The sequence below is a fragment of the Polyodon spathula genome, chromosome 7 (genome assembly GCF_017654505.1).
Source record: "Polyodon spathula isolate WHYD16114869_AA chromosome 7, ASM1765450v1, whole genome shotgun sequence".
Classification (NCBI taxonomy): Eukaryota; Metazoa; Chordata; class Actinopteri; order Acipenseriformes; family Polyodontidae; genus Polyodon; species Polyodon spathula.
In genome coordinates, this window is record NC_054540.1 from 57,439,490 (window position 1) to 57,727,847 (window position 288,358).

General features: G+C 39.1%; 10 protein-coding genes, 1 long non-coding RNA gene and 1 pseudogene across 19 annotated transcripts; 7 read left to right on the forward strand and 5 right to left on the reverse strand.

The window, feature by feature from the left end:
* Positions 1-35,190: 35,190 nt before the first annotated feature.
* Positions 35,191-41,765, forward strand: LOC121318920 (annotated as a pseudogene).
* Positions 41,766-42,181: 416 nt separating this feature from the next.
* On the reverse strand, positions 42,182-48,218 carry LOC121318922 (zinc finger C4H2 domain-containing protein-like). The gene is made up of 5 exons (XM_041256123.1): positions 48,068-48,218; positions 45,674-45,845; positions 44,608-44,780; positions 44,246-44,408; positions 42,182-43,050 (listed from the first exon to the last, which is right to left on the reverse strand). Exons 1-5 carry the CDS (start codon positions 48,118-48,120, stop codon positions 42,937-42,939), a joined length of 675 nt encoding a protein of 224 aa, XP_041112057.1. The 5' UTR covers positions 48,121-48,218; the 3' UTR covers positions 42,182-42,936.
* A 3,115-nt stretch (positions 48,219-51,333) lies between these two features.
* Positions 51,334-68,226, forward strand: LOC121318923 (probable ribonuclease ZC3H12B). The gene is made up of 6 exons (XM_041256124.1): positions 51,334-51,694; positions 64,517-65,292; positions 65,482-65,621; positions 66,068-66,302; positions 66,395-66,501; positions 66,739-68,226. The coding sequence occupies exons 1-6, from the start codon at positions 51,503-51,505 to the stop codon at positions 68,163-68,165; spliced, it is 2,877 nt and encodes a 958-aa protein (XP_041112058.1). The 5' UTR covers positions 51,334-51,502; the 3' UTR covers positions 68,166-68,226.
* On the reverse strand, positions 66,143-89,979 carry LOC121318924 (ribosomal biogenesis protein LAS1L-like). 3 transcript variants are annotated; one of them, XM_041256126.1, is made up of 14 exons: positions 89,713-89,979; positions 89,167-89,292; positions 88,792-88,861; positions 88,504-88,585; positions 87,757-87,915; positions 87,178-87,224; positions 85,852-86,079; positions 83,266-83,378; positions 81,637-81,722; positions 81,074-81,283; positions 80,310-80,457; positions 79,819-80,171; positions 79,367-79,517; positions 66,143-66,228 (listed from the first exon to the last, which is right to left on the reverse strand). In XM_041256126.1, the coding sequence occupies exons 1-14, from the start codon at positions 89,859-89,861 to the stop codon at positions 66,219-66,221; spliced, it is 1,932 nt and encodes a 643-aa protein (XP_041112060.1). In that variant the 5' UTR covers positions 89,862-89,979; the 3' UTR covers positions 66,143-66,218. The 3 variants fall into 3 exon arrangements, with proteins under 3 accessions (XP_041112060.1, XP_041112059.1, XP_041112062.1); XM_041256125.1 differs by lacking the exon at positions 66,143-66,228 and adding an exon at positions 73,280-74,296; XM_041256128.1 differs by lacking the exons at positions 66,143-66,228; positions 85,852-86,079 and adding an exon at positions 73,280-74,296.
* A 6,155-nt stretch (positions 89,980-96,134) lies between these two features.
* Positions 96,135-123,769, forward strand: LOC121318925 (moesin-like). Of its 2 annotated transcripts, XM_041256129.1 has the most exons (13): positions 96,135-96,477; positions 107,926-108,009; positions 114,418-114,513; positions 114,897-115,171; positions 115,643-115,726; positions 116,584-116,730; positions 117,072-117,168; positions 117,889-118,052; positions 118,412-118,542; positions 119,000-119,160; positions 120,465-120,557; positions 121,692-121,922; positions 122,259-123,769. In XM_041256129.1, exons 1-13 carry the CDS (start codon positions 96,466-96,468, stop codon positions 122,421-122,423), a joined length of 1,740 nt encoding a protein of 579 aa, XP_041112063.1. In that variant the 5' UTR covers positions 96,135-96,465; the 3' UTR covers positions 122,424-123,769. The 2 variants fall into 2 exon arrangements, with proteins under 2 accessions (XP_041112063.1, XP_041112064.1); XM_041256130.1 differs by lacking the exons at positions 96,135-96,477; positions 114,418-114,513; positions 114,897-115,171 and having other exon boundaries at positions 107,951-108,009.
* Positions 123,770-126,942: 3,173 nt separating this feature from the next.
* Positions 126,943-131,355, forward strand: LOC121318926 (adrenodoxin-like). Its single transcript, XM_041256131.1, has 4 exons — positions 126,943-127,187; positions 129,475-129,590; positions 129,983-130,112; positions 130,714-131,355. Exons 1-4 carry the CDS (start codon positions 127,012-127,014, stop codon positions 130,826-130,828), a joined length of 537 nt encoding a protein of 178 aa, XP_041112065.1. The 5' UTR covers positions 126,943-127,011; the 3' UTR covers positions 130,829-131,355.
* Positions 131,356-132,812: 1,457 nt separating this feature from the next.
* On the reverse strand, positions 132,813-154,780 carry LOC121318927 (rho GTPase-activating protein 20-like). The gene is made up of 15 exons (XM_041256132.1): positions 154,502-154,780; positions 147,434-147,516; positions 145,844-146,014; positions 144,622-144,771; positions 144,030-144,071; positions 143,661-143,748; positions 143,441-143,518; positions 142,686-142,752; positions 140,275-140,457; positions 138,734-138,906; positions 138,309-138,470; positions 137,732-137,841; positions 137,357-137,546; positions 136,418-136,535; positions 132,813-135,921 (listed from the first exon to the last, which is right to left on the reverse strand). Exons 1-15 carry the CDS (start codon positions 154,580-154,582, stop codon positions 134,192-134,194), a joined length of 3,426 nt encoding a protein of 1,141 aa, XP_041112066.1. The 5' UTR covers positions 154,583-154,780; the 3' UTR covers positions 132,813-134,191.
* A 23,892-nt stretch (positions 154,781-178,672) lies between these two features.
* LOC121318931 lies at positions 178,673-180,787 on the forward strand. The gene is made up of 2 exons (XR_005950638.1): positions 178,673-178,817; positions 180,476-180,787. It is a non-coding gene; the product is annotated as an uncharacterized LOC121318931 (long non-coding RNA).
* Positions 180,788-184,033: 3,246 nt separating this feature from the next.
* LOC121318930 (V-set and immunoglobulin domain-containing protein 4-like) lies at positions 184,034-197,663 on the reverse strand. Its single transcript, XM_041256139.1, has 10 exons — positions 197,630-197,663; positions 192,400-192,762; positions 191,869-192,135; positions 190,081-190,134; positions 189,920-189,988; positions 189,358-189,408; positions 188,673-188,708; positions 187,291-187,401; positions 186,390-186,411; positions 184,034-185,668 (listed from the first exon to the last, which is right to left on the reverse strand). The coding sequence occupies exons 2-10, from the start codon at positions 192,641-192,643 to the stop codon at positions 185,617-185,619; spliced, it is 906 nt and encodes a 301-aa protein (XP_041112073.1). The 5' UTR covers positions 192,644-192,762; positions 197,630-197,663; the 3' UTR covers positions 184,034-185,616.
* A 403-nt stretch (positions 197,664-198,066) lies between these two features.
* On the reverse strand, positions 198,067-208,082 carry LOC121318928 (heat shock factor protein 3-like). 6 transcript variants are annotated; one of them, XM_041256137.1, is made up of 14 exons: positions 208,002-208,082; positions 206,453-206,561; positions 205,614-205,741; positions 205,103-205,227; positions 204,787-204,862; positions 203,069-203,130; positions 202,904-202,985; positions 202,486-202,613; positions 201,923-202,168; positions 201,291-201,396; positions 200,752-200,820; positions 200,454-200,514; positions 199,009-199,233; positions 198,067-198,813 (listed from the first exon to the last, which is right to left on the reverse strand). In XM_041256137.1, the coding sequence occupies exons 2-14, from the start codon at positions 206,481-206,483 to the stop codon at positions 198,743-198,745; spliced, it is 1,410 nt and encodes a 469-aa protein (XP_041112071.1). In that variant the 5' UTR covers positions 206,484-206,561; positions 208,002-208,082; the 3' UTR covers positions 198,067-198,742. The 6 variants fall into 6 exon arrangements, with proteins under 6 accessions (XP_041112071.1, XP_041112069.1, XP_041112067.1 ...); XM_041256135.1 differs by having other exon boundaries at positions 199,009-199,092; positions 207,869-208,077; XM_041256133.1 differs by having other exon boundaries at positions 207,869-208,077.
* Positions 208,083-210,285: 2,203 nt separating this feature from the next.
* Positions 210,286-238,112, forward strand: LOC121318932 (hephaestin-like). Its single transcript, XM_041256141.1, has 21 exons — positions 210,286-210,420; positions 213,048-213,233; positions 214,041-214,285; positions 215,066-215,278; positions 215,452-215,631; positions 216,087-216,335; positions 217,652-217,820; positions 218,517-218,644; positions 219,201-219,332; positions 220,093-220,304; positions 221,615-221,765; positions 222,192-222,404; positions 225,198-225,396; positions 225,764-225,903; positions 226,937-227,068; positions 228,411-228,517; positions 231,499-231,724; positions 233,043-233,182; positions 233,703-233,865; positions 234,804-234,833; positions 235,442-238,112. The coding sequence occupies exons 2-21, from the start codon at positions 213,073-213,075 to the stop codon at positions 235,645-235,647; spliced, it is 3,396 nt and encodes a 1,131-aa protein (XP_041112075.1). The 5' UTR covers positions 210,286-210,420; positions 213,048-213,072; the 3' UTR covers positions 235,648-238,112.
* A 42,456-nt stretch (positions 238,113-280,568) lies between these two features.
* On the forward strand, positions 280,569-284,248 carry LOC121317924 (probable G-protein coupled receptor 83). The gene is made up of 4 exons (XM_041254021.1): positions 280,569-281,336; positions 282,572-282,697; positions 282,983-283,116; positions 283,448-284,248. The coding sequence occupies exons 1-4, from the start codon at positions 280,959-280,961 to the stop codon at positions 284,070-284,072; spliced, it is 1,263 nt and encodes a 420-aa protein (XP_041109955.1). The 5' UTR covers positions 280,569-280,958; the 3' UTR covers positions 284,073-284,248.
* The last annotated feature ends 4,110 nt before the right edge of the window (positions 284,249-288,358 follow it).

The window sequence follows — 288,358 nt, forward strand, 5'->3', positions numbered from 1 at the left end:
CCACTAAGATATTGACATTTTAAATACACTACTGTGATTCGCCGGACTGAGCTGACATATAAAATACCATTTTGAAGTCTCATTATGTCTGGTGACATTCTTTGCGAATGGCAGGTCTAATGTAGAAAAACTTCTGATATTTGAAAATTGCATTTATTGATTGGGACCTTGCAGTTGGCAGCTCAGTTGTCTTAACCATCAACAAGTTTATTACATTTTTTTTTTTCAGTTTGCACTTTAATATAATGGCTGCAGATTCCTCTAAACTGCGATGCATTAGTCGCTATTCCTGTGGTGTTCCACTGGAACTCATTATGAATTGGCACACATTTTGAGTTTCTATGTCTATCACTGTCTGGCCGTTTTCATAGCTGGATTCTTTCCTGTCAATCTCTATTGCACTAATGCAGAACTGCAGCTAAACAGAAAGGGTAGAAGCTTGCATTAATTCATTGGAAAGCATGTAGCACAGAGCATGGTTACGGCTGGAGGGAATTTCATTACAGGACCCACAAAGGAAAGTTACTTGAATTGACTTTGCAGTAAGTGTGCTTAAAAGACAGTACAAGAAAGTGCATATTTATAATTAAAGAAAACCAGCTGCATGAAGCAAGAGGATTTCAAAGTGTGAAAGATGCACGAAAAGCTGGCATGCTAATGAATCTTTAAACACTAATGAATCTCTTGTGCTTTATGAAGTTGGCACCCACATATAGGGCACATTATTTCAGTTCTGTTTGCACAAGGCTCGAGTAAGCTGGTTAGCAAGGAGAAAAAGTTATATTATGTAAATCTAATGAAATGATAAATAATATCAATAATATAATGTGTACACAGAGATTCAGTGATATGGTTTGTTTGATAAATGATTCATCCATTGGCCATTAAGTAAATACCTAACCCTAAACTCTCTGCAAAGATCAAATCTAATCAGAAACAACAGAGCTCACAGGATTCAAGTGCCAGCAACGTGCCAATGAAGTGATTTCTCAAGACAGCAATGGATGAGATGTACAAAGAGTGCTATTGAATTAACAGGCGGCCAGTCGGGGCGCGGTGCAGCTTCATAAATCAGCACTGCTCGGGCTGAAACGCTGGGGTGACGCGGGAGCACAGAGGATGACAAACTGAAATCAATATTACTTCACAAGCGAAAAAGTCACCCTGTGTCTTTTGTTTCTGCTGAACCTCTTCTAATGAGCTTTTGAACTCAAGCTACCGTGTCAATGGGGAACAGTGACATGGGCTTTCAGAGCTTTTTAAAAATGAAAAAGGGCTATTCTGAAAGAAGGCTATTCTAAAATTCTGCTCAAGCATTGATTCTTAACCTTGATGATGAATGAGTGGTATCAAACACTTTTTTTCCCCCTTGATGTGATGTTTGGGGCTCAGCTACATGCATTTCATCACCGTTCCAAATGTCCTTTCCTTACTGTTTCTACCAATGGCAAGGCCAGCATACCAATGACTTGGGCAGGAATACAAAGCATGAGCTAATAGCCTGTCAAGAGAAGACAGCAGGTAATTGAGTCGCAGTTTCCTTCAAACTGTCCACACTCTAAGGTTGTTCTGGAAATAATTTCCCAGAGAATAGTAATAATGAGTACTTATCACTTCCCCAGAAACAGACTGTTGCTCTTCACATTTCACACCATAGTGGCATGCAATGTCTCTATTAGAAGCAGTCTTATATATCCCCCTTTGAAGCTGTAGAAATCTTTGCAGGGAAACTTACCAAGCACTCACTGCAAGCAGCCACACACTATAGTCTTGTCGTTGCTCCAAATACTTCCCAAGTGTTCAAGTTTCCATAATAATATTTAAGGAACATTCTTTGCTACTCTCAAAACTGGAATTTTGGCTATACCTTGAGGGGGAAAAATATGAATGATATATGGAATTATATACTAGATAGCCAACAGGCTGGGGTTATCTTCCCTCTGGCTTAACATATTGTTCAATTATCTCTAAAACATATTGTACAAAATAATACTGTAAAGCAATATGATATGGCCATTTATATTATCTATGATATAAAAAAAAAAATATTTTTATGCAAAATAGTGTACTATTTAGGAAAATGGGTAAAATAATTGCTTAAATTTAGTTTTGGTATAAGGGATGAGGAGAGGAAAATAAATGATTTATTTAGACTGGTGGAGGACTCTTTCCCATGAGACACCATAAACACCTTTTTAATTGCGTTGCTGGTGTTCGAGGCAGGCGATATCAGAAAGGTGTCGAGCCTAAGGTCAGCTTGTGTGCCTGTCTGCGTGCGGGTGGAAGGGGTTACTCCAGCAACATCCAAAACTGTCACAGTTGCTCTGCAGGAGTTTGCATCAGCTCTGTAATAATATAACCAACACAGCACCTGTGTATCTGCAAACTGCCAACGACAGTCAGGAAAGCAAGCTCACATATTACACGATCCAGCATGGGCACAGGAACGAGACCGGCTTTCAGGGAGACGCTTGTAATAGGCTTTTTTTTTTTTTTTTTTAATTGTGATGTGTTGTTAAAATGAGTAATGCTGTGCTGAAGACATTCTCAGTCTATTAAAAACAAACAAACAAACAAACAAAAAAAACCCCTCTTAATTCTCCAGGGTAACACAAACTTATACTTTTTTTTTTTTTTTGGAGCAGTAATCTGTGTTACAGAAGAGTCGATTACGGTAAACCACAAAAAACGTGAATCTTGGTGAAACCAAGTCTAAACATGGGGAAAGCACCATGAATATTTACCAAGGTAGACTTCTGTAAGGGTTGGGTGTGGAATAAACTAGGGTTGCCAGCCTGTCCCTGTTTTCCCTGGATCATCCCAGTTTGAGGAAGGTGTCCTGGTATTTCATTAGGCCTTCCTGGGACATTGAAAGATCCCGGTTTTTAATCTTATGGATATTATCGTTTGGATGAATATATGATTTCTAAAGAGGGTTAACAAGCCCTCTTCTGTTAGGATGTTCTGTTTTTTTGTACCTCAGTGGTGGCAGTCCTGAGATGGAATGCATTTCAATTTGCTACAGAAGTCTCCATTGCGCTGCTTTGACAGAAACACACATTGTAAAGATGCATTATAACTTGAAATCATGATATCTGGTCCTGGGTTAAAGAAAGGTCTCACTTTCCATGCCTTACAGAAAGTCTGTTACTGCTGGATTCCCCTCAGCAGTGTCTTCGGAAGCAAAGCAGGGTGAACAGAGAAAGCAGCTGGATCGACAGGAAAGGAGGAGAAGAAGGGCTGGGGACAATAGACTTAGTCGATATCTGGGCATAGGGCCGGCAGTCATGACTTGAACCTAGTTTTGTACTACATATCTGCACAATCAATACAGGGAATGAAAGTGCACAGCAGGTACTGTAAGACTGATGAAATTATTTTGTTAGCTCCAAACACTGAGCACTCTGAAAGCTGAATCTAATTGAACCATGCCTGCTGGTAAGGGAAGAATAGCGTTCATACACTTGTTATATAACTCTTACTTTTAAGGCTTAATGTTGTTTGACTTTGGAATGTGATCAAAGGATACCTTGTGAAATTTCCAAATAGTCTCCTAGGAGATTGTGACTTAATACCATTGAAGTGGTTCAGAAACACAGGACTAAAGACAGCAACTTTTTAATGATTACTCTAGACGGGGGGGGGGGGGGGGGGGGGGGTGGGGGGGGGGGGGGGGGGAGGGGGGGGGTGGGGCATAACATTATACAAGTCGACTGGCACTAATGCTTTGCCTGGTAAATACTTTAGAACTGTACATAATAGATATGGTACCAGAGGTCTGACATATACTGTATGGGTAGTGTGAGCACCTGAATTTAAGAGCTGTCTGCTTTCAATGCAATGAATTAATATTGAGAGAAATATAATGACTTTGTATATAGAGGAAGATTGTATCTATAAAGCAGTTGCTTTTTGATTGGCAGAGAGGAATATGTTGAAAGTAAAGATGCTATTTGTTTTAGAGCAGGGAAGTACTGCTATACAACACTGGAGAGAGTTTGGGGTAGTTATTTTAAGAGGTCTGCAGAGAAGCTTCTGCTGGTCTAGTAAATCCACAAAAACTAAAATACTGCCTGAGAATTTATTAGACCCTCGCTTGCTGCCAAACGCATACATTGATCCGTGCTTCTTATATATCTCTCTGACCTTTGTGGTTTTATTAAATTCTATATAAAACCTAAGACAGGCCAATTAGGAATAAAACTATCATTATGTCTCATTTTCTATAAATGCTCCCTTCTATCTTTCATAGCAGCACTATAATTAGTTGGGGTGAAAAGACAGACCTTTCCTGCCCTCCAGTATCAAGAGTCATCTCGTTCATTTATTCTCAAAGGTTTTTGGCTTTTGCTATTTTCTTTTTTGGCATTTCCTTTCTTTCTCTTTCTTTCTGTTTTTCTGATAATTTCACAGCACACTGTTTAGCCTGCATTACCCATAACCTCTGTTCCAATGAAGTGGTAGATTCCGTTCATTGTGAAACTCGTTCAGTAGCTCAGCAGTTCCCTTCGCTTTTCCCTGTGTCTTTACTGTGCTGTACCCTGCTTTTCCATGATTCTTTTTGTGTACAATTCAATGTATTTAGGTAACCAAGATAAGAATCTACACCAAATTGCAGTGGGGAAATCTCACTCTAACTGTGACCCTTATTAGAGCTGGGCTGTAATTTAACAGTTTTCCCTTGGTCATACTGAGCCTTTACTATCATTTACAATGGCGTGCTTTGCTACACTTTTACCATGTTATCCTCGCCGCTGTCTCTATGTATTCAGGACAGCAGTGTATGGGAGATGTTTCGTGTTTTATTAAAGCCTCTGATTTTGTATTATTTTTTAGCACTTCAAACTATGACTCACATTTCCACTTATTAATAAGTTTGGTAAATCTAATATTCTTTCACACATTTATTTTTTCTTTTTAATATAGAGACGCTTAACAACAAGGCTTTTATATGACGGAGAATAAAAGGAACAATTAATGAGCTTTCCACAATATTAATATCCTAGAAGTCCCAAAGGGAATGACTAATGTTCACAGTGCACGTTATTGTCAGAAGCCTGATATTAATTAGCAGGGGCTATTATTTTAGGGAAATAACCTGCATCAGAAACATAACAGAAGCTTAATATTTAAGCTTGGTTTAATAACGAGTCAGAGGCTGATAAAATCAATTCCAAATCTCATTGTATTTTTATCACGCATTGTGGAGGAGTTCCCTGATGCCTGAACGTCTTTCACATCCCTCAAGGTTTGAGGTCCTGATTCACAGCCCTGCATATGGTGCTACGCTGGTAATGGTTGTTGCTCAAACAGACCTGTTATTTTAATTGACATTGATGTGTTTTCCTGTTTAGTGATGCATCAGTGCCGCTTGCCCTGTTTACCTGTACTGTCCAAGGCTCAGTAGCTTAAACATTAAAATCCTTGTGAATCCGGAAAAAAAAAGTCCAATTGCTCAAGCATGAAGGATTTCTCAAACCAAAAGCATTCCCTTCCCTTCCACCAATGTGAGCTGGCCATACAGCACATAACACTGTGCTGTGAATATGAAAGCAAGCCCACAGCAGTTTGTAAACTACATACACTGTATATCTGTATCTTGCTATGCTTCGTAAGGCAAGTTTAGATCATTTTAACTGCATTTTCTTTATCATCACTTTTACAAAAAAGCACAGTAGTAAAAATGGTTTTCTTTCTTTCAATTGCAAAGCAGCAAAAAGCTTTGGCACAGCATGATGAAGTCATGAGACAAAACATGCGTCAGCTGGACTTTCATTTGTATTCTTTCATAGACATTCAGTATTACCAACATACTTGCAATACTGAAGCAACTGGTGAGCCAAGACACAGAACTTGCTATCACAGGGCCCACATTAGGCAACAAAAATTTCTAACTGACTTCAAAATAATAATGTGCATTCTGGGTTTGAAAAGAGAATCCCATATAGACCAAAGCTGTGACTCCCAAGCCCTGAACTTTAGTTCCACTGCCAGGTCTTTCTTTATCACGTATATTGTACCCACACCTTGGTACTTTAAGCTTCCTTTATATAATTAGATGCTCCTTATGTTGTTTATTTAAAAAAATCCCATGGCAACGCTAATGAGGATCATCAGCAAAATACAAACCGGCTGAGTCACAGACTCATAGCTAGCTCCGCATAGCTAGCTCCGCATTGCTAGCGCGCGCATGACAGTTCATCAGAACTCATGTTCATCTATGACTTATCCCTGTGTGGGTCTTCCATTATCCTGACAGAGACACACTGCCGGGACACACTCCTGCACCAGCCTACGCTCTTTCTATAGTCTCTCCACTCATCCACATGGCCTCATTCCAATGGTTTCTCCAGTCAGCAGCAGGCTGGCCCAGATGTTGAGCAGCTCCACAGATGGTCCCTCCGTACCTGTGCTACTCATGGGCCAGCAGGGAAAAGGGTCGGCAGCGCAATGGGTAGCATTGTGAACATTCTGGAAGAGCTGCTTTTAGACTTGAAATCTGCTCTCATTAATAATGACTTCCTGAGACATGTGTCCCCCAAAACGATACAAGTTCAGGGAGGATTTCCTCGCTTTAAAGCGCTAGAACAAACTTGTTATTTTCTTAGCTCCCGGCAAAATGTTTTTTTGGACCTAACTAGCTATGTTAATGTTTTTCTCCATTGGCACTATTACAGTAAATCCAGTTTGCTTTGAAATGACCTGTGCACTCTGCTTGAATCCGTTCCCTCCTTAAAGATTCTTTATTCCCCCCCTGCTGCCTCTCTGTGATTTTCTATCACAATTACAGGCCTAGAACTTGAACCCTGAGATTACCTGCCAGACCTGGCTGAATATAATGGGACTGGTGCTTTTCTACGATTTTTATAGAAAGCACTTCTATGATCTCCAGCCAAGACTAGTAATCTCTGAAGCTCATTAATATGTCAGATCCCATCAGCCAGCGAGGGAGCTAGCGAGCGAGCAATTGCAATAGAAACCTGTGTCTGACCACTGCCTGTTCCTCTCTAAAACGCATCACTGCCTATTGTCTTTAGGACCCTTCATACAATGACAGGACTCTAATTCCACATGTCTGACCTCCCCATGATAAGAGGATTTGTGTTGACATTCCCAATACAGACAAAAGTCTCTGATAGCTAAAAGCCTGAGGCTGTGTTAAAGGCACATGTTCAATAACACTTAGCAATGATTCCAAAATCTATACAGATGCTAACAGATTGAAGTCAACTGCCTGAAAATAAATCACACCCAAGGTACCGTTCTCTTCAACTGCGCCCCATCAGTGACATCATAATGGTCAACTACATAAGCAAACCCACACTTGAGCCTACACTCTGTTATACACAAATCTCATACATAATTCTTTTATGTGTCCTTTACCTTGTTGAGCCCATCGCTCTATCACAGTGCCCTATTATTTAAACCTCTGATACCACCTGGTATTGATAACACCACCTTCATGAGGCCCAAGCCCTGGCATTCTGTTACTCTGTAAGAGTCAGTATTGTTCAGGTTCCCCTGGTTCTCGGAGAACAGCATTTGCATTTCTGCATATTAAAATCTGCCTCAGTGTGCTTTAAATGATGGTGTCCTACAACAGATATATTGTGGAAAGCTTGTAAATATGTCTGATAGAGGGCATTGAAAGTGCATTTTCTGTAAATAGTGTAGCTAAAGCTCTGTTTTAATTCCCAGTGGTCCCCTTCCAATCGATTTCTGTTGGTTACCGGCTAATTGCAAATGGGATTTTGGATGTTTTCATCACTGGTGTTATCAGTTAGGCGACACTAAGAACAAAAAAAGACTCCTAGTAACACTGTCTGTCCATATTTGATAACTGCAGAATAATAAAGGGCCTTTTCACACATGTTTAGTTTCTAAACCAACCGAACTGAGTTCATTTGGAAACAAACTCTGGAGGAATATAACTCAGCTCCTTTTGTTTTCACAAAAGAATTGGGTTCATTTCAAAGGGCCTCAGTTCTTTTTCTGGTTCACTTCAACGTTTTTCTGAACTGAGTGTGCTTCACATTGTACTGCAACAAAACAAACTCAGTCTTGCCCAAACGGACTGAGATCACCTCTTGAGAATGACTCAGTTCGGTTTGATTAAAACAAACTCTGAAAGGGACTGAGTTCTTTTGGAGCATTCACATATGTTTCCAAAATGAAGCAAACCACACTCAGTTAGAAAAAAAAAAAACAGCCAAAACAAACCAAGTGTGAAAGTACCCAAAGATGTGAGTAGCAGCAGCAATTCCTGCAGCAGTAATTCCTGAATAACGGCAGCTGCCCGTTCAGGGGTGTTAAAACAGAGGCATTTTGAATATGGTATTGGAAATCTGAGAGCTAGAAACTATCCAACATGCTGGAAAAAACAAGGAGGAATGCATTTAGTAGTATGTGGTGACGTTGGTGTACATTGTCTAAATTACAAAAACAAACGTTTTGAATTGCCTTTTCTGTTAGTACTTGCAAGCAATTTTAGAAATGTTTATGGCTTTTTTAATGCTTTCCCTGATGCTTTTACCAGCAGGTATCTAAATGTACTGTTTGTAATAGCCATCCATCAGGGAAAAGCTTTTTACAGTGTAACTGTTTAAACATTGTTGTGCCTGTTATATTCTGTAAAGATGTCAGCAGTAACATTGTCCTGCACTCCAATGTAATCAAAGCTAACTAGGCTGAAGTGAAATACAGGGAGATGACATGCAGTACACTTTATTTGTCTGTGTTCACAATGCACAGCACGGTAATGAAGTTCATTATCTTCAACAAAATGATGGTAATTAATTAACTTCCAGGTCATTTCTGCTCTTCAGTCAGCCAGAAGGAGCAGGCAATGCAGCTGAGTGTTTATCGATTGTGAAAATAATGAAATTTCACACAAACATGAATCATCTCATCTCAGTTGGCGGATGGCACATTCAAACAAATAACAGTCTGTCAGTAACCAGATTTAATTAGCACAAAACCCACCAAGGCTTTGTAGGACAACGCAATGACCAGGCGGCATTGCTGATTTGAAAATAGTTAGGAAGTTTCATTATTGCATGTTTTAATGAATGTAAGGGTGTCATAATTGCAACCTCTCTTTACATGTGTGACCATCTGTAGTCTCAAATAGAAGATGTTCCCTGTGCAAAACAAATCAATGCTCTTTCTAACACCATGCAAGTTTTCAAATGAGGTCTAGGTGTTTTGAACTACATTTTCTGCAATTTCATAATGAAGAAAAAATACACACAGATAAAGAAGCAAGAAACAATAGACCCCTCAAGCAGATTTCTTTGTAGTTTGTGCAACTCCTTGAAAAAAAAAAAAAAAAAACTAGGGCAATCGTCACAGTTTCTTATCAACCTCAGAGGTTTACAAAAGAACAGAAACCATTGATGTCATTGGTGTTTGTCAGGTGAGAAAGCTGTGAAGAAAGTGAATTGGTAACTCTCACACACACACATACACACACACACACACACACACACACACACACTTACAGGTTTGCCCTGTGGCAACAGAAGAAACCCTGTTTCACTTTTGTTTGAACAGCCTGCCCTGGTGGGTCTACTCACATGTCTTTCTTAAGCAATGAAATCAAAGACAGTGCCCTACTGAAGCACAGGATTAAGACGAGGGCTAGTTAGAGCAGAGGTCAGTATCAAAGAGTTCAATCCTTTACCTCATGGACCAGTTACAATATTATTCATTTGGTGTGTATTATTGCATTGTTAGCTGGGCAGGCTCACAGGTGCTGATGGAAAGAAAGCAATTAAGTAAGGGCACTGTGAAGTTGTCAGGATAGACAGGAGGGTTGTGGGTAAGAAGAGGTCCTCAGGTGTTGTAGTTAAGCACTTGTCTTGCGTATGTTTATTGGAAAGGTGTTGAGGAAACACAGGAGCAAAACTAAAATATTTTAATTCTATAAAAAGGTGTCTCGGGATTCTAAATGGCTGGTTACAGCTCTGTACACCCAGTCTCGACAATCATGCAATTAACAGAGTCCCACCCGGGCCACTTGAGTAATTAACAACTCTTTCATCTTTTTTACAATGAGGAGATTAACCCTTTACATGGTCCCATGAAGGTCCCATGATCCAACCTTTGCCAATAAAATGCATCGTATTAAGGGCTCTTTGTTTTGGGTTTTTTTTTTTTTTTTGGTCCCGTGATGTCCCTTTATTGCAGTGAGTCCGCCTAAACTCTAGTATAATTATTATTATTATTATTATTATTATTATTATTTATTATTATTATTATTTATTATTATTATTATTATAATAATAATAATAATAGTTTAGTTTAACATGATTCCTGTTGTTTAAAATAGAAACTTGCATTGTCAAATAAAAGAAATGGTTGGATTAACCACACAGCAAGTGTAACAGGAAGAACGGCACATATATTATTATGTGTAAACCAAGAGAGTGTAATTAGCCTGGAGTAGGATTTAGTGTCTCTCACTGTGCCATGGCAACAATGAAAATGAAGAAAAATTGAGCCAGTTTATGACTCACTGCTTATTAGCAGTTAGATATCACAGACTATTCATCATGTGTAAGTTTAATGCTTTGTAAGTGCTTGCAAAGCTCTGTAACAATGGCCTGCGTGCTCCTATAATTCAAATTCAATTCAAATTCAAATTCTTAAGAGAGCAGAATAGTAATAATAGAACACATTAGAACCCAGGTGTCCTTGAGATTCCAGAATCTGTGGTCAATGTTCCATGGTTCCAAGAGTTATTGAACAGTGTTGAGAAGAAGCCATGGACTGCAAAAACAGCACCAGTAACACAGTATGAATAGGGGGGATACAAGTAACAGTGACAAGGACAGTGTTCACCATGAAAACCATGAAAGAATGTAGGACCGTTTCAGATATGATTTTTTTGGTTAACATTGCATTTTGAATCACTGTTGGATTAACAAATTAAGTCGATATTTTCTAGTGTTTTATAAGAATTTCTTACATTTTAAAAGATTTGCCAGCATATTTTAAAAGCTTTTTGCTCCAAATTGTCACTAACACACTTTATTTTTTAACAGAGTACTGCTCATGAACCTCTATATGAAATGTCCGGTTTGGTATATTTGCTGGATGCGTTTTTCCATTGTGATGAAAAATGACAGCTTAGAGTAAAGAGCTCTGACAGCCTAGAGCAGGTTATCATTGTATTAAACTGCTGCACGGAATCAATATGAAGACTTTTAGTGCAGGTCATGAACCTCACTGCAAACCCCACGTGGGAGTTTCTGATCATTTAAGCTTTTAACCTTAAGGACTGGCAATGTTCTTCAACCTAGGGGTTCTCATTCAATTTAAATGCCATTAGACCCTTTACACATCGCTTTCTCTACACATCCCTTTCTCCGTGGGAATATAACGATTTTATGGGGGAAACAGGCTCATGTGGAGAACTAATTAACTGGTCCGCAGGCCGTCCTCTTTAACCCATGTGAAGAAGGGGGTGGAATAACACATGGGTACATTAGAAATGTGGCATTTGAGAACTGGAAAGTGACATGATCTGTAGATGCTGAAGGTAATTTAAGTACCGACGTCAGTTTGTGTTTAGAGGCTCCTGAAGCCATGATTGTTTGCGGGACATTTCTCACTGGAAGAATTGGTGACCTGCTGAACCAGGACACAACCATTTGCACACACAAACGCACAAACACTGTCACACACGCACACAAACAAACTCACACATGCACACAAACACGCTCACACACGCACACAAACACGCTCACACACAAACACACAGAAAACGCTCACACACACGCACACAAACACACTCAGACACGCACACAAACACGCGCACACACTCACACAAACACCCTCACACTCACACAAACACGCTCACACAAAAATGCACACAAACACACTCACACATAAACACGCTCACACACATAGAAACACCCTCACACAGGCACACAAACAAGCTCACATACAAACACACACACACTCGCACACAAACACACAAACACGCTCACACATGCACACAAACACCCTCACACATACACACAAACACATTCACACATGCACACAAACACATTCACATACGCACACAAACACGCTCACACACATACAAACAAGCTCACACACGCACACAAACACGCTCACACATGCCAGCAAATACAAAACACACCAAATAATAAACCAGCTGCTGAGGAAATGAAATAGGGTAAGAAGTAAACTCTTTCAGAAGAAAATAATAATTGCCCTACGCTCTGCTTCCCCCAAAACACAGCCTTAAAGATTAAACCGCTGACAGTTACATTGTTACCCTCAAACAAAACACCATGCTTTTACACTCTGACACTGTGGAAACACAGCTATTTTCAGCCCAAACCAGTGAGCACTGCTATTAAACTGTCAATATTTTAACACCGGGGTGCGAAATGTTTCACATCACATACTGCCTCAATTCAAGCTCAGTGCAGGGTTTTTTTTTTTTTTTTTTGCAACACTTAGAAGACATTGCTACAGCGGAACTCACTTCTATTAATAGGAAGCTGTGAAATTAAACACATATCATAGCCATTGAGTAGATTTCTGCTGGTAAAGCTCAGGTACTAAAATAAAAAGCTAATCACACTTAGCTCATACTTACTGAAACACCATCAGTTAACTGAGAGAAGAACGTAGGCCTACATTTAATTTGGAAGACAAAATCAAAGCAGAATCCTACATTTTAGAATTAGCATTACCCTTCACCGTTACTCCAGTTACCCTAGCCATTTGATTCAATAATAACCCTGCCTGGTTAAAGAGCTGCAGCACTTCATTGATTCAGCCCTTTATCTGGTTGACATGCCACTTACAAGGCAAAGCCACTGAAGCACTCGATATCTTCAAATATTCAGAAGAGAAATAACTACTCTCCTACACTGCAGTGCATATGAAAGTATGTTTTATTGGACGGTGCTCTTCTTATTTATTAACTCTCTCTAGGGCTGTTTTTGAATGAAGAAAAGGGAAATCTAGGGATAATCAGAGGATGCAGGAAGGGCGAGAGGAGATCAACCAAAGAGGGACCGCGAACATAATGGCCTTTTCATGTAATCTTAAAGCACTGGCAAGCTATCAGCCGTGCACTGCAATCACTGACATGCAAGCAGCCCTGTAAGGTAAAGTGCATTTTCCCCTCTGCTGTAAACGAGGTGCAGTAAAAGAATATTCTTTAATCAACCAGCGCAGGGCTTTTTTAAATAGGACTCCATTCTGACAGAGAAGGCTTCTTAATAAACAGCAGGCTGGCCTTGCTTGTCCAGCAGTCACTTTCAATTTGCTTGGGAAAGGTGCAGGCTGGTGCGTCAATAAATTATAGCCTTGTCAGAGTTGCATTTCGACCAAGGCATGCATGAGTTGCCCAATCCATCCCTTTGTGTTTGCATGTGTTTTTTAGATGGGTCACCTTTTAAAACCTTACTAACCAAGACCAAGGGGTGTAATCAATTCAAATGATACTGCTGTTCCTTTAATACAGCTCTTGCATTGGGTCCTAGCAGCCATTTAAGTTTTCCATTTTGTACATAGTGAAATGAGCTCAAATGAACGGCATGCCAGTACAATGTGGGTTCAGTGTGTCATTAGTATTTCAGATGGCATCACCACACATTTTATGGCATCACATTCCTACATAGGCCACATACACTGGTATATAGTGGAATGCAGCAACCACACCAAGCAGTCCTCGATTGTCCTCGATTCTCTTGGTTTGCGAGCTGTCCGAATGAAATACAACGCTATCAAGCTGATCACAGCGGATGTGTTATGCGTTAAACAGCTGCCAGAGCTATGACAAGGGCAATTAGACTGGGTTGAGTCAGGGAATTGAATCCAGTTGCTTGTCATTCGCATAATGTTCTCATACAAAGACATTTTAGTGTTGATTTGAAAAGAGCTTCCACTTTCAGCCATGAGTTTCCTTCATACAATTCCTTAAAACAGTCCTTAAAGTGAAAAGGTCCATAGTTTTGATCAGTTTTGGGGTGATGACAGCTCTTCAATGTTTGAAATTATCTTTAAAAAGAAAAAAAACCCACAAGAGTTCTCAAAAATACATGCTTTTTATCAGATAACAGTTCCTCTTACTTATTTACACATAAACAGGCAGCTTAGAAGAATTATACTACTGTACCTCCCCCTCAAACATCGACGGCTTTGCAAACTTTCCTCTGCCCTCGCTTGTTTGCTTTTAACCCAGTCTGGAGAGACCAGCTGACACTGACTTATACTTGAGCTCCTACTTTCTGCCTACATTCCTGACCCATTTGAAAGTCTTCCAGTTGCTGGCTGCTCCTGGAATTCTAACGAAGGTGAAGCTGAAATCTGGGAGAGAGGTTTAAGAATACACAGCCTCCCTCCCCCCTCCAGGGAACGGGCTCCAGTGAACTGTTGCAGACGGATGGCAGGGCTCCGGCACAGAAGAATAATGAGCTTCAGGATCAGCCCTGACACATTGGACGTGGGTGCCGCCAGCTTCATTGTGCTGTGAACAGCCTTTCTATCAATATTCTGAGATGTTGACGCTGCAGCTCACTGTTAGGAAACAGCATTATATTCAGGGCCTCAGTGATAATGGGTTTTATTGTTTTATATTTCTTGTTGAATAATGAGCGGAGCTGAATAACGCTGGGACTGGAGGTAATGTGATAATGTGAGGAGCAGTGCTGTTGCTCCTGCTGCTATGTGTATCAAATCCATCTTTGTTTTCGTTAGTCAACTGGGGTTTTGAATAACGGCACCCGTGTTAGTGCGATCATTACCAGAAGACAAATGTTACCCCGCGACATGCTGGGCATTCACTTGTGAGATTACAGAGATCAGCAGCTGATGTGAGGATGTAGGATATCGAGAAGCTGCAGAATCACTCAACTCATCCCCAACCCTGCATCTGGAGTGCCTCAGTGGTAACAATGCTCGGCTCGAATGCAGAGGATGGTCCTGTCAACAGAAAAAAAAAAAAACTTGAGTTGAAGGTCGTAGTTGTTGTCATTGACAGAACGTCATAAAGTGTGGGTCCTTCTGGGCCAACACTGGCAGCTGAGCACAGGCAACAAATTAAACAGCCAACAGACATTGCAGGATGAAATAAGTGGGATTACAGTATTATAATCCTCATAGCCAAACAGATTCCAGATGCAGCGACTGGTAGATGCCCTGCAAAGGTTAAAACCCTTTCATACACAAAACACAAAATCTATTTTAAGGGTACAAACACTGCAAATGGCATTGTCTTCCAAATTCCCAATCTTATCTTAAAGGATAACAGCAATACACTCTAAAGTGAAGGCTATTGTAGCACTTTTTGTGAAAAAAAACAGATGGATGTTTTAGAAAGCCTCCAGCAGACATGGAAGACCCTGGTATAGAGGTTCACTGCTCCAGGCCATAGCTGCCCCGCAACACTGTGTTTTAACAACAACAGAGTACTTGTACATTGATTAGCTGCTCCATAATCCTTACCCAGATATATTTATTATCATGTTTAAACTGATAATTATATTATACTATATATTTTACTATATACTATACCATACACATGGAAGAAAAGTGTAATGAGCGTTCTGTTCAACCGTACCATAACACTGCACGGTGTTATTGAACTGTAAAACAAACAACAATTACGTTCAACATTAACTGCAGTCTAGCCAAACTCTGCCTGCACCTCCCCTGCAGTATCACTTCTGTTGTTTCGTATTTGGGTGTAGTTTTATTGAGCAGAAAGCCGTCGATTCATGGTTTGTTCGTGCAGCTCTTGCTTTCTCTCATTGATCCCCTAAAATATGTTCTAGTTCTGACTGATGTGAATTAAAAAAAAAAAAAAAAAAAAAAAACATCCTTTAGAAGTTTGCTGATTTATCAAAGTTTCTCCAGAAAATGAACCATCACTGCAGTGGCGCATTGAAGAAAAATGTGCCAATAGTTCTCAGATGCAGCGTCATACAGTACAGTCATTGCCTGAGCTGTTAGGGGAATGTTACAATGAAATTGCATTGTGCAGCTGTGCGAATGTTGATTAAAGAATGTTGATTAAGTTCTGTGATTGGTGAGGCCCTGAAGGCACAGATATCCTTTTTTTCTACTAAAACATATTAAAAACTAATAAATAATTGACAGAAACCTCTGCTTTGCCTCCCATAGAAACTCAATAGTATATCAAAAAAGAATGAGAAAGCATAATCGTCTAAAAAAAAAAAAAAGCTAAAGAATGCAGATATTTCTGCCAGACAGAATTATTAAAATAATAATAATAATAATAATAATAATAATAATAATAATAATAATAATAATAATAATGCTTCCCTATCCAACGTCCTGTTCAGTTGATGCAGCATATAATATGATGTGTGGAAACTGTTAGTGTGAATTACAATGAACTGTCTGAAATATGTTTTTCATTTTTAAATGCCAGAGGATATATCACCTACACAGCACCAGTAAAACTTACAGCAACTGTTTGGCCCTTGATGCACAGCTAGGGAAGATTTGAAATTGGTTCTGAAAGTTTACTGCTACCTTTTTAAGCGACCACTGGAGAGACGTCTCCTGGAAGATTCCAACCCCCCCTCAAAAAAAACAAAAAAATACCACGTTTATATATCAAAATCGGAAATTCACAAACCCTTACCCTGCACAAGTGTAAAGAAAAAGTGAAACTACACAATAGAAAAAAACAAAGGTAACACTTTCTATTAAGTGTCCCGAATTACTGTTTTTTACAAAGTAGTTACTCAGTTAATTACACTGTCATTACAATGTACTTAATGTGTAAATCTTTTTGCACGCTATAACCCTAATCCTTTTCTGATACCATTGTGTACGTATGTAATATATCGTGCACAAAGATTTACACATTAATTACAATGTAACAATGCACTAATTTGCTAACTACTATGTAAATACACAGTAATTACAAACACTTAATGTAAAGTGTTACAAGTTTTAACATCCCAACCAGTTTGCACCTTGCACCAACTGGAATATCACGATCACTGCACTCATGCTTCTGCACTCAGTTAGCTGCTTTTAGATGCTGTATTTGCTGTAACACAGCGTGATTGACACATTGTCGTTGAGGGAACCAGGAAGCAAGTCTGGCTGGAGTCCGTGTGCAATGTATTTGAATGCACGTTGAAGATATACCATGCTGACAACGAACATTTTAAATAACTGAGGTGCAGGCAGACAAATCAAAATGTGTCAGTCTTTAAAGCCAAACGGATGACTCGAGTGGGTACTGAATGGAAATGAGATTCCTGTAATGTTTCACTACATTGCATTTTCTCACTGCTCTGCAATCATCAGATTAAATTACATACCAGGCAAATGCGCACAGGAAAGCACATCGACTGTGTTTCTGGGATATTATTGTATAGATCTCAGACATAACAGCTGTCAGTAAAATTGTAAAGTGGTCTTCCCATTGCCTGGGGTATTCAGAAGATGCACTCTGGTGGGTCCATGATTGCTTGTGATGAAAAGTCTTAAGGCATCTTCCTCAATTTTATTGGCATGGGCCAGCTGTAACTCTGTACAACAGGTCTGCTTCTTTATGTATCTGTTTATCCATGGGTAAATCCTGCTGCAAGGCAACACAGACAGCTGCAGTCATAACCAAACACATTCACAGGCGTGGAGACACAAACGATGGGGAGCGTGACGGGCAGTGTGGTGTGATGCACTGCTGGGATGGATTCTGTCTGGCAACATTTGTTTCAATGATTGCATATGAAAATGTTAGCTTTTGAGGCAGAATAAAAATAAAATGCTACAATACGCTACTGTATGTAGCACACCAGTGGGCAGTTAGGGTTAAGATGCTGGAGTGGGGTCTGCGTCCAGTCTCTACCCCGTTAGAGCTGCACTTAAAATCAGTGAAGACTGTATTGAAAAGCACGTTCGGTCAACACAAGCATTTGCCCAGGTATGCGAGAGACTGAAGCCTCCTTGTATTCACTGGGCTTTAGTGTAAAGCCAGAGCTGTTGTAGCTGTCTCAGCCGCTCTGGGTCAGAATGATGGTATATTGATGGAGCTCTAGTAGCACTCCAGCACTAGCTCTCCAGCCGCAAGGGAAATAAACAGACTCTGTTCCCACTGCAGTGCTATCCTTCAACCTAATGCCTCTCGGACAGAAGCATAAAGAATGCATCTTCACCAATTATTTTTTTTTGTCACCAGCCAGGACCAGGTTGAAAGGATGATTTATTGTAGTGTTTATATTTTTAGAAACGTTTTGCAGGTAAAAGAATCGCTATAATCTCTTTCCAGAACACATCAGTCCCCAACTCATTTTCTAAAACAGGTGCAAAATTAAAAAAAAAAAAAAAAAAAAAAAAACATATCCAGGGCACAACTGTTCCCTGGTGTACTGGGTCACACTAGAAACATCAGTTTTTATCCCTGGCTCATATTTCAACGTAATTAAGCTGTCATTTCCCCCTCTGTCTTAATTAAAAACAATTGGAGGATGGGTGGATCTGAGATTCAGCATTACGATGCTGAATTATGCTGTCAGCAGTTATCGGATCAGCTGATTGAGCCTCTTTGCAGAGAAATATGCTGGTTTAATCGTACATAATCCTTTTCATTTTCTACCCAAACCAGTACCATTACAAAGAGAAACTTTAAACCAATGATGGTGGCTAAGCGTGAAACAATATGCTTTCCATACTGCTGATTCTGTCGAGTTTTGCATGGCTTCAGACAGAGATCTCTTCTGGTACATTTAGACAAGCTTCAGTGAGCTGTTCAGGGTTACTTCAGGTAAATACCGTACCAGTTCATAGCTTTTTCATACGTCTTTTAGATATTCCTTTACTTGAACTCAATTATACAAATATACTGTACTTATGTGCATTTATACATGAGTTACCCAAAGGTATTGTATCCTTTTACTGCAATCACTTTGCCCTTGTTCCGTCATATTTAATACATCCCAGAAGCATATTATATGTATCTGTTGACTGTGACATTTATGAAACATTGTGATATATTTTAATATGTACTGACTACATGCAGGCAGATGAACTGAAACATGTATTGTTATTAGATTGTGTATAACAAAAAAAGTAATACAGTGTTAATTATGAAAAAACAATAGCTAGACATAAATAAATAAATAAATAAATAAATAACCAAGCTGAAAAAGACTGTTTACTGTAATTAGAACAGCAAAATGTTTGGGTCTTACTGGGTTGTCTAAATGGTGTTATGCAATCCATTTTGAAACCTCCATCTACAGCAATAAAAAGCAAAAGCAGTTTATTTCTTTCAGTATGTTTTTTAAATATATAGTCTCATATTGAAAATGTCAGCTCTACAGGACCCCTCTACTGCAACATGTTTAGTAAATGTTATATATAATTTCTTGGGTCCTCGTTCAAAAATGGGGTCCCTTATACTCTGTCTGTCCGTCTGTCCGTCTATCTATCCGTCTGTCTGTCTGCCTGCCTGCCTGCCTGTCTGTCTGTCCATCTGTCTGTCACTAGGTCAACACAATAGTTGCCTTTATTTTGTATCAATCCTCATCAAGCTTTTGTCGTGCTCTCCCAGCCTCCTATAGATATTTCAGATTGCATTTGGCTCAAATCCCATACACTTTCAATACATGCATTCATTCACGGGATTATTATGATCCTTTGTATGTGACTGTGCTGGTGAATATTGTACTATACAGAACTACAAAATACATTATTACTTTATTATTATTATTATTATTATTATTATTATTATTGAGGTTATAATAACCACAGTTAATCAAGCAGCAGTTTATAGATGGAGTTTTGGTATTTCTTTGAATTCACTTGGCTGTTTTTTGTTTGTTTTTTTTACTTTGGCTCTCCTGTACGTTTTGATTATTGCTCTGCGTTTCAATAAACTTATCTTTGCGTTAACACGCTTCATTGTGCAGGAGGTTGCTTGTAGACATCTGTTTAAATAAAGACTGTTTATGATGCATTCTGTCAGAGCTGCTACTAATGAGCTTCAGCTCGGAGTTTGTTCAAATTAGGTCACCTCTCTTTGATGAAATGGGAAAGCAAGGAAAATGATGTTAATATTCCGCCAGACAGCCGTTACCATGCAGTGACAAGCGATAGCTACCTGTGAAGAGAGCCGTTCCCTTGTGAATTACAGAGGGACACTTGGTAGGCACTTCAGCACACCTTCAAGGAGACTTATCTTCTCAGGCAAATAGGATTTTATTGATTGGTTGTTAACCTTTTCTATTGACTTGTAAAGCGTTCTTCTGCAATTCCTCTGAGTGACACCATGCATCCATGGGACATCACGTCAGCCTTAAAAATAAGAACAAATTGTGCAGATTGCATCACGAGGAACTGGCCTTCACATGGAACGAGGACTGGAAATAGTGATGAACACTCTTAACTGTTTGTTGCAATCAATTGTGAAAGCTGCCGCTTTGTCAAGGTTTCTTGGAAAGCACTTTGTGAGTGTTTTGTAATGTATTGTTTTGATTTCATTTGAAGTGTGTGAATAAGATTTCTTTTTTTGCTAAGAACAAAGAAGAGAAAACACAGGGTGACTGACGTGGGAATGCGTTCTAAATAAGAAGCAGACAATTTCAACGGAATGGAAAAATGCGCGGTCTTCTGCCACTCGCTGGTGGCTATTATTGATCAGCCCGCGTAGGCGTTAATTAAAAGTGGTAAATAAAGGCTTGTGCAACATGTATTATTATACCCTAGCACTGCCCAGTATTGATCACAGCTTGGTTTATAATTACCTTCTGCAAAATCTCTAAGAATGTTTAATCCCTTAGGGAATATATAGCCATCCTGAACTGTGTTATCATGGAAGAAGTTTAATGCAAAAAACGAATTGAAACTGATGGTGTTGGATTGTATTAATATGATAGTTGTATTCTGTATAATCACTCAATAGTAACAGATTAAACAAGGAAATAAGGGTCATGCTACTTTATTCCAACAATTAATATTAATCATACTGTAGGCCGATATATAAAATTGCAACAACTTTGAAACATATTAATTTAGAGTTGCTAGACTAATACAGAACGATTTGGACACATCCCTCTGCCAAATTAGAATATCGCTTTTGGTTGTCAGGAAACTCAGTTAACTATTCTTCATGTTATGTTATATAGAAAATGAAGCTTATTCCAATACTTCAGACACACACACATGGATTATACAAAGTACATGTTAGAAAATGTCAACTTTTTGTAACAGTGGTAGACAGTGGTCATAATGTAGAGATATGCAGTAATTAATATTATAACTATTGCCGTTATGTCAACACTTCCAATAATCTGGTTCCGTCCACCTAATAACTCAGTAATAAAATTAATATTCACCCAGAGACGTTTAAACCTGTTTAATCCATCTCTCAGGTGTGGATGCTGTTTATTTGTATAGGTTATACCGCTATGTCATTCTTCACCCAGAATGGCTTAACAGGCTTTTGACAGAGTGTGCAATACTGACAAAATGGGTTCAGGCGCTGAAAACAGAATAGCCTGTTGTTTTTGTCACAGCGGATTTATGATTTGGAGGAAATGCATTTTATCGACAGCTTGGTTAATGCTTTTACAGGTTTTATTTTGTTCATGGAATGGTTTCAGCTTTTTTGACAGATTGAACGTTCTGTTCTGCCACTCATTTACTAACCCTATTAAACTACCTATTGTTATTTTATTGGGATATGGAAATGGTATCATGTAATACATTTTAAAAAGCCTACCAAAAAACAGGATTAAAAAAATAATGTTCATTCGTGGCACCTACTGTACTTGTACTGTGCCCAAGATTTCCCAGATACAATATTTCATTTTGTCTTCTATTTACAGAAACCTTTCTTTGTCTTTTGTTTCTGCTGACTTACTCAATATGATCAAAACAAAGGATACAGTGTTGTTAATATATATCTCACCTTCCATAGGTGGACCACCATCACAAAGCACTTTAGAGAAGTAGGCTGCAAACTGTGCATTTATATCAAGAGTCACTTACAATAGGACATTGATTTAACATCTCATCTGCAGGATGGAGCACAAGGAAGTGAAGTGACTTACTCAGTGTCACACAGTGAGTCAGTCAGAGGCAGGATTTGAACTGGTGATCTTCTGGTTATAATGCCTGAACTTTAACCACAGGACCACACTGCCTTCTTAATTTACTTTATAACTTAAAGCCAGATCTGGGTAGGGCATCAACAGAACAATTCAACTCAAATTGGGTTTGCCACTTCCCCCTGTGCATGGAACGTGTTGGTATTGACTGGTTGTGAATGCTAGAATGCTACCCTTGCAGTTCTATGAAAGGTCTAAGCTTCCATTGGATGTATTGTATTAACCTTGCATGGATCCCCATAATTGCTGACTGAGACACTTGATAATCTTGTTGAATCTGTAACACAGAGGGGAAGTTGCAAACAAGGTGCACTAAAATCAAGCTTAATCTTACAGTACGTGATCTAATTGCTCAACGGCTTTTATTACCTATTTGGAATTTGAGGAACAACCATTACCTGTATGTCATCTGCATTTGTTTAAGCAAACATTTTGCCTTCAGGAGTCCTTTGAAGATTTTTGCTAGAAGAGTGAGCAAGAACAGTAAATTGTGATCCAGGCAGAAACATCAACAGAAGGCGATAGAGAGCATATTTAAGCGATAGCTACACGGCAGTTCAAGTGCACAAGGAGATAACAGTCTTCCTGGTTGATAACACTAGCGAGGGAGGCTGCTGTGTCCCAGAAGCAACTGCAACTATCACATGACTAATGTGGGAAGATTGCACTTGTCATATATACCAGCTTATTAAACAGGTATGAAATTAAATATTTGACAAATCATATTATATAAATCGCTCCTTTAAATTATATCATTTGCTGGTAAAAATAGCCTTTACATTCCCTTCAAAATAGTCTACATTTCTTTGCTTCTGTCTGCAGTTTATACCTTATTTGACTATTCATGTCTCTATGAACCACTGGATGCTCTAAGCTTTTTTGTTAGTGCAATTGGGGGGTACTCTTTCCGATCAAAGTAAACTCTGAGACGATCCCCTTGCATGATGCTAGAGGTCGCTGTGCTGCCTTTCAGATGAGGGGTTAAACAAAGGTCTTGCCCAATACAGGAAAGATTCTGTGGCACTGTTTCAAAGACAAACAGGTGGTGGGTGTCCTGGCTAAATTCCAATACAGTAACACATGTTCTGCATCTCAGTGTGAATATAAAAACTTCCCAAGGACCTGATGAATTTCTTGAGTCAACCTTGAAAACTTGTCTTTATGCATTTATGTATTTATTGATTTCTTTATTGTTTACTCCTGGTAGAGGGGATATTAATATTTTGTGGCGCATTTTCCTTTCCATCTTTCACGTCAGGCTTTGTTAATGACTTTAACCTCCTGCGTTCGTACGCGATGATGCTCGGGGAGTGCAGATTCAATCAGGGCTGCTGGTGGGGTTTGACGGATTGTCTCTGAGATGATTAATGCATCCATTCAGACAGGGCTGTTGAGTTCTGACCTTCATCTCCACTCACTGTGGTTGTGAAGGGAATGCTGGGAGGCTGTGTGTTTAGCCAATCCAATTACATTTCAGCAGTACCAATGGGGCAAAGCGACATCCCTACTGTTGATGTTTTTGAATTCTCTAATCACTAACTGGCCACTTAGAGTAAGTACAATGCTTGCAAAACACATGTTTTTCCTCAAATAAAGTACAAAAGCAATGTATTTTTAATATACTGTGCAACTTTGGTGATTCATTTGGATTCTAATGAAAATATGGATATATGAATGTATCTTGAATAGCTTATTTTACACTGTTTGTACACCGGTTGCTAAGCAGAACTCTACATGTCCAGACAATGATCCTGAGTGAGTGTAGTGAGGTCCTCATTCTAAGGAGAAGCTGACTGATGCATGGAGGGGGATCTATCTTCATTAATGGTGGCCATTGACTCTTTGTTTCCTCATAGAGAACTGGAGTAAAGTCTTCATTGAATGCAGCTAATTATAGAGGGGGACAAACGTTCCAAAGGTTTGCTTCCAGTAAAACATCTTTTATTATGTCCATTTAAGTCAGACTTCTCCTTCTCTGTCTGGTGTGTTTTTGGTACGTGGTAACGTGGTTAATGTCAAATCCTTTTCAATGTAGAGGTGAACATGGTAATAAAGGCAGTCAATTTGGGACAAGGAGGTTGAATTCAGTGTCAGTTGTTGTGAAAACATTATTTAAGTTCTTAAAAAAAAAAATTTAAAAAAAACCAGAAAGGCCAATGGAAAATGTGACCTTGTTAGGGTGTTTTGAGAAACATTATACAATACATCAATACTCTAACCCTGAAATTCAGCTACTAGCAGTTTTACAGCCTGCTTCTGACTATTCCACAGCAAGACAGTCACTGCTTTCCTCCCCGGAGGCTCCTCACTATTCTCACCAACCCAGTGATTTACTACCACAGCCGAAGAAGCTCCCCTTGTGCTCCCAGCTCTGCACGCACACACTGATAAAGTGGGAAGAGCATCAGGTTTAGTCACGGCTGCTGCTAATAAGTCTCTCTCTCTCTCTCTCTCTAGCACAAGGACTGTGTTGCTCCAGAAATGTGACATCAGCTCTCATTTCATGAAAACCCAGGCACACACCGCTGGCCCGGTATTAATTTCTAATTTTATACTAGATCAGATCTAAACTAGCCATAGCCCTAACGCTAACCCTAACAATAACCTAACTCTAATTCTAATGTGCAGTCACTTACCCTAATCTAACTGTAGTTCTGCTTGATTGAAAATATGTGTTTTTTATGCTTTACTACACAAATTTCATAAAGGAACAATGAAAAAAATAATGTTTTGGTGTACTTTCTTAATTTAAATAAACCTGAATAATGTAAACCCATGCTTCTATTCAACAGAAAGATGTCTGAAATCATAAGGAAGTTTGTTACCTAGTGATAGTGAGAGATAAACAGCCATTCCGGATTCTGTGCACTGTCAGTGAGATGAGAGGAGGTTAAAAGCTCTAAAACTACGAACGCAGATGAGCCCAGCTCTTTTGCATTGTGGTTAAGATGCTCGCTTGTCGCGTACGGGGTCACTGATTCGCACCCAGCCTCTGCACTATTACAACAGCATAGCTAAGTCTTTAACAAGTGTCACCATGCATATAGACATTATTGACTTGGTTTCCAAAAAAGCATCGTTTGAGCACAGCAGTGAGGGCACAGGTGGCTGTGCATCACTTTGTTGGAGACACCTCGTCAGTCTCTAGTTCAGCCATCCATCCTCGCCCAGCTACCAGCCTGTGAGCGGGCTGCGTGTGATTGATGGGTCGTGGCTGGGAGAGGTGTTTAGAGCGAGGTAGCCTCTTGGAAGCATAATGCTATTTAGCAGATTAAAATACATAAGTCAGAGCAGGCTGACGTTTTTAGGTCTTCCGCATCATGATCCTCCTTCATTAGCACGGAAAGCATCCTAGCCGGCTGCCTCAGCACACAGCAAGCTGTTGTTTTAGTAATTGTGCTGCTTCTATAAATACTCACATTTTTAATAAAGCAAGTCTGAAGCTCACTGCAGCACAGGGGAAAACAAACCCACACACCCACACACACGCACATACACCCACCCACAAACACCCACACAAACACGCGTGCACGCACACACGCACGCACGCGCACACACACACACAGCAAAATTTGAGAAAATGTGGAGACATCCCCACTTTGTAAACTCCCTGTTTTTAAGAACTAAATATGCCTTCAAAAAAATAAATAAAAGTGCCAAAATATTTACTTTGTTGTCGACTTTCACCCCCTGTGGAGTTTTGTCTGACTGGAGTTAGAAATAGTAAATAAAAATATAGTGAGAGTCAATGAGAGGTCCCCACAAGTATAGGAATGCAAAGAAGTGTGTTCACACATTGATATTAATACCTTCCCACACACACACACACACACACGCACACGTACACGCACACGCACATGCACGCACGCAGGCACACACGCAGGCACACAGAGAGCACACACAGAGAGAGCACACACGCACACACAGCACGCACATTCACAATAACCAAAAGGTAAAACTGTGTGGCTACATGGAGCCCCTGCAGAACAGTTTTACGCACTGTGTTGCTAACTATCTGTCATTGTCCCTTGAAGTTTTGAATTATTAATACAAGTATTTTAGTCAGCATTTAGCTGACATGTTAAATCTAGGACTCTAAAAAATAAATCATTGAAAAAAAACTTGGCATCAACATTTAACTAACAGATAAATCCGAAATACCTGACCTTTCATTACTTTAAAGTAAGTTAAATCTTTCTCTTTAGCAATTTAATCTGGAAAAATAAATCTGTTTTTTCAAAATAAATATTTATTTTGCAAGCTAAATCTAAAGCTAACATGCAAATGAGTCCCCGCCCATTGAAGCGTTTGACGCAGGCATTTTACGCATAGGGGAGGCGGGGAAGCAGCGGAGAGTTCAAGGTCGCCCCTAAATCGGGGACCCTAGAGGACCGTTCTCATTAATATGTGTCACATGAAGCAGCAGCAGCCTGTCACATGGCTACGGTCCACACACATGGCTTTGATGGAATAATTTCTTTGGCATCAAATCATAAAGTTGGGTCCGATAACATCTTTCTTTGAAGAGATAAAAGAAAGATGTGCATGATAATGCTGATTTAATGTTTTATTGACGGGCACACTGAAGAAAATAAAGCTCCCTGCCTCCTTTATGTATAGAATGCCTGCGTCAAACGTTTCAATTGGACGGGGACTCATTTGCATGTTAATTTCAGATTTAGCTTTCAGAATAAATATTCATTTTGAAAAAACAAGATTTATTTGCTAACGGCAAAGATTAAACTTACTTTAAAAATGCTGAAAGATCATGTATTTCGGATTTATCTGTTTGCTAAATGTTGATGCCAAGTATAAAAAAAAGATTTAAGTTCCATGGGTTTTTACACTGATTAATTTTTTTAGATTACCAGATATATAAGTATATATTATATATATAGTATATATTCTTCCTTCCTTTCCCTCCCCTTTCCCTTATATATTTTATATTATAATATATATATATATATATATATATATTAATATATATTATATAAGTATTATCATAGTTCAAAACTTTTAATTATGTTTTTGTAAACATTTGTATTAAGGTAAATTTGGGGAAAACCCCTTATTATTATTATTTTAATTTTTATTTTTTTGGTTAAATCTAGGAATAATTTGGGAATAACTACATGATCCGAAAGAAAAAAAAAAGCACCTGGTAAAATATTTGTGCCTTTTTTTGACACTTGGCACCCCATAGTTTTCAGGCTTAGGTTTTACCTGAATTTGGTAGAAAATATTTGGTTAAAAGAAAAGGCATACAGTCAGCCCTGTGAATGGTGTTTAGACAGGCCCTCCTCGAAGGTCTGTAAATTGCTCAGGAGGAATACAGTGATGTTCCTAATTCCGTAAGTGCGATCACCAGAAAGTAATTTGAAACTATTTTTGTAAACCATCACTAATTATATACAGAAAAACCTGTCAACAGAACACCTTCTATCACCTGTTGTGACCAAAACTGACCTGCAAAAGGGACATGCAGATTTTATATAGTACACATAAGGGATGCCATATACACAACAAATGACTGCATTTGGTCAAGTGAAGGCCCAGGTCTTCATGTATTTCTAACAAAACACTGGGCTCATCTTTTCCATTTGTTACTGTCAATGTTGGCGAACAGAGTGCAGTTTAAGCCTCTGACATGATTCAGTTTATTACAATTACTGAAAAAGCTTTCAAACCCCAGCTTTAACCAGTTAGCACAAACAGCTACCTGTCTCCAAGACAGCTGTGAACACTTTCTCTGAGGCCAAGAGAGGAAAGCGCACACATGCATTTTAAACAGGCGGTCCCTACAGCTCTGTTCTTCTTCTTTAGTTACACAAAAAAAAAAGTTTCATACAATTTTGTAATACACTTTTAGCATACTCAGTAGATGCAGGCATGGGTAAAAAAAATTCCAAACTTCCTACTGGTCCTGAAGCATACCCACACGTTCAAGTCATTTATACAGCCTCACTGCATTAACTATTGACTGCATTTCTGAATAACATTACAGTCACGTTGGAAGCCATTAAGAACATTTTGCAAGGCTGTGCTACTAATAATATGACAAAACATATTAGGTTTTGAAGCATGTCTCACTGAAGAGATGTCTAGACTAGACTTGACCACTGCAAGCTCAGTTCACCGCCCTGTTCTGGTCGGCTTGCTTCCTACTTTATTCAAGCCTTTGGGTTGCATTTTGATTGATACTTTTCAGATGCTGTAATCCTCTGCAGCCACTGTCTGTCTGCTTCAGAACACACATGGCCAGTATTTGTCTCCTGGGATGTAAATATTACAGCGGCCCTTCGTCTCCCCGGTTACAGTTTTGGTTTGCACATGGACTGATTTAGAAACTGCTTTATTATGATTTCATTTTAAACAAGTTTACAGCCTCCTTGCGGATCATTAACAGCATATGAAAACCACCCTGTTACAATAACAAATGCAATTCATATGCTGCTGCTCATGGGTGCCTGTGTGCTGAGCACTGGAAGCAACTGGGCCATCTCCTTCAACCAGTAGCCACCAAATGAACACTTACAGATGTCATGGCTTTGCAGCAATCTAATGCCCTTTGCTCCATATCAAGGCTTTTAATAATAATCAGTGTGGAGCATTGCAGAGTAAACGCTTGAGATAAGTTAAAACATAAGTTTTACTGCATGAAGATAAGCTTTGTGCAACTTGAGCCTTGCTGTGCGTGTGAAGTGTACGGGATACATTATTACTTTGAAGGAAGGCAAATCCAAAATCGTGATTAATTACTTTTTTAAAGTAATCTGCCTGTATTTAAAACATCAATTATGCATGTGTTACTTAATTAACTACAATAAATCTTTTGTGACACATAATAGCATATTGCTTTGCTTGAAGCTTTCATCCTGCCACACACATTTAAATTTTTTTACACAAGAAAGGACTGATTAAAAAAATTAATAATAATAAAAAAAACAATAATAGGTAGCAGTACTGGAATATTTTCCCATGTATGCATTTTTAAATTTGGGGGCTATTTATGAAAATGATTTTAAATGCTAGATTAAAACAAACAAGCAATATCCATACAGAATAAAACAAACTATAGTAAATACAAGAAATATAAGTGTGTGCGGAGCGGTTCGGGCTGATGGTACAGTGGACGGACACACATGTTGTAACCCCTTCAGTGTGCACAGTTGTGGCATGTTAAGTTTCCTATCTGTGTATCTGTTTTTTAATGCATGTATGTTTTTTTCAAAGTTATGGCAGGGCAACTCCTCAAACTTTGTAGAGTTCACACACACTGTTTTAAAATTTAAAAATGCATGACCGAAGAGGATATGATGGGCTCCTAAATAAACAGAAACTTAGAAAGTTAACAGAATAGCAAAGGAAGGGTAAATACGGTGCATTTTGTTTCAGTCAGGCTGTGGTCTCTGTTCGCACTAAGCTAACACAGCTACTATATATATATATTTATAGCTGGATTAGTATCATTGCTTAGCAACAGGTTTTAATTTGACTTTACTTTGCAATTAATTACCTCAACATAAGCTAATCTGTGAAATGAGGTTATAAATGTTACAGGAGTAGCTAATCCTTTTCTGAGGACAATCCTATACATCACAGGTGGCAAAAGCTGGCCTTGTACTACTGGCCTTTGTACCAACCCTGTTCAAATGAAATGAGCCAGTTGAACCTCCACCCGGACCCTGAAGCAGACAGTTATATCATTGTACCTGTTAAGACTGGAGTACATTTTATACAACCTTAAATTCCAGTTCCACAACAAATAAAAAAGAAGAAAGTTAGATGAAAACTTCTAGATGAATTAAAACAATTATCTTGATTTCAGTCCGTATTAGCTTGGCTGACAGCATTATCTGACTAAGTGACAGCTGAAGGATGATGAAATATGAAGCAATTTGCAGTTGCTATGCTGAAGTATACAGCTCAGAAAGATAGACCTGTCAGTTATATTAAACGATTACAGTGTTTAGGGGAGATTATGCAATATCGCCACAGGCAACAATATTTTTATTCTTAAAATCCGGACTGGTATTTCAAACTAGTTCAAGATTATTTGAGCTTCTGTTATTTCATCCCCTCATTTATATATATATATATATATATATATATATATATATACAGCTCTGGAAAAAAATAAAGAGACCACTGCAAAATTATCAGTTTCTCTGGTTTTACTATTTATAGGTATGTGTTTGGGTAAAATGAACATTTTTGTTTTATTCTATAAACTACTGACAACATTTCTCCCAAATTCCAAATAAAAATATTGTCATTTAGAGCATTTATTTGCAGAAAATGACAACTGGTCAAAATAACAAAAAAGATGCAATGTTGTCAGACCTCGAATAATGCAAAGAAAATAAGTTCATATTCATTTTTAAACAACACAATACTAATGTTTTAACTTAGGAAGAGTTCAGAAATCAATATTTGGTGGAATAACCCTGATTTTCAAGCACAGCTTTCATGTGTCTTGGCATGCTCTCCACCAGTCTTTCACATTGATGTTGGGTGACTTTATGCCACTCCTGGCGCAAAAATTCAAGCAGCTCGGCTTTGTTTGATGGCTAGTGACCATCCATCTTTCTCTTGATCACATTCCAGAGGTTTTCAATGGGGTTCAGGTCTGGAGATTGGGCTGGCCATGACAGGGTCTTGATCTGGTGGTCCTCCATCCACACCTTGATTGACCTGGCTGTGTGGCATGGAGCATTGTCCTGCTGGAAAAAACAATCCTCAGAGTTGGGGAACATTGTCAGAGCAGAAGGAAGCAAGTTTTCTTCCAGGACAACCTTGTACTTGGCTTGATTCATGCGTCCTTCACAAAGACAAATCTGCCCGATTCCAGCCTTGCTGAAGCACCCCCAGATGAGTCCAATTTTCAGCTTTGCCCAACACCTGGTCATCTAATGGTTAGACGGAGACCTGGAGAGGCCTACAAGCCACAGTGTCTCGCACCCACTGTGAAATGTGGTGGAGGATCGGTGATGATCTGGGGGTGCTTCAGCAAGGCTGGAATCGGGAAGCTTTGGCATGAATCAAGCCAAGTACAAGGTTGTCCTGGAAGAAAACTATATATATATCAAATAATCTTGAACTAGTTTGAAATACCAGTCCGGATTTTAAGAATAGAAATACTTCTCTCAGAATGTAAAAGCATGTTTTATATTGAGACAAAGAACCTGGGTGACATGTAAACACTGTTGTTTTTCCCAGATCACTGCCTATAACGTCGCACAGCCACATTCCAATATTGACTTATTTTGTACCTGTTGGTGTTGGTGGCATGTAAGGAGAGATAGCCAGCTCTGTCTGCATGTGAGGAGAGATAGCCAGCTCTGTCTACATGTGAGGAGAGATAGCCAGCTCTGTCTGCATGTGAGGGCATGTGAGAGATAGCCAGCTCTGTCTGCATGTGAGGGGAGAGATAGCCAGCTCTGTCTGCATGTGAGGGGAGAGATAGCCAGCTCTGTCTGCATGTGAGGGGAGAGATAGCCAGCTCTGTCTGCATGTGAGGGAGAGATAGCCAGCTCTGTCTGCATGTGAGGGGAGAGATAGCCAGCTCTGTCTGCATGTGAGGGGAGAGATAGCCAGCTCTGTCTGCATGTGAGGGGAGAGATAGCCAGCTCTGTCTGCATGTGAGGGAGAGATAGCCAGCTCTGTCTGCATGTGAGGGAGAGATAGCCAGCTCTGTCTGCATGTGAGGAGAGATAGCCAGCTCTGTCTGCATGTGAGGGGAGAGATAGCCAGCTCTGTCTGCATGTGAGGGGAGAGATAGCCAGCTCCGTCTGCATGTGAGGGAGAGCTAGCCAGCTCTGTCTGCATGTGAGGAGAGATAGCCAGCTCTGTCTGCATGTGAGGAGAGATAGCCAGCTCTGTCTGCATGTGAGGGGAGAGATAGCCAGCTCTGTCTGCATGTGAGGGAGAGATAGCCAGCTCTGTCTGCATGTGAGGGGAGAGATAGCCAGCTCTGTCTGCATGTGAGGGGAGAGATAGCCAGCTCTGTCTGCATGTGAGGGCATGTGAGAGATAGCCAGCTCTGTCTGCATGTGAGGAGAGATAGCCAGCTCTGTCTGCATGTGAGGGAGATAGCCAGCTCTGTCTGCAGAGAGAGATAGCCAGCTCTGTCTGCATGTGAGGGGAGAGATAGCCAGCTCTGTCTGCATGTGAGGGAGAGATAGTCAGCTCTGTCTGCATGTGAGGAGAGATAGCCAGCTCTGTCTGCATGTGAGGGCCAGCTCTGTCTGCATGATGTGAGGGGAGAGATAGCCAGCTCTGTCTGCATGTGAGGAGAGATAGCCAGCTCTGTCTGCATGTGAGGGCACATGAGAGATAGCCAGCTCTGTCTGCATGTGAGGGAGAGATAGCCAGCTCTGTCTGCATGTGAGGGAGAGATAGCCAGCTCTGTCTGCATGTGAGGAGAGATAGCCAGCTCTGTCTGCATGTGAGGAGAGATAGTCAGCTCTGTCTGCATGTGAGGAGAGATAGCCAGCTCTGTCTGCAGCCAGCTCTGTCTGCATGTGAGGGGAGAGATAGCCAGCTCTGTCTGCATGTGAGGAGAGATAGCCAGCTCTGTCTGCATGTGAGGAGAGAGATAGCCAGCTCTGTCTGCATGTGAGGGGAGAGATAGCCAGCTCTGTCTGCATGTGAGGGGAGAGATAGCCAGCTCTGTCTGCATGTGAGGGAGAGATAGCCAGCTCTGTCTGCATGTGAGGGGAGAGATAGCCAGCTCTGTCTGCATGTGAGGAGAGACAGCCAGCTCTCTCTGCATGTGAGGGAGAGATAGCCAGCTCTGTCTGCATGTGAGGGGAGATAGCCAGCTCTGTCTGCATGTGAGGAGAGAGATAGCCAGCTCTGTCTGCATTAAAGAGGAGAAATCAAAGCAAGCAAGATGCATTCCAGTAAGTTTAATGATTTGTAAATTTAGTGTAGTTCTCCAACTCTCAGGCAAACCATGATGCTCAAGCGCCCCCCAGTGTTCACAGATGACACATCATTTATTCTCTAATAGTTCACAAAAATTGTTACAGTGGTAGTCTCACAACTAACTTTTGCCGTATATTTTCATAGCAATTTATTATTATTTTACATGTACAGTGTTTATCACAAACATTATTAAAAATGCCCCCCACCAGTAGGAGAGTTAAAGGTGAGGGTGTTGCTGAGAAAGTCAATTTTACATTTTGAGAGGTAGGAATCAGCCGCATTTGAACCAAGTACCTCAATGACATCAGCACAGCATACTAGTGAATTAGCCCACTGCACCACCTGTCTAACCTCTGATATGAGATTGAGTTCTCTTTTCAGAGTGTGCACACTTCTGGAGTTGAGAATGGTGAATCTCGTTGCACAATTACATATCACTGAAGAGAGGAGAGATTATCAAACCCAAACCTATCAGTCAGCTGGTCTAGGAGGTAAATACCAGGGATGCCAGGGTAATGCTTGAGTGTTAATACTTATCATTATAATAGCCATGCTGGCTTCCATAGGAAGATCTGTTTTTATATTATGTCCCTGGTCAAGCTGTGGAATATGAAGCTGCAACACAGAAATAATTCCTCTTCTAAATGGGTTGACTTTTTGCAAAGTTTCTGAGTGCTGAAACAGTTTGAAGTAAACTTCCATACCCCCGACTACTGTACTACTCCCACTTGTAATTAAGGGGGGAAGAGGAGAGGGGAGACAGGGAAGGGGAGAGGGGAGAGGGGAGAGGGGAGAGGGGAGAGAGGGGGAGGGGAGAGGGGAGAGAGGGAGTTTTTTTCTTCAGCTCAACAAATAAAATTCATGGCTGAAGGGGTTAAAAAACAAAAAGAAGTATTTCTGTTCTCAGCCTTAATGAAGATATCAGCTCATCGAGTATTTTCTTTAAAGCATTAGCCACATTACAATGAAAAAGCAATAATGATACAGCTTCTCTGGACCATATCAATCAATCAATCTTTATTTTATATAGCGCCTTTCATAGTGGGACACCATCACAAAGCGCTTTACAAGATGCAATAAATACAAGAAAACCACCTACTGCTGTAGCTCGTAGTTGTGATCAATTCATATTTAACCCTGCATGTATATGTTACTGGGATATGTAGCATTACATAGACGCAAATTGTTGAGACTGTTTTATACCAAGTCTGAAAGCCACATTGACGCTCTAGCACAAGAGCGCCATCTAGAGAAATCTCAACGGAAGTGCGGCAGGCCCAAAACATGTTTTTATTAGTTTTATTTCATGTACAGCACAAAAAAACTACTAGACATTACTGACATCTTACTTAATCAGAATTATGTATTTATAGCAGCGTAACATTAACAAACGTATACTGTTCTTATATACTGTAACTTATACGTATGTGTTCTTATAGAATAAGTGCAATAAGATTTCTATATAGTGTTGTAATGCAGGATTTTGAACACAGCACTCCTTTTAATCCAAAACATACACTAGTACTGCTGCATACTATTATGGTTTAGTGGTCCAGAAAACACCCACAACACAGACATTTAAATGCCTGACTTGATTGAGGATTATACAGAAGCATGGAACGTTTGATCAAAACCCATTTGGTTTAGGAGCCCTCTGTCCGGTAGCACAGACAGTACGGACCATGGGGGTAGCAGTAACGGACAGGGGGAGAAAGGGGCAAAGGTTACAATTATTCATCTATTTATCTTTTTATAGGTATGACTTCTAAAAAGTAGTGTGTGTAGGGAGGCAGTCCTTTTGACCAGGCTGTGCAACTGCAGTTTTGTTAGTTGTTGATATAATGCCGTTGTTTTTATAGCTAAGCTATATTAAAATAAATAAATAAATACATACATTCGTACAGAAATGCAAGTTTGTCCCACCTAAACAAAAGTACATAAATTGTGTTTAATGTGGCACAAATAACCACGCCTTTTTCAACACTTGAAACTGCACCCACGAGTTCGCCATATTGGCTCTAAATTTCCTATAATTTACTACACCGTGCCGATGTTAGTCATGGAGCCACAATGGCGTCCGTGTCATGACTTTCTCGGCTTGCCGCATTGGTCAGACTACCTATCTGTAAGGCTACGTCACTATTTAAGGCAGTGCGGTCCATGCAAGTTCTAGAACAGACTGATCAACGCTGAAGATAATTTAGCTCTGCAACTGCACTGAATATTGTTAAGTACCCCTAAAGGCATCAGGTCAGATAAAAATGTCTCTTTTTGGTCCAGGGCTGCTTAGTGTCATGGGACACAGATCGACTGGCTCTTCAGTGCGCGGTGAAAATGGTAAAGTAATGCTTTTGTTTTTATTAGTAATGCGTACATCACCAGCCTGCAAACAGGTACAGTAGCGATGCTGAGGCGTGTCTCACTTGCAAAAATTACATTGACAATAATAATCTATATATTATACAAATTAAAACATTTCAGCTCTTGTAATAATTACAGACTGTATAACCGAGGGCATTGCAATAGACATTACGCATCAAGAAGTTTGTTGGATGTCAAATGCTTTTGTTTGTTTTAAAAATAAAATTAAAAAATGCATAGATGACGCATCAAAAAAAAAAAAAAAAATACGACAAAGGATGCTTCATTTTTGCGAAAGGCCTGTTGTCGTTTTTCCCATGCGGTTCTATTTTAATAGAACTCTTAACTTCAAAATGTTCAATATTATTCCCTTGCACTACAGTACAGTAAGTTAGACTAATGCTAGCACAAAATGGTACAAGTCCCTTAATCTGAATTACTCTGTTTTCTTGTTTAATTTAGTTTCAACAGAGTCGTTGAAGAATGAGAGAGACGTTTACTTTTAGTTTAAAACTACGTTTAGATTAATGGAAGTTGTTCGTTTGGTTTGATTTTGCTCTATTGCAAGTGCGTAGCAGCGTTGAAGGAGAGTGCGCTAGTCACGTGATCAGCTCTGCAGCGTTCCATACCAGACTGCTCATGCCAAGTAATAAAACAGGCTTTACTTCATCCGTTTCGCTGCATGTCTGATATGTAGAGGAGTAAATTATTAATAGGACAAATATTACAAAATCAAGTATATTAATATGAGCTATTTCATTATCATGTTTTGATCAACTTTAATTTTGCCTGTTTAACTCTGTTAACAGTTTTTAAATGGCACTGTACATTCTGTATTGCGGTGTTAATTTCCCACCCTCATTTATTTAGTTATGGCTGCAGCTTCTATAGCCAACATTGTGAAGAGTTCCTTGGGACCTGTGGGGCTTGACAAGATGTTGGTGGATGACATTGGGGTGAGTGACTTGGAAATGCACATCCCATATCCTAATAATCAGAACTTAGTTTTACTATTGATTTTTCACACACAGATATGCATGTAATTGTGGAAGTCTGGGGGTGCTGTGCAATACAAAGGGTAGGGGTGTGTTCTTCTCAATTGGGGGTCCTAATATCTTTCAGCTGAGTTTGATGGTGATTTTGTTTTTCGTTCAGGATGTTACGATTACAAATGATGGCGCCACAATCCTGAGCTTGCTGGAGGTTGACCATCCGGCAGCCAAGGTGCTTTGTGAACTGGCCCAGCTCCAGGACAAGGAGGTTGGGGATGGGACCACATCAGTGGTACGTGACCATGACTCAGCCTCTTCATCCATAGGCCATCTGGGACACAGACACGCTCGCTCACGACTCCCCTTTAACTAGGACACGGAGACACGCTCGCTCACGACTCCCCTTTAACTAGGACACGGAGACACGCTCGCTCACGACTCCCCTTTAACTAGGACACGGAGACACGCTCGCTCACGACTCCCCTTTAACTAGGACACGGAGACACGCTCGCTCACGACTCCCCTTTAACTAGGACACGGAGACACGCTCGCTCACGACTCCCCTTTAACTAGGACACGGAGACACGCTCGCTCACGACTTCATTTTAACTGGGACCCAGCCTGAGAATACACAAAGAAACAAGCAGGTTGTGATCAGGATCACATCTTCTCAACGGATAACAATTACCCTTGAACCCCACAGTATGGTTGGAATTACTTTACTGGCTCTAGCCAAGCCTGATTTATTGTTTGCTATACTTTATAGTTGTTCAGTATTGTCAGTGTTTTGCCATAACATTCTGGATAACAAATATGTGAATTGGGAGGGACGCTGACATGTATGATTAAAGCTGAAAACTTTGTGTGTAGGTTATACTGGCTGCTGAGCTCCTGAAAAATGCAGACGAATTGGTTTCACAGAAAATCCACCCAACGAGCATCATTGCCGGGTATCGTTTGGCATGCAAGTAAGTTCAATAGTGGTGAATGTCAACTAATATCTCAGGAGCACAGATCACAGGGACAGAAGATCAGTGCAGGTCAGTGGTTGAAATTACCATCAGCATGTACGTCATGTCATTCTGAGGGGCTGGCATGTGAATTTTCCGGTAACGTCTCATGGATTGACCCTAACCTTTATATTTATCAGTATACCGAGTCAGCATTGCTGGTGTCCCCCCCCCAATTAGTAAATCAGCGGAATGCAAAAACGTATGTGTGGTGTAGAATATGGTTTAGTTAAGAATGTAGCATTCTTCTAGAACTCTAGCTGATTTTTTTTGGTTGTTTTTGTTTTAGGGAAGCGGTCAGATTCATTAATGAAAACCTGACAATAAACACAGACGAGCTGGGAAGAGAGGGTCTGGTCAGCACAGCAAAGACATCAATGTCTTCTAAAATCATCGGGACATATCCTTTTGTGAAGCATTGGGACCAGGTCTGTTAAAACGGTTTGCTCCAGTATGCTGTGTGCACAATTTCTATGAAAGGAAATGACAACAGTAAGGTTAAACGAGTAAGAAACTGCTTGGACTAAAGGGGTGCTCAGTAGCAACACATGGTCTTATTTCATATATTTGAGTGTATTGTATTTTGTTTTTGGGGTATGGTCATGTGCAGATGGTCAGCCAGAGGGAGTTACAAGCACAGGAAGTTAAGGTACTTTTGAAAAATCTGCATCTCTCAAAATCCCATAAGAACAAGGGGATCTTTAACATAAGAGATCCAGTAGAGATGTTACTAACCCTAATACAGGATAAGAACAGTTTGTAAAGGTTTGGATGTATGCAGTGGTGGAGGGGTGGACTTGGTGATTTTCATTGTTATTAATCTGGGCGCAGTACGAGAATGCATTCATTCAGACTCTTTGTTCACCTTGACCTTTGGCTACTGATGCAGATTTCTTTGCTAACATGGTGGTGGACGCAGTCATCGCAGTGAAGTTCACTGATTCCAGGGGAGTGGCTCACTACCCCATCAACTCTGTGAACGTGCTGAAGGCACATGGACGCAGTCAGAGGGAGAGCATGTTGATCAATGGCTATGCAATCAACTGCACCGTGGGCTCGCAAGGTAAGGGGGGTTTCGAAACGCTTGCAAAAACCTTTTCTTGGTGTGGCTGGCATGGTTCTGTGCTTTGGAAAGTTAAACAAGGCTAATCTTTCGTGCAAAAAGAGTGACATTCAAACACTAAAGCTGCTGTGTTGTGCTATTTTTTTTTTTAGTTCTGTTTTAAAGGCCAGCTGTGGTACAGATGTGAGTCATTATTTAAAGTTTTGCTCAGTAGGTAGCACACAGTCAGAATCCTGCCCTGCATACATGTTGTGCTTATTCTCAGTGACTGCAGAAAAGGCTGCTGTAGAACAAAGCTGTCCACTAGTGACTCCACCCCCTCCTGCAAAAGACATTTTTTGGAAACTAATGACTGCTTAAAAGGCTAGCCTTGATTCATAGCATACACATCACAGTACCATAAATAGCAGGCTGGTATTGCAGACCCTGAGTATCGCTACTCTTTGACTGCCTAATGTTTGGTAAGCAAGTCCAGGGTTAGTGCTACTCTGTTTTAAAGTGAAAGTTGTTAATGATATTCAGTGTTTTTTGTGTGCGTGTTTAAGAGAACCAAGTATAAGACATCTTTTAACTCTCAATGAATGTTACATTTTACTTCCATAGCGATGCTCAAGAAAATTACCAACGCAAAGATAGCCTGTCTGGATTTCAGCCTGCAGAAAACCAAGATGAAATTGGGAGTACAGGTTCTCATCTCTGATCCGGAGAAACTTGATCAGATTCGCCAGAGGTATGAACCTACTGACCCAACAGTCCAGCATACTGCAGCTGCCTTAAATTCAAACTTTTCTCCTTAAAGTTCATGGCATTAAGAGTGACAAAGCTTCAGAGCATGTCTATCATTGAGTTGCTTATAATCCTACCCGATTCCTAATCTATTGAAACATGTAGGTATGTGTTCTAAGATGCTGAAAGGCTAGAAACGTGATGATCTGTACTGGCATGTGTATTCCCTGCAAGTTGAAACTCTGCTGCGCTTTGATCAGTTTGTTCTTTCTGGACGGTGCAGGGAGTTTGATATCACCAAAGAGCGTGTTCAGAAAATCCTAGCATCCGGGGCCAATGTGATTCTGACCACAGGAGGGATTGATGACATCTGCCTCAAGTATTTCGTGGAAGCAGGTGCCATGGCAGTGAGGAGGGTCCTAAAGCGAGACATCAAGAGGATTGCTAAGGCATCTGGGGGTAAGCCACACACTCTGACCTCAAGGTGATTGGGACGCCTCGGGTTGTTGTATCTTGGAATATTTTCCTCTTATGTTGTGTTCTTACTATCCTGTGTAAATTGTTGTTGGCATAGTTCAGGGGTGGCCAGTCGCAGTCCAGGAGGCCCGTCCCACTCCTGGTCTTTTTCTCCAAACCCTGTTCTAAATTGTTTCGTTGAACCAATGAAACCTCCATCCAGGACCTGAAGTAGTTAATCATCTAACTTGACCTGGAGTAGACCACTAGGACCATTATTGTCTACCCCTGGCGTAGGTTGTCCATGTTGAGTGTGGGTGGTATGTGGGCGTATATACTGGTTTATGTCTAGGTGAAGCACAATGGTGTGTAACTCCGCTCTCTTGTGTGCTACTCAGCCACTCTGTGCTCGACGCTGGTCAACCTGGAGGGAGAGGAGAGCTTCGACGCTACCTTGCTGGGGCAGGCCGAGGAGGTGGTGCAGGAGGTCATCTGTGATGATGAACTCATCCTGATTAAGAAGTTCGTTCACGTCCAGTTCTTGAATATCATCTGAATTAGTTTTTAAGTTACAAATCCATCGTGGTGGGAGGGGGTGCCGTGGAGGCCGCGCTCTCAATCTACCTGGAGAACTTCGCCACGACCATGGCACGTACACTTCCAACTTTTCAAGGAACCTTTTAGATTTGTTGCCTTAATGTGAATGCTAATGTTGTTCTTGGTACATGTGTATATACTCTTGGCAGCGGAGAACTAGCATGTTGAGTGATGCCATTTAAAACTGATCATAATATTTAAATCGAAATATTATGTTTTAGGGTGAACAGAAATTTTACAAACTGCTGTTTTCATAGAACCACTTCTCACATTTTTAAGTTACAAATATACAGTGATGCCAAAATATTATGTTTTGTTTTAGAGGTAGTTTAAATAGTAAGTTGACCTGCCAAAAAAAGTGTTATCCATGTATCTATTTTATAATTATTATATAATTGTATCTATAATTGTGCACAGTGACTGCACGGGGTATACTACAGTGTCGTCAGTTAAGTGGTGAAAACTGAGTAGCCCAAGCCATTAAATGCTAAGAAGGAATAGTAAACGTGTGCTGCGTTACTCTGCAGGGCTCCAGAGAGCAGCTGGCCATAGCGGAATTCGCCCACTCACTCCTAGTCATTCCGAAGACCCTGGCCGTCAACGCTGCTCAGGACGCCACTGACCTGGTGGCCAAACTGAGGGCATTCCACAACCAGGCCCAGATTAATCCAGAGAGTAAACACTTCAAATGGTAAGCCTGCTGCATATGAGGCTTGGGTTTCTAAACTCCTGTTATAAGCGGCCCTTCATAATGTTGCGTGTGCTTGCAAACTCCTTCTCAAATTCCATTCTGGGTCTTCAGTTGAAACGTGTGGTTTCTTTGCAGGATTGGCCTGGACCTTGTGAACGGCAAGCCGAGAGATAACAAGCAGGCGGGGGTCTTCGAGCCCACACTCGTCAAAACCAAAAGCATCAGGTTTGCCACTGAAGCCGCCATCACCATCCTGCGCATCGACGACCTCATCAAGATCATACCCGATGAGAAGGAGGGGGGCAAGTCGTACCAAGACGCCATGCAGCGTGGGGAGCTGGATGACTGAATGAACAAACAGCGGCCTTGATTCAATCGAAGCGTATGGCGGTGCTATAGCTGTACTTGGCTGAAGCACAGCCGTAATTTGGATTTAATTCAGGCCTGTATCTCATTCCAACGGTGGTGTGCTGCTGTTCCTAGTGCTACACACCCTGGTCTGAATTCAAAGTCTATGGCACAGCCATAACTTTTGGAATGGTTACAGTGGCACCGTCATTTTTGAATTAATCCAAGCACCTGTACTAAGTTTGTTTCATTCTGATGTCATTGTAATAATATTGAAAAAAGAAAAGGTGTTTGAAAGAATTCACGTGATGGAAATTGTTGAATTGCGTGGTAAATAAAAAAAGCTGTTGTATTGGTAATGTGTTTGCTGTATTAGAGATCATTGGCTACACTGAAATATTGTGTTTACAGGTTAGTTAACATCTGAAACTGATTAATTGCTTTGAAAAATAAAAATGAGTATTTGACTTCTTATTTGAATTGATGGGGAGCTGTTTTTACAGGTAATCCTGTGCTGAGCAACATTGCATAGCAACTTTATGGCCTTAGTGTGTGTCAATAGAAGTGTTAATTGAACTGTGCTAGAGCTTTGGCTCCCAGCTTGGAATATGTTGAGGCACACTTTGCATGGAAGTACTTTCCTGTAACACTTAAGTTATTTTGCTGTTTACTGTGGCCGAATAACACTTCCATATTATACTGTGTCAATAAGCATGTGATTAGCTTGACCTAAGCAAACGTTAGCTTAAGTTTAAACATACTATTTTCCCCATTCTTACACTTCTTATAAAAACTCCATGCATGTGAACGAGCTTTAGGGTAGGGTAACATATCTGGTATATTAGGAGGCATTTTGCTTCAAGTAAAAAATAGTTCTTAACGCACAAAAGTACTATTTCTGGATACAGTTTAATCCTTGGTCCTTGACATTTAATACTACAACCTCCACACAGCACAATGTCTACTTACAATGCTGCCTTTAACAGTCTCATAATGGAATCGTGGAAATGTTTTGGCATGTACGCAGTTACTACATCAGTAAAAAGACAGCATGATGGGAGGACACTGGTCCTTCATAACCAACACAGCACTATTTTGATTGGTACATGTATGCTTTTACATATACACTGGTATTCCCTTCATACAAATATCAATTTCTTAAATCCACTTGAGTACATAAAATTGTAATATTAAAAAAAAAATAATAATAGCACCATGAAACATTTTCTCCAAAATCAATTACAAAAAAAAAAAAAAAAAAAATGTGCTTACATCATATTTAAATATATATTTAAAAAAACAAAAAAAAACAAAGCTAATTAATATTTCCCCAGTGTTTAACCAACACAAGACAGGGCTTCAGTCTCGCACAATAATATTACCAGCAGCTGCACCCACAGAGCATAAACTACGGTTCTAAGATAACACCAGCTTTTTTTTTTTTTTTTTTTTTTTTTAAAAAAACAACATAGACGGATGTTAAAAAGCTTTAAATAACTAACCCCATAATCAGAGTTCCTGTGTGCACGTTAGCTGTTTGTGCAGCTTCTGTAGATTTACCAATTCAGTATTCGCTTCACAAAGACATGGTGCACATTCAGCAGCGGGGTGAGTTCTTAATGAATGCAGCCCCGTATCTCTGCTCCTATTCGTCCTGCTTCCTCTTGGGTTTCTTGGGGTTGCGTGAGCGGCTCTTGGCTTTGCACAGAGGGCAGATTGGCGCGTTCCTGTGGATCTGCTGGTGGCAGGACAGGCAAGCCTGGTTTAAACAAAAAGAAAAATCAAAAAGGTAGCGTTCTCCACAATGCAGATTTAACAGCAGCAAGGTTTTATCCTGTTGTGGTTCGGGATCCTTTCTCTTCCCCCACTGTGATTGTGCCAAAGTGATTATCGCTCTTTTGTCATTTAGATGGACTGCCTTTTTCAATGTGTTAATTCGCGTGCGCAATACGAACCTGGATACTTCCATTATTACACACTGTATCTGAAGCCAAGGTACTGTTCACATCAAAGCGACGGGACATAAAAGAAACCACAAACTTCTTCACATGATTCCTGCCTAGCTTCTTCTATACACATCTGGGTAACTAAAAGCAAAGTTCTTGGATAAAAATGATTTAAAAAAGGCAACTACAGCATGCAAAACAAACTGCATAATTTTTTTCGTTGGTTGATTTTCAGCGTCTCGTGAATCAACCTTTTACTGTGTGATGCTGAAGGAATCGTCATTCTGTAACACTGCCGTCAATCATTACATTTTCAATCACACACACATCTATGACACGACCACCTTCGTAACACTGAAGGGACAGGTGGAGATCTGTGTTCAAGTACAATTAAGACACTTTGCAAGCTTCACACGATCTCTTACTGAACCCCTGCCAGCCATAATGGGAGAACAGCATCAGTCACAAACACACCACACAGATTTCTCATTATCTTTCATTACCCCTCACCTGCCAAGTTAACCCATTTCAAATGAAAAGCACATTTACTTTTGCCATTTATACATTTTCAACATCCCACCCTACCAAACTAATTAATGTCAGAATTACAAAATTAATTCTGTCACTCTTCACACATTATACCTTCAAAAAGAAAGGCTCCAGTATACAAAGATTGTTTTCATTACAAATACTGATATCACTTTTGACAGCAAAGTTCAGTTCAACAGTTCAGTGTACATTAATGTGTTCCGCTTGGTTTTACGATTTTAACAAAAAAAAACAAAAAAAAATTAAAATTGGTTGTAAACCCAGTTATAAAAATATCAGCCTCAAGCAGTGTGTTAGGTCAATCCGACATATTTCAGATAGCACAAGCATTGTACAAACGCCTTCAAAATAACCAGCAATGGTTGTCATAGCTAACATTTTTAAGAGATTCGTAAAACCATTAAAGAGATCATCGCAATAAGCTGGGCCTCCTTAAAGCAGAGCGTTCCTATGCAGTACCTTCATTGGTGGCGGCTGCTGTCTGAAGGTGGCAGTCTGTCTCGTGTCCTGTTTCCGTGCCACCTGGAGCTGCTGCGCGGCGGCGGCAGCAGCTGCCAAAGACTCGGGGATGGGCGGCTCCTGAGGCTCTGTCTGCCACTCCGCTTTCTGCTTCTCAAAGTAGCTGCACCAATCAGAACACAAGACAATGAGAGGAGGCGGGACACAACCGCAGGTAGTCTAGTTCCCAGAGGCCCAGAAGGGAGCAGGGCTAACCTTTAATTATACAGTACCCAGCTGCATTCTGGTCTTTTTTATTTCTGTTACTGGTTTGAATATATTGTCAGTGCGGGCCAGGCTAGTGAATATTGCAGCAGACTCACTCGAGCGACAGCTTCTCCTCCTCCTCACACAGGTCCGGCAGTCTCTGCAGCCCCAGGGTCAAGCGCAGCGCGTCCACGTGCTCCTTCAGCGGCTTGTACTCCTCGTGAAGGCGCCGCGTCGACTCCAGCAGCTTGCTCAGGTCGCTCTCCGACTGCTTGATAGTGTTCTCCATCTGGGGGACAGAAAGGAGGGAGGAGTTCCAGCAAAGCATTTCATGAAAGATGGTACCCGTGTTCATGTTGCAAAACACCAGAAATGGAAAGTGTCATAATAAATGAAATGACAAACGTTTAATTGATGTGGATTTAATTACTCATGATGAATATGACACCCCCTAACTCGTCCACCAGGGGATTATGAGAAGTCTTAATTCATGCATGCCTTATACATGGGATCAACATCATGTAACAAAGGAACATTAATGAATACAGGCAATTAAATCCTCATGAATTAACAAGGCTGATTTCAAAACTAATGACTTCAGAACTGAGAGGAAGTGCAGCAGATATTCTGGTGTTATTCCTGTAGTAATCAGTTGGATCTCATTATGAATTTGCAGCTATTATTTTAAAGTGTTATTGTTTTATTTACATTGCATGATTCCTGCCCAAGTCACTGTGATATCTGGAGGGAATAGAAACCGACACAGTGTTATCTCTTACAAGAAAAGGTTAAAAACTGCAAATGCCAGCCGCCAATCTCCATTTAAAAATACAAATAAAAAATAGTGTTTAAGGCAAAATGCTGTCATGCTTGTGCATCCTGTGGGTGGAGATGGTAACGAAGGCAGACATGTCATCTGCACAGGCCCTTTGAGTGGCCAGTCACCTGAAATAGCACCACTGGAATGCTGGGAAGCCCTGCTGGAATTACACACAGCCTGTGCTCAAGCTGATACAGGAACAGCACAGAGATTCTCTTTATTATATTAGAATCAAGCCCTGGAGGGAAACGCAGCACTGGTAATGGTCTGTGTGATATTTTAAGAACGTGCACTGCCCCTCCCCCTCCCCTGGTCCTGCCTCTCCTCAGGGCAATCGCTCTCCCTGCTCCCTCGTTCCGCACCACATTGATGTCGGCATGAATGAGGCGCAGCTCCTCCACGTGAGCCATCTTCTCCTGCAGCAGCAACTCCATCTCCTGCTTGTATTCCTTCAGGTGCTTCTCCTCCGACTCCAGCGATTCAAACTCGCACTTCAGCCGGGACTTAATCTTCTCCATATGAATGGTCTTATTTCTGTAAAATACAGCACAACACAATGAAGCAAACCCTGACACAGCGCTCGCCATGCACCTGGTGTTACACAGGCAAGGAGGAACAATCGATAGGAAGAAATCTAATCACTCAGTAAAAGCAGATTTTTATGTCAGGTTATCAAAGCATTCACACAATACAAATGTATCTTTAAATAGATAACTTCACACTAAGGCATCCCAGAACGCTGCACAAAGTTCAAAAGACAAGTACCACAAACAAGCACAGCAGCAAAAAAAGCTCTAGCTCCAGTTTATTTATTTGTTTTAAAACAACTAAAACTTCTGTATTTTTTTCAATGACTTGAGTGGGTGCAGAGTTAGGAGATGTAGTGGTTAGGAAATGACCTCCCCCATTCAGAACCCAGTTGCATTGTAAACAGACTGGCATCCTGTGGTCTGAGCACCAGTATTTCGACATTGAAACAAGATCTGAAAAGCTGCCGTTTCCAGCTCTGCTTTGTTTTCCCAGACGAGAAGCAATGCCTTTATTATTAAAGACAGCACCTGAACAGTAACATGCACTGGCACCTGGAGTAGAAGATTGCCCTAAAATAACACATACGATATATTGCTGCAAACAATTCAGCGGTTTCTATGCAGTACCTGCAAACGGATACAAGCTGGTTGATTTGGTAGGGGACTGTGAAACAGGATCTCAGTCCCCCCCCCATCACACTGCAGACTTCACGGCTATCTCTTATACACACTTGTAAAAATCAGGTAGGTACAGACTTCACTATGGACCCCTGCCACATCTGCAATGTAAACAGTGTCCAGCTCTTAAAGTCTGTCTCATTGGTAATGGATACAGACAACATGCTCTGATAGACAGAGCTTTGTAGGTGACAGTAGACTACTGTCAGCTGCATAGTTCCTGCCCTGTCACGCATACCCATACAGGTGCGTGACCCAATGAACCCCACCGCAGATATGAACGGGAACGTATTTATTACTTCCTTCACCACTCCTGCTACACTGTGCCACACCTTTGTGTAAAAGAACACTGTGGACTGGTGAGAACGCTGGTCATGGTTCACTGTTCAACCGAATTAGATAAGGTTTGTTAACACAACTAACAGGGATTTTAATAAGACTCCCATTGTACAGCAGTCTGATCCATTCCTGGTTTTACTATGCGTTCAATAGAACGCAGCTGAGTGTGTTACCTATACTTGTGGCTAATCGATGAGTCTTATTTCCACCCGTCAACTAGCTATAAACACAAAGCTTAGGGTCCCTTTACTGTATCTGACCATGGAATTAATTACCCTATTACCAGACCCCCTCTTAATTAGCTGTGCTTCCTTGATTAGTTTCAGATTAATCCAGCAACGGGTTCACAAGTTACTCACCAGCTTTCACAATAACAAACACCCCAACAGCTAAATAAAAATAAATAAAAACATAAATACAGATCAAACCATAGGTATTGTGTCAGTGACTTCAGGAGGGTGAGAAAGCTGAACACGGTACTGTTTTTTTTTTTTTTTTTTTTTAAAGTATGCGTATTCTTAAGGTTATACATTTTGCCCCCTCCCCCCCCAGTAAATCTCGGGGAAATTAATTCCTATACAAAGGGGGGAATTGCATCCTAAAGGGGTCATTTTCACTCTAACTGATACCATTGTGTCTTTTCATGAGCAGATAACTGCACCTGGAAATCTCCAGCCGCAACTGAAGAGTTCTTTTGTTTGTTTCACACTCCGTCCTGCGCGGCGCAGTGTGTGGTCCCTGTCAATTCTCCAACCTTTTTGGCCACAAATCAAGTGCCTACATTGTCATTTTCAACATGTTACTCAAAACAGCCTGCACGTATTCTACCGTTTATGAATACGCAATACTCACTAAACACATATGTACTGTACTTTAACGATATTTATTTGCATAGTGAAAATTAAAACGTGTTTATTTGATTTAATTTCTGCTTTAAACGGTTATATTTCCCTTCTAAAAAATATTTACACGTTCTTAGGTTACATTAGCAAAATGCACGCTTAAATATAATAGATTAAAATGATCATTTGTTGATAATTCAATTACACAGATGACATGATTCTCAATGAGATTTCTACTTTAACCGTTACAATAATATTGCATCGCGTTGGGTGAAAAAAAAAAAAAAAACACTACACTTTGTGTTCCCTTCAACTACCCCCACACTTCTCAATGAAATAATTCAATTCAATCAAAACAGCTCCATACCTGATTTCCTTGATGTTTTCCAATTTGCACATTATCTCCTGCTCATCCGCCATGGTTCGTGTTGTAGATTCCAATATACACAGGAGGAAACAGTCCAGAATGCCAGCAAAACAATGGAACAAGGTAGCCCCTGCCTGTGAAAACCGGGCATGTGCAAAGAGGCGCCATGGGACCATGGTAGTTGTAGTCCATTATTCCCATTTTATTTGCATATTAAAGACAAGCGGAAATGACTACAAATCCCAACAACATCCCACAATCGGAGACGTGGTGTGGGCGAGAGCGCCACTTTGCAGGGGATTAACAAGTGCTTGGCATGCTCTTATGAGGTCGTCATTCATTTGCGTCATCTATATGTCTCCCATATAATGACTAGAACAGAGGTTTTTTATTTGTTGTTTTGGTGTCAGCATACGAGGTCGTCGTGCATGAAAGGGATACATTTAAGACACGATGTGATATATATATATATATATATATATATATATAATATCAATATATATATATATATATATATATATCTATATATATTAATTTTCTCTCTAATACGTTGGTCCAACCAGGAAATGACGAAAACTGCTTTTGACGTTTTTGTAAATAAATAAATAAATAAAAAATAAACGACCCCCTCATTTCAGAATTATGAACCGTCAGAATATTGAGCGATCTACACGGCAGTGTGCAAAAAAGCACGTTGGACAATTTTTCTGGCTGTTCATTTGAGAATAACCGCTAGAGTGCAGAAAACCATCTGTAAACCAAGCTAAATTAACATTTTAACACGTACAGTAGCTCACAGTATTTTACTGTGTAAACGGTAATCATTACCATTGTAACAGAGTTAACATTTTTAAATTTCACCGAGGTACTGGATATGGTTAGCTGCACAATAAATACAAAAAAATTGCTCTCATGTTACTTTAAAAGAGACCAGACCTTTATGCATCAGTCAGGGATTCGTATTTGCAGCGGCATAGCTTACTTTTGAAAGCAGCCAAGTCTTTACCGGGAGTCGTCTTTAACGTTTCCCCTGTGCTCCTTGGGTCCCACTTCTCTCAGGGCATGGAGCTGGCCTTCATTATTAATCTTCCTTAACAGTTCCCTATTGAAGTGACGTAAAATAACATCTGCTCGACACTTCTACCCTCCCAATAACCGTTCACAACGTGCAGCACTCGGAGGCAAAACAATGCACTGAATCCTAAATGTTTATGTGCTGTTTAAACTGATAACACTTGTATGCGTGAGCAGCAACTTTGAAATGCATGCATGCTTCAGGCAGATAATTATACTGTAGGCAGGTTTTACCATGCCCATAGTGCCTTTCTTCAATCAATATTGTCTTCAATAAGGAAGCTAAGGTGTTGTCTTCTTCTTCTTGGACAGGTATTTTAATATTGGTCTTATTTTTGGTTTTCATCAGAATTGCATATTTTGCTATGATTTTAGTTCACATAATTGGCATTCATATTGTTGACAAAACTATACTAGAGCACTGCAACTGGAACACACTGAGTACAGGAGGCGATGTTGTCCAGTGCTAAAGGGCTTGTAACCAGGAGGTCTCTGGTTCAAATCGTGGCTCTGACTCTGTGTAACCCTGAGCAAGTCACTTGTGCTCTGTATTTCAGGTGAGATGTTGTAAGTGACTTTGCAGCTGATGCATAGTTCACACACCCTAGTCTCTGTAAATTGTCTTAGATAAAGGCATCTGCTAAATAAACAAATAATAGTGATGACCATTAATATGACTTGATATTATTTTTGAAATACAGAAGAAAATAAGATGAATATGAGGGTGGATTTTCTCATAACATACCAAACACAGCTTGGATCCTGATTCTTGAACATTCTCGAGCCTGCTGGCCATTAGTAGTGCAGCACACACGGCACATGACTGTCATCTCGTTACCGCGGAAACAACCATATAGAACACATTACATAGAATCCTTGGTGGTGGAATTTCCTTTGTGTTCTTTGTGTTCCCTACTATGTTTTTCTGTATATGGCGGCCGTACTGAACAGCATATACCCTGCATCAGAAAGAGCTGCACTGCACTGTGACAAATCTGCACAAGCATTGCAGGTGAGTCTGTGCGCATCTTGGAGACAGATTTAGTCTGCTCTCCAAGGCCTGGGTGGCCTGATTGACCTCCAAGAGAAACCAAGTCTATAAAATACTGAAGTCAAGCAGGCAAAGATCTTAGCTGATGCTGCAGTTAGTAATGCTGGTAGCTCAGTCAGTAGTGATCACTATCTCTATAAAAGAATAGATCAGGTTGGGATGGAATTAGGACAGGATATTTCAGTCACAATAATACAAGCAGCATGTCATCCTGAAACATTAGTGGCTCTGTTGCTGCTTAAATATCTTAGATACACGTGCTGCTGTTGCTTGGAGTGGACATAACAATGTCACACAGATCTGGGGGTTGATATCATTTCCAGTCTTGCTGCTTCCTGCTTTAAGTCTATACAGTCACTGCTTTCAGACACCAGAACCCAATGTGCAATCTTACAACTCAATTTGCAATGGCAGAGTGTTACAAGTGATCACTGGAAACCGAGAAGGGGTGGGGCCTGGGAATACAAGGTTAGGGGTCATCTGCTGTTGTTTTTCTTCTGCTCTATAATCATTTGAGCCTCAGTATTTAACTCGGAATTTGTTTAGGCAGCAAATAACCACTTAGGCTTAGTATTTAGTAAACATAATAAGGAGAGGTGTCAGATATCAATAGTAATGATTACCTGTGCAACCAGGAAGAGAGCTACAGCAAATGGCACTCTACTGCAGATAAACAGGGCTTCACACCTGTCACACAGTACAGCTTTTAGAAGGCAAGACAGGTGGCTCTTTATTTTATTTGTAAATCGATTTTATTGGGGCTCTCTAAGTGAAATACTGTGTACAGTACACGTTGTATGTATATGTGATCAAATATCCCAAAGCTAACCTTATTCTCCAACCTTAAAAAAATATACCCTTGTAGAAACAAGCCTCACCGTTATTGCTTTAATGCAAAAAAAAAAAAAAAACTTGCTCTGCACATGTATATATCAGTAGCACACCACCACCATCTCCAGCACAGTGCGGTAATATTTCATTTGCCAATAAAAACACAAAAATCTTTAGGCCCTGCCTGCCTGCCCTTGTTGCATGAGAGGGGCACGGACGAGGCTATTGCTGGAATGCGAGCTCTCTTCACAACCGGCGGCAGGGGGCGGAAGACCTGTTGCTAAGAGACAGTCTGTGGGAGGCAGGATGATGGAGGAAAGGATGCAGGGGGAGATTTTTCAGCCGGGGGAAAACGCAGCTCGGGGAAAACATTGAATTCGTCGCTGTATTAAGCGTTTGACCCTTTGCAGAATACCGTTTTTTTTGTAACATCGTATGATTAGGCTTTGTTTGCGTCGGTCTTTCATTTTCAATAATAAATGGTTTTGGAGCTGGCAGCGCCCGCGAGAGCAGGCCCCCTGCTGCAGCGCTGTATCCCGCACATCGAGCGTGTTTTCCGGGTAAGGGTCAGCCACAGCTCCGCTGAGTCAAACTGCGGCAGCGCTGTCGCCAGCAGCAGCATTAGGCTGAATATCGGAGAGGGTGAAGAAGGCGACTGCAGAAAGGCAAAAGTAAGTACCACACCGAATGAAATAATTATATTTTATATAAATCAATGTCTTATATTTTGTAACCACGGTGTTTTTTTTTTTTGTTGTTTTTTTTTTTTTCAGTGTGCCATGCACGAACACGTGATCACTGCTAAATTATTCTACAGCACTGGAAACTTTTCTTTTAATTGGTAACAGCGTGTGATTTATATTTTATAATGTATATTTTTGGATGTGCTGTCCATCATTTTAGGAATGTCTTGGATTTCTGTATGTGCATCCATGAAAAAAAAAAAAAGAAAACACCACCACCCGTGCTTTCACAAATGTGACAAGCTGAGTGATTTGACATACCTGACCCCTGTGCTGAAGTGAAGGGTGTGCAGCGGTAATAACAGGCGTTATGGTAATGAAGAGCGGCTATGCGATAAGTCTGAGAAATTGTTAACCCTCAGTTTCAAATCTGTGCCTCGTCCTGTTATTATGTGATGTGTTATTATTGCACACTGGAATAATTCTGAGTTGCACAATTTAGTTGTCGAGTAAACAGAATTGCGGTACAGTACAGTAGCAATTAAGCCGGGTTAGTTAATTAATATTAGTTCACAACACAAGCACACCTACAGAAATACAATCCAGTGTTTGCATGTATTTAGCAGTATTCTGTGCCGCGGAGGCTTGTGATGCGCGGCTGTAAAGGCGGCGCTGTGTCAATGCTTACTGTATTGTAATTGACTGGTTTGTTGCAGCGCCTTAAGTTAAACAGCAGAGCTGAATGAAACGGTTGTCAAATATACAAAGTAATCGATTGCTAAGCCTACTGATTCGCTGCAGTCATTATTTTGTGAATGTACACGTGCTGCCACTCAGACGGGCTTTTACCCAATTAAGCAGCTTGTTTTTTGAGAAGGTTTAAATTTTTTTTACATATTTTTAAAAATAAATCCCTCCCCCCAATAATAACACAGACATGCCGAAATGGCCCAAACAAAATGCATGGTAACTGCAGTACAGACAAGATGCATGGTAACTGCAATACAGACAAGATGCATGGTAACTGCAGTACAGACAAGATGCATGGTAACTGCAATACAGCTGCTAGTACTTAGGGCATTATGGTTTGCTACCCCTTCCGAAATATTTAGCATTTAAGCTTTTATGAGTTTTAGCTTTTTAATAGTTTAAATTTCCTGCCTGTTTACAAAATATTTTTTTATAAGACACCTTCACATTGTGGATGTAGTCAGTGTTTTTGCTAATGTGCTTGGGGCCTGCGCTATGTGAGCTACTTACAGTAAAGGGCCAGGCCCTGAAACCTACGCATTGACAAGCAGCTGTGTGACCTTGACAGGGTCTGATCTGTGAAGAGGAGGAACGTGCCAGGTTAAACCAGGAAATTCCAGCGCTTGACCTGGATAAAGTTGTGTCACACAGACCTAGATCCAGTGTGCTTTTACCTTTAGAAAAGGAAAATATGACAGTGATGTCATTGATCGCATTTACAGTAGCAGTCACTTAAACCAGCCAGAAAGACCTAGAAGAATTTTTCTTTTTTTTTTTTTTTTTGTCAATAGAAGTGAATGAAAGGCACATTGAATAAACAGCTACCCGATATGAGTAGGCACAGACCCTGCACATTTGGGGGATTGGGTTAGTTAATGTCAAGGGAAAGTGTGTTTGAAAACAAACTGTGTGTGTGTGTGTGTGTGTGTGTGTGTGTATATATATATATATATATATATATATATATATATATATATTTAAAATGTACTTTCCAAATATACAGTGCCTTCTGAAGACTTTTCCTTTTGAAATCCAGTTATAAAGTGGACTTCCGGTAAGGTTAAATTCCTCCTCTTCTCTATTTCATTGTTGCAGAATAAATAAAATGGTACTGTAGTAACATTAGTGTCCACCTACTGTAGGCTGCAGTCTCATTAGAAGTTGCATTGAGACTGATCGTTTGCCAATACGTGCAATATCTTAAATGGCATCTAAAATAAATACCTGCATTAAATCAAATATTATTTAAGTGTAGCCCTACAAAACTCAATTAGTTTGGTACAGTGTATATCATATTTTATGTTGGGGGGGCGGGGGGGATGAATATCCTTTCCTCATAAGCCTGTTTTCAAAGTTCATCTACTGCATGTACTTCCTCATGCTGGGTTAGAATCTTACGCCAGGGGACTTGAAAAAAAATACCCAGTCAGCTGCCAGACTGACCTTTTTACTGAAGTAGATGCCAAATGTGTGTACGGCAGGGTTTGATTAATCTATACAGTTATTTTGTTCTATCACTGTCATTGCTCTGTCATTAATTTAAGTTGTATTTCACTGTGGGAGGTATGAGAGCGCTGCTGTCTTACACAGTAACATGGATGCAATATGGTGAACTTCAGAGCCTGCTAGGAACATATTAGCAACCGTGTTTTAATTTTCAGTTTGATCTTAAACAATGGGTAATCTTCTGTATGGGGTGGGTCATTTTCTGCCTGTTTTTGAGAACGCTGCAGTTTGTTCTTTCCAACTGTGTTGAAACCTTATATTGACACATTTCCTGATCCCTTTGCCCTGGAACTTATCACCAGTAGATGAATATATTTTGTCTATAGATACTGTAGTTGATTTTAAAACATGTGCCAGCTTTAGTGGATGCAAGAATGATCAGGTTTTTGGAATACAGATCCACTAGCATGTTTTGTATTTTGTTAATTTAGCAGTTAAAAATAAAATAATATTTAGATAAACCTCATCTTGGCATTTAAAAAATAAAATAAAAAACAATGTTAAACTGTTCAGTAACTGCATGCTTTTATTATCTTTCTATCACTGTCTGTGTATGAGGTTGAAATTACTTCACCATATAGAGGTTAAAATGACTATTATATTAAAACTTCATTATACCATCCAAAGTACTAGGTGCCCAAGAGTAGTGTCACAGTAATTGGTCTTTTGGTGAGCGTGGAAAAAGAATGGCAGCTTGTAGATTTCCTCCTGGGGCAGGTGCTAACATTTGGGGGCTGATCCTTATGAATCATCAATCATTCAATCTTTATTTACTATAGCGCCCGTTGCAACAAGTTGCCACAGAGTGCTTCACATGGGTAAAACAAGAAACTATACATAGCAGAAGCATTAGAAGCAGACCAACACATTAGTAAATACAATATGTAAGTACGATAAAATAATAAAAACAATAAAACATACAGTAAAAAGGCAATGGTGGTACTAATCATTTATATGATAGGCTATAACAGTATGTCTTCAGCCTAGTTTTAAAAGCTGCCATAGTTGGTGCCTCCCTTACTGAGGCTGGCAATTCGTTCCACATTGGTATAGCTGAATGCTGTACCAGCTGTGTTCTTTTTTTTTTAAATGTTTGAAACAGTGAGATAGTTGGATCGGAGCGGGCGACCTGGAACACATGGGAGCAATAAGTCACTCAGGTAGGATGGAGCTAACCCATTTAAGTCTTCATAGGTTAAAAGCAGGACTTTAAAATTAATCCTGTATCGTACTGGGAGCCAGTGTAGGGATGCCAGCACCGGCGTAATATGGTCAAACTTTCTCGTTTTCATTAGGATCCTGGCAGCAGTGTTTTGCACAAGCTGCAATCTGGACAAGACAGTTTGGAATACCAGAAAATAGGGCATTACAGTAGTCTATTTTATAAATTACAAAGGCATGCCTCAGTCTCTCAGCATCCTGTTCTGAGAGAAAGCAACTTAATTTAGCGATGTTTCTTAGATAGAAAAAAAACACTTCAGTTACGTTCCTAATGTGGGATTCAAATGAAAGATCAGGATAAAAAAAAATAAAAAAATGACACCCAGATTTCTAGTTTCTGTCTTTGTCATATCAGTGACAGGTAGTATTTGCAGATGTGGAATCGCCTAGTTCTGATAGATACAATTGGCAACGGCATAGCAGTGAAAGTTTACCCTGTGTCTGCGGACAACATCACCATCCTTATCATGCGGCGGTTCAGTTGTTCATTGAATTTAGATTTATTTGCCTGGTGTTGCTAAGTGGCAGAGGGCACATTGGTGCTTGAGCAGCCTGTAATTTTGCACGCACCTGAATGTTATCCATCCTGCTGTTTACCTAAAACACCTTCTGTGGGGGCGTAAACCTTTTCAATTTATTAAGCCGAGATCGCTTGTGACCTTTTGCCCTAACTCCAATCACGCCTTCGACTTGACATTTAAAACCACCGTCTGGAGAAGTAGGAGCAGTTGACTGTTTCACAGACAGTGGGCCTGCGTTTACATATACATATATAAGGACATGCAGATATTCTGTATGCCTAAATCCTGTGCATGTGGAGCCGGTCTGTAACATATAGAGTAATTCAGTATGGTGCTATATTCTTAAAAATATAGAAAATCAAACAGAATCTCACACCTCTAGTATCTGCTTATAATCCACTTCACCTTGCGAAGGCTTATGACATTTTGTAGTGAGTACTGTATGTGAGCCCTGATCCATGAGCCACAGTAGCCATAGCTGCACCTGATATAATAATCAGATGGTGAAGGTTAGGAAAGTCTTTGTCCTTGTGAAAATAAATGTAAAAAAGACAATTTCACAGTACCTCATTTTAAGTTCTCCAATAAAAGGTTGCATCCAATAGTACTGTTCTGACACTGTCCTACATGCAGGCTCCCCACACCTATCCAGCCAGTATTGGAGGTTGAGCCAAACATTTGCTGTGCTACTCCCCAAATTCCTAGCATCACTTGAACCAAGTGATGGTGCAGTATTTTTGAGAAGATGTTTCCTTTGATGAAGAATACTTTTCCGCCACTGTGCTGATATAACGTGTTGGTATAAAACATGCTGTGAAGTGCTCTGGTGAGGAAGGGTTTTAACTGTCAAGGCAGCAAAACATTATCAGGGTCTCTGACTCATGGGCAAGGGAGTGTTTTCTCTCCCACGCCTTCTTCTGAAAACTACAATTGGCATTTTATATTTTCACATTTTTGTTGATTGTGATATACTTTTATTCAGATCCCCAAAAGTGTATTTCCATTGTATTATGGAACTAGCATCTCTCATGAAATGGCAAGTTAATAAATATCATCTGTTTCCACTACTCTAAAACATTTACACAGAGAAGATGGAAGTTCCACAATTCAGTGAGACAACCTATAACCTGGAGGTCTTTCACATGTGGAAATGACTGACCTTTCAAGGATGGTTTGGGTGTTTTTTGTTTGTACTCCCTTTTTTACGCAAAGGGCTATGGATTCATAATATTCACAATCTAATAAAAAATACCAATCTGTTGGAAAAGTTATCTAGGGATAAAGCATCAAAAGGGTGTAAGATACAGCCCTTATCTGTGTAGGGTAGGAGGTATGTCTTGTCCTAGTGAAGGATAAATAATTCTTTCCTTCAGTTTAAATAAGAAATGTCAGTTTTTTAGAGCATATTAGACATGTGCATTCTTCTATTAAACTTAGTAAGTTTTTTTTTTTTTACAGAGTGTTAAAGTGTTGAAAGAGGCTGTCAGACATTTGCATTCTGTAACTGCAAGAGAGTCTTCTGAAGTAATGCTTGGGGTGCAAGTCACACAGTGATTACTGTTTAACCATGAGTATAATCATTGCAAGTATTCTGTGTTCACTCACTGTGACGGTTTTAAACCAATTTTAGGTAATACTCAAACTCTTTTTTTTATTTTTATTTCAATACCTGAGACGACTTAACATTTATTTTCCTCTTCAATCTTTAAGTTATAGGGCTAGTTCATAGTTCTGGAACTATGACGATATTTAGTTGGTGCATTCTTCAGCCATGTCTGGTCCTGTCCATCTATCTGTCACACTGCATGGCAAACCAACCTTTTTTTACAGACATCTAGCATCTTATAGAGTTGGATTGGATTTTATACAAATTTCCAAGTTATGGTGGTTCTTGGTAACTAAACTGGAATTCCTGTTCTAACAATATAAATGCTTTTTAGGGTCAAATTATATTTATGTACTGGTTTTGCCACGTTCTAATGAAGATTTATTGCAAGAGCCTGACTTTAAAACAATGTACTGTAGTTAGAACTCATCATCATTCTCTTGATTTTAGCTAGGTTTAATACAGGGTGTTGACCGTATGGTACATTCACTTGCTTTCTGTGCCCTGCCTATTGATCACCAGGGTGCCAATGCTTTGATTTCAAATAGCTTGAAGTTTACTAATTTTCTTAAGCTAGATTCTTCTGACAGCAGTAAAAATAGTGCAAAAAAAAATGTATGTATATGGTTCTGTTTTACACCCAAAAGAAAAAAAGAAAGCTTGTCACTAACAGAAAAAAAATCTGTGAAAAAGAATCATTGGTGTTGTGCTTGCAGCCACGTCAACAACAGCAAAAAATAAAAAAAAAAAGATAGCTTGTCACTTTAACAGAAAAAAAAAATCTGTGAAAAAGAATCCTTGGTGTTATGCTTGCAGCCACGTCCACAACAGCAAAAAAAAAAAAAAAAAAAAAAGCTGTCTGTTGAGACCCTGATTTACCTTGCCCCCCTCCCCTTTCTCTGTTGATAATGATTATGTTGCTGCTGCTTTGAGAAATATACGCTCTGTTCTGCCAGTTAGTCGTGACTCTGCTCAAAAGCTGTTTGCGGACGACGAGGCCTGGTTGCTAAGCAACACTCACTGTAGCATCCCTCTCTGTAAGACGGCGGGGGGGTTGTTGAAATACTGCTTTTCAATGACCACAGTATCCGGCTTTTCTAGTTCAAGTACCCCCCTTTTTTGTTTTGTTTCTTTGTTTGTTATTTGGACTACTGCATGATTCCAGGAAGTAGACTAGGTCTTAGTTGGATTTCATTATTATTTTGACCAGTATCATATGGATAATATACGGTAGCTGCTGTATTATGTACAATGTGTAACCCACTGAAATATTACCCTCTGAACTGTTGACTGAGAACACCCTAAATATGAACCTCATATGATGTGATGATTCATAAAGAATGTACAGTAATTGTGTATCTCCTGATCACCCACTGATATTTGATACAGTAGTAGTGGGTGTTATTTTTCCAAACTACTCTTAAAGTAGGCAGCTACAATAGCCATATGCAGTCTGTTGTATTTACTTTACCTATAGGGCCAGTTGAGAGGATTTGAATACTGCGCTTAAGATTTAAGTTCTTAATTAGGGTTAGGGTCTCGAGGGCAAGCAATGGCTTAAAGACAACATTTAATGTGTTCGAAAGGCTGTAGTACAGTTTTATATTGGCCCGTCTTTCTTCACCAGGTAAAGAGCGTGGCCTGTTTCTGCACCTATGCCCCAATTTCTGTATAAATCACAAAAGTAAGACTTGCTGTAAAACATTAGGAAGACTGTTTTAAATACTGTATTGCAAAATGAGCATAACATGAACAGAACAGTAATAAACCAGTGTATCTGATGATTGGATTCGTATATGCGGTTGATTCTTAAAAGCAGATCGATGTGACTACAATAAGCAAAAGCTTTCCTCCGTGCATCAGCAGCTTAAATACTGATTCTTACAAAGGGGGTGTTTGAGCCTGGTTAGGAGGAATGATTTCATCCCAGTGGTTTTGATCACTATATGCGGTTGAGTCTTATATGAGTAATTGTTATAAACGGAATGCACTGTATCACTGTACAGTACAGTGGTTATGTCACATTTCCAGGATATAGTTATTCAGATGTTGGCTGCATGCAGTTCTTGGTAAGTGTTGATTGTCTTCAGAAGTTCCATATTTGAGGTTTTCAGTGAGTAGCCGCCTTGTTTCCATTGTTGCCATTTTACTGTTCTTACAGTTTGCACTGTTTTTTTTGTTTTAATTTTTATCCAGGTGCCATTCAGCAGATAAGAATGTGATGATGCATGTCTTATGTTAAGAATGCAGAAATGTATTAAAGCTGTGGTTAGCCTACATTTAGCTTCAAAGCTAATTTATCATCCAAATGGAACTTTTGCAAGAGGTCATTTTTGATTGAGTGGCTATTTTGTTTATACTGGAATTTGTATAAATTCTTTAAACCCATGTTAAAGGTCAGTTTTTTGTTTTTTTTATAATTATATCATTATTGGAACGAAGTCCTGTTTTTTCTACTTTGTCTTATATTGAAGGTGCCCTGTAATTTTTATAGGGACATGCATGAAGAGCAAAAGGGAGGAAAAAAAATGAAAGGGCTGTGTTTACTCAGTCATTTTTGACCTTACTGAATTAAGCAGTCGTGCCTTGTCATTGCAGCACAGTGATAAATAGTGACAACTAGGTTCAGCGTTTAATTGCCTTTGCCCTGGTGAAACTGTCTGACCTGCAGTTCTGTTGTGTAATCAGTGGTAATCTTTACCTAAGAAATTAATATGGTATTACCAGTATCTGGGGTTTAACCCCTTACATACAGTACACTAGCAGTTCCCTGTGACTACATTTAGAACCACCCAGAGAATTCTTAACCCATTTGTAACCACCCACATTGCTGGTCACTGCACTGTACTCTCATGAATGTTGTCTTTAATACAAATACTTTAGTCATTTGAATTTAATTGCTGGTGATGAAGTTGGATTCTATGTTAATCTCTGTAATAAGTTTTAAAATATAACTAAAATCTTTCTTGAAAATAAACAGAAACACTTTGTAAACCCCTAATAACATTTCCTTAAGATGTTTTGGTGAAGACAGGTTTGGTGAAGGCATTTCGGGCTGTTTTCTTCTTGCCTCGTGGGGCGTTGGCAAAGTGTTGCTGCCCAAGGGCAGCTGTCATTTAAGCTACCAGTGATGTCTGGTGTTCCTGAAGGGTCTGTTTTGGACCCTTTGTTGTTTAAGTTGTATGTTAATGATTTGGCAGCTGTGCATTTCTCAGAATGTTCCAGTGTTGTTATGTTTACAGATGGCACTACATTATATAAAACAGTTATACATCCAGAAACAGACTCATTAGCTTTTCAACATTAGAACAGTCATGTCTAATATTGGTTTGGAATTCATGGGGGTTGGGGAATCTGATAACATGGTCACACCATGCCGATTATGTTTGAAGCAAAGCGAGAAGAATTTGGGGGGTTATTTTTTGTTCCTTTAGAGATGCCCCTCCAAATGGTGTTTTACATCTTTACAAGAGTTTGAAAGAGCTGTTTTAGAGTACAACTGTTTTTGTCTGGGACCCATTTAAAAAATACAATACCAAGAAGCTTGAGTCTGTGCAAAAATGTGCTTGTAGAATTGTACTGAATGATTGGAATCGAGATTCTACTCATGACAACCTTCTTAGTCGCTCTTCTCTCAAACCATTACATGGCAGAAGGTCCTCTTTTATTGTTGTTCATTTCTACAAGGTCCTGCATTCAGTGTATTCTGCCTCTATGTCATGTCTGTTCTCCTAAACGGCCTGGGCTGAAAGTCTCCACAGAGCTGCTCTGATCATCAGCCCTTTTTGCCTTCAGTGGTGTTGTTATTCTTTCTTTGGAACAGCCTTGGGGTTCTGGAATAAAACTGCTGTTCGGTGTAATCTGCCTTTTGAGTTGAACTTGTTTTAGTTGTAATGAAATTTAAATATAAATATCTTTATCTTTTTTAATATGTTTGTGTATGTATACACGTGTGTGTTTGCATTGATATTACTTGGATGTATAGTAATTGTTGTATTGTTAATTATTGAGAGTGGTCTACGTAGGTCTGTCTTTGTATTAGCGCTACACTACTGAGATGTACTTGTGCTGGCCCTGTGGGCACAAAGTGAATAAACTGAACTGAACTAAATTTCCTAAAGACCCCTCCATTTTGTCAAATCAGTATTAACTTCTACAATTATGCAATAATAAACCCTGTTCACAAGGGCTGTTGTTGGATTATTCAACAGTAGTCTAGATCAGTTTCATGCAGGCCTCTATGGAAACTTAATTTAAGCCGATAACAGAACATGCCATTCATCATACAGCACTACTGCTTCATTTGAAAGCCGATATGTTTCAGTCCGGTACAAGAGTCTTCTTGTTCTCTGCACTTACTGTTACTCCTTCAAGCTATGTAAGTTTCATATATAACATTTAGGGGTGGTTTTGATGCCCCTGATTAACACTGATGTCGGATTACCGAGGAAGCATTAGGTACTCAAAGATTAGCAGTAATCGGGGTCTGTGAAACCATAGATTCATGTCTACAGTACTTCCGTAGACAATATTTCCTTTACAAGGTGTTAAAACGTTCTATTTACATTCACTGCATGCAATACTGTTTGACATATTTCAGAACTAGAACAATACCCTGATGCTCCTTCTCATACTTCTCTGTCCTTTTTGTTGCTATAGTCATCCCTACAGTCCAGATGGTGTTAATACAGACGTTACTACTTCATTATTATCATCCTACCCTGCTAATTAGATATGTATTTATTTTTTATTTTTTTGGCAGTTGTCTACAATATCAGCCCCTCAGCCCATTAGTACACCTTGTCTTTATGACTACATTGCTCCAGTTTACAGTATCAGATCAGTGGAAAACTGCAAAATATTTCCACTAATGTCCCCACTGTACATCATATTTGAAATGGTTTATTTCCAAGACTTCCTGCTTTTGCCATCACATAAACTAGTTAATTATTCCAGTCTTTTAACAATGACATTGATTGTAATGAATGTGTATTTAAAAAGCTGTGTTCACTATACCATGATTCTATACTCTTGTGTCTGACAGTCGCACACATTTATGAGCAGTGGGTTGAAACTCCCCGAATTAGAACAGATACTGTAGAACTCTGGTGTATAGCCAGGAGGAAAGTGTGCTGCACGTCACACTAGTGTCACTCACTGCAGGGGGTGTGGCTCTGTGGGGATAAAAGCACCATGGTAGACGCAGGGAAAAGTGCTGTGCTTGTAAAGAAAGACACTTGATGTTCATACCGGATTAAACGGAGAGATTTATTTTCTCATAATAACATTACTCAAGTGATTGCTAACTGTGAGTATTTTATTTTTGTTTAACAAGGACATGAATATATTACTTATTTAGAAAGTTCAGTTACACACACACACACACACACACACACACACACACACACACACACAACATATATATACACACACACACACACACACACACAGATACCTGTACATATTAGTTCTATTTGTGTACAGTAGTTACACATAAGAAGATGCATCAGTATATTTATGTGTTTTTACGTATACATATATGAATGTGTGTGATGTATAACCTGGGTTCATTCTGTAAAATGTTAATTAATTTAGAGTTTCTTTCTATAACAGAAGAATATTACTCACATTGATGGTCTCAGTCAGACTCTTTTTGATGTGGTTTTAGTCTAAAGTTTAAGCTGTCAAGGAAATGTGGGTCTGGCGTCTTTTACTTTTTTTTTTAAATTCTTAGAATTGAGAGCTATTGTCCAACTTGTAAGTCCATCTGTATGGTAAATACTGTAGCTTAGTGAAAATAGTCACTATCTAAAAGAGTAACACAGTTGTACTGCTGATACAGCCGTTGATTTTGAACGAATTTCTGAAAATACATTTACATACTAGACTAAAAATAATGATTAATTTGCATTCAAGTTTTGATATTTCAGCACAGTTTCCCCTGCCAACCAAAAGTCATGGGCTGCTGGCTCATACTGTGGGTCTGGCTGTTAAGACAGTGTTTCCACTTTCAGATCGTGTATTTCCCTTTACTGTACATGTAGATGGGCTTCTTGTGGGAATCCACATGCTTTTATTGAACCGTTTCATTATGAATTGAAAACAAACAAATGCCAAACACATTTCAGAGCATTGTAGTTGTTTTGTTTTTTTGTTGTTTTTATTAGAACCTTGACATGTAAACTAAATACTGAAGTTTAAGATGTATAAGGCAGGAACCAACTAGATATTGAACAATAGCAAGTAAAATTGGACTGGACTGTAAAGCTTTTTGATTTGTTTTTCTGCTTTTTTTTTGTTTTATTTTTTTAATTGTTGTTGTTGTTTTATATCTAACTTGCAGGGTAAAATACAAGCAACAGATCATTGTAATTTTGGAAAGTGTTCTTTCCTAACATTCACTTGGTACAAAGCAAGTGCAAACTTCTGTCATAGGCTACAAATACAGTGCTGATATTAGTGGTAAAAAATGTGCAGCTGTGTTGCCTAAATGACTGAGCTCTGGTGTAATTAGTGAAGAGGGCAGCACTCACGTGATCTTATTAGTTTAGCTGACCGAAAAGGGGAAGCAAGAGCAAGGTAAACTGTAAGTTCCTTGTTGGAAACTTTGTCTAATAGTGTCATGACATCAGAACTGTGTATTGCTCTGCTGTTTATCTAGACACAGCCACATGATTCTTTTGAATAATGGTTTTAATCCCTTTTTTTAAATACATTCTTGTTGTATGCTTCTGGGAGTAGGTGCATGGAAGGCCACAGCTGCTTTCTCTTTTTTTAAATACAAACACACACTTAATCACCAGGCAATACAAAAATGGAACAGGTTTTACTGTGACATTTTGTTTAAGTTTTGAACCCTCAATTGGGGGAGGGTTTTTATGACCTTTTATAAATACAGTATCTATCTACTGTAGAAAATCAAAATAGTAGCTCATAATTGGCATAGAGCATGTAGTACAAACCCACAAGACCATAAGTATGCTAATTCAAATATTTAAAAGGACTATATGCTAATTGTTATTTGATGTTATCAATTGCAGATAAGATGGTTTTGAGGATATTTTACAATGCTCTTTTCAATTCTGCTGTTTTTGTATTTTACTTGTTTTATTTGACATGTTATGGAGACTCATTGCATGAAACTATTATTAATGCTGACTTGTGGTTGTAGATTGAAAATAATTTTTCATTGTTGTTCTTCTTTAGGACTATATAGTTTCACTTGTCTCTCCGGAGCACAGAATAAAGGAACGCTTAACATTAGCGTTGCGTAAACGGCTGCTGACAGTGAAATCCACCATTGAGTATGACTCGCAGGCTGTTGTGGAGATAAAAGAAAATGCTCTTGAGATTTCGGGCGGCGAGCACAACGTAATGACGGCCTGGTCCATGGTGAAGAAGTTGAAAATGGAGAAATGGTCCTCCAGAGAAGAAGTGAACGTTCTCAGAGAGACAGCAGCAGACTGCAGCGCAGAGTCTGAGGACGGCACAAGCTCCGAGAGCGAAACTGAGCCAGCGTGCAACAAGAAGAGGGAGCCACTAATCAACAACAAGCCCCACCGCCAGCTCTGCCGCTCCCCCTGCCTGGACCGGCCTAGCTTCTCCCAGAGCAGCATCCTGCAGGACCTCCGAGCCGACGACGCCAGGGCAGCCAGCTGCAAGCTCAGCCTGGATAAGGAGTACCAGGCCAAAATGGATTTTGCTTTGAAGCTGGGGTATTCTGGTGAACAGATCCAGACTGTACTTAACAAACTGGGTGCTGACGCCCTCATTAATGACATTCTGGCGGAACTTGTGAGGCTGGGCAATAAGGGCGACATAGACACACAGAGTAACGCATGCACGAGCTCAAGCATGTTGGTACCTCGGGGCCCCTGTACAAAGGAAATCGCCAGCCCAGAAATCTCATTGGAAGAGGAAGCAGTGGACAATTTAGACAATTTGAGACCAATAGTGATTGACGGGTCTAATGTGGCTATGAGGTAGGTTTCTTTTAATTGAGTTTTAATAATGTGTGTAAAAGGCACACACCAGAAAATCTTTTCCTTCACCATGAGCTGGACAACGATTTGGTGTTGCCAAGGAGATACATCTGAATCAGTACAGTAGGTCTATAAAATAATATTGAATAAAGACAATTTTTTTTTTTTTGCAAATTGTTTTAATTGTAGTCATGGAAACAAAGAGGTGTTCTCTTGTCGTGGGATCCAGCTGGCTGTCGACTGGTTTCTGGAGAAGGGGCACAAAGACATCACAGTGTTCGTGCCAGCGTGGAGGAAGGAGCAGTCCAGACCCGACGCACCAATCACAGGTACAAAAAACACGGGACATAGTAACCTGCATAACGGCAAAGATGCAAAACCTCTTCAAATGAAACCGTTTCGGCTGGTTTTACAGACACAGATTAGCAGTAGTCATGTGCTACCTTACCTAAGTTAACATTAGGTGGGATAATCAATGTCTGTGAAACCAGACATTTATGCTTTAATATATTAAGTGTATGGTTTAACAGTACATAGAAGTTCATGTACTTCTGCGTTAGCTAAGCGTTATGCAGTGCTAAAATAACATTTCCTTTTAATACCTTAGAGTGTTCCCTGTAAAATGCATGTTGATGGGCATTTTAAAATAATGTATAGTATTTATGCGTTTGTTCCATCTTATCTGTGCTTTACATATCGTCACATTTTCTACATCATATCACAAGGATTCTTTGCATTATATATTTTTTACTAAAATTTTCAAACAACTTCCCAGATCAGGAGATCCTGAGAAAGCTTGAAAAGGAGAAGATTCTTGTATTCACACCTTCACGAAGAGTCCAGGGGAGGAGGGTGGTGTGCTACGATGATCGCTTTATTGTGAAGCTGGCATGTGAATCTGATGGCATCATTGTGTCCAATGATAATTACCGGGATCTGCAGAATGAGAAACCAGAGTGGAAGAAGTTCATAGAAGAGCGGCTCTTAATGTACTCCTTTGTAAACGACAAGTAAGTTGCTCAACAGAATTTGTTCTGTGGAAGAGTATGTTTTATAAAACGAAATAAAAACAAATAATAATAAAAAACCTTTTTAACTGCAGGTTTATGCCACCTGATGATCCTTTGGGGCGTCATGGTCCAAGTTTGGAAAATTTTCTCAGAAAACGACCAGTTATTCCTGAACATAAGAAACAACCCTGTCCATACGGTAAATAATGTTTAATTTAAATAGAAATCTATATACTGTATAAACCACAGGTATTGAATAGTACATGTGTGTGTCTGTCCTATGCATACATTTTCTTGATTATAAATTGGGCATTTGGCCAAGAGAGACTGTCTTATGAGCAAATGAAAATGTTGCTTGAAGAACTTTGTATGCAGGGTTTTTTTTTTTTTTTTTTTTTTTTTTTTTTTTTTAATGGTTTTCCTGATTTTTCTACAGGAAAAAAGTGCACATATGGGCACAAATGCAAATACTACCACCCAGAGCGTGCTAACCAGTCACAGAGATCAGTAGCAGATGAGTTGCGGGCTTTTGCCAAGTTGTCTGCTGTGAAAACCATGAGTGAAGGTGCCCTGGCAAAGTGTGGCACTGGGCCTGCCACAGCTAAAGGAGAGAGCAGCTCTGAAGTGAAACGCATTGCTCCCAAGCGTCAGTCAGACCCCAGCATCCGCTCAGTGGCCTGTGAGCAAGAAGAAAGGCTGTCGGCAGCTCGCAAACCTGAGGCTAGCTCTGTGCCTTCTCTTGTGTCTGCTCTCAGCGTGCCAACAATGCAGCCAGCCAAAAGCCACGCTGCTGGTGCCTTGAACACCCGCTCCGCCAGCAGCCCCGTGCCGGGTTCTTCACAGTTCTCTCAGTGCTCGTCGCTGGAACACATGTCTAGTGTGCAGTATCCACCTATCCTGGTCACCAACAGCCATGGCACCTCCATCAGCTACTCGGAACAATACCCCAAGTACGACACAGGGGGTGCTGATCACGGCTACTACTCCATGTTGAGCGACTTCTCAAATCTGAGCCTCGGCAGCATGCACAACTCAGACAGTTTCTACAGCATGGAACAGGAGCACGGCATGTACACAAGAAACCCCAGCCCTTGCCCTGATCCTTGTATTAGCCATTCGAGTAACGAATCCTCCTACTCCTATGGGGACATGTACATGAGTTCAGGGGATGGAGGTCCAGAGGAAAACGTCAAGTGCCACCTGTCGCCTTCTCAGAACAGGCTGCAGCCATTTTCCCATGGCTTTCACGAGGCTTTAAAAAGAGTGCAGAGTTACGGACCCGACGAGCCCAAACAGGCGCCACGCAAGCAGTCAGTTTCTCATCTAGCGCCGCATGTACAGCACCCCGTGGTCGGGGCCCGTTCGAGCTGCCCTGGGGACTATCCCATACCTGAGAACGTCCACCCGTCCTCGACTTCACAGCCGAGTCGTGCTTTAGGCATGACCAGGATGGACAGTATATCAGACTCCAGACTCTATGAGAGCAACCCCATGAGACAAAGGAGGCCTCCGCTGTGCAGGGAGCAGCATGCCAGCTGGGACCCCCTTCCCTGTGGCACTGAATCCTATGGGTACCACTCTTACCCCTTAAGCAGCAACCTCATGCAGCCTTACTACGAGCGCGTGATGGTGCGAAGCATGCCTGAGAAGATGGAACAGACGTGGAGGTCCCCATGGGAAGGCATGCCTGCAGAGCCTCAGGAACGCCATGTTATCCCAGAGCACCAGTACCAGACCTACCGCAATCTCTGCAACATTTTCCCACAGTATATTGTTCACTCCGTTATGGAGAAGAATCCTCACATGACAGACCCCCAGCAGCTTGCAGCTGTGATAGTCACCAAGTTAAGGTCTGGGCGTTAAAACATTTCATTTTGAAGGCAAAATAAGTATAATATTATATATTTTACGGACAGAAAACAACATAGTTTTAAATAATAATAATAATAATGAAAAAAAGAAATGTAATGCACAAAGTATATATTATTGTGTATATATTTGTATCTGCTCTAGCACTGCTGTAAATATTTTGTGTTTGGCACAAAGACATTTTCATAAAAGGTGTGGAAACCTAAGGAAGTGTATACCTCACTGCATGGATTTTAACTTAAATTGCCTTTTATTCAAGTGACCTCATAGTGATCATTCTTAACCACTTTTAATTTATGCTATTTTAATGTTATTTAAGAAGTGTATTTGCTCCATGGAATATGTTGGGTATTATCAATGTGAAATATTTAAATTTGCTGTCATAACAATTCAATTATTAGAATATTTCTTTCCTTAACAATCTACTTTTTTTTTAAATATAGAAATACTTAGCTAAACACAGAGGCAGGGAAAATGGGCCTTATTTCCCATTTATAGCCACTGACTGTTTCTGAATTGGTTTTGTTATTTGGATAAATATGTTTAGAAAGTAGCCATTGTGAAAACCTATTTCAAAGCTGCTGAGATTATGCCAAAACATTAAGTACTGTTATTGTTGTTGGGTATTAGTTTAAAAGTAGCAGGTTTATTTTATTTTATTTTGTTTACCAACCTTAAAAAGTTACTATAAGACACTTGGGCTTTAAGACACTCCACAATTGTATTTCATGATGCTTTTATGTTTGTTGGTTTAATGTTGCATCAATGTAAAACTAACATCATTTTCCAATTCATACATCGGATTATGGCTCATCCAGGTGGAATATGTATAAAGTATAGTTTTCTGTTAAACCGGTACTTCTCTTTGTGAAATTTGAAAATCCATGTGAGGGTGTGCATTCATTTCCTTGAGTCTCAGGTACCTTGCAAGGTGATAAAAAGAGCCTTCACGGAAATGCACTTTGACTAATTTCCAAACCTTCAGTACCTGCAGTAGGTTTTTTGGGGGGGGTGGGCTGTCGTTCTGCAGCTGAAGCCCTGAAGAGGCTGCCTTTTTCTTTAATGCTGCACTGAAAGGACACCGCCACCCTTTTTAGATTCAAGTTTTATTTAAATATTTTGGAATGTTATTAGCTCGAGCCAGTTCGAGCGGGACTTGTTGACTTCTAGTTTTTTCATGAGAGTCAGGAAGGCCGTGTACGGCCCTCTGTTTCTTCATGAGAAGGTGTGACACTGCCTAAATGTTTCTTACTGTGAAACACTCCGAACGTGAGGCTGCAGTCAGGTTTGTTTCTGGCATTTTGCTACCGGCTTGCGTGCTGCTGTTTTTATTGTTTGTTTTTTTTTCCCAAAAATTCAGCCATAACTTTGAAGCACACACTGATTATTGACACTAGCTTTTGTAAGGCCAATTTGTTTTTTTTGTTTTTTTTAAGGGCAGATATATTTATATTTTTTATTTCTAGGTAACACTAATACTTTTTTTTTTGTTTTAATACAAAATTTGTAGGGGAAAAAAAACAGCTGCTCTCCAAGCATGATAAAATATCAAATTATGTTTGCATGAGGCTGTCATGCTTTTTTATGTTTTTGTTGCTGCCCTTCCATCAAGTTTAAAATCAGCTCTTGTGCCCCTCTTCAGGTACTTGACTTGCTCAATCCTGCCCTGATTGTGCTCCATACTTTTTCTGTTTTAAATGCAGCAAACAGCAATGCCCCAAATGTCCAGAAACGACCTTTGTTTGTTGATACAAATTGTATCTCTTTTTTCTTGATTGTATAAAATATTTATGAAATGTACAGTATCATCTATAGTATAGCTTTAATATCGATTTTTTTGCCACAATGTTTGTGACACTGTGTGTCACTGGGAGTAGCCCATGGGTATGTACTATTTCTTACTGGGCACTGTAGTTTATAGAAAAAAAAAAAAAAAAAAAAACTTTTAAAAACTGCTAGGTGTGCACAAATCTCTTGTGTACTGCTTTTAGCATTATCCTGTCCTCTATCTGTACATGATTTATTATGAATAAAAAGTAAACTGTGTTAATAAAGCTGAAGTATATTGTTACACTGTATTCTTAAAACTGAAAAATGTGTGGTAATTCAAGCGCTGTTGTACCTGATCAGTATAATAAGACATCTGCCTTGCCCGCTATTCTTGCAGTTGCTAAAATTGTTTTGCAAGCTCTTTAAATACTTAGTTTTAAAGCCAATTCGCTCTAAATGTCTACTATAAAATGGCATTGTATTTCTAATGTACTCAAGCTAATATTATAGTTATGTAATCTGTGAAACTTTGCTGGGATCACCACACTTTTTTGTTTTATATATATATATATATATAAAATAAAATAAATAAATAAAGATTATGATTGCAAGTTGCCACAACTTTCTGGCTCGGAATTTTGCCTAAAGTAATAGAAAGCCACTTGGAGGCTTACTGTATTCAGTCACCTATTTTAATGTGAGCCAGTTAAAAAGCAGTGCAAAGTTTATGTGCTGTATTTGAAAGGCAACAAAGGATATATTGGCAGATTTTTTTTTATTTTTAAAAACATTGTATTGACATTCAATAAAGAGGTATCTCTTAATTGGAAGCACATTCTACTTGCATGTTGTTGAGCTAGTCTTAATCTTGAAAATCTGAGATATATTTGAATAGTGCTGTGTCACACATGTCATGTCATAAAATAACACTAGTATATATATAAAACTATTATATGATATATAATCTTATGATATATAATATATAAAAGATATATATATATATTTTGATAACTGAAGTAATGAAACTTTGTTAAGATAACTGTATTCACGATATACAATATAGTGCTATGTGTATACCACAAATATATTAAGAGTTTTCATCTTATATCCTTTATATGATATTTACACAAATGAATTTTGTTAAATATCTTCCAACTTGCCCTCAGTTGCTAAGCTTTATTCATTGTTTAAAATGTTATTGCATACGCTTGTTTCAAGACGTACACTTTTACTATAGCATTTCTTACTGAAGATATGAGATCCGAGACTAAATACAAATTATACTAACTGCATTATTCATTTAATTATCTTAATTCTTATATTGTGTATCTGAAGTTCATTATCAGATTTGACAATCTGAGCGATTTCTGTTAGTGTACTCTGCTGTGCTTATTTAGCTATGTCAAGTCCTTGTGTTGTGCTGAGATGCAGTAGTTTGTTTTATTCTTTGGCTGAATGAAACTTGTTGCTTTAATTTTTTAAACGAAAAATTAACTTTTTATATATTATATTGTATATACTATATTTAATTAATATATATACTATAATATATATATATATAATAGATACATAAAGAAGAAACAACTTTTAAACTTGTTGAAATATTTGAGAAACCCAGACAAACTGGGTTTGTGTTACATTCAGAGTTGCTGTTTCACACCAGGACAAGCAATTTCTTTAAATAAAGCCAATATGTGGTGTTTGTACAGTAATTATAATGTGTTTGGAATAAACATTTGTAAATTGTGCCCAACACATACAGCAATGTCCAGTCGCAGGACCTCGCCTCAAATGATTATCGTCCATTTAAAAGATATAAAGGGTAACATTCTGTTTGAATGTAAAACTATCCATGGAAATCATTCTAATAGAGCTGTCAAAATAAGCAAAGGCACAGAAAACACCCTTTCCCAGCTCCATCCTTTTTATCAATGTTAAGAACAGGAGAATAGTGGAGGTAGGTGAAATATTTTATACATGGGAATTGTTCAATGACACGTGATAGATGCATCATCAGCCTTTAGAATATATCGGGCTGCAGACCCGGTTTCATACTGGAGCAAGCAAATGGAAACATGACAGAACACAGATTCAGAGTTGCAGTGTTATTTATACCTTTGATAGGTGTGGCTTGAAAATCCTTAACTGAGACAGCAAGGATCATTACTCTAATGATCGTACTGAACAAGATTCTAGATGTTGTGAAGGGTTCTCGTCTGTAAGGATGTGTGTGGGCACTTGTATTACCCTGCACTTGTCACCACACACAGCCGCAGCCTTTCTACAACACAACTGCTCCATCTCCTACTGGACATGGAGTACAGAATACTTATTTTAAAAGGTCAAAATCAGCAACAAAATGGTTAGATTTTCACAAAAAATCCTTTCAGTAAGTAACAAGCCAACATACTGATTCCTGATGCAGTGGAGATCAAGATACAAAAGACAAATTTTGTTTATGCTTTACTATATGTTCCTGTGTGTGTATTATAATATATAATAAAAAAAATTTAAAAAGGCGATAACTTGGTTTAAATGTTTCGTTAAGAGCTGTTATTCTAAAATGTTTAACTTGTATTGATCATGGTACCATGAATTAAAAAATGTAGAAAATAATAATTTATTTGGCGCATACGGTTTAATTTCATGGTACTGAAAATGAACAGGCTTGCTTCCCCCCCCCCCACCCCCCACGAAAAAGTTTGTAAGTTGAATGTGGTACGATCATTTTAGTGTTTTAAATACTGATAGTTCTTTAATAAGACTATTACTTTCTAATAAATGCCTGCATTCTCTATTTTAGCATGAAGTGTTATTTTTGTTCAAAGGTAACTTGGTTTTAAAAAAAAAAAAAAAAGTAAATAAAATATACCATGTTAAACTAATTATTTATTAAAACAGTTGTATTGTACTTCCACATGCACCTGGTTTATTGCTATTGAATGTATATGAAGTAAGTATGATGCAACATGATTTTGTTTTAAAATAAATATGTATATATGCACACACGTGGGTACATATTTGACATTTCTGCATTCTTATCAGAAAATTCTGTGTAATGTGTTGCCATCGATATAAAAACTCCAATTTTGGACTTGTCTAAATCGCAACGTGCCAAGATATTTCACTTAACAGGCATACTCTGGACCTTTGTAAGGAAATGTCATACAGATAAAGCAGCCAATACTATCACACCACATACCTGTATTCATATATAAGCCAAGGGCAGTTCCCTTATACACAGACATCTGCTGTCCTACAACCCTATGATACAAAATGCATTCCAGATCTATACAGGATGAGTTACAGTACTGATTGTTAACAGTTAACTGGAATATTTAAGAAGGCTTTATTCTCAGTTCTGTTTTTTTAAAACAATTCAAACATTTTTTTCATCATGTTGTTAAAGAAAACACAAAAATACAAATAATAATAATAATAAAAACAGTAGTTCTACTAGGGTGTTATAAACTCACATGCCAATATCTGACAAGATGTTATTTAAAAGTTTGTTGACAGTCAATTACTTTATTACCATTCACGTTAAACTTGTATTAAAGAAAATGAAAACATTTAAATACCACAGGTACAGTAAATACAATGTTCTTGTAAAAAAAAACAACAAAAAAACAAAACAAACAAAAACGCAGCTGGTGAAATTCAATGGTCTTCCTCAGAAAACATCAGCAAACATAAACATCAAAAACAACTCAATGGGCCGCCTTGCATGTGTGCAATTTAGCAGATGGACAATTTGTATTTTCATAAGTCCATAGTGTAGGTATTTCAGGGCACAGCAAACAAGGCAATAAAGGGGGAAATGTAATTTATTGATTGCACCTAAACTATACCAAGACAACAGCAAATAAATAGCAAAATGTTATTGTGCAGTCTTAAAACATCGCGGTGGGATTTTCTTAGAGATAGTACTGTCTCGTTAGAAGCTAGGCTTGTCGAAGAATCTGTTTCCCAAATTTAAATCAAGCACAACTGCATCAAGTGTCCTATAAAAAAAGCTTCAGAGCATTGTTACGACAGAAAGGTGTTAAGTACACAGATTTACCTGAAATCAGGTAAATCTGCAAGAGTCTGCAGGGCTGCCAGAGAACAAGCAAGCCAGGTTTTACAGCACGAGGAAGAGTGGAATCTGGAGTCACTGTTGCAGCCAGGCTTGTTTCTGTGTAGGAAACCCCCGGCTGTAGAAGGCATTGCTCTGTGCAACTGCTGTATTCAGAGCACACATTTCCCCCTTCTGCCTGTGAATGAAGTATTTCTCCTTCTAGAAAAGCTGCAAGCCACTTTTTAGTTTGTGAAGATCACTTTGTGTCCACAGGAGGCCTTCCGAGATTCCACGGCTGCAATAGGAACAAAAAGTTACCATTTTATGAATACAGGGAGAGGCCACAATCATAACTTATGAGCCACCAGGCTTATTTACCAAGAACTAATAAAGCTTAGGCCTTTTTAATCAGCTTTAAATGGGCAGCACAACTGCAAAGGTCATATACAGGGGTAAACTACGAACATGGTCAATGGCTCAAGGATGTGTCGTTCATGCTCAGCGTCATACGGGTATATCTCAAGACATCATTGTGAAATCAAGTGAGGATCTGAAACTGCTGGGTATTAACCACTTCTTGCTCTTCTTTCATTTACTCTGCATTTCCCAGTAGCAATCAATCATACTCTTAAAATAATAAAAACAACCCTGCAATGGACCTCTCTTCTAGGACGTCGTCCTCGTGATTGTTTAGCAGGTAGATTAGACCGAGCCGATATGGAGCACACATTTGGAGTTAGGACACTCCGAATCCAAAGATTGTTCGCTTCTGTACTGCTGCTCGTCCTCTACATCAAAAGACAGCCCTCACTGACGTCACAGTTTTAAACAACAATACGTTATGATTCAAAGCTTCCACTCCCTTTATGAGCTTTTAACAAAAAGAAGAAGAAAAAATTTATTTTATAATATCTATCATATATATATTATATATATATATATATTATATATATATATATATATATATATATATATAATATAATATAATATAATTTATCTCAGATGAAGAAAATGTGCAAAAGCCCATTGTGGATCAATGACAACCCCATTGAGTCTAGAAAATGGCAAGTCAACTCAACAAAGCGTACCGATAATACTCTGACACTCCCTCACAAGCTACATTGCAGACAGTGAGGATACAGCTTTACAGTAACTTATTTTTAAATGTAAACCTTGATTAAACATGCAGCTTCTTGAATTGCTTTGCATTATACAATGCACCAAAGTTCATAAAAAAAAAATAAAAAAAAGCCCAACCTTATATAAACTCCATTATATCAGCACAATAATGAAATGCCTCTCCCTTTATTCACAAAAAAAACCCACCCTATTATCCACGGCAACTTTCCGGGAGAGCCGCTCTGTAGATCTGTTTCCTTAACAATTACCCTGGGATTTCAGAATCACACTGGCATCATCATGACGAGAGCAGAACAGGACTGAACGAATGAATGCCAGCATTGTGTAATATATTCAGACTCCCACTGCATATTAGAGTGCTAACAAGACTCCGCTTAGCACGACACCAATACGCCATCACTTTTAAACTTCCAATGCACATTTGGAAGAATTCGGGAAGGCTGGTTTCACAGACCCACGGTTATCACTAATCTTGGACCAACTAATGCTATAAGTGCTAAAGCAGGGTCTGTGAAACCAGCCTTGCTGTTTTCTGAACAATGTGACAGAAATGTGTTTCTGTAGATTGTACAAAGACTGTATGACATTTTAGGATTATTTTAGGAACTCCCACATCCAACAATAACCTGAGCTGTCTCCAGACAGAATCTTCACTCGAGGGCATTCTTTGCACAGACCCAGCATGACGCACTTGCACTCCATGCACATGCAACAGCCAGCCTCAAACCCATTTAATAAAGTTACTTTCCACCCACTCACTGCTCTGTGTTCCTACTGGTCTCCTAGCAACTGCTAATAATATCGAAACACTGGTCAACAACTTGGAAAAGCCATTTAAGGGGCATTGTCTTCAAGGCCCAGTTTGCTCGGTTTTTGTGCATTTAAAGGCAATGTGTTCTCTCAGGTCCTTGGGAATTGTTCTTGGCGGGCCACGTGACAAACCGTTTAATAGTTTTCTTCTTACTTCTGTGAAATGTAAAGGTCTCCCTTTCTGGCACCTGCAGCAACAGCAGTTGATGTCACACCTGATCGTATTTCCTCATTTACGGAGGTAATACTGCACAGCTTTTTTGGTTTCGTCAACATTTCCATGTTTGTGGTTTCAGAATCCTTAAACCAGGATGAAAGAAAGGCCTTTCAATGCCAAATAATACAACAGCCGACAGACAAGTGGTACAGGCAATTATGCAGGAATCCAAAACCCCCGTTGATGTTTAAGTTGTTTTATTTTTTTAGTTATCACAGAAATATGGGGGTTACATGCATTACGTTTCCTGTTTATTCCGATAAATAAGGAAAGTGATTGTGAAATATTCTTCTTGTGACAATGACACGCAGGGCTAATCTTCTTTGACAAACGTTTTGACTAGGAGTTCTTCTCAACCTCTTCAGTAGTGAAATTAGTTTTAGGTCACACTTTTTATAGCATAGGTTCTGGTGTCGTTTCCAACCCCACGTGATGAAGAATGACAATCTCTCAATGGGGTACAATACAACGATCATGTGTGTAGGAGTTAACTGGCCAGTTAATGCTAAGCATTCTGAGACAGGTACGCAGGGGGGAGGAAAAGCAGGATTTCGGAACAAGCGGTTTCTCTGAAGGCCGAGGAAGCCCAATCACTCTCAAGAACAGAGTGGGCTCTGCTGCCTGCAGGGCTCTCATACAACGGGGCGGGGGGCAACTGAGTTACCCCCACGATACAAGGTTATACTTTCAGAAAAGTGGAGGTGACAGGTACTAGACCCAATCTCAGCACTTCAGTATATTTGCTTTATTTTTTTTGTAAAGAATGACCGAACATTCACAGGGCTCTTGCTTGAACACCTATGAGACTACCTAGACTGTAGTGGAGTACTAACACCACAATACAATAAAACCCTTGTTTTATAAATGCTCTCAAAAACAATTCCGATTTAAAAGAAAAAATGGGGACCAGAAGACTGAGGCTGAGGTCATCTAAAAGAGTATACTGCAGCAGGTAGAACTTCTTTCACTTTTTCAAAGTGATGTGCAATTATGTAAATTAATGCAACTCTTTTCACGGATTAAAGCATGTTACGTATTTGCTATGGGTTTATAAAGGGTTGGAACAAGAAAGACATTATAATAAAGTCAACCGTAAGAAACAATATTTTAAGAATGGTACAATTTATAAGTACATGTAAGCACAACCAGCTGAAGGACTCAGTATTCAGTCCACACCATGAGAACGTCTGTCGACATCAATATTACATCAATACTGTGCATGCAGTGTGTTTCACGAGTATGGCAATCTCTCCATTGAAACAAATATAACTGACTTAAATAGACGCCATCTGCAACGTAAGTCAAATATCAGGGTTACAAACACCATCCTTCATCTTTATTTATCCTGTAAACAAGCCACTTCAAACTATTTTTTCATGGCTGCATAATTAAAAGGAAATTGGTAAAACTAGCACCCTACAACAAAGTGCACAAAAACCCAAATCCCTCTCCGGTTCTTTTCATGCGATTCCAATTTGATATAAAACAGACGTTATATCATCAAACCCAGCGTGGGCCCACATCATTCCCCAGAGATGCCTTCAAATGCAATCTAATGAGAGAGAGAGAGAGGTCTTCCCCGAGTGTGATCCCACGTCTCACTTGACGCAGATCGAGATCCTGGAGTGTGTTTCCTCCCAGCTCCCCCACACTGTCAGATAGCCAGGCTGTGGGGGGAGTGCAGCTTCACACTGCTCAGTACTGCTGCTGCCTTCCACCTACACAGCAGCAGCCCTGATACGCTCCTGCTCATTAGACACATGAAACCCTGGATAACTGAGGGATCTCCGGTGTGGGATGTGTAGGGACGTCTCAATCTTTACGGAGGGTTACTACTATCATTCCAGAAACAAAGCAAAGCAAGGGCAGGGTATGAGGTTTATGTTGACAGATCTGAAATGCAGTCACATGGGTTCCGACAACAGGGACGGTAGCTGGAGGGAGAGAAATCCCGAGGACAAGGACAATTAATAAAACCAAAAAAAAAAACACAACACTGCCGCCGTCGCAGAGAACCTTCAACGCTTGTTAATGTTTATGTTTGCATCTCTTAAAGCCGTACATGTGATAATGGGCAGGACACATTTACTATGTACCCCAGTTCAAGTGTCTATATCCGATTTCTAAGAACACTTGCAGAACATACAACAAAACAGTTCACCTTGGGCAGGCCAGGCAGTTTACAAGCAGTCCTTAATCTAGAAGTGGGGTATCAAGAGAGGCTCTTCCATCGAAGCGCCACTTCACATACTGTGGTGTCTCCTCCACTCGCCTCATGTCAGTGTTGCTGTGGTCAGTTCATGTGTTGGGCAGGGGTATGATCCCCCCCCCCCCCCCCCTCTCGTGGGTAATCTCTTGACGTTTCTGGGTGATTTCTACAGGAAGCAGCCGCTTCTCGAACGTCAGAACAGTTTCCTTTTGCTGCACTTTTCTTCTTAGTTCAACGTCAGTAAAGGATGAAAATAGAAACCAGAGAAGACCACAGACTGAACAGCTTCTTTCGAAACAGACACATGGTAGTTGAATTACCTTGATGTGAGTAGATCCTGTTAGGGTTAGCTGATAACGAACCACAGCCAATGACGGTGCAGCAGAGAGCATACCTGGGTTGCTGTAGTCTGTCAGTCAGAGTATCAGAGCGACTCATCTTCAATAACTGTTCTACTGTACACAAGCTTCTGATGCGTTCCAACTACTAACTGACTTGCGTGAGATTGCAACTGTGAGAGTTATAAATATCCTGCCCCTGTTGCGACAGTCAGTGGACTATTATGCACACACAGCTCATAAGATTCCCAAAACAAGCAGGATTTACCATTGCACCAGTAGGTGCACCCCAGTATTTCAAGCAGCACCCCCAGCACCCCTAGTTCTTGCTCCCCTGACTGCAGTAACAAAAAAAACATCAACGCTCTAAGGATTCTCGCATGATTCACACGCAAAAAGCCTCAAGCTGAAAAAAATAGTGATGAAATTAAAAATCAGTGAGGATACAGGAGGAGATGAAACAATAGTTTATGTTGCCAAAAGCAGCCCTGGAGAAAAATGTTCTTTTCAGTAATAACAGTTTAAACAAATTTTAAAAAAAGGCAGTTGTATGCAAATAAATGCAAATTGGATCAAATGCTTTGTGACAGAACTTGCAGGCCATGCCTTTTCTATCTGCCATCCCTTTCGGCTCAAAGCGCCGGTACTTACCTGGGGGCTGCACAGCGAAGGGCTGTCCGCTCCACGTCCACAGGCTGCTCCAGCACAGACATCGTGGAGTAACTGTCCAGCAGGAGACAGCTGGGGTCATCAGACTGGCCAGGCACTTTACCAAGAGGGAAATCCTTCCATTTCACATTATCTTAAAAAGAAAAATATATATGGACATAGATTAAAAGTTTTCACTACGAGCTTGATTAGCCACAGTGTACAGGTAACAAGTTAAGGTGTGGGGGGGTCTTAAACTCAGTGAAACCAGGAATGGGAGTCCATCCCTGGGACTGTATACAAAGAAAAATCTGCAGCAACAATCACCTCACTTTTCCAGAGGTGAAATAAAGTGTTTCCTGAAAGAAATTCAACAGCTGGACAAAGAGCCAACCTGACAGAGTTCCGTATTGAAATACGAGGTTCATACATGGGTTGTAAGCAGCTGTGCATACCTGTGCATATCTGCCACGGTGACCCTTTCAGTGCTGCCATTCTCTCAGCTATGATCTCTGGGCTCAGCTGCTCATGGAGGTCCTGTGAGGGCTCCTGAACAGTCACTCGCTCCCCTACGTTGAGTCGAGAGGCTGGGCTGGCTGGCTGGGGCACTGGGACCCTGGCTCTGGGCGGCAGCTCCTGCCTGACCCTCCTCTGCAGACTCTCCACAGTGTGGACTGGCTCCTCCTCCCACTGGTCAGTGTCCATTGAAGGGATGGCGCCCTCTCCTGGCTGTGTGTAGATACAGCACAAGTGGAGCAGTCGCTGCTGTGTGTCGAGGGGGAGTGGCTTATCCATGTCCGTCAGGATCCTATAGGATTAACATTGTTACGCGTCACAAACTTAACTTCATTGGGATTTGCAGAACCAACAGAATATTTATTGGCGGTTCTCGTGCTTAAGCATTGTTTTAAAATTCAAACTCATGTTTAACAGACAGGGTACTTACTGCTGCAACAGGTAGGGGGAGGCCAGGCATGGGGCTGCCAGACACAATGTCAGGAGTTTCTGCCACTGCAGTCGAACCTGGTTCGCAAACAGCTGGCATTTACTCCTGGTCTCCTTCTGGCTGCGAGAGAGACCTTTCTGCGATTTTCCTAAAGAAATGGGAATCGCAGCAAGAGGAGTCAGTGACACCAACACCCCGCAGCCTTTGAAAGGGCTTGCATCAGAAAGACGGTCGTTCTCCTTAATGTGACTGATTAAATTCTTTCATATCGTGGTTGAGACGGAAACCAAGCTGCTAGCTGATTCACTGACAGCGTTTTCAGAAAACGATTCACACGTACACCAATTTCACATCCCATATTCCCTGCTTTATTTAACAGTCCGATGTACAAGAAGTAAATTTTATAATGAATTAAGACTACACTCATATTTGGACTAAAAGTTAAGCTCTACACAGACTTCTCTGACCTGATCTGGTATAGATAATGATAAACAGATATTCATAATAAACTGCTGAACTGAACTTATCAACATTTAGCAGGAACCCTACTTGCTTTCCTAAAGGAGATTGCCCTGTTGCAGTCGATTACAGCTAGCAGAGGTTAGCGAGAAATATTACACAATTTTAATCTTCAAAGATAAACAACAGGTAAAACTATAAGACCGTCAAGCAGGCAAACGATTCAGCCAACGCCTTCTTCAGTGCAAGGACCTAGAACCCCCTAGCAGGTTCAGACAGTGGCTCTGGTTAAGTGGTGGAGGTACCTGCTCTGTTATTGTAGGTCAGGATGTCAGTGATCCAGCCTGTGATGTACTGTGTCCTGTGTGCAGAGGTCTCTGCGCACAGCTGCAGCTCAGCAAACAGCTTCTCCAGCAACACCTGGGTGAACACCTGGGAGTGCAACAGCTTCAGCAGGGGGTGCCAGAACTGAACGAACACACCAGGGACGCACGGCATCGACAACTCAGAATTCTCTGCAACGGGGGACAGTACACATGGGCTGCGATTGGTTTTGTACAGTAGTGTGCAAACGTATTGGAACACCTCAAGATTTGTCATTTATGTTCTTTATCTGCATGGAAACCTTTGTGTGAGAATTTCAATTTTCACATAATCAGCAATATACAAACAATAGGACACTTGTGTGTGGATTTCAGAAGCATTTTGTGCTTTAATTAGGCATCTAAAACAACTGCTAGAAAGTCAAAATCACAAGTTTGTCTATTTTTCCAGTGGTTGGAATCAAAGGTGCACTAGTAAATTTACACACTGCTATATATATTCTTTCTTTCTTTGCTGCTTAAACCCCTAACTGCCCGGCTCTTACCTGAAGGGTGGATTTGTAAGGATTCCAGCTGTTCTGCGGTTGGGATGAGAAATCCATCATCCAGGAGCACTTCAGCCAGAGCCTCCCTACAAGACAGCAGGAACGTCAGTGAAGTGCATCAGCCCCTGGAGGCAGCACTCAGGACCTCTTCCTGCTCTCCCAGGCACACCGATACAGCTCTGTCACATGTGAAGCTGCTCCATTTGTTCTGCATCCTGCTTGCTGCGCACATAAATTCTGTGCGATCTACCTGTATATGTCACATATATGTTTAGTCTCTCTACTAGTAAAGTCATCGAGACAGCCTGCTGACTGAATATTTTAGTTGGCCAAGTATTTTGAGGCTGTCCAGGGAAGGTTTAACTTCTTTAAAACAAAGAAAGGAAAGAGAACCACGTGAAGGGGTATCCCTTTCTTTAACATAACCTGTTTCTGCCTCCACCACACAGTGCACAGTGTTCCCTTATTGTTTCTGCTAAAGTCATTATTTGCTATGCTTACTGACCTCACCAGCAAAAACATCTCTTTATCAACCACTGGGTCTGCTTCTCAAAGCACTACCACGATCGGTTCTCTGTTACAACAGTTTTTTTGCTTTAAGCACTACTGAAAATGATGTCATTCACCTCGACACATATAGAAAAACAGAGCTGATTATTTTTAGAGATTTCAACTCCACACAAAAAGCCTGACATAACAATTAATGAAACTTGTGTCAGTTAACCTCATGAACCACACAGAGGGTGAAACTGAAGGCGCAGTGAGCAGTGAGAAAACCCCTGTGTTCTTCCAAATCATCTTTCACTGAGCAGTGAGATAAAATGCATGTTTTCCATACTAGCACACTACGAACAGACAGACACACACTGCTGTTCCACCTAGATTGTAATTCCTGTATTATTTCTACCAATAACTCTTTCTTCTTGCAATGTGCGCAGTGCACAGTGTGTGTGTGGGGGGAAGGGTTGGTTTCCACAGTGGGATTCCCCACAGTAAGTTAATAATCAGTGGTATGCTATGCAGCGTAGGAGGACATGTGCTGTGGAAACAGGCCAGAGTGAACACCATCAGCACAAAGCAAATCAAATGAGGCTGAAGATAACAGCAAGGCTGCGCTACCCGGCTTGTAATTAGCAAGGAGGTGCACCTACGCCACTGTTAACTATTCCTGCAAACTAATCACTTCTCTTCCTCTTCTAGCTTTGACGTACGGGACTAGCAGCCAGGGAACATTGCTTAATCTCCCCCGAGCCCAGGTTAAAGAACCGGATCACATTACCTTTTGACATTCAAGGCACTGAACTTTAAATTAGCAAACTGAAGCAAGGGATTTGCAGCTGCACCATTCTCTCTAGATGACATACACTAGTGGAGTCTACTTTGTAGGACAAAAGTTCCTATCTCACAGCACTGACAGCACTGCAGCACAGTCAAGCAACTGGTTACAATTTAAGAACAAACTTTCTTTATTGTCCATTTTATTATTAAAACAAAGCGCAACAGCCCTGCAAGACAGTACATGTGGTGGAACGCTAGCAAAAATAAATGAATTGACTGTGTTTTGTGACGTTGTTTCCCCAAACAAGCTCTCGAACCGAAGCTCACTCTTTGCCTTCGACCTGTGTATACCTGTTCTCAGGAGCAAAGTCTTTGATCTGCATCATGATCCACTCCAGCTCAGAGGAGGACCAGGGCCACATCATCTTCTCTGCCTTGTTCTCCTTCTGCAGTTCAGCTAGGACCTTGCAGTGGGGGAGGGGTGGAGAAGGGCAGGGAGGAGTACAACTACATTTCATTCCAAGAAATCAAACAGTCATAAAACTGACAAACTGAAAACAAACAAAACAACAGACTTCTGATCATGCCTGTTTTCATATGTTCTGTTTTAATATGCTGTTGACTGTCCACTAATTTAAACAAGCTCTTCTCTGTAGAACTGAAACAGGCATTCATTCCTGCCCGACTCCTCCTCTCTCCTTCACTTTCCCTCATTTTTCATAATCCAGAAAAGTTGATCTCCTTACAACTAAAATAAACAGACCAGACTGTCAACTAGAAGACAATAAGCAGGCTATGGAATAATGTAATAAACTGACACGTAGGATATTTTTTACCCCCTTCCCCCCACCACTACCATCGCCTTGTTTCAGAATACAAACACAGTTCCCAGCTTTCACAGAGAAATCTCCCGTTTTGAAATGCTACCCTGTGTTTCTCATCGCTCCCACTCCCTCTCCCACACATCACTGTGCGTCATGTAGTTGGCTGTGATAACGACGCTCACTCAAGTAATAAATAACCCATTGGACCAAGATGTTTGGGAAGGTTATAAATCAACAGCAGCCACCAAAGAAACTCTAAATGCTCAGGGAGTGAGGGGGTGAGAGAATTTTCATGGGCTGTTCCAGGAAGCCCTCATTTTGACACTATGTTTCTTAATGAAGGCACTGAGGGAAGAGTTGCCACTGTTCTTTCAGCCTGTTGTCATGGCGATATCTACCCCTGATTAAGGAAGTGAGAAGTGCTCGGTGCTTTCTCACTGCCACCTGTCTTCTCAGCACCTCCTTTCTTTTACCACAAAGCTGAAGCCTCCAACAGCTCTCTAGCTGGCAAGCCAGATGTGCGAGAAACATCTCCCTACAAGCAAAGAGCTTGTGTCGATTCTCACCACTCAGCAAAAATAATAAGCAGGCACACATGAGTTAGGTCAAACGGCTCAGATCCTAAAACCCTCACAAACCTGTGCCACAGAAAGGTCCTTGATAATTAGGTAGCTCTAACGTAGGTCATTGGTAGTGTACAACCCAGTAAGCATAAAACATTGGCTTTGTTACAAAACCTTTGCCTTCTTCAGCTGGGTCGGCTCAATGAGGGTTGCTTTATGACCAGGATGTGGTCCTCATGTTTTAAAAGGAGGACATCCTTTTATCGAAGGCATGATTTCAAGAAGCCTAGCACTCACATCATGCTACAGCAAGAACGGGGCCCTTCTGTTAAATCATGTATTTAACCAGGTAAGACAGCAGAGGCAACAGATTCTCATTTTCAATGGCGATCTGTCCAGGAGGCTCTGTTTTCATTCCTAATATTTTCATTATAGCACCTGGGGTCACTTGATCAACGAGTCTCCGTTGTGATAACCAAGGCGTTCCTTTTTAAATTCAAAAGATGTGACACTCCTAGGTATTCTAGAATATGGACTGTGACTGGGTACAAGTGATTTTGCTTCTCAATAACTGTTATACAGTAAAACAGTAATTAATAGAAATACTTCATAAAAAATAAAATGATGGCATGCTGCTGAATCAATAGAGCAGAAGCTAAACTGATGTGTGAAGAATGTCATCAGATTTTTAAATCATCACAATTATAAGCAATATTAATAACAAACCTGTTTTCTTTTTATTTATCCACAGCATTTGAGCCGGACAGGATCATTCTCACCCCAGCAAACCTTCACCCCCGTGATGAGAAATATCCTAGGCAAACCTTCAACCTGTGATGGGAAATATCCTAGGCAAACCTTCACCCCCGTGATGGGAAATATCCTAGGCAAACCTTCACCCCCGTGATGAGAAATATCCTAGGCAAACCCTCACCCCCGTGATGGGAAATATCCTAGGCAAACCCTCACCCCCGTGATGGGAAATATCCTAGGCAAACCCTCACCCCCGTGACTGGGAAATATCCTAGGCAAACCTTCACCCCCGTGATGAGAAATATCCTAGGCAAACCTTCACCCCCGTGATGAGAAATATCCTAGGCAAACCTTCACCCCCGTGATGGGAAATATCCTAGGCAAACCCTCACCCCTGTGATGGGAAATATCCTAGGCAAACCTTCACCCCTGTGATGGGAAATATCCTAGGCAAACCTTCACCCCTGTGATGGGAAATATCCTAGGCAAACCCTCACCCCTGTGATGGGAAATATCCTAGGCAAACCCTCACCCCTGTGTTGGGAAATATCCTAGGCAAACCTTCACCCCTGTGATGGGAAATATCCTAGGCAAACCTTCACCCCTGTGATGGGAAATATCCTAGGCAAACCCTCACCCCTGTGATGGGAAATATCCTAGGCAAACCTTCACCCCTGTGATGGGAAATATCCTAGGCAAACCTTCACCCCTGTGTTGGGAAATATCCTAGGCAAACCTTCACCCCTGTGTTGGGAAATATCCTAGGCTAATCATCACCGCATTATGTCTATTCTCACCTCCAGGTCTGTGAAAGCCTTTTGAGATCTTTGCCTTTCTCGTGGCTTCTCAGCTTGCACCAGAATTTTGACTTTATGCTCAGGAAGGTGAGTTTCATCTTTGTAGGCATAAGTAATCCTCAAGTTACTGCGCCTTACAATCATGTGTCCAACAAATGTACAGCACAGGAGCGCAGGTCCCAATATAAAGATAATAAGCAGATGAAAATGGACTTGCTCTCTGTAGCTCTGGAGAAAAAAACTGAAATTGGACCAAATACTTAATACATGATTAGATAATATATGAAGCTTTAGAAACAATTCTGAACAAAAGGGAAAACGAGCAACTACATACATCACAATACTACCTCAATGCCAATATCTGTCAATGAGAGAAGGGAATATTGCGTTCCTGTGAGCCAGCAATCTTCAATATGCAGGCAAGCATGCTCACAGGACACATGACAACCCTAATTCTTCATTTAAACTATCACGCTGCATAGTTTTAAGATATAAAATCCATTCGGATTCACATTGGAGAATCTTTGCTCAAGATTACCACCATTCTTTCGACAGCACAAAAACTCAAGGCCAAGACTGTATGACTAGCAACTTGGAAAAGTCTTGCTATGGGAGGACTGGGGTCACGTCTTCGGATAGGGCTTTTATGTTCACTGATGTGTCTCCGAAGTTGACAGTTAGTTTTACCTCTATATTGTAATTTGCAAGGACATGAAATAAGACATTCATAGAGCAAGTAATACACGGGTTAATCCTATACTGTTTAGTAACAGAGCTCATGAAGGGCTCTGCAAGCATACCACGATTCGAAATGCCTGCCAGTGACTCTCTCAAGATGACAGCAGCAGTTACAGGTGGCTTCGGTACAGGGAACAACACACACAATACTGGTGAGAATTGTCCTGGGCTAATGTTCACTCTCTCTGGACAGAATACTGGGTGAGAATTAGGCTCGGTCAGGAGAAGCCTGGAACACCGGCTTCTTTCTGAGTTATGAAAAGTTATTTGCAATGAAATGTTTATAGCACCACCTGCTGTTGGATTATTGCAACTGCATGACTTGCTGTATACAGCAGAACGAGAACGTGGAAGACAGGGAAAGACTGGCAGTATTCACTGACAACCGTATCCCATGTAGCATGCAAGTGTAATGCATTCCTTTGCTTCAACCAAAGCTTTCTTAATGGGATCTGTTTTTAAAATAACTCAAGGTTTTACCGTATTGGCAATAGATTATTTTTACAAATACAGGTTACCCACAGCACAAAGCAAAGGCTTGCAGAACTTACTGTTAATTTAGAATATAAATATAAAATGATGAATTACCTGAAACTGTTCCTTTTCATAGGACACCAACAATTCTCTAGCTTTTTCTAAAAAAAAATATATATATTATAATTTCTCACCCCAAAAATAATGGTAAGATTTATTTAAACAAACACAGAAGATCTATTGGCGTATTGACTCAGAAGCCCTTTGCGTGCTTTATACAGGGTGCCAACAACCAACTGCCCCATTCAAGTATCTTATGGTTATCAGCAGATGTACTGTATATTAATGCAAAAAATTCTGCTTTCTGGTGTACTTATTTCCTGGTCTATAGGTAACATGTCTGATTGCAGGAAGACCATGGCAGACAATGTGAACTGTCGCACAGGAAGCAAAAGTGACGACAAAAAAAAAAAAAAAAAGCAAAACATTTTTTGCTTCAGCACAAGACAAAAGGGTCAGGGATATTGTTGCTAGTGCAAGTAAGAGCAATGGGAATTGGTTTAAAGCTTTGGTTATCCCCCCCACTTGTGTCTCACTGTTGACAGAATGCTTGCTATCTTCCTATGGGTTAGGGGTTTGAATTGTATTGCCATGCTACATTTCCCTGAGGTTGTTATTTCACGCATCACTCACCGTAGATCTCTTTGTGTTTGAATCTCTTGTGCGGCTCAGTGACCTCTTCCTCCTCCTCTTCGTCCTCCTCAGTGGAGGAGTCCCACTGCTCCACCAGGCTGCTTCCAAGCTGCCGGGACCAATACTCCTGCCGCAGCCACTTCAGAACACACTCACACCCTGACAGAGAGCACAGCAAGAAAACAACGAGGTTCAACGCTGGGATCAAGAAACCGAACCGCAGACCAACTCCAACTCCAACTGGGACAGATCACTGACTCTGCGCAACGGTCAAGGTTCATCTGAACCAAGAAATCGATTTTATGAATTATTATTTTCACAACACACACATCAAATGTTGTTAAGAGGAAGAGGCAGTTTGACCCACTGAAGCGTGTTCACTGCTAATACACTGTTAAAATTGAATGCCCCCCAGCAGTATCTAATTGTATTTTTATTGTTTCTACAGTTGCACCTGGTACTAAACTATTCCATGCATGAATATCTCTTTGTGTAAATAAGTATAAATAGTTCTGGAGTGATTGAATTATTGTATATCCTCAAACAGCATATAATACTTAGCCTAGTTGCCCTTCTCAAGTGCAGTAATGCATTTTTTGTAGCGAGCTGGTCGAAACAGGTCTGCAGCATGGGTTGACGTATTTAACTACTAGACACATCCACACTATCTGAATGTACATTAGGTATACAGCAGCCACTCTTGGTCTCATCCATGGTAAATGAAAGCTCATGCTAGGCTGTACCCACCTTTCCTACACCACTTCAGGGAGGGGAGTTTCCCATGAGTTATGTCATGGCGCAAGTTCACTATCCACTCTGGAATGTTCATCTGGAAACACAGAAAATTAAACCACTATGAAGTGGGTTGATGCCAAGGATTGGATGAAACACAGTAAGCTTAAAAATACATTTCAGAAGGTAGATCACAAACACAAATGAAGTCAGCTATTAACCATGAAACATACGTTCGAATAAAAGGGAGCCTGAGAGATTTCAACACCATCCAAAAGTGCCTTCTTGTTTTATACTACAAACCTCATTGGCCAGCCGTCTCAGAGGAATGGAGATTGTCTTCTGCTTCCGTTCAGTGATTAAGTTCACAAACCTACAGCAGAAAACAGGTCATTGCTTATCAGTGAATGTATCAAGACACCGCACGTGTTTGACAAATCGACAGCTAAAAACTTCGGTACCTCTGTGGGCAAGTATATAAACCTGCTGCGTTGTTTTCTGAGTACAGTGCACAGAGGACTACGGGATTGTTCAGTATGAAATATATTTATCATTCCATATTATTTATTTATTCCATAGTATTATTCCAATCAAATATTTAACAGTGCATTTCTGTCAGTAAAACCAATATACCAGGGCGCGTCCTAAAACAGCGGTGTTTGTTCTCTCCAATCTTACCTTACAAGAGCCATGCCGTACAAGAGCACTAATTCATCGGTACAGCCCCGTCCAGAAGCGTCCACCACCTGACACCTGACCAGGTCTGCTGTGCTTTCCACGGCGACAGGTGTGCTGCTGCCGTACCTGAGTGTCACACAGACAAGAAGTTCTGAGACACAAGCGAATGCAAACATACCGCTGGACAATCACAGCGTAGACATGAGCTATACATGCATAGAAAACTGAACAGAAAGTGACTGAAGAAGAAATTAAAAAAAAAAAAAAAAAAAAATGCTTCTAAATGAAACTGGTTTGTATCTATAATATCTCTATGGGACTTAACAGTGATCTTGTAGCGATATTATTATTATTATTACTATTATTATTATTATTATTATCATTATTATTATTTTAAAAAACCTATAAAGCGCGACAGTGTACACACATCTTAAATAATGCTAACACTATTTATTAATACACGACAACTCTAAGGTATTTTTTGTTTTGTTTTTGTTTTTTCTAACAATAACCACATTTGAGGTGCATCATTCCTATTCGATTTACCTTCCTCTCCATGCAGATATCCTTTGCAGAGCATACTTCTGTACACTGCAGTCTTTGGAGTATAAATATTCAAGAACCTGGTCCCATTCCGCCTTGTTAATCCAAGCAACTACATGCCCTACCTTCCCTGAAGACGTTTTTCTCTTCATTATTTTAATTATTGCTATCGAATTGAAATTGCTGAGTTCGGTTCAGTTCAACACATTATGAAAACTAAAGCATGAACTACAGCAGCCTCAACCGAACCCGCGACACACGGCTCTACTGTGACGTAACGAGATCGGCAGAAAGCAGATCGAATACAATTCTGAAATTGTCTTTTTTACACGCCCACAAACCTCATGAATTATGTATTAGGCACATATTTGCATTCGACGAGACAAGGTAGGTTGCATATCAGGGAGGAAGTGCCGGGTGGAGGGGGGAAGGGGGGGGGGGGTAGGTTGCATGCATATCAGGGAGGAAGTGTCGGGCAGAGGGGGTGGGGGGGAGCTACATAATGTGGTCCCGTAAATGTAGCAGAGTGTGGACAACCATTCCCAAGGTGTAACTAGATAATACTCCCGTATAAATGCATTGAACTGGAGGACATATTTTTGTTTCAGTGAGATCAACCATGCGGTGTATATTGTTTACTTGTACTGGAATTTTTAATAGTAAAACACAAACATGCTAGTGTTCTGTTACAGACGTGCACGGCGGTATATTGCGGTAAATGCATAGCAAGCGTAGTAAGGCATAGCTGAGGCATTGTGAAAACACAGACCCACTGTGGATTATGGTAAGCACAGTCAACGAGTAGCAGATCATATCTACATTAAACAGGGCTGCTTGGAGTATATGCTTTGGTGTACAGAAAGTGGGGTTAGGCGACGTGGTGAAGGCGCTGGTGTTCAGTTCATACTGCACAGGAAACCTTTTCATCAAATGATATGGCAATACAGACATCAGGAATGTACTTCATTGCACAACAGATGAAACACACTATTGTTTTATAGACTGTGCGCTTATAAAGAGTAAGAGGTCGCAGATGGATGCAAATATTAGCCCCTGCTAAACCACATGGCGTTGACTGTGCTGATGAAACTAAATGAGAAAACAGTACCTTTAAGATTTCAGACTCAAAATAAAAAACAAATAAATAAATAAATAAACAACTACAACCTGACATTTGCCTTGCTTTCACTACACTTTACTGTGCTTTTAGCATGGTACTGCACTATGAAGGTGACTGTCTATTAGGCACATTCTTGGTATTAGTTTTTCTGCGTGTCTGTAGAATTTGGAAAGTGGGTGCAGATGACAGCTCTGTACTCTTAACCGTCCTGGGAAAACATCAAGCTGAGCTGGGCTTTCACAGGCCTCTCTCGTTTTGGCTTCATTCCTAATGCAATATCGAGTTCTTCCAGAACGGGCCGATGTATCAGTAGGAGATCAAACCTAACTTTGTTTAAGTTTCTTTAAACTTGTGGTTAACCAGAAATCCTTTCCCCAAAGGAAACAATGTTTGAATTATGCCTGACTGCCAGGAGTTTCAAAGCAAGGTTAGGGTTTAACAACAACGAGCATAAAGATTGTTAAATACCCCTGCTCAGCAAAGTAAATCCATGCACCCTTCTGCAAGTATTTAGTACCTTCACACTCTGAACCCCCAGCAATTTCAATTCTACTTCATTTCACTGGTACACTTTTACTTCCTCTGTCAGACAGACATGGTCTGTTGGTGTACCCGAGTACCACAGGAAGTGATGTTGGACCAGGACAAAGGAAGTGTAGACTTTCGTTTTCTATAGTGTGGGGTCTATATTTGCATTCGACGAGACAAGGTAGGTTGCATATGTGCTGATGAAACTTGGGGGAGGGGGGGGGGGGGGGGGGGGGGAGTAGGTTGCATATTTCACTGGTACACTTTTACTTCCTCTGTCAGACAGACATGGTCTGTTGGTGTAGCACAGGAAGTGATGTTGAACCAGGACAAAGGAAGTGTAGACTTTTGTTTTCTATAGTGTGGGGTCTGTATGCCCCCCAATTAAGATAAAAAAAAAAAAACATTATATGTAATAAAAAAGGTGTTCAGCTCAACAATATGGAAACCAGCAGTAATGTTTCTAATTCTATCAAAAAGTAAGAACATTGATTTTAACTCTCATGTTATCACTCAAAGCTGAATTAGAGCCACATCTGTGTGTTTGGTATTGTATACTGCCATCAGTGTCCTGTCATAACAGCATGTTTTAGTGTAAGCACACAGAAGGCACAGGTTCTGATCAATATCTCACGCATATTCATCTTAAAAGTTATTTTTAGTTCTCTTCTAGAATGCTGTGTGCACATGTCAGATGCTGGCCTGGGTAATTGTCTCTCAGGGTATTTATTGGAATGAGTTTGTCATGAGCAGCATAACAACCTCAGACTCAGAGCTCCCAGTCATGTGGTTTCAGGATAAAGCCAGAGATCTCTGTGGTCTGCAGGCAAGTGGACATTTAAAAAACCTGATCAAGTTCTCGTTTATATACATAATGTCAGCAGTATGAGAGCTTGCAGTCTTTAGTACGATATACCCCATCAAGCACTGGGAGTTACAGTAGCCAGATCGGACAGACTTTGACAGAGGGCTGATAGCATGCACTCAGGCAGCATGTGCATCCAAATTCAACCCTGCTGCTCTGAATCTTGAAATAAATAAATCTAGAGCATTCTGTGTATCCATGCACCCTAATGTTACTAGGTAAGTAAGTAGCAGTGCACAAGTTTTGTTTTTGTTTTGTTTTTTTTTGTTTTTTTTCCTTGCAAAACAAAGAGCCGGTTCCCCTAATGGATCAGGCTATATTTAGCAGATGATGAAATGTACCACCGCCCAGCATCATTTACTGCTGTCTAATTCCTGGCAGCCCGCACGTCCTCTGAACACTTGAAGCAATTTGCTGTTGCTCCTGTGCTTATTATAGGGGGTATTTTGAGCTATAATGGTTTCATAATTATTATCTGCATTTCATTAGACTAAAAGAGAACATGAGCCGTGCTGCGTTCCTTCTACTTCTAAAATAATTTGTTGAAGTTTCACATGTGCTTCGCTATAATTGACTGTTGCTGTAGTACTTGGCATTATCTGTAGGCTGAAGACAGCGTCATTACAGTTCCTGTTAAGACCACTATTCACTGTGGGACGACAACATAGATGAAATCTTGACCTTTATCCTTTTGTAGATGTGGGTGTGTGAAGAGTTTTTAGACTGTGTAAAGTTACCATATCTTACGGGATCTTTGACTCAAAGCTGAGTAATTTGTCAAATTCTATCAGTTATGTTTATCCAGCACCTAAGAAACAGGCCCATTGCATGTGAAAAACTACTGCCAACTGAAACACAGACAACCCCACACAAAGAAAGCAAGCGTATCAATAGATCACACAGACAACCCCACACACAAAGGCACACACATCCGTATTCGACACACCAGCAATGCAGACTTACAGGGATAGTTTACACCTTCAAGCTATGCTAAACAAAGGAGCTCCTTCTTCAGTTCGACAAAAATAATTCAGGACTGAAAAGGGTTCATGTCTTACCTGTTGCATCTGTAATCTCTATAGGGTTTCTGAGGGGACATAAATTACAGCTGCACACCTCTTTCCAAACCACCTCATGTCAGAAATTGAGCTTTTACAGGTGCTTAGAAAATGCAATTTTGGAATACTTGGGTAAATCAGCAAAACAAAATAACAGGATATAAAACAGGTAAGAAATGAGATATTCTTTAAACATGTCAATGATGTTAGGTATCCATGTAACCCATTAAGTGACATAGTCCTCATTTTCTCTTTAACTATGTTGTTATGATAACTTACTCGAATCCTGTCACTTAACTGGGTACTTCATTGGTTAAGACTCTCTCAGAAGAAGTAAGTTTGTTGATCTCAAACGAGTTCACCTCATAAAACTACCACACAGCTTGGCTCTATTGTTATGTGGCTCATGAGAGTCCCTAGCTGGCAGGCATGTTGGAATGAGGTCAGGGTCGAGGTGCACTTGCAGGGGTGTAAGGGGACACTGTCCAGGCTACTGCAACCTCACCCGTCACAGCCTTTACAAACAAGCAGAGCAAGTGATAAAAACGTTCTTGCTCTGCTTGTGTGTGTGTGCAGGAATGGATGTGACAAGGAACACAAGAACATGCAAACCCAGGTGGAAGTGAATCAAACAGGGAATGGGCCCAGCAGTCAGGGCAGTGGTTCCACATCATGCACATATATGGCATTCAGGCACCCGCCCATATCAGGACAGGGAGTAACAGGAACCGCTCGTTTCTTAAGAGCGGTTTTCAATTCTTCGATTCGGGGACGGAGCGGTGATGTCATGTGACGTTTCCAGCTACAATAACAGGAAATGTTCGAGTGTTTACCCTGGCAGAATCTGCCCCTCTGTGATTTCTTTACTTCCCAGCTTATATTTGCTTCCTCTGATTATTACACTGCATGGCACAGGAAAAAAAAAAAAAAAAAAAAGTGGTCAGATAATTGTTAAGGCATTTTGATCGGATACTCCTGCTCCAAAAACAATACGAGTTGAGAATTTCATATTGTACTCTTCCTGTTGATTTCCAAAATCAATGACTCTGAGCAATAAGTAAGAGACGGCTCTCATTTTAAAAATACCCCACGCTTAGCTATTGCTTCCCATTCCAGGTAGAAGAGGATTCCTGAAGTGATTTTGGGTCTGACACACCATACTTAGACAGAGAGCTGCTCCCTGGAAACCTGATGGATCGGTTTCTTTCTTTCTTGATTCTGAAAAGACAATGTGTAGTTGTTTTTTTTTTTTTTTTTTTTTTTTTTTCCCAGCAGTGTGGCAGGAGGCTGTGTATTTCCTGAACTGAGAAAGCTGCTCGCAAACACAGTTTCCTGGCCTCGGTCAGGACAAGACTGCAGGAAGTTCAGATTGTGCCTGACCTGTATCAGCAGGAAGTGAGATAGGAGTCTTCTGCCCAGGTCACACTCCGTCCACCTACACACAGCACTATTTGAGTGCTTGTAAACTGTGTACCGTAAAATCTCTCTCGGGTTTTATTAAAAAACAAATTCAGACCAGCTCTTTACAGCTGGTGACAATGTGAAGATTTACTCTAGTATGAACAGTATATAACCAATGAACTCCCTGCCATCAGTGGCCCCAATATATTATTTCACTGTACTGTAGGTAGTACTGGATGCCTTTCCATGTCTTATGTTTTTCTTTTCTCAATTGCATGAGGTTTCTCTGGATCACAGTGCTATACTACTTAAGTAAAACATGTTTGTAATTAAGGGTCAATACTGAAACTGCAAAGTCTTGTGCATATAAAACCACATCTTATCATTGCTGGTAAAATGTTTAAATTCTAAAGCGGTTGTAGCTTATATTAATGAACAATAAAAACCAAAAAAGTACTCCAAGCTTTAGTAATAAGGGGAACTTCATTCATTTTGGCATCACTAAACAGCGCTGCAAATGTAAGGGTTTTAGAAAACGATAGTCTATCACCCTTTACACCAACAATTAAAATGTCTGGTCAGAATAACAGTATATAACGGGGTTAAGAGAGTTATAAAGAGCAAACCCACTTTTAAAAAGCACTCCTGGTGTGTGATTAAACCGATTGGTTTCTCATTAAGTGGCAGGAATGAAAATAAAATGCCGGTGAAATACAGTGCCAGCATATCTTAACGACGTGCAGTCTAGTACAAAATGAAGCAATACAAATTCCCATAGGAGCTGCTGACTGAAGCTCAGCGACTGAATCATATGACACGGGCAGGACTCTGAGATTTAACACTGTGATGACGCGCAGGATTCTGAATGAATGGGCTAACTTCTCAAACACACCGCTTCAACATTGCTACAGTGTACAGTTAATAAACCTATGGTATTTATCAGCTTCCCTAATGGTTAATAACGCATCAGTGTTCCACAATTACTTATTTTCCATTAGTACCAAACTTCAGCCAGCCTTATATATGATTTACCAGTTTAGCTAACTTGTCTCACTGCGCGGTCATGCATACTATTTACATTACGATCTTCATTTTAAATTATTTTCTTAAAAATATTATCAAAATAGCTATTTATTAGTTTACTGTATTATACACAAATATATCATACTGTACTTAAGAGATTTGCATATTTTCTTTGTACGCAGAAATATTAAACCTTGAAAAACAAAAGCCTATTTTTTCTTTTTACCATTGACGAGTGAAAACTTGTTGCAGCGTACTTAAAACATGACTGATCCCAACACTGTAAGCATTGAAATATCCCTGATATACACATAAAGTGCAGTTATTAATGGACTTTGACTCAGAGATGGGTCAGCGTGCAGCAACGTCTAGCACACCGTCTTTGGGCGGGGTCTCTCTATTTCTTCTAACTCTAATGCGAATGTCTTCATTTTTCCTGGGTGTGGTTTTAGACAGTTCCGTTAGCAGGAAATTCAGCTAGAACTCAGAGCTGCGAGCACAAGATAACATTGAGCCACACAAACGTGAGACAACTGCCGAAAAGAAAAAAAGAAAAACAAAACAAAACAAAACAAAACAAAAAACAAGTTCCTCCAAAAGAGTTTTGTTTAAACGGTGTACAGTAACTTCTCTGGGCAGTGTTCGTCTTCTGGCTGACCTTGCTGCTAGTAGTAGCTGATGGGCAAAAGTTGTAATTGCTGAAAAGTTTTTAGTGTGTACCGTTCATTTTGTCAAAGCTCTGAGCAGACCAAGACAATAAAATGCCGAAAACCGTGAGTACTTACTTGAATTGCTTACTTGTTGTTAAGACTGGCACGAAGTGAATGAACTTGAACGAATGCTATTAATATATATATATATATATATAATATGTGTGTGTGTGTGTGTGTGTGTGTGTGTGTTGTTTTGTTTTTTTTAGGAATCCTTTTTTTTTTTTTTTTTTTTAATAAGATTGCTATCAAAGTAGTGTGCCAGATTTCCTCAGTGTGTGAGATTAATTGGGGAAACAAGTTATGGTTGCCCTTAATTATATTTTTAATTACGATTGTGGACTCCCGAGTACAGAAAGCGACTGGTAATGTCTAAAAATGAAATGCAGAACACAGTTTCGCTGGTAGGGTATTTCCGTTCATACTGTAGCCAGTGTTTAATGATACTAGCGTTGCGTAATCAAATTCATGCCCTATCCACGGATTAATTGAATTTGTGTACCGGTAGGTAGAAACTAAAACATTATTAAACATGAAACTGCGATTACAGAGTTCGTTTTTACTGAAGGGTTAGTAGTTTCAGGAAGCAGAGGGGGGAGGGGGTCGAAGCTGTTGGAAACCATGCGCATTACTTTGTATCTCGCAGCATCCCTCGGTTTATTGCTATTCGAGTGCACTGTGTCTCGAAAAACAGTTATTCATAGCGGCACAAAGAACCCCTGTGTACTGGAACCTGATTGGCTGAAAAGTGTGCCTCCAGAATTGAATGGTCCTTTCTGTGCCTAGAAATGCCGACTGTCTGCCCGCAGTTCTAGGCCCGTAGCCCTGCTTCATTTTGTTGCACATAGGCGGGTACTGTATGGACAAATCCTTTTTTTTTTTTTTTTTAAATCGGATACTGGGACTTTTTGACAGTCAGGTTTAAAACAACTACGCACAGCAGCTAACACAAACTGAAGTCCCTGGTAAACTGCTAACACTAAGGCGCGGTTGCTTGTCGCCCACATGAGTGCATACTGAAATGCGTAACGTGGTGAATGTGCAGTCCCCCGTGGATATACAGGCAGGGATGTGATCTTAACTGCCCACACATGGAAACTTTTTATTTATTTTTTTATAATCCTATATCACTTTCATTTTCACTTTTTCAAAAGGAATATTAGATACTTATAGTTATGTTTTTTTTTTCTAAATCTACAGTAATGGCAGTTTTCATTTGAGATAAATATTCTTGATTGATTTGTCTGTTTGCCCAACTTGTGTGTTTCCATTCTCTCCACGTCGCCATCAGTTTACAATAAAACCTTTTATTATTATTATTATTTTTTTTACCAATATTTGTTTACCCCAAATAGACCAGCTGGTCTGCCTGCAGTGTGCCTTGTTGTCATAGTGTATTGTGTACTAACAGCCCCCTAGCTCAGCTGTTTAAGTGTTGTAACTGTTTAGATGTGTTTTTGGTGCCATGCAAATAAATCAATAAATAAATCAATTGTCTCTTAGCAGCTCAGTGGTCGATTCTGAAAAGTTCTATTTTGTAAAACAACACATTCAGTAAAACATTATTTCATTGTGGTGGTAAGAGAGAGGCCTTGTGATACCATATATCCACATTAAACATTCACACTGTATTTCTTTTATTCTTTATTTCAATTTGTTTTTAAAAAGAGGACCCCCAAACAAGTATGTTTGAGAACCTCTTTGCTAACTCTGAAGTCCTGCCTCTCTTACGGGTTGGTTTGTTCGGTTAATGATTGTACACCCACATGACATCGTTGATTTATACCATGGACACCTCAGGTATCAGTCTGTGCAGATCAAAGACGTGGATATCTGGGTCTTATAAACTCTGGGTCCTGACCTGTTCAAAAAGATGTGAGTCTGTTTTAATGAAATAATAATTCAAGAAATCAGCTGGCTTACTTACCAGCGTTCTAGAACAGTTTCATGTACACCTAACTATATTGCATTTCATTGAGAAGACAGTAGAACTCCTGAGTTTACACTTTGAATAGATCTTTGTTAGTATTTTTAGTCTTGATTCAGTTGTAATATCATGTTTAAAAAAAGTTACGCTTTTGTTAGTCTTTAAAATAACAAAAGCAAGTAAATAATAATAACAAATTCTTGAATTCAGCAGTTTGCCATCTGGTGGGAATTCAATCTGAGTAGGTTAGCAACTCTGAAGTGAAGTGCATCCTCCCTCAGAAAGATTTCTCCAAGGCCTGTGCAAGCAGCTGTTTGTTTTCTTACCAGACTGGCGTGGCAGCACTCATTTAAACAGTAACGTTTCCACACATGTTAAACACTTGCTTGTTATTGTAAGTACCCTGCAGAAAGATTACCCTCCCTTACCCAGCCAGTATATACAAAGAGCAGCAGATAGACACAAGTTTAGTATTTTTACTGGTCTGCTGTTTTGAGTGGAGGTAGAGATGAAAGAGTTAAATGTGTTATTTTTGGTCTGTTTTCAATGGGTGGAAAATGATTTGATGTTGAAAGTGTTCCAGACTGCTGTTGACTTCTTTAATTAATAACAGCATCTCAGTTACCAGACTTTATTTAATTAATCAACAGACTGTAATGTCATGCGTGAAAGCCAATTTATACCGTAAACATAAAAGGATTCTACTGTAATGTACAATGTATAGTGATTTTTGTTTAAATTTGAAGGACTACACCAACAATATGTTAAGGTCAGCAATTTTTTTTTTTTTTTTCTACATTGTCTCGTTGCCACGGCATTCATTTTATTTACACCCTCAATTTGCTGAATAGATTTATATTTTAAAAAACAGTAATAAAAAGAAAAACAATTGAAGGTTCCAGTTTTTGGTTGCAAATTAAATAAAAAAAAAACAGTCATTTTGGGGTTGGTACTAAAACCAATTGGTATTCAATTCTTCCTTAAATGCTGCTGGCCTTGGTTCAACTTCCCAAGAAACTGTGCTGCAGAGTGACTCAAGGCTCTCTGTCCTACGTCGGCTCCCTGCCGGCTCTTTCCTGGCTCTCAGTCACTTGACGCTGCCTTGTTCAGACGGCCTTATTTGGCAGTTTATAAAGCAAAACTCTCCATTACAGGGAGCATGGTGATTTGGTGTTATCTCAGCTCAGTCATCACCCAAGAGGCTAGGAAGCCAATCTGCTTTATTTCGCCACTACACAGCCTCACGGGAAGCACTGATTGGAGCCCCCCTAGACTTCCACACACACACACTGTCACTCACTCAGTGTCTGTGCAATATGGAAATGGAGATGTGTGATGTAATGAGGGGGGAATTCCAGCATTTCAGCTAGGAGTGTAGTGTCTAATAATAGCAGGCCAAATCAGGATAACGGAACTTGTGATTTTTCCTTTTCTTTTTTGGCAAAAGGATTGTCATGCCGATGTGGAGAATCGGTGCATAGTCTATTTATTACATGCTTTAGCTTATTTTGTAACAATCAGACCAAACCGTCTGTAGCTAAGGTTTTTCCACGTGTGCGAGATGTACCAATCAAATAAAAGAATGGAGTGCTGAGCAAAGTCCAAATTGAGATCCTTCACACAGAGACAGTCCTTGGGGAGCATGAGAGCTGGAGCCTTGAATACATCCTGATCATAGCTCCACTATAACCATCTATTGTCCAAAGAGGCATGCTATTCACCGACGCTACAGCACAGCTATATCTCTAGTAGAGGCAGTATTTCAGATTTCTGTCAAACCAAGCACAGCAACAGGCTTGTCCCTGCCTGTCAAGATATCCTGCTTTGAAAATAGACAGAAGCTAGACTAAAGGACAGAGGGAGTCTAGATAGGAATCTGCTTCTATATAGAGCTGCTATGCAGAATTCAGACTCAGGGCGTGACCTACCTCCAATGCCCTTGAACCCAGCTGATTTCTGAATAGGGTAGAGCTGGTAGAGGTGCGTTTATTGCAAGGGTTTAGGGCAGGCTGACCAGTTTCATGTTCATGTTACCTTGTCACTGCTGTGTTGTTGTGTTGCTAGGGGTAGTTTTACCAGGCTGGTGCTGGAATTGGGTAAGGATGGTGCAGTGCGTTCATATCAATAACACACACATAGTACTGATGCTTAATTAATATACCACGTGATCAGGTACTATTCAACATGGAAAGTGTGTATTTTTGTTGATGGCATAGATTCTTTATATAATTTATTAGTGTTTCTGTCTTTGTATCATTATTATTGAGTGCTTAGTGTGTCGCTCGTGAGCTTCATCGCTTGGTCCTTTGCCCGGCTCGCCCCAGGAAATAGTAGATCTTAAAGCAGACACAACATGAAGGCCGGGGATGATCTTTCTGTCTTTAGTTCACTCAACAAGCATTTTAGTGCAAGAATATAAGAATGCAAAAGTGCACCCGAGTGAAATATTTGATTCTTGGTGTTTGCTAGTGAAATGAAGCTATGTGTTCATTGTTGTACCGTTTTATATCTTGCATTTAAATTCTCAAACCGTTAAAGTGCTTAGCAACAGAGGCAACACATGTAAGTTGTGTGGCTAGACCAGTGGTATGTAAGCAGGGCATTAAGTACCTCTGGAAGCATGACAAGCAGAGCGGAGATTAACAGTTTGTAATAAAGTAAGCTGCAGGAGGTAGCCTGTGTTAAAGGGTAAATAATGTGAACTATCCTAGGGCTTGCAGCTGAATCTTGCAGCCGGGTGCTATAAAGCAGAGCAGTCTGAGAGAACAAAGTCATAACTTAGTCAAGCTGTGTGGTGGTTTGGATTTGCATGGTGCAACACTGGGTTAAAACTGAAACGTTCTGACAAACACATTTCAAGACTGGTGTCTTGCTTGCTGGCATGCCCAATCTAATCCAATAATCATTTCTTGTACTTTGGGAGACTTCTCATAGCTTCTAAAGTGAGTGCTGAAGGACTGCAAGGTATCTGGATGGTGTTTTTATTCACAGTGCACTCAGTTCATCTTGATCCCTGTATTGTCTTCAGTAAACGATCTGCTACAGGTTTTTATTTAATCTAAAGAAGTCATTGATGATTCGTTTGTTTCATTAACTGCTGAACCCACTACACAAGCCTTGGTTGGGTTTTATGGTTTATTTGCCGCGGTATTAGATTGCAAGCTTCCTGTCCAAATCAGGTTGCATTAGAAACCATCCACATGCCATAAACTCTGAATGAAACTTGTTTTGAAGAAATGTGAAATCTAAACACCCAAGTTGCACGTTTTTCATCCCTTCCAGTGTTTAAGTTTCTGTATAGAAAGTTGTCCCCCTTCTTGTTTCCTGTTTATTTAACACATTTTGGTGTTTGACCCTGCTGGCATGTTGCTGACCTCTGCATTGTTATTGCAGAGAAGTCTCACAGGAGGAAGCCGAAAGCTAAATCCCTTCCCCGCTGTGGTCAGACAGAGTGGTTCACTGTTCGACGGGCTGCAGTAAATTACATTGATCATATATTTAAGCAGAGTTTTCTTTTAAGAAGGTCTGTATGTGATATTAATGAATATTGCATCTGGTACCGTTGCTGAATTTTTGATTACTAGTTTAGTTTGGCTCTGAGCCTGAAGATTATATAAAAGACATTTCACTGTAACCGCATTACTGACCGTGTTGCGTATAATTTGGAACACCAAGAACATCATTTTAAAGTCTTAACAAAATGTGTTTCTTGAAACACCAGCATCTGTAGAAGCGCATTAGTCGCTTCAGGGTATTCTTATTTAGAGAGGTCTAAAACCACAGGGAGGACCAGGTTTGATTTGTTTAATGCTGGATGTTTTCCTTAACCCTTTAAAGTACAAGGGGACATAAATAAAAAAAAAAAAAGTTGCTATCTTTTCTTATTCTTACAATGAGGTGCACGAAACACGATTTAAAATGTGCAGGTTGGATCTCGTCATCCAAATTTTCAGTTTCCTCGTGATGCTTGAGTCACATGCAAATGTGTTTTAAGAAGAACCTTTTGAACAGCTGCTCTATTCCTTGTGTACTTCAAGGGGTTAGGATGGGTCATTTTCGGGTTAAGCCAGTGATACATACTGTGCTGCCATGTGATCTCTTGTAATGATCAAAACTTAGTAAATACATGGGGAAACACCCAGGCAGGATTTATATAGAATAGAGGGTATTTAGTTCCACCTCTCTTTGGATAATTAAAACAGACCTTTTTCAGAGACCTTTTTCATAGTTTTTAAATACTGGTTGCAGTACGTAATTAAGTAGTGGCCATTATACTACATACAATTTTACTGTAGTAAATATTACAGAAAATGATGTAGTCAGTTTTTTTAAGGGCTCCAAGTATAGTTTAATACATAAACTGTGAAACAAGGTAGATTCACCCCTTGAGGATAAAATCCTTTACACAGGAATCTGTATTTCTGAGGAAAGCACAGGAGCATTGTATCCTAGTGAATGAAACTACAGTTGGCACCCCCTGTCGTGAATCACTGGGCATTCCAGTAATAGGAGCACTCCCAGTCCAGACAGTGTAACTGGGAATCAGGCTGTGCAGCAGTTATCCTAAATCAACATTTAGGAAGGGTGTAACCTATTAGATTTGTGCTAAAATAGAAGCGGTTCGTACATGTTCTGTCTCCTCATTGCTTTAATCTTTGTTTTTAAAGTCCCAGGCTCCTACTGATTATTTCGAAGACTGTGTTAAACCGTTCAACTCCAAATTATATGCTTGTAAAACCTGCATTCCATGTGACCTTTGACCTTTAACCTGTATTCATGAAGTGTTGACAGAGCTGTTTGAAAATCCGTGTAGTTGTTGTTGGGAGTCCATGCTATGTGTTATGTGTGCTTGCCTCAAGGCACTGTAGTGCTTTGTGGAGTTAATCAGGAAACATAGGGACGTTTTACAACTTGAGGTACGAAAAAGGTTATAAGAGGGCTAAAAACTAATAACCCTGCATTATTACCCAGCGTCGAACCTCAGTCGGTTTCGAGAGAAGTCAGTTACTGTAAAAGGAAAGGCCTGTGACTTCTAGGTCATACCAATAATTGTTCATTCAGTAATTGTTCTTAAAATAGACTCGAGCAAACTTTAAGGGACCCACCCTCACCATGGCAGCACTGTGAGAGAACTTTAAGGGACCCACCCTCACCATGGCAGCACTTTGAGAGAACTTTAAGAGACCCACCCTTACCATGGCGGCACTTTCAGTCTTAGTTCCTCCTTTGCATATTCAAGATGAGCTATTTTTTTTATACCAGAAATAGTTTGTGAAACATTTCGAGGCAAGCCTGTCTGAATGTTGTAATGAAATGCCTGACTGTGCAGAGTTCAGGTCGCACAGTGTCCTCACTTCTGGACACAACAGGCCGGGAGTGCTCTGGAGTAACCAGTAACACCCTGGAGTTTATTCTGAGTTGCTTACCTCTTTATCTGTCTGTCTCAGTTCACTGTAGTGCCTCCAATAAGAGTGGAGCATTCTTGCTACAATGCTTCCCTGTGCTTTACCTTGCTTTCACTGTGCTTTGTTACACCTTTATATGCTTTTATTATGGGAAACTTTTTTGTAAGTTTTATTAATAAATAAATAAATTATAATGGGCTTTGCTTATCAATTGTATAGGTATGTTCGTAAAGTTTTTTGAAGTAGGGTTTGTAAACCTTCCCTTAAGAGTCTTCCATAGTAAGAGCACAGCCAAGTGTAATAAAGCACAGTGAAAGCATGGTAAAGCATAGGGAAGCATTGTAAAGCACAGCGATGTATGGTAAAGCACAGGGAAGCATTGTACTATAATGAATGCTTCATTATTTAGCGGTTGATGCAATACAAATATACATGTAGAAATAATAAACTTCAGCTTGGTAACAGGTTTTGAAGGGGGAAAGTGCTCCGCGCCACACACTGCTGTCACAAAGACCTGCTGCAATCCCCTCCCAGCAGACCTGTTCGTTCTCGTGTTGGTGAAGGCAGGAAGTGGCCTTGTGACAGGCGCTTGTGATATTGAGAGAGGGCCACTCACACATTCAGTATCGTCAGCCACACAACTGTGAAATAGTGCAGCCCTTTGTGAGGGGAGTGGGGCGTGGCCAGCGTGGAGAACTTTGTCATTCTTACCAGACTGTTTGAGACCAGGCTGGTCATAGTGAGACAGGCTTACAATCTCCTCCGACCCACTCAGTTGGCCCTTTCTGAATGTGTACCGTCAGTGTTTGGCCAGCTGGGGCTTCCAGACCATTGTTTCAGGCCTTTTTTATTTTATTTATCTCATTTGTCAATGATTCGTAAGGTTAAGTAGCAGGTCACATAACGTCAGCTCCCCATTTCCAGGAATTGCACCTAAAGATTGCTGACTTTGAGGTCAGTCAGATAATGCCCTTAAAAGGATATACAGTCAAAGCATGTGACTTGAGCTAAAATGAATGCAATTTCACACCTGAACTGTAGCTGTTTTGTATTTCTCATTATATTTTCTCTAATGAGATTCAAAGGAGCACTCCTGCAGTGAAGCTTGTCAGCCTGCTTGGGCTCAAAGGCCTCGCTAAGAGGATGTGGTTTGCTTTCTCTGGTAGTACGGTATGATCGTGTAGCTTTCTTGCAGAGCACTGAGTGTGTCTTGCTTACTGGAAGTGAGTATTACTGTGTGGCAGTGTTAACTAATACAGGAAAGCAGTAACGCCATGGGTATGTTTTGCAACACAAAATACTTTTTACATATTTTTTTTCATTCCATAAGTTCCGCACAAAATATGTTTTTTATCCAGTTTGTCAAAGTCATTGGAAAAACGTCAGTTATTACTGCTGATTTAAGGCTGAAATATTTATGCAGTAACTCCCTGATAACACCTTCAGTATGCTCACTCTCTCAGAACTCCATCCTGCTTTTCACCCAGCACACAGATCAAGCAGATACAGCTGGTTCACAACCTGCCTTTCACAGTGCCCTGCAGCTGCTGTCTGCCCGCTTGCTTCAGCACTTCAGAGCTGTCTCTGGGATGTTGGTCATTCCTGGCAGATGCACAGCACAGTGGTCCTGAATTTCAGCCTGGGGTAGGCTTAGCAACTCTGCTTCCGTGTGATTATAATAAAGGCATTCCATTGACTTGTTCATATTGATTGACACAGAGGAAGGGTTCAATCTGAAACTGAGTAACAGGTCACATTTTAAAGCAGGGGTCTGGGCCCCGTAGTATCCCGAGCTCTGATTGGATTAGTGGTCTGAAAAGCCCATTTAACTCTGCTGAAGAAGGGGGCTGGTTTAATGGAGTGTAATCCCTGTTAAAATGGCAAGCACTTTCATACGACTCTGTGGAAACGCGGGGTTAGGCAGGAGAACCTTTAAGAAACAGGTTGAGACCTGCGGGGAAAACATAATGTCTGTGAGTACTCCTGCTGTATTCCTAAATAAAATAAATGTAACTGCACTGGAATATATGAGAGCAAGATGTTGAGATTGTGAAGCAGTACAATTGTTAAATATGTGAAGCTTGGATCAGGAGTTAGTGAAAGGGATGGTAGAGCTGGGCTAGACTGTAGTAATAAAGACAGTCCAGTCTTAATTTGTGACCTCTTGAGAACAGCAATTGAGGTAATAATTAGAAGCTTGAATGTTTTTAGCACACACCGTGCTAGAATGACCTTGGTCTAGTACGATTACCACGAAACTTAGGCATGTAATGGTGTGGGGCTTGAGGTGGATTACTGTGACTACAGCTATTATTAAAAAAACAAAAGCATAAGTGACTAAGGTCTCTAATTAGAAAGCGTAGGTAAGCTTTTCCCATAAGTGACCCTGGGAACAAGAGCAAATTGCAAAACACTGATGTGTGTTTTATGACACGAAGAATAAAGCTATTGAAATCCAATAGATGGTCGATGAATGGATTACTGATATGAAATAAGGTTTCAAGACATTTTAATGAAAAAGTAGTGCAGGAGGGTTGGAGTCTAATTAATGACAACTCTGGCTTGAGTAACAGTTTTCAAAATATGGAAAACTTTTCAAGCTGGAAGTCAGCAAGCTCTTCAATAAATGGCTTTTTCAGGGATAGATGGATGGCTTGTAAGAAAAGAAGGGTTTCAATACAAGATGGAACTGTGGGGTTTCAATGAGTTCATTTGCAGTATATTTATAGACTCATACTGTAAGAGGGACAGCATTACATTTAGAAATCACAGTTTTAATACAGTACATTACCCTACCCCCTTCGCTGCCTTGTCTCAGGCTGGTACCCTGACAGTGGCACGGTTGCCAAGTGATTTACCATAAGGACCAGCTTCCCGGGAAAGGGTTGCAACAGTCAGTCTTCTCTCCGCTTCTAACTGAGTCTTCATCCCTGGCAGTGTAACACGCTTTGCAGGTCTCTAAACACTGCAAGCCTCCCACTCTGCAGAGATTTGGCAGACAGCCGTACCAGGCACAGAAAACCTCCCTTCTCCCTCGCCCTCAATGGAAAACATGATCATGAAATCGGTTTCATCTCACCTGTGGAAGGCCTGGCACTGCGAGAGCTTGCGTGTGCTTCTTGAAGTTACATCCAAACCACTTATTGTTTTCAGATGCTCTTGATGCAGTGATTGTCTTTGGCTTCTTTCAGCTTTGAGTGTTTTGTAGTGTAGTGTGCTGTTGGAGTCTTCTGAGCACTGTATAAACACCCCTTAGATATGTTTACTCTAGCTTTTAACCGAAGCTAAACTCTTCTTGTAGCTTAAATGGTGAATCCTTTGAGCCAAAGGTTTGACAGGGTGACTGAGGTATTACTATTATAAATAATAATAATAATAATAATAATAATAATAATAATAATAATAATAATAATAATAATAATAATTACATTTAATTAATTAATTGATTAATCAGACTTGACATTATATTTAATCAGACATGAAGGACTAGCAAAACAAAGAAAATATTTTATTTATTTATTTATTTATTTTTTATGAATCCTGATGTGTTTTTCTGCTAGGCTATGCTTTTGCTTCCTCCCAGCCAGGATTGAACCCAGAAAGATGACGATTTTTCATTACAAACTGGGTGGCTCCCAGAACTAGCCTTTCACTTCCCATTTTTACCATTATGAGAAGTTATTGGCAACAATATCCTTATTTTTAGCAGCTACTCATAAACATTTAGAGTTCCAGTATGACCTCTTACATTGGAAGAGACGAGAACCATAAAATCAATTTTCTACTCGATGACCTCATGTGTAAGTTTTCAGATTTCAAACACAGACAGAAACAGTGCACTCCCTTCCCTTACTGTAGTCTATAACCTAATTACATTCATGTTTGAATTACAAACACATTGTGTGTGATTTGTGCTTATGTAATAGTGCACTGTAGTTGAGGGTCCTAGTGCATTGCTGTTTGCGTTGGGTGTTATTGCTATTATAAACACAAAACTGAATACATGTTATGAAGGGGAGTTGGGTTTATACGGGATTGTACAAGGCTGCTGGAAGACTTGAGATCTTTCAGATTACTGGGCATGTCATGGGGTTTCTTGTATTGGTGTCTGGGCTGACCTGGGACAGGTAATCAAGTACTCTCCTGACACTAATATTCTCGTGTTGGTTCTCTTCACAGATCAGCGTGAGGGTCACCACAATGGATGCAGAGCTGGAGTTTGCCATCCAGCCCAACACCACTGGCAAACAGCTCTTTGATCAGGTAGGTCCAAGCCTGGCCAGGCCCCTCTTCATAAAGCCACCAATGCTGATCTACCTGGAAGCCTTTAGTTATAGAACAGCCTGCTTTGGTGATATAGTCAGCTCTTAATCAGCCCCTCCTTTAACTTTATTAATCACACAGGGATGATGCCTCTCCACTCAAAACAGCAGGCCAGTAGCCTATTACAATGTATGTCTATGCATTTGTTAAAGATGCTGGAACTGTTGAATTTATTATCCTAGTGCAGCCTTTCTTTAAAATGACTTGGTGCTGTTGTATGGGTGACTGTAGTGCATTGCCCTGTCCATGCTGAAATGGAAAAGGGCAGGCAGTGCATTTAGTGCTGATGATTTGTACAGTTCCCGCTTTAGTAAGAGTCCTTCTCCTCACAGCCCTGGCTCTGCCCTCAGTTACTGCAGCCTCTCTGCATGGACAGAACACCCTGCCTGTGACCAGCACAGCAGCAGCGTTGCTTCAGACTGACACCTTTCTGTTGAAGCCTTTCTCTCATTCGCTACTTAATGCTTCTCAATGTGCCGTGGCGACGTGGTACAGCAGGGCACCATCTCATGCAGCGCAGTCTGCTATATGTAGACTGTAGGAGTTCTTGTTAGTTTTATTAATCCTAAACGTTTAATTGAAGGGTTATTCAAGGTTTCTAGTCTTAGGAAATTCTGTGTAATAATAACTATAATAATAAAACTGGGACAGTAAACATGTGTGCATTTTACAGTGAAAGAGAATTACTTAAAAAATTCTCTATCTCTATAGTGCTGAACTCCCCCCCCACCACACCTTAAAATGACTGTAAATCATTTTGTTTGCATTAAGGATTTTGCTGCCCACTGTGCCCCCCTGGTGCAGATCACTGCTCCTGGTAGTGTCTACACGCCCTGCTTTATTAGTGCTCGTGCAGATTTGGAGTCTGCTGGGTTGTGCCACCGTGCTGCTGTTTGGCCCTTAGCTGTGGGACGTAATGTCTTGGTAATGTAAGGCAGGGCAGGAAATCTCGTCTAAACACACTTACTCTGGGCAGATATATTGTAGAACCATGAGTTTCTTTTGAAGAGTTTTGGGTTCATTGGAATCACAGTAAGCTCTGTAAAAAAAAAAAAAAATAAAAAAGTTGATATTCTGGAAAAATAAAACCATGCAATTTAGCAAAGATACTCAAGTTACTTAACGACAGAAAGTAACTTGAGTACTTTTCCACTGCAATGTTCTGCAAGCCCCAGTCTCGCTCAGTACAAATAAAAGCAGCCATCCCTATTTGAACACTGGTGTACTGCACATTGTAGTCCAGACTGGGGGAGGGGTTAAAGTAGCAAACCTTTTAACAAGCCCCTCAAATCAGTCTTATCAAAAAAAGGGTTACATTTAATAAGCCTGTCCCTACATGCTGTGGTAATAGCAGGATAAGAGCTGCTTATGTGTTATACTTTCCTTCAACACACAGAAGCTGCAAGGATGGGAAGTCTGGATTGGGAGCAGGGGGCAGAACGACAAGAATTATTAGTTACAGCTGTTTGGGAGTCCGTTAACTATTCCAGCTGTAATCCCCTAAGGCCCAATTTAGCCAACTGACGACCGCTGACTCACAGTATCCATTTTCTCTGTGAATTGATTCAGCTCTCCACGTTCAAGACAGCACAGACTGGCTTTGTAATGTGTGCCCTGTGCCTGCTGCTGCTGCCACACACACACACACACACACACACACACACACACACACACACACACACACACACACACACACACACACACACATGCATTAGGCAGTCTGCAGTGATTTCCAGTGGTTAGTAATATAGTTTATATTATAACCCTGTTTTAGAACTGATAATCTTTCCAGAAAGAATGCCCTTGGATAGATAATTAAACTGTTTCAGTGTCTTAAACTAACATAGTTTTCAGTTCAGTTGGACTCCTGGACTACTAGAGCGGTCAGTGGAGTTATCTGCAGTGTGACACTTCTGGTGTCTGTGTTTATAATAATTTTGTCCTGCATGAAGTTTGTTTGTTTCATGAGGCTGGGGACATGTGTGAAGAGGGTCTGTGGTAAAATAATTGCCTTTAACTTGTGGGATTTGTGCCCAGACGAGGCTCATGCTCCTGCCAGATTTGATGCAATATGGGAAACAGCCACAGCTTTCCATCGTACATGTATTCAAGTCTGTGAATGTGGCATTAATCAGCTTATAGGATAGCAGGGTCATTCATGAGCTAGTATAGGCATAGTACAGGGAAATACGTGGGTGCATTTCTAAACGAGGCTTCCCTAAAGAAATACATTGTTTTTGTGTAACCCAATTGTGGTATTTTATACTTTTTCCCCATCTGCTTCACAATACATTATAATGTAGTGTATACTAGATTAGAAACTGTAGTTGGAGAGTAATATTGTTTTATATGCTACTTGATGTTAATGAAGAATCTAAGTAATTACAGCAGATAATGTTGAACAGAGAAACAGGGTAATAGGAGATTAATTGGGTATCTATTAGATTACCGTCAAGAAACAGCAATGCCCTGGGCCACACCTGGGGTCAATTACAATTACAACTACAGCAGAATTGTTTCCTGAAATTACAATTACACTAAATAAATACAGAAACATACTATAGGACTTTTATTTTTTTCAAAAAAATGGGGTCACCTAAAAGTGTTTGAAAATACAAGAATGATCGAATGACAAATAAATACCACACTGAAGTGTAATTGATCAGTTATGTGTTATAATTACAGTCCCGCCTCTGTGTCCAGGTTCAGTTGCAATGCCATTGTAATTGCAGTGAATTAGGAGTTGCACAGTTACACTTGTAATGGACCCCAGGTGTTCCCCAAGCTACCCACTGGCACAGGGTGTTGGCAGCAGCTGCAGTAAACGCCTCAGTGTAATACGTGATGCTGATGCTTTCACATGAACTCAACACAGCTGAATAATTGAAATCACTGTTCTGCTGTTCTATGCTGAGCAGTAAAGGGCTCGTACAGCAGCTGGCCCTGTGAGTGCTGTTTCAACACAGCACAGTCTATGAACATCTGGCAGCCCCCCGAGACGACTATTGCAGGAGTCTCAATCGCATTCAAAAAGCACTTAATGCCCACATAAATGGATAAAGACCCAGTGGCCGGACTGATGACCTCATACTCGGCGCTGGTAGATTTCTTGGCAGTCGTTTGGTTTTTAGCGCCGCCCAGACGCAACACGACGCAGCCTGATTGAAAGCAGCTTAGTCCGGGATGCTTTTCTGTTGTTTGTGGAGGAACAGATGGGCTTTCTCTGGCGCTGTGCGTTCTCATTTGGACACATGGGCCGGCTTCCTGTAGATCCACAATGAGACTCTTGTATTCCTTTTGAGAATACAATCCTCGCCTGTCGTATTCACCCTCGTTCCTCTCTTTCTGTTTTTCTATTTCCTGTTTCCTTTTGAAAGTGTAGTATGATAAAAGCTACTTGTGAACATGTATTGACTGCACACTGTACTGTATTAACCTCTCATTCAGCCTGCATGTAAACAGCAAGGTGTGCCCGTGTCAGCCACAGTGTGTTGCTTTACCTTACTGTATCTATGTTTCACTCCATGAATAAAATTGTGATTTTACATAGGTGCTTGCCACCTGCTGGGCACTAAACACATGACGTGGGATAAATTAACATTTAGAAAAAGCATTAATGGAAAATATAAATTCATGCTGTGGGAACAAATTTTGCGGTTTATTTTCCCAAAGAGCCTTTTCCCAGCTAAAATGTTAACTTTAAATCAGTTGAAATCAATGAGAACCTGAGGTGAAACTGCCTGGGCAACGCAGTATATAGACAGAAAGTTTCCTGTTGCACTGTTAGTGGAATTTCTTGGCTTCCTGAACTAGACTAGCTTGCTTTCGACATCCCTTTGTCTCTTGTGAGTGAAGGCTGTTATTTTAAGATAATGAAGTGGGGAACATGGAAACGGTGCCCTGTTAGAACTGAAGGGATAAACACACTTGTAGCCAGGAGAGGCCTGGGTGGCTTTGGTAACAGTAATACACAGATTTTCAGTCTGTGTCGTCATTAGTCAGCAGTGCAGTGACTAAGTAAACGTTGCAATATCAGGGATTTCCTGAAGAGGGCGAGGCTATTTTAAAGTTATCCCAGGAGATGACCGCTCAGTTTTGTGGAAGTTCATTTGTTTAGGTACAGTCTGAAAATGACCATATGCAATGTGTTTGTAAATTGAAACGACTGCCTGCTGGTATTTCTATTAAACATTACGCAGTGTTTCACCATGCTTTACAGACCAATACAGAAGCCATGGACTGGGAGGTAATGTTTAACATGTTTAATCTGAGTGAGAAGATCGGCACGTTTGACATCTATTGAAAGACGTTTTCCAAAATGAAAAAAATGGCGTGCTTGGTACACAGAGTTAACTCTTCCTCCCATATTGACAAGTTCTGTAATTGCAAGAATAGAAAACTGTAACTCCAGACAGCTAGCAATGGATCCTGTGTCTCTGCAAAGATGGTAACAGTTCCTAGCGGCTAAAGAAAGAGCTTGAGAGAGTCGTGTAGATTCCACAGTACAACATCCATTGCCCAGTAAATATGGGGTGCTAGCCAGAAGTGAGAATGTACCTTCCATGAGTACAGTACTGCTAGAAAACCAGCAACTCGGAAACTTGACTCTCTATGTCAGTGCATTAAAAGATGTGGAGATTAAGACTGTGTTCAGGGACACAGCCTGAAGTAGTGTTACTGTACTGCTTCAATAGTCCTTAACCTTTTAATGAAGTGTGGGTTTGGTTTAGACTGTAGCGCTCCCCAGGGTTTTTCATTTTCCAAGAGCATCAACAGGAACATTAGTTTATTTCTAATAAAACTGGCTAGCTTTTCCTGTATTGGGTCTGATGCTGACTGGAGCCGGCATTGCTTTCTTAATAGGAGGTCTTGCAGCTAATCTTCTGAGAGTGCAGACAATTGGATTACCCATTCGCTGTCAGACTGCTTTTATAATCTTTGAATCTTCCTTTTTTTCCCAATTTCAAGGATAAATCACTCAGTTGGGACTGCATCAGTTAAACAATGATACAGTTCATGTTTTAGGTGAACGCTCATCCCACTTCCCCGTACCAGACCCCTCTCTTACATTGGGTGCATTGTTAAACTGTAATTAGGATTGACACAGAATAAAGAGTTAGCCCTACTCCTTTTCTTGATTTAAGATAATATGGCATGATTCAGTTTTAGAAAAACAAATAAACAAGCCTGTAACCTAGTATTCAGACAGAAACAGCTCTCTTTTACTAACTAATTCTTTCCATTCAGCAACGAATAAAGTCGTTGGTGAGGTTTCAGTCTGGACAGTGCGAGTCTTATTAGAAAACTTGCCAGCTTTACAATACATAGTATTTATTCATTCTTTAACCAGGAATAAAACCATTGAGATGAATATATATATATATATATATATATATATATATATATATATATATATATATATAATACACACACACACACACTATATTGCTTTGTAATGGTGGTGACTGCAGTATTGTTGTCAGTCCTCTAGAATACTATATTCAGGGAATAAATGTTGTTGAAGAAACGTTGTTCCTTAAAATTACTTCCTAACAAGAACTTTCCATCTCCTTGCATATTTATTTTGTATAACAGAAAACTTCTGTCATTATTAAGGTTCAAGGCCTCATTTGGGCGCAGGTTATTTTGCTATTTTAACTGTGTGCAATGGCCCTCGTTCTTTCTGCTCGCCTCCTCTGACACCTCCTACCCGCTCTCCTGGAAACTCAGCCTTTTCTGAGCTCACGGCTCAGCAGACGCCCACCTCGAGGTTTAGTTATACTGCCCCCTCCCGCCATCTCAGGAATGGGAGGCCAGATGCTTGCTTGTTGATTTTTTACAGCAGGAAAGGGGAGGGAGGATCTTGCGCCGGGCTCCGTTGATAAGTCTTTGATTTTTGCTGATTCACAGCTTGTGGTGGATTTAGATTTAGTTTTTACCAGCTTGTTAAATGTATTTTGTGATGACACTGGAACATTATAGAGGGCTTAAATACCCACCAAAAAATGCCCAAATGCACATGAGTGAAGTTGAAATATTATGAAATGCAAAGTAAAAACACAGAAATCAACCAATATAATTTAGCAGATTGTAACTGCTGCTACAGTGTGTATTGTGGCAGCAAATAAGCTGGGCCATTTCCAGATATAGGTTTTCTGTAGTGCAAGTCCACAGTCCTCATGGTAGAGGTGTGGAGCTTGCTAGTTAGGTTGACCGCGGTGTTCAGAGCTGTTGAAGGAGGAGGGGTTGCAGGTCCACAGTCCTCCATAGTAGAATGGACAGGAAGTTGCAAGGTGCAGCGGAGCTGTGATGTCACTAATAAACGCCGCGGCTTTGATTTCTTCCCAGGTGGTGAAGACTATCGGCCTGAGGGAGGTGTGGTTCTTCGGACTGCAGTACCAGGACACCAAGAGCTTCTCCACATGGCTTAAGCTCAACAAGAAGGTGAGCGGCTTTTACTGTTTTGTTAGGAACGTCATCTCTGGCCTCACACCGGCTCTCAGCTTGGTGTATAGCTTCTATAACATTGAGGACTGTTATCTGTTCCTGCTCCAGGTGTGCCCAGCAGTCATCGCTTCAATAAATATGTAAAAGCAGCTTGGCAATTTGCCATTGTAAGAGCCATATTTTCAGAGTGTTTACTCCTATTTTTAATGAACTAACCCTATTTTTTTTTTTAAAGGAGAAAAAAAAGTCATGTTGATGTTGCAGAATGTTACCAAAACACATTGAGAGGAGAACTTTAAATATAGAACTTAGTTGATTGGTTTTAGTTTGGTTAAATTAATGAAAAACTGGCGTAAACGCTTTGTCACGTGCCCCTGCAGGTAACTGCCCAGGATGTGCGCAAGGAGAGCCCGCTGCTGTTCAAGTTCCGTGCGAAGTTCTACCCTGAGGACGTGTCCGAGGAGCTGATCCAGGACATCACGCAGCGCCTCTTCTTCCTGCAGGTCAAGGAAGGGCTCCTCAACGATGACATTTACTGCCCGCCCGAGACCGCTGTGCTGCTTGGCTCCTATGCCGTGCAAGCCAAGTACGGAGACTTCAACAAAGACCTGCACAAAACAGGTTACCTGAGCAATGACAAGTTGCTGCCACAGAGGTGAGAGCGAAGCTGCAATCTCTAGTTGTTCAACTGCAATTATCCTTTGCAATACATTTCTGTTCGGAACCATCACAACGGTTGTGTTATATCTTTATTAGTCCATGTCTTTGTACATATTTGTACAGGGCAGCTGGCTCGGCTGCACACCTCATTATCAAAGAGATCAGCAGTATTGTAATGACTGTGCGTGATTCAATATGTACTGCACAATAACAGCAATCCATCTAAAATCCCGCCGTCCGGTTTCAACACCACCACCCACCCTTGCATTTCTTTTGAAGCTTTTAATAGTGATTTAAAGTTGGCTCAATTCAAATCCCTATTATTTGGTGCTCTGTATCAAATCCCCTCTGGTAAGAAAGCATTCCTTGGAAATGGGTGCCAAGCTGAAGAGGGGGTTTGCTCTAAGTGGCGTGGGTTCTGGTTGGCGTGGCATCTTTATTTATTCCGGCTGTTTTTTGTCTGCAGGGTGTTGGAGCAGCACAAACTGAACAAGGAGCAGTGGGAGGAGCGGATTCAAGTCTGGCACGAGGAACACAGAGGAATTCTAAGGTATCTTACACAGGGAATACTGCGCATTCTAGAACTGCTGCGCTTAGCACACAGAACTCCGGGTCACACTTATCAACCAGTGGTGTTCTTTACAGAGTCCTGGAACTTCCAAATAATAGCCCTGTGACAGTGTGACTCATAGAATAGAGTGAAATCAGGTTCTATTTTTAACACACTAACAGCTACACAACGTTAGTGACGGGACCTGTCAGGTTAATAACTTTTTTTACACAATTTTTCGTGTAAAATGGGGCTACATAGAGTTTAAATGCATTATTTTCACTATGGTATACAGTATACTGTCAAAAAGCAAAGAAAAGCAGGCGCAGGCTTGGCTAAAACAGAAGGAAACATTCAAAGGGTGGTGAAATAATGCTAGTTTTTACCTGTGGAATATATTCGGAAGACACTGATTTTAATAGGCTTTTATTTTTTTTGTACAGAAGATAAAATAATCACAGAAACCAATCAGGGCTGTAAAAAGGCCAGTTATTTAAAACCTTTTTGAAATATAAATTCAATGAAAAAGAAAAAAAAAACCTTGAGAAACTTTGGTATTTTCCACATTAAACACATTGGTATTTTCCTGAATTTTCAAAAAAAGCAAAGAAAGAAAAACAAACGCATGGTCTGCATTCATGCATTTTATAACAATTGTAAGTCGCTCTGGATAAGGGCGTCTGTTAAGAAATAAATAATAATAACTCAAGTTGCCATTAAGCCATTCCCTATTCTTTCTTTCTTTCTTTCTTTCTTTTTTAAGGTAAAATATATTGTATTGGTTTCATGGGGGAGGGGTGAGTCCCCCAGCACTTGAGCGCACGTTGAGATCCATGCTTTTGTCTGTCTTTGAACAGAGAGGATTCCATGATGGAGTACCTGAAGATCGCCCAGGATCTGGAGATGTATGGAGTGAACTATTTCAGCATCAAGAACAAGAAAGGCTCTGAACTGTGGCTGGGAGTGGACGCCCTGGGACTCAATATATACGAGCATAATGACAAGTACGCTCTGACACCGCACAGGCAAAGCAGGGCTGGGCTGGACTGAGGGCTGTGGGAGCTATTATATAGCAAGTAATGCCCTGCTGGGTTGGGTGTTAGTGCTTCATTGGAGTCTCGAATCTCTCTTCGATGTTTTGCACAGCATTGTAATTTACTTGCAAAGCACTTGTACAACATAAGAGGCTAATTGTGAATGTTGATAACAGATTGCTCTTGTGAATATCTAAATATTTTGAGAAGGGGCAGCAGCATTGCAGACTCGGCACTTCACAGCTCTATCATGTAACAAGCTCCACTGTAGTCTATATTTATAACCTTTTTTTTTACTCACTGTTTTAAAGGATGAACCCTAAGATTGGATTCCCATGGAGTGAAATCAGAAATATTTCCTTTAACGATAAGAAGTTTGTAATCAAGCCGATTGACAAAAAAGCTCCTGTAAGTACTCGTTACAATATTATTTTAATTAATTTTTTTATTACATTTTAGGGCATCTCATATGCATATGTTAACATTGAGATGATTATATGGAACTTGAAATGCCATCCAGCACACAGTAATAAGTTTTCTAATGTGTTGTCATCATTATATTTTAGTTTTTTTCTTTAAATAAAAGAATACCTTTGTCCAGGCTTCTGAAGGACTATACCAAACCAGTTTAACTAACTGTATATAGCGTCCGTCAAGTGAACTAATTCCAGCACACTGTAAAAAAATCAAGTAATACTTTAAAGAGCTCCAAACTGCTCGCTAGTGAAAGGCCAAATCAAAGAGCTCAGATTTAAAAGTACAGACGACTCTGGATTCTGGATACAGTATGGAAGTGAGTTCCAAAGTGAAGGCACTCAAACTAAAAGCCCTTGAACCGTAGGTTTTTAATCAAGTTCTTGGAATAACCAAGAGGCCATCGTTTGCCAAAGTACAGGCCTGCTTGTAGGGAGTAAGTAACTCACGCACAGAGGCAGGGCCAGAACCACGAATAGCCTTGGACTAGGACACATGAACAGAACTATCGGATTGTTTTGTTAGGTTGATCATTTTGTCCTGGGCTCAACAACAAAAAGACTGTTGGCTGTTGTATGCCTGGGTGGGAATGGGGAGAGTTGGCACTGGGTTGCGTCACAGAGGATGGATAAAGATGCCTGCTCTCTGTTTCAGGACTTTGTGTTCTACGCCCCTCGGCTGAGGATCAACAAGCGCATCCTGGCTCTGTGCATGGGCAACCACGAGCTGTACATGCGACGACGCAAGCCCGACACCATCGAGGTGCAGCAGATGAAGGCGCAGGCCCGCGAGGAGAAGCACCAGAAGCAGATGGACAGGTCAGTGCTGCTCTGCATTCAAGCATTCGCAAAAAATAAAATAAAAAACAGTGTTTCCCCATTCTGATTTTTAAATGCAAAAACAAGAACAGGAGGTAATGCAACCATAATGTCCATAACTAAATCGTATTGTGATGATTGCATACTTCCAATACTCCATTCTTTAACTCCTAATGCCTTATTTAATGCCTAAGAGACCTTGACTTTTATTACCGAGTGGTTTGGTTAGACTTTAAAAAAAAAAAAAAACTAGCAGTGCATCAAAGACTGTAGTAAACCTGTTGAAAGCTTGCCCCTTAGTTTGTTCTTGCAAATGCATGAGTGGATGGAGCTGCCCCCTGACTGTGCTGTTCTCACAGGGCACTGCTGGAGAATGAGAAGAAGAAGCGAGAGATGGCTGAGAAGGACAAGGAGAAGATTGAGAAGGAGAAGGCAGAGCTGATGGAAAAGCTCGCCCAGATCGAGGAGCAGACAAAGAAGGCCCAGCAAGGTTGGGATCCACATAGAATAGTATAGGACTGTGTATATAATACACACAGTATAGTGCAGGACTGTATATAATACACACAGTATAGTGTAGGACTGTCTATATAATACACACAGTATAGGGGAACATGACCAATTACCTGCAGGTTATTATGAGGGGGGATTTAATACCTAGCTTTTACAATGAAATAAAATATGTTCAAAATTTCCAGGTGTTTCAGTGAAGCACATATCAGATTCGAGTGCATCCTAACACAATGCTGGGCATTGATTCAGCTCAGGATTAGAAGGTTGGGGGGAGGGGTGGTGTAGTACCACTTGTTACAGTATAGCTGGTGTCTGCTGGATGTGTCTGACCAGGCTCAAGACAGATTAGTTTGCGAATCGAAGGCAGGGCAGAAGCCTGTGCAGTCACTGTGGCACCAGTGACAGAGCCTGACCGAGCGTCCCTCTCCCCTCAGAGCTGGAGGAGCAGACCCGACGGGCCATTGAGCTGGATCAGGAGAGGAAGCGGGCCCAGGAGGAGGCGGAGCGACTGGAAAAGGAGCGCAGGATGGCAGAGGAGGCTAAGGCCGCCCTGCTGCATCAGTCTGAGAGCCAAATGAAGAACCAGGAGCACCTGGTGAGGAAACCAGCAGATAAATTAGCATGGATTAAATCCAGGGGTGCAGACACCACAGACCCAGATCCACTGCCAGACTCCCCGCTCGGTGTGCAGGATTTACTGGCATCACAATGTTATAGCACTACAGCCGATATACCTGCCTCTCTCTTATACCTGGCATTTTTGGTTTGGATAAATCACTTCCAACATGCATGCAGTTAAAATACTTCAGCACTGAAATTTCAGGTAAGGTGGTGATGTTAATTGTTTAGACCAGGGGTTTTCAACTGGCGGTAAGCGTACCCCTGCGGGTACTTCTAAGGGTCGTAGGGGATATGCAGGACAACTTAGAAATGCACAAATAAAAACGAAAGTAAAAAATAATAATTTTTTTAACGGTATTATATATACTGTGTAAAATGATGTAGTCTTTGTTTAGCAGCTCGGAATAGAAAGAGAATACGAGTGTTTCCAAAGAGATTCCCAAATGCTGTCTTAATTCTGTGCACCCAGTTAAGTTTTAAGAATTAAGCCTACTGTTTGGTATTCTGTCTTAAACTAGCAGTTTGTCAGCCCCAGACTGTTGTGAAAAATGATATATTAAATAAACAGGAAAAAATGTGTAACCAGATTATTCTGCCTTTTAACTGGTGGAACCATTCGGTGATCGAACATTATAAAGTGTACTTTACCTGAAACCTCCCGACCAGAAGGGGTTTCGATTCCTATTCATACCTTGATTTTCAAGCGCACATTACCGGAGAGCACACTAAATTGATTTACATAACCAGGAATGCTTACTGACCCGAAAATAGTTTTTTTTTTTTTTTTTTTTACAGAAGATGTTGATGAGTTGACAAATCTATCTGATGGCTAACTTCTTCGCATTTACGCACCCCTCAAACAATCTGGTGTAAAATCAAAACCAGACGCAGCATTTATAAAATTCTTTCTGATCCGACTTCCTGAGGGTTGTGGCTACCACTGATACTTTTACAGTTTTTAGGTAGGAGATCACTAAGTTGTAAAGAAGAAAGCATTTCAGAGTAAATTTTAAAACTTTTTTTTTTTTTAACATTCAAACTAGGTAATCGTAGGGTTTATTTCATCATCTTAACAATCTTCAGACTCTCAGCTGTTTAGAAACGTTTAATAAGGTTTAGTTTCAGTGGATATTTGTCTTGATATGTTATGTCACTCAGACCTCAAACAGGTAGAATGCTCACCGTAGTGGAAGGGTTAAATGCACACCTGTGCCAAAGGCAAGGATAGCTTTCATTTTTATATATCTACATCTGCTGACACGTGTTCTGTTTCTGCAGGCCACTGAACTGGCGGAATTAACTTCGAAAATCTCCCTCCTGGAGGACACCCAGAAGAAGAAGGAAACCGAAGCCATGGAGTGGCAGCAGAAGGTGCGGCGCCCCCTGTGTGTCACACACTGTCAGAGCTGAGCAGCAGTGTGTACGGCAGGACTTAGAAACAAACCAAGAGTCTTTGGCTCCATGGCTGTGTGCGCTTTCTTGATCATTTTATTGCCTCTCCACTCTTAAGGTTCCCGCAATTCCCTTTAATAAAGCAAGGGTATAAGTTTGAATCCTGGGCTATATAGCACAGTGGTCACGAAAGGGTTAACAGTACTACGCATGGGTATCCAGCATAGAGCTATTTGTAGGTAGGGCGGAATTAAAAGCAATTAGTAAGATGCGAGCTTAGATCCGAGCTTCTGACCCTAACCCTAACCCCAGATCAAAATCTTAGTAAGCTGGTCAGCCCCCTGTCATTTTTTCCTTATTCTAAAAATAGTGACCTGACCCACAGTGTGACTAACACATGTACGTATGTAGTTCTGTATAGACCCCAGCTGTGACCCGTGTGTGTGGGCGTAGGCGTCGCTGCTCTCCACTTGTCTATGAAGGGTGGTCTCAGTTTCTGTAAGGCAGGGAAATCCTGTTTGCCTGGGAGGATGTTGGGTGCCCCATTGTGTTATTTTCCATATTTTGGGTTTTTTTGAAAGAATATGATAATAAATGGCAATTCCCACATGTCCTGTTATTGTGCTTCCTAAAATAAACACAGAGGTAGTGTTGTGTTCTCTTGCCTTATGAACTGAAACGCTGTATATGCAATACAGCTGACAGGCTTTCAAAATCAAATGTCAAAGCCATATTGCAATCTGGGATGTTCATTGTAGGGGCACTGATAGTTTCGTTTCAGACATTGGTAAGTCATTGTCAAACGCAGGTGCTAAACTTAGTGTGCAGAGTAAAGCTATTTGTTTTTTCATACCAGTCTTAGGTAATCTGGTACAATTGGGTTCTATATCACCATGCCCACACATCAGAAGCTTTACAGTTTAATATAATGAAACCCTTTTACAAAATAGATCCTAATGATTGCTGAAGATCATCCTTGACTTCTAATAGCTATGCATCATTAACGAAGAGATTTGTGAAACGATCCCATTTGAGGGAGTAGAAATGAGAACTCCTCGGCTGTAACAGTATTTTAAGATGCCTAACTGTCTGTGTGTGTCCGTGCTGCTGCAGGCAACCTCGGTCCAGGAGGACCTGGAGAGGACCAAGGAGGAGCTGAGGAAAAAGGTGATGGTGTGTCACGTTCAGGAGCCTGTTCACGCAGAGAACGAGAACGACGAGAACGATGAGAACGGAGCCCAGGCCAGCGCCGAGCTCACGTCAGAGGGGACCATCCAGGACCGCAGCGAGGAGGAGCGCAGGACCGAGGCCGAGAAGAACGAGCGTGTGCAGAAGCAACTCATGGTGAGCAGGGGGCGGGGCTGCCGGAGGCCAGAGGGAGGGGCTTAGCTGTGGAATAACAGGAGAACATACCTGGCTGTTTTTAAAACTGTATATTCACACAATTCAGTGGTTCCTCTCTGGGACCTGGGTGATTTCAATCATCAATGTGATTTGTTTTTTTAGATGTTTGACTTTGACTGCGAGAGATTTCACGATCATTCAGTTAATTTGTAGTGAAGCTATTTTGACAGAAAACTGTGCTGCTTCAGACCCTTTCACTAATTGACTGTCCAGAGTGTAGCGGGGGAGTGCCACTGTTCACTGTGATTTAGTGACTCTGTTTTCTGTCCTCTTAAGGCTCTGACCTCTGAGCTCGCCAACGCCCGGGACGAGACCAAGAAAACGGTGAACGATGTGATCCACGCGGAGAATGTGCGGGCGGGGCGCGACAAGTACAAGACGCTGCGCCAGATCCGGCAGGGCAACACCAAACAGCGCATTGACGAGTTCGAGTCCATGTGATCTGCACCAGCCAATCGCACTGCAGAGGAGTCCCAGCGGGCCTGCCGCCCTTCACTGCAAACCTGCTTTCACTGGACTCTGAAAAGAACAACACTGATTGCATTGCGTTCACTATTTAACAGTATGGAGGGGATCTTGTACCTTCACTTTACAGCCTGCAGCATAGTTCCTTAGTCCCGCTTGCAATTTAATTCCAGCTGTAGTCTGAATTGATCAGTACAGGAGCTACATCTTTATCTACTGTGTTGGTTTTCTTATGCAAACTTCATCCCTGTGCTGTAATTTAACCTTGATGATACAAGCTGCCAATGGAATAGAATTAAAGTTAAATATTGAGATGGGCATCACATGGTAACATCAGTATTATGTGAGGGGAACTTTGCAATACCTCACTGCTACACACACACACACACACACACACGCACGCACGCACGCACACACACACATATATATGCAGGTCTGTTTTGCCAATTTTCCACATTGCCAAAGGAAACCAACAACTGAAGTTGCAACAAAGTGGCAGTCAGGTATGACATTTGCCCCCAGAATTAACACTGGTAGAAATATAAGAGACTGCTGGACATATTTCAGTATCCAATTGTGCAGCTACCACGAGACTCTGTGTGTTTGAGTCAAAATCATTTTATATTTTGTGCCTTAAAGCAATAAATAGTAAGTTGCAGTGAGTCAAGCGGCAGCCCCGCTAGTGTCAGGAATTTCAGTAAAGGAGGAAAAATGATGAAAACAAACCCTGTATTTTTAATTTAAGTTTCCTTTTTTTAAAACTCCAATATTGTGTTCTTGGAAAGGCACATAATTCCCACCTGTGGACACAATGAAAGGCAAATACATACTTTGCTGTATTAAAATAAATAAATAAATAAATAATCAGTATTAGAAATGTTTATTAAATAAATTCAATACATAGTATTGCAAAGCCACAGTTACTGCTTTCTGTTTGGTTACACATCTCAATGATATTCTGTCTTCCATGTGTATCTAATATAATGGCTCTCTTATAACTATGCACAGTAGTGTATCATAGTTACATAGGTTATATAACAAATCTGTATATTAAAAGCACCAGCTGTTTTAAAAAGGATTTAAAAAAAAGAAAGTGTGCAGCTTGATTGTTGTTATAAGACTTCCAGAACATTTTTATTAAAAAAACAAATAAAAAGAACTAGCTTTTTGATTTTTGTAAAAGCATCTGTTTACTAATGTAATCGTCCCATTGTCATGTTAGTTTTATTTACGTTTTTGTTCATTTAAATTATATGAAAGACAAAAAAAAAAAAAAAGATTCCTATTCTCAAACTGTTAATAAAATTGAACAAATCAAGAAAGCTCCAAGCGTGACGTGTTGATTTCTGCTGTGTACGGTTCCAGTGAAGCAATAACCCGGAGACAAGAGGAGGGGTTTGGATTCGTCGTTCTTTTATGTTTGTTCCTGGTAATAACCAATGTCGAGTGGGTTGTTGCGCTTAAAGTTATTTTAAATAATGCTTTAAAATGTGTTTTATTGGATTCAATAAAGTTTGATACAAATTTGCAATGTTGCAGGCTTCTTTCACAAAACAGACTTTGAAACTCACAATTTGAAGTTTTGTGGATTTGACCATAATAGTTTATTTATCGTTTAATAGCATTTCTTCTTTGCTTTGTTTTTTTGTGCTCTGAATAAATATTACAAGGCAACTTCATAGTTATCAAGAAGCTGCTTGATGAGATTTTGGGATCAATAAGCTACTAACAACCAAACGAGCAAGATGGGCCGAATGGCCTCCTCTCGTTTGTAAACTTTCTTATGTTCTTATGTTCTTATGTTCTTAATAGTATCTGAATGCAACGTGGCATGCACAGACACTCGGGAAACAATACAGCTTCCTACCACTAGAGGACAGAAAACACCAGAAAATGAAGTACAAATTTGCTATAACACGTTTCGTTGAAAACATGTTCACAGACTTTATCTATATGACCTATATATTTTTGTAAGTCAGGATATGCAGGTTTTTTGTGATCCGCTCTAGTTTTGGAAACTTTCGAGTACTACTTTTACAGCTAAGTTTTTACTTCATTGTCATGTCTGCCAGACATGGAAATTGAACTTTACAACAGGAAGCAAAATTGCAAACAGGAAAACGTGTCAACTCTGTTTTGCTACATTTGGGTGGTGCTTGGAAAATGTGTATTCACTCTATTTATAATACATCCTTCTGTAAACCTCTGATAATATTGCAAGAGGTACCTTAAGAAAACGTATTTGAAAGACTTTTTTTTACACGTATTTTAAGGACAAGTAAAAACCACAGTGTCTATAAATTGATTTATAGACACTGGGGGGGGGGGGGGGGGGGGGGCAAATAACAGGCTAAATACAACATCTCCCAAAACTGGTGCAACAGAACTTAATTTTAAAGGAATCTGTTTCCTTGTGAGGAGAGAAAAAGCAAAGTACTTCTATGTTTTCTGCTTTCAGTAAAAGAAGCTTGCAAAGCGATTATAACCGCACATGCATTTTTCATTTTGCATGAATTTCCACTCAAAAACCCAAGCATGACATTTCAAATAGGGCGCCTCTATATCTGTTATACGGTAGTTCAACAAAACAACAAGATACATGTGCAATTATGAAACAATCAGTTGTCTTTTTTAAGAGCTTTGTTATTTGGTACTCTTCAAATTCTGCGGAAAGGATAGTGATGCAATAATTACAATTTAAACTTGAGGGAAGTTTGGAAAGGATGGCTAGTTGAAAGGCGGTCGTCCTTACAGATGAGTGAAAGGAAAAACTCTTCTCTTCCAGCACTGTCACATTTTCACAAAACCTGGAAAGGCTGCTCAGGAAGTGCGATGAGGAAGTATATTTGCGTTGTACAGGCTTCTGTGCAGTGCTTCACTTGTGGCTTTCCGTGCACGGTGTAACGTCAATATGCTTCCCCAACCCACTTCCTCCCAATCAGCCATGTTTAACAATTTCAAGATCTTTGTTGGAGTACATTGTAAGAATGGTAAATAATGGTCTAAGCAGATCAAAGAACACATGAGGGGATATTGAACAGGGCAGAATAAATGTAGATGATATACCGAATTCCTTTTAAATGAGAATGCTGTGAGGGATAAACAGTTATTTATAATTTGCATTTGCCATGCAAGCCCAGAAAGCAAGAAATGTGAGTACGCCCCAGACAGCAGTCCCCCACCCCCACCTTGCTTTCTGGGGCTAAGAGAGCCATTGTGCAAACACTTCTAAAGGGTATCCATGAATACTATAAGCCCTGCATTAATCTGCTTGGCACGCACACACGAAAGAAAATAAATCCTTTTCAAAGTATTTCCCACCCCTAACCCTAATGTATTTTCCCAAGGTTTTTTGAAACTCTGAAACTCAAGATTTTTTGAATGCTACAAAAACACTTGTGTGCCCTTGAAAAACATCTGTCCGGCTCTAAATCTGTGTGAGCTGGCATCGCCGGCCTTGTTCTTTCACAGCCATGACTTTTGTTATAGGCACCACGCTGGAGTTGGACAACTTGAATCTGACAACACGTTCAGCCCCCAGCGAGCAGACTCTGGAAAGAAAAGAAAGGACAGGACTGTATGTCACATCGAATAACATATACGATAACATCATGTTTGTGTGCAGTTATACAGACCTCTTACCTGAAGTGGTCGAGTGAAATAGCTCTACTTTTAGCATGGCATACATACAGTACATAAAATGTGTACAGCCCATGATGAAGAAATTTTCTGTATACAAGTTTAGTGCTGCACTTCATGGTAAAAGCATATTAGCAGTATACTAGAGCATGGTGAAAGAATTGTGAAATGGTGGCAGTGGGGAAACCTGAGTATACGATGAAAATACAACTCAGAGGGGTGCAGATTGTGAACATCTGGACAAAACAGGCAACTAAGTTTAGGGTTTGGTCTAAATAACATTCCACCTTGAAGTCTCCTTGCTAGTCAATGAGCTGAACACTAGCCGTGTTGCCCATTTCAAGCAGCTCTCAGTCATGGTAAAATACTTAGGTACAGTGTGATAGTAAAGTATGTTAAATGCAAAGTCTTTAGCATGGTAAAAGCATAGTAAACTACACATTACTGAGGTAATAATTAGGACCCGCCTGCTATTGTACTCAAACAAACAAACAAACAAAAAACTATTTAACAGAATGAAGGGAAATACAGTACTTAAAATAGGAATAGGAGAATACTTTCAGAAAGGAAAAAAAAAACACTTTTGTAATTACAGGTTATAATCATGTAATAATTATTTAAAAACACACCTTTTCACAAATGCAACATTAATAACAGCATTTCTGAAGAATATACGCTAAAAAATAAACAATACATAAAACGTATAAAGAACTACAAATCAATGGAGCTGATGATTCATATTAAAGTCTGATTAGAAATAATAATAATAAAAAAAATCCTGCACGTATTTGCGTTATTAACCCCAGCCAAGAAACAGGTCGCGTATGCAAGCTGAGAGCCGCCTCCTTGGGCAGTGCTAATTTCAAGGCTCTTGACTGTGTACTTAGACCTCCAGGCAGCCCCGGTTTGCAGACTCGGCAGCGAGATGGCACGGTTTGTGGTACGGCTCCAGTCCCTTCTCAGTGAACCCGTATTACAGCACGTTTACCTGCTGGGATCTGCGGTGACACGGAATCTCAGACGCCCACTGCCATGGGTGGCTTTACAGCGCCGAGACCTCCACACCACGCATGGAGTTTTTAAAGACGCAGCGGAGAGCAGGTGCGTTAATTACCAGTGTCTATTTAAATAGGTTTTAAAAAAGTTTTTCTTCTGAACAACAACTACGTGTACCATTCATAAAGCCGCACCGTAACTCACGAGCTTGTGTTTTTTTTTTTTTTTCTGCAAGTCAGTTTGATTAAGTGAATAGGGGAGACCGGGTCTGGTTGTCACATTTTTTACTCTTTATTATTTTTCACAGTCTGGTGACACGCTGTTATATTGAAGAATAATTCTTCACATACAAATTGATATATTTTTTTTTTATTTCAGTATAACTGTATTCCAAATATGATATTTAGACGGTTGAAAATGCGCCGGTCACCTGTGACAGCCTGCCCCATACTGTGGTTGGTTGTCACAGCGTATGTTCTTGCTTTTACAATAGACAATAATGCAACTTTTGTAGTTTTTTTTTTTTTAAATAACAAAGTTTCTACTGTGCACAATGACAGAAAAAGTTGTAATTTTACTTTTTATGTGAACATAAAAAAAACAGACCTATATATATTTGAAATGTTGACCCATGCTACAAAATAATACCACAGCCCTCACAGAACCAGAGGACAAACAGGAAATAATTTAAATAAGCATTACATGGTGACATAGCCCACATTTCGGTGTAAAAAAGTAGAAATAAATATATAAGACTTCTTCCCATAGGATTTACATGTGATAACCTGCCCCCAAAACTATGTGACAGCCTGACTTTACATGATAATTTAATTCTCTCAGTACTACTGGGAGAACCTACTGGTTTTGTTTTTACACCAAAAGATAGCCAGTATCTGGTTCTATTTAACATGGCCACCAGTTCAAACAAACTCCAGTACTACTAAGAGTTATAACATAAATAACAAGATATGCGTTTTTATTTTGGGTATGAAAAAAAAAATGAAATATGTGCTAACCTTTATGTTAGATGGAATTGACCTCAAATTACAAGATGGTTGACTTCCAGACAATAGAGCACACATTCAGTGTTAGTATCACCTGCCTGCGCCATCTAGTTTCATAGCTATGAGCACCGTGACAACCAACCAGTGTGACAACCAACCCTGGTCTCCCCTACAGTTTCATTAAACTTTTCATTATATATATAATGGCATGCATGATAGGGTTACAGTTCTGTGAACAGAGCCTTGCATTTCAAAGGTATGCACAGAATTTTAGAGATCCTTTTGGTGACAGAAAGCTTCAAGGAAGTGGCTTGATTGGCTCTAGGTAATATTACAAACTTGCGTTAGGTGCTGTGGTTTTACAAAACATGCAGGAAACTTCAGACCATAGCAGGTTCCTACCAAGTGCTGAAATTACAAAGCACTTTCGCAACTGGATTGTCTTGCTGAAAAATTCCAAAAATGCCCGCTGATCTCCTGAGAATGCTAATGCTAATGCTATTTTCTAAGAGGTTTATTCCACTAAACAAGGAACGATAGTCAATCCTTAAAAGGGGTTTTGAGGGTTAAGAAAGTTTTATCCATTCTGAGCACAATGGTACTCAGATATCAGTACAGTAGGTACGGTGTGCACACTCATTAACATCTTCCCATTGCCTTTAGTTTTTACTATGATTTTGACATATCATAATATACCTGTGCCTGTGGCTTACACTTTGCTGTGCTCCTAAATACTGCAGCAAACTTTTATTACAGTGCAAGCTGTTCTGTTGCGTCACTGCAAATGACCTTTCCTTCACTAGCTGGATCATTCTCCAGTGTTATCAGGCTCGACGGCCTCGACCTCCAAGCTGTATCACTGAAGAATAGGGGCTGGCTAATGTAAACATGTGATAAAGAGCAATGGATACAACTGTTCAGGGTAAAGGTTCTTCCTGACTGACAGTACTGACAAGGGATAGCCCACTGAGACTGAAACACTGGACTTTACTCCATAGAATTAACATCTGTGCCAGTTTACAAAATCCACACCTTCACCTTCACCTTGTAAACCTGCAGGGATTCCACAAGCACTGCAAGGCTCTTTTTTAGAATTCTCTTAGAATCTCTAACCATTCTAGAGCTCAATTTAGACCTTGATTAAAAAAAACTGGAATCAAAGCACTGATGTGCAGCAGGTCAATGTCAGGGGGGCAGTGCTCTGTAATATAGTTGTTTTCATACAGTGTGTTGTTTGGATATACTATGTACTTATAGTTTGTCATAGAAGTCTATAGAAGATTCACTGAGCTGCAGTATTTCAAGGCAACAGTTTTTGTTCATCAAAGTGTAAAACAGAGTTTTGGGGTCCCTTTATTAATATCCTTTAATATCTATTTGTTTCCCAGCGAAATAACAATCCACTTCATCAACCAAGATGGAGAGAGGACCACCACTACAGCGACGGAGGGGGAAAGCTTGCTGGACATCGTGGTGAACAAGAATTTAGATTTCAGTGGCTTTGGTAAGACTTCTGAATGAATAAATCAAGTTTTTAAAGCATGTTTTGATTATTTTATTATTACGGTTCTTTTTCTTTTTTAAGCGCAACTGCAGTGTATGTCTCAGGATCCCAGGAATACATATGGGCTCAATTAGCTTGAAGGTTATAACGGGTAGTTAACAAGCTTAAGGGTATTCTTACCCCTCATCCTGCTCTCAACACCAAGTCAATGAAATCTTCATTTATTTTGTTAATTATACAACTCTGAATCAAAGGGGTGATATTATTATTATTATTATTATTATTATTATTATTATTATTATTATTATTATTATTATTATTATTATTATTATTTTGTTACAATAAGGCTCTGTTGTGTTTAAATGTGACCCTGTTCTGCCTGGTTGTTCCAGGTGCTTGTGAGGGAACACTAGCCTGCTCAACATGCCACCTGATTTTCGACAAGAATGTTTTTAACAAGCTGGAGCCCCTGGTGGACGAGGAGCTGGATATGCTGGACTTGGCCTATGGCCTGACTGACACGTGCGTTTTGTTGAGTGTCAACAGATCATTTCGAGTGGCCTTGACTCTGAATAGCAGAGAGAGACTCTGTACTTCAACCTGGCCTGTGTTATCTGTCTTAAGACCTTGAGAGCAGGTTTAATCAAACGCAGTTTATAATAACCTTGAAGCTTTGAAAACCACATCCAGTATAATACAGTATTCTCTCTCTCAAGCCAGCTTTTCTCTGGACCCTACCTCTGTGATGTACCTACTGAACACTCCTCTATAACCCCACCCCTCTGTGTGTGTCACAGCTCTCTGACCCCACCCCTCTGTGTGTGTCACAGCTCTCTGACCCCATCCCTGTGTGTGTCACAGCTCTGACCCTGCCCCTCTAACCCTACCGCTCTGTGTTGCATGTCTCTAACCCCACCCCTCTGTGTGTTGCAAGTTTCTAACCCCACCCCTCTGTGTGTTGCATGTCTCTAACCCCACCCCTCTGTGTGTTACATGTCTCTGTAACCCCGCCCCTCTGTGTGTTGCAAGTTTCTAACCCCACCCCTCTGTGTGTTGCATGTCTCTAACCCCACCCCTCTGTGTGTTACATGTCTCTGTAACCCCGCCCCTCTGTGTGTTGCAGGTCTCGTCTAGGCTGTCAGGTGTTTGTTCAGAAGTGGATGGACGGGATGACGGTTGAGGTGCCGCAAAAGGTGAATGACATCAGGAAGGCAGCAGAATCGTCTTGGAAACAATGAGAGGCAGGAAGGCAGCTGAATCGTCTTTGAGAGCGTGAGAGAGCTTACACTTTATCCTGCTGGTGCTGACGTTGTTTCTGTGTCCTGAGTTCCTCCTAATTCTCCAACACCCACAGCATGCACTTTACACTTTGTATTTAGAGCTGCCCATTAAGAGGCCTCCCCAGAAATCCACAGCATTCTCATCTCTTTAGCAACCACATACCTGCCTCCTCCGCTTGTACCTGGTAACCAGCAGCCCTCATTAACCCAACCCAGCGCCCCTGATATTTCTTCTTAGTGTGCTATGTGCATGTAAAAAAAAAAATGGAATTTTTCCTTATTTATCCAGGTCGGACTATAATAAAAGTTTCCTCGGGACATTTTTGTGGTGACAAACGCCCATGTTCAGACTAACTCGCCATGCATGCGTTATAAAGACCATTAATGTGCATACATTGCTTAGTGGTTTTCAAAGATATTGCAAGCATTATTTGTGCAGATGAAATATAACCATTAAACTCTATTTACAGCTACTGCAGTGTGTGATTTCTTTTATACAACACAATACAATGCAACTTGCTTTTATAGAGCACTCTTCATGCGACACATCCCAGGCCACTTTACAATAAAACCAAAAAAGAAAAAGACAAGCCAAATGGCCAAGCAATCCAGCTCAAAAATACAACTCAAACAGATGTTTAAAAGTGTCAACTGTGCCAGCACTCCTGATGTGATTTGGGATGGAATTCGAAAGGCAGGGAGAAGAGCAACTAAAGCCCGGTCGCCCCTCCTGATTTCAGCTGATTTTCAGGAGCTACCAGGCCAGCATTTGCTGATCTCAGAGTACGACTAGCGGCATAAGGTACCAACAGTTCCTGCAAGTATGAAGCCCTATAATGGTAAATGCTGATTGCAACAAATACAGTCTATGTTGCTTTTGGATTTGAAAGCCCTGGGAGAAGCATTGTTCTATACTCAGTACTAATGACAATCTGTTGTTCCCAAGCAGTTTGTATTTGCAATGAAATGTAGTGTCAAGTGTCTCGAGGCTACAGGAGGCTGGTTTAACCCACTAAGCAATAATAATAATAATTTTATTTGTATATAGCACTGTTCATAGTGGACCACCATCACAAAGTGCTTTACAGAGGTAGGCTGTGAACTGTGCATTATATACAGAGTCACTTACAATAAGACATTGATTTAACATCTCATCTGCAGGATGGAGCACAATGAGATCAGTAGCACAAGTGGGATTTGAACTGGTGACTTTCTGGTTATAAGTCCTGGACTTTAAATACTGGACCACACTGCCTCCTATAGCACTTATTCTGTGCAATAAGGGTTTAATTGATTATGTTCCAACATTCATTGCATTGTTCAAACTGTCAAACAAAAGAGAATGCTGGTATGTCTGATAACACACTTGATGTTTGTATCCCCATAAACAGCCCAAGCAAATTTCAAGATTGGCAGAAATGTGTTTTTTTTGTTTGTTATAACTGAAATGGTGGGAACTTGTTGCGGGGTCAAACAGACATAAAACAAACAAGAAAGGAAGGTATAAAGATTCCTGACCTGAACACAGAACCTTTTATTCAGAAAGGCTTGTAAGAAGTGTCCCAGCTAACTGAATGGAACATTGCTTTACTAAATCCTCTGCCTAGGAACTGAGGGCTTTGCTTTAAGGATAAAGATCGCCCTGAAAAAAGCACCTTTGTTCTGCGTTACTGGATCAGGAAGGCTGTTAAAAAAAGACTAACGTGTCAAATGGCCAGCAGGGGACAGCATGTAGCCATAATTACACAGGAATTTAATTTGGCAAACTATGCAGAACAACTTGTTAAATATATGAAAACGAGAGCTAACCAACACCCAGTTTGAGTTATGAAATACTTGTATTTGTTAAGTAATCACACACACACACACACACACACACACACACACACACACACACACACACACACACACATATATATATTATTTGTGGTCGTAAAAAAAATAAAAATAAAGAACGCATTTATTAAAAAACAAACAAAAAAAAAACAGGCTGGATAAACAAAATGTACAATGCAGCAGACACATCTCAATGTGAACAAGTAGAAGCATCTTTAAAGGATGATAATACGGACTGACAGCTTTAAAAAGAAGGTTACAGAACTCCTTTACAAATTCATTCGTAACCTCTCAGTGATTGGCTACTGACAGCCACAGCTCTGGAATGGGCACAGGTGCTGACAGCACAGGGGTGGAACACAACATGTTCACTGGCCTAGACAATTCCATACACAGGGCACTGTACATAACTGTCAAATGCGAATCAAATATTCAAAATAAAACACCAGTAAAAAAAGACAAAAAAAAACCAGTTGAAGCTTTGTGGATAGGCAACAATCGCTGCACTGTCCAGAAAGTACGATGTAATGAAGGGTAGACGTGTCTCGTATCTCTGTTTAAGATCGATGCTCAACACCCACAGTATCATGCCCTGTAAACTCTCGTCGAATGATGTTTTAAACACTCTGAATCCCAAACTAATTCTTCAAAACCACCACATCTGCCTCACAACTCATTTTATTCCCAACAGAACTTTGAGTCTTTCTAATTAAACATCTCATCCAAACATTTCTTTGAAAACGTACAGCTTTACCCTCCGCAACTGGACAACCCTGCTACACTCCTGTCTCCCATCTCAACCACCCCTCTCTCCTATCTCAACCACCCCTCTCTCCCATCTCCACCACCCCTGTCTCCCAGCACGTGACTTTCTCCTAACCTCACTGCTCTCCTGCTTCTGGTCCCTCAATATTTCAATGCAGATGTTTGATTTGAATAGCATCCTTTTATTGGCACAGACTGATATGCTTACCCCACTGGACTGGGCATTTATCTTCCGTCGGGCAATTTACACAACTAATTAGCAGGGCACCATCCATGTGTTTTGCCAGAAGAACTCTTATGATCATAAAACAGATTAGCCAATTGTCTCTTTAATGTTTCTTAAAACTTAAAGCATGACCCTCATGGACTCCTCTTGTTAAAACAGTTTCCTTTGGAGAAACTGCAAGTACCCTTCTTGAATAGTGCAGTACATATTAAACAGAGGCCACACTGTCCAATGAAAATGCACAAGCAAGTCAGTGTTTTCAACATGCGTTAACTAGTGAATATCATGTTGTGATCAACCGTGTTTACATATCAAAGGAGCTACCCTTATGACATTTGTTCTGAAGTTCATATATCAGTGAAAGTGTTTTTGTCACAGACCTCATTTTGTTAAGTGCATGAATCGGCATGGCATATAAAACTTCAGATACATGCACCGCATCTAATAAAAGAATGTCAAATATGAATTCACAAATGTACTTAAAATCAGCATGCTCAGACAAAAGATTCTTCACCAAACCCTATTTTACCGAGGGTCTCTTTTGGCTTGCCTGTGTGTTTCCTGTTTTGCCATTCCAATTTGCTTCTCACCAGCTCTTTCTCCACGGCTTTGGCGTCCGTGTGACAGTTCTTAGCGTCGCCATGCAGAAAGTATTCCTTGACAGTGTTCCTGACTGAAGCGGGCAGTATGATACGAATGGTGTGCCTTATTGTGCTGGCTGCTTTACTGTGAGTCTTTGAAGTGGGAAGGTGTTCAATGCTACCCGCTGCTGCCACTGCAGGACCATTCATTTCAGTTTGGACCTGCACATTTGGCACCTCTGAATTCTGCTTCGTTGACACTGACTGCAATACCAGAGGAGTGTTCTGTCCATAAAAAACAGTCTGTGGAATGTAGACCTTTACAGTCTGACTTTGGTGTCCTGCACTAACTAGAGAATCGTCACCTGAGCCCGACACACTCATTGAAATTGTGGACTTTTCTTTCTCATTCTGCTCAGAACGGTTCTTCATTCTTGCTTTGCCTGGGGCCATGTAGAATGTTATCTTAGTGCGCTTCACCTTATCTTTACCAGTTTTCGGTCTAACCAGTTCTATGTGCTTCACTGATGTTTCTATTCTCTGTGGTTTGGACTCGCTATCACAAGCCCCAACCTCTGGTTCCAATTCCATGGACTCTTGGTTCTTTCCCATGCCTGCTTGACTTAGTTCTGTCTCTTGTCCCTTGTGTTCTGAATCACCTCCATCGTCCTCAGCACTCCTGTAAGTGTTAACGCTCAAAGTGCTTTCACAGCAGGCCTCTTGCCCCTCTTCTGGAGCTCGACCGCCTGCAGTATCTTCAGTCTCATTGATGCAACTGTTGTTCTCCTCGTCCTTTTCGTCATACTCTTCATACCAATCCAAGTCGCATGGTTCTCTCGCCATAGACGCCGGCAAGGTCATGCTCCAGTCTTTGGAGAACTTGCTGGGAAACTCTGGAGAAAGGGGTTGCAGTCTGGTGGAAGTTCCAAACGTGAGAGGCAGTGAGGAGACCTCGGCTGGGCTGAACACAGAGTCTGAGCAATAAGAGAAGGCGCTGTCCAGAGAGCTCAGGGATGACACAGAAGGAGAGGTGGTTGTGGAGGACAGGCTGGAGAAACTGGACCTGTTAGACACGTTCATCCTGTGAGGCCCCAGGTGCCTGATCCTCGAGGCAATTTGTGGAGACCTCCACAGGCCAGGTTTGGTTCTGTTATTCACTCTGGGGCTAGCTTCTCCTTCCAAAACATTGGGGCTGTCTAGCCGTAGCTTTTGCATGTACTGGGAGCAGTCGGTCTGCCCTCGGATCATTGCAGCATCGCAGCTAGACTGACGTGCTACAGGCGCATGCAGTCTGCTCAGCAGCTGGGAGCTCATGCACACGCTGGGCTCCGAGGAGCAGCGGTCTCTAGCCGACCTGATGCTCTGGAGAATGGCGAGCGAGCAGACTGACCCGCTGGATCGGAAAGACACCTCGTCCAGGTTATCGCAGCTGTAAGCACTGTCTTCATTCAGGGCTTTCTTCTTATAGGTGTCCATTTCATCCAACAGCCCCCAGTCCTCCTTCTCTTCTTCGAGCACTGAATCGTTTAAGGGAAGGAAGAAGGAGTCACTTTCCTTTCTGTTCGGTGTTTTCAGTTTCTCCTGTTCCGAAAAGGTGGAATCAAATTCATCTGATGAGTACTGCTGAAGAAAGGCATGCTCATCTGCAAAACAGACGACAGTTTAGGATTAGAACTGGGCAGGTTGGGTTTTAATAATACATTTAAACAGGATTTGATTACTGTAATTGTATGTAAATTTACAAAAAAAAGGTTAATAGTTTCAGAGCCCGTAGTCCAAAGAGCTTGTTTATGGCTATGTCACTGATTGTGCTGTTCATTCGGACCAGAACCATGTATTTTGGCATAGCAATCCATACAGACTAGAAACCCTTGAATCAGCTGATAATTAAGATCCACAACAGAACAGTTGCAGTCATGAGTTGAGCAGCATTGTTAGACTTGGGAGATCGCCCTTTGAGGATCAAGCCTGACGTGTGTCTTGTCAGATTTATGTCAGGAGATTTGCTTTGAGGAAACAACTGCTAGTTGGCTTACAAGTGCAAACGTTTCTCAATGTTCCCCATTTCTGTAGATGCGTCTGTTTATGTATGAACTGTATATGTGCATGCATATTCTTAGCAAACTGTCTGATGCTCACCCAATGCATCCTCTGAGCTGTTTAGCTGGTCCTCGTGAGGTTTGTTAAAGAGCGATACAATGTCTTCCCCGAAGATTGCGGGGGCTTCTTCAATTAGGAGCTGCACAAGCATGGCAACCTAAGAGGAGAAAACACAATCTGTTAAACAGTCACCTTTTCAAATAGAAATACAAAAACAAGTAAACCTACTGCAGACAGACAACACATGCAACTGGGCTTTAATCTTTTTTAAAAACCGTGGACAGCGCTTCTCTAATATGGAATGCTTATTGTATGCCTTTTCTTATAGGGTTAATAGTAAACCAATGTAGCCATTTGTCTAAACTAAAGTGCGGTGAAGGAAATAACACATCATTCTGCACTGACTAACTGCAGACATTTTGCTATAACAAAACTAAAATATGGTTTGCTTTTCATAGCACGCAAACCTTGCCAAAGAACCTTTTTCCCTGGTTTGGTGGCATGAGAACAGAACATTTAAGAACCCTGAAGCCAAAAAAACAAAACTGAATGGTATTTATAATCTTATGTCTTAAAGGGGCACTCTTACTGTTGAAAAGTATGTGACACAAAGTCAAACGTACTTACTGATGCTTAACTTGATATAAGCCTCTTTTCAAAGCCGGGATTGAAGAGTGCTTATAATTCGAAAGATGGGCGCTTTTTAAAAAGCAGAGAATACAATGAAACCAGTGTCCCTGGTGGTTTACTTCTGTAGCTATCAACCTAAGTATATTAGTTCCAAATGGACCCTTATAAAGTTAACCACAGTATATCTGCATATGCTTTTCACTTGGTTACACTATGCATTTGCCATAGCTTACCCTGGTTTGCCATGTTTAATGATATGATTTACCATACCTTGCTATTCTTTACAATGCTGTCCTATGCTTTCACTGTGCTTCATTACTAAGCGGAGACGCTGTAGTGCAGCCTGACCTTCCTTGTGGATCTGCTCTCTTCCTCGGGCCCCGTGGAGACAGGAAGCCACAGCATGTTGGGAGCGATGCACAGGGCCAGGTTGAAGGCTGTCATCTGGTTCTCCTCAGACCTCCTCTCGATGTGGTGCAGGAGACCGAACAGGTAGCGAAGCAGGGTGACGTTAGCTTCAGGGAGACTCTCCACAAGCCTGTTCAGAATAATAGAACAAAAAAAACACACTCTCAATTCAGCTGCGACAGGGGAAAAGGAAACTTGTGTTTTATGTTGTTTAGTTTTGGAATTCTTTTAAGGCTAGACTGCAAAGCTATGTGGAGTGAAGCAGAGAAATGTGCAGGTCAGTTAGTTATCCAACCAGGCAAGCATCTTACAAACCTTTTTATGACCTCTAGTTTCTCTTCAGAGTTATTTCTCTCCATTGCTTCCATCCACTTGTGATACAGCGCTGCTGAGAGAATACTGCCAGGAATGTTGCGCAGGAAGTCCTGTAAGACAAATGTTTGAAGATGCCACGCTGTATATCTTTATCAAAGATAGGTAGCAATCAATTAATAGCACCCTGTGTGTGGAATCTTCTCAATCAATTGCAATGCTTAACACTGTCTAAAAAATTCCCTTTTCTGTTTTATGTCAGACTAACAGGTATGACACTTCACGTCTGAACATGCTGAAATAATCTTATTTACAGATGCTATTTTCACCCAAGAGTGCTCAAAACACAGAACGTAGAGGACCACCAGTTCTGGAATCTGTGTGGCTGAGGGCAAACGTCAGCATGAATATTAAAAGTATAAAAAGACAGTGACTTTTTTTTATTACTCTAAAATATATATCCTGTTAAATTCCTCCTTTAATTCCGTCCCATGCCTCCACATCTGCTTTGGATTGGGCTGAAGTAACAGCAGGGATTCAGTGACTGAAAGGGGAAAATTAGGTCATGAAGATGTCTTACTGTGATGACGGCAGCAGCCACAAACACTGACTCTCCCTCCACCTGCACAGCATGGCCCGAGTTCAGACGCTCCTTCAGCTCCTTGCAGGTTTTAGCGTTGGCAGAGCGCCTGAAGATGCCCATGGTGGACGGGCCCTCATGGTACAGGAGGCAGAGCATGTCCTAAAAGAGAGGGAGAGGAAAGACTGAGGTTTGACAGGCTTTGATTTAAATAGTTCTGCCTCTGTGTGCTGCTTGACGTACCTCTACGTAGTTCATTAATTTCCGTTTAAACCCCTTAGTGACAAAACAGTCCTAGTCCTGATTGCCTCAATTGTTAGCTGCAAATCTAGATTAGACTAATCTCTTCATCACATAGTCTAGTCGGTCAGTATATTACACAGTGATCACTGGTCAGTGTTTGTGCTCTCCCAGCTCCTGCTCACCATGATGGGCTTGGGCAGTTTTCCAGTGGGGCAGATGGAGGGCAGGGAGTGGCCGAACAGCTTGCGGGGTGAGGAGGGAGATCCCGAATGACTGTCTGATGGGCTGCTGCTCCCTCTGCGCAAGGCCCAGTCTATCAGAGACTTCTTCCTTTTGATGTGTTTCTGGAAGGAATCTGAAAGAGATGCACAGTCAGTTACAGGCTGCCACACCGGTCACATGGTACAGAGTTTAACACGAGCATCGCTCACTTCTTCAGTGGCTTGGTGAACTCTACTGCCGTGACTACCATATCTCCAAACAGACCGTTTTGTGGCGTACAACGCTTTTCAGAACTAGATTTAGAATCACTAAAAGAAACTTAACATATTTGATGACAAAAGTTTTATTTATAAACGCAGCCTACGTTTCATAACTGAATATCAAGACTGCTCTCTCATCATTCTTTAATCTTTCTAACTTACATTACATATGACAATAATTCAATTAAAAGGCTCACAAACATTTTGTTACTATCAAGTAGGACATAGGGGAAGATTCATGGGTACATTTTTCTTTCATTTACATTTTTTAGCTGCCCATTTAGCACTAAAAAAAAAAAGACACATAATTAGAGGAACAGGACTGGTTTGATTTCCTGTCAGCGGTAGCGTGACAGGAAGTTATTTACTCACTTCTTCCTCTAGGAGACAGAGATAACATTTTTCTTGTATTTTTTATCTCTAAAGTATTTCGAGAATGCAGTTTTGCAAATAAATAAACAAATACATGAAGGAATAAATAAACAGTTGTGTGGAAAGTACTCTTGAATGGAGAAGCCTGAGGCACTTACAATAGACCCAGACAGGGGTTTGGCTCCCCAATCAGAAACAGGGATCAAACTCTTGTCTTCCACAAGGCCAGTTTTGTTTAGTTTAATTACTGGCAATTGCTCAAGTACTTAGCCAAAGCCAGGTCCTTATATTCAACAAAACATATTGACTGCCTACAAGGGTAAACTACAAATAACAGTCAAGTAGACAAAAGCTTGAAGATATCAGGATTTGTTACGAGTGTGTTGCTAAGATAAGTCTTTAGAATATCCAAATTAATAGGGGTTATTTTCAAAGCCCTTTATTCTAAAGAGTAAAGCATTTTTTTTTTCTCATAAGGAGATAATTTATACTTGACATAGTATTTAGAAAATCAATCACAATGTCCTTGCTTTTGAAAACAAGAATTACTTTGAAAGAAATCGGCATGATTTGATTTGCACTTCCTGTTGAATCTGGTAAAGCTCCTTCTCGTCGGCTGTATGACTGAGATGTGATTTTCTTGTCCAATGTGCAGTATGTTAGAAAGCACATGCATTGGCCACGTAGTTTACACTCTCAGGATTCAGTTCATTTGGCTGTTCAAAAGGTTCGAACCATGCATGCTTTTAGTGCATCATTTGTACTATTTAAAAAATAGTTTTCCAGGACCCCCTTGTAAATGAGGACTTGGTCTCAATGGATAAATCTCCTGGTTGAAACTGTGGCCCCTCCCTCACAGAAGCACGTACCTGTCCTAACGTGGCTTCGCGCCACGGGCCGGGGCTTCAGGATAAACTGGCACTGGTGCTCCCAGGGGAGCTGCTCCAGGAGAAGGGCCCCATCGGGGGCCAGGATGTTGTTGTTGGCCTTGCAGGGCTGGTCTGCAGAGTCTCTCAGGCAGTTCATGATAATACTAAAGGGGAGCTCATGTCCTGTTGAAGAGGAGTCCAACCGGTTATACAAAAAAAAAACACTGCACAGGAGCCACTACCAGAAACAATGCTCTTTTATAATGTCTTCTATTGCATTTTGTCATAAAAAGTATAATGAAACCATATTATTTTTATAGGCCAGTTCTACAGAAAGATAGAGCCAAAACTCAAAAGACAACACATTTCAATAGAGAAACAGCAGCACGAAAGATGATATAAAATGGAATTATTAAACACTTAAGACTGCACATCGAGTCTTGACAGTCTTGAAGTGCTGTTTGGATGTTCTCATTAACACTGCTGTGTGTGGGTGTTCTCATCAATACTGCCTGTCAGGCCTTACTGCTTAAATGGGTACTCCATGAGCACCAGGGGGCAGTGTAACTTCTTCAGCTCTGTTCTGGGCTGGAAAAGTTGTCAAGTGAAAGGGTGGAGAATTGAAACAAGACAAAGTGACTTTCCATTGCACTGGAACACAGGAGTGAGACGTGAAGGAATGTTCTATTGCTGACACATCAGCAGACCTGCGAGCCTTATAAACCTGATTAAAAACCTATAAAGAAACAGCTTGTACTGGATTGTAGGCACTGCGCTATCGAGCATCACAAAACAGCAGTCATTCCTGACATGTTCATATGTGTTCAAAGCTGCTGTAACTACAAGGGGCAGCATGTGCTGAAACTTTGCTGCTATGGATATCTTTTTTTTCTCTTTTTTCTGTGGAAACATTTACAAAGCAGCGACTGTGCTCAAAATAGAGCTCTTTTTAGCAGCTATGGTGCCAGTTAGGCTAAAACAACAGGAAGCTGACTTTTCCACGTTTTTTTCAAAGTAAAGTCTGGGTCTCTGGGAATTTCTGCTGTGGTGAGCAATCTAAACAAAGCAGTCCACTTCCACATAGGCGTTGGCTATGAACTTTGTAAATAACCCCAACTACCCAAACTGGACTACAGAGTCTTGTGCAAATGCATACAACTAAACTGATGTGTTCCTAAGAGCTGGTAACCCTAAATTCTTTACGGTCTGTGTCTGTGTGCTCATAGGTTTTACAATACCCTGTTTTTAACACAGGTTCCCAGCTGGCTTTCTAAAATTTGAGCTGATGTAATTTGGTGGGCTAGTAAGTATCAACCATAATCAACCTGACTATGAACAGAGTGCTAGTCTATTAAAATAAACATTTGTTTAATTAAAAGTCATTTTATTTGGTTATCGGTAACCACTGGTTACTATTGTAACTTATCCTTGCAGGACAAACTCAATTTGGGCAACACAAGTGGAAATTATATAGACATCATTAAAGGAATTAAACTTAAAAATTCAAACCATCATCCTCGCCAAGAAACATACAAATACACAGCCTTATGTCATTTTAGCTTCTCTTATGTTCATTAATAAATACTGTACCTACAGGTCATGGATACACAGATTACGACGAATATTTCCACTTCATTTTTCATTGCAAATATCTGGCATTTGAGCAAGAGTACACCAATGCTGCCCTAATGTAATATTCACTTAATGCATGCTGGTTAATGTACTGCATAAAAAATACAGAAAAGTAAAAAAAAAAAAAAAAAAAAAAAAAATAATACATAGCGGGCTGTGATAAGGGGTTGAACACTGAGACTCATAAATCCATCCTTGTGTGTGAGGACAGCAGACATTGCAATACTCTTAACATGCCCTAGAGGGCGCTGGGTGTGTTATTGGAAGGAGAAGATTGAGGCATGTAGCAGTATATGAATGGCAAAATCAATGAACACGTTTGTGTTCTCAGCTATGTTAGAACGTGACCCTGTGAAAGGGATTTAATTTTCATTCATCCAGCAGACTATCTTGTATTAAGGTTAATTTCTCAGTAACTCATTTAACCATTCTGTCTTGCAGTCGCCTTAATGCTAATGTCATGGTGTACTGACTCTATGCATTACAGTGTGGGCAGCACTAAATGCATTAAACACAGGCTGCAAAGAGCTACATGACACAGCAGGGCTAGACAAGGTAGCTGCGTATAGATCAATACATGTGTTCATTTATTTCTGTATTTAATTCACATTTTTAGACCAGGATAGCCCCTTTGAGACTCAAGAGCCTGTTTCAAAGAGGGTCCAGCAGCAGCTACATACACATCCGACACACAGCCGAGTCATTTCCAACAGCACAGTGCGGTAGGTTAACAAAGCCAGGCCCTTATACAGGACTGCATGGCTGGGGTTGGCTCTTACCGATAAGGGGGTAGGGGGTTTCCTCCTTGCCTGACATTACCCAGAGGTGGTAGTCACTGGGCTGGCCCTGTGGGTGAGAGAGAGGCGAACAGAATCAGAGAAGAGGATGAATACGTCAGGCAGTGGCGAGAAGGGAAACGCCAGCCCACTGATAACTGGGGTCCGCGTCAGGGGGAAGGAAATTCCTTTAGGATAACAGCTGGCATGGTCATCCTGTAGCGTGCTCTCATACAGACTCGTGCACTCCTAGAGCATGCTAGCAGCTATTTCCACGAGAAATTAGAAAGAAATGCCACTCACTAGCATGTGTATGTGGTGAGTCACAGAAAAAATGCAATGTGGCTTTTTTCTAGTCTAAATAAACCCTAACAACACTTTACATTTCAACAAAAAATGTTCGAAAAATACTAATGGTTTTTATGCATTCTTAATCCTGTGTCTTATGGTACTGTATTAGTCTTATTTTGCTGTTGTTGCTTTTTTTTTCTCTCTTCTCTAATACAATACTTCTGCCTATGAGTCACCAGGTTAATATACATTTACTGTATGTTCTGGGCATATCATGCATATCATACTTTTAAAAAATAAATTTGAAGGTTATATCAACTAAATGTTCCATCTTGACTTTCCATTTCCCTGCTTGATTTTTAAATACTCAACTCAAACAGCACCTGCATATTAATGGCGTGAATCACCTCCATTATGCTCCCCTGTCTGGTGTACAGAATCAGTATAGTGACTTGCTAAATACTCACTGGACTTCCAAGCTGCTGAGTGCAGAGTTTGATTACTTTCTCTGCAGTGTCTGTCTTGCCCACATTCAGAGTCATTGTCTAGAAAAAAAAATTGATTCCACTGAGAAAGTAAAGCTTAAAACTAAATAATGTCTTCAAAAGGTTATTTAAAATGACCCACAATTATCACATTACATTTTCCACTAATATCTGCTACTTGTATCCGAATATAGGCACTTACTGACGAAGTGTGGTTCCCCACATCCAGCAGCATGATTTTAAGGGCGATTTTCTCTTGATATTGGTCCCGTTTCATTTCATTGATTTGCCTGTGTGCAAGAAACATTCCTGAGACCTTTTGAAAAGCTGTTCAAGACTTTTATCCAATGCGCCTTTAACTACTTAAGAGAAAAATGAGAACTTCACAGCCAAGTGAAGGGACTACATTAGTTAAATATAAAAGGCATCTGATATTAACGACTCATACTGAGCTATTGACAATCTGTTACCGTACATTACAGGAATGTGTTTGAAAATTCACAGAGCTGAACAAGGTTGCACAGAGCTGAAAGCGGATGCTGCAAAGCACAGACAGTGGAACAGGCCTTACCATTGCAGAGCTTGGAGCCACTTCTCCTTGGCTTCGGAGGAGCTGAAAGAAAATCGGACACAGTTTTTACACACTAAGGACTTGCTCATTGTCCTAACACTATCCCATTTCAAGCAAGCTAGGACCCGAGTAGCCGATATGGACGAAGTGTCTTGAGCCAATCAAACTGGATCTTGAAAATGTTTGTCTTTTTTTTTAATCTGGAGAGAAAGCATATATCAGTAACCATTTTCTAAAAGAGGCCTCGTATCCTGGTCTAAACGTACACTTGATATTTCAACAATATATTTGCTGTCTTTTACCATCTTCGCACTCCCACATGGCGTGATACAGCCACATGCCGTTTGCTTGACTTAGGGTTAGGCACAGTGCTCACATTCGTTGGTTCGATACGGGACACCAACATTTGTTCAGGGACAGAGCTCTTGCAGTGGAGGAGCAACATTGCATGATTTAGATGGTAACAAAAGGAATATATATATATATATATATTTTAAAAATCAGTTTCTGTCTAAATGTTTGGTGACCTCATTGATAAACATCCCTGCAGTTTAATGTCTGAATTTGTGCTTGTGTGTTTGATCTGCAATACCTCAACGTTACCACATAGTTGGTGGTTGGCCAGCCAATGACGAAAGAGGTTTCTGGATTCATCTTCCTCTCAGACACCACGTCGATGCAGGATGCGATCCACAGCTCACACACACGCACCTGCTGCTTCAGCTTCAGGCTGGATGAGGACCTGTGTGAGAGTGAAAAAGGGTTGGCAGTACAACTTTATTTTGCACAGCACAGTATGTTGTTACACTTTACCCAAAGTGTCTTTTAATTACACTTATTTACAATATAATTAACAGTGTAGGAAGTTGCTGGCATGATTTGTAATTTGACAGGATTTAAACCCTTGGTTGTGTATTTACAATGTGACAGCATATGTAACAATATAATTGCAGTGTAATTGCAATGTGTTTAGAGGTACTTAATGTAAATAGCACTTATGGCAATAGTAGCCCTGTCAGGATTGCAATTCCTCGTTACAAAGGATAACGACATTCCAAAGCTGATTGCAAATTAGCTTTCTCATTAATTGCAACCTTGCTAACTGTAAAACAAAAACACTGTAGGGAAAATATATGCACTGGCAGCTATATCTTAAAACAAAAGGTAGGTACCAGCTCCTTAATAAGGAAGCTCAGACAGATAACATTCTCAAAGGTTCTCAAATCCTCCCTTGCTGTAACATTAGACACATGTGCTCATTATATGACAGGTGTTAGTCACAAAGTTGAATCTAGGTTGCTGATTTCCAGAAGGAAAACTGGGCCAGCACTGCGTCAATGAGCACTGTGTCAGGTGAAATAAAAAAGTGTTTTATGACAAACAAAAAGATGAAAGATTTCTAGGAACCACCCTCCAGATTCTGTATCTTTCCTTAAATGGAACGTGTTTCATCCAAATGCCTGCAAGATGTTCCATTCACCCCTTGCCTCTTGCATGAACCCCGCACAATATCTATTGCTCAGGCAGATTGTTTCAGATGTGGTTCTCGTTAGTGATGAGGTGGGCAGTAATTAAGATGTGAGCTAGCAAGAGAAGATTAGCTTCCCCCTCCCCCCTTCGCAAAAAAAAAAAACCTCCCAAATAATTACAAAGGAGTGCAGAGGCAAATCATTTTCAAAATTTTAAAATGATCCACGAGATCCTGATGGAAATATTTATATAAACACATTTTTCATTTCAAAACCATTGTTTTGGTGCTCCTGCGCCTTCGCTGTGGATCGAGGGGCCCTGGAAGAGTGCTGTCCAGTGCTTACTTTGACTTGGCGATGATAAGTATGTCACGGAAGAGGAAGAGGTGTCTCTCCTGTGTCTGCAGCCCCGTGGTGAGCTGTACCCGCTCCTCCATGATGAACGCTGAGTCCTGGCCACTGAAGGCCCGGATCAGAGAACCGTTGTTGGTGGAGGCTGGAGAGAGAGGCCCATCCCTGGAAGAATGCAAAGACAGCAATGATGTCATCACCTGAAGGCTTAGTGCAAATCGAGTGTCTGTGAAACCAACCAACAATGTAGCAAATATAGGACCCTAGTCATAAAACAGTCTGATGTTAATTCAACTGTTCCAGATTGTTGTTAGTTTCTTTAAAATAGTTTACTATATCACATTAAATCGGTCACCAGTAATTCAAAGGAGTCGTGCTTTAAACAAAATAATTAGTCAATCCATAAATTACACTGGATAGAAAAAGTCTCTACTATTAATTTCCAGTGCCAGCGCAGTGATAAAGGACTGGCAATATATCATGGTCATCATACCTCAACACATGCCAAAGGTGTGCGTTCTAACACAGGCTGTTCATATTTCTCAGAGGTTTGTAAATCACGCTATATTGAGACTGGAATTTGGTCCTGATAATGATACAAACAATGTTGAAACCTCTTAAAAATGACAAGGTGCCGGGCTCTGTACGTGATACTCTGTCAAGAGCTCAGAGAGTTGGAACTGAGCATTATTTATACAGCCTTTTAGATCCATCACAAAATGGGATACAGACAACTAGTAATGTATGTACTAGGCTACAGACCAGGTCGTTTAAAGATAAAAGAGGGGACACTCTTCTCGTTCAGGATAGTGGGCAGTTAGAGCAAAGGGATGTCAAGCTATTGTCAGCAGCTTGAGCCCTTCCAAATATGATTTCAATATGAACTTCAAATGCTCGTAGGCCGGGGGTTTCAGGCCCCACGCCAGCACTTATAAAACTGATTGAGTCTCATTGTAGCTTTGTGCGTCAGCGTGAAGGCAAAGCCATCATACTGAGAACTCCAGTCTGCTCCACTGCCCTGGAAAACTGCCATACTTTTGTAAACAAAAAGAAAAAAAAAATTCCAGTAGTTTACTTACAGACAAACTCAAGATGGCACAACAATTAGAATTCCAGGACTGTATATCAAAAGCCACTGTTTAGATTTTATTTATTTTATTTTTTGTTTGTTATTTGGTAGTAGCTTCCATGATAGAACAACCCAAATAAAGTCAGGAATTCTGTAGAGAAAGCAACCTTCGAGTTCCTGAAGCCAGGCTGTAGGAACGAGCCCGGTGACGCTGGGACTGAGTGGGAGCAGCAATCTGGAGGTTAACGTGTTTCACAGCACCAGGGAGTGTGTATATAACTTGCTACCAAAGAACCTCAGGAGTGAAAACGAGCATTTCGTCTCAATGCAGTACCTGTTAGAATTGGCTGCGTCTGTACTAACCAGTGGTCTGTCTGTTTGTTGTACAAAGTGCTGTGCATTAGCAGACCATTGTGTGTTTTGCCATGTTTCCAGCTGACTCTCTAGACTTCCCACCGCAGTACACTTAGAGCCAGTTAACACTCCAGTGACAGCAGTCTACCGTGTGCTCTCACCTGCTTTGTGTTCTGGATTTGCTGAGGGCTTTACTGATGGCTGAGGGGGCAGACCGTCTCCTCTGCATTGTCGTTTTCATTTTCTGAAAGAGAAAGAATACAGTCAACAGCTTTGTGCAGGTATATTCTACTGTACCGTGGCTGACAGGACATTTCTGTCAAATGCCTTGTCATTTTTTACTATATAGCTACAAAAAAATTCCTACAAGACTTTGTGAAATATGTGGGTTTAGGGGCAGCTGTAACAGGCAAACAGTCAGCGTTGGCTAGTGAGAAATAAAGTACATACAATACATAACACATTTCTATAGCACCAAAACTGGTAAGCTTATCAAAATGATTTACTGAGATAGCAATTATACAAAAAACAAAAAAACCCAAAAACAACACGTCGTCACCTGAGCTGTGGGGTTCTATACAGTATCACAGATTTTAAAAGGGGGAGGAGACTTTCTGACATCACTTCGAAGGCTTGTTGCCAAGGACCGCGGTTCTAAATATTCTTATCACGGTGCCCTGACTAGACTGCCTCTTTTTTCATGTCTGTTTAATGGATGTAATATAATAAAAAGGTCATTGCAGTTATTGTGAATAAAGCCTCACAACAACCACGTTGAAAGAAAGTCTGGGGTTTAGCAGATAACAACGCATGTGTAGAACCGTCACCATAGGGACGACCCTTTTGTGATGTAACACGCTCCTAGTGTATAGACATCTTGACAGTAGGATCATGGGAGGTCTGACATGAAGTGACTTCCCACAAGCAGACTTGGAAATGACAGTGAGGACACTTGCACCTGTAGCTTGGTTCAGGAGATTAAAAAAAACCTGTCATTAAAACATTTGTTTCTGAAATGGAACAGGATACGCTACCAGGGAGCTGCGTGACTCACAGCCTGTTTTAAAAAGAAAAAGAAAAAACAACACCCTCTTAGTTATCCTGCACTGTCCCTCATTCCCGGTATGTTCTTATGAAAACATGTACAAATGTACTTGGCATTTACTGCCTTCCACTTATCATAGGCCAAATAAATGCAGGATTCAGTAACATCATGAAATAAATTGATGACCATCTTAGTTTTTCTTTTGTTTTGTATAGAGTGGAGGTGTTTAACCATGGGTTTATGTGGCATGAAACGATGGTGGGTGTTTCACACTTTTCTCTTAGTTATGGGTGCTAAAGTGATGCTTTATTATTTGTACCTGCATCAAACTGCACTGTAGATGCTACTTCTAACAATTTGGTGCTGTGGAGGTCTCAAAGGTGCCATAACTGTGTTGCTTTTCAAAGAAAGCTTTAATTTTACATAAGTGAATACCAGTGGGTACTGAAGGGAAACACCTTTACAATCCTGTTCATTTAGCATTCAACTTTAAACAAGATCACTTCACCAGCATTCTTTACATATGTATTTATTTCCTATATATATATATATATATATATATATATATATATATATATATATATATAGAGATAATATTGAGAGAGAGAGAGAGAGAGAGAGAGAGAGAGAGAGAGAGAGAGAGAGAGAGAGAGAAAGAGAGAGAGAGATTGCCTGTGTAATTCAGGTCACATTTTTCCCTTCAGAAAGTCTTTTTGTTGGAATCGTGCCCTAGTACTGGGATTTAAATTCCCGCTTGTGTTTTAGGAAGTGCACAGCACTGTTCCCAAAGGTGCCTGCTTATGCTATGACTGCAAACTATTTTTATTCATTGAATTTCAAAAAGCATTTCAACAGAAAACATATCAGTACCTATTGTTTTCAAGCAAGTACATTATCAGCTTCTTTCTGCCTATTATAGAACGTATTTCAAGCTTTATGTAGTGTACTGTTTACAAAGCTATTACATGACAAGTCCTTTAGTCTTCCCTGTGTCATATAATTCAAGGTATCATAAGGACTCTCGAATCATCTTTTTCTGATTTAGTAATAATAAGGTGAAAGACTAGAGTAGTTTTAGATCTTTAGGTAATTCCAGTTTTATATTGAAAATCATTAAAATATAATGATGATAGTACCAGTAAAGTGTCAATATATCTCATTTTAGATGTTTGACGCCTTGGTGTTGAGACTGAATTTTTAACAGCTGCAGATTACTGCATCAGATTTTTCTTTCAAATTGTAAGATAAAAAAAAAAAAAGATGACCTTTTACAACTCCTTATGCAGCTGGCCCGAGTTGGTGTCAGACAATGCATTGAAGAGAGTGGGATGTCTTAGCAGGGTTGGTACTGTGTATAATGCAGTGCAGGCTAGACAATAATCTTCATTTACTCATTGTGGTATGTTTTTCCTATATGTTTTTTACTTCGGTTATATTTTTGGAAGAAGTTGGTTGTTTGTGAGGGAAAAAAATCCTGGCTCTGAAACATCTGTTTCCTGTACCCAGGTGTGTGTGTGTGTGTGTGTGTGTGTGTGTGTGTCTATATATATATATATATATATATATATATATATATATATATATGCAGATACCTGCTTTTGCACATACAGGCTTTAATTCATTAATGGATAACAATGTACAAGCCTAAGATTCTTGCGTTTAGGAGTGAACTTCTCTTACTCTAGTTTCAAATACGTATTGCACTTGGCACAGGACAGGCATTCGGTATCCAAACCTTTCTGCCTGGTCTGGTCTTTATTACTATTAAACATTAATTGTTACATGCCCTTTACAATGACAACTTGTTATACATTTCTCACTGTGCTAAACAAATATCCATAACTAAATAATCCACCTGATTTGTGCCTGCAGAAGATTAATACGGATAGCCAAGCAGATAACCTCTGCTGCTATAGTAACCACAGTGTTACAATTACAAACACATTATTCCAATTATATTCAATCTGTACATCTACATTTCCCTCCAGAAGACAAGAGCTGGAATGAAATCAAAGTTAATGGTGCTGCCATAACTATATATTGTCAAGGCTATAGCAGCACTGTCATTTTGACTTAATCCAGACCATTTGTTCTGTGTGAATATCACCAGAGATGCGTATTCCTCTCACTGACTGGTAGAATTTGACATGCTCAAATACGCCACTAATAATAATCTAGTCTGGGCATCGGTAGCTACAATTACGAGATGCACTCCTGCTTCATGAGAGATAGGCCTGGAATGGGAAGGCTTACAGTGACCAAGTTAATACAACACCAGCTCACTGTTTCTCTGTCTGGAGCTTCCATTGGGAGAAAGGGCTACAAAAGCCATTGATCGCAATGGAAATGCAGTGAAACCTATCACAACCACATTTCATTTTGCTCCATTTTCAGTTCATGGAGAGGTTACATTTCAACATGCTCTTTTAGTATATTTTTCAAATAACAATGCATTTTTTACTTAACAAACATAAAATAAATGCCTTTCAAGAAACCCTCACATGGTTTCATATTTCACAGCATCCTTTCAACACACTTTCTTAAACCCCAATCTTTGCAAGACTGAACACAGTTACAGCCTTTTATACAGAGCTGCATTATTTAAACCAAATTGAGTGATTAATTAATTGGTTGGACCCCCAATCATGGCCCACAGTTTTATCCATTCCATCCACATTCTCACATGGAGCTGGGATTTCAATCAAGGCTCAAACTTAACCCTTTCCTGGGTTCAGTTAAAAAACACATTTAACAACAACTAATGCCATTCAACACTTACACAAGAAATAAAGTTAACACATTTAAATATCAACCTAGAAATACTACTGATGTAATTGGGGGAATCAGTCTGCACATTTATACTTATAATATGAGAGTGAAAGAGAACAAGTACCAAAACAAAGAAGCTATTACATCAAATAAAAAAAAACAAAAAACAAACAAAAAAAAAAACACTGTTTATATGTGAGGGGTTATCAATACTGTATCTACTGTATCTGAACCATTTACAGTGAACAAGACTGAAGAAAACCCACTAACAGCAGTCTTGTTTAAAATATTGATTCAAACATGTTAATTCAAAATGAGGGATATGCATTGGAATGTGGCTGTCCTTTATAACCCTATCGCTGCTAGGAGCAAGTTATGCTCAATTTAAAGTATTTCTCTGAAGTTAGCCTATGGTATATATTTTTCTCTTTCCCCATGTCAGCACCTCTTAAAATAATTGTTTAGCATTGCACAGAAACGTGTGGTACTTTCCCGCAGCACTGTTGCTGTACACATTTATTTACATATTTATTTATTTATTTATTGTTAAATATGCAAACACTAGTTCTTTGCATCCCCAATCCAATTTTACAGCCCTGATTAACTGCTTAGGTAACCGTACAAATTAAACAAATTTATATTTTAATTGAAATATTAACTGGAATAAATCCCATTCAGTTTCTACATTTTTATCTAAAGTTGGCATTTGGATTAAGCACAGAGAGGAGGAGAGAGAGGGGTGGCCCCCAGCTTTCTCCCTCCAAGTTCAGAAATACTTTCGCCAGTTGTTACGAGTTTAAGACAATATTTTTTTGTCAGTTTGACAGTTTTTTTTCTGTCTTCAGTTGATCCAGAATTACCATCAAACCCATGCTTTAAAAAAAAAAATCAAAGACATAATGTCATTATGGTAGCAGCTTTTCAACCTGGCAGTAGAAGAGGTTAAAGTCAGCTTGAACTGGGCAGAAGGAAGCCACAGGACCCTATATCTTCAACCTGAAAAAACACTCAGATTACCTTTGTGTCAACATGAAATGTCACCACGAAACTAGGGCCAAGCTTATTTGTTTAAGAAATATTAGTCTGTACATACTTTCATTATATTGTGCCCTGTGGTGCATTGGCTGCTTTCTGCACATGGAATGAACAGTGCGCCCATGTATTTCCAAATTAGGAGACAAGATTATAGGCTGTGTTTATAGTGGTGAAAGGGTAGAAGGCATTGAGGCTGGCTCTCTATATGCTATCTTAGTGTACGTTCGTACACTCTAGGAATGCATCCAAGGAAATGCAGTTGGCCAGCTGAGAAATTCACACATCAGGTTACATTTTAGCACAGAGCCTCTAAAAATGTGGGATTTGGAATTGAATTCACGCCCGCTCCTCATGCTTGTGTCAGTAGATATGCGAGCTCCCATGTGTGTGTGTGCGTGTGTTCTACATAATTTTCTATTGTTGTTAATGCTTAAATATATATATTTTTTTTACCAGGCATTTGTCTTTTGAAGTAATGTCCCTCTTCTGCTTCTGAATAGACTAAAAGCGAGGTGGTTATAGAAATGACCACAAGCGGTGATTAGCGGAATTTTTTATTCCCTCTGAAAGTCTGGTTTTGCATAGAGATTTCCTATAGAAGGGGCAACAATTTCAACTGCACATCTCTAGTGGTCATTTCTAGGTTCCAGGTTCTAGATTCCTGATCAGTTGGAGGTGATCCAATCTGTTCTTTTCTAAGTACTAATAATATAAGCTGGCCATGTCTCTTACACTCTTCTTGTGATCACTTTGAGTGGACAAGGCTATTTTTTGAGGTCATCCAAACTGTTCTTTTCCCCAAAGGAAAGTGCATAGTAGCTCATTATAAATCATATGAAGATAAACCAATTACAGGACAAATGATACTGTCACCCTCCCAGGCACTTGAAGGCACTTACGGAAAGATAATATTGACTCTATTGGAACGTGTGTGAATAGGGTGAGTTAAATGAATAGCGCTGATGGCGTGTCTGTGTGTAGAAAGCCAGGAAGACTCCACATCCACTGTCAACTATCATCTCCAACACCACTCTTTAATTCCCAAACCTCTATTTGAGCCCAAACTACTCATATAAGACAATGCAATCGCTGCTGGTCTTAGCCAACAGATTCCAGCAGACATGGAAATGCCTAGCTATTAACACTGCAGGAGTTACTAACTTACTAACAATGAAGCTGTCTTTGGAAAGCAGTGGGACGGAGAGCGCTGGAGACTGAAGCATTTCTCTGTTATGAGCGCTCTCTCACTTTGCAAGCAGAAGTTGTTTTACAATACCAGCTTGTTTCAGAGTCTGCACTGTGCTACCCTTATACAATGCTAAGTACACAGTTGTTTTGCAGTTTGCAGTTCTGTCCCTATGCTTATCATTTACCACCGTTCTCTATTCAAGCTTTTCCATGTTTCCACCGTGTTATTAATCAGTGAGTTTTTATAATGATTGTAAAAGGAATTTAATTGAAAGATTGATTGTGACAGCACTACTTTTACAAAATGCAATAAATAAGCATGAAACCTTATGTACCTTAAAGCACTGAAACAACAGTCCTGTGACCTTTACTAATGGAACTCTTTCAACACTCCAGACCTGTACAGAGGTCTAGGAAAGATAATGCCACTTAGAACTGCAAACAGCTATTGCTGTCTAATAATGATAATGTCACACAACAGCTGATCAGTAAAAACTCCTCCATATGTCCATATTTATGTTGTGTTTGTACCCATTTCTTCTACAAGACACTGAAGTTATTAGTTTTTTATCCTTGGGTTATCGTTCTGTACATTTGCTTAGTGCTGAAAGGGTAAAACATGCAATACAATAACCCGTGGAGCTCAATTTGACTTTTTAATTATTAAGTTCAGGTGAATAAATGAAATAAGAAAACAATATTGTGAAAGGGAATAGTTGAGATAATAGAAAGATGAGTAAAGAGAAAGTCCGATGAAGAAGTGATCATACCTTCTAGTTTGGCTCAGGAGCTGTGCACTTGCTCAGACGACATTTCTTAATTTATTCTAACAACTCTGCTTTTTATAAACAGACGTGGCATATTTAACTAACAGTGTTTAGCACTAAATGAGCTGCCCTGCTTGTGTGAAGCATGCAAAATATTGCAATTCTGTAAACAGTTGTTCATTAAGTTGAAGTTTAGCCCGTCTTCAAAGGGGAACGGTGACTTTGCAATGGCAGCGATAAAAGGCTGACTGACAGACTCAATTAGCAGACATCTGAAAGCTGTGCAGGAGCTGGAAAGCTAATAAAATACTGACATTCCTCCTTTACACATTGGAGCCCTGCACTCCTCATGCATGGCATCAATAACCTGGCTTGCAAGCAGCACTAATCCAGGAATCTGTTTCTTATTGCTCACAAGCACTTGCCTTCTCTCGCTCCTGTATCCTCGACCTCACTGCATCGCTGTCTCCTTTCAGATTGCTGCAATTATTCTGTTGAGGTGTCATTCTTAAGCCAGGGAAAGCAAAAGTCCAAATTTCATAAACATTATTTCCAAGGTCCTGATGTCCAAATAACAAAAGTTTAGGGTCTAAAAAAAAAAAAATTGAGAAGAAAAAAAAAGAAAATTGGGCAGTCCCCCCTGGCTGTCCTGGAGTGAGAGTGACTCAGAGAGCTTCTAGTTTGCTTACTGCTCTCTGAGTGTTCAGAGTGGGACCTGACTGGAGAGTCGATTCCTCCTCATTGACTAAATAAGGACATCCCTCCAGAGTCATACTCTACTCTCTGCCCACTGGAGTCTCTCTCTCCACAGCTGCACTGGAACAAGACTGGAGCTATTCTCCAGCTCCAGAGTATCTCCTTACACTACTTTAGAATATGTACAGTGGTAGAGCCTGACATCTGAAAAGTCTTTGTATTAGATAATTTGTATCAGATGGAAATGACCACTCTTGAATTATTCTTATTAAACTATATATTAATATACAAAACATAGTACAATGTGCTGTGTAAGATAGAAGCTAATTTTCACTCACCCAAGGTCAGAGCGGCCAGTAAGCTTACTCATATACTCACAGAGTGAATCTGAGTATCGTACAGGAGAATCTCTGTACATTGGTGAAATATTAAACAATAAAAATGCCCCTCCACACTATTAAATAAAAACTTTTTTTTTTGCACTTCACTTGATTGGAATAGTGCCATGTAATGTAAAACAATAAGAGTCTCAAATCCTTTGTGTGCCTTTTTTTGAAGGGTATAAAATTAAATATTTGTTTAAAATGATGTTTTCCAATACAAACTTTGAACCACTTATTTTATTGATAAAAAAAAAAAATGCAGTCTAGAATGTGGACTAGACTAATCCTGTTCTTTGCATAGACTGTACAAGTCCCATCTACATTGGAAAGAATTATTATACCGATCTAAAAGTCATGATGCTAGCAGAAGCAATAACTCTTATAGCAGGTGTCATATTGACGCACACATTGCAATTCCTTGAAAAAATCCAGACTGTCAAGTCAACATTAGGGATTAACTATCCCATGAAATATGTCTGCTGCACAATCACGAATTTATAACGATGCAGAAATGTCTTATGAACTGAATGACTGACTGTACATTAAGTGCAGTAATTGGATTGGACACAAGGTGGGCAGTAACACAGCCAGGCTTTGTGCTTTATCTAGAACTCAAGGTGATACAGGCAATCTTCCATTGACTTGCTAAGACAGCTCTCTATTTGGACCACCTGGACCAGATTTGTAGAAGTGTTTCCATCAAACACAGAGTTAAACAACTAAGCTGGACAGTACAAGTTCTCTGAAGCAAGCTCAAGTTGTTAGTTTCTCATTTTGTTGCATTCAATTTAAATGACAGCTGGAGTAATGTTTTGAAAATATCCCCCAACGAGGTTTATTTAATGATCTAAATGCCCGTGGGTCTTATTATCATTGCGCTAAAATGTAAAGAATCAGTTTCAACCTTTTAAATCACCACTAGCGGGAAAACCAGTTTGTATTAAAGATTGACGGTTTTTAGAGCCGCTGTGTAAATTCACTGAGAGGTTTAAAGCATTGGATGTTAAACATTTTAATAATATGATCTGGCTACCCTAATAATCATCTGCTTAAATGCTTTAGATGTGATATTTATACACATTTTTTTTTTTGTAAAATGTTTTGTATAGATTAAAAAACACAGTCCGTTTATCACAAACATGTTATCTTTTAAAGGTAAAGAGGTTCAGTAGAATACAATACAATTCACATTTCTATAGCGCCTTTCATCACAAGGATCCCAAAGCGCTTCACACACACGCACACACACACAAAATGAACAATTAAACCATTCAAATATAAAGTCTGATACAAAATGTAATAAAATAGGAATGAAAAAAGAGACAAAACATGTGGCTTTAATTGTAAAATTTAAAAAACTAAGACAAAAAGCTAGTTTGTAAAAATAGAACAATTAAAAGAGTCGAAAACAAAAATGCAATATCATTTTAATTAATATACCTCTTTCTTACAGTCTGCCACTAAACATATTGCAGTCCTTAATATTTAACAGTGAGCTGCAAATGCATTTTAAAATGCATGCAATGTCCTTCTTTTATTTAATTACTTTAAAACATTGTCTACAGGTTGCACATGTGCCCTGTTTTGGGGCTTTTTAAATATATACTTTTGTGTAATAAACACATACTCTATAATCCAGTTTAATTCCAGCAATTAAATTATTAATTTAAAATAAAATAAAGCTTGAAATACTTTTGCAAAACTTACTACCTTTAAAGCATATACTGCACCTTTATGTAGTATAAACCGTTACGTCCTTTTTAAGGTATTTATTAAAGCATGCTACCATGTATGCCTTTACTCTTATTATCGACTGTCCCTGAGTAATAAATATATTGCTCTTCAATGGCTCTTCTGGCAATGAGTCCAGTTTTTAATAAAAACATATAAACACATTGCTGAACTGAGCACTCATAACTGATCCCTAAACAAAGGATCATAGCTAGGGCTCTGCCTCCATCTGTTCTGCAAACTTGTTGTTTGTTGCCAGAGACAGACGGGTGTCCACAACCCTGCACAGATAGAATGAATCCAGACAGCTATGGAAACAGCTTAGCGCTCTATGGCGTCGATTCATACTCAGGATTCTGAGAGGGTCCTCTTTGAAAAAACTACTCGTTGAGCTTCTTTATGTAGTGGGTGCAAGGAGGTGGCTGAACTTTGTGCTTCTTAATGCAGTGTGATTGCAGTTTACTGGACTGTGTGTTCAGCAGAGGTATTCACATCCCCTGCCGCTCAGAGGAATAAAATAGGGCCTCTTCGTCCAACAACAATGTTGTGTTTTTTTTTAAGATGCCTGAAGCTGTACCTTCCTGGCTGGCTGTCAGTCACTGCCAAAAGCAACAGTTTCCACCTCTGTGTCTGGACAGCATGTGTTTTTTGCTGTGTACTTTGGGCAGCTATGAGCACAGTGACACCATATTCTACTGGCTATGGTTTGTGTATTTACTTGTTTATTTGTTTGGCTTCACATCACGTACAAGAAAATAGAATTTTTACAGTATTCAGCAAAAATGCTATCCTGCTGCCCCGACTCACCAGTCAGTCTCATTGGAAGAATCTAGCATTGATTAACTACTCAGGCTACCGCTGAGCATTACATTGTTTCAGATTGCATTGGAAAAAAATACAACAATATAATATTCAACATAATGACAGAATCTTATAGTTAACAATTAAGTTAGGGCTGTGCCACAGAATGCTATCAGCGATGATATGTTTATCAAAACCACCTAGTTATTGCTCTGAATTGGCTCTTACGAATTGTGTTAGCATACGACTGGTTACCGGACTTGCTCAAAAAGAAAATGTTTACAGAAACACAAGGGAAATATACCACACACTTTTTCAGGAGAAATGAAGACGAATGTTTTAAAAGTCGCTGGACTTCAAAGTCATGTGATGAACCAGCTGGGACCCCCATTGTGTTTGGAAACAAAGTGTTTTAGATGTTATGTGTTGTGGGTTCTTTTGGCCAGATGTGAGCACACCATGGTGCAGCCAGCTGCAGGAACGGTGGGGAGAACCTGAATCACAACAGCAAGCAAAGACAATATTTTGAAACTACTGCGCGACAGGATATTGTGTCACAGCTGCCAAAAGCATTGAGCTGGACAGTGCCTGCTGTCTTGCGATGGTTTCTTGCAGGACTTGAATGAGAAGGTGCTGTGAAGGTTCAGCTCTGGACAATGAGTTTCTCTGAAACAAGGTGGTTTAAAGTTCAGTAATAAAGCCTTCTAAATGGGTAATAGAACTGAAGATTCTTTTACGATGAACCTTTTTGTCAGAGTCGTACTGGCTGATAGTGATATAAGTTAAATATAGCATTAAATAGATATACTACACAGGTAATAGGAGTTAAATGTAGTGTTAAATAGATATACTACAGAGGTAATAGAAGTTAAATACAGTATTAAATAAATACACTATGCAGGGACTCTGTTTTCTCAAAGCCTCCTGCTTGGAACAGATCAAGAACATTCTGTGATTGTTTTATTCACAAATAAGCAAATAGTGATTGAGCAGAAGAGCAGACTGGGTTTCAGACTGTTAGTAAATGAAGCAGCAGACATCCCAAGAAACTGTATATTGTTCAAAGCTTAAGTGTGACTGCAGTTACCTAATATGAACCCATTTTCTCACGATGACATGGCGTGAAATATAATAGGGTAAGCTAAGAAACTGATAACTCAGGTTCGCAGTTATATGAACACTGAATATTTAAACATATTAATGCATTCATGTAAGCTATCACATATCAATACATCAATCAAAATGCACTCAACGACCCAAACGTGCTTCACGCACGTGACAGTCTTAATGAAAGATCTGTCTTCCACTTTGTGCTTGGTCCACTTCTTGCTATTGTACAAGATGGCACGACATGTCATAGTCAATATTGACTATCTAATGCACTGGTTTCCTTCTGTATGATACTGTACACCAGTATTATGTCTGACGCTCACCTTAGCTACTGTACATACAGTATAGAGTACACTTACAAGAGGAGGACACAGCTAGGCTAAATGTACTGTATTCCCTCATCTCTAGAGAGTAGAGCCAGTTTACCTACAGCCCTAAATACAGTGAACTGAAAGCACTATGTATCGCATCTTAGAAAGGGTAAATTGTTAAATTGACAAGTGCAAGTAAGAAAGTTCTTCAGACAAATGAACAATAAAGTGCACTTCCAGTAGTTGTTTCTGAAACCCCAGGTCCTTGCCACCAGAGATATATAATAAATCTGTGCAGACACTGTTCTATTGTTAGTCTTGCAGCTGCTTCTATTTCTAAAGCGACAATATCCTGGCACCGGTGTTACACTAATGGGAATTTGTCTGGGCTGCTGACCTCCATTAAGACAGGCTAGGATTCAGTTTAACTGAGCCCTGTTTTAAATGCTTCAAATGTATCCAATGTATCATTTCAACAAGCACAATGGGCATTAGAAAACAATCAGACAGTCACATTCATTTTGAGGTAAAACGATAAAAAGTTGACAAGTTACATTCCAACTACTTTTTCACCATTAATATTCAGATAATCTTTTTTTTAACTTTTAATATGAATTATGGAAAGAACAATCAACATTTGGAAATGGCGAGGTAATGTATTTTTAATAATAATAATAATAATAATAATAATAATAATAATAATAATAATACAGGACTGATACACAACATGCTGCTTTCTGCAATTAATACATACTTTAAAAAGGTAGAACTTCATTTCTAATCTCATTTAATTGACCATCAGTCAGTTATCCGGTAAGTGAAAGTCGCTGGACTGACTCCTGGAAAGTCTGACTCTGAATCTCACTGTAATCAGGACCATGAAAAACAAAAACTGTCCCCCTGGTATGAGGGTGGGTGCAGGAAGCCCAGGCTCAGTTTCAGGTTGATGCTGATCTGTGAGTAAATGGGGGAATGCTAGCTGTATCTGCTTCTAGAACAACAAAGTCATGTTTTTTTTGTGAGTCGCAGCCAATGTGATGAATTATTCGAAAAGCAATCTGACCCAAGGACACATATCGAAGTGATGGAAGTGAAGCAAGACAGAAGTATTTATTGGAGTTCAATGACAGGAAATAGCTGGTAAGGGAGATGCCCTTTCCCATTTTTCTTTTAGGTCAGTCCCAGCTGATGCATACACCCCTCTGAGGACGAAAGAACTTGGAATGAAATTGCCTTCACCCAAGGTCTTTTGCTGACAAGCACCTAATTCCTCTACAGTATATAGCATATAGCACTGCAGTTATATGTAGTGTTTCTGAAAGGAAACTAGCCTTTACAAATTTGTTACATTCTTTAGAAGGAAACAGTAATAGCAGTGCCAGGAGTATGCTCTGGAAAAACAAGCATCTGCCTTCACTATCATGTGAAACATAACAATCTTCATCCCACCCTAATCCACTTCCACAGAGGAAGTCCTGGGCTGTGTGGATACAATCCCCAGAACAAACATATTCCATAGAAAAAACAACCCCAGATACATATCCATCTTTCAATAGTCATTCACAAAATCAGCTCTGGATGCAACAATCGCGTAAGTTATACAAAGACAGGGACACAACAGTCAGCTCTATAGCCTCCGTGCAGTCGTCATTACTAACACTGTCATTTCAAATTATTAAGAGAATAAAACTAACTTGGTGTTGGAGTATGTCTTTGTTTTACAACGGATCGCTTAAAAAAATGGTTCTCGTTACTCAGCTAATTGATGCTGGTAACTGCAACGTAGCTACACTCAGTTACACTCACTTACCTCGCTTTATTTTATGACTTTATTGCAGTTGAGCTGGTGTTCATTTTCCTTGTAGGAAAACACAGCTGCTGCCTGCACTGTATCACAGGATCCAGTCTTCCTGCTTGCAGCCGTATAAGCATTGTTCACGTTAATGATGATAAGGACTCCTACACTTGCATGGCTGAGACACAACAACTCTCCACACTCTCTCCCCAAGCTCTAACCCCTTAAACTGTCAGTCAAACTACTACTACTACTACTATTGCAACTGATTGTAAATGCACGTACATTTCAATGTGCAGTAAGAGTGTTATTAGAAAACAGGTTTAGTATTTACACTGGAGTCATTATGTGAAGGGGTGTAGTTAATGTGTTATTACATGTGTATTATAATGTAGTGACTTAATATCAGCACTCAAAATAGAAAATGGGTGTTAGATGCATTGAGCCATTGTATGGAGCTATGATTCAAAGGTGACTTTAATTTTAGAGAGCTTGCCATGAGGGCTACCAGTTCACACCCAACCCTTGCCTCTCAATCCATTTCAATGGGCTGACAAATCCAAATCCAGTACAACCTATTGTGTGCTTACTGCTCCCCTCATAGTGTGGACTTCCTTGGGAAAGGTCGTAAGGTCAGCTGGGTGCCAAATGGATACAATAAAGAATGCATGTGTAACATAAGAACATAAGAACTTGGGCTATGAATGTATACTATATAGGATGACTAGGTCATCATTTATTTTTAGACACTGTTATTGCAGGTGGAGTAAAATTAAACATGTACTGTTTGCTTGTAGTTGCGCTCACAGAAAACATACCTTTCTTTTTTCTTGCGATGGAAGCATTTCATCTGAACATGTAAAACACATTGCTTGCTTCTGAATATTGTATTGTTTGAATAAGTTCATGCAGATGCAGCAGTTGCCACATTATATCTATAACAGCACCTAAGGATATGTATTTTATAGTACTGTTCCAGCAATAACACTCTGTACTATGGCCACAGACTGTTTTCATGTTCTTACAATAAGACCTTGGTTTTACGTCTCATCTGAAGGAATGTATATGTCCTAGATTACATTGCCTTTCTTACTTCCAGTGTCCTCATTCCCTTACCCTTCTTCCTCTTATCTGTGTCTGACTAACTTCCTTCATTGAGGAGGGAAGACCTTTTCACAAACGAAACAAAAACAAAACACTCTGTTATCATATTGAACTGTGAACTCTAGCAAGCTTTACAACCAGTGCAGACAGACAGACAGACAGACAGACAGACAGACAGACAGACAGACAGACAGACTGACACATTTTGTACCCAATAAACAACACTTGAAAGAAATGAAGATTCCAGCAGTTTGGAGTGCAACTGCAGCAGGGGGGGTACGCGCTGCAGGGATGACATCACCTGCCTCCCAATCTGAGGTAGACAATGGAAGGGAACCTGACTATCAAGCCAGACAACAGGAGCCTTGATGGAACGTGGAGCAGAGGGTGAGAATGCACAGGCCTTGTGAATCTGGACAGACTGCCCCTCAGGTCCTCCAGTAACACTGTTCACAGTATCAGTGCAATGCTCTTACATGTCTGGTCTTTGCCAGTGGAATATGTGTTCACATAGGCCATTCACTTTTGTAGTGCTAGTTACTGAAAACAGACACATCACAAGGCAATTGGGCACATGTGCTCCTTGCTTTATTTTTTTGATTACTTAATAAATGGTGAAATTAAACTGTATTTATCCACCCTTGTATAGTGTATACAATTGGGCACACCTCCCAATTTGGGACAAAGCCCCCTTTCAACTTTAATTTCCATTCAGTTCCATTGATTTGAATTCTGAATTCCACATTTGTTTTGACCTCCAGAAATCAAAAGATTCTCCTTGAAATGTTGGTCTGAATATATTATGATTACACGAACTGTAACAGAGCCCTATTGTATTATCTGTTTCCACCAGTTTGAACTTGAAGTTTGATTCCGCACATATTAAAAATCTTACAACACAAAAATGTGGCACCTTAAATACTGCAAGTACTGGTGTTCCATGTAATAATGGCTGTGGTCTTTGCAAATGTGTATTTACATGGGTACTCCAACTACAGCAAAATGGGGGGTTTGAAGTTAGATACTTTATTTATATTGGGGCAATAACAAGCCCAGAACAGTGCTGAAAAAGTTTTAGTTGTTGAAGATGTATCCACAGCTAGTCCAGATTAGCCTTGCCTTAGGCCTATTGATTAAATACCATAGAGATCTATTATTTGTTTTCAAACTCCTCATAACCAGTATTGCACTGTGGGGCCTGACAAAGAGAGTTGTGCCTGGAGTTTAGCAGAGAAAATAAATGCAAGCTAGCGAGAAGCATTCGCACAGTGATAAAGTGTTAATTTTCTATTGCTGGCATGTGAAGCAGAACACAAAAGCATCAGTATACAAACTTTCCACTTCCAATATGGCATAATGGGCTGTTTGCTTCATATTCCAACCCTCAGACACCATGCACTGTAAGCACCTCACCCACCATATTCATGTGAATAAAAAAAATAAAAAAAAATCTGATTGGTGTAGCTGGGAGGGACCTTTTTCTCAACAACAACTTCCTGTTTTTGAGTTCTTTTCAAAAGCAGTGTGTTTGCCGACTGGGTCAGTGTGTTGACGACATGCACAAATACTCTGTTTTTTTACTAGTGAGTGATTAACACACCACACCCATTTCCCATCAACCAGCCACGTTGTTCAAGAATAGCCTGAAAATAATAATAATAAAAAAATAGAATCCTTTCCTGTTGTGCCCCAACGCTCTGTTTTATGAAACTGCATGACATTTTCACACAGAGTAGCATAGACTAATCGCATGTTAACACCTTTAACTCTCTCAGCACTGAGTTGTCAGTTCACTGCATACCCTGCTGGGATAAGATGTATTTCCATGATGGAGTTTGTTTCAGCATTTTCCAGTATTGGTGAATCACCGTGGATTGCATCAACCATCTAGTCATTGCCTGGGAATATCCCTAGAAACAGGTGGCAATGAATTCCAGGGGATTTTGCAGTGCTCTAAAATGCTCTAATACAATCCAGAGGTAGCTTTTCACACAGAAATACAAATTGACTACACCAAAGTGACTGAACAAAACTCTACTTTAATTTATTAAATAGTTTCAGTGTCCAATATGGATATACTGGCTTACATGGAGGGGATGCAGAAAACCCCACAGTAAAATGCTTAACTCCAAACAAATCGCCCTTCGAAACATGTAGGGTCACAATTTTGTGTTGTGTAGTTTAAGTAAAGCGGAAGGAATTCCAGGCCATACTGTGCAGCATTGTCCTATTCGATATCATATTAATAATGCTGTATCATTACTCTTCTAACATTCAGAGCATTTACAATCAGGAAGTGTTTACTAAATGTGGCAATAGGATCTAATGTAAAATCTCTAAACTCTTTTCCGACCTGACAAGTGTATGTTTTAGTATCTGAGATATTACAGTTTCTCAGTACAGTTTCACATTGAAATACAGCCAAAGATGCTGGCGATAGTTGCATCACAGTGCAGATAAATAATCATGTTGCATAAGCTTCAAGGTAAGAAAATCTATCTGGAAAAACTGAACTGTAAATACACATGTGATACAAATCTGTTTTTTTTATTCTCAAAAACTGCTGAAGCAATTAAGGCCCCAGTAGGGAGGATAGTAGTTGGCTTTTGGGTGTGGGCACATGGCATAGAGGGGTATGCAGTTCCCCTTGCTATTGGAACAGGGCTGAACTGCTGTTTTTGTCACGAAAACCTTTATTTTCATCATCAGATTTCTAAAGACAACACATTGTCCATGGACTACTGATACCATGATGGCAACATACCGGTAATCATTAATCAGAAGGTCATTGTACCTGGTTCATAAAATTATATTTAGGGCTTCTTTTTTTCGGGTTTTATTAAGAGTGAAAAATCTTGCTGTCAATAATAGTCTTCAAGGACTGGAGAGGATGGGATTAACACTGACCTGTTTATAGGGTTAATCATTGACATTAGTTGGTTTGATCATGTTAACTGAATATGAACAGATTATTTAATTTTGTTTCCAAAGTAGGAATTCCTAAAGCCAGTCTGTTTAAAACTGTGATTATCACCAGGCCATGACTGTCCATTTGTACACCCGCTCCTGACAGGAAACCATTACGCCCCTTTCATCTTCAAAACATAAACGAGATGCGTTTGATAGGGTGAAACAAACAACATTCCCAGATTTGAAAATGGGGTCATTATTCCTGACTTCGCATGGGAACGGTGTTATCACCTCCCTGTTCGCATCCTCCCATTAAATGCTCTTCTCAAAGGGCACAGTTAGTTATAGAACGGAATACAGCCTGTTCCCTTCTGTACTATCGATCTGTCTATCTGTCTATCTATAATCACCTGCAAAACTATTAACTTGGAAATCGGGAAGGACTATTGATTCTACAGGAGGAGCAAACAAGATTCTGCAATCAACCCTTGTAAATTCATTACACAAAGCTGATGAGCCTTTCCACCGTGCTAAGCAAGGATAGAAAATGCTTTTCTTTATCTCTTAGTAGCACTAGCAATGCTATCACACTTGCCTTTTTTTTCTTCTGTTGAAGATATTTTGGTTTATGTATTTTGAAGCACGCAGATAATTCAAAGATAACGCGGTAGCACTTTCCATTCACTGTCTCTAATGACTGTGTATTTACATAGTAGTTACTTAGTAAATACATGTGCACTTACACATAATTAAAATGTTATTATGTATAGTTACAATGCACTTAATGTGTACATATTTTTGCATGATATAAGTAAGTACAAAATTGTATCAGGTTAGGGTGGAGGATTGAAGTTGGGGTTATATTGTGCACAAACAATTACACATAAAGTACATTGTAACTTATCCATAACAACATTGTAAGTGCACATGTATTTACAAAGTAACTACTATGCAAATACATAGTAATTAATATAAAGTGTTGCAACATGCTGCTGGTGCTTCCTGCTATCTAACATTTCATGTATGAAGGTCAACACACTCCAGTGGTCCAGCTGCAGGATCAAGCCACCCATAGAATAAGGAGATGAAAAAAGATGCAGGAGTTTTTCTTTTGCACTGTACATCAAATATTTGCATATCTTGAATTAAAATATTCTTAGCAGCACTAATATTGTTAATAAAGCTGATGAATTAAAGGAGTGCAGGGGTAGCAAACGAATAAGCTGTGAGCTTACTTCAATCTAAATAACACATTTGAAATAACTTGTGAGATCTGCAAGTGTGGATTTAGACCAGATTAGTAAACTGACTAGCAGAGAGTGAAGAAAAGCAGATCTATTTACTGTGGGTGTAATCTCCAAAGACACACACTGCAACTGCCGGCCAGGCCGCCTCATAAAGTAGTGAGAAAGGAATGTAAGTCAAAAGTGATTTGATATAAAGGACTCTCTAGAATTTTCTGTCAACATATGGCTAACATCTCCTCAACAACGTAGTTCCAAGAGACAGAAAAGCATTCTGTAAAGCTACCCTACTCTGTAATTGCATAATCATTAGCACACTTCCACTGGACACAATGCCTTACCCTGGAGCTACAGAGTCTGTGGTTCAGAGCTGTTTACACTATCACAGCTGTCAAAATCCTCTGTTTGTGTTGGATATGAAGCTTGTATATTGCAAAGTACCCTGATTGAAATATTTGAAAGGGCCAATATAGTGTTTATGAGAGGGCCATATTGTCTTAGTTTCAAAACTGTTTACAGACAACTATGTGGACTTCATTTTTTGACTAAAGTGCTTCAAATTAAACTGGCAGAACTGTAACAGTTATTCAAAGTAATGCATGCAGCTGCCAGATTAAATAACACAGGTCCACTTCAAAATGTCTGAGCGACCTTTAGAAAGTATACATTGGAAGTCTTTATGTGTACAAGCAACACTTAGACCCTTCAATTAAGTGTTCCAGTGCATTTTAACTGCTTCATCACAAGGCAAAAGACAAACAATGATTTGTCAATACAGAGGTTCATATTTACTCTAACCCAATCCCTAATCTTCACTGAGAGTCAAAGAGAAAGTTTCTTCGGTAATGGTTGTTAACAGCCAGTGGTGGTTTGCATTAGTTTTTTGGTGCACGGTTGTTTTGCGGTTGGATTTTGTCACTGTGGCAGAATGGGCAGGTAGGGTTGTGCTGATTAGATCAACTACATTCATACACCCCCCACAGCCACCACCCTACAGAGTGTGTCGGCTCCCCTGCTTTCTTAAAGAAAAGCACACAGTGGATTCCTTTTAAACACACTGAAATGATTCCACGTGGCACTGCACTGCACGCTCATGGGCACTCTTTGTGGAACTGAATCCTCTAATGAACATTTTCAATGTATGCAGGCCTGCAGCAGGGAGCTGCTGGGGTCCATCGCCTGTTACTCAGTGCTGCAGATGTATAATCAGGTGCTGGTACCACATGCTGTAATAACCTGGGAAACGGCCAAAACCTTTTCTGAGCAGTTTGACTCAACTGATGTGCTTCCAGGAACAATGGGAAGAGGTACTGGCTCCAAAATAAATAAAATGATCCGCTAGAATAAGGTGCTATTCAATTGATATAATCACTGAATCTAAACGCTGGGACCCTTATTCTGATTAGTTTATGTAAGGGACATTTCTAATATACACTGCACATCGGTATAACGTATTCTATAACCAAAGGGTTTAAAATAGAACTATTAAGGGCATTGGTTCATACTCTGAACCCTCAATTGGCATGGTGCAGAAAAACGGACCAGCTGAGCTTAACATCTAAATAACAAACTGAAAAAACAAACATGAGCCCCTTTGTTTCTGTAAGAGCCATCCTTTTGACCTATATTTGAGTTGGATTATTGCAAGACTCTACTTAAAAAGCACATGTCTGGCTTGTGTAATATTAAACAAGTTTGTTAATGAAAAACATAGCAGGAGGCTGTCATCTAGTCCCCAGGAGTTATAGCAGGGCTGGTATCCTTTAAGAGCTGATCCGCTACACTGGTAGCACAGAAAGAGAATGGATGGCTATTTCTACCTGTGTTTCCCTTCTGGGAGCTTTAAGAGACATGTTCTCATTAGATTCTTTTGCAAAACATGAACTATTTTACAACATTTTTTTTCTCTTCTTTCTTAACCCTTCCCGCCCTGTGCTAGCGTGTCTTCTGCAGCCTTTCTCCTTTGAATAACCAAGAAGCCTTTACCGAAAGTGATGCAAATTATCAGTGGCTTACCACTCCTTGTAGTTTGTTATATTGGTCCCGCTTTATTTTAAGGGCTGTTTTTTTTGTGTTTATTAACTGTTAACAAACAGCTAAAAAAATATGTTAATATACATTATTTATTTTTTGTTAACTGTTAGTTAATAATATATAATAGGCCAGCTAAAACTGCAAACACCAGAGCCCTATAGATGACCAATCAAACACCAGAGCCCTATGGATGATCAATCAAACACCAGAGCCCTATGGATGATCAATCAAACACCAGAGCCCTATGGATGATCAATCAAACACCAGAGCCCTGTGGATGATCAATCAAACACCAGAGCCCTGTGGATGATCAATCAAACACCAGAGCCCTGTGGATGATCAATCAAACACCAGAGGCCTGTGGATAATCAATCAAACACCAGAGCCCTGTGGATGATCAATCAAACACCAGAGCCCTGTGGATGATCAATCAAACACCAGAGCCCTATGGATGATCAATCAAACACCAGAGCCCTATGGATGATCAATCAAACACCAGAGCCCTGTGGATGATCAATCAAACACCAGAGCCCTGTGGATGATCAATCAAACACCAGAGGCCTGTGGATGATCAATCAAACACCAGAGCCCTGTGGATGATCAATCAAACACCAGAGCCCTGTGGATGATCAATCAAACACCAGAGCCCTATGGATGATCAATCAAACACCAGAGCCCTATGGATGATCAATCAAACACCAGAGCCCTGTGGATGATCAATCAAACACCAGAGCCCTATGGATGATCAATCAAACACCAGAGCCCTATGGATGATCAATCAAACACCAGAGCCCTATGGATGATCAATCAAACACCAGAGCCCTGTGGATGATCAATCAAACACCAGAGCACTATGGATGATCAATCAAACACCAGAGCCCTGTGGATGATCAATCAAACACCAGAGCCCTATGGATGATCAATCAAACACCAGAGCCTTGTGGATGATACCCAGATGATCATATTATTGAAATCAGTTCAAATTCTTGCTGCACTAATGTTTAGCAAAATAAATCAGGTTTTTATTAACCCTAACCCTTAGCTAAAAATTAACAGTGTTTGTTAACAGTTAATAAACTAAAAAAAAAACGGCCCTTAAAATAAAGTGTGACCGTTATATTTTTATGGAACAGCACTAGTGTTCTACCATACCATTTTTTTTCTCTTCTTTCTTAACCCTTCCCGCCCTGTGCTAGCGTGTCTTCTGCAGCCTTTCTCCTTTGAATAACCAAGAAGCCTTTACCGAAAGTGATGCAAATTATCAGTGGCTTACCACTCCTTGTAGTTTGTTATACTGGTCCCGCTTTATTTTAAGGGCTGTTTTTTTGTGTTTATTAACTGTTAACAAACAGCTAAAAAAATATGTTAATATACATTATTTATTTTTTGTTAACTGTTAGTTAATAATATATAATAGGCCAGCTAAAACTGCAAACACCAGAGCCCTATAGATGACCAATCAAACACCAGAGCCCTATGGATGATCAGTCAAACACCAGAGCCCTGTGGATGATACCCAGATGATCATATTATTGAAATCAGTTCAAATTCTTGCTGCACTAATGTTTAGCAAAATAAATCAGGTTTTTATTAACCCTAACCCTTAGCTAAAAATTAACAGTGTTTGTTAACAGTTAATAAACTAAAAAAAAAACGGCCCTTAAAATAAAGTGTGACTGTTATATTTTTATGGAACAGCACTAGTGTTCTACCATACCTGTGGCACTGAAACAGTAGCAGTTTGAAGAGTATACATTGCAGTACCACTAGTGGTATTCCATTGTGTGATTACAGAGCAAGGTTTTGTTGTTAGTAAGGCGCCAGGTCAGTTAATATGAGATTAATTAACACAGACACACACAGTACTAAAGTACCAAACTGCCTGGCTAGTATTACAGGGGTACCAGGATGCATTGGCTTTTAAAATATTGCTTAGTTTACAAAGTTTCTTTTTAGTCCTTGTACATTAAATGTTGATAAGAGAACCCAGTTTATTATGAGCTCAAAAAAAATCCAGGGGTGTTACAAATGTCTCTTACTTTCTCACAGTAATATGTACCTTCAAAATAATTAGGATATAGTCCAGAAAATTAACAATTACAGGGGGACACTTTGCATTAGGTACCTCTAACTGGACTGTAATTGCACTGTAATTGTATGTGTGTGGTTACATAATCATTCCTTTGTAATTACAGATGATTCTATTTTCTTATAAAATTGGTGTGTATGAATGTATTTGTCTCAAATATGCATTGTACAACCCTTTCTAAATGCTGATTTCATGCAGTGCACTTTTTTTTGTACAGTAAAGTTTTCTATTTCTTCTCATGTGCTGTACAGGACTTGAGTCAAATCCAACACACACACACACACACACACACACACACACAATCAATCTCAGTGCAGTTTAGTTTGAATTCCTTCATCACAAAGCTATTTTTCCCACAAGGCAGTGAAGCAAAGATTCACACACAATAATACTTCAGGACCTGGAGTCACAGGAAGTCCAAAGGGTCAAGCTCATTCCAGTGTGTCAAAGGGGAAAGGTTAAAGGTGTCTGCTCTTTGTTTTGGAAACCATGGCAACAATGTGAGTGTCTTTTTTGGAAATGTATTTTTAATCAATAGTAATGCGTTCCTGGGGGAAATGACAGCCAGTTACAACTAAATGAGCCAAGCGATCAATAAAATCCTTTTTTTAATCAGCTTGGACAAACTATGTACAGTTTCTTATTTACAAGGCAGGTGGTTAATTCCCAGGACAATTCTACGAGATGGATCTATGTCTGGGAGCATTGTGTCTTTTCCTGAAGGTCTTTGAAACCAAATGAAACCAAATTTGAGCCCTGTTTACACAACAATAGCTTTGCCTAATACAATTTAAACCAGCCAGATTGAATTAGAACAAAGATTGTCATTAGATGTCATGTATGTAATGGATTATCATATATATATATATATATATATATATATATATATATATATATATATATATATATATATATATATATATATATAAACGCTTAATAACTTAAAGGTGAAATATTTCCAGTGCTTTCGACTTTGCCTTACTGTGGGCTGCGTGTTCAGAACCCTCATCAGAGCAGGACAGTAAGGAATGGCCGCAGCATGGTCCTGCTCCTCTGGCGTGTGTGGAGGCTCTTGAAGTCACTCCACTGCTGTGGCTGCTTATTCCTGTCCCTGTGCACAGACCCAGAAGCGGGCCGTTCCCATGACCAGAATTAAAACCTGCAGTCTGGGAACATTCCTCAGGGTCAAGAGCTCCCGGAGGGGGAGTGGGGGGGCTTCCCAAACAAAATAACTTCCGAAAAACTGTAACATGCGCAGATAACGAGGTGCGTTAAAGGAGAAGCTGTGACCTGTTCTGTGCTGTACAGTGCAGTATACCTGACCTCAGCACCTGCACTATGCACTTTACCAGCAGTGAGAGACCTGCGTCCTGAACAGTAAAGTGGCACGTACTCACACAGCACTTCCCATCGCCCCACTACAGGTTAATATACAGTACTAGTTCAGGCTAGGTCCACATGTTGTTTTCTGCACTTGTCTTCTTTGGGTTTCATTTTAATTCATAGGATTTTTCAATATTGTGAAGAATTGCAAAGAATATAATGGTGCTATATGCTGTAATTGCGAATGTTATTATATCCTATTGTACTGAATCATATTGTATTTTATTGTATTGCATTATCTGAAGAGTGACACACAGAAACCCCTGAAGGCTGCATGAATACAGGTAAAGCAAGCTATAATGACAATGATCATTTATAAGCTTGTTCTCATTGGCTTTATTTACTTTAACTGTTTTCTGAAATTCTTCTATCTGGCCTGCAGATGGTGCCAATTTCTGGCAAATAAATTCAGCACATTCTGAGCCATCACCCTGGTGTAAGCATAGTAGTGTAGTAAAGCGTTCAGTAGTAAAAGCATATTGAACGCATTTATGTAATGTAGTTTCCAGAGTTGGGGTTGCTAAGGTAAAATGCAGTAAAAGTGTTTTGTGTGTGTGTGTGTCAGATGAGAAATCTATCTATTGATCTGCCCAGGTCTGCCTGTCTATCTCTAGGACCCATTTATATCTGCCTTGAATGTGTTTACAAGTTGCATTTTTACAATGGGTAAAGAATGCTTTGCTAAGAGGAACTAAAGATTGTAAAATGTAACAAAATGCATGTGTGCCATTCTACTCCTAGAACACTGGCAGCACTCAATTAGAGGAAGAGTGCTGGCTGGTTATCTGTCTTTGATTTCAACAAAACCACTTCCGTGATTGCATTCTGCACAAACAACATCTAAAATTGTGTTTAAAAGGAGCAACAATGGCAAATAAAAATCTGCATTATTGTAACTGGCACATGGCCATTTCATAAAGAAAACAAAGTAATACTGTAACAAGGACTCTCTTCATAATTTTGCATGTAGTTTAAATATAATTAATTCAACCCAGTGTCACTAATTGTTGGTGGAGGGATATTGCAATAACATTAAAGCATTGATTTCCGGTTTGAGCAATGCGATGGACCCTAACTACACTTAAAAAGAAGAATAAAGAAACACCAAAGTTACCAAAGAAATTTTACCCATGTATACGTTTTTATTTTCGGAAAAGGCTTTTATCTTTCAGCAACAGGACAGTGATATGCATTCATGGTGACAGATCTTTCCACTTCCTCTCATCTCACTGACAGGGTGATAACTGGTCCATAACTACAGTGCATCACGCAACACTGCCTGTTACATTCTCTTTTTTTTTGAAGAGGATCTGTGGTTTAATTGCCACCTCCATTGTGTCTCTCACCATCAGGATCACCTGTTTCTGATCCTGAACTCTGCTTTTGCACAATGATGACATCTCATTGAGATTTCTTGGTTGTGCACAGAACAGTTTTTTAATTGATTCTTTATCGGCTAGTTTCACAGACCCTTACAAAGGTAGTCCAAGATAAGTGTGAATCAGGGTTCTGTGAAACCAGCAGAGAACAGTCTTCATTTATTTTCCTAATTTCTATTCCTAATATCCTAGCATGTGTGTTTTATATCAGCATTGTTTCTGTTTACATCGTAACTGACCATGCTTAATGACTATTTAAGAAACAAAAAGTCAATTTTCAATAAGCGGTAAGCTGAATGTTTCATGTCAGGAGATTTGAAAAGGGCCTCTGTTGTATTCTTGTCCCCTCTGCAGCAGTGATTCTGTAAGGAGTACAGTCAACTCTCTCACCTCTGTGAGCAGGGGCGACACGGTGCTAAGATGAGTTCAGTCAACTCTCTCACCTCTGTGAGCAGGGGCGACATGGTGCTAAGATGAGTTCAGTCAACTTTCTCACCCCTGTGGCGACACGGTGCTAAGATGAGTTCAGTCAACTCTCTCACCTCTGTGAGCAGGGGTGACATGGTGCTAAGATGAGTTCAGTCATCTCTCTCACCTCTATGAGCAGGGGCGACACGGTGCTAAGATGAGTTCAGTCAACTCTCTCACCTATATGAGCAGGGGCGACACGGTGCTAAGATGAGTTCAGTCAACTCTCTCACCACTGTGAGCAGGGGCGACACGGTGCTAAGATGAGTTCAGTCAACTCTCTCACCTCTGTGAGCAGGGGCGACACGGTGCTAAGATGAGTTCAGTCAACTCTCTCACCTCTGTGAGCAGGGTCGACACGGTGCTAAGATGAGTTCAGTCATCTCTCTCACCTCTGTGAGCAGGGGCGACACGGTGCTAAGATGAGTTCAATCATTTCTCTCACCTCTGTGAGCAGGGGCGACACGGTACTAAGATGAGTTCAATCAACTCTCTCACCTCTGTGAGCAGGGGCGACACAGTGCTAAGATGAGTTCAGTCAACTCTCTCACCTCTGTGAGCAGGGGCGACACGGTGCTAAGATGAGCTCAGTCAACTCTCTCACCTCTGTGGATGAGGGCGACACGGTTGTCGGGATGCAGATGCACTGTCACCACTAGGAGCAGCATGAGTAGAGTTCAAATCCAGTTTATTTAGCCAAATGGTTCACAGAGCTACAGTTCTCAACGGACAGAGAACTTAAATCAATTGAATAGGTTTGAAGCACTAAAGTAAACTTCACAGAGGGACTCTCTTGTCCCCCAACCTTCCCTTACTATAATGGTGAGGGAGAGGTAAAACAACTTGTAATAGTCACTCTAGATTTGTTTTCTCTTCCATTCCCTGGCACTATGCACTGTATGTGACAACATACTCTTATACTAGGTAAATCTAATTACATAATACATAATAATCTAAACAGATCAAGACAAATGGGAATGTTGAATACAGTTTTTGACCTTCCCAAGATGGTGTCCACAGAGAGCGACCTTATCTGTGTTCCCTTTAAAGAAGTCAGTGCTACAACAAAAGAGTATCAGCTCAAATCCGAGGGCCCTAAAGCCATAAGTGACTCCTTCACAGTGAGTCAGTTTTGTTAGAAGAAAAATCAAAATGGGTTGAAAGTTCATGTACTTTGGCAGAACCTGACTCTCCAACACCGACGGCCCTCATTGACCTTACCTACCCATAACCATAACTGAATGCTGAAGATCTGGGATACTAACTGCACGATCTACCAATTGCAACTGCTATTAATCTATTCAAGTGTGGAGCTCACTGTGACAGAACAGGACTTGCCCTTTTCTGTATAGTTATACAGATAACCCAGGGGAACTCAAACTGGACTGCCCTTTGCCAGGTTGCTGCCTTTGTGACCGTATTTGTAAAGGTAATTTGAAGTTATTTTATACAGAAACTGCATAAATGAATGATCCATTTAGTTCAGCATGGAAATCACAAACAGTGTGGAAACAGTCTTATACTTATAGCAAGCCATGAAGAAGGGTCCTTTGCACTGACTTTCACCTTCAAAAGCCTACAACGGCATCTACCGGAGCTTAACAAGATTACCATTGCTTTATCATATTTTTGGGTGATTTAGTATGTTGGTATATGCAGTATATGCTTTCACTGTGCCTTATGACACTGAACCAAGCCACTGCCTAAAGATATTAGAGATAGTGGTTCAATTTCTGTGTTTAGGTTCAAAGTAAAGGCTGATGGCCTTGCAGTCTGGGGATGTGGTCATGGCTTGGTGGGAAGGGCATGGGTTTTGTTCTATTTTGTTTTCTCTTTTAGATGGGTGGTTATTAATAAGCGTTTTGATAGATTGTTTTACTAGTGCCTTGGGATTGCTTGTGAAATGCCTTGTATAAGTGTACGTGTAGTTTCACAGGTTCCAAAAGGGTTCCCTTTTTTTTTTATTTGTCCCTTTGAAATCAAGCTATGATAACTAAACTGCTCTAGGTTGCAACAGTGCCTTCCCTTCATCTCTCTCTTTTACCAGCAGCTCTCTTCCGATTTCAATGCCAGAATGCAAATTGCCACATAAATATCTGGCTGATGAAAATCAACTGTTCTTCTTAAGCAACGCTGTTTACAAAAGCCCAGTGGTTAAGCACTTCCCTTTTATAAATGATTTCACAACTAAAATCAAAGATGTTGAAATGGCACTAAGTGGACAGTGGACACATTATATTATTGTTTTTTAAGTGTTTATTTTCCTGCATGATACAATATGGAACCAGGGCACCACTGGAACGCTATTCAACAAACACAATAGCAGTGATGTTTAATCATTAAACCAACGTCCTCTGAAACCCAGCACAGCCAACATCACTCACTGAATTGCAAGGCTGGGTCAGTCCCTTGTCTAAGACACTAGAACATGGGAACTAACAAGGTAGTTTAGCACAAAGTAAAAGGTGTGCAAGTCCATCAGGGTTATGCACTCCGAAAGCATGCATGTGACATGGCACACTACATTGAACTTTTGTCAATGCATGGCAATCAAATCTGAGATGCTAATTTCATCCTGGACTGGAACATTGGAAATAAAAAAGGATGAATTATTTCTCACTGGAGAACCCCTCAAACCCAGCCCTGTGAATATTTAGGTTGAATATAGGAGTGCACAGAGAAGCAGTGCGAGATAGTTTAAGAACTGCTATGCATCAGCAAATTAAATATACAGTAGCCTGAAAGTGTTAAGCCTTCATTTAAATTGGGGGATTTTTCCAGTCAATTTCTAGTCAAGCTGAAATGAATACCAATGAATACCATTAACATCTCTAACTGCTAATAAGTTACATTGAAAACAGCAACTGCATTCTACTTTAAATTACAATTTCTTGACATTGCATGAGTCACACACTGATATATATATATATATATATATATATATATATATATATATATATATATATTATATATATATATATATATATATATATATATATGTGTGTGTGTGTGTGTGTGTATTGTTGTATAGCATTATAATACTCTCAGTTACATTTATTAGCATAAACTATGATGGGCTACTATGTGACTAATATGTCACTGTAGATATAGCTTGTTGTAATCCTAACTTGCTGCATCCTAGCTCATATTGTTTTTTAGTAGTATTATTTGCACTTATTGTAAACTATACTGTATTTAAATATTAATCTTGCATTGTAACCCTGTACAGTACTGCCCTGTAACACCCGTAAGTCACCTTGGATAAAGGCACCTGTCAAATAAATAAATAAATAATCTGAAAAGTGTTGTCAGTCAGAACACAATAATAAGATTCTACTGTTGCTGGGGGCTTAAGCCCTCTGTTTTTCTTCCTCCTCATTTTTTTTTTGGCCACCAGCTGCCACTGAGATAGATATATATATATAGAGAGAGAGGGAGAGAGAGAGAGAGAGAGGGTGTGTGTGCTTGTGCTGCTAGTGATACATACCTGCAATATTACCAGTAATTACTATGCAAACCCTTTTTTTGTTTCACTTTCTCAATACATTAAATTACAATGCCACAGTAGCTATTCATTTATGCGATGTTAATATTTGCATGTATTTACATTGCACAAAACATTTGGTGATGATTTTTGTGAGCTGCTTGCCACTGCCCCCGAAGCCAAAAAAGTTCAAGAGTACATCGTTTGGCCACAGGACACGGCAGAGAAGGTAGTAGATTTGAGCCAGACTTTAGATATAGACAATCATCTACAAATCTATTGTGCTACAGGAGGTGACTATGACAATGTCACTGTGCTTTTTTATTTATTAAAGTCTCCTAGCAACAAATTATCTCCTGACTACATTTTTTTAATATATATATACATGAATAAATAGAACACAAATAAAAAATAAATACACCTAAAGTTGTTTCTTGGGTAACGCTCCACATTAAGTGTCTCTGATTACTGTGTATTTACTTGTAAGTTACTTAGTAAATACATGTGTACTTACACATAATTATAATGTTATTATTGCATGTACTTGATGTGTAATTTGTTTTACATGATAACCCTAACCCTAACATTTTTCTGATACAGTTGTGCATTTACATTTAATTAAATTATGAGTATTATAAGTAAAAACTATAATATATATATATATATATATATATATATATATATATATATATATATATATATATATATATATATATATATATATATATATATATATATATATATATATATATATATATAAATATTATTCTAGAAAGAGTGGTTTTTTTAGTGACTGGGCCTGAGGATTTGCAACAAGCTATAAAGCAGTGGTTATCACCTCTAGAATGTGCAAATAAATAAATAAAAAAACACCCCAAACCAAACTGATGATAAGAGGAAGTCGGTAGCATGGTTTTTTTTAGCCAGTTCAGACAAAGTCTTTTTTTTTTCTTGTGGGTTATTTTCCTCCCCCATCTCTTATGATCAAACTCAATGTGCTTTTGACATTCAACATAAAGTGACCAAAATGCTATCTCAAAGAATAAGAAGAGCACGGCACTCATTCGGCAGACGTGTGCATTCAAACATTAAAATGCACTCAACACCGGCTATAGATATCAGTGCTAACAAAGAGGTTATATGTGTAGCAGTACTAAGCTGCATCATTTTAAAGAGTATCCATAGCACAAAAAAGTACCATCATTATGATGCTGCACAAGTTGTAAGATTACTACACCTAACCCATTCATGAACAACTTGGCCTTTCCTTGGAGTACATTAATAGCATACTGTATTGTTTATAACTAGGTACTAATACTGTGAAAAATGGACCCAGCTATGAGCACAACACTTCACAGCGTTTCAACCTGGTGTCCATAAAATAAATACTAGTATGAATGAAATACTACTACTTACAAAAATGTAAGTACGGTAAGTATGTATCAAACCTAATAATAATATACAGTACATATGGGCTATATATATATATATATATATATATATATATATATATATATATATATATAGATAGATGCAGTAAACTAGAAGTAAACACAGACAGTTGAAGCTGCTACTGTATGTTTCACAACTGATATTTTGACATTTTAGTCCCAGATATTTCCTGCTAGCTAACCTCACGGTTATCTTCCCCATTTTTTGCTTCCTCTTGAGAATTTCAGAGGCCTTCAAAACGTTCTACCTTCCTGCCCTGCTCTCACTAGCTCTAGACATGACAGAGAGAGGCAGTGAGCTGTACTGCAGAGGAGGAGGCGAAGGAGGGGGGGGTGCTGGAGACAGGGCTCCAGAAACAGGTGCCTGGGTACGTGAGTGCTGCCTTTTATTGTGATCAGTTATCTTAATGTATTTTTTAATATATAAACAAAAATTATATATATAATATATATATATATATATATATATATATAAGTAGAATAGAGAGCTATATATGAGAGAGAGAGAGAGAGAGAGAGAGAGAGAGAGAGAGAGAGAGAGAGAGAAAGAATTGCGATATGAGAGATCATTTCTTTCTTAACGCACCGCAAAGTGAGAATTACAACTTAAAACTAACTTTGTACATCAAGTTGACTTGATCATTTAGTGCTTGCTATATGAAAGTTGATTTAAGTAGATTTAAAGCTTTTCACCTGGGAGCTATGCAATAAGATTGTATTAGCTGCAATGTGAATGGCAAAGAACCATTTCAAAGAGGAATTCTCTCTCGCTCTCTCTCTCTCTCTCTCTCTATATATATATATATATAGATAGATAGATAGTATATATATATATATATATATATATATATATATATATATATATATATATATATATATATATATATATATATATATATATATATATATATAAATATAAAAGAAACAACTCAGGACATTTGAACTGATCTATCCTGGTCTGAGCTGTTTCTTGAAAGTTAGTTTTATAACATCAGAAAAATTGCCTCAAAATTGTATTCTGTGACAACTTCACCAAAAACAAACCTGTGGTACATTAACAATGCTGTGCTGTACTTGTTTGCTAGTTAAGGTTCAAGGTATGTAGTGTTACTGTTCACAATGGCAGATATATTACAAAGAATAATGTACAAGTACCCAAATACCAATGAGCTTATGAGCGTATACATGACTATACCTATGGTTGCTTCGTGTTACCACGGCAGCGTGCCCATTATCCAGAGTATTAAATGTACTTCCTACACGCTAATGACTTCATAATTAACATGATGGTATGACATAAAAACAGATGTTTTTCGAACTATAATGCTTCCCTAAATAACAGGATCTAAAGACTAAAGATTTAATGTCTCTATTGAAGCTGAAATACTGCAAGCTTTGATGCAGCTATAAACTCCAAAACAAACAACAGCAACCCAGGAAACTACTGTTTGGTACATCAATCAGTTGAGTTTTTTTTTTTTTTTAACAAACTCGCAGAGCGGTTAATACAAAAAGTAGTAATTATGAATGTATTTGTATATTACTGCACTGTTTTCCAGTGACGTTTAAAAGTGTCAGTTTGTGTGAATAGCACTTGATGTGGGTGTAGTACCACAGTGAATGGAGTCAGAGTTACATTCCACCCAGGTGCTCTGCACTGTTTGGAAATAGCTGGTATTTTGAGTGGTGTTCTGCACTTGTGTGACGGATTTCTCATTAAAACATTTTGCATATTTAATATGCTTGTGTTTATTTGCCAAATGGAAATCTCAATTGCCTAGGCGGGACAACAATTTGTGGTAAAAAACAGAATGAAATATTTTCTTAGAAGTTTGTCTTTCATACTCTTTAGATCTGTTTAAATTGACATCATTACAGTACGAATCTACAAGGGCAAGTCCATCCTTCTTGACTCCTGCAAGTAAACTCTGTGCAGTGCAAGCTAACAGGCTAAGTTAGTTGTGCTGCTGTATCTGCGTGGGATTATCTTATCAATCATCCTCCTGTTTTTTTTCTTTTCCTTCAGATCGATGGCCGCGCAGCACATACTCTGCCTCTGATTCTCAGGCCCCCCCGCTCAGTGTATTTGACAAGCTGAGTTGGACACTCAATTTGGTATCAGTGTCAGTTTGTCAAATACCCCAAGCGAGGGGCTGCTTCACACACTGCGGGTAGAGAGACCAGTCACCAGTGCCTATGCTGTCAGTGAAGAAACCAAATGGCAAGCGATCAAACATGCTTGCATTCAAGCCTATGCAGAAAAGGCAGCTACTTGCATTTTACAGAGTTGCAAAAATGTGATTGTTTTATGTTCAAATACACCCCTTGATTTTCCCCAGGCTGACCCTTGTTTATCCCACTGTGTGTTTCATGTTTAATTCTCATATCTTTTTCCAAAAAACCTGTGTTTGCTTCCTTTATAAAATACGTGTGGTATAACCTGATAAAAGTATATTAGCACATGTAGTATAGCATACAGCATATGGTAAAAGATAGCCAAACAAAGCAATTTTCAGTTGCAGTTCGTTGGGTGTAGGTTTCAAAACCGAACTTCCTATTTAAAACAATGGTTGACAAACCAGACTCTCATTCCTCTTAAATGTGAAGCAAAAACCTCAAAGAAAGAGAGATTATGAAAATGCAGCACTTCTATTTTTGGATTGCCTATTCCGTTAGAAAATGTAACATTAAATCTCTAAAAGTTAATTTTATTTCAATAATGTAACACAATGTTTGTGTTTCAAATAATATGTTGTTTTTTTGCAGTTTCGTTTTTTTTTTAATAAGATTTCACTTGAATAAAACGTTAGATACACTGTTTCGATCATTATAATACTGTATGTCACAAATAATACATATATTTATGTGTGTGTATGTGTGTCTACATTGCCACAACACAGTTTTACTTTTATCAATTACTGACTGGTTTTCCAGACCCTGACTACTACTAACCTTGGACCCCCTGTGTTACTGTAGCTAAGACAGTCCAAGATTAGTGCTAATAAGAGTCTTTCAAACCCTCCAGTTGTGATCTGAGGTAATATCTTACATATGGTCAGTTACAGGACCCCTTTAGCCTAAAGTAACACCAGGTAGTCCAAGATTAATGTTAAGACCGCGGTCAATGCTTAGTGTTCTGTTGGATTGAATAATATTAAAATATAACATACTGTGAAATAGCATACATGGGCAGCTCAGATAAAGTACTCTCAGTGATGCAAAAAGGATGCTGCAGTGTAGTGTAGTGACTGATCATGATTAAATGGAAAAACATTTACTTTCACAAAGAATGACACGTTATGTCCAAAGAACTGTAGTTGCGTGTTCCAGATAAAGTACTTTTCTCAGAAGTGACAGAGATTACCACAGCAGTGAAGAGGAAGCCAGAGTTTAACAGCGTCACTATTCTATACATCTCCTGTCTATCTTGGGGAGCCGAAAGGCAATGACTCAAACATGAGAAAAACAACAACTTTGCTGTAGTGTCATCTAGCCCTTAATATTAACTAGAAATAAACAAGCACTGCCTAAGCCCCCAAATTTCAAACAATAAAAAATAACAAATAAATAACATTAACAAAACACTGCTCTACTTGAAGCGCAAGCCTCAACTCCTGAGTTAAATCACAGACAGAAAGTTCTGGACTGTCTTTGATCTTCTTCCAACATAATTTTCTTGAAAATCAAACTTCATTTAGAAAAAAAAGAACATTTCTTAAAGCTTTGTGACTAGGCCTCTAATATGCATTTCTTCTTCATTTTCAACCTCATTATTCACAAGCTTCTCTTTCTCACTTCTTTTACAGCTCAGCTTCACATGCTCATTCTGTTTAATGCACCTCAGTGGACACACATTTCAATCAGTCTTGTGATGCTCACTATTTATCATGCATTGCAGTTTTTCGTTGCATTATAACGGACTAAACAGGGGCACAGAGACGGAGAAGCACCAACAAGAATTAAAGCATTGAACAACACAGCACTAACAGAAATAACCACATGACCACACTGCTGCATGGGATCAGAGAGATAATTTTATCTTGCATGTCCTTCCTGAGTATTCAAGTTTAAAGCTGTTGAAGATATTTATTGAGGATAACAGTCTGTGTACTAATCCTCTTTCAGTATTGACTGGGGGGGCAGCATATCGGGTGAATCGAGATTCTCATAGAATTGCATTGGAGCAGTTCTGCCAAAGCCACACAATCGGCTTGCTTAAACCACCTTTGTAAGCAGGCAGTCAGAACACAAGCAGTGATAGTTATACAGCCCAGTATAGCTAAATCTGGGGTGTCCAAAGCTGGCCTTTACACTCCTAGTCTGTGTGCCTTATGTACCCCAATTTAGAGGGAAGAAATGTTGTAAATAATTTTTAATAGTTAGCTCTAATATTAATACAAATATCCAGTCATCTCCCACTTAACGCACAGTGTAATAACGCACATACAATACCTTTTCACTTGTTTGCAACATGAAAAAAAAGAAAAAAACAAAAAACAATGAGTAAGCACTTTGCATCTTTTTTTTTATTTTTTGTGCAAATGCCTACTTAGGCTCTCAGTGAATGTCAATGGCCCTCATGACTTCCAATGCTAACTACGGCTTTGAGTAAAAGAGGATGTGTGATATCCTGTGATCAGATAGCTATATATGGACAGTGTCAGGCTACAGAAGGGTTCTTCAAAGATCTGAGGTCTTACTAATATCAGAGACCTTACTACCTGCCAAACGCATACAGTACAACACAGTACATATTAAATACACGTGAAGTGCGCTCAGATCAACAAACAGTATTTAATTGGGAGTCTTTAGTCATTGGACAAGCAGTCTTTGTGGGCAACTACAGCTACATAACAGATCTTCAGAGAGCTGAGGCTAACAATGAGATGCTAAAGCACACACACAATACAATCTAGTGCACTGTAAGCACAATTGATCACACTTCAGTCTGTGTGGGGCTCTATTCAACTGCAACTCTAGTATAGTAAAATAGGTCATTTTATTGGCATTTGGTTGGTCCAAAGTTCAATCATCACACTTAATGTATTGTCACTTATGCCACACAGGCTCTCTCAGGCTCTTTTCCCTTCAAAACATGACACAACACACAGGAACTGAAAGAAAAGCGCTTGCGCACACTTTAATTTTTACAAAACAAATCAAAACCCTAACTCCATTTTTGGAGTGCTGTCTATACATGTCAGGAACCTAATTCTAGTAAGCCAGCTGCAAAACACACAGTTTCACCAAAATAAAAAAAAAGGAACACAGTTATCTTTTTTTACTATGATTGAGCACCTCTTCAATCGGGCTCCTTCACACAGCAGCAGCCCTGAGGGGACTGGCTGCTTTCTTTAAATATCCTGCACCTGGCTATAATTTACGAGAACAGCCAGGTACAGGTAATAATTAACTAATACAAATAATTAAACAAGTACGCTTTTGGCAGGGAGGATATTAACCCCCTCCCTGCTGTGTTACACTTGCAGAAACATGCACAAATGCCTACCATACAAATATGATAATGGGAATTGAAGTTACCAATACAAATTGAGTTTTAGATTTCCCAGAGCATGCATGCATACAATGCAGTGGACAATGCAGTGGACCCTGTGGTTTTACGAGTCACAAATAATTCTAGTTTGATAATGTAATGCATCCATAATATAACCACATGTAAGGTATTTGAACAGTCGTTTAAATGCAAAGAAAGAGCATTTGACTAAATATGAATTCTTAAGTTGATGTTTTGATTTTTAAGTGTTTTTAAAATAAGGTATCCAACCCTTCTTGAGTAAAAGCAAGCCATCCTAATTGTGTTTTATTAAAACAATATATAATATTTTCAGATGAAAAAGACCATACTGTAAATAAGAATTCCAGTGTTAGACAATCCCTGAGAAACTAAAAGGCTTTGTTAATTGACTGAATGCCACAAATATAATTCAAAATATTGCAAATACAAGAGCAACCCCCTTAAGTCTCAAAACACAATGTAATTACACTGTAATTAGATGTGCTGTTACAAAGTAATTATATTGTTACTACACAATCATGTGCGTAAGCACATTGTAATTACAAAGTATGCGAGCAACTGTCTATAGTTATCATACTGTAATAAAAAATGTTGTTACATTGTAACTGCACAACCATGTGTAGTTACGGTGTCGTTACAGTGTAATTATGACATGTATAGTAATATCAATACAATTATACTTCTGTATCTATAAAGTACAGCATTGGGGAATGCACTGGATGCATTTTTTTATGGTTTATCTTCTAGCTTTACAAAATGTTTCACTCTTACAATTGTTAACACAGCATGTCTTCAAATAATAACACATGAAACACACTGAAACCAAAATCCTGCCAAAAAAGTTACTCAAATGCTATTTTTTTTGTGTGGGTTTATTGACATTTAATGTGAAAACCAAACATCCTTCAACCAGATATCAGATTATATCTCTGTTTTTAAGATGTTTAGCTCAATACAAATACATATACTAAGAGTTGCACTCAAGCTGAAAGCATAACAATGAGCTGTTTGTAAAATATGTAGGGCATTTTGTATGGATCCCAGTACTTAATAGCTGATTTCTGCAGATAAAGGTATAATAGTTTGCTTCTGAATGCAGTTGTGCTAATGAAAGTTTTGTTTTCATGATAATCCACTCTTTACTAAATACAAATGCTTGTCAGAGCAGAGTACCACAGATATCAACACACATGATCAGAAGATCACATGGAAACGATATGCAAGAACTTCAAGCACTTCCAAGTGTGCACAGATAAGCCCCAACTGAGGGCTTGTCCAGGGGACTTGCACAATTTTCTACAAAACAGCAGTTGCAAGGCAGAATAAAAGTTGTGAAAAAGTTACCACCCCAATGCACTGTGTAACCTAGCCCTAACATGGAATTCCCGATGACTGAGCAGAGTTGTGAAAGATTGCAATTTTGAACTGTAATAGAGATACTCAAAGTACGTTGATTTTCATGATCACCATGCACGAATGCAGCACAGTACCATTCCAGATGACTTTGCTAACTAGGGCAGTTGTTTGAGTCCTGATGCATTGATTCCTGAGCTGGCTCAGGTCTTAGTCATGGTAGCATACTCATTCTCGTTTTTGCATATCATTGCTTCATATTCGTTTTCGCGCGCAGTTCATTTTTTGTCTTCCATGCTGTTCGGTGCCCTAGCAAGATGAGGGGAAAAACTACAACAATAAGAGAAATCCGTACATGTTATAGGCATTAACAAAAAGTTACCAAAACAGATGTATCTGTCTGATGCACAGTAAGAGTGTAGAGCAGGGTTGTCACACCAGTCCCCAAGGGCTGCATTGTCTTCTGGTTTTCATTCCAGCTCTCAATTAACATAACTGATGTAATTATTTGTTGAGTTGGACATATTTATTGTTTGTCTTTTACAGCTGATGATTTTAAAAAATGCAGTTGATTCAAGGTGCACTGCCTATAAAACATTTGAGGCCTAGAGAGAAGTGTTAAATTTGTCCAATGAATCAAATAATTAGACCAATTAAGGGAATGGCAGCTCGGGTGGAACGAAAGCCAGAAGACAGTGCGACCCTCCAGGAACTGAGTTTGACACCCCTGCTTTAGAGTACACAGCTAATACATTGATAGCTGTTGTGTTAACAATTTCACTTTGTGTTACTCCTAATGTGAGCACAACCGTCCCCCAGGAACACCTTAGTCACCCCTTGTAGCTTTTCCTTTCTGCTCTGGACTTACATTTTGAATCCTCTTACCACTTTCCTTTGTGTTACCTTCTATAGGCTAACCATAATAAAGTTCAGTGCATAAGCCTCCCACCAGTCAGGTTTTACTACGTAAAGAAAATGAATCGTATACAGGAACTATAAAGTAAACCGAAAAGTGAGATTGAATTACTGCACAGTGCAGAGTCATACTTACGTTACAAGGTCATATGCATTTTCTATGGAAAGAAAGAAAGCAAGCTTTAATTAGATAATAAGAAATACCACATTATTTAGTTTACTTAATAAATGCAGATGGTTTTTCCATTGCTTGCAAGTCATATTGGACTAATAGGCTAGCTTTCCAACTAGATATAACCACTCCAAAGTGTTATTAACCTTAATGGTTGCACTTATGGATCATTAGGGAGAATACATTTGAAATTGAGGCTTATTAGACACAAGTAGCATTGGCAAATCCATTCCAGTGAATATCAAACAGTAGGAAGGGAATGGTGTTTAGCACAGAATAGTTATACACTGTGTACTGAAACTCAACTCCACAAGACATCATTATACACTAAAATGATGACCTTTAAAGGAGTTCTAACCAAGTTTTTATACTCCATTTCCTATCCTCTTAGCAGCATTATGATCACCCCCCCCCCCTTTCTTCAGCTAAAAATCTTGTTATACATAGCTACTGTTTTATACTTCAATTTGAAATCTGCAGATATTTCAAGTATATTTCAGCTACTTCCTGGTATCTAATCATGTCATATGACTTGCCGCACAGGAAGTGAGTAGATACCAGGAAGAAACAGCTGGTTCATTCCGGCTCAGGTTTATTGTTTTTGTTGCCAAGCCCTGGAAACTAGCTTAACAATAATCATAATGCTATTTGTCACCTCCCACATGGAGATAAAGGAGAACACAACAGCCAATAAAAAAATAAAAAAATAAAATAATCTTCAACAGAAGAAAAGGGAGACCAGGACTATTATTCTGCCAGCCTAAACTTAGCGATAACAAAAGCACCTGCGCCTGCAAGAATGATCTCACAATAACAGTGCAACACAAACATCCCCATAGTGTCATGGTTTTGATGCCAATCATACTTTGCTTATTCCTTTTCTTCACAGTTATGACGTTGGCTATGATGACAACGAGGAGCACCAGGATGCAGAGACCAGCAATCAGAATGTAGACCCTTAACAGAGTCCTGTTCCCTGGAAGAAACACAATGAAGTCACTGCAAGAGTCCAAGAGAAGCGGTACCAGTAATGCAATAACAGAGGTGTTATGAGAGTCCTGAAGAGGTTACTCAGTATACCTGAAAAGAAAGGAGAGACACCCACAAAGATGCTTCTCCTCTAACTTTATAGCTAAGTTTCTTTTTAGGAGCAATGGATATAGTGACAGAGAAAGTTGTTTAAACTAGTAACTAGAACCCTTTTGGAGCCTTACCACCAAGTATGCTAGCAGTTGGCATTAGGTATATGGCCAGTTCTTTTAACTGTTTAAAATAGTTAATGTTTTATAAAGAAATGTGATTCAAACGTGTATGCAGTTATACTGTATGCAATGAATTGGTATACACATGTTTTTAGCATTATTTCTATCCCACTTTATTGGCTGCAGTGACCTCTACTGAAAGTAAAGGGAAACTATGGCTAATCAGAGTAAAGCTCAGTCCCCATCTACAGTACATTGTTTCAGATCCTCTGTCCTGACCAGGTGTGCAAAAGGTCAATGCAGTAACTGTTGAGTTTCGAATAATTTGACATAAATCCATTAATACTTTATAGGAATTTAAGATACATGCAACAGGAAACCATATGTTAGTTATTGCAGCTGAATTACTGGTGATGACATATCGTTGTGTGATCTAATGCAAAGGTGTATAAGGTCAGGACTACTGAAACAAAGGGGGGAAGTGAGAAGGTTCCAGCTGGAGCAGCCTGCTCCTGTTTTACAGCAGTAGCTTCAAATGGCATTTTAGGTACCTTTTAACAAAATTTTCAAAAAAACCTACTTTAATCCTACAGATGTTGGAGCTAATAACCCAGAACCACTCCAGATGATTTCGAACACCATACAATTGTGACTACTTTCTCTTTAAAATGCATATTTTCAAACTGTCTGGGCAGAATAGGTCATTGTTTTTTCCTACATGTATCTCTGACCAGCCACTAAGCCAGAGCAACAGTAGTGAGAGGATGTTTTTTTCCGGTATGAAGAAACCTGGTGAAATGTGAAGTAACATTGGGAATATTGCAATGTATGGTAACCTGAATCTTTGAGTGGGCAGCTTCCTGGTGTCATGGACTAGAGAATTTTTTTTTGTTTTGTTTGTTTTTTTAAAAGAAATAAGCCAGTAACTTTTCATATTTGACACATGGGTTAGTTTGTCCTAAAAGGCACCTGAACCTTGTACCCTCTGGTGTACCACACTAGTTAACAGAACGTGGATCCTTGTGTTAATATACTTATTTGGTACCTTTTTGATGCGAAGCAGGAGAAACAGCATTTCCATCTGCAAAAAGTTTGTTTAAATTAGCCAAGCTTATTTCTCATTTATTTCACAAGCTATAGTCTAAACTGGCAGTTACTTTTGTAACTTTTTGTAACAAGAACTTATTTTATTTGTAACTAAAACATGTTATTTTTACTGTTTCTGTGGAAGAGGATGGCATGTAAAAGAAGCTTAGTATTTAATCGATATAATTGCACATCAAGTGCTATGTAAATACAAAGGTATGAACATTACAAGTTATATGTTCTTTCGTAGCCCCTATAGTACACTAGTACATTCACTACTTGTAATTACAAAATCCATTACTGACCAACAAAGAAATTATCAAAAGTATAAACTATCAATTTTTGTATGCAAGCCACATACACATTCTGTCATTACAAACTGTGTGTAAACTAACACACATCCAAATTACTATATACACTAAGTACATAGCACTTACATGTTCAGACTATAGCTATATGAACTATGAACTGACACAGTGCCTAATCATGTCAGGTCACTTCAGATAAAGCATCCACTTCACATAAATCAACCACAGTCCTGTCCCTCCTTCACTTCTCATTAGCTCATGAAGGTACATCAGTTTACTAGCCCTGACATCAACCTGTTCTGAATAAACTTCCTGAACTCCTGGTCTCGTGCTTACCTTTCTCAGCAGTATGTGCTGTAGACTCTGTGGCTGATGTATCTGTGACATCTGGAATTAAAAAAATAAATCAGTGCAAATAAACACATTTAAAAAAATGTTAATCTTTTTTAAAATAGTTAATCAAAGCTTTGCAAGCATCAAAGCAAGTTCGTTACGGAATACAGTATTTGTACATAGGGAAATCAATTGTGAGGCAGTAGAATATATATATATCTAGAATAGAATATATATAAAGTAGATGGATCCCCAAAACCATACAAGCTGGGGCTAGATTAACATACCAGAATACAGCAAAGACCTTATTTTGGGTGTGTTTACCTTACTGTTCTGTACCAATTAAGGCATTGCAAGTCCGCCCACACACTCCCAGCACACTAAGGCTCCTCTCTCTATACCCTAGAGCATTGATATCAGCCTGAGAGGCTTCAAGAGTCGGAGTTAGTCATGTGGGTGAAATTATCCTAACTTAAATATATTAGATAAAATTGTTGAAGTTTGCTTTCACTTATATATATATATATATAGAGTAAAGCCATAAACATTTGCAAAACCAAAATACTTGTCGAATCACAGTTATCTTGTTCAGTGGTATAGTAGCTATAGTCTTCAGATGTCAGTTCGCTCCGTTCTAAGAGAGAACATCACAAAAAGCTTTTGGTACTTCTAGCAACAAGACATCATTTTGTTAACAAAGTCAGTAACATGATTAGGAATCATTACCAGGTTCAGTGCTGCTGGTTTCAGTATAAGAAGTAGACGTGGGAATTTTCGTTACTAAATTAGAGAAACAAAGAAACAGAAAATACAATTTTATATGTGCATAGCGGGTAAATTGAATATGCAACTGTGACAGAGAAAGAATGAATCTTGGTTATAAATCTCGCTCCTGGCCTGTGAGGGTACTATGTAAAGGGTACAGAGTGCCCCAGACTGGATGGTCTGACAATTAATTCCCAGGGAAAGGTGGAAAGGGAAAGTCGGCATTCTGGAAAAGGGGCGTAGCTATGGTACACCATGTCATTTACCCATAAAGGAAGCAATGTGGCAACCGCGATTTGGAGGAGAAGCGGTTGTACTCGCTAACCAAGGGGGCGTGACTGATGGTACAAAAGGGGATGCAGCGAGGTGATCTGCTCCTTTGTTATGGTTGCGAGAGGACTGCTGAAGGACCCTGTTTTGTACCTTGAGTGTTTCGTGCATGTTTTGTTTGCCGTGTTAACTGTACTGTTTGCCATTTAGAGACGGCTAACACTTCCAGGAGCTGTTGATTAAGGCCAGCTCCCAACCCGGACTTCACTGAAGTCGTACTCACTGAATAAACTGTATTTCACCACTTGCACTTCAGCACTCACTCTGGACTTGTGATCCTGTTTGTATTCTGTGTGTGTTTGAAATACTGTGTCTTATCTCAGGACTGAACCCTGTGTTTATTTAACTGCACAATACACATCGTTGTGTATTGCTAGTCCTCCATTATTTTGCTGTTGTCAAGTGACGTTGGATTTAAAAATAAACCACCATTTCACCAGTACTTTGTTGTTTGTCCTTGTCTTGAGCACTGCATCACCTCTACACCTGCACACTGCAAACCACTTTGCCACAGCAACATGTGAAGGCAGTTTCCTAACTGTATACCACAGTTCCATTTTTAAAATGTATTCCTTTTACTATGTTAAATAGTTGAAAGTTTACGTAATTATATTAGCTAATAAAATCCACACAAAATTGTAGAAGTTTGGTTTTACATGATAATATTACACTATCTTCAGTAGTAGTTTGATAAGTATAATCTTTAGACATTACTTAGAATCACTCTGAGAGAACGAAAAAAGAGAAATTAATGTCAAACTTCACACGTTACAATCCGTTCACATTGCTGTGGAATTTTCAACCAATAATACGGCAACTCGTTGAGGTCAACAGAAAAAATACATTATGTATTTGTTATCTCGAGATCACAAGGTAATTCATCTCAGAGTCTCAATATTATCATTCCATTATCTCATGATCACGAGATCATTTATATTAGGGTCTCGAGAAAAAACAGAAGACAGACGAGATAACAGAATGGCAATAATGAGACCCTGAGATAAATTATCTCGTAGCAAAGTATCTGAAGCAAGGTACAGAAAATCAAACATCTACAGTGACAGTGCAAGAGAGTCCTTAGGCCATTCAGCTCTATAAAAATATGTATACCAACAGGACAGACCCCTCTCTTTGCACTGCTAGCATTAGATATTGGGTCACATGCTGAAGTTATCTGTGGCAAGCTCTTGTTATTCTGCAGTACTCAAATAACCATTATCTAAATGGTCAACTTTTAAAGACATTTTGAAAGGTCTGTAAGTGCTATTAAATGAAAGCATTAGAACTGTTTTAGATAAGGCCATGCAAAGTTGTGGTAATAAAGCAATGCACTGTATAATTCCTGTATTTATTTCTACTGCCACTCATGCGCTGGATATACATATCCACTACTGTTTTATGACAAGTGGATTTGCCTACCTTGTACAATAAGTTCTATTGGATCACTCTGTTCAACTTTCTTTCCAGGAGCACCATTCTCTGCTTCACAATAGTATGTTCCTGCATCAGATATGCGGAGGGAAGCTTGTCTTGATAACCTTGTTTTGGTCCCATCTGGTTGCTTCTTGTACCACATGTATGTGATGGGTAAAGACCCAGCAGCTGTACAAGTGAGCCTGATGCTTTGACCCGCTTGGATGTAGAGTGGGGACTGGACATTGGGCATAACTGGTTTGGAAACAGGAACTAGAACACAATTAAAAATAAAACATGACCACTGACAGGAACAATGTGTATATCTATATTTAAAACCAATTCACTTGTCAAATAATGTTTTAATATAGGTAAAACAGTTTCGTACAGACACCTTCCATCTATGGAGCAGTGCTTCAGAGGATTCATTTGTTAGGTTAATGGTATCCCGGACATGCAAACTGTATTATATATAAGCTGCATCTCCCTGGTGCAAAACTACTGCACATATATTCAAGTAACACAACAGACTCTTACCCTGGACGACAGATACTTTAATGAGCGCTGTGTCCTGCTCTGTGTTTTCGCTCCCATTTCTCCAGGTCACTTCACAGAAGTAATCTGCTCTGTCCTGGAAATACATTTCTTTCAGAGTGAGCGAGACATTCCCGACCTGGTCAGTGCTTGGGACGCTTACTCGGGATCTGTACATCGAGAGGGGAATGCTGTAGCTGAGCCTGTCCCTGTAGAGAATAGTCTTAGTGTCTCCATCCTTCCTCATTGCCCATTTTAAACTCACTTCGGAGTATCCCGGTGACAGCTGGTAAGTGCACGGTATGGTAACGTCTCTGCCCAGAACTGCAGTGATGCTGGGCACCGCGCTTAGGTTTTTATTGGCATCTGTTGGCGAAAACAAAGAAAAATAAATAAAAAATGTGCAAGTCACATTCTGATATAGTGCTTTTGTGATTGATTCCACCCAATTAATTTTTTTGTCCTAGAGGATTCCACTAAATGGTTAAAAAAGGAAAAAGGCCATTCATTTTTCTGTATATCATACATTTTATTGTAGTAACATATATGTGTGTTTGCACGCCATGGTTCATGTGTAAAATCAGTAATTTTATAGATAATGCGGTAAATGTGTAGATTTACCTGGCAACAATTACTATACAATTTTTTTTTGTTTGTATATAGGACAAAACATTCACATATGGTCTGCTGATTACATATTATTATTATTATTATTATTATTATTTAATAATATTAATATTACCTCTACTATGGACCCTATTCAAAAGTAATCCGCCTGATGCGTACAGAGCCAGATAATAATAATAATAATAATAATAATAATAATAATAATAATACTATGTAACACAATTTTTTGCTTGTAAATACAGTATAATCTTAAATCTCGAAAAACTACTCACTTCTAAATCTTTTGTAGTCATTTTTGTATTACTTTAGTATAAATACATGTTAATTTGGATTCATAAGTTGTTTTTTTCTGACTTTATGTGAACGAAAAGACACACATTTGCCCGTTTTCCCTTTGGAAATAGTGATATTTTGAAATATCACTGTCCTGGTCACAAAAGCAACGTTTGTGGGGAATAATAGCCATTTCTACACTTTTAAGGCATAAGCAATTAGGAAATAACACTTACTACCCAGGAACAAAAAAAAAAAAAAATGTTACACGGTGTAATAAATGACTTAATTTACCCAAGTACTTAACAAATCTTATAGAAATCTTATGCCATTAAAGTAGCTTACACATCTGGATCTCACATTAAGGAGAGTGTATAGATACATTAAAGACAATGAAGTGTCTCCCTATTCTGTGATCTAGGACAGGTTATATAAATATATAAACAATGGAGTCTACTGTATCATTAATCAGGCAGGATAATAGTATAGTGAAAACATTCAAGAAGAATTATGCCACTCCTTTTGCTTTCTAAAACACTTCTAAAGATCATTTTAATTAGGGTTACCTACATTGTGCGAAACCAATCAATAGTGTCAAAAATAAAAATATTAACTCACCAACAGCTGAAGCACTAAATGCCAGTGGCAAAATGAATACAAACAGCAGCTTCATTTTGGAGAACAGATACCCAAAAGTCGAAAAAAATAGGACCTGACCTTGTTTTATACATTTAGTGGTGACACTTCTCCTTTTTCTTTCCTCAGATAGCGTAAGTGGTTGTAATGACCTTCGTAACAACCCTTGTTTTTTTTTTCTGCAGTTGCTGTTTATCATTCTTTTTGCTCCTCGTTGCAGTGATAAGAGCCTGAGTAAGCTAGATTTATTTTAATATTGCTATTTCATATGCCCAACAAAATCCCCCAGTAATTAGGGGAATAGTGAAGCCATATGAGGCATGGTGTTGTACTGCGATAATGCCACGGTGGAGAATCTCAATAAACTACAAACAAAATTGACAATATTATTAATTCACAACACAATGCAAATGTTTATTTTTTTTTTCCCTTTGGTCATTGCTATAGTTGACACAAGGTGGCTTTTTTTTTTTTTTTTTTTTTGCTAAGCATTTGCACGTATACTTCATTTTCATGTTTACCCATCCTCCAAATACAGCGTGACTATGAAGACCACTTCATAATGTAAGTTTGGACCAGCCATTTCCAATACAGCCATTTAACTGGGTGAGGCAAGTAACCACAGCCCCTTTCTGTCTTTAAGTATTTAAACCACAGAGGTCTTCTAGGGCAGACTGAATCTCCCACTTGTTCTAATCTAGAAATTCATGGCTAATCACTAACCTGTACACTAATTTAAAAAAATGCATTGTTTTCAGCAAAGTCTGCGTGGCAAACCTTCATCACCAGGTCAGGTACCAGGTGTCCAAGGCTACATTTTAACAGCTTCACTGTCACTCCAGGTGCACGCTATTATGCAATTCTGAAATACCAATTTACCTCTTTAAGCCAACTGTACAATCATGCTAATAGGCACAACGGTTACTTACTGGGGGAAGGCAGTTACTCGTTTGTTATGAAGGAATAAGCAAATGCAGGACTTGTGCTGCAGACTATATACTTTAATTTGCAAATGCAAGGTATGTTGTGACAATAAAATTGTACGTAGATTTCTATTTGATTTTCACCTTATTTTTTTCTTGCTCTTCAGCTGTTACAAAACAGTCCACAACTTATTATCTACCATATAAGGGAAAGCCCTACGTACGTGCATACTCCTATTTGCGTGATAATACAGAAATTAAAGCGGCTTTTTAGCTGGTGGAATATTGTAAGCAGAAGCAAATAACAGAGGTAAAGGGGACAAATATTTATTCAGATTCGATTCATATCTGACGTCCCCCATTTTAAAATGGTGGCATGAGTAGGCCCCATTGCATGGAGTTACATTGTAGCTTGAAATAAAAAAATATATAAAAACACTAGAAAGTGACCCTACAATGTGAAATGCCCTGTCTCAGGGTGACATGCATTAGTGCTGAGCGCATTTTACCATATACTCTCATGGACTGTTTATGAAAACATCCTTTTTTTTTTTTTAATATAGATTAAAAAATACAATATATTTTAACATCAATAACATTTCTGTACAAGGAAGCAAAAAAAAAAAAAAGTATTTGCTAGAGGTATTAGGAGCCCCAAGGCTTCCTAACACATTAAATTAAAAATTCTACTGACAATGGGACACCTTAACTTGCCTTTCAAATAAATGTACTGCATATGACTAATTTCTTACACAATTCCATTTTCGCAAGAAATAGTGTGTAATGTAACAAAATTACCCTATGACTTCAGAATTACAAAATAACAAAAACAATGTTATTATTATTACACTATGTAACACAATTTTTGTTCCTGGGTAGTAAGTGTTATTTCCTAATTGCGTATGCCTCAAAAGTAAAGAAAATGGCTATTATTCCCCACAAACTTTGCTTTTGTGACCAGGACAGTGATATTTTGAAATTTACCTATTTCCAATGAGAAAATGGGTGAATTTGTGTCTTTTCGTTCACATAAAGTAAGAAAAAAACAACATATGAATCTAAATTAACATGTATTTATACTAAAGTAATACAAAAATGACTACAAAAGATTTAGAAGTGAGTAGTTTTTCGAGATTTACGATTATACTGTAAATCACTTTCACGAATCAGCCCCCAAATGTAGTCTCCCATCATGTTCTCGTTATACTGTCCTTGGTAGCGGCGTTCAAAGTCCAGTATAGCCTGGTGGAAGCGCTCGCCTTGCTCCTCCGAGTAAGCTCCCATGTTCTTCTTGAATTTATCAAGATGTGCATCAAGGATATGGACTTTGAGGGACATCCTACAGCCCATTGTGCCGTAGTTATTCACCAGAGTCTCAACCAGCTCCACATAGTTTTCGGCCTTGTGATTGCCCAGGAAGCCCCGAACCACTGCGACAAAGCTGTTCCAAGCTGCTTTCTCCTTACTAGTGAGCTTCTTGGGGAATTCATTGCACTCCAGGATCTTCTTTATCTGTGGTTCGACGAAGACACCGGCTTTGACCTTTGCCTCAGACAGCTTAGGGAAGAAGTCTTGAAGGTACTTGAAGGCTGCCGACTCCTTATCTACAGCTCTGACAAATTGTTTCATAAGGCCCAATTTGATGTGCAGTGATGGCATCAGCACCTTCCAGAGGTCCACCAGTGGCTCCCACTTGACGTTGTTCCTCCCCACAGAGAACTCGGTCCGCTGTGGCCAGTCCCGCCTGTGGTAGTGCGCCTTGGTGTCCCTGCTGTCCCAAAGGCAAAGATAGCAGGGAAACTTGGTAAAACCGCCTTGGAGACCCATCAGGAATGCCACCATTTTTAAGTCTCCTATGACCTCCCAGCCGTACTCATCATACTTCAAGGCGTCCAGCAAGGTCTTGATGCTGTTGTAATCCTCTTTGAGGTGCACCGAGTGAGCCAGGGGAAGAGACAGGTACTTGTTACCATGATGGAGTAGCACGGCTTTGAGGCTCCTGGATGAGCTGTCAATGAAGAGGCGCCACTCGTTCTGGTTACAGACGATTCCAATTGCCTCGAAAAGACTGGTAACACTGTGGCAGAAGCAGAGCCCATCTTGACGGGTGAAGAAGCTGGAAAAAGGTTGGTGACGTTTCCTCTGATCTGCGACTTGCACACTTTCATCCAACAAGTTCCACTGCTTGAGCCTAGACGTCAAAAGCTCGGCATTGGACTTGGTGAGACCAAGATCTCTAATCAAGTCGTTGAGGTCTTTTTGGTTGGGGTAGTATGGGTTTCTCTCCTCAGCTCCACCTCTGAAATTGTCATCTGGATCTACAACGTCTTCCTCGCTCTCTGACTTGCTGCTCTCTTCTAAAGACTGCTGCTCTCTCTCTGGAGGAGTGGGTACGGGGAGCTCATGGCAGTGTGGCACCGGGGCAATAGATGAAGAAAGGTCCAGATACATGATAGCAGGTGCATTCTTGCCAGTCTGACGTTTGGAAGGGTCCACCATGCAGAAATAGCAGTTGCTTGAGTGGTCAGTGGGTTCACGCCAAATTCTTGGGATAGCGAACTTCATGGCTCTCTTTTCCCCTCTGTACCATCCTACAAAAATACATTTATTTCACCCATGACTAATGTGTAAGAGATTCTCTCAACATTTTTCATATATATTTTTTCAATAACATTGAAAATTGTAAAACATTTTAAAATTAAAAACTTTTACAATTTAAAAAATGTTAACAAATTTTATAACATAAAATTCCGAGCAACAATTGTCCATCTTACCTTCCAGAGTTTTTTTGCAGTGCTCGCAGGTGAAATGAGGTGCCCAGGGTTTGTCTTGATCCCCGACAGGCATGCCGAAATATGCCTTGTAGGCCTCACACATCTTAGCAGATGCTTCCAGAGTACTTTTTCGCTCGTCTTGATAAATTGGCCGCAGACATAGCAAAATGGGTCTGCCAGATGCTTGCAGCCTCTTGATGCCATCTCAGAAAAATGCAGATATGTATCCACTTAGGCAGCTGGAACTAAACTGAACTGGTATTTATACTACTATTTATATTACTGGAAAGTTCTAGAAGTTACTCCAAGTTTACTCAGCACTGAATCTATCTGGAATGTTCTAGAAAATAGGTACATTTCAAAATATCACTGTCCTGGTCATAAAAGCAAAGTTTGTGGGGAATAATGGCCATTTTCTATACTTTTGAGGCATAAGCAATTAGGAAATAACACTTACTATCCAGGAACCAAAAAAAAAAAAAATTTGTTACACGGTGTTATTATTACTATATATGTTTTGTAATGATTTACTGGCTATGTAACAAACGTCCCTTGAGTTTCCACAATAAACGTGTTTGTTTAACCATTTAAAAAATAAAACAATTTCCTGAATGTGAATTATAGTTTTGCTAATGCAGTGACTTTTCCCAAAAGATGCATGGGGATAAGATGGTCACTTAGCACCATCAATGTGTTTACAAGGTTACTGCAGACTGATGCGAAAATATTTGTAACTGGTGGGAAAATGCCTAAAGTTTGGGAAGTTTTCTGTTAATTGGATGCATGGATGACCAAGAATGTACAAGGAAGCTGTTACGTACTCCTCCCCTGTATCTCTTAAGTATTTTCAATGGAGGTATGTACTTCTGTAGGCTAGCACCTGCTAAAGCTGTTCTTTTAGCTTCATGGAATCAACAGTCATCACATGGAGTTGTGTCCAATGCAGTGGTCACAGTGACCGACACAAGCTTAATGCAGCAGCTGTCACAAGGCAGACATTTAGAGAAGGTGTAAGGGTTACAAATGTCTATCGTAGCATCAAAGGTATGCAATGTTTTTTTTTTTTTTTTTTTTTTTTTTTTAAGGTTTTACAGAGATGATTCAAGGGAGTGTTCACAAGGCGTCCTCATTCAACATGTATAGAACATCTTCTGAAAAAGATGGATTGAGTGTGTTGTCTGGTCCTGAAACAAAAGTTACAAAAAACGTATTAGAAATACTTCTATTTAATAAACAGATACATATTACACAGTTTTTCCTTAAATTCAGACTAACATGACATCAGTTACAATCAGAACAAAGTAACCTGCGATCTCTTCTGTTTGTTTACCAAAGACTTTATCCTTTTTTCAGCCAGATTGAAGGGGAACCAGAATCACCTTTGTTCTTTTCCTCGTAAAGCTCATGAATGCCAGTCGTTTGGTTGTTAGGGCTGTACTCCACTCTCACGTCACTTGTGCAATCTGTGAATGGCACAGAAGGCTCTTCCTCAAGAGACAGAAAGGAGGGCTCTGCAGGGCCAGCCACCTCTGACTCTAAACTACAGCAAAGCTCATCCATTAAGGTTAGCAGGGGATTGTGTGTGCACTGCACTACATGCTTCCCTGTTGGAAAAATAAAGAACAGAAACTTTCTTAAATGTTCTTTCTTTTTAATGTACCGGAGAATCACTGACTCTTGTACATATTCTTTGGAGTTATCTAGATGTTCTCCTGTAATTGTTGAGTTAGCGTTTGGGAGAATGTTTTTTTTCCTTCCCTATGGGTCATTCCATAACAACTCAACCAGACCGTCTCAGGTTTTGCTAGAGAAATTCACCTGGGGGTTTTCGGGCCAGCCGAGTTCAGAAATGGTAATCACTGTGACCTGGCAAAAGTGAAAAATCACCCTGGGCTCAACTTAGACGCTACCATCATGTGAAGCACCTCGTTCGACTCATAATGAAGGGGGCTTTCGAGAATACCAGGAGCACCTGACTCCCTTTTGCCAGGTTGCGGGATGATGGGGCAAATTAGTTTTATTCAAACTTCAGCCCAACCCTTTACCCTGTAGGGGATGTGGGTCCTAAAATGTTAGTATTGCTGTAAGAACCTAAGGGACCACTCTTTCCAATTTTGTGAAACACTTCTGGTTTCAAGTCCCCCCCACTGGTCACTAACCCCCTCTGCAATTTGAATGTTTGGTATGTCTACTAAGTTTAATAAAACTTGTCACTTGCCCCTCGTCTGACAACTTGCCAAAAGTCAGTTAGGTGCTCCTGGTATTTTTCTGTCGAAAGCCCTCTTCATTACGAGTCGAACAAGGTGCTTCACATGTTGGTAGCGTCTAAGTTGAGTCCAGGGTGATTTTTCTGGTCAGGGTCACTTTTTCACTTTAGGTTGACCTTTGCCAGGTCACAGCTCGAAGGGGAAATTAAGAAAAAAAAATAGATTAGCATTTCTGAACTCAGCGTGCTCAAAGACCCGCAAGTGAATTTTTCTAGCAAAATCCGAGACGAACGGGCAACAAAATACCCCTTTTCTGGTTGACTGGGCGTGGAATAAGCCCTATATAAATTCTGCTTGACTGACAATAAAAAATATATACTTTTGCCATGCAAATCTGATACCAAAGAAACCACACCTAATCTAATTAAGAAGAATTAGCTTTCTTATTTTCTACACTTGAGTGATCAAATAGCTTTAAAAACAGTTAAAAGGTATAGTAGCATTGACTGTGGAAAAACATCTGAGCGGTTGATTCATTCAGCCCATGGTGTCAACTTAAGATACTGTATTTAATGTTTATTAAAATGAATAAATGATGCTGAAAACAAGCAACCTACCATTACTGCTGTCAATTTCATCTGTCTCTGCATTGTCTCTGGTTTCAAAATATTCTGACATCTAAAAAACACAACTGAGTTCATGAACTGATCACGTGAAACACAGGTTACATACATCTAATAAAGCAACAGGTTACAATTGTAAAGGTGTGTTATGAAAACAGACCCAAATGTGTTGGCTCAAAGCCAAGTGATGACTGATGACACTGATCTGCAGTTCAAATTTCGATTTAAATGAGAATAAAGACTCCACAAATGTAAACTAATGCTACAAAAAATGTATTATTCCTTTACTCACAGTTCCAATATTAGCAGAACTTGGCGATATGATGTTCATATCCTTAGCAGAAATGCCAGGATTAAAAAGCTGTAAAGAGTAATACAATGGTAAACCTCTAAAGTTTCTGTAACAGCTAGTACAACCATCAGCTTTGTACAGTATATGTATACATATATATAAATTACGATTTCCAAGGGCATTTAAATGCTTGATTAACAGCAACATATTCCTATAGAAATGTACACATGAACACTGAACAGTTCTATGACACACACTTCTATCGGATGTTACAAAACGCATGCATAGAATAGGAAATCACAGCTATACTACTGGACCATAAACTAAGCTGTATTTCTGATATAAGTTTAAACTTGAAGCTCTTTCAGTACTGTACAAATATCTCAGAGATAAACTGACTGTACACACATTTCTTATATATATATATATATATATATATATATATATATATATATATATATATATATATATATATTTTTTTTTTTTTTAACATTTAGTATTTTTTGTGTTCTACATGAAATGAAAATGGAAATACTTACTTCACCAATCAATTCAGGCCTGATGTTGAACTGATTTCCAGACAGCTGTGAATGCAAGTTTCCCAAGCTGATATCAACGCTACCCAGGAAGTCCAAGACCTCATTCCTAAAGAATACATCACCCGTGCAAAAGAATGTCTCACTTGTTCAGTTTCTTGTCACTGTTTAAAATAGTATGTGCATAAAACATAATGAATTGTGTTTCATATAGGTTCATATACGTTAGCCCCAAGGCATCAATGGGGTTAAGTCTACATAGGGAAAGAAGCAAATATGGAGAATGGGCATCCTGCAAGAATACTTGTTCATGACAAATAAATAAATAAATAAATGAATGACTTCTGTTTGTGCAAAAATGTAGAAATATTTATTTTCTGGCAACTCTTTTATCCTTATTAAAGTTCGCTATAATAAAAAGCAAAGCAGTGTATTAAAGCATATGTAAATTAAGGTAAAGCATAAGTAAGCATTGTAGTCCATGGTCGTATGGTAAATGATATTAAAAAAACATAACAAACCATACAGTAATAGTATAACCATGGAAAAACTACAAAAATGTATATTCAGATTTACTGTGGTAACCCTTTATAAGGATAAGTATTGCCTGTAGCAATGTGTTGGTATGTGGATACCTTTCCCCTATTGAATCACCCTGAAGAGCAACCTCATCCCCAGCCTCATCGAGCATGGATTCAATTAAGTTGTCTGGAAACTCAGCAGCACTGGCCTCAGTGCGGGCTGCTGTGGTGTCTGTATTTAATTGCTTGGTTTCAGGAGGACTGACTGAGGCTGAGATTGGACTGCTTGGTGCTGTCTGATCATCCTTTCCAGAACCGGAGTCACAGGCCTCAGTCATTACTTTACCTGACAGGCCACCCCTGCAAAAGATAAACCTTGTTAATAGACGCACGGTTTGTCACTCACATTAACCTACATGAAAGAAGTGACACATCGGAGAATTATCAGCTATCAATAGAGCTAATGAGGAAGTGCATAATTCTTAGTAAAACCACACCTGCATCTGGTCCTAACAGCAGCTAATGTTCTTCTTATCCCACCCAAATTGGCATAATTGTGATATTGAAGTGGATGTGTGATGGCTAATTGGCTTTAGTTCAAAGTAAACAATGGCCTTCATTCACATGCTCTACCTTTGTGTGATTGCGATTATATTATACTAGTCATTATAACTCACCTCTTAACTTTGTCTTTTTCTGAGAAAGACTGAATAAGCTCACCACTTTTACCAGGCTTGGAAATATTTGTGATGTCTGTAATGACAACCCTGCTTGAAAGGGTAGTGCCATTACTGTCTGAGTAACCCTGCAAAGCAAAGTGAAATCTTACAGACTAGGGGTTTTGTTCGGGTTCTTTTTAATTACTGACTATTATGAAGACTACTGTAGTAGAATTTCAATGCCATTTTAATACCTATGCACAAAGCATTTATCTGTCTTAACGATTTTATTTTTTTCAGTCTGTTTTCGTTAATTACATAGCTTAGTATTTAAACTATGTAACTAACAGAACATTTATATAATAGAGCCACAGCTACACAAACATTTATCATAATGTATTACCCTGTTCTGATTAGTTGAAATGTGGGGACTTACATTACCACTCTGTTCATCGGCTCCAAGAACATGAGGGTGGCTGTGTTTTGCGAGAGGTGCTTCTTCTGACATCATGATTGGCCTACAGATAAATGAGACAAAAGGAGCTTGTGATCGTGCCTCCGGACTAAAGCAAGATGAACAACAACCACATCATGAAATTACCTTTTTCTTTTGATTCCAACAACGCAATTTTCATTGACAAGACTTGCAATGAACTGAATTACCTGAGGAACAAAAGCACACGTAGATATTTAAACACAAAAGATCAGAAAGCTTTTGAAATGACGTTGCAATAGCCAGACAGCTAAAGAAATACATACATAAAATGAGGGTATGTTCTCCAGTGAACTGCTGTAAAAGAATTGCAGCTTTAATAGAGGCAAAGCTGGGCAAATAAACTTGAGTTCAGGGAGATGGGCTATAATTTATCTTCAATTTCAGAGCTTGGCTGAGTTTTATGAGGAGTGAAATTACTTACAGAGGAGAGCCTATTGAATAAAACTGCTTCATAAGAACTGTGTACTATGTGTACCGTAACTGTACTGCAATTCTCCGTTATAGTTTAAGATTTTTTTTTTGTTTTTTGTTTGGTATTTAGTTGCCATGTTCTGCTTTTACTGGACTTATTAAAAACAGCCTGTGCATGCATGCTCTGGGATGGAACAACAAGTGTTGACTGGCTGCAGAATGTTAAATTAATTGCAACCCTTTGTCAGATATTACAACGAGACCTGCTTTGGACTCTGTGACGGGGAACTGCCCCGTCTAAATGAATGTGTTTGGAACTGGCAGGGAGGGGGTTAAATTCCTCCATGCCAGGAAAACATGTGAGAATGTGGCTGGAGCTCTAATTGAATAGTAATTATTGATTAATTGGGCTCCAGCCACAGGGGATAAAAGCCGCCTGGGGGTCCAGCGCCGCCAGAGGGTCCAACGTCGCCAGCGCCGCTAGAGGGTTCAGCATCGCCAAAGGGGCCAGGGGGTCCCACGTCGCCAGGGGGTCCAGAGGGAGCCAGGCCGCCGTTCCTGCCTCCGCCACCAGAGGCAGCCAGGCCACCGTTCCTGCCTCCGCCACCAGAGGGATCCCGGTCACGAGGGTTTAGTCCCGCTGGGAGAACGCCAAATGGGGAACTAGATATTCCACCTTGGCTGCCCCTATGGACCACGGACGTCTCCCCATCCCAGGACCGGACAAAGAACTTTGGGACGTGGGGGGGGGGGGGGGGGGGGGGTATGTGACGGGGAACTGCCCCGTCTATATGAATGTGTTTGGAACTGGCAGGGAGGGGCGTAAAATCCTCCCTAGCAGGAAAACATGTGAGAATGTGGCTGGAGCTCTAATTGAATAATTAGTAATTATTGATTAATTGGGCTCCAGCCACAGGGGATAAAAGCCAGGGAAGAGGCCCTGGCTGGAGGAGTGTGTTTTCTGTTTGGGAGTTTGCTTTGTGTTGGAGAGTTTCTTTTTTGTTTAGGAGTGTCTTGTTTTAAAAGACTTGGATCCTGACCATTTACTTTGTAAGTTCACTTATTTCTGTTTGAACCTCTTTTCGTTGGCCCTTGTGCCTATTTAATAAAATAACTTTATTTTTTTACTTTACATTGTCTCTGAGCCTCAACCCTCTGTCATCCTGCCACAGACTCACATGCTTTTGTTTCATTGTGATTCATTCAATTTGTTTTCATTTTTTACACACAATTTTATGTTATTACAAATAATGCAATGTCAACAGAATATAAACTCTTACATTTGGAAAATCGCAAGGTTTCATTAGTGCATTCAGGCAGCACATGAATGCTGGGTTATCAATTCAGTTCACAACACACACACAGTGAAGAGCTGTCTGGACTCTGAATGGAAACGCTCAAATTTATTTTACCTTGCCTATCATCTTCTGCTGTTGACTGTGCTTATTTCTGAGAGAAGCCAGTTCCTTCCACAAAGCTTTGTTTTCCCTAAAATAAAAGTAGGCACAGCTTGTTACCTACTTGCGCAGTCTGCTACATGTTTGTATTCTTAGAATAAAAAAAGAGATAAGAAATATGGGTTTCTACCATGCCTGAAATTGTTTAGTGTAACCTTTTTGTAATCATTAAAGAAAACTTAAATGCGTGCTGACTTTAGCAATTTAACTGACAGTCACACCCAGTTAGAACAGTAATAGCAGCTTGAATTATTTTGAGATTATCAGTTACCTCTTCATGGTTTCCAGTTTCGAATCCATGTCATCCTGTTTACCTTTCACTTGATGCACATCCAACAGCACTTTGTGCATTTCTTCCTGGCTGATCTTCGTTGCCTCTGTTCTGACCGAAGACACCTACACATATGCAACGCATTAGTGTACCTTGCTTATAAATGTGAACATTACTTATTATTAATAAAAAACAAAACAAAACACAGGTTAGAAACATCATCTGTAATTCAGAAACCCAGGACTAGAACACTTGAAGATAATATCCTTAAGGAATAGAAAGATGACAAGTGTTGAATTGACAACAGAACTGGCAAAAAGCACAGGTGTCGCTGTCCATCAAATCAACAGTACAAAGGTCACTCTTGAAATCAGGAAAAATGATGTTGCAGTTAGAATATGCATAAGAACACAGAAATTGGAGTATGGAACCATGGTCAAAGATGCTTTGGACTGTTGATGGATGGACAACGACACCTGTGCCTTCTGACTGTCTTAGCTGAGTTGTATACCTTGCGTTTGATATTTTCCAACATATCTTCTTTGCCTTGCTCAAAGCAAGGATGATGAAACTCAATGCCACCATCCTTTTCTTGTTTAATCAGACAACAGTCCACACTCACCACCTTTCGAAACCCATCTACAAACAAACAAAAGAAGCAGGTCATTTCACTTTCAGAAAAATCCCTCACAATTCAAAACTCTTTCAACACTGCAGACCAGTACACAGATTAAGGAAAGATAACTCCTCTCAGAACAGCTGCCTAGTAAACTCATGCAATATGTTACATGTGGTTCTATGTTTTTCACTATTTCATTACAGTAGTTATCTTGGCAACACTTTAGTTTACGGATCCATTGTAAGTAGTTATAAACAATGGCACAAAAATGCAAAAGTGTATAATTGTGTTACTATTTCTAGCCATATTCTATAATTGTAAATAGCATTATTAATCACGTTTACAGGTTGTTTATAATTACTAAAGTGTGTTGTTATCTTATGACAGACATTGTTTATAATTACTAAAGTATGTTGTTATCTTATGCCAGACTTACTGTAAGGTTACTCAGGGTTTTTTTTAATCTCCACCCTGCCACGATAAGTCACTGGTTGACTGAATCAACCACCAATCTGTATTAATCAGACACTAAAAATCAGTGCCTGTTGCAACCCAGCTGGATTTTCAGGTACTATAAAAAAAGTCTACAAAAATTCAGTTGTGGCATCCCGGTAGGGTATAAGTAGATCAAGTGCTGAAATACTTAAAATTCCCCTGACTTATTACACATAAGAAATAAATACATAATTATAATTTTGCTAAAGTTTTTAGCCACAAAAAAAAAACCTTACACATATTGAGCTGTCGAATGAAACTTGACATGTTGTTGTGCTTGAAGTATCTTGGAAGGATTTCTGATGTGAACTTCTGTTCATCCACTACCCTGAAATTCTGTCCTTTCTAAAGAACAGGACAGAGAACATGTCACTGCAAATGGCACTCTTTGGGATCCAACAAAGAAAAATTGAATAAAATATCATTACGGTAATAACCAGCAAAAAAAAAAAAAAACACCAAAAAGACACCAAAAAAACAACAGCTCAGTTGAATGAAAGTTGTGACTCGAGTACTTTTTTTTTGCAAGTCGTATAGTTATAAAATGTAAAATCACTTTATTCTTGTAAAAAAAAAAAAAAAAAAAAAAAAAAAAAAAACTTTGTTTTACACTTGCAAAGCATCTTATAAGTATTATTCATTAACTTAATACAATGACATTTACAAACTCTTTAGTAAATACCAAATGATCTGTAAGAATGATGACCAGAAGCATAGCAAGGTGCTTTTCTTGTTGGAATATACGGGCAAAACGTGTTATTCCTCAGGAAAACATCAGCACCATTAAAAAGGTAACTGACTGCACGCAGCATAGATGCTGGGATCTTTCTAAATGTGGTCTGTGCTAGAAATGTAGATATATTTACACAAGGTCAATAGGTTCAATACTCCCTTGTAAACCTAATTATTTACTGGCACCGGAATCAATATAATCTCCGAATTTAAAACTTGCTGCTACCCGTGCTTGGCATATTTAGTTCTGTTTTTAACATTAATGCATAGAAAACTTCCCGTTTAATTCCAAATGTCACTTCCCCTTAATGATGCACCGGATATGTGATGTGCAGTGCTGCTGGGATGTTCTATTGCTGGCATTCTTGTCAACACAAGGGAAGAGATTTCAGCAAACATCCGTCACTGTTAGGTTACTAAGAAACAAATCATCTTAAAACAATTACTCATTGCCACACGAGTAAAACTGATGATTTAAGTAAAACGGGGATGTCATCTAATAAACACGGATGAAGCAATTTTGCAATTAAAAAAAAAAGAAAGAGATACACCAACGAAAATGTTTGGCATATTATTGCAAAACAATAAATAATTAAGTCAGAATTCAGTAATGGTTTCGTTTATTTAAATTTGAGTTCATTATATATATATATATATATATATATATATATATATATATATATATATATATCGCAAAATAAATACAATTCCATTTTAAAGAATGCGATGCAGCTTGCTTCACGCGTCCTAGCTGAGTTTTAATTTAATGAATACAAAGTGTATGTACCTTAAATAACAAAGCAACTAACGTGCACACTAGAACCAGGTTTATAGAGCACTGTAATTAAGGTGTATTACAAAATAAAATAAAAAAGCGTAAAACTAGTCTACTCTAAATACGTGTCCGGCTTCGGCCTTACCGAGCTCCAACATATAACATCGTTGGTGCTTGGACTTTCAACCAACGTCCAGAGTTTGGAGACAAATCCTGGAACATTGAACTTCTGCTTCATGATTCTGCAGACTGTACAGAAATAATAATTGAGTTTCTACCTTAACGGAGACCAATATAACATTTCAACAACGTAAAACGCAGGCAAATAAATAAACAAATAAATGTTCTTGTTGGGTGACGTAGACATCTTCTTTTCTCTGATTGGCCAGGAGTCCTAGCTCCGGTCTCCGTTTACGTGGCGCAAGGAATGGTGGGGTACTGGAGGAGTTAGTGGTGAAGATGTTTAATAATACAGCAATTGGTTTAAGTAAATGTAATGGAAATTGTATTGTTTTTTTATTGGATGCTGTAATGCAGAGAACAGTAGTTTTAGTTTTGTCGTATATTACAAAGATATTCGGGGACTTTCGGTGATCGTGTCTGAGGTGGACGTAAAATATACACATAACACCCAAGCATTATCTTTGTACTGTACTTACCAGAAGTTACATGGGAGCATATTAACAACAAAAACAGCAAAATAATGCCTCGTGTCTTAACGCAACGAAAACTGCATTCAATAGCAGTTCTGGTATTTTGCAAAGATTTGTTCTCAGACCGAGAAGCTGAGTTTGAAAAAGTGATATCGACCTTTGTCACTGAATAATTCTTTAAGTTTCTTTCAATATTTTAAATGAAGAAACGTAGTATGTTGCACTGTGTTACAGTTTGTATATTAGTCAATGTCAGTATTTATCAGCAGGAGGAAATGTGAAGTACAGTTACTGCACTTGGAGAGGGGCGGGGTTCTGCAGTTCATACTGTCGCATGAAGCAAGGAGATTGCAAAGCATCACAAACACGCACAAGGAGCCTTTTGCGTACAGACACCAACTGTACTGTATAAATCATTCAATAAGCAAGGGATTTGGATATTTAGAGCTTTCGAGTTATTGTTTATTGTGGTATGAAAGACGCAATATACATAAAATGAAAATTGAATGAGCGCAACACGTCTTATTTTACACGAAACATTTAAAATCTGTTATATAATGAATCACTACATCAGACTATGTGAGACACCACACTGCTGTTTAAATATACAAACGTGTATATTTGTTCGTTACAGTGGGGTAACAAACAAATATGTTTTGTTGAAGCACATCAGCTACTTATCACATCAGCACATAACACAAAAAGGGCAAAACGCAGATAGTATTGTAAAGAATTTTCAACATGAAGTCCTGTCTGCGTTAATTTCATTAATTACATTTGTAGAAATATTTAAGTCAGATTCTCTAAGGTAATTAAGCTTTCTTTCTTTGTTTCGTATTAATAGGATGTAAAATACATTCGAGAAGTTCAGATTTACCGCAGTGATATAAACGTTGCTAAGTATAAGTACAGGTAATTGCTACTGTTGGGAAGCTCCTTATAATTTTGTAATTTTAAGGAAGTTACAGGAACAAGAAAATGATAAAATTACTAAATGGAAAAGCTGAATAGAGTAAAACACTACAAGGTTTTAAAAAGCATTTAGAAACAATTAAAACAAAAACAAAAAAAGTAGAAAGAAAAGTTAATGTTCCTTGTGGGCTAATCTGCTGCCTCAACCCTGAAATGAAATGGTGCTCCCTCCAGTCCAGGACAGGCTTGAGGCTTGGTCGTGGGGTAGGGTAGGTAAACTCATATTGCAGCTGTTTGTGCTATTCCTACAGAAAGGGTTATACTCAGTTTCTGTTGCTACCAACCCACAAAAAAATGCATCTCAGCATTTTTATTAGCTCCTACTTTTAATAGCAAACGCCATGTTAAAGATACCAAGTGGCACAAACGACTGGGGTGTGCTGAAGAGGCTTTTCATTATATTGCAACTGCTTAGATTATGTGAACTGATTTTCCTGTCACTGCCTTCACAAACCCTGGTAACCCAGTCATCCACCTTAGTGATTCATAAGAAAACAGTAGAATTACTGACACATGAGTGTCAGCCCTTACCACACTCCACACGTTCAGTCTTTATTGCTGAACTGCGGTGAATGGTGCACGTAAGAGTGCAAGGGTTGCTTCCTTGTCGTCTTTCCAAACTCATTAAGAAACAGTAGATGGCTCAATTGAACAGCATAGTGGACTTTGTTGAATATAATGTGGTCACTGTGAAACAAATAGACAACCTTTGGTCAAATGGTTTGTTTTAAACTAAGAACTTTATTCAAACATTAGTAAAACATGCCTTAGGGAAGAGATAAATCCACACATGTACAGGCTTTTATTATTGATCCCCTGACTCACCCAATGCTATCAGTATCAACCGCACCCATTTACTTTACCTCCACTGGTAAATACATTCAAGTCGTAAAAAGGCAAATTCCTCTGACTTGGAAGGTATTCTTTTATTGTTAAGACTTTGAACTGTTGGATAGCAGCAGAAGACACTCCTGGGAATTTCCAGTGCAGTGAGCTACACGGTCATTTCAAAATGGAGCAAAGCTGCACATTCTACAGTGTTCGGTAATGAAAGAAAAACCACTGAGGAAAAGTAAGTCCTTTTCAGTTAATTGTTTAGTTTTTTAATGAAAGCCTGCTATCAGTGTTATAAAAAGCCTTATGTGCACAGGAGACTGGCTTAACGGCTGGTGAATGCAGTCATTCCTGTGCGATGGGATTTATACTGAATTACGAACTGACACTAACCATAGTGTCTCCGTCCGTGCGGCGTAAAAACATCAAGTGTCAACTTTAATGTGATTACAATGCTTACCTCAAAGTCACATCAATCAGATTGATGTTTGTTTGATAATGTTAATAAAGTAACATGCCGAAAGCCTACTGTAGCTGACTTCAGATGAAAACTTTAATCTTTTTCTGACTCTGACATGCTTATGTGAAGAGACAAAAGTAAAAAGTAACAGTATTGCTGGAAATAGGTTGAGTTTTAATTTTTTTTTGGTTTTAACAGCGATTAAGGAACTGAATCTAGTTACAAGCCATTACAGTGTTGTGACAGACTTTGTGTCCAGAGGTGTGATGTGTCCTGGGACACAGTTTTGAATCAATTGTATTGGTTTGAACAAGAAAGGATATGCTTTTCCAAGATAAATCATTCATTGAGATCACTATTCAAGTCTCATAATTATCACAAACAATTCATTCTACATTTAAAATCCTGTCATGGTTTAAATAATTAATGGCACATCATCTCTCCTGCTTGGTTTGTATGTTTGCTTTGTATTTTTAAGGCTTTAAGTATTTGAAATATGTAAAATATTAACTACCCCATCATTTATCTGGTACATGTGGTACATGTCATATCAACATTAAAAAATAATTAGAAGCAGCTATACCCCAATTGAAATAGTTTTTAGCTATCTTATTGGAGTGCCCAGTATACTAGACAAAAGCATATAGACAAGTGTTGAACAACAAAAATACAATATGGAATACACACATACAGACATGCATACAGTGAAAGAGAACCTATTATAATCTAGTTCAACAAAACGAAAGTGAATCCACAATGTGAATAGGGAAAGTTGTCAGAAACCCCTAGGTCACTGTGATCAAGACGGAAGTTGATCTCACAGACAGAGGGAAGAGATGGTGCTCAAAAATGAAAGAACAGATAAACTCTAAGATCAGTTAATAAAACACAATGTTTACTGTACAGCAGCTACGACTTCAACTTGTTTTACTGACAGGCGAAATTTGGATTTTTGGCGAAATTACATTTGCATTTAATACATTTTTGTGCAGTACACATTACACTGCCATCAGAGTACAATTTCATCCTTCTATTACAGTACATCTTGACTGAAACTGGGAGATATACTGTACCACATTCAGCTGTGCCACTACAGTAACTGAAATATATAAATATATATATATATATATATATATATATATATATATATATATATATATATATATATATATATATTATATAATATATATATATACACACACACACATATACATATACATACACACACACACACATATACACAACTCCTGTCATTTTTAACTCAAGAGTTCAATGTGAGTGATTGTTATGAAACATAAATCCTTTTTCTTTTTCTATTTCTTGTTCCCACCTGGCCGCTTTTAAAACTCAAAAAGGTCCTTGAATCACATTAATGAACTAGATGCATTATGACTCAGCCATCAGTCGTTTCGCTGTACACTGTAAAATACATGTACATTTAAATTAACTGAAGGATTCAGTCTGCAGTCACGACCTATGCAGTAGCACAGCCAAGTGACTACTAGTATAACACTGTAATATTGAAACTTTGTAGGAAGGTTGTTGGTCATATACAGTATAAGTAACACCGTGTGAAAAAAGATAACCCTCTTTTTAATTCATTAATTTTCTTCTTGACTGCAAGTGCAGTCATGTCCAGATGATTCATTTAAGCAAACTGGACTGCCATCTCATCAGCTTTCTTATAAAGTGCTGAAGGCATTAGCTGAAACCTTTGACAACTAGATAGCATCAGCCTTTTTTACTGGATGACATGAATATAGAATGGTGAAATTGTGTGGATTTTAAGCAATAGTACAGGAATTATTGGTACTGTGGATGTTAAATTAGCTTTTTCTTGATGAGAACTCTTAGCGTCTTTAGTGAAAGTCATTGTTGTAGAAATATTTGCCTGATACACAGAAGCAATACCACTGAGCTGTTCTGTGTAATTGAATTGGAAAACCTTTTTCACCTCCACTTCCCTTTACTGCCAGGTGCTTAAATATTACACACACACACAGACTCATACGCCCACACGCGCGCACACACACACACACACACACACACACACACACACACACACACACACACACAGGTAGTCAAGCACACATATGCACACACACGCGCACACAGACTTTTGATTGATACATATATGAAATTGCTTAGTAGATATATAAATACAATTGTAAGTATGTATACTGTATTTAATAGCCAAGTAGAAAAATAACTACAGAAAGAATACCTGAGGATAACTAATTAAATATGTCAGATAATCTCACCCCCTAGGTCTGGTAGCCTAGTTAAAATGTAATGGCATTAAAAAGACAGCTACCATAACCGTTGCTGTGAAATGCTTGGGATGTGAGGGTGGGGGTGGGTGGGGTTGAGTTCCCAATTTAAACTGTGTTGTGTTGTCTTGCAAGGGTTCAACCTGGAAGTGGACACAAAATGAAAATGTCTCTGGTGCTCCGAGCTTTTTGCTTTTTGAACCTTCTGGTCTCAACTAGATGTGCCACCAGACTCTATTTTTTGGGAATTCGGGAAATTGAGTGGGATTACGTCCCGACTGGCAGGAATGAAATAACAACACAAAACTTCACAGAGGACGAGTAAGTAGAACATGCTAAGGGTGTGCTCAGGTAATCTGTGGAAGTCTGCCATCATTGGTTTAACTGCAGTTGACCTTTGGTTTGTACTTTCACATTCACTTCCAGTCCTGTTACAGTATAGCATTTGGATAGTTGGTGAGAGCAGTGGACTTTCATTCATTTGAAGATAATATCAGTTATGATACGTATTCCTTCTGGTGGGGGTTGTGTCACATCTTAACTACAGCTTCTGAGATCTTCTCATGACCTATCCGGTGACCTGGTACAATTATATTGGGAGATGTGCCGTTCCAATAGTACTACCAGCACACAGCGTGAGGTGAAGTTGTCTCCAAATGACTGCAGTTGCCCCTCTGAAAGAACTGATTATTACTGCAGCTTGGATTTATAAGCAATCGCTTTCCAATTGCAAGGTGCAATCCGCCAGGGATCTCAAAGCATTTCCAATTCTGGCAGGAAGCATGAAAACATTTTGATAAGGGAGCAAAGTGTTAAATTCAATAAGCAACTGCGTGGAAAATCAATTCAAGATTGTTTTATTGAAATTCAAAATGAGAGTAATTAGTCACACATTGCTCTATAGAGCACATTATTTCACGGAGTGAATGAATTACCCTAAAGGCTAGAATACAAAATGTTACATGTGGCACAACATCCTGGACTCAGGGTTCTGCAAAGACTGTTCTAATTCATCTCAATAGAACTAGCACTCGAATTCCCCCTTGCATAGTGGGTACAAGTATTTAACTACCAGGCTTTCTAAAAATGCAATGTTTACTCAAATGCGTCCTCTTTTTTATTTTACAGAGAAGCTGCTAATTTCCTCTCAAGAGGTGCAGATAGGATAGGCAGTGTTTATAAGAAAGCAGTGTATAAACAATACTCTGACACCACGTACAGCACTGAAGTGACCCAGCCAGCTTGGCTCGGGTTCCTGGGCCCGTTGATTAGAGCTGAAGTGGGGGATGAGATCATCATTCACCTGAAAAACTTTGCCTTTCGGCCCTACTCCATCCATCCGCATGGTGTCTTCTACAAGAAGGACTCTGAAGGCAAGTCTTGAAACACTGGACAGATCACAGTCCTTGTTCCGTTTTTGCATATTGTTACTATTGCAGTATTAAGTCTTTTAATTTATTTTAATATTACTTTACACAAGGGGTGTCCAAAGTTTGCCCTTTTTGGTCTTTGTTCCAACCATGTTTCAAATTGTTTAACTGAACCAATTAAACCTCCACCCAGACCCTGAAATTGTTCATTATCTCATTTTACCTATTAAACCTGGAGTGGAATCACGACCCTCCAGGACCGTGATTGGACACCCCTATTTTACATCTTTCTAACATTTTTTACTGCCCTTTTTCCCTAAATGTTATTTGGAGAAGTAGGCATTGAAAATCCTTTTCCAGTTCGAACTGAGTTTCAGAACGTTTAACTTCTAGTTCAGGTAGGATATTGTTCTGAGTAAACACAGCCAATGTGTACCAACTCACCTTGTTGAGAAGACTTTTTACTAAAATGATCAGAGTCCAGCGTTCTGAGCAATCAAGCCAGTGGCACAAGCCTGCTCTGAACCGATTGGAGTTATTATAGGATTCATCAAACCTGTAGTTCTTCAAATAATGACTGCATTTATCCAGGTAACTATGGAGGGGGTTCAGCTCGATTGTTAGCCTGTGATCTTTTTAGTAATTCTAAGCCAGTTATTTCTGAAAAATCAGGACTGAGTGGAGGACATTTCCTTCCCACTACTTTGGTTGTGTTTCCTCAGAATGGTGCATTTGGCAGTAGAATTTCAGTTTAACATTAACCCTTTGCTCCTCTTTGTCCAGGTGCTCTGTACCCAGACCTGACGTCTGGCAGTGCTAAGCTGGATGATGCTGTTCCTCCAGGCGGGTCCCACAAATATACCTGGCATGTGGACGCAGACCACGCCCCAACGGCTGACGATCCCAGCTGTCTGACGTGGGCCTACCACTCCCATGTGGACGCACCTCGAGACATCGCATCCGGCCTGATTGGGGCGCTGCTCACCTGCAAGCCAGGTCCGACCTGAACCCAGGAGTTTACTGTAACTGCACCTTTGCAGTATGATTGACTACAGTGTTAAATCCTGCGGTTTATGGGATGACAGTTTAGCATGTAGACTACTGCTACTACGACTTCTACTACTAATACTACTAATGATAATAATGATAATATTGTGTGTGTTCTTAAGGCATCTTAGATGGTGTGTCTTTAACTCGTTCTGATGTGGACAAGGATTTCCTGTTGATGTTTATGAACGTCGACGAGAACCTGAGCTGGTACCTCGAGGAGAATATTCAGAGGTTCTGCAGCGATCCCGGGACCGTGGACCGAGATGACGAGCCGTTCAGAGACAGCAACATAATGCACTGTAGGGCGTAATCCTTTAGAGGAGGGCTAACCGAGGCTGTGAAAACCATATCCATAACACCAGCAATGCCTCTGACTCTTTGGAAGATCTCTTGGTTCTTAGCTTGCATGTTGCATTAGATGAAAGAGCTGTAGATGCATTCCTACAGCTCCATGGTTTCCAGTCTCTGTTTATGTTCTGGTTCAAATTTAAATGGTCAAGCTGCAATCAAATCGTGTGACCGGGATACAGCTGTAGATTTTTAGTAGTTGCATAGCGTGAAAATGAAGGTAAAAAAGGATAACCAAAATAAATGACAAAAAAAGGGTTGGGGGGCAGGCAGTAATAATATTAATAAAGCTGATAAGGTAAGAAATTAGATTTGAAAGCATAGGTTAGCACTCATTTTAGAATACAGTAATAAGCTATATATAATATTGATATCGGATGGTTTTTAAAATGTTTGTTTAATGCAGCTATCAATGGCTACATGTATGGAAATCTACCCGGCTTGGAGATGTGTGCAGGAAACTCAATATCGTGGCATTTATTGGGGATGGGAAGTGAGGCAGACGTCCACACGGCCTTCTTCCACGGGCAGGTACTGACTGTGAGACACCAGCGCACTGACGTGGTCAGTCTGTTTCCAGCCACTTTTGTGACTGCCGAGATGGTGGCCAGGAACACTGGGAAATGGCTTTTGAGCTGCAATGAACACCTGCCAGGTAAACAAGACCTTCTTTTTTCTCTTGCGTTGTTAGTTTCGATCAATAAAACACTTATAGTGTGGATTTACGAACAGTTATCTTTTGAGTGCACGTGCAGAGATAATTACCAACCCTAATACAAAACTAGATTGCTTTCAGTGTAGAAATCAAGGCCAGTCTTAAATTCTAACAGTGTGGATTATTTGAAAAGGTACTTTATAGACACACACACACACACACACACACACACAAAGATAACATGCTGTCTATCTCTCTGTAATGCAAATGACTTCCTAAGAGAGATCCTAATCAATCCTAATTCAGCACGCAGCACAGGGGCAGCTTATAGTTGCAAGCTATGTTATTTTTAAGAAGCACATGAAATTGCAGGTGACAATTAGGAATCATGAAGGAGCAGGTTAACAATGCACTGACATAGGGAATGGTTAACATCTGTAAGGCTAAAACAAGATCCTCGATGGGAATCATTTCCCAAGCATTCAAGACATTACTGAATCTCTTTTTGTTTTCTAAGCCGATGGTGAATCAGGCCATAATTAACATTTTGTCTGATAATATCACCTGCTAGATGAGATTCATTTTAGTACCTTGCAGCTTTCATAATTAAGTACAGCTGGGTGTTGCTGATATGTTTCCTTGATAAATAATGAATATTGCAGAGTGGCAACCATGTCGTTCCAATGTTTGAAGTTGTCATGCTCTGAAAAATATGAGCATTATGTAATTAAATGCCATCCTGGTTAGCAAATTAATTACAGGGTTCTAATTTAGAGGTTTAAGGCTTTTAAAATGTGAAAGCGCTTTCTTCTCTGTGTCTTTCAGATCCCCCTAACTAGATACAGCTGATAAAATGTGTTTTTGCCATCACTGTGATTGCTTGTCGATAAACAATTTATATAGAAAAGGAAGTGAGGCTACATTAAAAACATAACACACATTTTTCAGTATATTCTATGTATTTTCATAAATTTTAGAATGGGAAAAAAGATAGCACTTGTGTATTGCTTCAGATCCATCACAGTGTAATTTTCTGGGCTGTCATTGCTCTTGTTTTTTCTAAAAGCAACAAATATACTGGTGCAAATTTCAAACTGAAGAAGGCAAGTCACTGAACTACTGACCTCAGCCTTATTACCAATGTAACACAGGTGCAATAATATTGTCAGTGCCAGTCCTCACAGTCTCCCTTTGGACTGCAAGTCTGCTCGCTCTCTCTCTGTCGTTTCTTAATGAAAGTTACTTTGAAAGATATGAGGTTTATCTAGCGAGACCAGCTGCTGTCAAAGGTGTTGTTTTTGCCTTGTTTTTTCCAGCTGGTTTAGGAGCCCTGTTTAATGTGAAGGAGTGTTTCAAGATGTCTTCAGTTAATCATTTGATGGAGAAAGTTCGAAAATACTTCATCGCTGCCCAGCAAGTGCTGTGGAATTATGGGTCTTCGAGGACAGAGAAAGACGCTGGGCAGGCTTTGGAAAAGGATAGTAGGTAAATGGTCCTCTGAGACAGTGAAGCACCAATAAGGGCACTCCACATATGGTCACTACAGCAATGTAGTGACCGCAGAACGCTCTGATAGGTTGGTAGTGCACAACTGTGGACATCCGGTGGTCCTGACACAGTAATACCTTGGTACCATTCAGTGTATTCATTCACACCATTACGATACCTAGGTATGCCAAGATATGAATCATACCATTCGACCAATGGCGTATAGCACTGTAAATATCCTTGTTTTAATGGCCCTTTGTACATAACACTGTCGTTGTGGTGCCACTTCATTGCAATCAACATTAATTTGCTTACTTTATCATTGTCTTTATTCAAATCTAACCAAAATAAATGGACTCATATCAGGTTCAGTTTACTACTTTAGAACTGGACTGGAGTGGATCTCAATGTCCAACACTAAGATAGATAATACAATTGTAAGTTAAAAATGTCAGTTATTTATGGTCTTATTTAGTGATTTAAAGGACGGCGGTACTTAGATCTGCCATTGCTTAGGTCAATTGCACAAGCCTATAATGTGTAAATACTGGAGACAATATACTAGGACTATAATGATATTTAAATATCTTATATATATATATATATATATATATATATATATATATATATATATATATATATATATATATATATATATATATATATATATATATATTATAAATTATCTTGCAGCTATTCTGATCGTGGCGAGGACAGACTCGGTGGGGTATATTGGAAAGCGCAGTATGTGGAATATACTGATGAAACATTTTACACTGAAAAACTCAGGACTGCTTCTGAAGAGCACCTGGGGATACTTGGTAAAAGCAATTACTGTCAGCTTTGTCTCGGAGGGACATTTACTCTTCATCACTCATTAAGAATCAGGTGTAGTGCAGACTGCAGTTTCACAGAAGGCAATAATGAAGCAAACAATGTAGAATTATGGGATTAGAGCCTTTGCAAAGTCATAGCATTTTAATATCTTCTATTTTCTATTGATTACTCTACTTAGAGAATTCTTCTGTTGTGCTATGTGTGCTAAACAGACCCCATTATTGTACTCAGAAATATACTTACTGCAGGGTAAGACCTACTAACCCAACCAACCTAAAACCAAATATCAACAACTTGTTCTTCATGATCTGATGAGTCTGGAAAAACTGCTCTTTAGTTCTGGAGGCAATGAGTTGGGTTCAGTGGGTTTAATTGAACTGACCAGTAATTGAGAGCAAGCAGGGAGAGGAAATGGTGTATTAACAGATTTGATAAATAGCCTTGCCTCTCTTTCATTCTTTAAAATGCCCCCTACGAGCAGCAGCGGCTTCGTTTCTCTTCATGCTGCTGCGCATGTTAATTTCTCTTCCCTCGCTGCAGGCCCAGTGATAAAGGCGGAAGTCGGAGATACGATCTTGGTCACTTTCTTAAACAGAGCATCCCGACCTTACAGTATCCAGCCACATGGTGTCATTTACAAGAAAGAGTCTGAAGGAACCCGGTACAATGATGGTATGTGCTTGCAGTATACATATTTTATATAACTATATATATATATATATATATATATATATATATATATATATATATATATATATATATATACCCTGCAGTCCTGTAAAAAACTACAACTAAAAACCCACTTTATATGCTAATGCATTTGCTGGTATGTGATTAATCTTAGAAGGGTACATAAGGACCTTTTTATTTTATTGTGTTACATGTTCCGTAGTGTTGCTACAACTGTCTACGTAAGGTGGGTGTATTGTTTTATTTTTTATTTTTTTTTACATTGTGACTACTTTTTATAACTTTCAAATTGCATTTCCTGCCTCAAAATGGCTTCCCAGGTACCTGCATGGACCTCTCAGAACTACATTTCCTCCTGCTCACTGGTAAATCCATCTCAGTTACATATGTGAGCAGGAGGGTGATGGGAAATGTAGTTCTGAGAGGTCGATGTGGGTATATGGGAAGCCATCTTGAGGCAGGGAATGTAATTTAAAAGTTTAAAAAATTGGCCAAAAATGTTTTTTTTACAACAATACACACACCTTACATAAACAGTTGTAGCAACACATGGGAACATGTAACACAATAAAATAAAAAAGGTCCTTATGTACCCTTTAATAGATTTGGCTAACCTCATTCAAAATATCACCAGTAATGCCTAATGGATGAAAGGGACCTGCATTAGGCTTTGTACTAAGGACCAGTGGTATAAATGCAAAACTCAGGAATGTTACCATGTACAGGGCAAATTGTTTTGCAGGTGTTTTGGGAGACGGGGAGTCTGTGGAACCTCTTCAGAGGTTCACTTACCAATGGACTGTGCCTGAGTATGCGGGACCGACCCCTAGCGACCCACCCTGTTTGACCCGGATGTACTTCTCAGCAGTGGATCCTGTCAGAGATACAAACTCCGGGCTGGTAGGGCCGCTGCTCATCTGCAAAGCTGGCACTCTGACAAGCGGGAACCACCAGGTAAAGCATGGATAGCTCCCTTTGCGGATTAAAAATGAGAGATAAACTAAGCAAATCAATTTTGGTTGCAGTGCTGTGGCACCACAGTGCCAGGGCTATGTACAAAGGGCAACGAAAGCAAGGACATTTACAGTGCTACAAGCCATTGGTAGAATGATATGTTTCACACCAGTGGTATCATAATGGTGTGCAGGACTACACTGAATTGTACCAAGACAGCATAGCAGTGCCAGTGTGTGGCTGTCAGGGCCATTGTTCAACACTTATTCCAAACCCATAGCTAGTAATGCTTGGTTCTGCTTATGGCTTAGCTTGCTAGCGTTTCCTGAGCTTAACCCTGCTAGTACAGTTTTAGCTTTTATCTAGGGTTACACACATAATCAACTGTATCAACGCCCTTAGATACAGTTAGTATCTCCTGTGAAAGAATATCCCGCAGGGGTTTTGAAAATCATGAGTGTTCCACTCTGGTTTTTTAGACACCTTGGGCTATATAAAAAAAAGAATTGTAGTACTTTTCTAGCCATTAAAAAAAAAAAAAAAGACTGGGCAGTATTTAACACATGATTTATAAAACTACAGCCTGGTTATTTTACTGGACAGTAATGATTTTAGATGTGATTTACCGTCACTGATTGTTACCGAGAGATTATATCTAACCAATTGTCAGAGAAATGCAAATGAGCTGTGTCCCCTGCTAAGACATCAGTGGCATATACTGTCTGTTTACACTGTCCCGTGAGTCAAGGGGAAACCCATGTACTCTCAAAGCAATCTCTCTGAGTCACAAAGCAATTCTCTCCTACTATCAATTCCTGCAGCCCTTGCTTCTGTCCCGAGAATCAACAACAGAATGTCCGGACATGCTAGCAACATTACCCCTGTCTTAAATAATTTATGTGAATCAACTTCTCTCACAGGGAGTACGTTTTTGATAAAATAAGAGGACCAATTTATTTTAGCTTGTACAATGTGGTTTCAATGAGTGTCATTATTATATTATTATTATTATTATTATTATTATTATTATTATTATTATTATTACGGAATTACAATGCTTTACCAAATGGTTATTCACTGTGACTTTCCTGTGCTTTGACCAGGATTTCAAACTGTGAAAAGTTAACTGCTAATTGCGATAACGACACTTTGTATGTGGTTTTATATAATGATAACGTATTACTTGCTGTCAAAATATAGTTTTATTTATTTCCAAAGTATACTATACCGTTCCAGTGTGAAATCTGCTGTGGTGTTTTGAAACCTAAGAATCCCGATTCCATGAATCTATATGTCTTTGCTCACATCAGAAAGACGTAGACAAGGAGTTTTTCCTGCTGTTCACAAAGTTTGACGAGAATCTAAGCTGGTATCTGAGACAGAGCCTGAACCACGCCTCCGTGAATGTCAACGACATCAATTTCGAAGACGCTGGGTTCAAGGAATCCAACATCATGAATGGTATGTCACAAACTGCAGGGGGTATAACATTTGAATCATTTTGTATCTTGATGCTTCACATTCACCTAACCCTAACCCTAACCCTAACCTTAACCTTAACCTTAACCTTAACCTTAACCTTAACCTTAACCTTAACCTTAACCCTAACCCTAACCCTAACCCTAACCCTAACCCTAACCCTAACCCTAACCCTAACCTTAACCCTAACCCTAACCCTAACCCAAACCACAGCCTTGCTTATATGGACTGATAGGAAACACTTATTTTTACAGCGGCTCTTTAATTGCATGTGTAATCCATGTAGATGAATGATAGTTTAGTTTTTTTCTCCAATAATTTCAGATTCAGCCCAAATAATTGCCTCCTGAGTGACACCTAATCCGTGCCTTTTGACTGTGATGCTCCATTTCTTTGTGTTGATTGCAGCGATCAATGGCTTCTCTTACAACACCCTGCCGGGGCTGCAGATGTGCCAGGGGAGCAACGTGTCATGGCAGCTGCTGGGCCTGGGCAGTAAGGAGGATTTCCATTCCGTTGTGTTCCAGGGAAACACCCTCCAGCTCCATGGCAGACACAGAGACTCGCTCACACTGCTGCCTCACATCTCCGCATCGGCTCTGATGCAGCCAGACAGCATTGGTAAGGGAGATGAGGCTAGTTGTTTATACTGTAGTATTCATAGCAGCTTCATAGTAACAAGTAAACAATGGAGTGGATCCCAGTTATTTGGCTCATCAATGGATGAAAAAAAGATACTGCTAAAACATCTTCATCTTTTGTTAATGGCTAGTTATGATATATTATTTTAACCCTGTGTTCAATTATATGAGTTTGATGATTACTCTGAGTGTGTGCATGCATGTGTGTATTGGCATATATTCTACAAAGCCATTACAATCTGTTCTAGGACAAGACATGCAATAGCTTGTCTAAATGTACTATTATATTTCTTTTAAGTTTTATAACAGTTTATCCAGATCCACCATGGTCTGCTGGGATCCTGGGACAGACAATAACTGATTGTGCCTCTCAAGCACCTCTTTTGTGTTCATTTTGCTATTGTCTGGATAATGAGCTCCTGTTCAGGCGACTCTGAGATGGAGTGCTCAGCACATTTCTGTCATCTGTCTAGAGAACTCACTGTTTGTCTACGACTGGGTCATTATCGTTTAAGAATGCTCCTTTTCAACAGGCAGTGTGCTTCAGCTAGGACAGGGTAATGACCATTTCTATTGTAATAATGTCCTACACTGCTTTCAGAGAACATACAGTATTTTTTATGAAATATTTAACACAAACAAATTGTAAGAATAGTGAGGTTATCTAAATTATAAAAGGCGCAGAACTGTTAGTATAGTGGTACATTTGATTTTAACATTACAGTAATAATCTAACTGTATTAAATAATGACCACTTTTAATGATCCATTGAACTTAAACCAAAATGGCATTATACAGACATCACTAATGGTGAAAACAATTACATTTAAAACAATTAAATAAATAAATAAATAAATAAATAAAACAATACACCCACCTTACGTAAACTGTTGTAGCAACACTACGGAACATGTAACACAATAAAATAAAAAGGTCCTTATGTACCCTTCTAAGATTAATCACATACCAGCATATGCATTAGCATATAAAGTGGGTTTTTAGTTGTAGGTTTTTACAGGACTGCAGGGTATAATATATATTAATAAAAAAATAATATATACACTGAACAAAAATATAAACGCAACATGTAAAGTGTGGGTCCCATGTTTCATGAGCTGAAATAAAAGATCCCAGAAATTTTCCATACACACAAAAAGCTTATTTCTCTCAAATCTTGTGCACAAATTTGTTTACATCCCTGTTAGTGAGCATTTCTCCTTTGCCAAGATAATCCATCCACCTGACAGGTGTGGAATATCAAGAAGCTGATTAAACTGCATGATCATTACACAGGTGCACCTTGTGCTGGGGACAATAAAAGGCCACTCTAAAATGTGCAGTTTTGTCACACAACACAATGCCACAGATGTCTCTTGAGGGAGCGTGCAATTGGCATGCTGACTGCAGGAATGTCCACCAGAGCCGCCTCCAACGTCATTTTAGAGAATTTGGCAGTATGTCCAACCGGCATCACAACCGCAGACCAAGTATAACCACGCCAGCCCAGGACCTCCACATCCGGCTTCTTCACTTGTGGGATCATCTGAGACCAGCCACCCAGACAGCTGATGAAACTGTGGGTTTGCACAACCAAAGAATTTCTGCAAAAACGGTCAGAAACCGTCTCACAGAAGCTCATCTGTGTGCTCGTTGTCCTCACCAGGGTCTTGACCTGACTGCAGTTTGGCGTCATAACCGACTTCAGTGGGCAAATGCTCACCTTCGATGGGCACTGGCACGCTGGAGAAGTGTGCGCTTCACAGATGAATCCCGGTTTCAACTGTATCGGGCAGATGACAGACAGCTTGTATTGTGTCGTGTGGGCAAGCGGTTTGCTGATGTCAACATTGTGAACAGAGTGCCCCATGGTGGCGGTGGGGTTATGGTATGGGCAGGCATAAGCTATGGACAACGAACACAATTGCATTTTATCGATGGCAATTTGAATGCACAGAGATACCGTGACGAGATCCGGAGGTCCATTGTCGTGCCGTTCATCCGCCGCCATCACCTCATGTTTCAGCATGATAATGCACGGCCCCATGTCTCAAGGATCTGTACACAATTCCTGGAAGCTGAAACTGTCCCAGTTCTTCCATGGCCTGCATACTCATCAGTCACCCATTGAACATGTTTGGGATGCTCTGGATCGACATGTACGGCAGCGTGTTCAAGTTCCCGCCAATATCCAGCAACTTCGGAAAGCCATTGAAGAGGAGTGGGACAACAATCCACAGGCCACAATCACAGCCTGATTATGCGAAGGAGATGTGTCACGCTGCATGAGGCAAATGATGGTCAAACCAAATACTGACTGGTTTTCTGATCCATGCCCCTACCTTTTTTTTTAAGGTATCTGTGACCAACAGATGCATATATTTTATATATAAAAATATATAAAAATAAGTATTTTGTTCAGTGTATACAGTATATATATATATATTATAATAATAGATATATATATATATATATATATATATATATATATATATATATATAAAACAACACATACACAAGAATTGAGAATTCAATTGACTTTTTCTGTGTGATGGATTCCTATTAGGTACCATGTGGAGTGACCACTGACCCACAGAATTCTGTCTCTCTATTCCCAGGCAGTTTTGGGATCATCTGCCAAATGAGTGGAATGAAGCAGGAGTACCAGGTTCTCAAGTGTAATGGAAACGAAGCCCCTTCACCTGAAAAATGGATTCCTATTAGGTACCATGTGGAGTGACCACTGACCCACAGAATTCTGTCTCTCTATTCCCAGGCAGTTTTGGGATCATCTGCCAAATGAGTGGAATGAAGCAGGAGTACCAGGTTCTCAAGTGTAATGGAAACGAAGCCCCTTCACTGCCGCGCTACAGGATGCAGCCGACCTACTACCTGGCAGCTGAGGAGATGGAATGGGATTACTCTCCGGAGCGGGTCTGGGAGCTTGAGAAAATGAACAGCTCTGCCCAGGACAGGTGATGCAGAGAATTCTTCACCAGCTAACAAGTCTCATATAATCTGGGTTGATAAGGACAGGACTGTCTTCCACACTGAAATACAAACTTTATTACTAGCAGTTAAGCAAAGTGTTAAGAAAAGTGTGCTTATTGTTTTATTAGTTGCCTGTTTTATAGCTTTCTAATAAATCCAAAAAATAGTACTTTTATGAACGGAAAACGTTTCTGTAGTCGTCGAACCTTAACAGACTTCGCCTAGAGTGAAAGCATGCCATCTTGACCTTTTTCAGTTGAGCTGTTGTTAAAGATTGTGATTTTGCAGTTTTAATATTCTGGTCACAATCATTTAATCGCATATTCTGATATTGTGTAATTCCGTCCACAGTTACGGCCACGTCTTTGTTGGCAAAGAGGAGGGTCTGATTGGGTCAAAGTACCAGAAAGTTGTGTACAGAGAATATACAGACAGGACCTTTACAACACGCAGAGAGAGAGCAGCTGGCGAGGAGCATCTGGGAATACTGGGTATATCTCTACCTTGTAAACTTACTGGAAATGAAGCTGGCAGTGTGGTACAGTGGTTAAAGTCCAGGGTTTGTAACTAGAAGGTGACCGTTTCAAATCCCACCCCTGCCACTGACTGACTCACTGTGTGACCCTGAGCAAGTCACTTAACCTCCTTGCACTCCATCTTGTGGATGAAATGTTAAATCAGTGTCCTATTGTAAGTGACTCCGCATATAATGCACAGTTCACAGCCTACCTCTGTAAAGAGCTTTGAGATGGTGGTCCACTATGAAAAGCACTATATAAAAAATAAAAATACCACAGTAGACACAGGACAATCTGCAAAGATAATTATCAAAAAAGAGATTAGTCTTATCTCATTGCATAACTGATTGATTATACTACTGTATTTGAGCTTTGAATTTCTACCCATCTGTGTGTCTATCTGCACTGTGCTTTAACAGCAATCTTCCTGTGTGTCCATCTGCTCTGTGCTTTAACAGCAATCCTCCCGTGTGTCTATCTGCACTGTGCTTTAACAGCAATCTTCCTGTGTGTCTATCTGCTCTGTGCTTTAACAGCAATCTTCCTGTGTGTCTATCTGCACTGTGCTTTAACAGCAATCTTCCTGTGTGTCTATCTGCACTGTGCTTTAACAGCAATCTTCCTGTGTGTCTATCTGCACTGTGCTTTAACAGCAATCTTCCTGTGTGTCTATCTGCACTGTGCTTTAACAGCTATCAATCTTCCCGTGTGTCTATCTGCACTGTGCTTTAACAGCAATCTTCCTGTGTGTCTATCTGCACTGTGCTTTAACAGCAATCTTCCTGTGTGTCTATCTGCACTGTGCTTTAGCAGCAATCTTCCTGTGTGTCTATCTGCACTGTGCTTTAACAGCAATCTTCCTGTGTGTCTATCTGCACTGTGCTTTAACAGCAATCTTCTTGTGTGTCTATCTGCACTGTACTTTAACAGCAATCTTCCTGTGTGTCTATCTGCTCTGTGCTTTAACAGCAATCTTCCTGTGTGTCCCTTGATCTTTCTTTTACAGGTCCCTTGATCCGGGCTGAGGTTGGAGATATTATTTTGATAGTTTTTAAAAATAAAGCCTCCCGCAAGTACTCTCTACATACGCATGGTGCCCAGGAGACCAACAGAGGCGATATCCCTGCTGCTCAGCCAGGTACGCAGAGCAGAGCTCATCTCCCTCCTCAACAGGAATGGTTAGAACATTCCTTCTGCATTTCAATGCAGCACCTCACACATCCTTTTCACTTCAGGTTGTAGGTCTCAGTAACGGATAAACAATGATTAGTGCTGAATTCGTAACAATAATTCACTGTTTCAATGCCGATGAAGTTCAACAGTTTGAGTTGTTTATGCCACTTAAAGCATTTCTTCTTAAATGCTACTTGTTCGATAATGTGATTCACTTGATTGTTCATTTGGTAATTTGGATTAGATTTTTGCTCTTTTGTTACGCTTAGTTCAAACAGTTAAAAAGTTTGTCTCTCATATTGTGGGAACGTTGTCATGAGTTCCTCAGAGTGAGTTTGAAATTCCACTGTTGTCTATGTCTGTTGTAAGTGAAGATAGTAGCGAGGACTGTTAGCTGTAGAACATGAAAGTGGCATTAGAAAAAAAAGAAAATCAAAAAACAAAGGAATGTGAAGCAGGAATGGAAAGTTATTGATCGTTTTGCTAAACCTAAACCAGATGAAGACCTAAATATCATTGCCAGTGGTCGGTTTTCCAAAAGTATTCAGGCAACATGTAAGTAGCATAAACACAAAAGCTATATGAAATGTGAAATGCTAATCTGAAATTGCAAGCCCTTTTCTAATTGTTGAAATGTGTAATACTATAATTAACTAATTGTTGAAATGTGTAATACTATAATTAACTAATTGTTGACGTGAGTGTTGCATAATAAAATGGTATTCACTTTTCTGTTGAATGGTTCTGACTGCGGTTTCGTTGATGAATCAACAATATATCTGCCCTTCACTCCCCTTCTCTTCGAAGCCACACAGCTAATCAACCAAAAGGTCAAAGGGTGACATCACAGACACGTTTCAAAAGCTGACAAAGCACAGCAGGAGTTGGAAAACCCCATTGATTTAATGCAGGAGTGTGTACCACTGTCTGGAACTTCACAGGAAGAAAGTAGCACGCTAGTTGATATTCAATTCAATCTGAGTTGTACACGGGCACAGTGATAACACACTTCTTATTTGCACTTCAGATCCACTCAGTTGGTTTATGCTCCCAGTTAATTTTTACATGGAGCAATTAAGAACATTAACTGAAGACAAAGTTGTTCTCATAACAGAAGGCAGTTCTAACACAAACAAATTCTTCTCCATGAACACTGAGTCCATTAGCGTGTTTGCAAAGTCTATTCTCTATGTTGTTGAGATTTTTGGATGAATTTCATTAATAACCCAATAATATTGCATGCATGCTTGTTTAATCCGTACAGAGTTTGAATTGGTAACTGTTTAGTCTGTTGTCACTCTGCACAGGGGAGATTATTACATACAGATGGAATATCCCAGAGAGGTCTGGACCCGGCCCGGCGGACTCTGCTTGTAATGCATGGGCCTATTACTCTATGGTAGACCCAGTAAAGGTAATTGCTTGTTTATTGGATTTTTCCATTCGGCTGTAGTTGTACAAAAACCTTAACATAAGAAGTACAGCAAAGTGATAAACTTTTTAAATTAAACTTTTAAGTTTGCCTTACAAAAAAACACAGTTCAACAAAAACACCTTTCCACACTTGAGCTGAACGGTCTGAAAACATCCTTGGAAATATCAGTACAACTGCTTATTGCAGGTTTTGAACCTATAGGACCAGATGCACGGCAAAGTCTATAAAGTTCAGCTGGCTAACCCTTATAAAAGTTTACCATATTTTTGCACTTTATTTTTGCAGTTTTACCATACTTTGAGTATAGTATCCCTATGAGTATGCTATGCATTTTCCATAGATTGCCCTGATTTGCCATGCGTATTGATGTGCTTTACCATACCCCATATTTTTTTTTACAATGCTTCCCTAAGTTGTATCACACTTTGCTATGTTTTTACTATGGGAACCTTGTATACGGGAAGATCTAACTTTTCTGTAGATTTAGAGGACATGTTTAAATGACCTGACCTCTGATACTGCAGTTCACCTGGCCTCTGATACTGCAGTTCACCTGGTCCTTGATACTGCAGTTCACCTGGTCCTTGATACTGCAGTTCACCTGGTCCTTGATACTGCATTTCACCTGGTCTCTTCTACTGCAGTTCATCTGGCCTCTGATACTGCAGTTCACCTGGTCTCTTATACTGCAGTTCACCTGCTCTCTGATACTGCAGTTCACCTGGTCTCTGATACTGCAGTTCACCTGGTCTCTGATACTTCAGTTCACCTGGTCTCTTATACTGCAGTTCACCTGGTCCTTGATACTGCAGTTCACCTGGTCTCTTCTACTGCAGTTCACCTGGTCTCTGATACTGCAGTTCACCTGGTCTCTGATACTGCAGTTCACCTGGTCTCTTATACTGCAGTTCACCTGGTCTCTGATACTGCAGTTCACCTGGTCTCTGATACTGCAGTTCACCTGGTCTCTTATACTGCAGTTCACCTGGTCTCTGATACTGCAGTTCACCTGGTCTCTGATACTGCAGTTCACCTGGTCTCTTATACTGCAGTTCACCTGGCCTCTGATACTGCAGTTCACCTGGTCTCTTATACTGCAGTTCACCTGGTCTCTTATACTGCAGTTCACCTGCAGTTCACCTGGTCTCTTATACTGCAGTTCACCTGGTCTCTGATACTGCAGTTCACCTGGTCTCTTATACTGCAGTTCACCTGGTCTCTGATACTGCAGTTCACCTGGTCTCTGATACTGCAGTTCACCTGGTCTCTTATACTGCAGTTCACCTGGTCTCTGATACTGCAGTTCACCTGGTCTCTGATACTGCAGTTCACCTGGTCTCTGATACTGCAGTTCACCTGGTCTCTTATACTGCAGTTCACCTGGTCTCTGATACTGCAGTTCACCTGGTCTCTTATACTGCAGTTCACCTGGTCTCTGATACTGCAGTTCACCTGGTCTCTGATACTGCAGTTCACCTGGTCTCTGATACTGCAGTTCACCTGGTCTCTTATACTGCAGTTCACCTGGTCTCTGATACTGCAGTTCACCTGGTCTCTGCATACTGCAGTTCACCTGGTCTCTGATACTGCAGTTCACCTGGTCTCTTATACTGCAGTTCACCTGGCCTCTGATACTGCAGTTCACCTGGTCTCTGATACTGCAGTTCACCTGGTCTCTTATACTGCAGTTCACCTGGCCTCTGATACTGCAGTTCACCTGGTCTCTTATACTGCAGTTCACCTGGTCTCTGATACTGCAGTTCACCTGGTCTCTGATACTGCAGTTCACCTGGTCTCTGATACTGCAGTTCACCTGGTCTCTGATACTGCAGTTCACCTGGTCTCTTATACTGCAGTTCACCTGGTCTCTTATACTGCAGTTCACCTGGTCTCTGATACTGCAGTTCACCTGGTCTCTGATACTGCAGTTCACCTGGTCTCTGATACTGCAGTTCACCTGGCCTCTGATACTGCAGTTCACCTGGTCTCTGATACTGCAGTTCACCTGGTCTCTTATACTGCAGTTCACCTGGCCTCTGATACTGCAGTTCACCTGGTCTCTGATACTGCAGTTCACCTGGCCTCTGATACTGCAGTTAACCTGGTCTCTGATACTACAGTTCACCTGGTCTCTTATACTGCAGTTCACCTCACCTGTGGGGCTTACAAACACATTCCTCCTTCTTGTGGTTCTAAAGATGTTGATGTTGTGCATTACAAACACTTCAAATCAGATCACAAGTCTTTAAAATGAAAGGCTAATGCATGAACCATCAGGGGTGTTTAGTATTTTATAATAAAGCCTTGCAATCAGATGGCCCTGGCCCAAGCTGCGTGTAGAAATAATTAATTCCTTCTGAATTAAAAATATTTTTGGACGAGCCATGCTGTAACCTTGGCAACTGTAAGTGCATGCATACAGATAATAAGTAAGTAAAAAAATAAAAAAATACCACTGTGCATCTGGCAACAGCTTAAGAATAAGATTTGCTTAAATCCTTACGAGAACTAGCCTATATATTTGCAATACAGTATGCATTTTGTGTATAGCATACACCCTGTCTTAAACACACATTACTGAGCTGTCTTGGGCTACCTTGCATAACACTTACTTTGTATAACACTCTTGTTATAACATGCATCTTATGTAAAAACACACCTCATGCATGCAGCTATATCAAAAACACCACAATATGTAATATAGAAAACTAGCACCCAAGTATACTGCAAACCTTCTATATAAAGTATGACCTGTGCACAAGATGCATGTACTTTGTAAAATAGTATATGCTTTAGTTTTTTTTTCAATGGCAGGATGTACTCAATATGTGTTGGGTAAAAACACTTTAATATGATGTTTACACAGTACTCAAGTTGAGCAGTTGGTGATGTACTGGGTTGATCCACTATACTGTTGACCAGACCAGAGTTTTAACTTCATCTTCTTCATCTTTCGTTAGGATTTGCACAGCGGCTTGATTGGCCCTTTAATCACATGTCGGAAAGGTACCCTTAATGCAGAGGGAACCAGGAAAGACGTTGACAGAGAATTCAGCCTCCTCTTTTTAATTTTTGATGAGAATCAGTCATGGTACCTTGAGAAAAATATAAAAATGTACAACAAAAAAGAAATCAGTGAAATCAGTCAGCAAAATGAAAGGTTTCGTGAAAGCAATAAAATGCATGGTAAGTTGATGCACCTCCTCTCACATAGACATGTAATAATAATAATAATAATAATAATAATAATAATAATAATAATAATAATAATAATATAACACTATGTAACACAATTTTTGTTCCTGGGTAGTAAGTGTTATTTCCTAATTGCTTATGCCTCAAAAGTATAGAAAATGGCTATTATTCCCCACAAACTTTGCTTTTGTGACCAGGACAGGTACATTTCAAAATATCACTATTTCCAATGGGAAAACGGGCAAATGTGTGTCTTTTCGTTCACATAAAGTCAGAAAAAAACAACATATGAATCCAAATTAACATGTATTTATACTAAAGTAATACAAAAATGACTACAAAAGATTTAGAAGTGAGTAATTTTTCGAGATTTACGATTATACTGTAAATACAGTAAATCTTTTGTAGTCATTTTTGTATTACTTTAGTATAAATACATGTTAATTTGGATTCATATGTTGTTTTTTTCTGACTTTATGTGAACGAAAAGACACACATTTGCCCGTTTTCCCATTGGAAATAGTGATATTTTGAAATTTACCTGTCCTGGTCACACAAACAAAGTTTGTGGGGAATAATAGCCATTTTCTATACTTTTGAGGCATAAGCAATTAGGAAATAACACTTACTACCCAGGAACAAAAAAAAAAAAAAATAATTGTTACAGGGTGCAATAGTAGAAACAGCAGGCAGGTGTTGTTTTGAGTCTAGATGCTAATGTGAATTGATTACAGTGCTTGATTGAAATGACAATTTTCAACCAGGGTGCACGGACTGTCTGGGTACGACATGTTTCATTTGGATGTAAATAAGTCCTCTCAAAAAATAAACCATGTGTGTGAGACATCTCCAATATACAGAGCACACAAAGGAGTTATTACTGTGCTACATGAGTGAACAAACACAGCTGGAATAGGGACACCTGTACTGCTACGACACACAATATTTCTGTCACTCCATTTACACAAGTGGCTTTGATACATTGGACTTTTAACAGAATGCATGCCATACTTTGAGACCAATGCTTGTGGTATTAATATTGCTTATGAGTATATTGTATGTTGCTGTGATTTAGATTAAAGTCAGTTCAGACAGACTTTGAAGTTTTTCAGCAGTGCCTGATTGCCTGCAAACTCTTCAATTATTCTACCATTTTTTTTCTTAACTTTGGCTGATTGGATCAGGCACTGCTGATAACATGTCACTGCGTTAGAACAGCACAACTCTCTGTTGTATTAATAGTGCAATCATTCTGTAATAAAAATAGAACATGTTAGCAATCCGTTCAGGTAAAATGTTTGTCTTTCAGCAATAAATGGGAAGATTTACGGTAATTTACACGGACTTGCAATGTATGAAGGAGAACGAGTAGACTGGTATCTCCTAGGAATGGGACAAGAGATTGACATTCATACAGTCCACTTTCATGCTGAGAGCTTTACATATATGGTGAGTGACTTTTTATTTATGGCTGTTCTGGCTTAAAGGGCAGATTCTCATAGTTGTTTTTCTGAGTTTCAGGGAGGATCAGCCAAGAGCAATTATAGAAGTGTCATGTATCTGTATTGTGTGAGCATCGCATACGCAGCCTCATGGGGACCAGGGCTTACAGAGCCTGTCCATTTTCATAATGATTTGTGTCTGCATGACTCAAAGTGTATATGTATCTGAAGCTGCACCAGCACTGTGGATAAAGGCAGCTATGCATCCAAAATAATTGAATACTGGCAACACTGTGTTGCATGTTTTTAACATTTAACAGCTATTTGAAACAAACCATAGCGTTGCATGTAAGAATCTCAGGACATCAAAAAGGTATACACAACATCACTCTGCCTCTATTGTATCTGTAGTGTATTCTGTACCTGTAGGGCTGTGCAATGCTACGTGTTGTGTCAGCAGCAAAGACTAGGATGCTTCCCAGTGCTGCTTGTTTCTCATGTCGTGTTATTATCCTCAAACACTTCAGGACGGGACACCCCACCGGGCAGATGTGTTCGACTTGTTCCCGGCCACCTTCCAGACGATCGAGATGGCCGTCAACAACCCGGGCACCTGGCTGCTTCACTGCCATGTCACCGATCACATCCACGCAGGCATGGAGACCACGTACACCGTGCACCCCAAGAGAGGTAAGGAACCCTGGGAGACTTCTGTACCTAAACTATAGTTACATAGTGCAGCATATTCAATAACACCAAAACTTGAATTAAATGGGAGGAAAATACAATATCTTGAAAATACTCTATCTATCTATCTATCTATCTATCTATCTATCTATCTATCTATCTATCTATCTATCTATCTATCTATCATTCTTTCTACCTGTTCTGCCTGTTCTGTGTAGTGATGGTGGGAGAGGGGAGTGAGTGAGGTGGAGAGGATCTGCAGCCTTCTTTTTTATATGTGGTTCTTATTGTCTATATAAATAGTTATATCTTTGTTTGTTAAGTAATTTAGAAAACGTTTGCAAACTTTTGCGGCCACTATGGCCGGCTCAGGGTTTTTTTTTCCCCTTGAAAGATTGACTCGTAAGCATGGAGTCAAAATAGTTCCAGAAGGCTTTGTTCCGACATGTTATCAATTGGGAAAGTAGATGGGTATGAAAATATAAAGGCGGCATCTAGAATGAATGGATCGTTTGTGTCTAGAAGTAAGACTGATCTAGCACATAAAATAGCAGAGAATGGAATTATTCTGGGTTACTCTTTTATTGCTGTTTTGCCATTAGCGGTGCCAGCGAGAAAAATTATTAATTCAAACGTGCCACCTTTTCTAAAGAATGATCTAATTGTGAAGGAGTTACAAAAAGAACCCTATTGGGATGTAAATCTCCACTATTGCAACATGTAGTCTCCTGAGGAGACAGTTGTTTATGGTTTTAAATAAAACAAATGAAGAGCTTAATATTGTTCTGAAATTTAAAGTAGATGGCACTGATTATGTGATCTATGTGATACTTCAGACACTATGAAAGGTTTCAGTTGTGGGATTGATGGGCATTTAGTTAAAAACTCGTTCCCTTTAAATGCACCAAATAAACCTAAAGTTCACGTTTATTTTATTCCAGAGTTTGTGATTGAGACATTCGGCATTCCAGGTAATTCTATTTGATTTTATTCTACAATCGAGTGCGAAAACAACTTTGATTCTCAAAGAAAATAATGTTAACACCCGCTCAGAAAACAGAAGAATTTCTAAAATGGTTGGGCACAGGAACTGGTTCAAGATCTCTTAAAGGAGTGCTTTCCAAAGTTTTAAAATCCATTTACTTTAACATCAGCAGCATTATCACCGATCCTGACCTTGGCTTGATGAGCTTTACAAGCACAACAAAGAAAAAGTAAATCTCTTTAAACTTAGTACAGTGTCACTTCCTGTGGGATAGGTCTGAATTCAAGCTGTAATCCTCAGCTATAGAACAGGAAGTGGTTTCATACCAGGAAGCAGCAGCAACAACAACTGGACTATAATCTATGATGGTGTCTTTGAAATATCTGCAAATTGCAAATTAAAAGCATAAAATACAAGCAAAGAAGAAGAGAAGGGGCGACCAGTGATAATATTGCTAGAGCTGACAAGAGCTGAGACATCTGATTTTAAAACCTTGGTTTACACTTTTAATAAAGGGCTAAAATTGAATTAATGTCTTTTTTTTTATATATAATGTATGAGACGACCTGTAACCCACATGCATTCCCCCTTCAGTTGCAGACCCAGGACAGGGGAAGATCTCACTGTTTGGGATGAGCCTGTCAAATGACGAAGCAGAGCTTGCGTTGACCATCGCTCTGGTTGGAGGCATTATTCTTCTTCTCATCTCCCTAGTCCTTGTGGGAGTACTGGCTATCGTCTCAAGAAAGAAGAAGCGAAATAGGGGCTACCTTGTACCCCATTCCTTACTCCTGCCATAGTGAAATTAAATAACCAACGTTGATACAGTACATTTTACATATTTATTGAAATCTAAACAGATGGTAAAATCAGAAGACTTGAATTTTCCAGCATTTGTTACAGGCACTCTCTGGAGTTCCATCTGCTCAAGTCAGCGAGCGCTAATTGATTCCCCAGATGCACGATGGACTGAAAACAAGATGTCAGTACTTTCTTGATATCTTCTTCAGTTCATTGGCTTCTGTGTACTCTTATTTATGAGAATTCATCCTTTCTGCCTCGGACAATGTTAGGTTGACGCAAGCTGTTGTGTGATGGTCTGATTTATTGCGTCCTAGTTGTTCTGTTGTCATGATGTTAATCTCTCAGCACAAATGTAGCATGTACCATCTTTCTAATATTTGAACAATGAGAAGGAATACAGTCTGGAAATCACTTTCTCTATCCACTGTTACTGGCTCTTTCATTTTTTATTCTTGATGGGGTTTTTTTGTTTTTTTTGCTAATGGATTTTACCAATACCAACTCCTACAGTACAGTACTTTAGTCGATTTGAATCAGGCTTTAAAACAAACACACGCCCACACAAACACTCACACACAAACACACGCCCACACAAACTCTCACACCCTCACAAACAAACAAGCCCACACGTTCTTTACTATTCAGGGTGGATAATACGTGCAGAATGTTGTGCTGTCTTCATTAAATTACCACATGCTTTCATATAATAGAGAAAATGTCCTCCATGTCTGATTCAAACAGTTCAGTGGTGCCCTGTATAAGATTTAATTAGGTAACAGTTAACAGCAGTGTTGCCTATCTGAAGGGGCACACCTCTGTCATCTCATTGTCTTCCAATCAATGCCTGATCACTGTATGACCCTTTCCAGGAGACTCTCAGTAAGCGTATGCTTCGATTTGCTTACTGAGATATAATATGAACCAAAACCTACTGCTGACTGACAAGACACGTAGAGAGCATGGCAGGCAACACAGAACAATACTCATGTCAGCCTGTTAGGAAAAGTGACACAAGATCTGTTTTATACAGTGACTGGCCCTCAAGTTCTACCGACCTGCTGCAAGATCTTTTGTTGTAACAGTAGAGAGGACAATCAAGGCTGATGAATATTAGGTCCCATACAGTATCACCCTATAAGGAAAAGTCTTTTCAAACTTGCTTTCCTGCTCAATAATAGTGTTGTGTGGAAATAATAAGCTCATATGAAGTTATATGAAGGTGAGCTTCACAAATGAATCCGGTAAGACGGTCTATCCAACATATTCATAAGTAAGAAAAACTTTACCTTTGTAGATTATTACCGGATTCATGCTTGAACTAATTGGAAAGCACTGACCCTGAACTACATGACTAGAATTTGTTTTAATAACATCTTATGTTCTAGTTCTTGCTTCTACAGAACGCTTGATAAAAATAGGAATGGATTTTCACTCAAAGACTGATAGCATCAGTTCCATTTTGAAATTCAATTTTAGTCCAACCGTATCAATTAGGCTAATAGGAAGCATAGCCTGTAGCACTTTGGTGCTGTTACTGCCCTTTTAAGGACATTTTATTTCATTAAAGTCTACAAATATATTTTCTGTGTCCCTTCCTTTCAATTAATTGTGTTTTCCCAGTCACTCTTAATGGCACATCTGATTACTGCAGTGTTGCATTTAGTGCTGTGCTGTAAATTATAAAAGCAGCATGTTTATTTGAAGTGTTCACTAATGCTTTCATCTTTTATTTCTTGTTAGCTGGAAGGAGACTTCAGCTGTCACGTTTCTTATAGTTATTACATAAGAATTTATTATTGGGTGTCTGTGGTTATGGATGAATTCAAAACTATTTTATTTATGTATTTATTCATTCTTTAACAGAAATAAACCTGTTGAGACTGAGGCCTCTGTTACAAGTGTCCAGGCAAGATGACCAGAAACAGACAGCAGTAATTTCACATCACTAAAAACAAGAACATCACTCTAAAACTAAACAATATCAATCAATGTGGGATCAGAAACATTTACACTTCAATAATTCATGGAACCTACTCAATAAATATACATGTAATCTTAGTCATGGTTCTACTTTTAACTGATACTATTGTGTTATTTATCTGATGCAACTCGTCCCAGCGGGCTATGTGATTACCGAGCCAGCTGGTCACCTTGCACTGATGTTCATGAAAAAAGAAACTTCATAAAGAGCCATGCAGCTGAGCACTGTAGCATTATCTTTGTCTCGGGGATGGGCTGAGATTGGGTTAGAGACAGAAAAGTGCTGCAAAATCACACGGTCACACAAAATCAATTCCAGCTACCTAGAGAAGAGTCTGTGTGGAAATGCCTTGGGGTCATGTCACTGTAATATTATCACAAAGAGGGAAGAGCATTGGTGACCATTAATGCTGATGTTGGCTACAGTGTCCCTGAACATAATGGTAGTCCTACACTTTAGTTTATTGGAACGTTATAGACAATTAACAATGCATGTATGAATGGATTTTAAATAATGTTATAAACTTTATTGTTATTATTATTATTATTATTATTATTATTATTATTATTATTATTATTATTATTATGATGATGATGATGATTCAAAAGAAAATGTTGTATCAATAGTGTTAAATTAAAAGTATGTGTTACTAAGGCAAATATAATTTATTAGATGACACACAGTTTTATACCAGTAATGTGTAATTATTCCTTGTTAATAAAATCAAAGCCCTTAATAAAACATTTAAAGATGTGTATACAGTAGATGGATTCCTGTATTAAAGTGTGATCCTTCTCTTGTTCCTCCGCTATGGCAGCAGCAGGTATATCCAAGTGAATTAATTGCCGCTGTGAATTGTAAAAACACATGTGCTGGTTCGAAATTACTTATGTCATGCATGATTTCTCATTTTTCTCACTTAGAAAAAAAAAAATAGATGTTTAAAAATTGCATGGTGGGTGATAAGTCTATGATTATCGATCAAATCTAATAATAAAAAACAGAGCAAAACTCATTATGTTCTATTAATGCTATTAGATTCCCCCTTGCGTAACGTAATTAGTATTGCAGAGGACTGGAAGGCTCGGGGTGTCATTGTTAAAGCATGACTGAAGCACACTGAGCTGCTGCGGTTTCCTCAATACCAGGCTTAGAATTTAGCAATTTCAAAACTACGTGATTACTGGCAATACTTCGGTTTAGGATCCCATTACATTCGGTACCTCAGGGGAGAGTAAGAAAAACCCTCTTGAGGGTTTGCTTATACATGTGGCAGGTACGTCTCTGTCTAGCTGTCTGCAAATTTAGCAGATTTCCCACAGTAGCATGCATCCATTCTAATCAGAACAAATTCAGTGTAAACCCCTTAGACAGCCACTTTACTGTAATAAACTTAAAACACAGCCCAAAGAGAATCTACAGTGATGCTGCAGGTTTTGCATTTGTTGTGCTTATTTCATGTGTTTAACATTCTTTACCATGGTTAACTGTGTTTTTTCACATTGCTTTATCATATATTATGATTAGGGAGTGTTTCAAGTTACTGGCATGTGGTATACACCTGGTATTCCCACTGGCATCACATCAGGGTAATATTCACATTTAATTGCAGCTGAATTTTAAGTTGCTGGCCATATGCCTTCGGGATTATTGTTTTCCAAGGTAAAAGGTAGTGGAATGTATTAGGATGAGAGGGTAGGAGTTACAAATCCTGAACTCTCGAGAGCCATATGGTACCCTTAATCCCGAGTGACTGGGTTTGTTGATTTACAAAGGTCGGGCACCAAAATGTGCCAATTTTCTTTGGATGAAAAGAGATGTTTTTTGAGCTGTACAGATATGAGAATCCAAGAACAACTTTTGGTCAAATTACTGGGGAGTGGCCACATGTATAAAAAGAGCCAGAAATCATTTGTTTGTTGGAGCAGTTTGGGGGTGCTGTGTGCTGGGTGCTGTGTGCTTTGTGCTGTGCTGTGTGCTTTGTGTTGTGTGCTGAGTGCTGAGTGTTGTGTGCTTTGTGTTGTGTGCTGAGTGTTGAGTGTTGTGTGCTGTGTGTTGTGTGCTGAGTGCTGTGTGTGCTGTATGTTGTGTGCTGTGTGCTGTTTTGTTTACGGTAGAGAAGGTGAATGTCCAGCCAGCTGATTAGTGTTTTTGTTAACCCTTTTATTTTGGCACTTGCGTCCTGTGTATTTGGTTTCTGTTTGTGTAATAAATGTGTGCTTTAAAGCTTGAACTGCAGCTTCTGTCTCATCTTGGGCCGCAGCATTATCCTATCACAGGTTGACATCATTATAACATGAAGTTGTGTCTTGCCACACCAAATATAATTAGTCTTAAGAGACTTGTGTGTAACACTCTCTTCTGAACCATGAAGATACAGAATGTCTAAATAAGGGCAAATCCCCTGCTCTGTATTCTTTTTCACATTTGTATTCAAGAATTTCAGAGCAAACTCACCAAATGTTCGTCTGTGCTACTGACTTGCAGAGTAATTGTTGTTCCTATGTGTCCTTGCAAGGGTCTCAAGACAGTAGATAGAAACCCTGTATTCCCATTCAGCCTGCACAAAGAGTTCATTACGCTTCTTTTCATGCCCATCGTCCTCTCATCAAACCCCGGGTGGATCTTTAGAGTCAATGAGTCATGTTCCATATGGGGGTTGAAACAGCCTTATCATCATAGTGCTCTGCTTTGTGTCCTGTCAATGCAGAGAGAACGCCATTGCAGGGCTTTTAAAAGAGACACATCTCACAAATGTGAAATGTAGAAAAAAATAATAAAGGTGTAAAAAGGCATGTAGCCATACAATGAATTAACTGTAGGTATTCAGCTACTTTTTTTCTTTTTTTTTTCAATAACCAGTGGACTAAATTGCCTGCTGTGTTTTTAATCCACAGCCCTACTCCAATCAAAAAGCCAATAAGGAGTTTGATGCCCAACAAAGATGGCAATTTGATCTTATTGATTTTACTCAAGTTTGCAAGGGATCAGCCAGTGAAGGGGTGGACGGGGTGGAGGGCAGGTTCTGTAAACCATCTAGACTAAGTACTGCTCCTTTTGAGTTCTTGATGGATAATCACAATGCTAGGCTGTGAGGGATGTTTTAATTAATGTGTGGTGACTTGAGAAAGACGCCTAACAAAAGGCCTTGGTGGATTGTTTGACAAACACATGCAGAATGAAGAAGGACCCTAGTAGTTTATCTCCACATTTAAAAAAAAATGATAGCTAGATCTTTGCATGTGATTGGAACATTAAACTCTCCATTGACAAGGTGAACAAGGCAGATATCTGCCAGTAAAAAAAAATGATTGCACTGCTTTGAAACAAAGGCTGCAATGACTGTAATTACACTGAAATATCTACCTTTATGCCCCCCCTTAAAAATATTGAACAAAGAAGCAAAACAAGGCTCTCTATTGAATGTAATTAATGAGTCTGAAGTCCCTGATGAGTCCTTACACACCACTGCTATAAAAGCATTGTAATAATGGTTCTTTATTGATTAACCCTACTGACTAAACATCTCATACGAAGCATTGTATATATTTCTCTAAATCAGAATGTAAAAAGGAATCAATAGCACATTACATGTGTTTTAAATACTGTACACTATCTTAACAGCCTTGGTGTCCACACCATAACCAATAACAGAGAACACTGAGTCAGAGTATTGAGTATTTTCCTTTGAAATGTGCGCCCATGGTACAGTAAGTGTGTATCTGTCATATACAATAAGTAAAGCTACCAATTTGAAACTTGTTATTGAACCCAGGAGACTGTGAAATACTTATTGTGTATGTGCTTTTCAAAGAAGAAAATGCAATTTTGTAAAAACAAGACATGACCTATATATTGACAGTTAATAAGTGACAGCAATAACCTTTCACATTCATTCCAGTGAAAGTCATGCTGAAGTTCAAGCACCCAGGATGAATCTTTTTACAAACGCAGAACACAGAGCATGGCAATGATGAAGGATAAGGATACATCTCTGGTCAGCTTTCTTCAATTTATCAGAAACCATTTAAAATAATAATAGAAGGAACTATAATAAAAACATTTAACCCTTGATATGAAGGAAGATGGTACCCAGTCTGTTTCTTCCTGTATGTTAAGGAGACAGACTGGTTGTGTATTGTAGGATGGGTATTCATAGTGGATATATAAATCAAAAGAGTCTTTGTGGCAGGGACAGGGTTAACTGGCCACTCTCCAGTTAGTGCAGATTGGTGCTAATTGGGAAGTACCCACCTGGATAAAGGCAGGCAGAAATCCTGTGTTTGGTGGTGAGTTGGTGAGTTTTGAATCCGTGTTGTTGCTGTGAAAGCGAATGCCAAGCCTACAAATTGTGTTTTTGTTTGAACATTTTGTTTTGGCCCTTGCACCCTTTTGTTTGTTTTGTGTTATTTTGTAGGAGGAAGCTGCCAGAACAGCATCACATTGAGCAAACACCACACTGATCAGATGTGCTTGAAAAGGGAGCAGCTGGCTGGCCAAACCATCAAAGCAAACCTCCACTGGCGAGGAGGAACCAAGTGGCAGCTGAACAACACACCCTGCTTCACTGCTAGATCAATGCCTTGTGCACTCAAGGTGTGGGAAGTATGACAGGGTAGTTAAAGCTTTTCATGGGACGCACATCCTGCTCATCAGCACATTAGCTGAAATACATGTATTTTTGTAGATCTATACCAGAACGCTCTGAAGCAAAATATTATATGCCTGATCTGAGATGAAATGGACGAGATTCAATGGAATGGTACTGACTGCTACGGGCTGTAAGAATTGTGACCAAAAAAAAAAAAAAAAAAAAAAGAAGCACGACTTGTCTTCTAAGCATCAAAGTGTATCCAGTGTGCACTGTATCATCCTTTCTCATGCATCAACATGTTCTCTGATTTTAATCAAAAGGGAACTGATAATCAGCAGCATAGTTGCAGAGAGCAATTTGTGTGTGTGTAATGCTGTACCTTATACCAGTAGCTACTGAGTACACACACACACACACACACACACACACACACATATATATATATATATATATATATATATATATATATATATATATATATATATATATATATATATATATATATACACACACACACACACACACACACACACACACACTAATGATGACTTATAATAAATTAAACAGATATTGGGGCATGCATATTAGTGGACGTGTCGCTCAAATGTTCCGTCTTTGTTACCTTTGTTTTTTGGTTTTTTAGCATCTGAGTTTCCTGCTCCACTTCATGAAAAACTTGAGCCTGGCTCAGCTTTTATCCATTCCTACTTTATATGCATCGACATCGAACTAAAAGAAAACACACTTTTCCTACAACATATTCTCTTCAGGGCTGTGCTTTTAAAATGTTGGCTCTTTTCTTAGCTTTGATGCTTGTCAATTTTGCAACATCAAAGGAATTTAATGAACACAACCAAAGTTGTATTGCCTACGAAACGGCATTCAAAATAATTGCCGTACCTGCATATTCATAATTGAAAGGCTCCACAGCTCTGAAGTACATGGGTTTATAATAGAATACTTTAAAAGAAAGAGTACCTTCTTCATTTTCAAATCATGAGTGTTAATAAGAGGAATAATATATCTACAAAACCAGATCTGAATTCTATATAGCTCTATATTAAATTTACTACTGGTTCTGCTTATATAATGGAGTTCAATATCCTTCACCAACCACTTGGAACACAACAAATAAGATGCAGTAAATGGGATTTTATACAGAATTGAGGCACCAATTGTCATCGCGGCTACCCATTCATAATTGGTATTGGGCACATTCCTATTGTTTATATAACATACCTAGAAATATTATTATTATTATTATTATTATTATTATTATTATTATTATTATTATTATTTTTATTTCATATCACCATACCCAGGGTGACTTATAGTTGTATACAAACAATGCATATCAAGAATAATAGTACAGAGCAAGATACAAAATATAATGACTTCAGTCCTAATAATAGCAAAGCATTATTCAGTTAATACCATATTATAAATCAACACCATAAAAATAGATTAACATTAATTTAATAAAAACATAGATACAGAAAAAATAAAAGTTTGTCTTGATTTCTTTGTAAGACATTTTGTTCTTTCCTACAATGGAAAGGGAGTTAAGATCGAAAGGTATTCTGTTCAAAAGCCGAGGACCCACTCCGATAGATTAAGATAATCAAAATGCAAGGATTTTCAATATTTCACTCACAAGGAGGGCACATAGCCAGTCCATGGTATTGGCACAAGCAGGCTGCATTAAAATGTCATCGCAGTAGGGTGGCTGAAATATGAACAAGATGTGACAGGTAATCATTTGATTTTGAAAAGATGAAAATGAGCCTTATCACCTCAATCGGACACGTTTCTTTAGAAAACTGTTTTATCAAACAAGAAGGCAGATGGGTTATTGGTTGTTAATTATATATGTTAACATTACTGCAGTAAATTGCTTTTCCCCGTGTGTGGCAGGGCGGCTGAATGGTGACATACCCAGACCAGGAAGCTGACACAGAGGCAGGTACTTGCAGGTTGAAAGCACTGGTGCATGTTTCTATTGAAATAAAGCAAAAGGATTTATAAAAAAACACAGCTCACAGAGCCAAAATAAAAAAAAAGTTAAACAAAAAACAAATCTCGCACACAAAAACAAGTGCCATGCTGGTCCTCCCAGCACGAGTAGCAATTGTATTTTTTTTCATTTAAATCTTTCTCTCTTGTTCTTTCTCCTTCCAAACACCCACACCAAGCAAAGGGTTTTGCTCCCCTTATATCCTATGTGGCTGGAGCCTAATTACTTCAATTATTCAATAAAGGCTCCAGCCACATTCTCACATGTGTTTGGCAGGGATTAACCCCACCTGCGCCAACCATCACCAACACACAAACCAAACAAGTACAACAAATCATTTTAACCACACCCCCAGGGTAATCCCTTTCTTTTTAAATCAACCCACACCAACACATTAATCACAAGCAGAGCGTTTCTGCCCTACCACACTGCTTATACTGTGCTTTTACTGGCTTTGAGTTTCATAAGGATATGCACAAAAAGGGACGTCTCGCTGCACGGTGGCCACGTCATTGTGGCACTCACAATAACCGTCACACAGCCATGGTGGCGGTGGCAGATCAACCTGCACTAAAACTGGAATGTCATGGTTCTTCAATAAACCTTTCATTTCATGTGTGAATCATACATGTGTGACACAGGTGTGTCATTTCAAGTTGAAGCATGGCAAAGCAAAGACAAGAACGACAAAGATAGGAAGCAAGGTAAATTGTGGCAATTAAAAACAATGAAAAATCTTTCTGTTAACTCTGAAAACCCCCTTTTTTTTAATATGGTACTTAATAATGGGTCCATTATCTTGTCAAGGTAATTGTGAAACGATAATGACGTATATCTTGCATGAGCAACACTCAAACATTCCCTTTGATCTTTGAAACAAGGGCTTTCTGAATACATACATACAAAAATTAATAACAGAATAATATTCCCTTTTATTACTACTTCTATAGCCTAAATTTACTAAAGTAATGTGGAATAAAGAGTAATCTTGGCTCCTTTTCCCATTTTTGAGTAAGATTAAAGAAACACGCACACATAGACTTTACCTAGTAAGAAAATACTTCTGATTAGATAGTCAATAATTTATCCATGACTTGAAAGGCAATGAATACATTTCTTTAGATTTTAGTTATTAATAACAGCTCCTACTGCTTAGAGATATAGTATTTTCCTTACTGATAATACATAGCAGGAGTCAGCTCATAATATTAACCAAGAATTGAGTATCATTGGAATTGTGAAATAACATTGATATAACACCATTCATACTGCTGAAGGCAAAGAAACAAACAGCAGCCAAGAACATGAATATCAAAGTGGATTTAGTTAATTAAAAACGGATTTGATAAAAAATCACAAGGCAAGGCTCAGATGTTTACGTCGTTTTGATGGATTAATTAGTGATGTATAAAGTATAAATGTTAGACTGCCATTCAAAGCTACAGTGTTCCATATGGATTTAAAATAAGACAGGAGTAAGCTCTCTAAAACCTATTTTTTTAATTAAAAAACAAAAAACAAACAAACAAGATTTGTGATTTATGCAGAGCTGGTTCGGTACTTATAGGTGACATCATTCAATTCCAGGATGTATAATGAAGTGTTATTTGAATAGCCGTTAGGTAAGGTGCCCATGGTGCAAAACAGACACTGTTCCAAATCCCCTGTAAATGAAAACATAATATGGAACTTGTATTTCACACAGCATTCATCTGTGAATCAGTGGAAGTAATCAAAGTAACAAACAAATCATCAGCAACACAGACACAAAATAATACACGAACAAACTGACAATGAAGTGCATGACAGTTAGTATATTTACCTGGAGCTCAAGACACAGTTTGCAAACTGAAGTATTTAATAGCCAAGTGCAATTGACTGAAGCGAAGTATGAAAAATGTCATAGAAACTAAATCAACTTTTGAGGCAAGACAAAACAAGCACTTACAAGAAGCACAAATAAATAAAGAAATAATAGAAATAGAACATAAGAACATAAGAACATAAGAACATAAGAAAGTTTACAAACGAGAGGAGGCCATTCGGCCCATCTTGCTCGTTTGGTTGTTAGTAGCTTATTGATCCCAAAATCTCATCAAGCAGCTTCTTGAAGGATCCCAGGGTGTCAGCTTCAACAACATTACTGGGGAGTTGATTCCAGACCCTCACAATTGTCTGTGTAAAAAAGTGTCTCCTATTTTCTGTTCTGAATGCCCCTTTTTCTAAACTCCATTTGTGACCCCTGGTCCTTGTTTCTTTTTTCAGGCTGAAAAAGTCCCTTGCGTCGACACTGTCAATACCTTTTAGAATTTTGAATGCTTGAATTAGGTCGCCACGTAGTCTTCTTTGTTCAAGACTGAACAGATTCAATTCTTTTAGCCTGTCTGCATATGACATGCCTTTTAAGCCCGGAATAATTCTGGTCGCTCTTCTTTGCACTCTTTCTAGAGCAGCAATATCTTTTTTATAGCGAGGTGACCAGAACTGCACACAATATTCAAGATGAGGTCTTACAAGTGCATTGTACAGTTTTAACATTACTTCCCTTGATTTAAATTCAACACTTTTCACAATGTATCCGAGTATCTTGTTAGCCTTTTTTATAGCTTCCCCACATTGCCTAGATGAAGACATTTCTGAGTCAACAAAAACTCCTAGGTCTTTTTCATAGATTCCTTCTCCAATTTCAATATCTCCCATATGATATTTATAATGTACATTTCTATTTCCTGCATGCAGTACCTTACACTTTTCTCTATTAAATGTCATTTGCCATGTATCTGCCCAGTTCTGAATCTTGTCTAGATCATTTTGAATGACCTTTGCTGCTGCAACAGTGTTTGCCACTCCTCCTACTTTTGTGTCGTCTGCAAATTTAACAAGTTTGCTTACTATACCAGAATCTAAATCATTAATGTAGATTAGGAATAGCAGAGGACCTAATACTGATCCCTGTGGTACACCGCTGGTTACCACACTCCATTCTGAGGTTTTTCCTCTAATCAGTACTTTCTGTTTTCTACATGTTAACCACTCCCTAATCCATGTACATGTGTTTCCTTGAATCCCAACTGCGTTCAGTTTGAGAATTAATCTTTTGTGCGGGACTTTGTCAAAAGCTTTCTGGAAATCTAAATAAACCATATCATATGCTTTGCAATTATCCATTATCGATGTTGCATCCTCAAAAAAATCAAGCAAGTTAGTTAGGCACGATCTCCCTTTCCTAAAACCATGTTGACTGTCTCCCAGTACCCTGTTACCATATAGGTAATTTTCCATTTTGGCTCTTATTATAGTTTCCATAAGTTTGCATATAATAGAAGTCAGGCTTACTGGTCTGTAGTTACCTGGTTCAGTTTTGTTTCCCTTTTTGTGGATCGGTATTACGTTTGCAATTTTCCAGTCTGTCGGTACCACCCCTGTGTCAAGAGACTGCTGCATGATCTTGGTTAGCGGTTTGTAAATTACTTCTTTCATTTCTTTGAGTACTACTGGGAGGATCTCATCCGGCCCAGGGGATTTGTTTATTTTAAGAGCTCCTAGTCCCTTTAACACTTCTGCCTCAGTTATGCTAAAGTTATTTAAAACTGGATAGGAACTGGATGACATGTGGGGCATGTTGTCAGTATCTTCCTTTGTAAAAACTTGTGAAAAGTAATCATTTAATATATTTGCTATTTTTTTTTCTTCCTCTACGATTTTGCCATTTGTATCTCTTAAACATTTAATCTCCTCTTTGAATGTTCTCTTGCTGTTGTAATATTGGAAAAACATTTTGGAATTGGTTTTAGCTCCCTTAGCAATGTTCATTTCTATTTCTCTCTTGGCCTTTCTAACTTCCTTTTTGACTTGCATTTGCAGTTCTGTGTACTCTTTCTGTGTACTTTAAACAATAGAAATATTAAATTGCCATGGTAGTCTATTTTAAAAAGCTTGTTTAGTTTCCCCCATGTTTATGAATGGAAAATAAAAAAGGAAACATGAAATAATCACTCTGTTTTACTTTGGGACTGGGAAGTTTGATTTGGATTGGGTTAGTCATTATGAATCCTAATACTAGTTCGGGTTCGGGCTCAGCTCTAATAACCTTAACTTTCAAAATGGAAAAATTAATCATGATTACTTTATTTTGCAATTAGTATATATATATATATATATATATATATATATATATATATATATATATATATATATATATATATATATATATATATATATATATATATATATATAATAGTATAAGGTGGGATGTACTCGTCAAACATGGGTGTTACAAACAAATATTAAAAGAACTAAAAACTAAAACGTGAGCCAAAAAAGGTACTGTGACAAAAATGCCTTATGCTTAACTGTTATAATTGAAAATTTTGACCATTCGTTTACGAAGGCGCAGTGCAGAACTGGCCAGCCGATGACCTCCTCATGTACTTTAAGGAAGCCAATGCTGGCAAGTCTTTCCTCCACGTTCACTCAGGCTGCTTGGAGTTTTAGTATTCAGGTGAGCGCTACTCATTACTTCAAACTTTCTTTTTTTTTTTTTTTATTATTTTTTTTTTATTTTTACCATACCCTTGTGTAAACCTTTGTATTAAATCCTTGTACCAGTGAAACTGTCTGCATCATTCCAAGATATGTTTCCTGTGGCTGGCTTGACAACCGTCAGGCTCACAGAGGTTACACACTTGAAGCTTGAATAACAAGTTTGTATATTTTACAGAGTATTAATATTTTAGTGTCTCTATTGTCTGGCATTTCCAAAGATAGTGCCTAGTTACATTTACCTAATACCAAACAACCGCTTCTCATCTTCATTTTATTCTGCGCCTGTCTTGTACTTCTGAAAACAGTTACTGGGCATCGGGAGCATTTAATTGCCCAAAGAGTGTTTTCACAGTCATATTGAACAGACAGTTTCAGCGCCTATGGTGTACGGTTACGTTTGGCAGGCTTCTTCTACCTTTTACACAAATCCTCATGCTGCTGACAAAACTATCAGATACACATGTCTGCTTCCAGGTGCAATGTGACAGTGTGACAGTGTATGCTGACAAGTTTTTGATCTGCGTAATTCCAGTATGGTTTGTGTATTAATAGCTTTTTATTTTTTTTTTAAGTGACTTCTAAAATGACTTGTTTTCTAATCTTAATAGAAACACTTAGCACCCAGTGGAAAAGTGCATTCAACTAAATCAATGTATCCCCAAGAGCCATTTATTTCAATAAATCTTATTAGGTACTGTATGTATTTTTATTTTTTAATTACTGTACCGGTACATTTAGCAAATGTTTTATTACTTTCCAAATATACAAAGTTCACTCAGTGGATTTTTAAAATCTCGTCTGTGGAGGCACACATGCATGCATTTCTCATTTCTTCAATAAATATTGTAATATGAAGGGCCAGGGTATCTGTTTGGTTTTTCCATCAGTAGAATGTACCCCCCTGTTGATTGCTTGGTTGGTGGTTTAATTTCTGCACACAGCTAAGTGTTCTACCCCACCATCCCTCTAGATCCTACTGTGTATTTCTGAAGTACCCCTAGATAAAAGCAAATGGGAATAATGCCTCTCATTTACTTTATCATTTTTTGCATATCTCTGTAAGGTTGACAGGGGTTTAAAACCACATAAAAGCCATTATCTTACTACTTACTGTATTAAACAAAACACTTGACAGTTTTTTTACTACAATTAGCACTGACATAAAAGGACAACGTATCACGATCTAATTACAGGGTGGGCTTGCTCTGAAGTTTGAGATGCAAAGAGGGGACATTTCTATAAAGCTCTAAAATTAACAGGAAGTACCCAATGAGATCTGAAGAATAAAAATAAATATGACCTTTTGCAGTTATGGTTACCTCTTGGATAAAATTCTTGCAATGCAGATTTCAGTCTTTGATAATAATTGTATTGTTAGGTAAAACTGAAGTGCACTGAAGAAGGCACTGATAATATAACTGATTTATATAATAGTTTTACCCTAGACTTCTGGTTGAGCATTTTGAAGTTATGGACAATTGTACTATTCTTAGGATGTTTTGTACTGTTTTTAGAACATTTTCTGCTTTCTTTTAACAATTCCATCTTGAGATGAATAGATTGATGACAGAGTGGCAGGAGACTGAGGCTCTAAACCCACATACTGTTTGTTCCGGTATCATTCGGTAATGATTAAATACAGTGCCATTTTAGGATGTGATCCCGCCGCTATCAACCAAAACCAAGATTCATTGTGTTTGGTGGGAAGCTGGAGGGATTGCCCTGGTTGTACTTTTATTTTAAACACTTTTTTTTTTTTTTAATTTAGTCATGTCCAATTATTAGTTTTTATTATTTTCTCCCCAATTTAGTCGTGTCCAATTATTTTTAGGCTAAGCTCACCGCTACTGCCCCTGCGCAGACTTGGGAGGGGCGAAGATGAACACAAGCTGTCCTCTGAAGTGTGTGCTGTAAGCTGCCCGCATCTTTACACACTACAGACTCACCATGCAGCCACCCAGAGCTACAGTGCCGGAGGACAATGCAACTCTGGGAAGCTTACAGGCAAGCCTGCAGGCACCCGGCCTTACGACAGAGGTCGCTGGTGAGAGGTGAGCCGAAGACACCCTGGCCGACCTAGCCCTCCCTCCCTCTGGGGGGTGCTGGGTCAATTGCGCGCCACACCCCAGGAACTTATTTACCTCTTTTAAATGCAAAAGAAAGACCAAGGAGGTTTCTAATTGTTGGCCCCATCACAACATGATTCAAATGATGTTCTTGGCTAAAGTATTTAAATTCAGGGCTTGCACAATTACACACTGAAGGTACTACTTTGGATGAATGCTGTGGATGGAGGGGTGTTTTGAATATAATTTGAGATACCAACCTGCAGAGCACCTTCATGCGTGCACATATCTCTTATGCAAATGCGTTAACCCTATAGAGTAGGTCCTGCACAGGAGACAGCCACAGCTAGTAGTGTGTAACACTCTGGGTTCAAAGGCACTGCCACTAGTCGTTCATGTTTATTTATTTATACAGACACAAGCGTGCTCATTACCACTGTAGGCCTACTGTAACACAGTGGAGAAAAGGACCAGGGCCTCTGAGAAATGGTGGCCTTGTCAATCTTCTGATGCTCTTTGACAAAAAGCTTGGGAGCAGATCGACTGCATCTCAGAGGCAACTGAAGTGATTGAGAAGCAGCAACTTTCTTCATCTACTGTACATATAGATGAAATATATGAGAAGCCTGAGTCAATGTATGAGTACAAAATAACTAAAATATACTCAACAGTACAAAGTGTGGGTGGCACTCTTTTGAGCCCTGCCTGATTTTTGTGTCTTTGAACGGATTCAGATTTCAAAAAGGCACATGACACACAAACCTTCCCCTTGGTAATGGTCACTATTAACAGTCAAGAACATTTTTCATGAAAGAAATATTTAAAGTCAATACTGCTCACTCCATGATAAATCTCTATAATAAGCGAATCCAAACTTCAAGTTAGTGTTACCTGTAGTCCCTGCTGTATTGCACAGCCAGCTGAAAAAAAAAAAAAAGCTATTCCTTTCACATCTTTGTAGCATATTTCATTAGTCTATGGTAATATAAAGGCCATTTATCTCCTCACAGTTAGCTGTTACATTGAGGGGCGGGTGAAGAAGTTAAGTTAACATGACTGAGCGAAGCATGCACAGTATTAATTAGGATGAATAATTAATGCACATCTCTTGTAATTGGGGAAGCTGTGACCATTTTAAATAGCCTGCTCTTTGCTACCTAATGTTTCAGCAACAGTGTTTTACCAAATATATGCATTTATCATATTTATTGTGTTTACTCCTAGTCTAAAACATAATGTATATTTGTAGATGACAGAAACATCATTGTGTTGCTTTGCCACTGAATCATATTAAATCACCTGACCTACAGTGAGTATAGTGAGAATAAATCTTGCTTTATAAATCAATATACATTTACTTTAGTCTTCATCTATTTGTTTTTATTACTTGCTGCACCCAGCTACAGCAGACATACAGCCCACGTGGGAATTACTCAAGATTATACAAGCACTTCAGCAGATCACATAAGATCATTTTGATCACTTTGCTCTGCCCTAACACAGCACCCAACAATTCCAAACATTATCACTGTGACATTACAAAATTGCTTTTCATAACATAAACAAGCATGAAGTAACGCTTTGCAGACCTGACCATCAGTGGAAAGCAACTAGCATCAGTGGAAAGCATAAAGAACCAGCAACCCAAATGGGCCAGCATTACAATAGGCCAAAGGTTTTGCCTCACCATATAGAATGAACACATTTTGCTTCATAAAGTTGAATGAAACCTTGCAAACCTTGGTTGTACGGAATCAGTTTAGGTACTCTACTTTAACCCATTAAATGCCATTGTCCTCATTTGAGGACAGGATACTTTGTAATTTTTTTAGAGCATTTTTTGGAGCATCTTTGCCTGTTACAGTATGATAACTTACCCTAATTTTGTTAACAGCAAAAGTTAAGGTTAAATGTAATGTATCAAATTACATAAATACAGCTTGTGTTGTGTTTTTTCTTTTCAAAGAAAAATGTATTTGGTAATTAGTGGGTTAAATACTTACTGAAACAGCAGCCACTTCTTGTTATCCTCTATATATATAATTTGAATTTATGTATCATAGGTATTTTTTAAATAAAGACTTGATCAAATAGAGTTACTATTTAAACATGATGGATTATCATAAACCCCCAAATCATAAGAAACAATTTCAGAAACCTCTTAAAGACGATGTTCAATCGGATTGAAAATGACATGCTATACATGTAACAGGTTGATGCGATAGGAACCCAATGATGGTTGAGCCAGATCTATCACGATTTTCTATCCGGTGCTATTAGCACTTCTAGAGCAGAAGAATGGCATTTGAACATATTTACATTGAACAAACATGTGGCCAATCTGGGGAACAAAGAGGTGAAAAGCAATTAAAAAATGCTCTAAATTTTCAGAAAAGGAGCAGGGAATTTGAAAACACAGCTTATGGCAGTCAGTGTTAAATTGTTATGCTATGTTGACATTTTCTATCGTCTTTTGTAATAGCCCTGTATTTACTTGTATGTTTGTATTTTACAATGTAATTGCTACATAACAACTCATGCATTTACACTGTAATTACCGTGTACCTAAAGGCACTTAATGTGTACTGTTCCTCAGAAATGACTTGGCTGAGATGGTCCATGATGTTATTATGTGCTTTAACCAATGGTCTATAACCACTCACAGAAAAGCTTGTCACTTTGTTTTTAACAAACAATTTAAGGCTGATTTACAAATGTTCCAATTGAAGCAATATAAATATAAAAATGAGATTTGGTACTCTTAACTGGAAATGACGATGAGAAAAGGGATCAAACTCCATGTGAGTGTAAGAGTGGTATAAGAAGCCCTGAAGGGGTTGCGTAACTGCAGACTGTGCTTGGAAGTCATTGTCTTTCCCACACAATCAAACTAATGAGTCTCAGATAATACTAGCGTTCAAGCCTGTGACTGGGAACCTCATTAGCTGTTTGCCCATTGCCTTTAGGAGTGTGCTGAAAGAAAATGACACCTATAGATGCAAAATAAAACATGTGAAAAGGTGGTAGGAATAAACACTGTGGATCATTTCTCCCCTGAACTCATAATGCGCTAAGTGAAAGATTACAGAAGGATTCTCCCTGGATACAGTGTCTTATTCTGATAAAAATAAATACAAATTGGCATATTCACAAACTGTATTAGTATTGTTATTTCCTGTTTACATGTCTGCTGTGTTTAAAGAGTTATCTTGGAAAAATCTTCATGCACTAATAAAGAAGCAGCCACTATTTTTTTTATCGCATACTAATCACACAGTATCATTGTTCTATGAGGCCCAAATCTCCACTTTTGTTATACAAAAATAAACTATTATTAGACACTCATACTTTTACAATAACACATTCATATATTTCATGTTAAACATGTTTCTTCTCATTTATATCTATTTCTTTACAACCTGATCACTAAGCTTCTATAATGTTTACTTGTTATTATTGTCATTGTCATTATTATTCATTAGTCCTTAACTATTGTCAGTAAAGACTGAAAATTAGCATTACCCCTCCTACTGGAAGATTACCGAACATATAGCTATAACAAAACCCTTGTTCCACATGTATAACTATTGCAACTTCTTGAATGGAAGCACCCTAATCTAAAAACAGCAATACAGCGTCATATATCAGACACACTTGATCAAGAGCATGTACAATATATAATAAACCATGACGCTATCGTCAGTAGAATAACAATTACAACAGTAATCACAATAACAGCCAATTCAATATTACAGTGAGGGTCTCACCCTCACAGGCAGATACAAAGAAAAATGATTCATTCCCAGGTTTAGAAGGTGCTAAATGATAATTGGTGAATAACTATTCATCAACCAAGAAGCCAATGTCTCACTGGCTAGCTGCCATCATTTCCATTAACCCAACGTTGACCCTGCCAGCTGCTTCCCTAGGTTTCATTTTTAAAACAGCTTTCACAAGGCCATTGCTAGAGCAAACCATCATTCTCACTGAAACCTTGTAGAGCAATAGCTGTGAATACAATTCAATACGTTTGTGCTGACAGGAGGGTGTGACAACACATGCCAATGACTTATCATCTGCTGACTTGCACATTATTGCTTGAAGAAGAAAATATTTCAGGATGCGTGCCAGGGTTAGTGTTTGCAATAATCACTGATGTGGGGACAATGTGTGCTGCATTTTGCAGATATGTATTTATTCTTATGTGTTTTGTTTTTAATCCCAGTATGTGTAATTGTTAACAGGACCCCTGGGGCATGCTACAGACACGTGCAATTGTGTAGGGTAAAACCAAGCTTATTCTGCACAGGAAGCCAGACAGAACAAGAGCACTCAGAGTGTAGGTACAGTAAGGAGTATGACTGCTGGATTGTAAGGAGTATGACTTTGGAAATGGATGGGTAGCAATAGCCATGGCATGATATAACAAAGGACATGCCCCTTCATTCCTGTTTCTCAAGTGCTAGTAAAGGGAAGTAAAGGGCATACAGGGAATGCTGTATCTGGGTCCTTTTGATAAATAATGAGTGGTGCGTTATGTATGTCTCTTTGTAATATGTAATATATGACTCAACTCATTTATAACCCTGCAGATACTACCCAGAAGCACAGTGCATTCTGGTCTGTGGGTTCCGTTCTACTAGCACCCAGCTCTCTGCATCACTGACATGCACAGGCATGGACAGAGTGACCAAGGGTCTAGAAATATGTAAACAACACATTTATTTTAAACATTCTTTCCTTTTTGCCTGTAAAATTATTTAAAAAAAAAAAAAAAAAAAAAAAAAAAAAAAAACCTGGACACAAGTAAAAATAAGGTTTTGTTTTTTAACAATACAAAACAACAGCAACTCTCAGGTTATTTGCGAAAACAAGCCATGCAATTTAATTTATGTTAATTTACTCTTTAGAATTCAAATGCGCTTGTAATGAGAAAGGTGATCGTCTCATTATCAAGGCTTATACTAATTCAATGTGTGCAAGTTCATTTTTTCTTTTTTATTAACTTCTGGCGCGGTCTTCTATATCACTCTCTGGAAACACATAAAGCAGTGTTTTGCGGTTAAGGCAGAGCAATTTGTTTTATAGAAATTATCATTGGAAAGTTAATATGCATTTGGAGTTTAAAATATAGAAATTAGATTGAAGCAGCTGTGTGGCTGTACACGTGATTTCCAACGTGATTTGTGTGCTTTGCGAAACATCATTAAAGCAGACTGGAACAAATACATTTGGTATTATGTTGATTACTTCAAAGAAATACCAACAACTTCATAAAGAAACCTTTATAGTGGAAATCTAGTTGGGTAGCCGTGAAACCCTTCTCTGTATTGTTATTGCCAGGATACAGAATCACAGCAAGGACTGACCCAATTTTGTATCTAAATCCAAGTTTTAACGATGCAATACATGTGCACATGCAATACTGCAGACAAAAGTCTTTAAATGTGTTTCAGATTTATTTCAGAGTTTATCTAGTAGAGAAAATTGTATTTAAATATACAATTATGTGTGAAAAAATGCAACTGCAATGCATTGAGAAAGACTTCCAGTAAAAACGCTTGTCTTCAAGACAATGAGAAACATCAGCAGATAATGACAGAGAACTCACACAATGCAATATTAAACTGGTAGCACAGTAAATATTATGAATGTGTACAGCTATAGCCAAAATATTTGCAATAATTTTAGTTTTTCTGTTTTTTGTCAGTTTTTCATTAAGTATATGGAAAACTACAAAGCAGTATGCACTGTACTTCAATATTTTAACATTATTCAGCAGGTTTCATTCGACTTTATGAAGCAAAATGAATTAATTCTGCATAGTGATGCAAAACTTTTGGCCATAGCTGTACATTATATAAAGTATCCTTTTAAGAGGTTAATACATTAGTCGAATTACTTGTTGTAGACATGTCAAATGAAAATGATCATCAGGTGCAACTGATAATGAAGCAATGCATCACAACCAAGGGCTCTGCAACTCAAAACTGACAACAGTCTCTACGAGTCCTTTATTCTCCTGTCAGATCTCATTAAGCTCAACCATTTGATATTCATATGGATTGAATACAGTGTCTCTGGTAAGTTCAAGAGACACATTTTTACTGCATGGGAAAGGCAGTCAGTGTCTCTAATCTAAACTGAACCAATTCTCTGCCAAATACAGTTTCATGAATAATTCTATTATTCAATAATATAATAACCATCTGTGATGCTCAGTTACAAAACTGCATATATTTACTGTGAGATTATCTCAGTGCAGAAACTAAGAGAAAGGCATTAAATTAAACTTTTATACATTCCAAATGCAGAGATTATTACTGTTTAGAAAAGCAAGCCCAGGTGCATTTTGGGAGAATTGAATGTTTGAGCGTGTGTGGGTAGATAGGGATTGTACTGCTGTTTTGTGGTTTATAGACTTGGCTGAAGACTGTAATGAGGAAATGAGTGAAGTATCTGTTTCATTGAGATGCTCTGCTCCAGCCCAGCAGGGGCTGGGTTGGCAGCAGTTTGAAACTATCACCCATACCATTAAAGAATTCTGGATTCAGCTTCCTAAACACCTTGTTGGATTGATAGGAGATTGTACACAGGCTCATAATAAAGTAGAAATAAAAAAAAAAATTAAAAAAAACTTTTGACCCAGACCTCTCATTTCAGGCACTCATTAAGAATGTTACAATTTTTTTATTTTTTTTTTCATTCAAGAAACATTGCCAGATTGAGGGGTATTTTTTCCAGACAGGATGCTGAGCGATTGATACAAGCTTTTATATCGTCAAGAAGTGATTATTGTAAAAGTTTTTTTTTTAATATGTATTGATAGCAATGTGATATCTCATATGCAACTTGTACAAAATGCTGCTGCAACTAACAGGGACTAAGAGACGAGATCATATCACTCCTGTGCTGGCATCTCTACATAGGCTTTTTGTCTGATTTAGGATGGATTAAGCCTTGCCCCACCTTACTTTAAAGATCTTTTAACACCATACGCCCCCAATCGGTAACTCAGATCTGAGGATGCCAGGTTATTTTCTATACCTGTTATTCAGAAATAAACTCAGGTGGTAGATGCTTCTACTATATTGCACTGACATTATCGAATGAGCTGTCCAGTATTGTAAGGGAAGCGCCCTCATTGATCTTTTTAAATTGCGATTAAAAACACATTTTTATAGTCTGGTGTTTTATAATCTTTTTTTTTCTCGAGTAAAGCAATTTGTGTCGGCTCTCGTTAAAGGCGCTATACAAAAATAAAGATTGATTGATTGATAACAGAGGGAGAACAGAACATCACAGTTACAGGGTTTGATAACAAAGGTTTCACACCCAAACTCTCTGAAACCCCACAGAATAGATCTACAGTAGGAGCAGAATTGTTTGGGAGCACGCATCGGTGTGATCTGTCGAGTTAGGCAAATGGCCCTTCAAGTAGTTTTGGAGCTGAAATCAGTGGACTTCGCGCTCATTGGTATGTCAGCAGTTTTGCACTGAATGCTGCTGGGACCTGTGATATGATCCCAGCAGACATCTGTGCTTTTGTTCCTCTCCTGCACACTGGTAGCTCACCTGCTTTGCCAATTCCTTTCAAGCAGATCTGTAGTCTTTCCTCCTTCCTGCTAAGGGAGGGAGGAAGTAATCATTTACAACCAGCTTATAAGTTTTATGGATTATCCCCCAAATCATAAGAAACAATTTCAGAAACCTCTTAAAGACGATGTTCAATCGGATTGAAAATGACATGCTATACATGTAACAGGTTGATGCGATAGGAACCCAATGATGGTTGAGCCAGATCTATCACGATTTTCTATCCGGTGCTATTAGCACTTCTAGAGCAGAAGAATGGCATTTGAACATATTTACATTGAACAAACATGTGGCCAATCTGGGGAACAAAGAGGTGAAAAGCAATTAAAAAATGCTCTAAATTTTCAGAAAAGGAGCAGGGAATTTGAAAACACAGCTTATGGCAGTCAGTGTTAAATTGTTATGCTATGTTGACATTTTCTATCGTCTTTTGTAATAGCCCTGTATTTACTTGTATGTTTGTATTTTACAATGTAATTGCTACATAACAACTCATGCATTTACACTGTAATTACCGTGTACCTAAAGGCACTTAATGTGTACTGTTCCTCAGAAATGACTTGGCTGAGATGGTCCATGATGTTATTATGTGCTTTAACCAATGGTCTATAACCACTCACAGAAAAGCTTGTCACTTTGTTTTTAACAAACAATTTAAGGCTGATTTACAAATGTTCCAATTGAAGCAATATAAATATAAAAATGAGATTTGGTACTCTTAACTGGAAATGACGATGAGAAAAGGGATCAAACTCCATGTGAGTGTAAGAGTGGTATAAGAAGCCCTGAAGGGGTTGCGTAACTGCAGACTGTGCTTGGAAGTCATTGTCTTTCCCACACAATCAAACTAATGAGTCTCAGATAATACTAGCGTTCAAGCCTGTGACTGGGAACCTCATTAGCTGTTTGCCCATTGCCTTTAGGAGTGTGCTGAAAGAAAATGACACCTATAGATGCAAAATAAAACATGTGAAAAGGTGGTAGGAATAAACACTGTGGATCATTTCTCCCCTGAACTCATAATGCGCTAAGTGAAAGATTACAGAAGGATTCTCCCTGGATACAGTGTCTTATTCTGATAAAAATAAATACAAATTGGCATATTCACAAACTGTATTAGTATTGTTATTTCCTGTTTACATGTCTGCTGTGTTTAAAGAGTTATCTTGGAAAAATCTTCATGCACTAATAAAGTCTTAGAAGTAATAAATCATGTCCGGCAGACAAACTGCTGGAGCCGCAGCACGGTTGTGTGACGTGATCGAGTTAGGCAACATGGCCCTCGAAGTAGTTTTGGAGCTGAAATCAGTGGATTTTCTTGCGCTCATTGGTATGTCAGCAGTTTTGCATGAATGTGCTGTGGACCTGTGAGTAACCATCCCGAGAGTCACGCGAATCTGTGCTTGTGTTCCTCTCCTGCCCCCCTGAGCTAGCCCATACCCCTCTTGCCGGCCTTATAAACAAGTCAAGCGTTTTCCTTTCAAGCAGATCTGTAGTCTTTCCTCCTTCCTGCTAAGGGAGGGAGGAAGTAATCATTTACAACCAGCTTATAAGTTTTATTCCAGCACTAGTAATTAATGTCAAAATGTGAAAAATGCCTGAGGCTATCATATTGTGGGAATATAAACTAGTTTCAAGGCAGCGTCCATTTGGCTTCAATCCAGACTGATTTATTTAATTACACTACATATATGCTACATGCATGGAGGTTGTGTGGTACATGCCTGTGCCTGTGCACATGTCTGTGTTTCTGAGAGAAATATATAACATATATAATGCAGAGTGATAAAACCAAAATTCTATCTATAAACCCAGCAGTCAATTTTCACAATGTGCTGCTCCCACCGATGCTGTGGCTATAGATGAAAAGATAACTATTGAAGTACATTCAGTACTAAAGACAGTCCCAGGATGGATTGGGTTATTACAGATCTTTTTCTTTCATCTTTGGTATCTTTATTCTTTACTGTGAGCGCTGCTTTTAGAAGCTCATCTAACTGTTCTCATCATTTCTTTATTCTATTATACTGCACGTGCAATGGAAGTGGGCACAGGTAGCATTTATCATTTGTCTTTGCTTCTGACTCATAATTCCAACAGTTCCTACAGTTTTCTTTCTGATTATTCTCCTCCATGGCGCCTTCAAAAAAAGTGACATAAAAACATACTAATGCTGCTAACCTACACTGGTGGAGGAGTTCCAAAATGTATCTGATTTCAAGCAATGGCATAATCAGACTCAATGCTGCATGCAAATAAACTGCATTGTCGCAACAATTACTTGGATAAACTAAATAATTGCAACTTTTGCATGAGCACAATGCATTCAGCAAATAACAGCAAAAAAAAAGAAAAAAAGTGTGTTATATGAGAGGCATAAACATTATTTTCCCTGCATTTTTTATTTTTCTAAAGATAAAAATCTCAAAAGCTCAACTGTATAGCTTCATTATTCACATTGTGTGCTATAGGTCTGCTCCATTAAAACCATCTATAGATTCTGCAGTTATGTGACTCTAATCCAGGCATGATGTTTTTGATGCTTGATTTTATTATTACTAAGTGCCAAGGGCTTTAAGAGAAATCCAAAACGCCTCTCTGCTTTTGAAATTAGGTTTGAAAGGTATATGCTAAAGCACATCATTACAGGCAGACATGACTAATCTAAATATGGACAGTGAGGTGCTGCAGCGGTGGAGTGGTATCAAGATGTATTTGTCATGATTTCATGGGCTGGCTTATTAAAGCAGGAGGTAGCCTGTTAGCTCTGTACCAAGCACTAAGTACTGTGTGCCTGAAGTGCAAAAAAGCAAAGACAGTCAGTGCACTTATTAGTGTGGTCCAAGTACACTGTGAAACGTGCAGAATGATGTGAAGCTAAATCAGAAGTAGAATATCAGCAGAGGGTTGCAATATTGAGGAACAAACACATCCCATGTACAATATGCAATGATGCAAAGGGGCTGCTTCCTCCCTTTAGCGGTATGTACTTGCAGTTCCACTTGCATTAGAAAGTGTGGTTTACTCACTTTATTTTCAGGTTCTTTTTTTTATTTTCAATAAAAGGATAAACAACATTGTCTTAGTTTTAGCTTAGTAAGGAATACAGTAAACAACTCCAAACTAATTTACATTGTGAGTGCCTACACTTCAACTCCAAATGAATGCATTGCTTTTTTGTTGATTATCCTCTTCCTAACTATAGTTCATACAGTTTATAATTTGGTTTCTGAATTCCGAATGTTTCCCAAGGCTCAGAGTGTTGGCAGCTCTTGTGACATAGAATGAGAAGAGAACGGCTCCTGGACGATTTCCAATGAATATGTTTAATTTTTAAGCTGTAAACAGGCTCTTTAATACTGGCAGTAGGCAATTTAATGTTTCCTGGGGATACTGTGAAACTAAAGACACATATTGTGGAATGGAACATACCAGCAGGCCTGCATACACTACAGATGTTTTGCAATGATTATTTGTTTGTAAAAAAAGAAAAAGAAAAGAAAAGCATTTTTTCCCCAAATTTTCCAAATTTAGGCATATTGACTTTAAATGTTGAATTTGTGATATGAGTTTTCAATATTTATAAATGATATCTCGGGGGACGGACGAGGGACGGACGGACTTTGAGATTCAAAGACGACTGCATCCTTTTGCAAGAAGAAGAAAGCAGAGAGAAGGATAGAAGGGATTGGGAATGGGAAGAGCAATGCATTTGAAATGCACTCAGACAGCAAAGTAATGGGTTTTGCAGCAAGTTAGACAAAAGAAAAAAGAAGGTGACCAGCTAACAACACGGCAGTTTACTCTTTGATTATCAGCCTTTATTGGCTACTACCACCTGGGATTGGATACCAAGAAAAACACGTTCAGCTAATCTTAACAGGAAAACTTTAACAAGAGATCACTCCACTTTCCATTGCAGAACAGTAACTCAAGTGGATGGTATGCAAAGCAGTAAAATCATACTCTTAACCTTCTGTTTTTCTACAAATTTTTGCCTCAGAGAAAGAAGAGAATATTTGCTTAGAGTGCATTTAGTCCCTGATGCAAGCAAATCTGATTCAGTAGTGGTCTGATTTTTAAATACTATGAATTCCTGTGAGCCACCAAACTGAAACACTTGGTATTCGTGAGCCAGCTATGGTATATTGTACCACACATAAGCAGGATATTATTATTCTATCAGCACTGGCTTTTAGCCTAAAGTGTCGCCCACTAAATTAAACAAATGTCTCAGTCTCATCCCATCTTACTGATCTGATGATCACCACATTCAAACGGCCTATTACAAAATCTTATTAAAAAGTATTTCCTGCTGAAACCAAAGTAATTTGGTTTCTATTGTATTATTAAAATATTCAATTGGTAATATCATATGCATTATTGAGTTATTTTCTTTTTCCAACTCAGTACAACTGAATAATATTCAGTAATGAAATTAAATGATGACATTTAGATCTTTCTAGAGTAAACCAAGATTTAATGAAGCACCTTTTTCAGCAAACCAGGCTGACAGTAGAGTGGTCAATGTCATTGAGTCTTAAAACTTTAATACATATACATATATATATATATATATATATATATATATATATATATATATATATATATATATATATATATATATATATATATATATATATATATATATATACTATTACAACAAATCTTGTTCCTGCTAGTTACTTGAACTTGTATTTTGTCTCAAGACACTTATGGCTGGAGTCAGTTATAAAGCAGGAGAGGTCACAAACCATTACACATGCAGTTTTAATTGGGTCTCAAGGGTCTCAAGAGAAAAATAAAGATAGATGCAATGAAGCCATTTCTTTCCAGGCTTCTTCACCTCTTCCCCGGGGCTCTGTGTTACAGGATCCTGTGTAGAGAACCTTGCATTGGTATGCCACAGAGCCAAACATCTGCCCAATACAAAAAGTAGAGAGTAAAAAAGGCATGGCTTTGAACACTGAGACAAAGGCTGAGATGAGAGAGAATACTGCTGGGCCTCAATGATGTCTGCATTTTACACACACTTATTTATCTATTGCAAGCATTCTGTTTTAAAGCTTTTGGGTTGCAAAACTAGACAGGTTTATGTATGCACGTATGTATGTATCTTACAGATACTTTAAAGACTCTTTTTGTTCACTCGTTTTGTTGTGGGGTTTGCCATTTTACTGTGAGGTCTTTAAAATCCAACAACCTGTCTTGTCCTTTCTGCTCGCTCCTATCTCGAGACTCCCTCATCCCCCCGTACACCCCCTCTCGCCTCCCGGGCCCCTCGACCACCGGCAGATTAGCTGTTTCATTTTGAGACTCACTGCTGGCTTTCAGCTGGGCTTCGACAAGGTTACCATGTCGTAGTCTGGTCTGAACTAACTTTCTTTTCAATTTGTTTTATTGCTGTGTTTTATTTTTATATTTTTTATTATTATTATTATTTTAAAGAGCCCAACTGTCCTTACTGTCCCCTTCAATTAAATGCTACTTTTTCACAACAATTTTTTTAAACTTTTTTTTTTTTTACCATAAACATTTTGAAACTTTGTGGCCCTTATTACAGACATAAAAACCTTTTTTACTGGCTATATTATAGGATGGAATGATCGGGGGTTAAAAAAAAAAGGTTCAGAATCTTAGAATGAAGGCAGAGGGATAGCAGTTTCTAGACCTAATGTACTGACCTTGATTTACATCTGCTTAGTAGCCACTGCATGATTTCAACAATACCAGTGGCACCTGATGAACAGGATCCACAGGGGCTAGTTTTATATGGCATGCTGGCATTTGGGTTTTAAAAACACCCAGCAATTTTCTAACTCATAGAGGTCTCATCTTAAAATATATCGTTATAGTGCACTTTAGTCATTCGATTTGCGTGACAGTCAAATGTGTTTTTTTTTTTTTTTTTTTTTTTATTGAACATTCTATGTATATACAGTTCTTTTTTCACACGGTTCGCAAATTTCAAACTGTATAATTCTTGCCTGCCTGACAAAAAGGAACCGGATTTGAGATCCGCTGTGATCTGGCACAGATTAACCCTGATAATGATCTTAACTTGTTCTTAACGTGTAAATTACACCTATGACTGTGACATTATAACTTCACGATCGTTTGACTTTGGCACTCTCACTTGGTTTCTTCTCTATTTAAGCAGCTCATGTTTGTGAGTGGGTGTACTGTACTACTATAGTATTAATAAAGCACTAACTATGGAATACAATATATTTCTTCTACACATTTGCTTCTGGGGCAGAATTTAGCATTTTAAAGTTCTGCAAGGTAACACAAAATAAATCAAACTCCTGGAACCTATTATATATTGAAAAAGTGCAGTGGTGGTGGTAAGACAGCAAGGGAAGAGAACTGTCAATGATATCTTTCAGTTTCCTTTTTCTTATGTATTTGTGTTTATACTTATTACTGCTCCCGAACTCTTTTCCGCACACACTGCAAGCAATCTAATATTAAGGCCACTTCAATGTTAGTGCACTTTATTGGCAGGTAAAGTTTTACTCCATCAGTAAGTAATTGACATTTTCAAAGTATAGATGAATTTGGTGTCATCCTGGATTAATGTTACACAGACTGTAATTGACTGTAATTCTATCACATCGTATTTTGTGTGGTTTGCATTGCATTGTTTCAATGTAGAACCTATATTGGAAGGTTAAAATAATAATTTAAAAAAGAGTTAAACTATTTGTGGATTCCTTAGACATCAGATCCAATCCATTGATCTTGGCTTGCCAGAATTTTGACATAATGATATTGGTTGACATATGTCAAGCATCTTTCACCAAACAGTTTATGAAACAATTTCAGTATTTTGCATTGAAATTGAACTCAAAATGTACCCATTAAATTGAAAAAAAGCAATCTATCATCTTTTCATTACCCAAGCGTATGTAAGAAAGTAGAATGTTTCATTACCAGCAGTTCTAAAAACCCTCCACATTTAATAAATTGTCACCAGCTCACATGAAAGAAGACAAAAAATAGCATTAGCTGGTGACTAAGGCACAAACAATTCAACTGAAGTAGTAAAATGGAACTAGAGAAACATACAGCTAAATGGCACTCTATTAGTCTGTAAAAATATATATTTGAATACATATATCAACTGCCTTAGGAGAAAATAAAACAAATAGACCAGTAAATAAAAAATACTAGGAGTCAACATACATGAAAAATCATGCTTCAGACATATGTATTGAACTGCGCAGTTCAATTATATTTCTTAATGCATTTGTTTCCAGATCACTGCCTTGATATTTAAGTTTAATGATCAATATGTTTTTTGTAACCAGTTACCCATTGTTCAGTATTATTTTAAATTGTATTGATCACATCGATTGCTTATCCTTTACCTGATCACATATTATGCATTTTGCGACGTAATCAGGCAGAAATTCTAAAAGCATAGGAAAGCATTGCAAAGACTGGCGAGGTATGGTAAAGCATATTAACAAACATGGCAAACCAGTGTAAACTTTAAAAAATGCATAGTATAACATTGGGAAAAATATCCATGTTAAACTTGTATAAGCGCATGCTATTAAATATGGCACTGTATTTATTTTAATAAGCTTAGTATCACAACCCAAAACAGTAAAGGGCCTATGCTTTTCATTACCTGACCCTGCATCCTAAAATCTCTCTCTTTTTAAAATGGTGCTGCATTGCTTCTTAATGACATGTAACTGGCCATCTCCTTCGAGTGGCACCTACTGTATACAATAATGATTCCAAAACAAGCAGAGCTCACCGAAATGACCTCACCGCCACGATGAAGTGCTTTAACTGTTGCTCTGCTGTTTATCATATTGCAGTACCTTCACTACTCTGGTTTAGTGAAGGCACTGCAATTGCATCTCTATCTGTTTGAGTAAATTGCTTATTTTAATTTGATCTGATGTGGTTTTTAGCAGGTACTTGAAGCTGTTTATTATACACCCCCAGCTTCTTAGTTTGGTGTGTAAGAGTCTTGTTGATATGCAACGCCAGTTTAGCACATGCCACGACCTTCTTCATTAAAAAGGACAGGATTTGCATGCATTCCTAATTGTTATCTTGGGAGATGTTGTCATTCGTTTTTATACAAGGAAACCAAACCATCACGTCCCCTGGGCCACATTATTCAATGTGGAACGTAGGTACAGGAGCAGGTGGCTGAATAATATGTCAGTCAAGGTCAAGTGAATGAACACAAGAGAGGTTTAAGGGATAAACAAATTAGGTAAAAAAAAAATGGTTTGGGATTTGGGTTGGATTGAATCCTGAAATTAGCAGAAGCTCATTTCAGTCTTTTTTGTGTTAATTATCACTGTGTTTTAAAAGGCAAAGGCAAATTGTTGAAAATATTCGACACAAACAATTCCATTTTCTATTTATAAACTCAAATGTTAATTATCCTGTCACGTGAGCCTTGTTCATAGCCCTAACTATTATTTTAAAATTACCAGTAAAGCTAACAATTACACATAACGATCCATAATGTTTAATGTACCGTTATGCAACATGACTTCCAGAAAACAAAATAGCATTTCCTCCCAAATGTTCCCATATTGCTTTTTATGGTGCTTGTTTTAATAACCCTCTCTTGACGTATTGTGTAGTTGTTGCATTTAGAGGACGGTAATGACTTTGCCATTAAACATGCTTGTCCAGCTCACTCCAATGAGTATTCTCTGATGTGCAGTAAAGACTGGACTGCTAAAGGCTCTGATGGACCGTGTCTGAGAGCAGCAAGGCGTCTATGTGAATTATCTGAGCAATGGTGGATCTGAACACACTCTGTAACTCAAGGTTTTTACCCTGGGGTTATTAATGGAGCCGCTTACCAGTATGTACATACTAGTTACTTAGAACATTATGCACAGTTACAATGTACTTAATGTGTAAATCTTTTTGCACAATATAACCCTAACCCTTCCCCCCTAACCCTAACCCTAACCCTTTCCTGATACAATTGTGTAATCACATATATCGTGCAAAAAGATTTACACATTTTCTATATTGTAACTATGCATAAAAACATTGTAATTATGTATAAGTGCACATGTATTTACTAAGTAACTACTGTATGAACACACAGTAATTAGCTACCAAATGTTTCCAGGTTCACTTCATTTACCAGATGATGCTGCATGGCCAGCTCTGTAAACGAGACAGAGTCTGAGAAGCCCCTCATGTTGCGAGTCCATTCTAACCCAGCATGCACATCACGGATTGGTTTATCTAAGCCTTGTGAACTTCCACCAGATTCTTTTATACTATCCTTTTAAGTCTTACTTTTCTCTTGAGTTTTATTTTCACTTACAGTGTTTGTTTTTCTCTTTTTAATTAAACCAGACTTCCATTGATATAATAACACAAAACAAAGGAACAAAGGGAAGAATTATTTGACTGCGGCTCTGGCATCATTTGAGCCTTCCACCTCCTTATAGCCAAACAACAAAAGAATAACTGCTTGATACACAACTGTCTCTGGCAACCACAGGTCCTTTTCACTCTCAAAAAATACACAGTGGAGCCTGGTCTGAGCATCTTACTGCTTCCTATCTGCAGCCTTGAACAAGCTCAGAGCTGAGCTGTCAGTGCATGACTCACCAGCAGTCCCTGGGGTTGTTTGATTATATCTTAGTTTTTAAAGTGCAAAGTGAAGGTTATTAGTGATTGCAACACGTTTTCATCGGGCATTGTTTGCATGCTCTGCACACCAAAAATACTGCTGAGGGAGAAACACCTTAGGGCACGGTTGAGCAAGAAGGAGCTCCCAAAGGCAATGGATTTAATTATCCAGGGTAGAAAATAGTATTGCATCGCCAGCTAAGTGGGATAGTTTAATGGCACTTCAACTTTTCCTTCAAATTGGCAGAGAGCAAGAAATTGACTGGCACTGTGATCATTTGGCTGTCTTAAAACCTACAATAGAATAATTACTCATCACTTTTGACAGAGTTGAAATCATAGCCTGCCATCGCCTATCATATTTAAACCACTCAGATTTCATCCATTTGATTATTTATGTTACATTGCATTCAACGTATTGATCTGAAAATCCATAGAGCTCTTGAGACAGGCTTTCTATTGCAACCCGCCTCCCTTCTCTTGGTGTCTCTTGAGGCTTCCAGTTTGCCCTTTAGTAAATCAAAGATTCACACAGAATCCACTGGTGACCGGGTGGCATCCACATTCTACTGGCTATAGAAAAATTAAGAGTGATTGTCTAGCTTCATTGATGTCTTTAATAGACCACACAGGCAATTAATTTAAAATAGTAAGAAAAAAGGACCACAAAGCCACAAATGGTAAAATGAATGAGACATTTTAGATGCCTAATTAAAGCGCAAAGTGGTCTAACCTTTTCACACATGAGTGCTTATTTTCATATGTTCAACATGTTAAGGGGATCGTGTGCTGCGAGGTTCTTCATTTTACACTGAGTTATTTGGTCCCCAAAATCCCACACTAAAATGTTCCAGCCTTCAATGAATCCTTCCATCTCAATAGATGGAAGATGCTGGAAATCAGTAAAACACTTACCGGAAGTGCTGAAAATGGAAATAATCCCGGCAGTCTGATTCGATGAGACAGAAGTAACAAAAAAATACAAATTAAAAATTCAAGCAATTGACAACACATTAAAACAAGAACCTTACAAGCCGATATTAATCGACACTATGAAATTAGACGTTTAACGAGTAAGTTAATCAGTGTCAGTACATGCTTTCTTTTAGACACAGATTACTGTTTCAGTGTCCAGCCACCCCGAGCAACAATTATTCAAAATGCCCTTTCACCTCAAATATTGATTTAGTCAGAGAACAGTTTATTTTTAACCTGTAATGCATTGGAGACCCATGAGGCATTGAGAGTGACACAGAGCCAGATTTACTCATTGTGTGCTGTTTAACTTATCTCAGCTTACAGCAGCACTGTTCATGCGAGTAAATGCTACAAAAAAGAATAAAAATAAATGCTTTTAGGCAACATGAAAGCAAGTGAAAAGTGAGTCACTAACAGCATCTTAAACATATTGCTGTTTGAACTCGTGTCTTGAAATGTCCTCCTCTCTCCTATAATTATTAACAATTCTCTACCTAGATACAGTTCCAAAATTGAACCTTACATTTGCACATATCTGAAGCATCATTCCTGCTTCGTAGCTATTCTTTTTTCTTTTTATTCAGAGAATCTGAAGAAATCACAGAATGTGAAAACTTTCAGAAGGGTGTTACCAATGAAGAGGTTGACAGAATATCAGAAAGTGAACCACGGCATTACAAATCATCTTTAGTTACACTTTACATGAAGTGTCTCTAAGTACTGTGTAATTTACACGGTAGTTACTTAGCAAATGCATGTGTTCTTACACATTATTACAATATTATTATGCATAGTTACAGTGTAATATACACTAATACAGCCCTATTCACAAACATAAACTGATTTTTTAAAGGAGAGAATATATTAGGTTAAAACATACTTTGAAAAATTAGAATAAACAAACCATATTTTTTAAAAGCTGAGAAATTGAATAATAAACTTTAAAAACCAGTATTTAACAACATATTGTTTGTGCAAATTGATGCATACAAATTGATGCATATACATTTATTAGGGAAAAAACGTACACTGTAATAACCATAGAGTAGTAAATTGTATGGTAAAAGAAAAAGCTTGAGTTGCAGATGTATTATTATTATTATTATTATTATTATTATTATTATTATTATTATTATTATTTAGTCATTTAGTAGACACTTTTATCCAAAGCGACTTACAGAGACTAGGGGGTGAACTATGCATCAACGCAGAATCACTTACAATAGGACCTCGGTTTTTAAGTCTCATCTGAAGGACGGGGCACATCAAGGTTAAGTGACTTGCTCAGGGTCAAGTCAGTGGCTGGGATTTAACCCCTCGACCACCTAGCCTCCCACTGTAAAGTGTGATATTTTACAATTGTAAACTTAAAACCAAAGATTTCGTGAAGTCCTGCTTGACCTTGAGCAGGTGGAGGTTTGAAAGAAATATTCTGAACACACTCCGTAGTGTACAGTTTAAAAAAAACACATCTCACCCTGCCTTGCTACCTTTGATGCCAATTTATAACACACTGTTATAAAATACATTGTATCAATCAAACAGAGCAATCCTCTGCTTGGGAGCTCACGTGAATAACTAATGGCAAAAGAAAGATGGAACTCCATGTAACATAGTACAATAGTGATGGAACTGGAGAGGAACTCCAGTTTTGTGTTTCACTGCAGCGTCTGTCTCTGAGTCTTTAATTCCTGGAGGTAACATCTTCGTTCGCAGCGTGATTCTGTCACAGGCCCGTTATCATTAATGCAAACGTGAATTAACAGAAAAGCAAACTGGAGAACTGATGTTTGTGTCACCCTGAGTCTCTGCCAATTTCACTGGGATTTCAAATCTGTCACAAACACAGAATGTTATTGCTTCCATAAAGAAACCTCACATAGGACCCAGCAGAGTCACCAAGCTGAAGATTGATTGGGTTTAAGTTAAACTCGGAGTGGAAGCTGCCCTTAACTTTTCATGCAGTGCTGTTGTAAATCCATAGTGGCAAGGTGCAAAAAAGCATGGTTTGCAGGCTGTTAAGTGTGCCATTTTACCATTGCAAACCTGGATATTAATAAATCCCATCATAACAGTGTGCCTGCAGACAACAATCTCACTCGCTAGTGAAAAAAACAAACCTTGGCTCTGTCTCCGACTGTATGCGCTCTGTGCAGTAATTATTCATTATATGATATAAGGGAATTCTGCTTGTGTTACCTGCCCTGACACAGTGCTGATGCAGTAGAAACTCACAGATAACACTCTGCTAATTCAAACACATCTTATCCCTTTCACAGGCTGAACTGCCACCCTGTGCATTGCAAACACATTTCCAGATCTTCATTTTAAAAAGGAACTGCAAATACCTGTTTACAGCCTGCCGCCAGAGGCAACGCTTCACAGTTTAAGTAAATGAGATTGAAGAGTTATGCCCTGGTGGGTGGGTGCTTCCTGTTTTTTTTTCCTATCGATCCCATGAGCAGAGTTGACACAGAACATTAAAGACTGACGATGAACCCAGATCATGACAAAGAATATCTAAGGAAAAACAGGCTCAGCAGAAATATATTCAATCATCGCCACACAGCACAGTGGGACAGTGTTGCAATTATTGTTGATATTGTAGAGATGAAGCCTCACACTTGTTCTGTGGACATATTTAGAGGAGCTGTAGCTCCCTCCAGGTAGGAAAATCCATTACTTTATTGTTTTTTTCATTAGAGTCCCTTTCCACGTAGAACCCACATTGTGTTAAAAATAAACACTACTGGGACACCAAGCAGAAAGAAAATATATTGCCGTACCTGGGAAAATATAGGAATCTGTTGTCTCTATAAAGAGGCCACTAATACTATGGAAAAGAGAGAGGTTTATCAGAGAATTTATGGAGGCTCTGGGATTTCATTTCTTGTTTTACTTGAAAAAAAAAATTCATACAGAAAGCAAATTCATTATATTTCACAGTAGCTCTTCGTTATAGAAGTGTGGAAGTGTGAATAATTTGGCTGTCCTCTTATCCATTGAAATAGTGATAAAAACAATGTACACAGCCTTTGGAATTTGAAAGGTCTTTTTGCTACAGCTGATCATTAAGGGTGATATTATGTATATATATATATATATATATATATATATATATATATATATATATATATATATATATATATATATATATATATATATATACACACACACACACACTTAAATACTGCCTTTGACCAATAGTAAATTAATTTGGTTTGTCAAGGCTACACTGTTCCATAACGGACTCTTCTAATCTTATATTCAAACATTCAGCAACAGAGTGAGATTTACATGTTTTAAATGGTTTTATTTTCCATTATGCGCCTTGTACTCAGGTTATGCTGATTGCTAGCTTGCTGAAGTACTTTTACAGCCTTTATGACAGTTTTATGATTCATACATTGTGTCTAATTCAATAAAAGCGCTGCCAAACCATGAACCCTTTATTGTCTAGCAACCTAAAGTGGGCACAAGATAAAGCAATTTACTCTAAGCCAGTATGTGACCAACTATTATGCATGCTGTTTAGATTTATTATTGTGAGAAATTATTTCTATATGAAATATAGTATAGATATTTGTAGATTTATTTTTTCAATTCAAAGGGAAAGACTCACAAAGTCCTGCAGAATGGTGGATATTCCAGCTCTTTAGAGCAAATGGAGTGATGACTGATCTGTTCTGTTTGGTTTGATACAGCCAATGGATCTTTTCTATGTGCCATTAATTACCCTGTGACATTTTTTCAGGATTCTTTATCACTCTCTGGCTGTGCTATTTTTTTAAAACTTCCCTTCTGCAGGCAAGAAAAGAAAACAAAACCAAAACAAAACAAACATCTACAGTAAATAAGCTTTGCCTGCTTTGATTTGATCGACAGATACAATAGACAGCTCTACACACAGCTTTTAAATACATCAATAGATTACAATTAGTGACGTGCCATAGCAACAATTTAGTACAGCTGAAATTATAGGAAAGAATGCACACATTTATTATCTTTGGTGGACCCTTTAAAAACCTAACATTGTTTTCTGCACATTTACAAAATAATTAATCTGCATTAGTTAACACAAAACTCCTTAAACTACAGCATACAAAAGAATGACCACCTATTCCACTCAACCTGTCAAAGCGATGCATTTAAAAACACAATTTGGCTGGATTGTATTTTTTTCAAGCTCTATTGTGCACAACATCGACTGAAAGACAAAAACAAAGTGAAGAAAAACATCTAAGCATTGTCATATGTATTTACAGATTTTGATGTATGATACAGGCAAGGCTCATAACATTTTTCAGCACCTCAGAGAGTTAGAAACATCTGCAGGGCTGCTAAAACACGTATTTCTTTGATCCACCTTTCATTTCCTATTTTATTTTTCTCATAGTGTTAATAGGTCAGGGTTAAGAATACAAGAATACAACTTTTTTTTTTACACATAGTGGGTGGCTTTCTGGTTGACAAGTCGACAACAGAGATAGTGTGATCAGGTTGGGTGATTACCCGACGCACACAAATTGTTGCCTCAATCTCGAATTCTACACAGAGCAACTTTGTTATAAGTAATCCATTTCAGGGAAGTTGAATGAGATATAAGTGTCCTTCTGTGCCACATAGCCATTGACAGCTGGCTTTACAGTTCTCTGGTTTGTATAAAACATACTCCTATCCTGCAGCAAATTAACCCTGCATTCTTGTCATGCTGGATCACAGAAGCTGAGCAGGGTTTGGTACTTTGATTTGCAATGGAAACACAAATAATAAGATTAGAGAAGAGTGGAACTGAACCAATGCAATGGGAACACAGAGAATAGGGATAGAGAAGGGTGGAACTCAACCAATGCAATGGGAACACAAAGAATAGGAACAGAGAAGGGTAGAACTGAACCAATGCAATGGGAACACACAGAATAGGAACAGAGAAGGGTGGAACTCAACCAATGCAATGGGAACACAGAGAATATGGGTAGAGAAGGGTGGAACTGAACCAATGCAATGGGAACACAGAGAATAGGAATAGAGGTGGAACTGAACCAATGCCCTAGCTGGTTGTATTCACTTCCATTATGAATCTTTATTCTGTATGGAGGTGTGAGTTTCAATGTCAGTGAGTGCTTCACAGAGTGACTATACTTCATGCATAACCTTCCTTTTCTATAATCCTTTGTTAGGGCAGTGCTGTCAATCACAGGGGACAGTCAAACCCAGAGCTTGTCTCCTTGAAGATCAGATCTTGTTTTATTAACGGATATCAGGTGACATTTTGTTTTTTTGAAGGCAAAACCAGGGCGCACCGCAAATGCTTTTTACATTTATTTATTTTTTATTGCTACCATGGAAACAGTAAGACAGAAAAATATAAAACTTGACATGAATCTCTATGACAATGGCAATGTTCAGGGAATCAGATAAAAAGATGTAGGCAGCGAGCAAGATTGGAGTGAGCAGGCTACTCATGTAGTTCATATTAAACCAGCGGCCCTCTGAATTTCAATTGAGAGCCCTGACTTACTGTACGTGAGGTTAAAAGATATGACATTTATAGTTCTTAGATGTTTTGGCAGCTGTATCTTGCAACACTGACCTTCAAGACTTGATATGAAATCTTTTTTTTTTTTTTTTTTGTGTTGGTTTGTGCTTCCTTAACAGGGCTTTAATAAAATGTAATACTCTTTAATGCAAAGCATAATGATAATACCAACTGGTAATGCATAAATATAAAATCTGAATAAAATAATGATTAATGTTTAATGCAGACTTTGATTTGTCTCCAAATCACGATTAGCACAATTTTGAAACTGATGTGAAATAACCTATATAATATTTTGTTTAGAAGCCTCTTAGGCAAATATCTGAGCTGTTGATTTCTGGTTTGACAACTTTATTGGGTCTATTTTTCCTTTCTGAAAAAAAAGTGCTATAGATCTGATGAACACAGTATGTATTAAATGGACAGCCTTCCAGGGACAGGCAATGTCATTCTCGGAATGGCATTCCATTCCAGAGGGCAATGTTTCTTGATTAGTTTCTTATTAGTTTAAATGGGTACAATTGAGTACTTAGAGAAATGGACTGGAAGTGTTGAGATTGCCCATCTTTGGACCTGTCTGTATCTGGAGCACACAGGTCAGGGATTTTTGTTGAACTGAATGTCAACATGCCCTGCCTGCCAGAGGAAGAGAGAGAATCACACCAGGCAATTTGGATGTGAGAGCCTGGATTTTCAACTCGTTACATTTTTTAATCACATTCACTAAACAATTCTAAAGCTCAGACAGCAAGAAGCACAGACCAGGCTTGTAGCGGGCAAACCACAAAAAAACTGTGACTGTGACTTGTGACTTTACCAGTCTGGGATCTGCATATTCATCCCCATAATGTATCTGAGTTTACAAGAGAAACAAGAACAGAAACATCTTCTCTTTATTTTATAAAACACTAGTTGGTACCCATCATTAGATATCAGTTGATTGAATACTGTAATGTTTAGGATTCTATTGTGTGTTATGTGTTGTACGCCATTTATGATATCCCGTCAATTTGTCATGCACTGTTCATCACCAACAATTATCCACCAGCGACAATTCATCACAGACAATAACTCACTGATTAGGGTTAGGGTTAGGGTTACAAGCACCGCACCGGTCATTTTCACCTGTAGTGTTTTAAACAGCTGTGATATGATAATGTACCCTCCGTGGTGAATTGTTGGTGGTGATGAATTGTCACTGGTAATGAATTTTTGGTGGTTATGAATTGTCGCTGGTGATGAATTATTGGTGATGAATTGTCGCTGGTGATGAATTATTGGTGGTGATGAATTGTCGCTGGTGATGAATTGTTGGTGATGAATTGTCGGTGGTGATGAATTGTTGGTGGTTATGAATTGTTGTGGTTATGAATTGTCGCTGGTGATGAATTGTTGGTGGTGATGAATTGTCGCTGGTGATGAATTGTTGGTGGTGATGAATTGTCGCTGGTGATGAATTGTTGGTGGTGATGAATTGTCGCTGGTGATGAATTGTTGGTGGTTATGAATTGTCGCTGGTGATGAATTGTTGGTGGTGATGAATTGTCGCTGGTGATGAATTGTTGGTGATGAATTGTCGCTGGTGATGAATTGTTGGTGATGAATTGTTGGTGATGAATTGTTGGTGGTGATGAATTGTCGCTGGTGATGAATTGTTGGTGGTTATGAATTGTCGCTGGTGATGAATTGTTGGTGGTGATGAATTGTTGGTGATGAATTGTTGGTGGTGATGAATTGTTGGTGATGAATTGTTGGTGATGAATTGTTGGTGGTGATGAATTGTTGGTGGTGATGAATTGTTGGTGGTGATGAATTGTTGGTGATGAATTGTCGCTGGTGATGAATTGTTGGTGGTGATGAATTGTCGCTGGTGATGAATTGTTGGTGGTGATGAATTGTCGCTGGTGATGAATTGTTGGTGGTGATGAATTGTTGGTGGTGATGAATTGTTTGTGTGAATTGTTATGAATTGTTGCTGGTGATGAATTGTTGGATGGTGATGAATTGTTGGTGGTGATGAATTGTTGGTGGTGATGAATTGTCGGTGGTGATGAATTGTTGGTGGTGATGAATTGTTGGTGGTGATGAATTGTCGCTGGTGATGAATTGTTGGTGGTGATGAATTGTCGCTGGTGATGAATTGTTGGTGGTTATGAATTGTCGCTGGTGATGAATTGTTGGTGGTGATGAATTGTTGGTGGTGATGAATTGTTGGTGGTGATGAATTGTCGGTGGTGATGAATTGTTGGTGGTGATGAATTGTCGCTGGTGATGAATTGTTGGTGGTGATGAATTGTCGCTGGTGATGAATTGTTGGTGGTGATGAATTGTCGCTGGTGATGAATTGTTGGTGGTGATGAATTGTCGCTGGTGATGAATTGTTGCTGGTGATGAATTGTCGCTGGTGATGAATTGTTGGTGGTGATGAATTGTCGCTGGTGATGAATTGTTGGTGATGAATTGTTGGTGGTGATGAATTGTTGGTGGTGATGAATTGTCGGTGGTGATGAATTGTTGGTGGTGATGAATTGTCGCTGGTGATGAATTGTGAATTGGTGATGATGAATTGTCGCTGGTGATGAATTGTTGGTGGTGATGAATTGTCGCTGGTGATGAATTGTTGTGGTTATGAATTGTCGCTGGTGATGAATTGTTGGCTGGTGATGAATTGTTGGTGATGAATTGTTGGTGATGAATTGTGATGAATTGTCGCTGGTGATGAATTGTTGGTGATGAATTGTCGCTGGTGATGAATTGTTGGTGATGAATTGTCGCTGGTGATGAATTGTTGGTGGTGATGAATTGTCGCTGGTGATGAATTGTTGGTGGTGATGAATTGTCGCTGGTGATGAATTGTTGGTGGTGATGAATTGTCGCTGGTGATGAATTGTTGGTGGTGATGAATTGTTGCTGGTGATGAATTGTTGGTGGTGATGAATTGTCGCTGGTGATGAATTGTTGCTGGTGATGAATGAATTGTGAATTGTTGGTGATGAATTGTTGGTGATGAATTGTCGCTGGTGATGAATTGTTGGTGGTTATGAATTGTCGCTGGTGATGAATTGTTGGTGGTGATGAATTGTTGGTGATGAATTGTTGGTGGTGATGAATTGTTGGTGGTGATGAATTGTCGCTGGTGATGAATTGTTGGTGGTGATGAATTGTCGCTGGTGATGAATTGTTGGTGGTGATGAATTGTCGCTGGTGATGAATTGTTGGTGGTGATGAATTGTCGCTGGTGATGAATTGTTGGTGGTGATGAATTGTCGCTGGTGATGAATTGTTGGTGATGAATTGTCGCTGGTGATGAATTGTTGGTGGTGATGAATTGTCGCTGGTGATGAATTGTTGGTGGTGATGAATTGTCGCTGGTGATGAATTGTTGGTGGTGATGAATTGTTGGTGGTGATGAATTGTTGGTGATGAATTGTTGGCTGGTGATGAATTGTTGGTGGTTATGAATTGTCGCTGGTGATGAATTGTTGGTGATGAATTGTTGGTGGTGATGAATTGTTGGTGATGAATTGTTGCTGGTGATGAATTGTGGTGATGAATTGTTGTGATGAATTGTTGGTGATGATGATTGTTGGTGATGAATTGTTGGTGGTGATGAATTGTCGCTGGTGATGAATTGTTGGTGATGAATTGTTGGTGATGAATTGTTGGTGGTGATGAATTGTTGCTGGTGATGAATTGTTGGTGATGTTGTTGCTGGTGATGAATTGTTGGGTGATGAATTGTTGGTGGTGATGAATTGTTGGGTGATGAATTGTTGGTGGTGATGAATTGTTGGTGGTGATGAATTGTTGCTGGTGATGAATTGTTGGGTGATGAATTGTTGGTGGTGATGAATTGTCGCTGGTGATGAATTGTTGGTGGTGATGAATTGTTGGTGATGAATTGTTGTGATGATGAATTGTTGTGATGAATTGTTGGTGGTGATGAATTGTTGGTGGTGATGAATTGTCGCTGGTGATGAATTGTTGGTGGTGAATTGTTGGTTGTTGTTGGTGATGAATTGTTGGTGGTGATGAATTGTCGCTGGTGATGAATTGTTGGTGGTGATGAATTGTTGCTGGTGATGAATTGTCGCTGGTGATGAATTGTTGGTGATGAATTGTCGCTGGTGATGAATTGTTGGTGGTTATGAGTTGTCGCTGGTGATGAATTGTTGGTGGTTATGAATTGTTGCTGGTGATGAATTGTTGGTGATGAATTGCCGCTGGTGATTAATTGTTGGTGATGAATTGCCGCTGGTGATTAATTGTTGTGGTTATGAATTGTCGCTGGTGATGAATTGTTGGTGGTGATGAATTGTCGCTGGTGATGAATTGTTGGTGATGAATTGTCGCTGGTGATGAATTGTTGGTGATGAATTGTTTGGTGATGAATTGTTGCTGGTGATGAATTGTTGGTGATGAATTGTTGGTGATGAATTGTCGCTGGTGATGAATTGTTGGTGGTGATGAATTGTCGCTGGTGATGAATTGTTGGTGGTTATGAATTGTCGCTGGTGATGAATTGTTGGTGGTGATGAATTGTTGCTGGTGATGAATTGTTGGTGATGATGAATTGTCGCTGGTGATGAATTGTTGGTGGTGATGAATTGTCGCTGGTGATTAATTGTTGGTGATGAATTGTCGCTGGTGATGAATTGTTGGTGGTGATGAATTGTCGCTGGTGATGAATTGTTGGTGGTTATGAATTGTCGCTGGTGATGAATTGCTGGTGATGAATTGTTGCTGGTGATGAATTGTTGGTGATGATGAATTGTCGCTGGCGATTAATTGTTGGTGGTTATGAATTGTCGCTGGTGATGAATTGTTGGTGGTGATGAATTGTTGCTGGTGATGAATTGTTGTGGTTATGAATTGTCACTGGTGATGAATTGTTGGTGAAAATTGTCATAGACCCACTATTTATATGACTTGTAATCTGCACCAGAAACCAAATACAATTCAGAGCTGGTCTCAGCGATTTACTATCTCTTTTCAGTCTGTAAGTAAATACATAACATATAGCCCATCGGAGGCGCTTTAATGTAAGGCAATAATAAAACAATAGATAATTTATTCAGAAAGGGTTTACAAATCGTAATTCCAGTCCCATTTATAAATATTATTATCTGAACATGCGTGTGCATATCGAGTCCTGACAAAATATCCATGCACAGGAAGCAGTTTTGATGAAGCAACACAAAAACAAATAAGGAGATGCCAAATTAAAATTCTAAGCAGAGTTGTTGTCACGTTAATGATGGGGTCATTATTAATAGACACAATAACAATAATGAGTCAGTACACAGCTGCACGATAACAAATAGATGACCTTTTACTTGTATTATAATAGGACAGAAAGACAATTTGCTATCAATTTGCTAGCACGCTAATGAATTCCAATTGAATACAACTTAATAGGCATATATATATATATATATATATATATATATATATATATATTATATATATATATATATATTATATATATATATTATATATATATATATATATTGAATACTCCGATATATAGACTGTCCTGCTATGTGTTATGAGACTTCTCGAACTCACTCTGTGATTTGTATTAACCTAATGATGCCTATATTAAGCAAACAACAAAGCAAAATGTAGTATGTAAATGGATTTAGATTATTTAATTATTTCCTTTGAAATATTTTTGTTGTTGTTGTTTGTTTGTTTGTTTGTCACTTAATTAAATAAACGATGCAGCTCCTAGACGGGCACATTGTATTTGTAGTCCCTCAAGTTAGATTTCCTTGTAGCTGGACTTGGCATTGATTTCCCAGAGGTATTGTTTCTGCGTTCACAGCGCGCTGGCTGCTAACACGTTTGACAGACCAGTGAGGCACTCTCGGCATTCTGAGGAGGAGGAGGAGGAGGAGGAGGTGTACAGACAGAAGCTGGCACGAGTAGGGGGGTCGGTATAGATGGAGTTTTATTGGTTGTTTCAGAGAGGCTTGATATACAAGTTCTGTGCGCTGCACTATAAAACAGAGAGAGTTTGCTGTATGATGCATGCTGAAACAGATGTATTCGGACCGGGCTTTCTGTTCGACCTGTATTGATCACATTCGCACTCAAAGCACAGTCTTTGCAAATGGGTGACGATTGTTGTACTTTTCAGACCTTCAGATATATCCACAGCAAGCAGAATAGCCTGGATACCTACAGTATTATTATATATGCCAGATCAAGCAGGACTAGAGGTCGGGGAATATATGCGTTACTTTAACCTGGGTGTAAATTATACTATTAGAATAAGAGGCTTTAAAACATGTATTAATGCACGGGTAGCTGATAAGTCAGACTAAAACATCAGAAAAGCTTCTAAAGTTGACAAAATGACCAAATACACGTGGCTGCCTCTGCCTCATGCGTCCAGGTATTTCAGAAAGACTGACGGTGTTAATGCCACAGACTTTTTATCAACTCTGTACCGGTTCCAGAATAGCTCTTCGTTTTTCAACTGGAACTTTACCATCGACGAGGGAATCTATGATAACAGGACCGGTTATGAGACCGACTCGCAGAATCCCATCGTGAAGACTTTGCTTATAGTCGCCTATTCGGTCATTATCATCATATCATTGTTCGGTAACATTCTCGTGTGCCATGTTATAATCAAGAACAAGAGAATGCAGTCTTCAACCAGCCTGTTCATCGTCAACCTGGCCATCGCTGATATTATGATAACCGTGCTCAACACCCCTTTCACTCTGGTGAGTACTTGCAGGCTTTGTTATGATGTCAGGACTTTTACTGTTACAGCTAGACTTATTAAACATGTAAATGCTTTTATTTTAATTATCATATAATATTAATAGTAATTTACCTTTCAAAGGAGGGAAATCATTTGAAGTCCCCCTTTGTAGTTTATTATTATTATTATTATTATTATTATTATTATTATTATTATTATTATTATTATTATAGTATTAGTAGTAGTAGTAGTAGTAGTAGTAGTAGTAGTTGTTGTAGTTGTAGTAGTTGTGCTCAGTGGAAATTCCCCTAGTCGTAAGCGTAGCAGTTTAGTTTCCCTTATTTTATTTGTGTAGGCAAATGTTTATTTGCTTTCTTCTAGCAAGCCTTATTAAATGGTTAAATCCTGTTCCGTCAAACCTGCCTTGTTACAGGAAAAGCTTCAGCTAACATCTAACAATAACTGTTATCACAGTGATTCTTACCCGCACCGGACATTAACGCGGATTAGAAACTTGATGTATCACTGGATTAGCAAGAGCCAGACAGTCGAGTTGATGTATTGACAGGTGTAACAAATATAAATACAGCTTTCCACTTAAGCCTCCTTTACTGAGGTACACAGGACATATGTGCTCCACAAATGAATAAACAAACATGATGATACCTTTCTTATTCTGCACGGAACAGTGTTTAAAATGTACTGACAGGTTGTTGCCTTCCTCCTCATGATTCCTGAGTCACTGTGAAATACGTTTTAAGAAAATAAATAAATAAATACATACATACATAAATAAACCCGTAGCCCACACACTGACGCAAGTGCTTTTTTTAAAACATTGACGTATATTTTAGTAACAACCCCTTCAAATGTAGGTAATATGTACAGAACCTGGGGGAATCGGAGACCCTGGGTTCCATCATAATGTAGCTAGTATTGTTTCCTTAAAACAAATTCAGTCCAATAGTAAACAGTTAATCTCTCTGCTGCATCTTCAGGGAGTTAAGGGCTGAATCAGCCTATGGGAAAAAAAAAAACGAAACCAACACACAAAAACAAATCAATAAAGAGTTCTGCTGCCTTGTAGATTATTGCCCCAGAATTGAGACTAACCCCAGAATTATAAGAACAATAATTATTTAGAATTATTATACTATAATAATAATATTAATATTATTTCATTATTAACATATTATTAGGATACATAAATAAATATAAGTAACGATATATCAAGTTTGCTATCTCTTTGTCCAGGTGAGGTTTGTGAACAGTACCTGGGTATTTGGCAAGCTGATGTGTCATGTCAGTCGTTTTGCACAGTACTGCTCGGTTCACGTCTCCGTGCTGACCCTTACTGCTATTGCACTGGACCGCCATCAGGTGAGTAAGCTCCATACCACAGCAATGCAGTAACTGAAGCACAAGCGTGGTTTAAAAAGATTAGGTCTGAGATATGGAGTCCCTACCCCTGTGCTTTAAAGAGATTTTAAATAATGGAACAGAAATAAACAACATCATCACATTGCTTAAGCGATATATATATATATATATATATATATATATATATATATATATATATATATATATATATATATATATATATAGATACACAAGGGCCAACGTTGTTCTTTTTAACTGAGATGTATGGGTACTGTATTTTTTCAGGTGATCATGCATCCCCTTAAACCTCGGATGTCCTCAATTAAAGGAGTGATCTGTATTGTTATCATCTGGGTGTTGGCAACCTGCTTCTCCTTGCCTCATGCCATCTATCAGAGGCTTTTCCGCTTTCAATTTGGGTAAGCCAGCAGCACTTCCAGTATCAGATGCATGAGTTTTTCGATGCTTGACTGGAATGTACTAGACTTGATATTTAATTTCATGTTTAAGTACTTGTCATGTACTGCAAAGGATATTGCTGTTGTTGTTATCGTTAACAATTACTATTGTTATTATTATAAACATGTATTTGTTTGTATAATTAAAGAAATGTTGTATTATGAATTGGACAGTATGTGGCATGGCTACAAAGAAGTTTCCCTACCAACATTGCCTACTGCACTCAGCCACAACTGACTGGCTCATTCAGCATAATATTAACTAAAATATCTTCTTTCATTGCATTTCAAGTAACAAAAAAGTCCGAATGGTGTGCCTCCACAGCTTCCCCCAGCCAGCAGATCTCTTCTGGAAGTACTTAGACTTGGCAACCTTCGTCCTCCTGTATGTCCTGCCTTTGTTTGCCATCTCGGTGGCTTACATTGTAGTGGCCAAGAAGCTGTGGATGAGGAACGCCATCGGGGACATCACGATGGAACAGTACTATGCTCACCAGCGCAAGAAGAAGATGACCCTGAAGATGCTCATGCTGGTGGTGGTGGTCTTCGCCGTGTGCTGGTTTCCGCTGAACTGCTACGTTGTCCTGATCTCCAGCAAGGCCATCAACACCAACAACGCCTTGTACTTTGCGTTCCACTGGCTCGCCATGAGCAGCACCTGTTACAACCCCTTCATCTACTGCTGGCTCAACGAGAGCTTCCGCTTGGAGCTCAAGTCCCTGCTGAGCATGTGCAGAAGACAAAGGACTGTCAATGCTCATGCCCTGCCCACTGTCTCACCCCAGTACAGAAACGCCTGGACAGAGAATGGAAACTACAAAAAGAACAAGCGTGGCCGAAGTGTGAGGTCCTCTTTCAATGTGAACTCTGGGAGAACTGAGATTACCATTGCAGAGCCAGTTGTTGTTGTGAGCTAAAATGTACTGAACCAGTAAACACAGCAAGCAAGGGGAATCATGGAGGCAGTGTACTGTGTATGAAAATCATTAATGGGTATATGTCATTGTGGATATCTGCTTTGTAGGAGACTGTGTGGTCTAGTGGTTAAAGAAATGGGATTGTAATCAGGAGATCCCTGGTTCAAATCCCAGCTGACTCATTGTGTGACCCTGAACAAGCCACTTAACCTCCTTGTGCTCTGTCATTCAGGTGAGACATTGTTGTAAGTGACTCTGCAACTGATGCATAATTCACACATCCTAGTGTTGTATCTTGTAAAGTGCTTTGTGGTGGTCCACTATGAAAGGCTCTATATAAAGATTTGCATAATTATTATCGAAGGTTGTACTGCACAGACAGGCAGTTACAGGTACTATTGTAAAGATGATTTTTGAAATAATATTAATGTTAATATAACTGAATTTGCTCAAAGTAAAGATCTGTCAGTCAATCTACCATACAATCATTCTTCTAGATGTGTGGTGGATTGCATTGAAGGACAGTGTTTTGGACGTAGATTAATTTCGGTCAATAGGCTTCTGTTTTGACTTTAGCTGAAAATGACTTGATATCGTTTTAACATAATAATAACTATTGAAGCTTTTAATGAGGTAAAAAAATGAAATTAATGAAATGTCTTTGTGGTTAAACTTGTATTAGCACCTTTACAACCCCTTGTCACCTTTGCACCTGCTTCTTAGTGTTAATGTTTTTTTAGCTGTTGTTTCTTGATTCAATTCAAGTTCTTTATAAATAAAAGGGATGTAGAATCCTACAGGATGTTTGCTCAGCTGTGTAAAAAAGAAAACAGGCCATCTCTATGTGATGTTTCCAAAATTCCAACTTTTGAAAACTGATATAAAATACATTTAAAAATGGTATGTGTTGTGTTACAAAACCCACCAAAGTTGCTCAAATCCAGACACAGATCACTTCCATGTACAGTGTTCCACAATGTGGAATGACTGGGGTCTTAGCCAATAGGCTGTGGATAATAAGAGTATTATATTCCAAGCTCTCCTTCCAGGTAGGAGGGGGGTTTATTACTCCAACCAATGGATTGGAATCGAACATATATATATATATATATATATATATATATATATATATATATATATATATATATATATATATATATAAAACCTGGCTCTTCACTATTGTAAATTTACAACTATAGTTTATAAATACTTCTATGGATGCTGTTTAACATCATGGTAAAACACATGTGGAAACAGAATACCGGTAATTGCTACATTTTAACAATCTAATACAAGACTTGCTTTTACAAAGGTTTTAAGATGTCTATCAAACATCATACTCATTGCAATACTGAATTGATATTTAGTTTTAATGGAAACTTGAAACAAAACAGGCACGTAAATCAATACACAGTACTGCAACATGTCTTGAAAGTACGAGAAATAGGCCATCCCCACAACTTTCTAAAGGACTAAAGAACAGGGCAGTTGTAAATGCCCTATGCCTTTTAAATCCTTATGATGATTCTATTTCAAGCACATGAACTTAAACATCAAGGTGACATCAATTTGTAGGATCGTGTGATAACACATGTCATTGTAATTTGCAAATCTGAAGTTAATGTGATGCGGTAATCTGTATTAACGACATTGCATATGACTGTCAGGGTTATATTAATATTCATGTTGTTTTGTATTTCCCTGCCCACAGGCTTTTTATAAACGTTTTCTCTTTTTAGCTGCTTTATCTGTGTTGCTGTCTGAATAAAAAAGGAGAGCACTTCTGAGAATTTACTACGTTACTTAACCTTTGTGTTCCATTTGAAGTTTTAATTACACCGACCTCTGCGCTACCACGCATTAAACATCTTCCATCTCTTGCAGACCTCTTAGTGTCTGCTGTGAACTGCTGTTAAATATTTAACCAGAGACAATTATTCTGTTAATTGCTCTATTATTGAACAAAAGGTTAACATTAAACATGGCACCCACATTTGCATGGATATTGGTTATGGCAAGATTACACATGTTACTTTGTTTTCTTTTTAAATTACAATAAAATAAATAGGGGCACCCTTTTTGCTAACTTTGCTAGGAGTAAAATACTAAAAAAATATGTTTGAAGTCTGTTGCAGGGGATGCTTTTTGTTGTGTGGTCAACAGATGCTTTAGCCTTTTCCGTTACAGAGATATATTAATATATATATATATAGCTATATATATTTTATATTATATATATATATATATATATATATATATATATATATATATATATATATATATATAACATGCTCTCTCTCTCATGTTCGTTTGCCCATATAAAAGCATAGACCCGACACAAACTTGAACTAAACACCTAGTTCTACTTGTGCACTAACTAAACATACAGGAGCACACTAACCATAAACAGGGCAGCTAAGCTGTTTACCAATTAACAAACAAACACACTGTTTTGCACACTGTAGCACGATAACACACAATGCCTTTCATCTGACTACTCTGCAGCAGGGCACACCTTCCTGCTTCCTTCTACTCAGCAGTGCAGAACAGACTGGCTGTCTCACTTTTAAAAGCTGCACCTGGCTTTAATTTAGAATAACTGCCAGGTGCAGGTGATAATTAACAATTAACAATACAATTAAACAACCCCCCCCCCTTGCTGGGGACACCCCCCCCCCTGCCTTATATACATATATATATTGTATATAGTATATATATATATATATATATATATATATATATATATATATATATATATATATATATATATATATATATATATACACGCACACGCACACGCACACACACACACACTTCAGTCCTCCCTTTATGCCCATATGCAGAAGTAATCCCAAGTGGCATGACCAAATTTATTGTAAAGTTACCTATTGTAAATCTGCATTGTACTTTGCCGAATACTGTATTTCCTTAGACTCAGCCAGACTGACTTTTCTAATGGGGTCGATTTGATCAACCTATACCCCATTGGGAATTTTTGAGAGCATGTTACAGCACCAGGGAAACTCACTGGATGGCACATCGGGACAGCCACAGATAGGTGGTTAATGAAATCCAAGGTGAATCCCCCAGTGCTGTAAAATGCATATCTTAGCCAGGGTATAGCTTGATCAAAACTACCCACTGGGAGCAACTTCAATACACATTTACAGTCATGGTGGGGCTAGAGGTCTTTACTGGCAAGAGAGCTGGTGACACCAGAGTCTGTGACATACTGTAAAAACCCCATGATGTAGCTCTCCTGTGGACATGATTTGAATTTGCCCTGTCTTCATGGAAGATTTCCACACAATGCCTTCCCATTCATTTTCAGATGTCTTTCGATTTCTGGCAACTTTGATCCTGCAGGAGTATAAATGCAACCTTTTTTTAAATTACATTTTTTAAAGGCACTTCAGGGAGGTACTCAGTGTTAGAGTAGAGTGATGAAGAACGTTGGAAACATCCAGTCAAGACAACCACACAGAATGCAAAGTTACAGCTACAACTTACATAACTGGACCCTTGAAACTTCCTTTGGATCTTTGCATGGGTTAACCTGTCAGGAAATATGTTTGCAAATCTTGAAGAGAAACTGAGCATTTCAACAACATTAGAAGTTTTATATAATTCTCTGTGTATGTGTATCTTTCTGTTAACTGATTTTTAACAAGTGTTTTTTTCAGAAATAGGAGTAGGACAATTAAGTTTAGTGCACTGGAGAAGGGCAAACCATGTGTCTACTTCACTTGATTTATTGTACTTTTAGGTTACAATTCGAATTTAGTGTTTTTTAAGTTATTATTATTATTATTATTATTATTATTATTATTATTATTATTATTATTATTATTATTATTATTATTATTATTGTTTGGGTGTTGATGATTATGGGCAGTGTTGATGAGTATTGATGGGTGTTGATGGGTGTTGATGAGTATTGATGGGTGTTGATGGGTTTTGATGAGTTGTGATGGGTGTTGATGAATATTGATGGGTGTTAATAAGTTTTGATGGGTTTTATGAGTGTTGATGTGTGTTGATGGGTGTTGATGAGTATTGATGGGTGTTAATAAGTTTTGATGGGTTTTGATGTGTGTTGATGGGTGTCAATGGGTGTTGATGGGTGTTGATGAGTATTGATGGGTGTTGATGCGTCTTGATGGGTGTTGATGCGTGTTGATGGGTGTTGATGAGTGTTGATGGGTGTTGATGGGTGTTGATGAGTGTTGATGGGTGTTGATGAGTATTGGTGGGTGTCAATGGGTGTTGATGAGTTTTGATGGGTG

Bases quoted from the DNA above. Each gene is read 5' to 3' on its own strand.
- LOC121318922 (XM_041256123.1), bottom strand. From the start codon at position 48,120: ATGGCGGATGAGCAGGAGATAATGTGCAAATTGGAAAACATCAAGGAA. The intron at 45,846-48,067 runs GTATGGAGCTGT...TGTATTTTACAG, and splicing joins GAAAACATCAAGGAAATCAG to AAATAAGACCATTCATATGG. The intron at 43,051-44,245 runs GTACTGCATAGG...TGTTTAAACCAG, and splicing joins AGCAGCCGCCACCAATGAAG to GCTTGCCTGTCCTGCCACCA.
- LOC121318923 (XM_041256124.1), top strand. From the start codon at position 51,503: ATGGTTTTGGAGCTGGCAGCGCCCGCGAGAGCAGGCCCCCTGCTGCAG. The intron at 65,293-65,481 runs GTAGGTTTCTTT...TTTTAATTGTAG, and splicing joins GGGTCTAATGTGGCTATGAG to TCATGGAAACAAAGAGGTGT. The intron at 66,502-66,738 runs GTAAATAATGTT...ATTTTTCTACAG, and splicing joins GAAACAACCCTGTCCATACG to GAAAAAAGTGCACATATGGG.
- LOC121318924 (XM_041256125.1), bottom strand. From the start codon at position 89,861: ATGAAGAGAAAAACGTCTTCAGGGAAGGTAGGGCATGTAGTTGCTTGG. The intron at 79,518-79,818 runs GTATGCACAGCT...TTTCTTTTTAAG, and splicing joins ACCGTGGCAGATATGCACAG to ATAATGTGAAATGGAAGGAT. The intron at 74,297-79,366 runs GTAAGTACCGGC...TTCCTATTGCAG, and splicing joins CTTCGCTGTGCAGCCCCCAG to CCGTGGAATCTCGGAAGGCC.
- LOC121318925 (XM_041256129.1), top strand. The intron at 108,010-114,417 runs GTAGGTCCAAGC...ATTTCTTCCCAG, and splicing joins GCAAACAGCTCTTTGATCAG to GTGGTGAAGACTATCGGCCT. The intron at 121,923-122,258 runs GTGAGCAGGGGG...TGTCCTCTTAAG, and splicing joins GTGTGCAGAAGCAACTCATG to GCTCTGACCTCTGAGCTCGC.
- LOC121318926 (XM_041256131.1), top strand. From the start codon at position 127,012: ATGGCACGGTTTGTGGTACGGCTCCAGTCCCTTCTCAGTGAACCCGTA. The intron at 127,188-129,474 runs GTGCGTTAATTA...TTTGTTTCCCAG, and splicing joins AAAGACGCAGCGGAGAGCAG to CGAAATAACAATCCACTTCA. The intron at 129,591-129,982 runs GTAAGACTTCTG...TGGTTGTTCCAG, and splicing joins TTTAGATTTCAGTGGCTTTG to GTGCTTGTGAGGGAACACTA.
- LOC121318927 (XM_041256132.1), bottom strand. From the start codon at position 154,582: ATGACACCTCAACAGAATAATTGCAGCAATCTGAAAGGAGACAGCGAT. The intron at 140,458-142,685 runs GTAAGAGCCAAC...CCTCTTCAACAG, and splicing joins AACCCCCTACCCCCTTATCG to GACATGAGCTCCCCTTTAGT. The intron at 138,907-140,274 runs GTACGTGCTTCT...CATCTCTTTCAG, and splicing joins GCGAAGCCACGTTAGGACAG to ATTCCTTCCAGAAACACATC.
- LOC121318930 (XM_041256139.1), bottom strand. From the start codon at position 192,643: ATGAGGAAGGATGGAGACACTAAGACTATTCTCTACAGGGACAGGCTC. The intron at 188,709-189,357 runs GTAAGCACGAGA...AACTTTTTGCAG, and splicing joins AGCACATACTGCTGAGAAAG to ATGGAAATGCTGTTTCTCCT. The intron at 185,669-186,389 runs GTAAGTATGACT...TTATTGTTGTAG, and splicing joins AATGCATATGACCTTGTAAC to TTTTTCCCCTCATCTTGCTA.
- LOC121318928 (XM_041256133.1), bottom strand. From the start codon at position 207,961: ATGAAGCAGAAGTTCAATGTTCCAGGATTTGTCTCCAAACTCTGGACG. The intron at 206,562-207,868 runs GTAAGGCCGAAG...CCTGTTCTTTAG, and splicing joins ATGTTATATGTTGGAGCTCG to AAAGGACAGAATTTCAGGGT. The intron at 200,821-201,290 runs GTAAGTATTTCC...TACTCTTTACAG, and splicing joins GGCCTGAATTGATTGGTGAA to CTTTTTAATCCTGGCATTTC.
- LOC121318932 (XM_041256141.1), top strand. From the start codon at position 213,073: ATGAAAATGTCTCTGGTGCTCCGAGCTTTTTGCTTTTTGAACCTTCTG. The intron at 218,645-219,200 runs GTAAAAGCAATT...CCCTCGCTGCAG, and splicing joins AGAGCACCTGGGGATACTTG to GCCCAGTGATAAAGGCGGAA. The intron at 222,405-225,197 runs GTAAGGGAGATG...CTCTATTCCCAG, and splicing joins GATGCAGCCAGACAGCATTG to GCAGTTTTGGGATCATCTGC.
- LOC121317924 (XM_041254021.1), top strand. From the start codon at position 280,959: ATGACCAAATACACGTGGCTGCCTCTGCCTCATGCGTCCAGGTATTTC. The intron at 281,337-282,571 runs GTGAGTACTTGC...CTCTTTGTCCAG, and splicing joins TCAACACCCCTTTCACTCTG to GTGAGGTTTGTGAACAGTAC. The intron at 282,698-282,982 runs GTGAGTAAGCTC...GTATTTTTTCAG, and splicing joins TTGCACTGGACCGCCATCAG to GTGATCATGCATCCCCTTAA.